Here is a 259,586-nt window from a genome sequence, read left to right as displayed (position 1 = left end):
CTTCTGCTTTGCCTCTCCAGGACAGTGAGAATGGAATGTCTATCCAATGACAATTCGGAAAAGATGACAATGTCACGACGCCAAAGGGCTGACGACGATGTCATGACGAGAGTCGGATGACGTAGCTGGAATGACGACTATAGAACTAGCGGGACGACATCACGACAACGGTATCGCAACGAACGCGTAACGTCGACTGCATGACAACGACGCTCCGACGACGGTCTCATGACGATAGCGGCATGATGTGGGTTAGATTCTGCTCAACGCGGAAGAAATTTCAAAGTTTTTTTTTTATTGAAGAGCGGTACGTAAATATATTGGCACATATCCAGTGAGACAAGTTGTAGTGAAAGAGGCTCATTGAAAAGAGACACGTGCCCAGCGATCCGTGAAGCAGCTAGCTGATGTGTCCGACTGCTGTGCTTGAAGAACGTGTGTGACGTTGGTCAAACTCTGCCTTTCGTTGTAGGGCGACACCGCTGCGTACCCAGTGACCTAAGTTGGCGTGAGAGAGGTTCATTGAAAAGCACAGACTTGTGCGTAACCTTTTTTTACTTGTAATTATTTGCTTGTAATCAATTACGTCTGGGGTTCCAATGAATTCCAAGGGAAGGAAAGCGTAGCAGAGGGCGGCAGAAAGTTAGGTGGGCGGATGAGATTAAGAAGTTTGCAGGGACAACATGGCCACAATTAGTACATGACCGGGGTAGTTGGAGAAGCGTGGGAGAGGCCTTTGCCCTGCAGTGGGCATAACCAGGCTGATGATGATGATGATGATGAATTACGTCTTTTTCAGTAGTATTGTAATTTAACGATTACTTTGTTTAGTCGGTAACCATTACTCTAATTCGATTATTTTTTGTTCAGTGACCAATCACTGGCGACCCGTTACATTTTTTTACGAAACAAGCGATATGACAGGCGACGTAGCTTTGAGCACATAAATTTGGTGGGAACTACGGTGGAATGCCCGTGGTCTGCAAACGAAATTGTCTAAAGGGACGAAAACATGTGCACGGGTTACCTTCTTCCCACAGTCAGCGTCCCGCAGCTACGCCTGGATCACTTGAACAAGGAAGGCTTGAAGATTTGCGCACCTCTCTTGGAAGTCTGACCTTTGAGCTTCTTTTTAATAATAATGTGTTCTGTCTTTTCTGGAAGCTCTTACAAGTGGCTTTCGTGGGCAATAAGAGTTGTCGCTCAATTCTCCTTCGCTTATTGCGGTCTATGCGGTTATTGCGGTTATTGCGGCCTTTCTTGAGCATCGTGAACGTTTGCTGGCGTCCGTTACAAGCAGTCGTTTAAGTCTAAAAAGTTAACGAGCAAAAGGCGCCCGCAAGGGGTCGACCAGATGTTAGCTGCCAATTTGAAACGACGTTTGTATGGCTCGAGAGCGATGAGCTCTTCGGAAGTTGATGCAACGGCGTCATCTATGGGCGATTTTTTCGTTTTTCACTGGCACCATCGTTAACGCTTTCCCATAGCAACAATGATGCTCTGTGCTTAATAGAGGACCCAGACGTGAACTCCGTTGCACTGAGTAATCCCAATCATACTCGCAATGCTTTCGTACCTTCCAACTACGCCCTTATTCGCCCCAGCTCGCACATCAAGTCAATTGTAAGTGTCGATGCGGCTGCATTGATAGAAAAAATCAAAAGAGAAGGACCGACGAAAATTTTGAAAAGTAATTGTTGGTGAATATAACCGGCGTGTAAGCGCTGCAGATGACTCGTTGAAAGAGCCAGGTCAACTCATTTTATTTGCTGCATTGTTGCTATCTTAATAAGAGCTGGCAGGAAAGTAAACTAAAAGTAATCGATTACTTCTTATTAAGTGTTTAGTTATTTTCCGGAGGCAGTAATTAGCCGCTGTAGTCAATTATAATTATGATTTGTGTATTTGTAATTTTGATAGTTTGCTTACCTTCTGTAACGTGTACAAGTTTGGGAAAGAGACACATACCCAGTGTTACATGCCCAATGACAGAAGTGTGGCGTGATAGAGTTGCGCTTCTTTGAAGCTCAACAACATCAATAACGACGACGGCACCAACGACAGACGGCATCATAGACGTAAACCGTTGGGAGATTTCTGAATGCGCCACCTTTCTTTTTCTTTTTTGAGGGTTTTGCATTTACGCCGATAGTTAGAAATATTGCTAAATAAGCTTCGGCGATTACCAAATGAGACGCATTACAGAGCTTAATTTGTTGCTTAAAAGAACGATAAACAATACTGCGCTGGCTGCGTTCCCGTAATGAATCCCTGCTTTTTGTAAGACGTGACGTGAATAAGTTAAAACGTCCTGCATTTGTATAAACTGCGTGAAATAAGTTTCTTCAGACTGCATAAATTGTTTAAACCGTCTTGAGAAATTGAATGTGCTCTTTATGACATAAAATGTGCAGACATTCGTCTATAATATGTATATATTACCCGTCTATGCACTGCAAGCCGGTAAGTCTATAGGCTGTTCCAGGAGAAGTGGCTTCGCTTGCATTTTAAACGAGTTAGCGTCTACGAGATGCATGCAAGGACAGTGGTCCATAGAACTACAGGAAGGCTTTTTCTTCTTCTTTTTCTTTAGGTGCACAAACATGGGAAGGTAGGCTACGTTAGAGACGGTTATCCCAAAATGCCAAATTCGTTACTGAAGCAGCAATGAAAATAGAAAATGAACGAAAAAAATATTAAATAGCACCATACACACATGGACGAAAGTGTAGTTACATTTATCTTTCCCCTACCTTATACTGAACTAGCCGGTTCTTGGCCAATTCCCCTGAGTAGGTGCGTACCACTAACGCCTGGGCTCTACATCTACATGCACGCGAATAATGCCTGCGTGGGCCACCGGCACCGAAAGCGCAGTCGAGTTAATTATCCGACGGTGACTCATTACACAGGAGTCCACACAAGTATCGTCGGAGATACATTACACAAGAACACGATCGCAAGAGCAGCTCGTTAAAAAAAACAAGCACAATTCAGAGAAGACAAAATAGTAATGTCACCTATAAGCAGTCCATATTATTAGACTGCGAAATACGTCTCACTGCACGTCTCTGCTTATAAGGGCCCGACCACGGTCCAAACACTTCGCTCAGAGTGAGGGGTACGTCTGTCAATGATAAAGGAGTTTCGAACGGTCACACAGGCGAGAACAGACTGTTGGTCACATTGAGCACATTCTATGATAATGGCAAATAAGTTCTGCGAAATACCGCAAGGTGGAGGAAAGAAGCTAATTTGCTCCACTCAAGCTTCGAGATTATCGCAGTAGTTACAATGTGGGGACGTTGTTTTCTTGATGCGACACACACATAGTGAGGCATGTGTAGGCTACATCTAAGCGTAAACGATGGAAAAGCGTGCAGAGCACGCAATTTATCATTTTTGTGTCGGTGAAACCCCGCAGGGAATGCGTTAACTCTGTACAGGAATGAAGACTTTGAAATGTTCGCCGAACCATTCTTCTTGCAATATTTGTGCCGCAGGGTGCAGAAAACATTCCTGGAGAGTTTAAGATATCAAATATCATTTGTGTCAGAGTACTTAATGTGTGTGCAATACGAGAAGTGTATCGGCAGAAGAAAAGAAAAACTATATTCACGTGCATCAACAAAAATATGCTAGCATTCAGTTCTTGCTATTATCAAAACGACACTCGCGAAATTATTGGCGCTCACATCTAGAGCAATGAAGGAGACACAGAAAGCTGCAACCAGCTATTGGTTGGTCTACAAAACCTGCAAACTAACATTACACCTAGACCCAAATCGCAGGCAGTGGTGTTAAGAAACGTTGTCATAACGCGTATAGCGACGAGTTATCAGAAAAGAGAAACGTCAAGTGCCTGGTTTCAGCACTTTTCTGTTGTTTCTTCCTTTGACGTTGCGAAACTCCACTGCTCCATGGAAAGAGTGGCAAATAAATGTTCTAGAAAGGTAGCAAGAAAACTAATTCATGAGAAATAATGTAATCTTCATCGTCGTTGCTTGCTGTGATTTCAGTTTCCCAACGCTCTTACAAAACGAAATGGTTTACAACGCAAAAAAAAAGAAAGGCTAAAGTCGACTCCTTCGCTTGCCTCAAAACGAGAGTACCAACGTAACAGGGGCTTTTCGACGAGTGGTACGCAGAAAACAAAACAAAACAAGAGGGCACTTGCAGAACTCCCGCAAGGCGTGTCTCCTTGACTAAAAAAACAACAACAAAAAACAAACAAAAGGAAAGAAAAAGACAACCGTCGCGCAAATGTTTCGGTGAATTACGAAAGGGTTTGCGCACGGACAAGTTGTTCTCTAAGCCTACAGCTCACATTCGAAGCCATGTACACAGCAGGTCATCAAGGAAAGCTAGCTGGAGCAATCTAGTTGCAAAAGGATTAATGAATAAATTATACGAAAGGACAGGTCGTAAACGTGAAATATCGAGGATGGGAGGGTGGGGCGAGACGGCAGAGAATGAATCTGGATGTTCCCAGTCAGGGGGGAAAAACGCTGTCTTCTCAGTGAGGCTAGTATACGGTCGTCTTAAACATTATCGCATCCTGTTTCACAATATGTGAGTGAATCTAAAAACCTCATCTGTACTCGTGAATGACGAATGGTTTGAGAAACGGAGAATGTTTTACGGGCAGTGCAGTACGTATCGTTAGGGCCCTACTCTTCCCTATTTGTGCGCGCGTACATTTCTGTCAGTATTCGCACTTCTAACCCTAACAATATGGGCGTGTTGTGGTACAGACATAGCGAGTTTATCCATTTTGAGATGTGATGCAGTCATATCACTGAAAAAAGCAATAATAAAGAGGGCCTGGAGTACGCTGAGCGATGGCAGCTTTTAAAAAATATGCTGGGGTTTTGCGTGTAAAAACCCCAATCTGATTATGAGGCCTGCTGTAGGGGGGACGGGGGTGCTCCAGATTGATTATGACCACCTGGGGTTTCTTAACGTGCGCCAAATGCTCGGTACTTCAGAGTTTTTACAGCGAAGCTGTATATGGCTCGGGATTTCTCGGGTATATAATACCGGGATATCTTCGTCTCCGTCTACAGACAATTCAACCAATCACAGTGGAAGGCAGGCGCCATATGCGCGGCTGGGTTCCTTGCAGCACTACCAGATGGCGCTCGCCTCCACGCATCTGCGGCGGTGGCGGCGCCGGCCGTGTGAGGGAAAGAAAATAAAAGAACCAGAAAGCTCGCCTTCGCGCATAGCGCTTGCCGCAAGCGTTTCCCGGTAAAAATTGCGGTTGTATAAGCTACAGTTGCCGGGAAGTGACAACTGTAACGTACAAAGCAGGGAGTGACGTCACTACACTTTCATATGTAAAAGAAGAACTCGCCTAACAACTGATTTCATTTGTGTTGTGATATCGCTATGGAAAGGCCACGCATAGTTAAGACTACCGATGAGCATCGCGAACACGATGAGTGTCGACGGGAACAGCAGCGTCAATATGCACAACGGCGTCGCGCTCAGGCTAGGCAGGACGCAGTTCAAGGCTACGCCAGATTGGCCAGTAGGATCAGGTGACACCTCAGCTACGCTGGACAACCACCAGCGTGGATTGGAGCCCGAATTTTTATGGTGCCTTTATGTTATCTTTTGTGGCACTTTTATGGTACCTATAAATACCTATTTCGATGATGGTCCCTATATTGCATTTTCAGAGCCTAAAAATGCCTTTTTTGTGTTTTTGATCCAATATATTTATGTATAATGTTACCACCTGCTGCGGAACTTGGCTGAAGGCAGCCGAATATTGCCACAAGCAGCTTGCCGGTGTAAAGGCTATTACATACTGACAGCTCTGTAGCAAACCAACGCATCGCTGGGAGAAGTGCTCTAACTGCGCTACGCGACAATGTGCTTGAAAGCGTTTTTGCCTATTTGCGCGCTGGCTTCACATTTTTTAGCCGACGTCATTGAGAAACCTGAATGCTCGGACCCAACTCCGACCCACAATGTTGGGCTCGTTTCGGACGTTCGGGTTGGCCACCCTACCCAATGGACCTGTTGCTGATACAGGTAGTTGAAAACGTTGATCTGTCTCGGGCGAGAATCGCAGCTTTTCTGTACCGAAAGAACTCTGTCCAAGGTTCCGACCAGCGAACATTCTGGAATTTCAGGTGGGCGTTGGATCATAGAACTGTCCGATGCACAAATATGTACTCCCAACTTCGGAGGATGTTGAGCGTCCCTTCTCTGCCTGCAAATCAATACTCAGCATAAAAAGAAAAAAAGAAGCGTGAGGAACAACTTGAAAATGTTGACATGGTGCTTGTGTGTTAGTGCTCTCACAACTTTTGTCATGGTGTCTAGTCACGCTAAATTTCACATAAGTCTTGTAACCTACGCAACTTGCTTCCTTCCGTTTCATCGAGGAAATAGAGTTTCACGAGGCTAGGGTTCAAAAGGCTGTGTTCCTCAGAAAATCATAACTTACCCACGGATGCACAGTGGGCGCTTTTATACATTGAGCCCGCACGTGAGAACTAGAGGACAGTATTTGGCTCCTAAATATAACTTAAATGCCTGTTTTAGTACCTGTTATGGCGCGTTAACCAGCCTCTTTGGGGGTCACAAACATCCGGTTACTAGTTTTTTTGTATCTTCGTAGAAAGCCTCGAACGGCATCTTTGACGCCGGTTTTACGAGATCTAAATAACCTTGTTTGACGCTTATCCCCAATGGGCCGCAATGTTAGCAATCATTTGTTCAATGCTGAAAAGTAAGGCGATTGTAGCAAACGAAAGTATCTGTTCACAATCGCTACCGTCAGTGATCATTGAATTGAAACGTATTGAAAAAAAAAAAAACACACGTTCAATTTATTTATAGACGCTGCACCAATAATTCAGTATTGCCTTTGGTAACTTGAAAAAAAAATCCGCCTCCATTCCACCCTGTGAAAGTGGATGTACAGCGAAGCTGTTGCTGACGTTACGCAAGCATACCCGAAGTTATACAAGTACCACCACCACCACAACGACGTCAGACAAAAACCACCACCATCACAAGCGACGAATGTCACGTGTGCACGCACGGGTGCAGAAGTGCAGCATGCATCCCCATTCTTCTAGGCTCTCCGCCAAGCGCAAGTGCCTTATTGAAATAACTGAATTCTTCGATGTGAATCGCGTCAGAAAATTCGTAAAGTGCGACTTACACACAAGGTGCAGACGTGATAGTTTCGGATGGTAATGCGACCATACGAGAAAGCGTCATGCTGTTACACGGGAACTAAAAGACAAAGTCATTGTCCAGCTGCCGTTTCAGGTATGTTTGAGCGGCGGCGGCCGCTAGGCGGCGGTGGCCGCTAGGCGGCGGTGGCCGCTAGGCGGCGGTGCTGTTTTTAGGTGAGCCCGAGCCCACGAAAAATCCCGACCAACTAGAGGCGAACAGCTTCACTGTAAAAAAAAAAAATATTCTGTGATCGTGCGCCTTTCGTTTACGTGCCAAAACCACTTTCTGATTATGAGGCACGCCGTAGTGGAGGACTCCGGAAATTTCGACCACCTGGGGATCTTTAACGTGCACCTAAATCTGAGTACACGGGTGTTTTCGCATTTTGCCTCCATCGAAATGCGCCCGCCATGGCCGGGATTCGATCCCGTGACCTCGTGCTCAGCAGCCCAACACCATAGCCACTGAGCAACCACGGCGGGTTTCCTATATGTTTGCAACGAGAGATCCTCTGCTTCCCCACCTTTTGCTCTTTTTTTTTGTTTTTGTATTGACGTTTGCCTGATGCCACCAGTGGTTCATGTCCAACACGGTGTTTGATGAACAAACTGTCGTTTCTTCCTCATCACGTGACTATGCCTGCGATCGCAGCACCGGCTAACCACGGAAGCGTATAAACACTCCCGCGGGACGCTGAAAGAAATCCGCTCGCGGGCTGCGTGTTGCGCAACCTTGCCTTTACGGGCTTACGAATTTGCACTTATATGCCAGAGGATCACGCCATGTAGATCTTGTGGTTTCAAGCCTGACATTGTAAGCGTTATGCCCCGGCCGCTTTGCGCACGTTAAGAAGATGCTTGAATTTGTCACTGACAAATACAGGCGCTTTTCTTCCATCCCGTGTTTCTCGTTCGTTGTTTTACAGCGTTGAACGAGAGTCGGTACTTGTAACGTTGGTGCACGTATATTATGCGTGCTCATCCATCGCTCCACCCATAGAGAGAAAGAGAGAGAGAGAGAGAGAAAGGAGAAAGAGGAAAGGCAGGGAGATCAACCAGACTAGAGTCCGGTTTGCTATCCTACACTAGGGGTAACATACTTTCCTAGCAAACTTATCTGAAAGAACTATATAACGCTGCGATCAATCAGCTGTTCGTGGGAAGAAATGCCGGAGGTTTGTGGGAAGGATGTGGATTTGTCTGATCTTCGTGTTTGTTGCTTCAGACGTTCTTGCGGCTTTGTTTACTACGCTTCATCAGCTTTTATTTGTCTAAATCACGAAGCAATCCATCCTATATTTTATACGTAGAAGGTCAGGATAAATGCACTGTACGTTAGTACGTAGCACGTTCGGGAGCCCTGCAATCGCGGTGCGAAAGCGGTCACGTCACGTTCTCTTTTCTTGCTGTTTTCTTTTTCCTGTTTCGTGGGCTTTCTTTGGGACGCAGAAAAAAAATGATAACTTAACAAGTAGGAAGTTAGAAGCTGGTCAATTAGACATTTACTAGGACGTCCTACGACTTTCTCATTGGAACTTTCACCCTAAAGTCAGTACTTCCCAAGTTGGTTAGTTATTCTTGACTAATTACGCGATGAATCAGAACACGAAAAATAGTGTGACTTGCTTGTTACAATAGACAACAAAATAATCTTGGTCGCCTCCTCCTACAGAGCTTCAGCATAGTTTTAAACCTTGTCTAAAAATTTGGAGGACGCTTAAGGTTCGCCTTTAAGAGTGGAACACGATAGCATTCAAACATCCCTGACTGCTTCTCACGCTTCTCGGCAACTGCAGCATATGTAACCGTGATGCTGATCAGGAAACGCTGGCGGCGAACGCTATGCACGAAGGCGGGCTTTCTGGTAGAAACCCGGCCTCTTGCGTGTGCCGCAATGCGGCGCACGCGAGTGCCATCTGGAAGTGTTGCAAAGAAGCGGGCGCGCCGCTCTGTGGCCTCCAAGATATTCGCGCGCCAGCGCGCGCGAATCGCGGACGCCATGGCGGGTCTGATAATGGTAGAAACGCTCGAAAAGGGGTTCATTTGAGTTTTCACGCAACAGAATTATGTTTTCTCGTTCACACAAATCACATTCCGACGCTACTATGACTGTATGTTTTGTGTGTAAGTCGTACTTTACGATTTTTCTACGCATTTTAGCTTGAGAAATTCAATTATTTCAGTAAATTCTTGCGCCGCATAGAGGGCCTGGGTATAGGTGGTTCAAGAACCTTTTCGCCGAAATGACGTCCGACTTTGGACGCCGTATGCGGGACGTTAGACGCTGTCACCGGATTTTCGGTGACACGGGGCCCTTAACGCTCTCGCGTTAGCATTGGCTTGGACGTTCTGCATACTGTGCCCACACCTGCAGACAACAAGTTTCCCGAGGTTTTATCTGGCAACCCTTCTTTGTTCCCGCGTCAGCACTTCCTTGAACCGCTGGGAAACCTTGTTTCTTTTTTTTTTTGCAGCATCTGCTTGACAATAAAATTAATTTTACTTTTTTTATTTTATGTGTGGTGAATCATGTGTAGGGGTTCGTGAAACACCGAACGAGGCTGTAGAACAATTGGGAAGCTTGTAAATAATTTGCGCTAACCGATACGTTTAGAAAATGTGTATTACCGTGTTTATATAAAAAATATTTTGGAGAGTAACGCCACAGATTTTTGCGTCCAATCTTTGCATCACGCTTACGGAATGGAGTGCGCAACAAGGATGTGACGGGCACTTGAAAATACACCATTCTCTCTGTGTACTTTGTATGTAGACGCCGCATTCGTTCCAGCGAGTTCAGCGTATTCGTTTCTTCAGCATGCTCGAAATGCTTGCTATAATGGTGAGACAAAGACCGCATTAAGAAGCATTTGGTTAGGGGCACCCATTCCTTAACACAATAAGCTTATGGTATCTGAAACATGAGCGCTGAAAGGCAGAAATTATGCTCAGGATATTGAGTTGCTGCTGTCACAGAGCCAACTATACACCAGTCGCTAACGCGCAAAAAAACAGGGTGTTGATGATTGAGGTAGGACATGACGTCACCATCGCCGCCATGTTTCGTATATATTTATACATATGCATGTTAGATGTTTGTCTAAGCCGTATATTGAAGGTAGATGCTGTGCTGCTCAACCACCAAACTTTTTCAAAGCTGTTATATTCTTGAGTGGATTATTCAGAATTTTTTTTAGAATTGTAGCACGCAAACAGACGTCTGCAGGCATTTTATTGACAGTGAGTGCCCTTTTTTTTTAATCTTCTCAGACTACTAGCGTTAAAATGAGCAAGACAATATAATTGTTCACAATCTGAAAGTGACGTAACTTCACTGGCGCCGCTCTTTACGGGCGACGCAGTGAAGCCACAACGGGCCCTAACGATGTGTTAAACCATATAAGGGTGCCAGAAAGTTTTGTCCACCCTCCTACGTCACGTCCACGTGTGGTGGCGCCCTCGTCTAGTCAGACCACCGTCCGAGAAGTTCAAACGCAAAGCGAAACCTCGCTATCGCTGTCAGCGCCTCGGGGAAAACCGGCATCTTCTTTTTTTCTTTTTTTAGCACGCGCCAACCACACGGAACGTACTATGCCGAATATGTTCTCGACGGGCGCATCGCCTGGCGTCGACGTGTGCATCATGACTGACCAGCGTACCTTTCTTCATTTTCTTACATAAAGTGCACTACGGGGAAAACGTTTGTCAACATGCCTGTCGACGCTATAGAAGACCGACTTACACGATCCTGTATCTCAGACTTTCCGGAACGGGAAATGTTGAAGCCTTATAAGCTTTCATCAGCTATTTCGCACGTTTTCATGGGGGGTCAGACTTTCACCACCGATACACGCCGATGCTAGGAGCGTGCGCTCTAGGGCAACCCAGTGGCTGGGCACGCCCATCGCCGAACGCCAACTATTATGACTCTCTGTGACGCATGTGATGACGCGCAAGAGCTTTGTGGCGTCTAATTGGTTTGGACGCTGTGATGAAGCCGTCTGAAAGGACCATTCGTCTTACTTACTCCCTGTGGCTTTTCCAGGAGAGAGCATCGCATAGGCTCCAGCTGCTGCGCCGGAACCACATATTATTTTTTTGTTCTGTGTCGCTATAGACAGCTCGCGTTGACGTCATCATGGTCGTCATCGTGGGGTACTAGCGCGACGAAAAGAGGTGTAAGCAAGAAACGTGACAGCGTGACTGCGCAGTGATACAACAGTGATAATCGGGTGAAAAAAAAAAAAAAGACCCAGTCACCGTTTGAAAGCAAAACAATGTGCGCCTGACAAAATAAGGTACACTGATATCATCGTAGCCGCATGTTTGGGTGCTCGCACGGTGAGAGCTGCATCCGCGACGTCACCTCCAAGCTATCTATATAAGCCCCGGGATTTCATTGAGCAACTTGCTCTTTAAACAGCGACGTTGTCGTTTCCTTTTCTGCCGTCACGGACTCACGCCACGTTGGCTGAACCAATCGGTCAGGATTAATCCGGAGATCTGTTGTCCGGCGACTGTCGTAGGCCTCTGTGTAGCTTTGGACTATGAACCCCCATTGAAAAATCCATCGGTGGGACATAACTCTACGGACTGAAGTAGTCCGCGCTTTGTGCGTTTCCATGTGGGAACGGCATGGGGCGTGAAGGCAAAGCGCGCTTCTTCGGATTGTCGGCTCCTCCCGTGGCACGTCGACCACACTTGAAACTTGACAATCTTGAAATGAGTCGCTCGCAACTTGCACTGCCTAAGCCTATTTTCCAGAAGTTCGAAGAAGTCATAGCCAAGCGGGTATTGCGAACACTTATCGATTCACTAGGTCGCGAGGAGACCTGTCAACACGTTCTGTGTGAATATCTGCTCGCTACAGTGAGCAGAGACGATCGCTCGCAAGTGAGCCGCTAGCGCGCTTCGATAACAGATCGTTATCAGAGCAAACCATTTTGTAATGCCGACTTCATAAGGATCGTTCCACGACAAATTAACCAGCGTCTTTTTCGACCTTCACAAATATACTTGAAAAAAAAGAAAAATTTTCGCCTGTTTACCGAAGTTCGAAACTCGTTCTCCCTGCTTATTTTTCTTGTAATAACCTTTCTAGCATTTTGGTGCAATTTCTTTTTTTCGCCCAGCTGAGCAAGAAAACATCAATCAACATTTATTTTCCTTCTTTCTTTTTCAGAGGCATGTTGCAAGATAGAGTCGCTGAAATGGTGTTTATGTTAAGACTCCCCTTTGCCGGTACCAAAGCACTCGGAAGTATTCAAATATTTAAAAAAAAATTGGCAGTTGTGGCAGCTACACCACTTAATTGTCTTGCCATACATACCACCAGAACAATTAGATTATACAACATGCTTTTGAAAAAAAATTCATTGAGGGCTTCTTTCTCAGCTGGACAAAAAACTGGACAAGAAAAATAAATTATCGTCAAAATGCTATACAATTTCATTGCAACCAAATAAGCGGGGGAAACGGCTTTTAAGCTTCGAAGAACACGTTGAAATTTTTTCAGCTGTGATGATCGAAAAAGCTCTGTTTAATTTGGCGTGAAATGTCCCGTAAGTCATCGTAGCGGAGAGCCACGAAGGCACCGGCACATCTTTTAAGGGCAAAAAAAGAAAGCCCTGTGCAAACGGTTGAGCCTGAATTCGTTGTGTCGCTCGTGATTTTGTCCTGCGATAGTGGGCTGTGATTGGGACCAGCTGTGACCGTACGTCTGTATTACCTTGTCTATCTCTCTACTTGCGTCTATATTCCTCCCTCCTCCCTCTCGCGTTCCCCAGTGTAGGACAAAAAAACGGGATTTTTCGCTCTGGTTAACCGCCTTGCCTTTCTCCTTTCTTTACTCTCTCTAACTTCACAGACTGTTTATCCACACTCTGTGCGCATAGTCACGCAGAAGTGAAACGCAAATTTAAAACTTTGAATTATAACATGGAAGGAATATTACGTTCAAGGTGTAGACCCGTACGCTAGCGCCGTCTACGTAGAATTGGCCGCGGAACGTATACTTCTCTTTATAGGAGAAAACCGACGACACCTTCATGTGACATCACTCACCGAAGTTCTTTCTTTGTTTGCGGCCCCCGCTTGGATCGCGCCGATCGCTTTCTATTTGTTCCCTGGAGCACTTCAGTGTCCCGCGGGGTTTTCCCGGCTTTTGTATGAAGTCGTTTCGTGCTCTCAGACAACCGCCGTCACCACATCTTTGTCGAAGTGTCAGCAGCAGCAGGCCGACGCTGTTGTAAGTTCCTAAGTGAAGTCAAAAAAAGGAAAAGAAAGACGCATGTAAAACGAATTGAAAGCATTAAGGGGCTTTCAGACTAGCGTTCTTTCTTGGTCCGTAGACATTTCTTAGCACTTACTCGCCTTTGTGTCGCTAGCGGCCGTGTTGGCACGCCTTGACGACAGGCCACTTTCAGAACAGACAGTCTTGGAATGCCGGCATGAACTGCCGTCGAACCGAAAGTCGGTCAAGGCTTTGTTGACCTTTTTGCGTGGCAGTGGCCCATTAGAAAGATTGTAATGATCCCGTCCTTTCTTTTTTCCACGCCTTTCTTTTTGTCCTCGCTCTTCTTTCCGCCTTTACTTCCCCTTTCGCTTCCCTTAGTGCAGGGTAGCAAACCGGAGGTTTTAACTCTGGTTAACCTCCGCACCTTTCTCTCATGTGCATTTCTCTCTCTCTCTCTCTCTCTCTACTCGGCTTTGTAAAACTTATATACATCTAAAAATCTTTAGCTTGTTTCCCCTTCTATCTCTCTTCCCCAACTTAGACTACGCATGCAGCCACAGAGAACCAGCGGGTCCTTTCCCAACAGGCTCGAAGCACATTGTTGTCGTCCAGCCTTATCGGGAACATTCGACATGCGTTCCTCGGGGCAGTGAACAAACCTACCTACGTGTGTGCCGAAATTGGGGTTTAATGCCTGTTTTAACTCTCATACCCGTGTCTCCTCTGGGACCCGCCCTTTACCTACCTATGCCCAGCGATGCCCGGGCGTCTTATTCCTGCTCTTGGGCTCGGGTGCCTCTGCTTTCTCCCAAAGAAGCTAAACCAATTTCATCGATCTTCCTGCGCGCGTTCTCAGCCCCTAACCCCCTCTCCCTTCACCAACGTACCCTACTTCTTTCACTCTCTTCTTTAAATTTTAAAGGAGCCAAAGTTAACTCTCCAAGAAGAGGGAAGCCGGGTTAAAATTAGGGCGCTCCGAACACGGAAGCAGGCGTATACCGGTAACCGGAGCGCAAGTCAGTCCCAAGGCTTCGTTTCTCTATGTGAGTTTCACGTTTTTCGCTCGATTAAGCTTTCGGGAAGTAAAACACGCGCCGTTTAATCTGTGCGCCCTTGTTCTTTTGTTCCCCCGGTTTGCACCACTGGCGTAAAGGTAAGCCCACCGTGTGGCCGCGAATCCGCTCTCTAAGAGTTTATTGTTTTTCAGAACTCGTAACATGGCCGGTACTTGAGGAGTCAGTGGACCGAAAGGAATCCAATCGACCTAAACCTGTATGACATGAAGAGAAGCTAAGTCAGCTGGCCAGCCAGCCAGCCAGCCAGCCAGCCAAGTCGGTCGGTCGGTCGGTCGCTTTGGTAGGGTCGGGTCGGATCGGTTTAGTTTAGTTTAGTTTACTGGGAGACTGAATCGGTCAGGGCGCAATACCTGCAGTCGTGTTCAACGTCATGGCTGCTTGCTGTTACTATGCTCTCTGTAATGGAGTGCTCAAACACGTGTCTTAGACGGATCGCCAGGCTCTGCTCCTCATGCTCCAGAAACCTCATTGGGAGAGAACAAACAATGGTAGCGTGACAAAGGGAAGAGATGAACCACTGTATATGATAAGGCGCATGCGTCGCATCTATGCCAGCAGTGCGTACGCGACATCAGAACTCACGCACGCACGCATGCAAGCCTGCCATATACATATTCATGCATACTCTCGCACAAGTACATGCAACTATGCGCACACGCAAAAGAAAACGTATAACCATTCGCGCTAATACTTTGTATTATGGGCTTCGCCATAGCTACACGTCTGTAACTCGTCTCGCTCTTGCGGCGTTGCATACAGGAAGCGGGTCTGGTCAGTGTCAGACCCGCGTCCGATGTTAAGCTTGTCGGCTTTCTCTGGGCTCCACACGTGTACCATCGATAAAGGGCTGCGACGGGAACGTCATCTATCGGCCGCATAGCGATGCCCGCAGAATGCGCCACTGGCATCGGCATGTGGCTATGTATATAGCACAGAACGCGCACCATCAGCCGTCAGAGTCTGACGGAGTCCCATCTCGTTCAACTGTGTCGAACGGCGGTATAAATTGATCCTATCGTGGGTGCGACTTGGTAGCACGAGTTAAAGCACCCGCATAGTGTAACGAAGCATTAGAGCTAGAGATTTACGCTAATTCATAGTGGCAGTCGTGGAGGCCGCTACATCGATCGTCGTCCATTGATGTCAAAATACGGGTCCTGGTTAATCGTGCACACACGTGGCGAATGCGTGCTCAGCAGATCACATCAGCTTAACGTGACCCTCCCTCCCGGCGCTTTCAAACGCCCCATCGTCCTCACCTCAGTCGAGTTTTCGCAAAGCTAGAAATCTTTATTAAGCCTGTAATTGGGGACCCTGAGGCATTGACCTCCGCATTAAAAAAAAAAAAACACTCGTACGAATTGTTCATCTTTACTTCTTACTGTGGATATATATATTTGACCAAAGGACATTTTTGAAATTTTATCTGTGTTGAAACTTTGTATTGCATTTGCAATTATGTGGGCACTCCAAGCTAATTTAATAATATGTATACGGAATCTCACGGCGGCTTGGAGTGCTGCCCTGAGGTTCCGTATACATTATTATTGTGATTAATTATGAGATATTAGTGTTTTGCACTATCCACCAATGAACCTTCCTTCCGACATATTAAATACACAGCTATGCACACTGCGTTATATTTTCCGCTCTTCAAACAGTATTTTGAAGCATCAAACTAAGCGCAGCATATCTTTTACATGGGGCATTACAGGGTCATTAACCCTTTTTGGTTCGATAATTTCTCTGAAATCACGGTTACCTACGAGAGGGCCTATAGATAAGCCGTAGTGAAGACAAATAAGCCGTTGGTAATTAAATTATGGAGTTTTATGTGCCAAAACCACGATATGATTATGAGACACGCCGTAGTTGGGGGACTCCAGATTAATTTTGACCACCTAGGGTTCTTTAAGGTGCACCTAAATGGAAGTGCACGGGTGTTTGACATTTCACCGCCGTTTAAATGCGGCCGCCGTGGCCGGGATTCGATCCCGCGACCTCGCGCTTAGCAGAGCAACACTCCAGGCGCTAAACAACCGCGATGGGTAATAAACTGTTGCGAGAAACGACAGTTTCAGTACCTCTATTACATACTTAATCTAGACTAGGTGCTGTGAATGTTTGACTTCTCCTGAATTTTTAAAAAATCCACGCATTGAGGTGCGATATACATTAGGGATTTGTGCCACACTTCTGGAGCCTATATCGCCTGAGGGCGGGCCTATATCGCCTGAGGGCGGACACTGGATTTTGAGTGCGTTTAGATAGCATGAAATAATGTGTGATCATAGTTCACATCGTTAGGACTGCGAGCTTAGGAATTTTAGATGTTCACGAGGAGTGTACAATACGCAGAGTTTGGTATAGTTGGTATGGATGTGTTACGACAACGACAAAAAATGTAATGCAGGAAATGGTAAATCGTATACCCATGTTAATTAGTAGTAATTACAGGGAATTAATGTGAATTGAATTTAGAACAATTTATATTAAGGTGACCTAAAATGGATGAAGGTGGATTAAGGTTGGTACAAACTAGATCAAGGGGGATAAAGATGGATTAAGGTGGATTAAAGTTATTAAGGTTGGTCACGGTACAGAAAAGGGGATTAGGGTGTACTACAGTGGATTAAGGTGGATTAAGGTTGGAACAAACTATATCAAGGTAGATTAATGTGAATTACAGTGGATTAGGGTTGATCAAAAGGTGAATTAAAGTGGATTAAATTGGATTAAGGTGCGTACAAATTACAGCAAGGTGGATTAACGCAGAGTTTCGGAGGACACCTGAACATGTACGACATAACTCATCATGGAGGTAACAAGTAATAACAGAAGTCATTATGCTTCTACATTCAAATTACGTAAGGATGCTTAAGTGACTGCCAATATTTTTTTTTTATATTCCGTGCGCAGGCAGCCAATATACACGTCAGTTCAAGGTCAGCAATTCATCGTTTGTGTTCATTCTTGTCCCGTCCTTGACGCTGTTCTGACATTCCATCGCCTTTCCTATTTTGGGCCTGCTGGATGAGCTGATAGGCAAACACCGCCCTTATCACTCTTCGCCACATTAGGTCAACTGCAGGGCAAAAGCGCCTTCCAGATAACTATAAATGCTGCTATTATTGCATTTCTCGCGTGAAATAAATTGAGCGCTCATTTCGCATTTTTATCTTCAGATCATCATCGCTCCATAATGTTTCCCGGTGCTTCAAACTGTACTTAACTTCTCTGCGAATAAATATTATCTGATTTGATCACAGCTTATCTACAATGTGTTATTGTGCGGCCCAGCAAAGCTGCGCTTAATTCTTTCAACCTCAGCTAGCCTCAGCTAGAATACCCATTAGCAATAGCTTGAACTATTAATTCGTTCTCTCGTTCTATTGCTTACTGCTACCCCTGCTTTCCTTTCTTTCTTTCCGTTGATAGCACATAATTTCTCTTAAGCAACGCACGTAATGTGTTAGATGAGAAAACACTTTTTACTGTAAAAGTAAGAGGACAGGAGACGCGTAGAGCTTTAAAATATTTTCTTTGTTTTTAATGTGCAGCAGTTCTGCCCCTTTCTGCTTCTCATGACGTACCTTCACTTTTAAATCTGTTTTATTTGTGTGTGTAGCTTTATTGCGTAATTAATTGCACCGTGGAGGTCACCTCTTTTGATCTGTATCGAACCCCTCACCCCCCTCCCTAAGCAATACCCCTGTGAGGGCTTTTAGAAGTATTGTGAATTAAATGTATAAATAACGCTTATTCTGCAGGGTGTTCGGAGCTGAAAGATCACACCGCATGCAATAAGAAGAACAATAACAATTAAATAAAAATTATTCGCAGTGTTACAAGATACAAAGATAAATAGAAACACTGCGCCTCATTTTCAGGTGCTACAGTTGTTGAAAAAGAAAAAAAAAAGAAAAGCGATGGCTTGCTTACGAACTTTTCTTTTCGCACCATTTCTGTGTGAAGTGCTTTCTCATTGCGGCCGTTGTGTTGACATTTTTCGTGTCCCAGTCTATTATCGGCTATACGCAATGCACTAATACATGCTCTTGGAAAGATATGTTGGCGAACCTCCCTGTCTTTCCTCCCCTTTGCCTCCCCTTGGAAAGATATGTGCTTAAAATAACATTTAGCCATCGTTGCCCGAATTACCCGAGAAACACACGACTTTTTTTATCTCTATGTGCCATCGTCATCCTCTGAAGGACATGAAGAGGCCAAGGCGGCTAATGGGGTAACCAAAAACATGGTTGTGTTCTTGCGTGTCCCAACGGATTGCGTCTCGTATAACGCCTCGCTCCCGTTCGGTGGTCGGAGACCCAGGACTTGGCTGTCGCGTCGAATCATCGCTGTGCGCACGCAAGAAGAAGCAACTTCATCCGACAGGGAATGCAGTGTGTCGAATAAACAGCACCCCAAAGACTACCACGGCAGAAACAAGTAGGAGAATGATCGAATCACCGAGATAGGGCAACATCGATGTCTCAATCAAACATGAGTGCAACGATGATACCGTACGAACGTACATACATACTATTATCTACATACATACATACATACATACATACATACGTACATACATACATACATACATACATACATACATACATACATACATACATACATACATACATACATACATACATACATACATACATACATACATACATACATACATACAAAATGAGTTCGAGCGTTGTGGTAGCCTGTTCTCATCTGCTATGAAGAACTACGTCAATGGCTAAAAGACGCAGTGTCCTTCCTCTTTTTATTTGCTGACAAAGCTTTATTTACTTCCAGTACGTGCTAGCTGGTTTCTATACCATATTCATGTTAAATGAAATATGACATTAAGCTAATTAGACTAATTAAACAAACGCCAACCAAGTACACATTTGAATCCTGCCATTCGGGGCTTGCTTGCAGCAGTTCCAAAGGGCAACTTTCTTTTCTGTTGCAACTAGAATTGATATTCACGGCGTCATTGGCAACGAAGTCACAATTTCTGCATGAGTTACTTCACCGAGTGGGTTATCGTAACGATAATAATATGTTAGGTTCAGCGTCCCGACGTTATAATACGCATGCTTAAACTAGGCACAAAATGCACAGAGCCCTGCCTATTCGTAAGAAGTATAAAAAGAAAACTCCAGCGATATCAACTCGAGATCCAATAGCAATAAACCTGCGAAAACAGAATGATGGAAAACAAGGACATAATGTGTGTAATTTTGAATTCTGGACTTCTGTGTCTGTGTGTTTTCTTTTTTTTGCGCAAACGAAATGTGGTTCCAGAAAAACGAGCGACAAGAGTGGGATACATCATTACTGTATCTCGACCTAGAAATAGAGGCGATGAAAAACAAAAAGAGCACGAAGAAGTAAACATAGCAGACGCCGGGTAGACACAAGAAACACGCAAGTTCGGCGACACGACACACGGCACCGAAACAGCGAGTGCCCGCCCACCAGCTCGCGCACCCGCGGCCTGGCGGTGACCCAGGGCAAAGCTTCATGGCGGAGGCCAGGAAAGCAGTAGCAAGGTCAACGTCGGAGCCCCGGAGGCTGGCTCGCCCGCTGCGCTAGGACTAGGAGGAGGAGGAGGAAAAGGAGGAGGAGGAGGAGGAGGAGGAGGCGAGGGTGCAACGCGCCGTGGCCGCACGCTCGGGAAGCGGATGCGAAAACCCGCGCGCCGGCGCGAAAATCGATCCGTGTGAAACGCCGCGCCGGCGCAGGTAGACGACAGAGGAACGACGACGACGACGAACGACGCGCTACGTGGGTCAGGTTCAGCACTCCCCCTTCGCCTTCCCTCTCTGTCTTTCCCATTCTCCCAACCTTCCTTCCTTCCCGCTCAGACTCCTCCTCCTCCTAGATGCAGGTTCCCGTCCTTTCCCGACGCCATCGCCGCCTCTCCAGAGATGCACCCCCCCCCCCCCCCCGTTTCCCCCGGTCCCGTGCGTCTCCCTCTCCCCGGAGGAGCGCCCGAGCCCCGACGCGTGGAAAAGAACCCCCGCTCCTTCTTTCTTTCTCTTTTATTTATTTCTCTCCGCTCTCCCCTTTCTCGTCTCTCTCTCTCCTCTCCGCTCCTGCCAAGTCCAGGAATCTGGGACGCCTGATGGCCGCTCCTCATCTCTGCGTCAACAGGTGGAGCGGCGTTGCCTCCATCGGTCGTGGCGCTTCGCCTTCCATCCTGCGACGCGTCTGCGTGTCTCCGGTGGTGTTTAGTCCCGTCGTGAGCCCAGTAATTTTCCGTGAACCATTGGACTAGGCTACGCGTGTAAGGGGCGCTGGCGCTGCGCCGAGCGCGTAAGGATGGCCTTATTTTGATCGCCCCTCTCATGTGGTTGGGGAGGACGCGCTCGTCAAGGCGCAGTAACTTTCTTGCGCGTCCGTCGTGAAACAAGCGTTTCGTGCGTAGCGATATCGTATTGAGTTGCGTTCTCGTACACTGGTCGGGTGACCTAGAGGAAGCGCGGAGAAACTGTCAACCAGAACGACTCGTAAAGATGACAGCATGAGAACGCTCTCTCCCGTTTTAAGTAACCGTGTTTTAGACCATGGCTAACTAACTGGCTCAAGTATACAATGCTGGCAGGGAGGTGTTCACTGTAAGCACCAACAGTTGGTGCGCATCATTGACGTCTGCGCTATCTGACAATTACTTTTATTTTTTTACCTTTAATTGTCCATTTAAGAGTGCAATTTAGGTCATTTTTTAAACACCTGCCGTGTTTGTGCGCGTGGGTGTGTCCTTTGTAAAGGTCCTCTAGCTATGCCTTTTGAGGATGCATTATGAGCGAAATCGGTGGTATTCACATAGAAAGCTGCGAAAGTCGTGCCCACGCATTACGGGCGGGAAAAAAATGTCATTACCCGCTCACTTTATTAAAAGTAAATGTCATTCGCACCATGCCACGTGGGCAGACTTAATGGCGCAAACCCTCCCACTCTCGGCTTAGTTCGTTCTCACACCTCGATAAGCCAACTAATGTTAGCGCCTAAGTCTGAAAAAAAAAAAAGCTCAGTAAATTTAAGCAGTCGTAAAGACGACTAATAATTATTTCAGAGGCATTTCTTCAGGTTTTTCCCAATAAATATCAATTTTTGATGTTCTTATTATTGGAAAACAAAGTTAGTGCACTTAGTGCGGCTATCACCGTCGTTAGGTTCAATGGCATTGAAAGTGCGCGCTTGGGAACATCTTTAGATACAACTGCATTAAGAAACTTAAGGTCCCAGACACTTAATGAGATTAACCTCACCCGTGCGGCACGTATGTTAGGCTCACAGACAGCTGCTCGCCTAGATCAGCCCATTTTTATCGTTGCCTGAGCCGTTTCTTACGCCAATTAGATGTCGGACTTGCGCGAACGATTTACTGGCGTTTTTCTTTTATTCCTTGCATGGCGTTGTCTACTAAATCTGCACTCCACTCTCATACTAAACGCGTGGTTAGCATCGCGACCAATGCGGCCTTTTTGCAAGTAAGCTCACCACAGCAACTTTCGTTCTCCACCTATTCTTGCTTTTTATCTGGCGTAGAAGCGAAGAAGCTAAAAAAAAATCCTCGTCATTTCTGCCGCTTTTGTTGCGATAGCAATTATTTGGACACTCCAGGTGCATTTCTGCCGTCGGCGTCGCCGTGAGGTTCCTTATAAAGTCCAAGAGAGATAAATTCATAGTTGCGCGCTGTATGTGCGAGTGAAAGCGTGCGATGGACGCAAGCGAAGAGCTTGGCCTCCTCACAGAATTTGTGGAGGGATCACATACATGAATAATAACTGCATTGCCATTGCCAAAGATGCTGCAAACGAATTCTTGAACGCTACGCACTGTCAAGACAAGTAAAAAATGTATTTTTTCATAAAAGAATATATTCTTGTGTCCCAAAAATTCTGCTAGAAATAACTGATATCAATGCTTCCGTGTTGTTTGTCTATTTAATAAGAAAGAAAATACAACACGAACTTTAAAACTATATCAGTGCGAAACCAGCAAAGCAGTGCATGCCGCTGATATGATAAATATAAAGGCCGTAAAATGAACAAGTTGAGGACAAATATGTTAATGATATTTTGTCCTTCGAGAGCCTTGTTTACATTTTCGCACATATGCAACGGCCAGGGAAAAATCTCAGTGACGCTGTCCTTCGTTCCAATGTACTGCGCAGGAAGAGCTGTCGCCGGTTGCGTATTGTAATTGCACCGAAATCGTGGTCGCAACAGAGATCGGATAAAAAGCAGCGGTTCTGCAAAATATACATTAGAAATTCGAAGTACAATGGAATACACAAATGCGAAGATAAAGCTTAATAAAAAGCAAAACAAATGTCTGTGGAAACAAAGTTCACTGCATGTATCTACAAAACCTCGCAACAAGATATTTAAATATACGTATAAGTATCCAATAAATCTACGTATCTAAGCAAAATTCACTTTATACAGGGTGTTTCAGCTAATTTTAGCCAGAGTTCAAAAATATGCCCAGGCACTTTAAGGCGACGTGACCAACATGTTTCTCACTTTTGTACTTAGTGTGTCACACTCTTTTGCATTTTGTTTAATTAGACAATTAGTCAAGAATAATTAACTAACTCCTGAAGCAACGAAAATAGGAAAAAATTCCAATTATAAAGTTGCAGAGTGGTTTGCGAAACGTCCCAGTAAACAGTTTCTGTCTTTCTGTCTATTAAGTATTAGTGTTTTTCAGCTTACTGATGATGCCCGCGAAATAAAAAAAACACCACGTGAAAGGCCCGCTTACGCATCGTGATTGCATTGCTCCCGGACGTTCCGCGCACAAACAGCCATAAGCGCGCTGCGACTTAAAGGGCGACAGGGCAACCACGTAGGCGTCGGCTGTGCCGTTTACGCCAGCGATGTGCTCCCCTCGCGAAAATTCATTATAGCGGTAAGCAGACGCAGCGGTTATCGCTTGTGCTGCCGGAAGCAACAGATCCGTCATTTCGCGATAGCTGTAAGCAAATTGAACATCCCTAAATATTAAAAAAAAGCTCAGTTTTCAGAAGGCTGTAAATGGTGGAATAAGAGTATCGTTAATGACCAGACGCAGTCTTTTACTGAATTTACGTTTATTTTTCATGCGCTTTCACAGCAAGCGCTCGAAGAGGTCACCTTCTGCAGCGATACAACACTGGGATCTTCTGAGAACGCTTGCTGTCGCTGCCTTGAGCACCGTCGGCGAAATACTGTGGCAGACCAGTTATCTTCTCCTGCAAGGCTTCTGGAGTCATCGCTTCCGTCGTGTATACGTGATCCTTAATATAGCCCCAGAAGAAAAAGTCAAGAGGGTTGAGGCCGGGTGACATTGCCGGCCACAGCACAGGCCCGTTTCTCCCTATCTATTGCCCTGGGATGGTAACATCAAGGCTTAATCGTGCTTGACTACAGCTGTGGGCTGGGGCCCCGTAGTGCTGACACCACATTTCGTCGAGCTGGGCTAGTGGCATGTTGCAGCAGAAGTCTTAAACCGGCCCTTTGAGGAACTCACATACCTCTTGCTGGTCAGAGTGTTGTTAAAAAACACTGGGCCAATGACTGTGCTGCCATAGATTCCGCACCAAACATTAAAAGATCACTGATATTGGTGGCGGGATCTTCCTAGCCAGTAGGGATTTTGCTCACTTCTATAGTGGGCGTTGTGGATATATACTTGGCGATTTCGGGAAAAGCTCACCTCGTCAGTCCGGATACCTTGGTGAGAAAGCCAGAATCCTGCTCCTCCTGAATGAAAAGCCTATTCGCAAAGTCGAGTCTCTCTTGAAGATCCCTTGCCTCCAGGCATTCATGCAACTGCAGGTGATAAGGGTTCAGTCCAGCTGTTTTCAATATCATCCAGGCATTTGAGTAGGACACACCGAGCTGTGCGCTCACTCTGCGCGTGCTAGCGTGTGGATTATCCGCCATGAAAAATAATACGGTGGAGCGAACCTCATTATTCATGACTGAAGCTATCTGCCTCTTTCTTGTGAAGCTGCCGGTTTGCTTCAGCGACCCGTAGAGAGAGAGAGAGAGAGAGAGCAAATAATAAAGGAAAGGTAGGGAGGTTAACAAGGACTGAGCCCGGTTGGCTACTCGTAGGTGTTGAATATTGTCGTCGGGCTCGGTCGCGTACGCGGGTGCCAGCTTCGAAATATTCTTACGGCCTGCCGTCTCTGTCTGCCTGCAGCTCCTAGGGCAAGGATCATGTCTGCTTTTTCCTCGTTGGAAAAAGCCATCACTAAATTGCTCGCTCTTTAACAGCGGATGCACGATAGTCTGTTTATCGCTGTCTGGAACTACCACCTACCACCATCACCACGTCCGTCAGACGCTTTACGCAGAGCAGGGGATAACGGTTGCTAGCTTAAATCAAACAGCCAACGCTTGCGTCGCTGCCCTGTCGCTTCTTAAGCGGCAGCGCACCTATGGCTGTCTGTGCGCGGAAAGCTTGGGAGCAGTGCAATCACGACGCGCAAGCGGGCATGTCACGTTGTGTTTGTATTTCGCGGGAATCCGCAGCGAGCTGAAAAACACGAATATTTAATAGATAAAAAGACAAACTGTTTACTCAGACGTTTCGCAAACCGCTCTGCAACTTTCTAATTGGAATTCTTTTTTCCTAGCTTCGTTGCTTAGGAAGTTAGTTAATTAAGCTTCACTAATTATCTAATTAAACAAAATACAAAAATAGCGTGACACAATGCATACCAAAGTGAGCAATATGAATTTGGTCGCGTCGTCTGAAAGTGCATCGGCATATTTTTAAACTCTGGCTAAAGTTAGCTAAAACACCCTGTATAATGCGCCAAACAAGGCAAATAACCATGTTGCGCAATCACACATTCACAGATCACAGAATCCTAAGGCCAGCCCCCCCCCCCCTTCCTTCCACTCCCCCGATGCATCGCGCGCGACGGAAGGCGACACGCTTCCTTCCCGCTTTTCTCCGTTGCGCACACAAGACTGACCCACCATCGTCCCCTGCAGTGAAGACGTACCCTGCAGTGCATGGTACCGGAAATGGAGCTGTTATGGAGCCGCTCCTCCAGCTTACGCTGTGACTGGGCTGCATGTGCCGTGAAGGCCTGTGACTCTTGAAGCTTAGTTTTCTTTGCCTCTTCTCGCGCTTTTCCGGGCGCTGTGATGGTCTTGCCGCACGTGCCGCTGGATTTCTTGCAACACCACCAGATGGCGCTCACCTCCGCGCATCCCGCGCGGATAATGGCACATTGGGAGAACTTCAGAATGGCTTCAGAGTCCGCAGGCGTCTAGATCATAGCTTATTTTACCTTTTTCAGTGTATTGAAATATCTGGAGAAGAAATGGGACCGCTATATGTGGCTTGTTTTAGACATTACCGGAGCGTGTGAAAACGTAAACCGCACCATATTGTGGGATATTCTGGAAGGGGGAGGCATACATGACACAAGGGTATGCAGCTTTTGAGATATTTTTACCTAGAAAATACAGTTTGCGTTGAATGGGAAGGGATGAGGAGCGAGGAGCAGGTTGATATGAACAAGGGATTGAGACAGATCCCCGCTGCTGCTTATTAAGTATATGGTGAGAATGGAGAGGGCGCCAGAGAGAAGCAATATTAGATTTAATCTCTTATACAAACAGGAGGGCACAATAGTAAAGCAGAGGCTTCCAGGTTTTGTTTATACATACGACATCGTGTTGCTAGCTAGCAAGCAAAGCGATTTGCAACGTCTGGCTAATATGTGTGGACAGGAAGGCGAGAATTTAGGTTTGAAATTTAGCGTTATAAAATCAGGTGTTATGGTATTCAATGAAAACAGTGAACAGGCAGTGTCAATACAGGGCCAGGAAATACCTCAAGTAAAAGTGTATAAATACCTTGGTATATGGATAAACGAGAGCAATAGATATATGGAAACACAGAGAAAAACAACAACAGCAAAGGGAAAGAGAAATGCAGCCGTAATTAAACCCAGAGCGCAATGGGGATACAATAGGTATGAGGTACTCCGGTGTATGTGAAAAGGTGTAATGGTTCCAGGACTTACATATAGAAACGCGGTTGTTTGCATGAAGTCAGGGGTAGAATCAAGACTCGATGGCAACCGAAGGTCAGTGGGATGCCTCGCCTTGGGCGCTCACGGGAAGACTACAAATGAAGTTGTGCAGGGTGATATGGTCTCGACAAGTTTTGAAGTGAGGGAAGCTCAAAGTAAAATTGATTATGAAGAATGACGGAGGAATATGGAAGAACGTTAATGGGCTGGGAGAGTGTTCACATATTTGCACAGGAAAAACATTGATTCACAGTCGAAGAACTGTGAAGAACTAGGAAGCTTACCAGCGAGTATGCGACCGGTATGGTGAGCAACATGGCAAAAAGAATGTCAAGCGGCAAGTCATAGAGGGTGAGATAATCTCATGGGTGGCGAAAATGTAAAAGAAACTTGCTATGAGTAACTACTTAAAAGGAAAAAAAACGAAATCAGGAAAGAAAGAGTTTATGATAACTCCAAGGGAAGCTCACTACTTTTCGAAGCGAGATCGGGATCCCTTAAAGCACCCACCTATAAAGCGATATATAAGAAGGAAAAAGAAGCATGTGCTTGCTGCAGTAAAGATAGGGAAACGATGGAGCATGTTTTATTAGAATGTGAAGATATCTGCCCAGCGGTTGATTTAGGCAAATCTGGCTTCCCTGAAGCCCTTCGGTTCAGCTAGAGCAGGGGGAAGTAAACATGTCCGCAACAGAGATTAGTAAGACGCGATTAGAAGATTGGTGGAAGAAAATTAGGGAAACGACAAACAACGGAGGCGTGCAAAGTTTCCAATAGGGGTTCAGAAAGTTTGGTGATGAGAATTCCTCCTGGGTTCTTCCCCAATTTCTTTTTTTTTCTTTTTTTAACATAGGTAGGACATTAGGCAATATGATGAGAACTTGGTGCCGCGACCCACCGTCCCGTTCCAAAGGGGACGCTCGTTGCAACCATCCATGCATTGATCCATCCCGGCCGGCTCCGTCGCGGGCCGGGATGCGCATTTCGTGTGTATGGCACGTGCTGTGCTCGCTTGGCTATGGGACAAAAATGCAGTCGCTGGGCTGTGGAGGTCGCCTGTTGGGCTGTGACAGTGCAAACATTACAACCGTCCGTAGCCTGAATAGAGCGCCTGGAGCTGGCGTCTCAACAGCGTGCTGGTCACGCATGCAGAAGGAGCACGTGAACACGCGCCAGAATAATGGCTCCAAGGCGTGCACTCAGCGTCGAGGACACCCAGGCCCGAAAGAAGTGTCGCGCGGAAGAGGAGCGTCTTCGCTACGTAGCGAAACGTAGTGCAGACTGCGAATGTATGTGTACAATGTATGCATAATTCAATTAAAGTTTAGCACTCCTGCGACGATGCGGTGTGCCATGCGAGGCAAGGATAACACTCAACTCTCAGATACTATGAACAATGACGCACAACAATGCCTCAAGCAAACACGTCTCGCTTTGTGTTCCGTGGACTACGCAGACAAACAGCAGTGAGGCAGGCAAGGGACTAAACGCTGCAAAATTATACATTCGCCGCCATCACCGCAAATATACGTCAGTCAAAGCAAACAGCATACAAAGCTTCGCTCACATCGACTCCCACGGCGCGTGGGATCCACGAAGATTTCCTTCTTTCACCCACACAGTCGGCGCCGCCGCTGCCGCGGATGCGCTGAGACAAGAGCCATCTGCCGGTGATGCGGGAAACCCAGTGGCGATGATACGTGCCTCCTGGGCTGTGGTGTGTTGGCCTATTAGTGAATCGAAGAGCAACGGACCTCCCACGTTCACAAGACCCTGCAAAATCGGCGAAGCTTTGCGTTTAAAGAAACAATACAATTTTATATCGCTGTCAGTGGAGCCGATGCTAACTGCATTTCGATGTAGGATACTCATTTCAGCATCAACAGTGCCCCAAGGTTTCTTTGTAAATTTTCTTGAACCAAGCCATCCAAACTGCAAATATATCCTATTCATACAAGCCGTGACACTTTATTTGTAAATGCGCACCGAAGTTTATTTCAAAGATTTGAATATAGGCTAACAAAGCCTGCTTGAAGTCTTAATACTTACCCCTATATACATCATTCAGCACAAGTTCCACCTAATGTTATTGCAGTTTTTACACGTTTCTGAAGCTCCTCTTATGCTTGCCATTTTTCGTGCACACTAAAGGAAAATGCCAACCTAGATTGAAGGACTAGATTTCTGTAAAAACGAATTCGTAATTCATAGCGAGAACAGAGATTTTGTAAACTAGGAAATGACAAAAATTTAAGAAATCAGAGTGGCGACACGTGTTGTGGATTATGGTAACTCTCCTGCGACGTCAACAGTGGCTAATTCGCAGTGAGCGCCACAAAAGGAGGTCACGTGTAGATTGCGACAACTCATCCGTTTTGGAGAGGGCGTTTGACATTAAGCAGCAGCAACAAAGGGAGCTTTCATGACAATTTTCTACGCAACAAAAGGACACATTGGCACACAGAACACGATGATAGACTTCTAGACGATTTTGGGACCCAGGGTAGCGTTCCGAAAGTAGCGCCACGCTTTGAAGAATGCCAGCTCCTCCTCGTGCGCTCTTGCCGAGGCCGACGCCGCGTCGCCATTGGCCTAATAACATCACGTGGGCCCTCGCACCGTGCTTCGCCATTTTCGCTCGAGAAGCGCCTACGGAGTGGCGAGGAGCGCATGTTGGCGCCGTTTCTATGCATGAGCGGTGTAGGCGGCGCCACGATCGAGGAGGGAGCGTGAAATAGAGGAGGAACGAGGAGTGAAGGCGGAGGAGGAGAGTGTTGCTACTTTACGAAGTTTAAGGGGCTTTAAGCGTACCCCACTGCTGTCAACCAATTCTGGTGACTCGGTGCCCGAGCGGCCAGTACGGTTCCATGGCTGGTGATGTGCCAGGTGCCGGGCGATCGAGGGTATGTATGTTCATGTATAAATTCACATGATGGGGGTTTACATGTACGAGCACGAGCACAAGCACCATTACGAGCATGAGCCCTAGCACGAGTTGGAGCACACCCCGCAGCACTAGTAAAGATGCATTTTTAAGCACTTTATTTTCCCTTTCTCTCGTCGGGGAAATTCACTTCTTCTTCTCGGCCAACCAGAATCGTTGAACCGTTCGCAAGATACCTCCCATGACTTTTTATTCAGATACCCTAAAGGCCCTTACGGGCATTACATAGGGGGGGGGGGGGGTTAACAACAAGATATTTCAAACACAATTTGGGGGGAAAGGCAATATAGAACACCGTGGTAAAGATCACCGAATACAACAAGAAAACATAAAAAAGAAAAAAAGGAAGAAATGATATGCGTAAATGATGGGAAAAAAGACACTCGGTACAAAGCATGTAGATGCACTTACAATGCGTCAAAGGCACAAAATTCTGTTTTTACTCAACATGCGTATAACTGCGCTTCAAATGACTTACAAATGAGTCATGATCATGTATAGAAGCAATTTCTTTTGGCAGCTTGTTCCAGTGATAAATAGCAGGAAAGTGCGGTGATAGCCGAAGGAGATTCGTACGCGCAAACATGAGACGCACTTTGAAGGGATGGTCGAGGCGGGGGAAAATTTTTTGCGGGTGTTTGATATGGGATGCTGTAAAGGATGACGGGGTATGATACAACCTGTGGAAGTGGGAAAGCAGTGCTAGCAGTCGTCGTTTTTCTAGAGAAGGTGATTGGAGGGACTCTTTGATAGCCGTGATGCCGGATGTTCTACAGTAGGTTTTAGTGATGAAACGTGCTGCTTTATTTTGTAAAGATTCAAGCTTGTTTATTAGGTATGTCTGATTTGGATTCTATATTATGGAAGCATAGTCAATCTTTCAGCGAACTAGAGCTGTGTAAGCTAATGATTTAGTTGACTGATTTTCTAAATACAAGTTTCGCCTGATGAATCCAAGTGTTTTATTTGCTTTCGAAATTATTTAATCTGTGTGATCATTCCATGTAAGGTTTGAAGCTAAATAGACACCCAAGTATTTTAATGTAGGCACATTCTCTATGCATATGTTGTTCATAAAATAGGAACCTAAATGAACGTTACTGGCTCTGGTAAATGTCATTGTTTTTGTTTTGAAACATTAATTTCCATTTGCCATTGCTCGCACCAAAGTGAAATTTTGTTTAGGTCGGCCTGTAAAATATTAGTGTCTTCAGAGGTGATAATTTGTCTGTAAAGAACGCAGTCATCTGCAAACAAACGAACTGTTGAGGTCAGGTTGTTACTGATGTCATTAATGATCTAGTAGTTCTGCGGAAACCCGCAAGGTGGAGAGAAGTAATTAATAAAGGGAAAATCAGACATCCATCCGTTCTTAGCAATTGCTACAAAGGAAACCCATACGGATTCCTCGAAAAAAAAACCTCAGAGTTGAAGAAAAATTCGTCACCGGACCAGGACGAATTTTTCTTCAACTCTGAGGTTTTTCTTTAGAGGAACCCGTATGGGTTTCCTTTGTAACAAGTGCTACGGACGGGTGGATGTCTGATTTTCTCTTTATTGATGTCATTAATGTAAATTAAGAATAATATTGGTCCAAGTACGGAGCCCTGAGCAACGTCAGATTTAACTTGTGCTAAAGCGGAAAACTGATCATTTACGGAAACAAATTTGTAGCGATTGGTTAAAAAAAATGAGATCCAATTAACAATTTTACCATGTATGTTAACCGGCTAAGTTTCATCATTAAGCGAGAATGGGGAACTTAACCGAATGCTTTCTTGAAGTCAATAAATATGGCATCGATCTTTATGGAATCTTGAACAGCTTGATGAAGATCAGTTATAAGTTCAAATAGTTGTGTTTTACAAGAGCGTCCTTGCTGAAATCCACGTTGATTATTAGAAAAAAAGTTATGTTCAGATAAATATTTCATAACTGCGGAAGATATTATATGCTCAAAAAATTTACCTGGAATACTAGTCAAGGATATAGGTGTATAGTTTGAGGGCACTGATCGGTCACCTGATATGTAAATGGGAGTGATACGACCGATCTTCCAGTCATCTGGTACAATTCCTGTATCTATTGATTGCTGGAAAAGGGTGGCTAACACGGGAGATATAGGTTTAATCATTTTAAGCATCTTTGTGCAGACGCCATCTGGACCTGGCGCTGAGTTATCCGAAAGTCGATCGATGGCCGATTCTATTCCCTCCGGTGTGATTATACGATCATTCATAGATGAGTTAATTGAAGGAAACGTAAGATCAGGTAGTACTGGGTTTTCGTTTGTGAATACAGAGCTGAAAAACGAGCTTAATTCAGTCGCAGCTTCAGATGGTGAGAGTAGCACACCGTTATTAACGATTGGTATAGTGGATTGAGAAGAGTTTTTGTGGTTAATTAATTTCGTAAACTTTTTTGGATTGTTAATTAACATGCTGACGATGTCACCATTAAAGAACTTGTCTTTAGATGCTTCAATTTCTGCTTTACATTTATTTGATTGTTCTCGGTATCGCCGCCAATCACCATCCGAATCGGACAACTTAGCTTTAGAGTAAAGACGTTTCTTTTTATTGATTGCTCTCTTCACTTGGGACGCATCGTTCATCCAGACTCCGCTCACAATGTTGCACGATGGCCCCCGCACACGAAGCAATGACGGGGTAAACTCGGGACTTGATGTCGAAGTCGTTCCCATGGAAGTCCTCGACGTTGGCCCCGTTTATCAATTAGTGGGCCATTCTTAACGGTCCGCTTAACGCCGCTACGAAGGGCGGCGGCTGTTGTCGCCTCGAAGTGAGCTCGTGTGTTTGCGTGTCACAAGTCTGTGTTGCGTACAGTCTAGTCCAGGTTGGAGCTCGTCGCGCCCGTCAGCTTCGGTGGCGCTGATCTAGTCGCCAGCTCCCCACGTCCTGAGAAAACGACGGTGCAGCTTGAAAAGCCTTTCATAGCTGCGCGCTAGCCGGTGAAGCATTATTTGTCGGAAAGGGATGCTGGGTGCAACAGCTAGCGCCGAGCGGAAACACATTCAAAAGCATTCCTGCTTTGGAGATGTGCGCATGCCGCTTGATCAAAACGCCGTGGCGTAACCTGTCGCGCTGCATTAACTGGTTCTAACAGAACGCACAGTTAACGTCAAGCTATATCCACGTAATCATTTCTTTGGTCGCTGGCAAACGCCGACGGTATTCACTCGCTCTCTTCTCGGCGCCACACAGGTGCGACGCCTGCAATGCCAGCGTTCCGAGACGCCTTCCACGCAACGCTAAAGCTTGCTATCGCTTTCAATGCTTCGCCTTCGGACGAAACTGCGAATGTGTTTTAGCAATTATACGGACACTCCAGGCACATTTCTGCCGTCGCCGTCGCCGTGAGGTTCCGTATGAGTGAAAGCTTGTGAGTGTGAGCCGGCGAACGCGGTTCAACCTCGGGTGCACGAGCGAGGAACGCAGCCAAGATGCGTGCCCTCTCCTGTGCCGCGCGAGGCAAGGAGGGTGATGCGAAGGAGGAGAGGCGTTTTTCTCCGGCGGCTGCCAGGCTGTCTGATGTCATACTCGCAAGCCGCACTACAAAGAGCGGCGACATTGCGGCGTCTACTACAGCGTTGGCCACGCGATTCGCGGACGCCCTAGTAGACGCATTTGGCGGACGCCGTAGGGACGCGTTGCCGGCTCTCGTGTGTCTTTAAAGCAATCTCTGACGTGGCCAAAGCGCACGCCCGCCCGGGACTCATCTTCAAAGCGATCTGCGATGTTTATAGAGTGCGCGCAGTGACGCTAGCTTTGTATGCGCTGTGCTTTCGACGTTTTGTTCGCGTTGAAGCGACAGATGCACGGAAGTCAATTCGCTCGAGGCTGCTGCCGCAGTTCCTAACTTCAGCTTTTTCACAGACAGTTTTCCGCAGTCATCGAGCGATATGTGTTCATGTTTACCTGTGTGCGCGTGACACCGTGCAGGTTAGTTTAGTTAAAACACGTTGACGGGCTAGTTGGTTTGAATGCTTGACAGAGTGGGAAAATTATTATTATTATTATTATTATTATTATTATTATTATTATTATTATTATTATTATTATTATTATTATTATTATTATGAGACCAAAAATAAATGATTTACTAAATTAGAAGTGGTCATACCCCCTCCCCCTCCCCCCATTCCCTCCTTGCAGTAGAACCTGTGCTGGCACTCGCCGCCACACTCCCTGCGGTTCCGAAGCCCCTGCCTGTATATGCGGCATTCCGGGTTCCGGACTAGCACATAAACCTGCATGCTGAAAGGCCAACATGTCTGCCACGTGAAGACCTTCCGAAAAGAAAGAAAGAAGCACACTGCCGAGCCGGACGGGTAATCACTCGAACGCCTTCTTATTTATCGCCGGATATTCATCTCGAACGGAATGATCGCGGGCGAGCCACAACGTGGGCCGCTACGGCGTTGCGATGGCACTGCGAGGTTGCCTCGAGCTCGCCCCCCTGCATGCCGTCTATATATCCAGGCGCGCCGCTGTGCTCGTCGGATCGGATCGGTAGGGTGGTCGTGACGTGACCCATTCACCTATAGGACGTATGCGTACAGAAAGACGGCTGGCTGCTTCGGTATCTCAGACGCTGCTCCCTTTCACGAGAGAGAACGCGCGCGGGAAGTCTGGTGCAACACTATTATATAGGACCGAATTTGGTCTGGCGAGTGGCGAAGGCACTGTTGTTGACGTCCTCATCTGCAAACCGGAGTCGACTCTATCAGTAGCCGAGCCATGTAGAAACCAATAGCCGATTGGTGTCGTCTGCCTAAAGGTTCTGCACGGAGCCAAAAGAAAATGGTCAAAGAACGAGGAGCGCAGGTCGTTGTTGCCTAACTTGTATTGCGATAGCAAATGCGCGCACAAAGGCGGCGCCGTTGCCGCCGCCTTCGTCGTGCTGTCACAGTATTGACGCGCACCTGTGGTGGCTGGCCTGCGCGTGGAGGGTCAAAAGAGTCAGAATGAACGTTTATTACTCGCCATAAAAATCCGGGCCTGACTCGTTAGCCCTCAAAAAAGTATACTGCGTGAACTCCACCAAGGACTTCCAGAGCTGTGGCTCGGAACCCCGTCAGAGGGCCATCGCATTCTTCCCAGGAGTTTTGTGTGAGAGGTTGCGGGCATCTTCTTAATATATATATATATAGAGCTGTGTTGCGCTGGAAGGCCTCCAGAGATGCGCAGTGCACTTGGGCGACAAAAGCTGGTGTGGCCGCAACGCCTCTGCCCTACTCTGCGGGAGTTAGGGCAGCGTTCTGGCCTCCGTTGCTGGCCCAAGCGTTATCCGCGCACACGCTAGCGTTCCCGATGAACAGATGCGTGCATGCTGCAACGTTGTACGCACACTGGTATGATTGCAACGGACAGCAAACGTCGAGTTACCTAACTATTTTCTTTGGGCGGCGACAGATGGCGACGGTGTTTCCTTGCGTCTCCCAATTTGTTGTTGTTGTTGTTGTTGTTGTTGTTGTTGTTGTCCTGAGTGGCCGTGGCACATACCCACAGTGGGGGATAAACATATTTTCATTGTCTTCGTCGACCACAACTCAAACGCAAAACTGAAATGCAAAAATGCCCGTGTATTGTACATTGAGTGCACGTTAACGAACTCCTGGTGGTCAAATTTAATCTGGAGTCCCCCCCCCCCCCCCCTATGGCGTGCCTCATGATCATGTCCTGGTATTGCCACGTATACGGCGTGAGATTCTTTTTTTTTCTTTTTTTGTCTCGCGGGCCAAGGAAGCCGCCAGAGCTCAAGGGCTCGTGGCTGACGCCTGTAGGCGGGGATGTTCGCCTAATCCCCAAATAACTCGCCGGACCTTTTAATAAAGTTATTCTTCTTCTTCATCACGCTGTCGTCGTTGTTCATAATGATGGCGATGATGATGACGTCATCGTGTTAGTCAACGCGTATGAGCACTTCATTTCCTCACACTGCTCATAAGTTTCAACCAGAAAATCAATGCATTTCGCCTCAGAATTCGAGTGCGTATTTCTCGAAACTGACGCTTTAAGCTCATGATTTGTTTTGTTCTACAAGTTTTTAGGTGTCGTTCTTGAAGAACCCTTGAGCTGGCCCCAGCATATTAATAAAATTCATGCCAACGTATCAAGGTCCCCAAAAAATTTGAAACCTTGTTCCCAAATGGCTGAAATGGCAGTTATATTACACTATAATTCATTCACATCTTCATTATTGTTTACAGATTTGGGGGTCCAGAACCAAAACTAATCTTACGAGGTTGATAACATTACAGAAAAAAAAGGATACGATATGTCTAAAATCTCTCGTACAACGACCATACAGGTTTGCACTTTTGAGAGCGCACTGCTCTAAACGTCAATCAATTATACGAATTGAAATTGCTCTCTTACGTCTATAACAAAATCAAGATCGATCCTCCTAAATATCTTGAATTGCACTCTAGTAGTAATGTGCCTTACAAATTAGGACACGACCATTACAGAATTCCACTTGTGCGGACCAACTACGGAACCCAAATACTTTCATACTTTACTCCCAGTCGTCTCAACAGACGTACACATGCCATAGAAATTATTCAGAAATGCGTGTCCCTGAACTCTTTAAAAAAGAATGCTAAAGCTTAGCTCCTTTCCTGTCCTAATGATTAATAAGCTGTGCATACCCCCGCACCCGGGGCTGAACCGAGCGGAGGCGGTGCTGTTCAGACAATTGCAAACTGGTTCCTTACCCACCCCAGAGCTAATGACTCATCTATACCTGAAATTATATGTGAGTGATGTGTGCCGCTTGTGCCAGCGGGAGAGGGCCACCCTGACGCACATCCTATGGGATTGCACCAAGTTCCCCGACGAAGCTTCGACAAGTACAACGATTCCGCCGCGACTCGCGGCTGCGGCGGAATGCTACCACCACGAAAGCCAAACCTGGGCCGTCCAGCAGGTCTCGGCGGCTCTCGAAAGACAAAGGCCGAGAGAAACCGACGGAACGTTGCCCCTCAGGGCGACCGACCGCGGGAGTAACACGCGCTGGAGTTGAGTAGAGACCACCCGCTGAGATGACGTCAGGGCCCGCGTCACGGCGCCATTTAGTCATGGGGTCGTTCTGCAGGCGACTACGTGAAGTTGTTTCTCTCTCTCTCTCTCTTGATGATCCTGAGGGTCCCTTATTTCTACGAATTTTGCTTTATGGTTGCAAAAGTTTGTACCTTGTTCGTTTGTTTACTTTGCATAAAACTGTGTTCTGTATGTAACGATAGTGTATTATGTTCTTGTTTCCGTTGCTGCATGCTCTGAGGATTGAGGATGTGCATTCGGGAGCTGCCGTCCTGTCAGGCAGAGCACATCTGCCGTTTGCCATTGTATCCGAGACCTTGTTGTCTAGAATAAATAAAGATCGTTGTTATTATATGTCTTAAACGCATGGCACCTTGACTTCACTATAGTACTTATCGATGCTCGTCTTCAGTGTCGCAGTTGAGACACGCGAGCTTACGTGAACTATGTTAAAGAATAAGCACTCAATAGTTGTTAATTACAAACGGCTTACTTAAACTAAATTAAACAGTTAGGATGCAGTTTACTGTGAAAGCAATGCGCGCCTCTTCAAGTGATCCAGCGGTCATGAACAGCGCTTGCAAGAAACATTTTATCTGCCTGTTTTCACTCGAAAGAAATCGCGTGAATCTGAACGGTACATGTAGTGTTTGTGGCACTTGTAATGTGTCATTTTATCAGGCACCATTTTACAATGTCCTTTTTTTTTTGCCCTTGTGATACTATGCTGCGGATCTTCGCATCACCTATGGGAAAAGAAAGTCGATGGCACGGTAATTTGGCGCCAACATCTTACTTATTCACGCCAATAAACGGACGATCCCGTTACGCTCACGCGCACGCATACGCACGTGTCGAAGGCTTATGCCAATGAATTTTATTTATTTATTTATATATATGTTTTGATAATTTACTCTGACACTTTTCGTACGCTTCCGGTGCGTTGCAGCGCTCATTAACGTGAGAAAATCCTGCCTCGCGATCGTTTTTCACGGTTTAACCAACTTGCGGTTGAAACCGCCGCACCGTTTATGTGGAGCTTCGAAACAGAAGCTCACACGTGTGTCGCCAACGTCACTCAAACTTTAGCTTGCACGTTCGTCGCTATGGATTAAGGGAGCTTATGTGCAAGCGAAGGAACTAAAAACAAAGAAAAATCTACAAACGAAAAGACTACACGTCAGAATTAGGTGAAAACAAAATGAGGACGGCATAAGCTTTTCGATCCTGTACATTACGCTAGCAAAGAAATTTTCAAGAAAAAAAAAACACCAAATGTTTCATCGTCGGTAGACCAGCATGAAACGCTCAGAATATGAGCCTACATGAAATGTTTCTTTTTAGGCGAGCAGAGTCGATAAGCGGACTTCTAAAAACAAACAAAAAATCAAGTATACGCAGTAGCTTGTAGGGAAGAAACGCAAGGTTAAATTTAGGCCCCCTTTTTTTAAAGAGGGTGGTACGCATTAAAGGGCAGATCAGAAATGTTCCGAAAAAAAAAAAAACGGCGAGAGCATCAACGCTTTAATGGATATTGAAGAGCTCGGGCGCGTGATAGGCCGCGGTGCGCTACTCGAGATGAGAACGAGACGGGGACTTCAAAAAAAGGCGCACGAAACCGGAGAGGAAGATATAAAAAGTTGGCGAGAGAATACGGCTTAGCCAGCTGCGCATCAACGATGCGGAGCGCCCCAACACGAATGAAAGGCGAAGGAAAGAAAAAAAGAAGAGGTGCTCTTACCTTTGCGAAGAGGCCTCATTACTCGGGCTGGAGATGGCACAGGTACATAGTTCGGCGCAAGCGGAGAAACAAACAAAACGTGCCGAGAATAATAAACAAAATTTTGATACGCGAAATGCCTCAGCCATATCAGTGGTGCGCCTGGTCTACCGGAGCGTAGTAAATCATTCGGGGGTAAAAGACGATCGCCGTGACGGCTGGGGCTCCCGACGGCCGTCCCCTTTGTAGGCACACTAATACCTTACTACGTTATGCGCACGAATATTTTTTTTCTCTTTGAAATCGTAAAGCGTATAGAAGCAGTGGCAGAAACGATAAGGACAGCAGCAACGATAATAGCTGCAGTGATAGTATAACAACGAAGGCAGCAACAGCAAACGTACGTTGGCCATCGTTTACCACAACGCTGATCACAAGCAAGAGAAAAGCAACAATTAAAAAAATGATAATTATAGCTACAACAATAACAGCGGCAGAAACAGCAAGGACAACGTTAGTGTCGCTATCCGCTAGTGATAACGTCAACTACGTAGACGACGACGACGACAACAACAACAACAACAACGACGACGACGACGACGACAACAACAACAACAACAACAACAACAACAACAGCTACAACAACAACAGCAGCAGCAGCAGCATGAAAAGTAAAATTGCCATCCACCCGACCGTAGCTTCGAGTCGGGCGGATGACAGTTTTTCCTTTCATGAACTCTCCTCTATCCCGCCGGTTTCCATAGAGTTGATTTGCCATAACAATAACAACAACAAAGACGGCAGCGAATACGTTGGAGAGTCGTGCCAACAAAAACAACAGCAACTGAGACAACAGAAAGCGTTATAGGCATACCCGAAAATGTTCGGAATAAATGTTTCGAAACGTATCTACTTTCCACTGTTCGGTGCCAGGAAACAAGCTCGAGTGCCGTCGCTTATTTTGCTTATTTTCGCACGAAATGTGTTCGCCCATATATTTTATCCTCCATTATAACCGAACGCGGATGTTGAGACTCGTTTCCCGTCAACATGCGGGGAAATAACCTTGGACGCGCGTGACAGTGGAATTCAGGCAGCTCCCTTTAAAGACGGCGAGATAAACAAAGTGCCCGTGTTGCATGCTGGCATCGGGAGCGCCCTTCTAATACAAACACGCAAAAACGCAAAAAAAACGCAAAAAAAGTGAGAACGACGTTCCACAGTACCCGGAAAGTGAGCTCCCTTTGTGTTATTTTTTTTTTCACTTACATAATTGCCGACTCGCAGCAGTCACAGGCCGAATTCCTCGAGAACGCATAAAGGAACTATGTAAATGAAGCAGCATGGTGGAGACCGTCAGAAATATTTACGAGCATTCCCGAGGCATTCTTTCGCTTTTGGCGACCGCGTTCTATATTTCGTTAAAGGCATGCAGCGTTGCTGAAGCTAAACGCGTATGCAGACTTTAAAGCAGCCTTTTCAGCCTCTCTGTAGAAAGTCACTGCAGTGGAATCGTTTGTAGAAGCTAAAGCATCTGTCGGCCAATCTTTATAGAGCCTAAAGCCACGTTCAGCTAGTCACGTGAGGAATTCGCAAAGATATTAGCGCTTGGGACTCGCGATTAGGCGCGCGTCAACGCCTTAACATCACTGGCTGCCGTGATTGGTCAGCGCAGGGTCTCCGGCCATTTAGGGCGAGCTGTTATGCGGGGTAACCATGATGATTAAAGTGCCAGGGCTACGTGCGACCTTTACGTATTCGCAGCTTTGTTTGTCAAACGCACCGCGAAAAGTCTGTGTGCGGCTGGGTAAAAGAAAACATTTGGAGGACGCTTAAGCTTCGCCTTTAAGAGATGAACGCGACAGCGTTCAAAGACCCCTTACTGCTTTTCATGCTTCCCGGCAACTGCAGCTTATGTAACAGCAAGGTTTTTTGGGAAACGTTGGCTGCGAACGCTGTGCACGAAGGCGAGCTTTCTGGCAGAAACGCGGCCTCTTGCGTGGGTCGATCTCCTGTTATTGTTTCGCACTTTTAATATTTCCGTCTGAGAAGAGCTAACACAAAGGACATGCGCTGTGGGTGCTTCTTTTTTCCCATTACATTTGCCTGTGGGCTGCTGTTCTCGAAAATTCCGAGGAATAACTTTGTAACGAATGGAAGGCAAGGTGTGAGCAACTTTGGTGGTAGAGAAGTGGTCAGGCATGCGTGGTTCGGAATTTGGTTCCAAATTCTTTTTGCCGAGGCGATGTTCGACGCTGGACGCCAACGCGTGACGCCGACGCCGGCTTTCCTGCGACACGCGCTCCTTTAACTATATCGCGTTATAACATCCATGCCGTGTAATACTGCCGCGCAGTATTACATAAATAAAGGCATACACCACGGACAAATTCCTCAGCACCGCGGATGCACGGCGCTTCTGACAGTTCTTGAAGTAATATCTGGAGAGAAAAAAAATAGACACAGGATATACATAGCTACTCAATACCAGAACAGCGGGAGCTGGCGCGATAACGTTCGCAGCAACACTGATGACGATAACGCTAACGGCGATAATTACAGCGCTGATGACGGCATTCACGACGGTGGCAAGGCGGGACCGCGTGTCGCACACCGGGCGTATCTAAACCTGAGGCAAGACAACTGTATAGTTCCGTTTTCTTGTGACTTGTTAATAACACCAGCACAAGTCGTCACGAAGAGGATTATCGCAGCGATGTTTATCAAGATTATAATAAACAGGATTGCCATAATATCTGCGACAAACGCCACCGAAAGCTGGATAATTGTTATCACACACAAAAAAAAAATGACCCGGCGACAGCCTGATCGTCGACGAACGTTGTGCAAGAGAGCACGCGGGGAAAGGTTGGGCAAGGACGAAAATGTCTGCCGCTTTAAGATTTAGTTCAAAAATAAAAACATTTGAGCTGTCATCACTCTCCTCTCCCCCGTGCAGGGTAACAAAACGGATGTCCGTCTGGTTAATCTCCCTGCATTGTTTGTTTATCCCTCCCAACCCCCGCCTCCTCCCCCCCCCCCCCCCACCGCGAATTTTTATACAGCAATGTGGTGGCAGGTGCGCAAATAAAAACTGGAGGACGCTTAAGCTTCCCCTTTAAGAGTGTAACCCGATAGCATTCAAAGATCCCCGACTACTTCTCACACTTCTCGGCAACTGCAGCTTATGTAACCGTAACGTTTACCGGGAAACGCTGGCGGCATACGTTACGCACTAAGGTGAGTTTTCTGGTAGAAACTTGGCTTCTTACGTGGGCCGATACCGGAGGTAGTGCCAAGCCGCGCCAAACCTCAAACGGCAACTGGAAAAGGGGTTTGTGTATGAGTTTCCGCGTAATAGAATTATGATTTCTCGTATATTCAAACTTCGATCCGACGCTATCCCGTCTCTGTGTTGTATGTAAGTCGTACTTTACGAATTTTCTGACGCGTCTTATTTCGAGAAATTCAATTGTTTCAGTAACGCCTATGCGCCACGCGGGGCTCCTGAGTTGTTCGGGATGATTTTTCTCTTACGCACAACGCCGACGCCGACGCCGGATTTTCTGTGACACAAGGCCCCTAGCGCTTTCGCGTTGAAAAAAGTTAAAAGAGGCCCGAGGCCGTTTCCGGCCATTCGGGCGTACGTTGCCGAGTTTGTGGGTGCATACCGCGTTTTGACAATGAAGCCGTGGTTAGACCTTCTTTTGACGTGATAACTATGGAATAATATTCGAAGCCACAGAAAACATCAGCTGAATGACGCATCTGGGAGCTGGACGTGCCTCACGCTAATCGAAAGAGAAAAAAAATTTTTGGGGTCTTTATGCTTGGAAGAAAAAAAAAAAGCACTCGTGATCCAGCGGCGAACACGTATATGCGATTGTTGTATCTCTGCATTTTAATGCGATTAGCATTCTTAGGGTACTTCACGCAGTATCGGGGGGGCTGACTATCTACCTGTCTATCTACTCGCATATTTATGGCCATTTTCCAGTCAACTTGGGTAACTAGGTAGTCCACGGTCTAATGAGTCGTGCTGCTGGGCTAATAAGGGAGCAGGAGAACTTTTTGTTGGGCTAGTTGGTGCATATTTACTGAAGTACTATAGCGCCAAACAGACGACACAAGAAGAAGAGACACGGACGAGCGCTTGTCCATGTCTCTTCTTCTTGTGTCGTCTGTTTGGCGCTATAGTACTTCAGTAAAAGGGAGCAGGGTACGAAACCAACCGTCGGAAGAACTTGGGTAGCTCGCTTTATGCCGGTACTCAATGAGCCTGCTCGATGCCAAGCTGGCAATTGGCGATAATGTGTCACTGGCTACTTGCCGAACTTGAACGAACCCCTCTTGGGCCACTGGGTATGAGAGACCAAGTATGTGCCGCTCCACAATGAACATCTTTGACACCAACTTGGGTCACTGGGCACATGCCGTTGGGTATGCGCGTTTCTTTTAGAACTTTTAAATTTTCTTTCTTCTTAATTTATCATGTCTCTGATTCACTTAATTTCCCCTAGTTGTCCTTGGCGTCTTTGCTTGTTGGCTTCTCGTGATATGATTAATAAGAATCGGGCCCCTCGGGTTAACCCCCTTTTTTCTCGTTCATTAAGTTTTCTTTGTGCCGCGCAACAGATATTCAGACAACCTGTTCTGAATTTCCATTAACGCACGCGCCACGCGCGAACTTCGTGGTCGTGCCGCCAGATGGCACAGCGTACCCAGAGTAGAAGTGCGAAAGAGGAGTCAAGCTGTATACATGCCTCCTGCATGACGCGTTTCGGCGGTGATACTACACGGCGTATCGCTACATTGGTTCAATGCTAATCGCATTGACGTCGCCATCTATCGTGTGAAGGGTGATGCCGTATTTTTCTTTATTATTTTCGCGTCTCTGATATTTATGGCACATATTTGGTACACTTGCGGAAAGCCGTTGAAGGTCAGCGACCGTTTGGTTCGCCTCGTCTTTTTCCTTCGTCTATTCGCGCTGTTAAACTTTCACCGTGATGTGGAACTAACTAGCCCTTATTGCCTATGGTGTTGGGCTGCTAAGCACGAGGTCGCGGGATCGAATCCCGGCCACGGCGGCCGCATTTCGATGGGGGCGAAATGCGAGAACACCCGCGTACTTACATTTAGGTGCACGTTAAAGAACCCCAGATAGTGAAAATTTCCGGAGTCTCCACTACGGCGTGCCTCATAATTAAATAGCGGTTTTGGCACGTAAATCCACATAATTTATGTTATTTATAGAACTAGCCTACAAACAAGCCATAACATCAAAACAAAGGGCGTCTCACACCCATCTTATGGCTATATACCAGCGAAAGGGGGAGCAAGCCGTGGATTTCTATTAGTGCATTTCCCCAGTGACTGACGTCACTTGCAGTTTCCGCTGTTATGCACGTTTTTCTTTTTCGTTTTTTTTCTTTTTTTCTCCATGACCGGAGTGTACACGTGCATGGACGCTGCTGTTGTTCCGTCCTCACCGCCGAACGAGTCTTGTAAGGATCTGTCTGAGTTGCGTCGCGGCGACTTATGCACAGCGAGAAACCAACAAAGGCGCGAAAACGGAGACAAAGCGGTTTCCGGCGCCACATTGGCGAGGTAGCTGACCAGGCCGACCGGACCTCGGACCAAGCGTGCCCGTGAAGTGTTCGAGATCCGCTCATCATTCGTGTGACGTCGTTATAACGAGGCGTTGTCGAGATACCTGTTTAAACCGTTAAGCTTTGTTCTCCGAAAGCCCAACGGCTTAATTGCTCGTTCCGAGAGTGACACGTTTAGCGATGAGGGAGCACGAACGGGAACGCGATTAGTAAAGATTAGCAATAAGAATATATACCAAAAATTAAGATCACGATTCGCAATGAAGCGTAGTGTGTGTGTTTTGCCACTTTAACTAAAGCGAAATAGCTTTATTCGGCTCTTTCGCCCATTTTAGTGGCCTGTGGATGCACTTTCACCGCCTTTACAGCGGCGCAGATGATGCAAAGGGCGCCTGCTCTTACGCAACCGAGCTAAAGCTCTCTGAGACACACGTGTTGTTCGCCACTATACAGAAGGGCCCGGTTAACGGCTCCGCTCCCCCACGGAATTACGCAACGAAGCAACGAACGTTGCCTAACTATCCTTACCACACCAAATATACACCGCCAAGGCCGTCCTTCCTTTAATGAAGCGAACAGCTTTATATATATATATATATATATATATATATATATATATATATATATATATTCGTTTAATAATGGGACAATCAGACATCTGCCCATTCGTGTTCCTCGTTCGTTCGTGTACCCATACGTGTTCCTCGAAAGAAAATCCTCGCAGTTGAAGTAAAATTCGTCCTGGTCCGGGACGAATTTTTTGCTGCAAACGGGTGGATGTCTGATTTTCCTGATTATTAATTACTTCTCTCCACCTTGTGTGTTTCCGCAGAACTATTGCGTCAAATTATATTCGTTTGCTTCTGACTCGTGATCGAACGTTACGGTTCCGTTATGTACATGTGTTGCGGTGGAGAGATTGAGGTAGACAGTAATCCGACTATTCCCTTTCTCTGTTTCGCTTTCGCGAAATGTTCTTTTCTGCACAGTTTGTAGGCCATATAGGTTTTTTTTTATTATTATTTTTTTAGCTGCACCAAATTTTTAGGAATTGTCTCTTGCAGTCAGCACAATTTTAACCCTTGATCTAAATTTCTCGACGAGGTGGCCATTACTTCTATGAGAAATCAAAATGCTTAATTGAATAATTAACATTATTACGCAAATTACCTTATTTTATTACGTTAAGGCGCATATTTCAATAAACATATTGTAGCTGGTGAGTATGCGAGGCACATCGACTTGGAACGGGTTCTCAAGACTACGCCAATTTCAAGGCATTAACTTTCAAAGTGTCCGACTAAATTCAGTGGCGTTTCAGTTATTTGCAGAAACCAGCGTTCTTGTACAAAAAAGTAAGTGGACCAACAGTGAATTTTTACCTCAAGTTTGACGGCGCATATCTCGAAATCGATGCCATCCTCAGAATTCGTTGTAAGCCGATATGCCTTGCATACTCACCAGCTACAACTAGTAGATTTAAATATGCTGTAAGGTAACTAATTAAAAAGGTAAATAGCGTAACTATGTTCATTATAAAATTAAGCATTTTGATTTTTCATAGAAGTAATGGCCACCTCATCGCAAATTCAGATCAAGGGTTAGATTTGCGCTATCTGCCACGGCAATTTTAAAATTTTTGGCGCAGAAAAAAGAAAAGGCACCCTTTACATGGCTAGCAGGAGTAGCCAATGGCCATTCTTGACATTAAACCTAATATAACCGAAGAGCTAAAAAAAAAGATTATTTAGTTACATCGAATTGAAGAAATCATATTCTATATTTTTTTCTTCATATTATTCGCGAAGGGGGCGAGCAAATGACACGCAGTTCTTACGAATGAAAACAACTACAAAATTCAACAGCCTACTTGATGTCAAATGCCTATTCACGTATCGAGGACCACCTTTCCAGGCTGGAACGGCTCGAAACTGTCGAGCTACAACTAGCCAAAAGCTGGGCTTACGATGCCTCTCCCAGACGCCACACCCCAGAAAGAGCAGCCGAGTGCCTGGCCAGGGTCGCGTCTGAGCCCGTTTTCTTAAACGGCCAGGTCTCCGGCGGCGGGATTCGAACGGACCACCTGCCGCAGCCGAAGTGGACACCCTAACCACTATAGACTCTCTTCTCGCAGCACTGTCTCCTACCAGCAATTTTCAATTAGCCCGGTCTGGTGCCAGTCGATTCGATCCTACGCCTTCAAATTTCCAAATCCTCTGTCGTCCTCATATGCTGCGCTTTCCTTCGCTTGGCACCCATTCTGCAACTCCAATAGACCACGCTGAAGTGACTAGCGCAAGAGTGGGCACGGGACACTAAGAAGGAGACAAGGACAAGGCGCTTTACCTTGTCGCGGTTTTAGTGTCCCGTGTCCACTTTTGCGCTAGTCACTTCAGCATGGAATACCATCTAGCCCGGTCTCACACCCCACTCTAATAGCCCCCCGGTCTTTTGCCCTACGCATCACATAGCCGGCTGTACTCTGCTCCTACCTCTTAACGTCAACTAGACTAGTAGCAACGCCCACCCATCTGCTCTCTGATCCTCACCGCTGTCTTCCTGGCTCTTACATACGCCGCGCTCCACTCAACCACCCGCGGCGCGGTGTTTTACTCCTTCACAAGTCACTGAGTTATGCTACAAGTTTCAGACCCGTGGATTACTGGCAGCGGAAAGAACGGAGCGTATAGATATCGATTATATCAGTAAGCTGCCGGTCGTGACTCGGATGCGTCTGTCATATTCGACGCAGTCGATGTTTATTCACCTGTAAACGTTCTTCTCGTGTTCCGGACACCCCGAGATATTATTCGGCTGAGTAAAAATGTGCTCTCGCCCAGCTCCCTGAAGCTGACTCACGAGCTCTTGCTTTCTTCGCCGTAATAGAAAGCCCAAAGCGACGATAGCAGTAAAAGAACCAAAATGGCATCAAGTTGGCGCTCGCTCATCTTGAGAACGGAGCGCCAACTGACAAGGAATGATGTGAAGCAGAAGTCGTCGTCGTCGTCGTCGTTGTTGTTGTTCCAGCACGAGTGGCACGTACCGCGTTAGATCCATCGGCCAGTGCTTAGTCTGTTTACACAAAATGTGTTGAAAAGGTTCAGAAAAAAAACTGTCTTGCTAGGAAAGGAAGCGTTATTGAAGTAGAAGTGAACAGCTGGTGTTCGTCTGCTTAACTTCGTCCCTTGTATGTGGGCGCTTTATTCTCAAGATAAAACAATAGTTGGCTCGGTGACGACAAAACGGCGACGGTGCGGCGATAAAGACAACGCCGGCGACGGCTCCCATGTTGCTGACCCAGGATCGAAACCTGGCTGCAAACAAGTTGAGCTTTCTGACGTCCATTTCGCTCAATAAAACGCGATGATTATATTTTACCTGCGTGCAGAAGGCGCCAAGCAAAATTATATTAACTGCCCTTAGCATGGCTCCCCGAGGTCTCAGTCCCTCAGGACTCAAATAAAGTTCTTGTCATGTCATGCCCTTAGCAGCCATCATTATCTAGTGTAGTGAATTAAAAAGAAATAAAATAAGAATTAAGAATGCTTACCCTAGAACCATTCGTAAAAACGGAAGGGTATTCTGTAAGTTTCCACTTAGCTGACGTGTGCATTTCGTCTGCTGCTGAAGTTATGATTGACTGGGATAGGCTACGGCATGAGAGACGGAGACAGGCGCCCCCCGGCTAATCGTCACTTCAGCAGCAGATGAAATGGACATGTCCACTAAGTGGATACTTACAGAATACCCCCTCCCCCCCACCCCAACTCAAATGCCAACCAATCATGATGTTGGGCATAATATTGGCAAAAGGGCGGTCGGCCAATGGCCAAAAGCACTTAAGAACAAAAGGTTTCGTTAACTCGGCACCAGATTCCTTTCTTTTTATTTTTTTTAAGCGTCATGACGTCAGAAAAATCTGGAGCTTAAAGGGACACTAAAGCGAAACAATGAATCAGTTTAGACTAATGAAGCATTGCTTGAGAACCCTGGAGGCAGTCATTTAAAAGAAATAGTTTGGTTATTAGATGAGAAAATGAAGGTGCAAGTATCAGTATTTGAATTTCGCGCCGAAATTCCAGTGCCGGTGCGTCAGCGTGGCGTCAGGGATACCAAAGTATGTTTTCGCATTTGGGCCGCGTTGGCTGAATAAAGGTTCCCGAAACTTGCCATGTTTAATATTTGGTTCCTTTAGAACACAATGTAGTCAATCTGTACCGCTGTATATAATTAGGAGGCCCTAGAAGATGCTTTCAAAATCCAAGACGTCACAGCCCCCAGGTGCGGGAACTTACGTCGCCACCCGTATTTCGTTCTTGCGCTTTTTCTGGCTTACCAAATTTCTTATCGTTGTAAGAGTGGTGTTTTTGGTGTTGTAGAACGGTAATTTACTGATGCAGAAGAAATCATTTTTCACTTTAGTGTCCCTTTTAATCCACGAAGCTTTTATTCATAAGTGCTGCTTGCTATTGGGCGACAGCCTTCACGGTAAAATATCAAGCATCACGATTGGCTAGTGTCTGCTCTGACGAACGGCTCTAGCGTAAGATCGTTTTCGCGAATGAGGGCCGTTAGGTCAAATTCACTACACTGGACACTCGCAGCTGCTAATTGGGCACTGAAGGAAATCTTGCGTGGCACCTTCTGCACGCAGGCAAAATATTATGATCCTCTTTCCTTGGCCGAAATAGATACCAGAAGGCTCAACTTGTCCGCAACCAGAATTCGATCCCATGTCCAAGACGTACTTAAAGAGAAGCTTATTTCGACAAAAGAGGAAACGAACATTTTGATTAACAATGACGGCAGAGCAGCACCAGGACGATAGCATATAAAAAGTACTGAGCATCGCATACACGGCACGTTATGAGATCCGCGACGTGTCTCATGTGACGCCCCTAGGTGAAAAGGGCTCAGGCGTATGCTGCGTCGTTTGATTCGACGTTATAAAACCCTACTTTTCTCTGTCACCGTCGCAAGCCGAGCAGCTTATCGGCTGTCTCTTCGTCTGCTACGTTTATACCTAATCGTCAACACCTCTCTCTCTCTCTCTCTCTCTCTCTCTCTCTCTCTCTCTCTCTCTCTCTCTCTCTCTCTCTCTCTCTCTCTCTCTCTCTCTCTCTCTCTCTCTCTCTCTTTTCTATCCCATTTCCCTTCCCTAATGCGGAGTAGCAGGTCAGAATTTCTTGTTCGAGCCAACCTCTCAGCGTTTCCATCAATATATATATATATATATATATATATATATATATCTGGCCACGTGCCTTCACCTGCCTGTGTGAAAACATTCTCGTTTCCCTGGCCATGAGCCGGCCTTGAAAGCAAAACGAAAGCGATTGAATAATGCGGTTGTGAAACGAGGCAGACGTCGATTGCCGTGGCTTCAAATCTCGGAACAAGGTGACGTCTCGTCTGGTGTTTTGAGAGGACGGCGCGGTTTCATCGTCGGTCCTTACGCCTACGCCTGCGACGGGGGGGGGGGGGGGGGGGAAGCTTCCCGAGTTTCACAACAAGGAGAACGCGTCTGGCGGAGCGATTGTGTCGACGTCGTAACGCCGCTGCAGTGTCGGGTCGAAGCGGTTTGATTTCCTTGTTTCTTTTTCTCCCCTATCTCTTTGCCCAAGACTTACGAGCGTGATTACGCATTGTGATAGCCAGCAGCGATTGCTTTCAGTCCATATTACGGGGTGTAGTTGTTAGCAAACTTTGTACGCCAACGCAATACTATTTTTTAAACGCGCATTTGTTCAACGAACGAGTGGACCTTAAATAGACTAGGTAGCAAAGCTAGGAAAGCTCCATTTCATTTCATTCTCATTGAAGACAGTTTTCATGCATCCGTCTCAGAAGACGTGGGAAATGGCGGGAAGGACGCCTTTGCCTCGTAATGTCTCCGCTTCGCATGCGGGGAGAGATGAAAACTGCATTGGCGAGAAAGCAGTGACGAGTGTTTCTGGCGGCAAGAGGAAATTACGTCAGTCTAACGGGAAGCGACAGTGCAAATTGAGCAATATCTTTTTATAGATTTGAGCTGCTGTACGGGCAGCGATATTCAAGTTTTTAAGCAGAAGGTGCCCGCAAGAAAAAATAATAATAATAAATGCGGTGAACCAAGTAGAAGTAAGACACGCAGTGAACAAGTTAAGTTACAGCCCATGTTCCCAATACCTGCCACCAAACTGGACAACTCGTTATTTATTTATTTATTTATTTATTTATTTATTTATTTATTTATTTATTTATTTTCAAAAGAACGGCTTCTTGTCCCAGTACTAGGAAGAAAAAAAGGGGAAGAGAACAATGCGTCTTGAAAGGGAAAATTATTCTACGACAAGCAAGATCTACAACCGGGACTCCTGATGACGTGGCAAAAGCCAGGATAGGCTCCAGTGCCGAACGACGTGCTCGGCTGGCTCTCGCAGCTAGGCACCTCTTCGTGGCCGAGGTGCTTTCTTTGCACCATTTCCCGCGCCTGACAGACCCGCGTCAGTTGTTGGTACGCGGGTCTTACAGGTCGCTTGCAGTCGGTGCAAAAGTGGGCCACGGTTTCCTTGTGGGGAGTTCGAACCTGGGAGCCGCTTGTATGCCGGCGGGGCCATCGTCCTGACTTCGTTCTGCTTCTCAGATGCTCACGTATAAGCAGCCTTCCCTCAACTTCAACCGCTTGTTCTTTAGACCACCGTTGGGAGTTCATCATTATTTCACTGGGGTTTTGAGGCGGTAACACTCAAGTGTCATAAGGCGCGCACAAGTAAGGTCTACTAACCAAGTGGAACGTATTTTTGAATGTCTTTTTTTTCACTTACGACATGGAACCTATGGAGAACGAGATTAACAGCACATTGTTTGCTAACAACTAAATTAAGCAAGCAAGCTATACTGCGAATGAGCAGGACTTGTTAGCGTAGTTGGCAAAGGTTCATCTTGGGTAGAAATGGCTCCTGTCCTGGTGTCTACTGTTATTTGTCATCTTTCTTCGTGGCTATTTCTACAAAGGTGAAGCTGTACTCTGTATGGCATCTAAGCTCAAGCTCTGCGACCAAAACGAGGGGAAAAATAAACAATATAGAGAACATCAACAGCACACCCCCTCCCCCCTTTTTTTTCTAGATCCTTTTTTTCTCTCTCAGATCTTAATAAGGCCTTTTCAGAAGTGATTTCAAACTATGGACGCGGCTTCGTTTCTCACTTACTGCTAAGGCACTTAGGCAATGTGTACTCATGCTATAGAATAAGCGAACTCTCCTTTGTCAGCGCGGGTTTATTATCGGCGAAGTCGAGATAACCGGCTTTTCGGTGGCCTATTCTCCCAGGCCTCCATCGCTGAATACCATCTGAAAAGCTAACTCTGGAAGCTTTATATACATTCTGATACACCTTTAAGAATGTTAAACTGCTTTATTTGATGTGGCCTTCGAGTAACTTCGTTAGCTGAATAACGCTCACTAGCTCGGACTGACCTTTCTGCCTTTCCTATAGTAAGAACCTCGCTTTCTTACGTAACCTACTATACATATCTATATTTTTTGTTTGGGAATGTGCTTGTGTAATACGCCGGAAGGACCTTTTAAGAGATAACCTGCTATATATCCGTGGGGGAAAGACCTTGATTATTGAGAAACCATAATAAGAAATTGAGTGCCAGGAATCTGTTTTCGCTCTTTTGGGAGAAACACACTATATATATTGTGGCTGTCGTTCACATTTGTAGGGTGCCATTTTACAGTGAAGCTGCTAGCCTCTAGTTGGTAGCGATATTTTCGTGTCCGCGCGCGCGGTTTTGCTCACACAAAAACAAACGGCAGATGGAAGGCTTTGTGTTTGAGTTTCCACGCAACAGAATTATGTTTTTCGTATATTCGAATTACAAACCGGTGCTGCCATGTATACAGGCTGTGCGCAAGTGGTATTTTGCGAGTTTTCTACGCATTTTACTTTGAGAAATTCAATTAGTTCAATAGCACACTCGCGCTATAGGTGGAGGGCCTACAAGAATGAAGACGCGTGCTTTGCTAACGGCTATGCCACCTGTTCGAACGTGACTCGTAGGTTGACGCGCTGAGTTTTTTGCACAGTGTTCTGCTCGGAGTTCTTAATGAGTTTTGCAACGTGAACTAATAATGAGAGCGCAGACAAAAAAAAAAAAAAAACGACGTCGCCAGGGCGTTATTTCGTAAGTTATGGGATTAACTCTTTTTCTCAGACGGCACAAAGAGTGAAAACACGTCAAAAATGCTCGGATTGACGTCAGATTCCTCAGGGATGTTCCTGTAAACGAAGTAAATTAATGACTTTGAAAACAAAATTTGGCTCATTGAAGTCTGGGTGGGAATCGAACCCGGGCCTTCGGCGTGCCGGACGAGCACGCTTTCCTGACGTCACGCTGTCTTTTCTTTTTTTTTCTTTATTGCCACACTGAACAGCACAAGCACCGAATAAAAACATTCGGGGAGCCAGTTCCTAAGAACTGGCCTTATCGTGCGAACCCGTTAGTATTCGCGCATATTTAACAGCGCTCTCAACCCTAGGGAGCCATTCAGGCTCTGGGGTTTGAAAGTGGTACGCAGCTATAATTCTGCTGATGGTTCCCTTGAAACATAGCCGTATCAGCTTCGCGTCTATGTCAGCGTTCCGAACTGCCATCCTAGAGCGCCAAATGCTATGGAGGCTCAAGAGCATAATGAGGCCGAATGGAATACCAACCTTATTTTCAACTGGCAAAAATCTTATGCTGAAAGCGTCCATGGGTAGGTCTTTCTTGAGGGTACGTTTGTGAGATATCCCAGAAGAGAAATGCTTCACGACAATTCAGAAACACGTGCTCGATCGTTTCTGGCTTCCGACAAGTGAAACCGTGAGCCCCCCAAGGTACAAAAATTCCCTTTTCATCCAGATAAGTCTTCACATCTAACGTGTTTGTGTGCAATTTGAAGAACAATGCTGCAAAATTATGAAGATAGCGAGCCATAGTGACGTCACAGTGGCTCCACGGTTCCGGCTGACTAAAGGTGTGCCTAGTGCGTGCTTTCATGAGCGCGTTCATGGCGTTCCGAGGTCTACGATCGGTATAGTGCTTTCGCATTTGCACACGTGAGCACTCATATGTGTGTCTGTCGATTTTTTTTTTACCGCGCTGTTGCCCCTGGCGTGTCCAGTTCTTCTGTCGCACTGCATCGCCTGTTTGTTACTTGAGAAAATATCGGTCCGCACAGGCAGTGAGGCTAATTTTATGCCACGAACACTGCACTGGAAACTACGCGTCAAAAAATTAAGAAGATGCACTTAAACTGTACAAGAATGAAAAATCGGGCAAATTAACTATATTCATTGTAGAGGACGACAGGATGCAACAATAAAGGACAATGGGGACGCAGTGTGACAGCTGGAAGTTTATTGCAAAATTATGTGAAAGGTATGCTGTGGACAACGCAAAAGGAAAGAAGATACCACAAGAAAAGAAAATAGGCGAGGTTGTACCAGTGCTGAGTGTAAAGAGTTCTTACCCGTTAAATTGTTATTTAAATTATTATCGTAACCGTGGACATGTGTCGGTATACCCTGTAAGCACAGTGAGCACCATGCGTGAACGGATGTCTGACAAGAGCTTTCTACTAGTCCAATTGGCAGTCCGATCACGAGTCAGACAAAAGGGGAGGAACCATTTCAGTTGTGTATAAGTCGGTACGTGATCACCACTTCCATGTGTTTCTAAGTCAGCAAACCACCCCGCAGATGACAGAACGGCTCTTGGCACGAACGTAATATCCAGGCTCTAGTATGTGCCTCGGAAAAAGTGCGAGAACTAGTAACGTTGACCGGATCTTATCCACGCCTATTCAATCTTATTCTCCCTTAAAGTGGGTTGCAACGGAAAATAAGCTGGTGGCATTCACTGTGGAAAAAATGCTGCTGTCGCAGTAAATGAGTTCGAGCAGAAGGAATCGCCGAAATATGCTGTCTTCTTTTTTTTTTTTTTTTGGATGCATCCAAATTTTGGCGGGCGGGCAAGTGTGCTAAAGAACGGGTGGGCTGGTGGGGAGGCGGAATATTTATTTGTCAGACTCTGCCGATTCCGGTGATAGCGCAACCCAAAATTATATGCTACTAGAGCCACTGGGTGTTTGCCACTTGGTTTCAGCTTGCTTTCAATCTTACATCTTGCCACTGCAAATGTTTTGTCTTACTTATTGCAAATATAAACCACCTAGAGCATACAATCTCTACACAACCGCTCGCTACACAATGATTGGATTATTCGTATGACCTTTCTCTACATGTTATGAATAACTCGCCTTACGTAGATGTCAACTACAATTGAATCTGCCAGTGTTTCTTTAGGTTCCCGTGCCTCATCACTGTTGTTATGTGAGAGATTTACCGCTTTCTTTGTCATTTTGTTTTACCTTCCTTATTGTGTATGTTTCGCGTTATTATCAAAGTAAACATCCAGTTCTGAAACACCGCTCGTCTCGCGTTTTCTTTCCTTTTTTATGTGCGTGTGCGTTTTCCTTGCGCTGCTACTAAAACACAGGGAAGGTGTTTGAAGTAGCGTGGCAAGCGAATATTCAAAAAAAAAAAAATGCGAAGACACAGGATATTTTTGTTTCGAGTCGAAGTGTTCGATTATAGAAAATTATATCCAGTTTCCTCGAACGTTTGGGTATAGCCGAACAAATACGCCGTTAATGCGATTATCTGGACCTGGCCGCAATGAAAACACAACTTTTGGAGCGTCACTCTGGCCGTTGCAGATCTTTGCCTCGGGAGAAGGTCAGGTACGTCGCGGGTACCCCATAGGCCAGCGGGGAAGAAACTTGACGACTCAGCTTCATTTAGTTTAAACAACTGTTCCTCCGTGTAACCTCACGCTAGCAACTGTTATCAACGGTATTGAACGATAATAAAAATACGGCCAAGGCTAAGTCACGTATACACTATCTCGTGCAAGTTACCCAAGTACTATTGGAGGCTTATGTCTAAATATATCTCTAGAAATTGCTCCAGGCACGCAATGTCTGGCTCATTATCAAAGCATTTCTTTGTTGACATATCTATGTTATTTTGCGTTTACTAGCACGGGGTATATGCGTTCTAAGTATATTTTTTTTCTTCTTACGATTGCGTGAACAAGCCTACGCTGACCGCATACATATACCAAAAAAATTTGGAAGACGCCTTTAAGAGTGGAACGCGATAGCATTCAAAGACCCGTGACTGCTTCTCACGCTTTCCGGCAACTGCAGCTTATGTAACCGCAATGTTTACCGGGAAGCACTGGCGGCGAGCGATATGCACGAAGGCGAGCTTTCTGGTAAGAACGCGGCTTCTTGCGTGGGCCGATCCCGGAGATAATGCACAGCCGCGCCAAAAAAAAAACAAAATAACGTAATTTTTAGGCTTCTGTTTTTGTTTCGCACTTCTGGAATTTTAGTATGAGGAGACTTAAGATAAAATGAATGCGCTGTGGGTGTTTTGTTTCAAGACATTTGTTTGTGGGCTGTCATTCTCAAAATTCCGAAACATAACTTTGTCAAAAATATAAGACGAGGTATGAGCAACTTTAGTGATAGAATTGTGTAGCAATATAAAATAGCCAGAGAAACGGATGTATAGAAAGGCAGGGAGGTTAACCAGAGGCAGTTCCGGTTGGCTACCCTGCACGGGGGGAAGGGTGAAGGGGAGATAATAAGAGAAAGAGAGCGGAAGGGGGAGATAGAAAGAAATCGAGACGAGCACGACCAAACCACGTACACTACAGAGCGGTAGGGAGCGGCGTTTTTACAGTCTATCGTGAAGCCCCGCAGACCGCAGGAACCTTAATAACACGAGTAAGACCTTTAGCGTGGATGTTCTGAGGGAGTACTGACCGAAAGCTTTGAATTATGATAGTGGACGATTGTCCAACTGGTCCAGATAATATAGCAAGGCGTGACATATACTATCGCGTTAAAAGTGCATCCTACTCAAATACCAGAGAACAGAAGAGGATCTACCTTTCAATGTCGTTGGAAGCAGCAGAAATACAACACGTGACGTCTCACCCGATGCAACAACTAAAAGGCAGTCAACTCTGGTTGACATCTACGAAGCATTACATAAATATAGTCGCTACGTAGTTGTTGTCTGTTGTGATGTCCATCGACCGAAGTTGACGCCTAAGAGGTCTATTGAAGAGCGACACATAAAATAAGGTGCGATTCGACACAAATGCTTCGCATTAAAAAATCGCCATGCGTAAGGTCCACCGGCCGCTTGACCCGCAGGCCGTAAGCATACCGTGGAGGAAAGAAAAAAGAACTAGGTAGAAGAGAGAGATGCAAAAAAAAAAAGAAACTTCTATGGTACAAAAGTGCGCCGTGACAGTCCTTGCCGGGAGGCTTCGGTCATGGCCACAGTCCAGTACTCCACAAGCCGTAGCCTATCGGCGTCCTCTCTTGACCAGATTGAGCAAGTCCCCGCGGAGTCGACGCTGGACACCAAAGCTTCCCACTGTGGTGCAGTCGGGCGTGTGTTAAGAGGTATTGATTTTGTTAATTGGCATGCCCACGTGGTATAGTGTGTGCGGCCCAGGCGTTGAAATCGGGACAAGCGTGTGGATATTGCGTGGGATACATTCCGTGATATAGCGCGTAATGTGAAAATCTGTTTGGAATTGCCTCCCGGGACACTGCCTCGTCGCGCGTGAGCAATGCGTGGGGCGGGGGCGAATTTCGGTCATTGACGTCTGAAGTGTTGCAGAACGACGTGTAACTGTTTGGGGACGGGTCCTTCCCCGTCACGATCGTCTCGCTGAAAGGCTCGATGGACGACGTGCGCTCGAGCCGAGGCGTGGGCCTTCATATTCCCAGCGAGAGATACGTGACCGGAGGGCAAGATGATCCTGGCTGTTTTCGCCAGGGGAGACATTGGTAGGACAGAGAGCGCAGCATGTGAGACTCTAATGTTAGCGTAACTTCTGCAAGCCGCTTGTGAGTCGGTGGGCACAACGACCTGATCTCTGTCACGGTTTGTGCCAATGGCCGACGCGATGGCCGCCTCTTCAGCACCGGTATAGTGTCTGTGCGCGGCTCTGTTGCTGCGACAATCTGCCGAAGACTGCGGCGGGAATCTTCAGATGCGCACTGTCATCTCGGCACCTTCTGATGCGCGGTATTTGTGTAGCTTGGCCACGTCCGTGAACTTCGTGTCAGAGGAAATGGACTGCTTTTCGCTCGTGCTTAACCGCTGTGGTGGACGGGATGCATGTTTCTTGGAATGGAAACTATTATCGTCAAAACAGCCTCTTCTGACGCTGCCCATCTTTTCCCCCTGCGTCCATCTTTTCCCCCTTGGGAAGCAGATCCCCCCTCACCCTGGTTGCATGATTGGTCGTCACTACATGCTCTCTGCTCTGCTCTCCCTCCTATACTAGCCATACTCTCCGCACGCTCAACGGCTAGAAATTACTGCTTGCCTATCACGTGATGAGGTCCTGTTTTCCATGGGGCTATATCATTCATATTCTTTTACCACTGGGCGACGAGCTCCCCTAGCCTTTTCTTTCCTTCCGCCATGAAACATATCATGAAGTGTGGGGAACTCTCACTTCTTGCTCTTTTGCGAGCTGCTCGTTCAAACGTCGTTCCCAAACAGGGCTGCGTACATTGAAAAAAAAAAATTAATCAGTTTATTTGTTGCATCACCTTTTCTATCTGTGTTTACTTTTTCTGCTTATAAAAGCACAAACGTTTTATGATATTCGATCCTACATTAGAAGTCAGTATTTCTCCGGATATTCGTGTTCGAGAACTTCTAATTGAAATGTAACGCAAGTTTAGATATGGAACATATATATGCGAGAACCTAAAACGCGCGAAAGCTGAAGTAAACCAAGAATGCTACACTCACCTCGCAAGAGAGCCTAAAATAGACCATTATGACTTCTTAGTAATTTCCAAGGATGCTCAGGCACATATTGTGCTGCTTCAACACGGTTCCCATTATGTTCCCATTATGACGTTACCCTACAAGAAATCTGTTACCCCCCCCCCCCTTTTTTTTGTTTTTGTTGTACATGAGGTATAACAGAAACTAATAAACGCAGTAAATGGAACGACCAAAATCTTCTAGATACCCCAGTGAAATCGCGGTTGCTCACAAATTCGATATCGTCGTTAAGCTCTGGAAGACATTTCGCACCACATGAGTACTCAACGACCTGAATTTCATACCGACGTCCTCATACCTAACCCTACTTCAGGGAGTGCACATTGATCCCGCTTTCGAGTCCAATTGCACCGAACCGCACATTTTCATCGCCGGCATTGCGGGTTCACGGGTGGAGTGCTGTACGAAATGGCGAGAGGGTAGGGAAACACCGGGGGGGGGGGGGGAGTAAATATAGGGAACAGCTGAGGCACACAGCAGGTGGCCAGCGAGAAAGCGCGTCGCGTGTCCAGACTCAGTCGCACGCAATAACTTAATGGATAAAAAGAAGCGTACGCTCCGTCAAAATTAACCCAGATAACCGCCCCCTTCCCCTCCCCCCCCCCTCAGCTCGCGACGCTGCCTGCTCTAATAGCCTCGGCAACCTAAATCTCTGTTACGACGCGGTACAGCCGTGCTTGCCTACGTGCTCAATGCGCACTTTGCGCACTTTATGTCGTAATAGCCAGCGTATCCCACTCCCTCCCCCTCCCCCACCCTCCCCCTCCACCAACCTTCCCTTTCTGCACGGCGAGGGTGGGGCTGCCCGCGTATGCACCATTTCGTGTAGCACATCGACGACTTGGGGGGAGAGAGGGGGAGGCGCTGCGGTGGTTTAGGGTGGGGGGGGGCGGCCTCATTTGTCCCGAATTACGGTCCGCGTGTCTCCGCCACCGTATTGTGTAGCAGGCCGTCCGGTCATCCCTCATCACTTGCACGTTCAGGGGAAAAAAAGGAGGAATAAAAAAAGCTGTCCTTTGCTCAATCCCTTTTAGTTTAATCGGTTCGCTCGGAAAGAGCACCAGGGGGCGTTGCCGCGGACCGATCCTCGGCTAAAGCACGTCCGACGTTCTCTCCCTCACCCACCGTCAACCTGAACCTATACGCCAGTCTTCTATTTCTCAGCGTGCAAAGAAAAGAAAAGAAAAGAAAAGAAAGAAAGAAAGAAAGAAAGAAAGGAACAAAGAAAGAATGAAAGAAAGAAAGAAAGAAAGAAAGAAGGAAAGAAAGAGAAATTTCATATTGTAGTTTTGAGAGTCGTATACACCGGTCGGAGAGAGTATAGCGGCCGCGATTTGGGGGGGGGGGGGCGAAGAGGGCGGCAACGGTTGCGATGAGATGAAGCGGCTGTAAACATACGTCGGTGCGGTGACAAGGCTGTCAGGCACGTCGCATTGTACACGCGTTGGTGCTTGGGGGGGGGGGGGGGAGGTGTCGTATAATGGCGAGGGTGTCAAGTACCCATATAGTCGCGTCCGACCGGGACGGCGGGATGACGTTAATAGGTAGTGGCCGGTACATCGGTCTTTCTTTTATTACTCACTGCCATTTTCTTCGTCCTTGGAGAGCAGGAATATGGTGTATTCTTGTTAACCGCTTTGAAATGTGCGATACGGATGACTACCCGAAGCAGACGTGATTGTGTTCATTCGAATTTGAGCGCTTATTCGATTTTTATTTTAATTGTCTGCTTTTGGTATGTGAAATACTTTTTTTCCAGATTTCCATTGGGACTGCGGCCTCATCCGAATTCGCCACTCGGAAAAACCGACACTGAAAATATCGGCTGCTCATGTTAACTACCGTGTCGTTACACATGTCGTGGTGCAGGAAGAATAAAAGGCACCTGGTGGTCCGTGGTTAAAAAAGGAAAGGAAAAGAATAAAGAAAAAGAAAAAAGAAAGATACGTGGTGCAGAAAGGTTAACATCTTTATAGCAAACGTTAAACATCGGTTCCAACACGGGCACTTGATCTGCATATCTTAAAGCCAATGGTATTCTCTGGCTGTTTCGCCCGTTTTCGTCGTGGTTGGCGGCCGGTGTTTCACCTCGATACGTAGACGCCAATGCAAGAGGCGCATGCTGTCGCATGAGAAGTTTGGGACAACACCACCAGGGGGCGTTGTTTTGGGCGCCTCAAAGTTTACATGCTGTGGCATAGAGCGCCCGGGGAGGACAGTGCTCCTGACCTACCTTTGCCTCCTCGCCACCTCCCTTTGCCCACAAAGGGAGGTGGCGATGGGAAAGAAGGATGATCAGTCGTTTTCTGCGCGCCGGTGGTGGCGCCGATGGAGACAACGAGCCTATGACTGAGTGGCTTATACGCACAGCTACCGGTGTTGCGCCGCAAACCGATGCGCTGGTTAACGGCTCATTTCTCTACGGAATCACGCAGCGAAACAACGAGCATCACCTTAATTTAAAAAAAAACATATCCTCAATGTAGGCCTTGAAGCGCATCCCTCCTTTAATGAAGCAAATAGCTTTCTAGAAGCTGTTCGCCTATCTGCTTAGATTGACGATAGTCGTCGATGGTTTCTGCAAAATCTCTCTCTCTCTCTCTATCTATCTATCTATCTATCTATCTATCTATCTATCTATCTATCTATCTATCTATCTATCTATCTATCTATCTATCTATCTATCTATCTATCTATCTATCTATCTATCTATCTATCTATCTATCTATCTATCTATCTATCTATCTATCTATCTATCTATCTATCTATCTATCTATCTATCTATCTATCTATCTATCTATCTATCTATCTATCTATCTATCTATCTATCTATCTATCTATCTATCTATCTATCTATCTATCTATCTATCTATCTATCTATCTATCTATCTATCTATCTATCTATCTATCTATCTATCTATCTATCTATCTATCTATCTATCTATCTATCTATCTATCTATCTATCTATCTATCTATCTATCTATCTATCTATCTATCTATCTATCTATCTATCTATCTATCTATCTATCTATCTATCTATCTATCTATCTATCTATCTATCTATCTATCTATCTATCTATCTATCTATCTATCTATCTATCTATCTATCTATCTATCTATCTATCTATCTATCTATCTATCTATCTATCTATCTATCTATCTATCTATCTATCTATCTATCTATCTATCTATCTATCTATCTATCTATCTATCTATCTATCTATCTATCTATCTATCTATCTATCTATCTATCTATCTATCTATCTATCTATCTATCTATCTATCTATCTATCTATCTATCTATCTATCTATCTATCTATCTATCTATCTATCTATCTATCTATCTATCTATCTATCTATCTATCTATCTATCTATCTATCTATCTATCTATCTATCTATCTATCTATCTATCTATCTATCTTAGACAGCATTTAAGAGCTTGAAACTGGGTTTGCTACGTATGTCCACGCTTTTTCGTTACCCAATCGTCGTCCGGCCAACTTATCATCCTCTCTACATGCTGAGACTCCTCGTACAGTAGACCACAAAAGATCACAGGACGCGCGCCCCACTACATAAAGTAATTTCTACTATGTTACTCTCTGGCACTCCTTATTTGATGAATAACTCGGTAGGTCGCAAAGGCCTCTTACAAATTGAAATTTCGAACTCGAGGTCTTGTGCCTATGGGCTTCGCGGGAATTAGGCTTTCTCACAAATCCCGTGTTCCGTAAACTTTTGTGGCCGACTGCACATTATATTGCGCATCGGCTTCAATTTTTTTTTTCAAGATTATTATGGAAAAGATCACGAAAAAAATATATTCATACCGAATTTGAATTCAGGCAGCTGTGGAAGTTTGCGGAAGTCGTTTAGTTATTTCTCTCCACCAGCTTTCAAGAAAATTGGCACTAATTTGGCATGCGCTATTGCGTCTTTCACAGATGACGAAAAGGAAGTTCGTTTTGAATGCCGTGAATCGGGCATGAAAACCTAAAACGCAGCGCCAACGTGGCAACCTACTGCACAATATTGCGTATACATCTCCCTGTTTATGCGAACAAAAGCCGTCTTAACCATATCAAACGCGAGGACATGATCAATTTGTCCAAGTACATGGAGGTCCTGCTTCTGGCATCTAACTGGGATACTTAAAGAAAAAATTGAATTTTCACGTTTGTAACCTACCAGCCAGTGATAAGAATCGACTTGTGTGAAATTCGTCTGCCTTCGAGAGCTTGCTTTGTTTTGTTGTTTGTTTTCATTTATTCCTGCATTTCTTTATAAAATAATCATCTCCACTCTACCTCTTTTGATTCTAACCTACCTATCCTCAAATTTTGTTTGAATTCTTCTAAAATTCTTCTTTCTTAGTTTCTTCTGAAGTACTGTGTTCGTTGCCAATCCCCCAATGTGGGTATGTGCCACTAACTACGACGTTTTACATTTACATAATAGAACTTCTATGTAAATATATAGGAAAGAGAAATTATTCTGCTCACCAACCACTGCACCAAATTTGATTAGGTTTGTTGCATTTAAAACATATAAAACATGTTAAAAAACTCAGTGCCCTTCCACTCTGTGAAGAAGGATGACCAGCGACGCTGTGTACGTGGGCCCCTTAATGGCAAACTGCACCTCCGCCGCGAGTCGGCCCGGCGTTCCACTATCTTCGGCATAGGCCCACGCATGGGGAGTTTTTTGCTTACCACAACGGCACGAAAATTTCCTTGGAGGGTAGAGGTATACAGTTTCGCTGTAAGAAAGTCACATTCTACAGACTTCACGAATCAGTTTTTTATTATTATTTAGGCGTAAGCTTTACTTTTTTTTTACAAATGTTGGAAATATCCAAACAAAAGACAGAAGCTGAAGTTTACAGCCCTGTAACTCAGCAATAAGCAACATATCACTATTCTGTGGACTGCAGCTATTTAGACCTATAACGTCTAAATAGACGAAGGCGTTTGTTGGGGGTGAGCCATAGCAAACTGATTTCAAAACTACAGAACACTATTGAGGAAAAAGAAATTATGAATTGGGTGAAAGACTTTCTATGCGACAAAACAGAATTTGTGGTTTCCGTAGGTGCATCATCAAGGACAGCTTCAGTTAACTCAGATGTCCCCCAAGGATCCGACCCGGGGCCATTATTATTCCTTGTTCTTATAAATGACACCACGGCCGACATAGACAGCAAAATTAAACTTTTCGCAGACGATTGCATCATCTACAGGGAAATTAATAATCGTGAGGATGATTCGGCACTAAATATTTCACTAGATAAGGTAGCTCACTGACGCGAGCAGTGGCAAATGTCTATCAACATATCAAAGTCTAGTCTATCAAAGACTAGTCCTATATTTTTTCTCCTTTTCAGTATTCTCTTTCGTAGCACAGAGCCATGGAGTTGACGGTGTGTGTATCTTTTGTGTTGCATAAATTGGTCCGCTCTTCTGTTTGTATCTAACTAGCGTTGTTATCTTTTGTTTCAATATAGCAACTGTTTTTTATGCCTCCTGTCAAAATATAGTTACGTAGTGTTCATTGCACAGTAGTGCTAATGCCCACCTGCTTTAGCCTCGTAAGAGACTGGCTGTATTGTAAATAAATAAATAAATATTTAAATAAATAAATAAAACGGACAAAGTAGATGCACTATATCCCGCTTTGAAGTATAGCACCACTTTTTAATAGGATTTATACAAAACCCTCGTAAATATTGCAAATCGATCACGCAAGTTGTAAACTCGTCTATTAAATTTGTCTGCCAAAGTTGCTCTGAAGAAGGAGTTTGTAGTGCTGTAATATCTGCTTTTTGATGTAGAACTGCGGATTTGTAGACTTTGTGCTTCAATTTTTCCTAGCTCACTAATTTCAGGCAGTTATAGTAAAAAAAATAAAAAAGAAACTGCGACGCCCTAAATCAACATAGCGCTTACTATAGGCCGTAGAATTGAGCTTTTTTTCTTTCCTTTAAGAAGTGCAACAAATTTCATTCGAACAGCTCCAGCGGGTTTTTTTAGTAAGAGCATATACTGCACTTAGTCGAACGCACGTAAAAAAATATAGATCAACCGCTTCAGAAAGATACCGTCACGTCATTTGTAAAACTCACTATGCTAAAATTGTACATAAGCTAAAATGCCACGTAAGTCATTTGCGTGAATTATCATGGTCATTATCAACGCAGACCCGTGGCCTAAGCTTTCGAACACGTCTTTCCAAGTAAAGGCTGGGTCATTCACCTCCCTCTTTCTCTTCTCCTTCGCGCTTCCTCACCAAACCCTTGCCCTGTTTCTGCATGTTTAACAATGATTACAGTGTTATGCATAATTATGTGCACATTGCATATTGTTGTGCGCTGCGGAGATTGAACTGATTCCACCTCCGGGCACCGCCCCGCAGGATAAAACCATTTCATTGGCAGATCCCCATTTGTGTGCAAGGAATGTTCAATAATGAAGTATTATTACTATAATTAAAGATGATAGTCCACTGAGAGACCTTGCTGTTGTCGCAGTCAATGCGCTCAAATTGGGATAATCACGTCTGCATATATATATATGCAGAACTTCGAAGTTAATATGTTACAACCAGTCGCGAGATTAGCATACAAAAGCAGCTCGTTCCGCCAACACCTGCTGCACATGGATATATATATATATATATATATATATATATATATATATATATATATATATATATATATATATATATATATATATATATATATATACACGCAGAATTTTGTGATTATCCCAATTTGACTGCACGCTGTTCTAAACTAATTACCTTGCGCAACAAATTACAATTTACACATTGTGGCCGATGACTCGAAATTCGTATGTGCTTGGAACTGTTTCTGAGGAGGACACCTGTTTCCAGGTTTGCGTTGCCGTAATTTACGACGCAATGCATTATTGTTGCAATAACTTTTCAACTTCAATGCATCAAAAAAGCCTTTCTTTAAAAAAAGTGGAACAACAGTGCATTTTTGCCACAAGTTTTAGTGCGGTCATCTCAAACTGGTATTAGTTTCCAAACTCATTTGGAGTGGATGTGCCTTGCGAAATCACTGACTGATTATTTATAACTGATTAGTTATAACATTGATTGCTAAGGTATTGTTAATTAGCCAAATTTTGCGTATTGATTTCCAGTGCAAGCAGTATCCACCTCCTCGAGTAATCCAGCTCAATGAGTAGGTTAGCGACATATGCCATAGGCGATTTTTAAAAGTTCTGTTATCCTTGAAATAAAACATCCGGTATATATGTATGTATAGATGTAATTGCTTTTTTTTTCTGATGAAGTACTCGATCACGTTTGCCACGTGAATTCACGTGAATTTACGTGCTCGTGTCAATTGCTGTTATTATTTTATCTCTACTTCCTTTTTTTTTCCGCAGTGTTTTATTTTATGTTGTTGGCATATAACTGGATCTAACTGGTTCTCCACACCCTACTAGCTGCAACGCTTTTTGAACGCGATAAGAAAACGTTCGACATCTGCAGGCAACGCTTCCATGAACGTACGGGCGACATCTGCAGGCAACGCTTCCATGAACGTACGGGCCCAAATATTGCCACTAATATGCAAGCCAACGTTAGTGCTCCATGGGGCTTCGGCACGGCGTCATCTTCATGCATCAAGCGAAGAATGAGACTGAAAAAAAAAACCGGTGCATTTTGGTGGCGTTTCAACGCATCAACAACAATAAGCACCATTTGTTCCTTCGGCGACGCTAAGAGCTGCCACGTGCATTCATCGTCGCCCACTGGGAAGCGCGACCATCAAAAGGTCAGCAGCAGACGAGGAATGCCCATGCGGGAGAACAAAGACGTTGTTGAGTGAACGAGCACAAAAGCAATAATTGATCGGTGCTTTAAACATCAAACGGAAGCGCCGAGAGAAGGCTGCATGGCTGCGCGCTCGCAGTCAACTTGTGACGTCAACATAAATTTTTTTTTCTTTCATTCGTCCAGATGTCAACACGGTTCGGCTCTTTTCTTTCGGATAAGTAGTGTAGGTGTAGCTCGCTAACGGCGAGATATGCATAAATTTGCATTTTTTTCGGGTGCTTTATTTTCTAAACCCGTGTGCGACGCTAACGTCCAAATGCGATGTACTGTGCTCTCGACATTGAAACAGGATACCGTGGCCGCTGTTTTTGACGCGTGTCTGAATAGTAATTTGCTGGACTAGTTTCTGTGACTTGCATTGCAACGGAGTATGCTAAAAGGGTACGGAAAGGGCAGCATAAAGCATGAACAGGAAATGCGCTAACTTGCAACTGAGGTTCTTAATGAAAAAAAAAAAGAAAGAAAGAAAGAGAAAAGCAGTCCACCACGAGCATTATTACGCGCGCGCTGATAGCATTTTTTTTTTCAATCATTGCTCCTGGCGTCCATACTGCCGCTGGCGTCAGCAAGTTATGAAAGACAGGACGGTGTTTTCGTATTCGCCTTTTCATTTTTGTAATCCCCCTCACCCCCTTTCTTTTCGTCGTTTTTTTTTCTTTTGAACCTTTTCTTATGTTATCTATAAAAATATGGTGTCAGTGCGTGCGTATTAATGCCATTGTTGAAATATTTTTATTTTTATTTTTTTAGTAAACATCGGCTGCAAATGAGCGTCCTTCAGTCCTTCTTTTCAGTCCTTGCGTACCACTTTAGCGCTTCCCTTTGTGTAAAATTACAAGTGTCGATGGGTCTATGGTTACTATCCATAGCTTCGGGAAGAACGGAAACCATCTGTGCCCAGCCACCACATCGAATCTTTCAGAAGGCACGCACACCGGCTTAAGTTTACCGCAAGCCCACTGAGGTTCGGTCCTGAGGAGTCAGGTACAATGGAAACTCACATATTCCATCAGTTCTTTTTGTTGTGCGTGGTTTTTGTTTAATAAGATATCGCGCCTATTTATCAATGACTATTCTGTCTTCCCTGAAGGATGAGCGTGAATACGCCTTAGGCAGAACAGCAGCTCGGTAAAAGCAAGAGAAGGTAGGCGCAGCTAGCGCGGTAAGCGACAACACGAGAAAATTAAATGCGAACCCAGTATGCCGCACCACTTCCAACAATGTTTATTGACGAAGCTCAGTTCGCATATACTGCGTGCGTTCGTGCGTGCGCGTTTAGCCCTGGAAGTGTTAGCCAGCGCCGCTCGATCATGGCCCGGCTACGGCTGCCAGAGCTAATTAATTTGGTACACATGCATACACAAACACAAAGAAAAATGGACGCTATGATGGAGCTGCGGTAGCTTAATTGGTAATTAAAAGCCCGTACGCGTAATGCGCCGGAAGAAGTGAGCTCGCCTCCTCCCACTTGCTACGAGTTATCCTTTCGTCCCCACTTTCGTTTCCCGTTATCTTATTATTTTTCACGTACCAACATAACATAACACCAACATAACAATTTTTCTCTTCTTTGCTCTCTCTGGTTTCATTACCAATTTTTGTGTATCAGATAGATAGATAGATAGATAGATAGATAGATAGATAGATAGATAGATAGATAGATAGATAGATAGATAGATAGATAGATAGATAGATAGATAGATAGATAGATAGATAGATAGATAGATAGATAGATAGATAGATAGATAGATAGATAGATAGATAGATAGATAGATAGATAGATAGATAGATAGATAGATAGATAGATAGATAGATAGATAGATAGATAGATAGATAGATAGATAGATAGATAGATAGATAGATAGATAGATAGATAGATAGATAGATAGATAGATAGATAGATAGATAGATAGATAGATAGATAGATAGATAGATAGATAGATAGATAGATAGATAGATAGATAGATAGATAGATAGATAGATAGATAGATAGATAGATAGATAGATAGATAATTTCGCTTTCCATATTAAAATACATGCAATCGGCCGCACATCTGACTTTTCGATCTCTGATAAATGTGTGTCTTGATTTTAACGTCAAGCGATGGAAGATGACATGCTCGCGTTTGTTTGCACTGACGAATGGTCGCTAGCCGCTCCGAGCAAAGTTTCTGTGCATATAGGACAATCAGCACAGAGGTCGCTCCAAACTCCCCCATACCGCGAAGGGACAGTACTAACATGGCTACATAGCCTTGAGAACTGAGCGCGGAAATGACGCCTTGAATAAGTTACGCTAATAAATGTAAGGGAAAGGAAGCAATACACTGGATACACTAGGTGCGTGCGTTTGTGCATGTGCTGGGGCTCTGTAATAAGATGTGCCTCTGCAGTTCTCGCTAGAGGCGTGAACATCTAACGCCACCTGGTCGCAGTGTGCTTCACTGACAAAACAGGGAGCGAAGGTTCGAAATGTATAGTGAGATAAATAACTTGTAAAGCGATAGAAAAATAAAGCTTTTCTCTGGCTCTCTATCTCTCTCTCTCTCTCTCTTGTAAAGTGACACCTGACATGTTTGCGTGTTTGTGTAGCTAAACGCGATAGATCGGTGACTGCGCAGCAGTTTTCCAGGAATTATCACGTGGGTCAAGATCGAGTGCTGTGGAACTCGAACAGTGCTAACTCAAATGAGGTAGTGATTCCTCTTCTGCCCGTCCCTATAGATAGTCAGAGTGGCATTCAGACGCGAAATTAGGAACAGATATTTCAAAAGTGTTGCCATTTCCTCTCCCCCCACTTTTTTTTGTAGCACCATATTATGCATATACACAAAGGTAATACGAAAAAATACTTGTATTGTGACCTCATGTGCGCTTAGTGCTTCATCGAATTCTCCTTTGCTTTCTATTTCCTTTTTTTTTTTGCCTCACTAAACATAACCTGTGTGTTTCTTTGCTGCAATAATCACATATTCTTATAGCCTGCGTTTTGAAGGTTTATAAACTGCTGGCTGAGGTCATATTCAGTTGTTTCCTGTATGTCAGTCTGAGGTTATTCTCTTTTTTCTTATTCCTCACACTGGAGCAGAGGAATAGCCGCGGTACGGCGCGTGACCATCACCAGCATCTCTTTCACATATCTATTTTAAAGAGAGTTGACCTTGGGACGCTGCCGGGCAAAGTAATTTGCAGAGGAATAGTCTCCAGCGTGGACGCGTAGACTGCAGAGACACGTCGGTGCACAAGCTCTCGTAACTAATTCCAGGAATCGTTACTCTATCCCGGACGACATCATTTTGCCTTATTGAAGTGGCGACGTAGCCCGCAATTTCCACCGCAGTGGTCAGTGAGTGAGTGAGTGAGTGAGTGAGTGAGTGAGTGAGTGAGTGAGTGAGTGAGTGAGTGAGTGAGTGAGTGAGTGAGTGAGTGAGTGAGTGAGTGAGTGAGTGAGTGAGTGAGTGAGTGAGTGAGTGAGTGAGTGAGTGAGTGAGTCGATTCGTTCGAATCGATCTGATTTGATTCGAGTCAGGTTAGGTCGGTGAGTCAGTTATTTCTGCGAAATCTCCGCGGGACTATGCTATGTACGTTGTTACGGCTGCCACCACTTGGTACGGGGACGGGGTTTCGGCGACCTTCGGCAGCGTCTGCTTGGAGCTCGAACCAGATTGACCATCGGAGAGGGTCCGGCAGGGAAGACGAGGTGATGTAAAAACAAATAACACAAGTTAAATACATCGTTACGGTTGAGCGGTGCGCTTCAAGACAAAAAGTACAGAAACGTTCGGCGTACGTGCTCCTGCACGCAAGGGCAGAGAAGATGTGTCAGTGGCGTCTCGCTGACCTTCATATACCCTACACCATCCGGGCAACCTCATTCTCGCTTTCTCCCTGGTAGAGTGCCTTGTCAGCACACTGGTCAGCCCACACAGAGGAATACGGAGAAAAATCACTCACTGGTGTAGGGGCGTGGCGCGTAGGTCACGTCGGGTCAACACACTAATCAACCCACACACAGTAATTCGGAGAGAAACAACCTCCTGGCGTAGAGGAAGTGAACGTAGGACAAAGGAGAGTAGGATTTGCATTGATGCATAACCCCGTCGCGCACACCCGACGGACAAGACTTGTCAGGTTGACGAGCGTGATGATTAGGCACGTCGAGTCTCAGGCGCTTGGCATCCGTTCCCCTCATCGCCGCATACAGTGAACCGTAACAACGTATGTACACTATTTGACGAGGTGCTTCTACATTTGGGAACTAAGCTAAGCGAACGCAGGCAACAACAACCAACGCAAGTTATGCAAAGAGTGGCAACAAGTAATCGCTTCGTTAAGAAAGCTAAGGAGTAATCATGACGAAAAGAGTGAGATCGACTGCTGACGGGACAAGAAAATCCCCGAACTATTTTAACCAAGCGTCTCAAAACGATTCTCCGAGCCTTTTCTGTAAAGGGTGCACAGCCGCATAAAGGGCTCTCTTGTGGTGAAGCATCAACTACCATGCAGAGACCAACTTACGCAAGTGCAAAAAATGTACCCCCTTCGTGTGAGCTGGGGCATAGGAGATGTGCGTAGTGGCGTCCAACCGGTACTTTCTGCCGTATAGAGCTTTTGGCCACGTCGGAGACAGCTGCTACTCGGAGAGTGCATGTGCGTTGTGCACACACTGCCTTAAGCTATTTCAGTGCATAGGGAGCAACGATAACGTTGCACTCACCTGACTATCTGTGTTGAACAAACACGTGCTTGGTAATTGCATTCCACTCTCGAAAATGGCAACGCTTCAATGACATCGACGAGGGTCATTCCGACAACGATAAGTTCACTCTAAAACTTGTTCTTTTCAGTGCGGTGTGGCATCGTTTATTGCAGTTATGGAAGCATTTTCGAGTTGCTTGAGATGGGTGTGTGATAAAATTGTAACCACGTCTACGAAAGTTCGCGATCCTACCCAAATCAAGTTAAAAGCATGGCGCCCGAAAAACCAGCAACTGGACGATTGTGTTGTCTCGTCCTTGTCATTGACCCCATTTTCGTGGATGGCGGCCGCAATTTCTCCGCTGATAGAATGAGGAGAGGGTAGCGTCGTAGGGAAGAAGAGAGGGTCCCCACGGAGCCAACGGACAGGAAACACTTCAGTAGGATAGAAACTTGGGCGGTTGGTTTAGCACATGGAACACCAGCGTTCAGACAAAATACACAAAGATGTGTGTGTCGTTCTTCTCTGTGTATTTCGTCTAAGCGCTAATCTTCCAGAATTTGGGCACAAGGTACGTTGGCAGAGGAGAGGAAAAGATGCTGGTTTCTCTGGACCTCGCTGGTTGGTCAGAGAGGCGCTGACGTCACGCCAGAGGTTGGTGAACGTCGCGGGTCAACGAAGCAGCAGTCCTGCAGTGTGCTGCCAGCTGCGATGACAAAACAGAAAAGGGCACAGAAGTTGAAAAAGTGACGCGTGGGTCGAGCGTCAAAGGGTGGCCACCAAATGATTGCCGAGGAACGACGGAAAAGAAACGTTTTACGCCAACGACACGAGGCTCGCCAGCAACGTGCGGGCGTCGTGATCACGGATGAATATGAATAAATGTTGCACCAATGACTTATGCTCCAGAGGATTCAGAAAGTTATTCGCTTACTTTGACAATCATCTTCGATGATTTCAGCATAATTGTGTTTACCTGTTCTGTTTAAATGCAATGAAATATTGAGCAGACTTACCGGAAACGAAACCACTACGAAGGGTCATGGCCGAGCTTTTTGGCATGGTCAAAAGTACGTTTAACGTCTGCCTAAGTTTGACAATGACAAAATCTTGCGTTAGTTACCAGGCTCTTCAGAGAAAAGAAAAACTGTCATTAAGCCGCAGCCATAGATTTATAAAGGAAAATAAATATATTGCTGTTTCGTCGCACGAACCTATGTGTGAAAGTGAAGGCACGTCATTCATTCAGCGTTTATAGTGACTAGCCGGCTATGAGCTCACAAAGGAGTTTATCGTGGGAATGTTGTGCAAGGTAGAATAGCAGAAGGCGTACGATTGTACGCACGGTTCAAACCACCAGATGGCGCGACATGCACTTGAGTTTCAAGAACCTTTCCAAAATATTCTGCAAGCATGTGCTCGAAAACGTTATACCGCCGTTATCAGCTATGTTTCAAAATGTCCCGAAAGAACTCTACGTCACATCGAATTTACATGTGCTGAAAACAAGGCGCATGTTAAGTGCAATACGTAGTGAAACTTTAACATTTCTAGCCTAATTATGAGCTTTGAATATGATTATACTGACCCATCGTTTTCTCGATCTCTATTGTCGTGCATTACACGAAGTCCCTAGTACGTTTCCCTGGTGTCATCGATTAACTAAACGGGGCCCCTTGTTGGTGTTTGGTGAAAATAAGGGGCAGCTAGGTTATGGGGTGATGTGTAAGCGATGTCTATAGCGTATGGGACAGCCTTTACAGTAAATTACGCATTCAATTTCTCTGGAGAGTTGAGTGTTTTACAAACGCCGAAGAATATAACCTGCCGTACAAGATTAAGTTTGGTGAGAATGTGGGAGTATTACGGCGAATGAGAGTGCCTAAATTGTATCCTTTAGTAAAATTTCCCCAGCAAGTACAGCGTGAGTCGACCATTAATCAGCGTTTCCCGCTGTCCTAGGATAACCATACGTGGCAACAAGTTCACATTCAGGGGAAATCATGGACATCTTAGGGATGATGTGTGGATAAAGTTTTAACGTTTCTTGCTTACTTAAATGATTTCTAAAATGTTTACTCAACCCTGATTTTTTCCCATATTTATGGGTTACACAAACCACCTGTGGTGTACTCAGGTGAAATAAATAAGCTCATGCTTTTATTTCGAGGGAAATAAGGAGTAGGTTGTGGGTGATGTGCGCGGGCAAAGTTCGAAGTGTGCGGTTCAATTACAGCAGAGAATTTAGCCTGCTGTTGTGTGAGAACAACTGCCACAGAGATAAAAATTTGCTGGAAATATGGAGAAGGTTATAGCTCATGTCCAAGCAAAGTTATAGCGTGGGAATGAAATATTGGCCTTCGCTAAAAATTGCTTAAACAAGTGCTTGAAAGTGTTACACGTGGGAAATGTTGCAAATGGTTTAGTCATATGCGGTCAACGTTTTAAAGTTGCCACAGATGGCACAATAATCGAAAAGGTCACATTATTTAAGTACATGGGCGCCATACTACCGATTTAAACTGGGCTGTTCACATCGAGCATGGTGCTAATAAGGCTTTCAAGAATAAGCTCGGCCTCCTTAAACGACGCTTGCATTTCGCTAATAAAGATACAAGACGGCACGATTTCAATTCATTGATTCGGCCCGCTCTAGAATGTGCTTCTATCATATATGGCATCCTCACCTTATAGGTCTTATTAACATGCTCTAAATGGTACAGAGTTACAAAGCCGCGCGGCTTGTCACGTCATCCTATTCACATTTCATAGGCGTTTCATCACTAAAAGCAGAACTTAGTCTATATAGCTACGTACGCCTGTCATGCGCAAGCGACATACTCGACTATCGTTTTACAGCGACGCTGTACGTGACTAGCCGATTCGACCGTCCGTCCGTCTGTCTGTCGCCTGTACGCCGAAAACCCTTCCGGAGCAACCTGATGCGCATGCGCGAAATAAAAACATAGAAAGAAAGGCGCATGATTGGCTGTGCCACTAGTGACGTCGCTGCATTCCGTCGCAGCCGAGCCCTCGCAACAGTTTCTCTCCGGCTCCGAAATGGGTAGGCCACGCGTCATACGTACTCTGAGGAGCAGGCAACTTTCGAACAGCAACGTCGTGAGCAGAGCCGGAAACGAGCTCGTCTACGCCGTGCCGATGCGGCAGCCCGGACACAAGAGCAGGCTCATGCAGCCGAGAGCAAGCAGCAACTGCGTACCGAGGATACGGCAGCCTACCAAGCCTTGATTTAATGAACCGTCGGGATTAAACCAGTGATAAACATCGGGGCTATACGTTTCCGCTGCCTTGGTTAACCATCTGTACGCAGTGCTTGGGCGGTGATTTTTTTCACACACTTTACTTCAGTAACACAACGTTCGCCCAATCGCCCATTTTCCAGCCCCTCGTACTTTAAGTCCGTCTCGATCATGTGCACAAAGTATCGCCCATTTTCGTCCGGATGAACAAGTACTAAATTAACCTGTAGCATTGCGTATTAGCGAATGGAAGTCCCTTCCGTCCAATATCGCCGAGATATCAGATCCTTCGACAATTCACTCAGCGCTGTTCGGCTATTTACAAAGTGATAAACATTGCTAACCTGTATTTGCCCGTCTTCGTTTCATATACAGGCTTCGTATGCGATATGTATATAGTGTTTTTTCCAATGTATTTGTAATCAGTGTTTTAATGGCTATTCAACAAAATGTTCTGTGCTCATCATCAATGTATTTGGTTGTTTTTCCTTTTCTTTCTTTTTTAGCTATGATATTCTGGACACCTTGGTTTAAATTAACTCGCTGTTTCTTTCTTTTGTTTGTTGCTAGCATTCCTGTCTTCTATTTATATTATTTATAAACGAAATTTATGTACTCGCCTGAAATCCCCCCTTACCTAATGCCCACTAGAGTCTTTAAGGTATTGAAATAAATAAATAAAAAAGTGTGCGATTTGTTAAAGGCAAGTTTAATTGTGAATGAAACTGATCAAAATAAACAGTTTCGTTGGAAAGTGGGCAGCAATTCCGCAAGGTCACACAAGCTTGTCCTTTCTGTTACTCTCCAATTTCAGGCCGGTAGGTTAGCGCCGACAGAATGCACTGAGTGCAGTCATCTCAAGCATAACAACAAGCTGCCGTTCATGACATGGGAATTCATTCCATATATTCTGCAATCAATTTTTTAAAATACATTTTCGGGGTACCCTGCAAGTACTTGGCATTACTCTTGCGTAGCTTATAGAGGCTAACTACCAATAACGTACTTTCAGTCTCTTGTCACGCTATTCAATACATATTACCTTAGAGCTCTGCATATTAAGAGGAAGCTTTAGCTCGGGCCCAACTCCGACGCGGCCTATTCAAATACATGTAAAACGCAAAACGTTTTTATGAGATAGCCCCTGGACCGATTTTAATAAAATTTGTTGCATTTGAAAGAGAAAGTTACATTCTAGTGACTGCTGGAAGCGGAATTTGGATTTAGGGCTTCAATTTTCTTAAAACGACTTTCACATATTTGACCGTTTGAAAAAAATAGAAGCACGAAGTTTACAAATTCATAGCTCTGCATCAAGAACTGATATCGCGGTTCTGTAAACGGAATCCATTAGATCATTCAAAGCGGACAAATTCAATATGTCATTTTACATCTTACGTGGATTTGTTACGTTGTTTACAAGGGTTTTGCAAAAGTTGTACTTCCTTATTAATAACCTTTTTTTAAATTCATGTGTAACATATCAATTTTGTCCGCTTTAGATGTACTATTTGATGCAACTCACAGAATTGTATTATGATTTTTCGTTGTTGAGTTACAGAGTTGTAAACTTGATAGTCTCGTTTTTTGAAAATGTTCGATTTTTGCCAATTTTTAATAAAAAATTGACGACCTAACTCAAAAGTTCGAAACCAACAGTCACTAGATTTTAAGTTTTTCTTTGAAATGCAACAAATCTCGTCAAATTTGGTGCAGTGGTTGCCGATAAAAACGAATTCTCCTTTTACATGTATTTAGATAGGAGCACCCGAGCTAAAGCTTCCTCTTAATCCTTAAATTTTTTCAAGACTTTGCCAGTTAAGGTAGTCAGTCATTTGCTGTGAGTCATCTCCAGAATTACTGATGGGGACGTGCAATATCATATGCAAAGTGTACATTGCCGAGATATTTCCTGTTAACTCACACAGCTCATTCTTCCCAGCTAGTTCCCACAGTTTGAGCACATGCTTCTTCCAAGCATGCACTGCACTGGAGGGACTGTCTCTTCTTGAATTACCTTATTATCCACCTTTTTTTTAACCAGTTGCAGTAGATGCAGGATCTTCAGAATATTAAAATATCCTTCCTTTACAACTCGACTGCATAATGCCCTTCACGACTGCTGCTATTTCCACTGGGTCAAACACTTCTTAGTAATCTGTGAAGGTCATATTGAAGAACTGATCATATTCTGCAGGCTTCTCAGTTACCTGATTTACAACAGAGATGTGATCTATTGAAATATATGCGTTTCTACAGCCATTACGTTTTCTCGGTTTTTTGACGTGAAGTTTTGCACCATTCTAATCAAAATGAACTAGTGAATATTTTGTACCATTGTTACCAAAACCAAACCTAATGGGCCCATAATTGTGTTCATTACTGTCTCTTTCTTTATGTACTAGCATTATATTGGCATTCTTCCAATTTTATTGTATTTGAAGTCATGAGGCATTGCATATAGAGTCACAAACTGTTTGAGTACAGCCTCCCCTCTATCCTTCACAAGATGAACTGTTATTTCATATTCTCCTTGAGCAGTTTTTTTAAAATATCCAGCGGGGCTCGTCTACCTTTAACCGCAGCTACACGCAGGTCTTTCATTTCTTTTCTGCAATTATGTATAACAGTGGCTACATCACTGTTATGGGTACTTTACAGTTCAGTATGGAATTCCTGTGCTTTTAACACATCATCAAAGTTGCTGATTACATTGCGCCTGCTTATATTTGACAGCATAAATCTTTTTCCTCATAATACGAAGTCTGCTTCTTGCCGATCTCATGCGACCATTTACTGCCTTTTGAAGACAATGCTTCGACTCTTGTAAGCACGAAATCACCCACAACAGATGTTTGCAGACAGAAGCAATTTATTGAGGCAATGTCAAGGCGACAGAACAGTCACTGTACGAGTGCACTCACTGCATTGATTTTCTGATGCACCACTGCACAGAGCTGAGGCAGTCAGAGCAAATCAAATGCTCAAGCCGCCAAGAAAACGTCAGCACAGCTTTCTCACGGAGCTCACAGGCTAAGTTTCATTGTTGCTCTGGAGTGATGCAGTTCACTTGGTTGAAGAGCCTGTCCTTGATCACTTGGGACATGAGGCCGTGGATGACCTCGATGGTCGTCTTGCAGCTGTCTCGCGTCGCCTTTGCCAGCTTGTCCTCAGTTCGTTTCTCGTGCGGGTCCAGGCCTAGGACAAAGCCACCTCGACCGAGCTGCGACTCGGACTGCTCCAGCTTGTCCGACAGGTCAAACACTTGGCCTGTCGTGTAGTCAGCATTCTGTGTGGTGGAACGTACAGAAATTAGGCGTCGGGAGTAGAACCACATTTTAGTAACAAAGACAGTGCAAGAAACGGGACAGGAAAGAGAGGTAAACTCAGCCAATGTTGTGTTTGTCTCTCTTTTTTGTCCCATTTCTTGCAGTGTTGTTGATCTTAGCATTGTGTATCAACTAGCCCAACAGCAAACTCGCATTTTAGTTGACTTCACGCAGAATACAGACAGAAACCGCGATAATGAAATTCCGCAACAACGAAATTCGCGTGACAACAACACATTCTCACATTCTCGGCGAACGTGCATAGGATTCAATGCATTTCGTATTACTTGACAACGAAATACATACTGTGCTGGACTGCAATGCTGCATTAACAAAATTTGACAGAACATTACTCTGCAGACTACCTACTTGTGCAAGGCTAGCAGACTCCGAAATGTGCGCCAATGCCTTTGCTTCACACTTAAATTGCATAATATACCACTGCATTACGCTTGCATGGGCACTGCCGTTTTTGTTTACAAGAACAACCTAGCTCCGGAAGCAGTACAGCGTACGCTGCAAATGCATCATAGCCACCGTCTCATTTTTTGACCACCCACTTCAAGTGGCCCGGCCACATGTCTCTATTGACAAAGATTTGTGTGAAGGGGCTGTATTCTCGGTCGATCGCTTTCAGGGATACAATACAATCACTTTCTCGCTCAGCGCCAGACGCATCACCACCTACAGGCAACAGTGTGCGCTCAATGAAAGAGCGAGTGATCTCATTTGAAAGAGTATCTTTCTGCCTCACTTTCATACCAAAAATTAGCCTTCAATGTTGCCTCAGAAAAAGGCTACCTCGTTTTGTGGTGTGAAATGTATATTTCCGCACTCTTTTTAGTTTAGTTTTTCTTGCCGTTCTTCTCAAATAATAATCTTTGCAAGTCAGAAATTTTGGGAGGCACTGTCTCTCTGCTACTCATTCAATTCTCTTTTTAATCTTTTTTTGACTGAATGCCAGAGAGACCACTATGTATAGTGTTTTAGGACATGGCAACATTTTGAAATCTTGTGGAATTCACCAACAACAATTCACCACTTGCAATTGTGCAACTCTACCATTTCATAACTTGATCTAAAATATAGTCACAAACATTAAAATGCCAAGTTGCACTTTTTGTACATTCAGAAACATACCTGCTTAATTTTAGCTTTCTTGCTGTGGTACATTTCTCGCAACTCGCCTCCCAAATTTATAACACAAGAAACGTAACTTTCTTTTGGGGATGACTTAGAAAAAAGCTAACTGCACATTTGCAATCAGAACACAAGATTAAATATTTGCTGAAAATTTGATGTGTCTAGGGTTAATAACAAAAAATGTTTTTCCAAGAACTCAAGCCCCCCCCCCCCTCCCCCGCCCCCAGGGAACATATGAGTGTTGAGTGTGGAACACACATGAATTTGCCTTCTGGTGATTACAGAAGTTCCTGACTTTGCAGCAGATGACTTGTGTTTGGTGGCACTGGCATCTTTCTGTGCCGCCCCTGTGCAAGCACTTGGAAGAGGAGCAATAGCAAAGTGAAAGCTGCACACTGGCTTGTTCCCTTTCACTAACGGTGGACTGCATTGTGCCCACTTAATGATATACTCTGTGGCCAAAGCCAAGAGAGCTATCGCTCCAATACAAAACACGTAGACACATGCTAGTACCGAGGCCAGTGAACTTACTGTGAGTAGGCTGGACGAACTGAGTGTGTTGACCCAGTACTTGTTCCAAAGCGAGTCCAGGAGCCGGCGGTCAAGCGAAGACTTGAAGTAGGACACCTCAAGAGAGTAGTACTGCTTGCAGTGGACCCCAAAGTCTTCAATCTTGTTGAGCGGGATGGTCTGGTACTCTGCCGGACCCTCATCTGGGGGCTTGTAACCCTGTGGAAGGAACGCAGGATGTGTCCACAAATGCTGGAAGGCGAGCAGAGAAACTAAAGAAAACGGTGCTGCATTTACGTAACCGTAATGCCTGCTTTTCACCAAAAGAAAAAAGGGCTGCTTATAGTGACATGCATATAAAGATAAAGTGCAATATGAACACTGTATCTAGCAGCACCCTATTGTGGTCAAACATGAATGAATAAATAAATGAAAGGAAAATAAGGATGGCAGTTAGCCCTGTTTGAATGCATTGCTGCAGCATTTGGGAATACTGACTAAGAGCACTCGTGTCCATTACACCTTCTGGTGGTTTTCTGTATTATCAGGCTGAACGCTTTCTTTATAATTTAGAACATATTGTGCTTCAATAGTTTCAACTAACATAATGCCAGAAAAGGCTCCAAAGCTAGATGGATGCACTGACACGAAGCAGTATTATGAAGCACATCACATGTAACTGCGGCACCAAGTTTAAACCACCTTTTCCTTTTGCCAAAAAAAAAGAAAGGTAGAAATTGAGACATAATGCACGCCTTGGGCATTTCCAAGGCATCCTGCACCCAGCCGTCTGGGCAGGAACTGATTTTCCAGAGCAAGTTTAAAGGGGGTTGTGCAACAGATGAGGGCAAGGTAAATGCAGTACAGGAAATGAGGTAAGCGACAGAACACTAAATTGCCTTTGAACAATTAGACTTCAGACACTTGTTCTGTGAAGAGCTCGTGTTTTTGATAAAGTACTGCCCCACTGAACCATGTCTTGTTACAGCTGAATAAAATTAACTAAAAAGTAGGAAACATGATTAAACTTTAAGTACATCACTAAAGCATCCAAGCAAAACACAACAGGAAAAAAAAAGAAGCAAAATGCTATACCTTCGGATATGTCCTAAAGGCACCCAAATTCACTTTTCCAGCCGAGATGGTCCTCACAGGGTCAATCTACAGAATAAGTGAGACACGGACAGGAATAGTACATATAGCATATGCACACTACAATAAGCAGTACTTCGTTATAGGACAAAAACAAATTCTCAGAGCTTAAAGTCATAAAACATGCAGCCCAAGCGTTCATGCAAATCTGATCCCAGGAACATCTGAAAGTGATGTTTGGAGGGTAGCCACCGGTCTCCCTACTGTGACCATTGGAGACATTTCTGGCAAGTGCACAAAAACGCATCACATGAACCATTTCGTGCATGTGAAATGTCACCCATGCCACAGCGAGATATACATCAATGGGTGCTAGATGTGCCCGCCACTTTTACAGTCAGTGATCCCCACTGCTCAACATAAAGCATGTCTAGCTACTGTATTACATTATAACCCCTCACATCCATCAACGAAATACAAGCAACATTTACGCACTAGAAATGAGGATGACAACAGCAGGTTTTGTTGAAGCTAATTAAGGTGCCAAGTTATGCCATGTGTCAATCCTCATCCTCTTATACTTCAGTCACATGGGGGCACTTTTAATTATGGTAGAGCCCAATCAGGACTAAGTTTCTCTATCACTATTGGCTTCCTTCTGCAACTTACACAAAGTAGCCAATCACAATAGAGAAATTCAATCTCAATCAGGCTCAATCGCAATCAATGTTCCCCATTTGACATTAATATTAGCTCAGTCTGCATGATTGTGCGATATTAGGCATATTCAGATTAGTGACTGCAAATGCTTTGTTAGACATTTCACTGATCCCTTGAACGGTTGAAGTTTATGAGTACCGTGTTTATAGACCCTACAGAACCCCTTGAACATTCTAGACGACTCTAGGGGTTCATGGACTGCAGTTACCACGAAACTATGCTCGCGAAGTCCAAGCAGAAACATTGTGCAGACACCATCAATGATGATTGTGAATGTAAGTGAATAGCCAAACACTTCTATAAAGCAAGTCACTTTATCGCAGGAATGGTGTGCCTGAAAGTGTTCATTTTTTGCAGTGAGGATATTTAGGTAGTGTTTGTTGGTTCATTGCATAATTCCATAGAGAACAGAGCCGTTAATCAGCCCCTCTGTAGCGGTAGTATAGGTGGAAAGCCTGTGCATCTCAAAAAGCTGCTGCGTTCCAAGACGAACGTACCCTGAAACTAGCTTGCATCGGCACGCACTATTTCGTCAGTGGTGAAAATCCAGCTCCGACCACTGACCATGGAAACAGGCAAAAGAGAGACAAACCCATGTGCTTTAATTAAAACAATCCAAAAAGTAAGCGTGCTCACCACAATGGCAACGAATGGCTCCTGAAACTGCTGGTTGAGCATCTGTGTGCTGACGTCAATGCCTGACAGCCAGCAGCCATAACCTGGGTGTGAGTGGTACCAGCCCACTACATTCTCTAGGCGGCCAACAGTCTTGGCATTCTCTGTGTAATCGGCCATGTACTCGTACGCCTGAGCCTGGGCATTCACCCTGGTCTCGGTTCCTTCGACAGGCAGCGCAAACGAGTCCATCACTATCATTGTATTGGCATCCACCTGGTAGAAACAAACCGTAAGGAGTGGTTCAAAACTCCTTCAATACAGACAACTAGGGGTGTCTATTTAAATACCTTCAGGGCCCACAGGGTGTTGCAGAAGACAGCGTAATAAAAAAATGCCACAAACACAAAGATGAGAACACAGAATATTCTTCACGCACATTTTTTAAAGAAATCCAGGTTTGTAATAGAGATAATCAAGTTGGACAAATGGTTCCAATCATTACCTGTGTGAGTAATGAAATAGTGAAAGTTGGTTTATATGACATGAAATGGACACCTTATGACAATGGTCGGTATGAGATGATCCCAGTGCAATTCCATTATCGAAATCTGTAGCAGCATTCAAATATATATACGTGGAGCTGCATGTACTGCGATTGTTATTGATTCTAGGTATCCCAAGCTGACTACAGCACATCACCTTGCCATTCCTAGGCTCTAATGACTGATAGGGCAATCAGTGACGTCAGTATCATCACTGGTGGAGGCCCAGAATGAAAACAAAGAAAGAAAAAGCCAGAGGGCTCACTCAAGGAAATCCTTACACACAAAACAGTGTGGTTGGCCACCTCAGTGAAGCACTTATTGCACTGAATCTAGTTACTGTATTTTACGTTTAACAACTGGTGTGAAACAAATGTGCTAAAACCACGAAAGGAAGACGAGCAACTGGTCACGTACCAACTAGCCGAGCAGCAAGTTTGACTATCTTATGTTTACTTTATCGTTGCCATAACAGCTCGACAATACGACTGAGCCAGAAAGGTTTGGAAGGAGACTAAAGGCAAAAGTTAAGTCCAGTTAAACTGAGAGGCTGACGTTACAAGATAACAAATGCACGGCCATTAATCAGAACAAATTTCCTGAACATTAAAAAAAACAGTGCATATGTAAAGAATGGTGCCACTGGTCAGGGAATGCACAACCACCTCCTTATCATGCACACTGTCATGCCACTGACTTGTCTAGAATAATCAGTGACTCATAATGAAAAATACATTACATTGCACAATAAAAAAAAAAATACAGTTGGCAAAGCAATCTCATCATCATCATCATCATCATCATCATCATCAGCCTGGTTATGCCCACTGCAGGGCAAAGGCCTCTCCCATACTTCTTCAACTACCCCGGTCATGAGCAATCTCAAATGAAACATAATTTTCTTTGTTGCTGCACAGGTGACCAGACAACTGAGAAACCATGCACAACAGTTAACATCTTGCCAGATAACTTGCACTGTTCTCGCAAATGCTGCCTTCAGATTTGTTACGTTATGTAAGCTTTCCATGGAGCCTGCTAATGACACACACATATGGCAAATGTAGCGACTTATAAACGCAACGTGCCACAATGCAAGAGCGAGCAGGTTTAAGGCGATGGCTGATGACATTTGCTAATGACGATGACTGCTAGTGTCATCCCCTTTAAATCAGGGTGGCAATAAATAGACACCTAGCCATTGCTTTACTATATGCACTGTAATATAGCATATTGCCTATCTCTGCTTTATTTTGTAATGTCACCCATGTTTGCGATGGTCCCACCTCTTCCCAGCTTTTTTATTTTTGTACTAACAGTGTCTCTTTCTTACCTCTGCCACCAACCAGCCAATACTCGCATCAGCTTCAAACCCCAGCGCTTCTGGAAGGCAAAAAGCTTCCCCATGGTTTTTCTGACTAGGTGGACACCTTTGCATTACGTTTGAATGTGCCGAGTCATCACTCGACAGCAAGTAGACAGCACTCCCTATTTCCTAGATAAAGCGAACTTCGACCTAGTCATCTGCATTCAACGAGAGGCCAGAGGTAACTTGCACCAAGAAACCATCCTCGTCGTTCAGAACGGAGACGGCGGTTCCTCAGTGCAGGTGAGCTTCTGCCCTCTCGCCGACAAAGGGCGGGTCAAAAACTGACTTTCTCGAATGTGCCGTCTCGAGTGTGCGCGTGGGGGGTTTGTACAGATGAAAACGCAAGACCATGTAAGCAAAAAAAAAAAAAAAAAAAGTGCTGCAGGTTTTGCCGGTATACTGCAAGAATTCATCTCGCTCGATTCCATTCCTTTTTTTTTGATCATCCACCTTTCACGGCCGGCTGATCCCGATGATTACGTTGGTACGGCCGGCACTGCGACACTGTTCCACTGGCGAAAAGGAATGACATTGGAGCAGAATCGTTACGTTATCCGAGCGCTCTCTCAAGGCTACTCACTTTTCCAAGAAGGAGACCCATGACCTCCAGCGTTCCACCAGAACGTGCGTGCATCACCATCTTCAACAGGGCCAGCGCGGACACCTTCATGTCTTTGAAGTAGTGAGGGCTGTGGGATGCGGACGGTAACGATTAGTTAGCCGAAAAGTACGAGCACGCGCGTATTAAATCGCACGCGGATAGCACCCGACTTTCAAGCCATTCAACAGGACATACATCTGACATGTGCAAGCATTTTCGTCTCCTATGCAACGTTATCCTGGGCTGAAATGCTGCGATAGCCAGTCGCTTTTACCGGTCTGGGCTCAATGGGTGTAAAGGGCTCGGACCAAGCTAAACCTGCTTACATAAGTTTTCAGGAAAGTGCCACAGCGACCTTAACTATTTCGACAGATTCGGGAGGACATATGTTACGTAGTCGCAGAAAGTGAATTGCGATGCGCCCGCGGCAACAAGCGCAAAGCAATGACATAAATTTCAATACTCTTTGTCCCATGGCTTGGCTGTGAGGATGTCCTGTTGCTGTTTTTTGTTGTACTTGTACAAATCGTCCACGCTCTGCACGGTCTCCACGTTGTTGCTCATCTCCCAGGTCTTCTGTGCCATGTGGTTGTCCATGATTGCGTTTATCCGTCCGAAGTGACCAGAAAAGGATCGATTTTTTTCAGTCGATTTATACGAATGTCTGCAACATCTATCCGCAAATTAAGAACTACAGGCGGCCGCCATTACCAGAGCCACAGGTCCGCAGTATAATTTTGTGGTTAATAATAAATTTTAGCAAACAAAATTATAAAGAGTACTTTATTGTACTTAACAATAAAAAAAATATTTTATTGCAAGTTTTGTGGTAAACACATAAATTATTATTGTGAAATTTCTGCGGTCCTGCGTTCTCCTTCAAGCATCGCACACGGTGATCTTCACGAAGGCAAGGATGGCAGCGGCAGTGGTTGTAGGAAGGTCACTCCTGCGAACTGTACGACAGACCGTTTGCATCAATGCTGTGCGGTTCAAATCGGAGGAAAAGCCACGTAAGCCCTGCTACTATTTCGCCCACGCAGTTCACTTTCGTTTCCAGCTTACCCACACACTCCGTGCAGCGGACGCACGGACTAAGCCTAGCCACACACATCGTAAACTGCAGCGTTTAAACTAAAATATCAAGCGCCTGTAACCAGCGGATCAAATTTTTCTACGGTGAATTGATGTGGAAGTGTTGGGAGCTCGCGTTTGCAGCTCGCGTGTCAGTTAGGTGCTGGGGCGGATTTTGGGTTGCACCGAAACACGCCGGCTTTGAACCCTTTGCTAAATCACTTTGCCGGCCTTTTCGAATCATATCGAAACTGGTCGACAAATCCCGATGTGTCTTCAGGCGCTGCCTGTTACTTTCGCCTGTGCATCACTGTCGGCTAAACGTTTGAAATTGACCGACACATGCGCATGCCTTATATCTGCCGACTCTCGACCGGGTCTCAGTCGTAGCGGTTTCGGTATTTCGAGTCCCGAACTCGTGGCAGTTGATTCCGTAAGCACGCTTCTCGAACGACTGCGTAGCTCTTTATGGTAGATGAACGACTGTGGTCTGATTACATCAATTGTAATTATTTACCGACAGCTGCACATGTTTTGTATGGATGGGCGTAAACAGAGTTAGTACCAGATAAAAATCGGGGCCGACGATTTCCCCACAAACTCTGAACGCCTCACGAACGTAGTACTTGCAAGCCCTTCCGATTTTCACGTGCCTCTGACCTATCTTTTTTTTTTTTTTTCCAGGTTTGTACACGGACATGGAGTATGCCACTGGACGTGAGAAGCAGGAACTCTTAGCCATGGCAGCAGGAAATGATGTGCGTTCGAGTGCTTCACTGTGTTTCTGGATGCGCTGATTGTCGCAATAACTAGTCTGTCACTCAGTAGAGCATTGATTAGAAAGATAAACCAACATTTCGATCTGCATGGGAGGTAGTCTACAATCCAATCCCCGTGGACTACCAACCAACCGTTCTATAGTTCTTCAGGGCCGGTATAATGTAAGGATTCATTTCACTAAATACTACTCCTTTTTTCGTTATCCGCCTTTCGTGGCTGGCCGATCCCCCTTGTAGCTTGGGAGGGAATAGCATTGGATATAATTGTTAGATTATCCCAGCCATTGGCTGTGTTAGGCTGAATGCACTGGTTGTCGACAGATCACTGGAGCAAAATGTCACTCAGCTAAACCAGTGCTTGAAAGTTGAATTGTCCGTGAATGTTGAGCACTGATCTTTCTGTTGCAGAGCAGCTCAGGTTGCATTTTGTAACGATTAATTTCATTGATCATTCTTTCCCTCGTCATTGGCTCGGATGCTGCTGGGATCAGCCAGTCGGCTTGATGAGGAAAGGGAATGAAAAAAAAATTGATCTATACACAGTGCAGCCTGAGGTGTTTGCCTTGAGCAAGACTATTACAGGTGTTAGTAGATCCAGCCCTTTTCTCCACTCTAGCAGATGCTTATTACAAAACTTGCAGCTGCAAGTGAAACTTGATGAAAGATGTGCTTCCCTTGAGACGAATGTATAAGGGGTTCCAGCAAGTATGGACGCGAGCACAAGTAAATGGAACAGACAGGACAATGCTGGACATACAACAGTTGCAAGTCCAGTGTTGTCCTGTCCGTTCCTTTTACTCGTGCTTGCGTCCGTATTTGCTGGAACCCCCTATACGTTCACTATGCAACAAACTGTCCTAGCCAACCACACTACTAAACTGCTTCTCTTGAGACACTTGCACCTGTAGGCAGTTCTTGAATGCAAGAGTTTGAAAGTTAACTAGTTGGTTTGTGAATTTCATGGTGGTTCAGACAACAGGACAAGAAATAGTTAACACCTGTGCTATCAGCTGGCGGTTTTATTCAGAATAGTGCAGAATATATAACATTGAGTTATCAGAGAGGAACGCTACATAAGAAAAAGCCTTTTCACAATTGATAACCTCCATGCGCCTTGTAACATGAAGTAATGCAAAATAAACATAATCACATGGGACTGTACGAAGACCACGTGATTGCTGACTTAATGAGATAACAATTGTTGGTAAGAGTAGAAATGCAAATGCACGACTGATATTGGAAGAGTTTTTGGTATAAAATAGCGAAAGTGATTGTGATTGTGGAAGTGATTGTACCAACCTTTATAATAGATTTCCTTCACATGTGCGGGTAAACACTTTCGTTGTGATAACCCTGTTTCACACATGTGCTGTTTGTTTAGTGTACGTCCTGCATAGTTAGGTGGTCTATGCCAGTGAATGATCAGTGGGAGTTGGGGCTTGCTCTTAGTAACCTTCCATGTGATTATCTTGCATTACTTTCTCTTAACAAGCACGTGTAACACACCTAAGCCATGAAAAAGCTTTACAAGCCATGGGCGTTTTTCTTGTTCTTCCCCAATAAGTCTATTTGACATATTCTACACTATTTTGAATGAAACCTTTTGGTAGTAAGCGCATGTGTTCAATATTTCTTGTCGTCCATGCTGTTCACCGTCATCTAAACATGAATGCGTCAAAAACTTCTCAAGTTTGGTCAAGACAAATAAAGGCTTCAAAAATGGGGAAAATAGGTGCTGCAGGTAAAAAGCATATAAAGCAAATTCCTGTGCTGATAGTCACTATGTGCATTTCACTGAAATGAAGTTTCACTTGATCAAAGATAGGTTGACCAGGACCCTTGAAAGTTCATTTGTAAATTTTTCGCAGCAGTCCGAACTATCCTTTCAGGTTCTTGATACATGCAACATGTTAGGGTTTAAAGCTGTAAATCTGCGAGACAAGTGCCATTGAGGCCCATGTGAATGTTGGAGCGCTTTGCAAGTATTGTGGCCACCTCCACAAGTAGGGTCTTAAAGGGAAAACTTCAACCAAAGTTTATTTTAAAAACCCGACGTTTCGGAGCCCATCCGGCTCCTGCTTCAGAGTTGAGATGGCATGAGGCATATCAGTGTTTACATGTGTGCTTGGCGCTTTCACAGGCGTGCCAACGCATTTTGTAGAGCTTGAACATAAATGGCGGGAAGGGTCCCTGATGAAAGATTGATGTTACCCGGCGTCTTCTGGATGTGCCAGCATTACAAAAGGAACCGCTGCCAGTGGTTGTTTTCTCTCTCCAAGACGATCGTGCCATTGGGGCTAATCCGGTGATCAAAAAGCTTGCAGCGCTCAAGGTCTGCGAAAAGCGTCTGTGCGCCTGTCAAAGCACCAAAAACGCATATAAGCTCTGCTACGCCTCATTCCATCTCAGCCTTGAAAAAGCCAATTGGGCTCTGAAATGTCAGGTTTTTAAAATGAATTCTGGTTGGAGTTTTCATCCTCTAATTCAGTTGCCCCAGCCAGGGAGACATCTGCCGAATGTTTACTTTAAATAGGGTCTTGTACGAAGAGGAAAAGTAATATTTGAGATTGAAGGCATTGTAAATTAAACATTTCGAGAAATTTCATGACATTCCCGCATTAATGTGCACCTACTGTAAACCAAGTCTCTTAGCAATGTTTAACCTAGCAATAAATTCCTGGCCCCTGTGGTTGCATGTCATAGGCATGGGGAAAGTGTGTTCATTATGTGAGCGATGTTGTTTTATTGGTAACATTAATGGCTTCTATGCAGCCTGACAAAAATGCAATACTTATATATATTTGAAAGATACGTGTTCCTGAGGACAGTATTGGTACTTGAGCAAGTCCACTTTGGTAAACACAGGTTTATAAACAAAGGTAAACACAGGTTATAAAACACAATGTTATGGCCACGGCTAGCCTTCAAGAATAGGCCGGTCGCCAGCTGCAATGCCAAAATTTCAACGTCGACTTATGATATTTTGTTGGCTACCTAATTCACATTGAAATAATAATAATAGTAATAATAATTATTATTATTATCATTTATTTTGAGAGCATATATACATTTGACTGGAGAGGAAAAGCAAGGAGCAGGCTTGCAACTGCCACCGGAAGGGGCACAATGCCTGCCTTCTCTTCAGACAGGAGGTGACAGAAACACAGAAATGGAAGATAGGAAGGAGGGGAGGAAAGAAAGAGAAACAGGACATATGTAAAAGAATAAAGTAGAACACACAGTAGGGCCAGTCACTGAAGGTCACACTACTACAGAATGTTAACTAAAGGAAATAGTGTCTGAGCTACAAACGTGGATCTAAGTTAATTCTAAAGTAAGTTGTGCTCCACAATAGCAGACATACATATTGTCACCTTCCATTATCTAAAACAAGCAACTCCAATAGCTCTGGTGAAAAATGCCAACACTGTTTTACCTCTCCTGAAAAAGTGATGAATTTTTCAGAACTAGTACCAATACGAAATGTTTTATTTTGTGATGCTGTGTAAGCTTTGCATTTTGTACTTGGCATACATTTCTTGCGTTCGCTGATGCTCATAGCGACTTTTGGATTTAATGTAGTTGTGGAGGGCTTGTGAATCATTGTTAGACTGCTTTTCGCTACCACAGTCTTCTTGAACAGTCACTAAGATGAAGTTAAATGTTGCTTCGTAGCATGTGGGAAAGTGATTTGTTGGTTCACCTGAGAAAAGATCTAATGTTGGCAGGGACCAGGCGTGAACTTTAGTTTTGACATGCTTTAAGAATGAGACTTTTTCATGCTTGAAATATGCAAGATGCATGCCTTCACCTGAAGAGCAGCATTTGTCACTTTTTTGTGCAGGATCCATTTGACATGAAAGTCTTCAAGAGGGGCCCAGGCACCAAGGACAACCCAAACCTGATCCCATCCCACTTAGAGAAGCGAATGATTGGTTGCATTTGTGAGTGCTCTCTCGTGAACACTTCTGTAGGACAATCTTTCAATGATGAACCAGTAATCGTTCTGTTGTTGGGAAGTTTGTGTAGTGAACTGGAGTAGATGTTAAATGATAAATGTGTAAGTAAATGTCATGTGAAGGCTGTTCACGTGTAAAGAAAAAAAGGTTTTATGTAATTAAATTCATGGTAAATGTTACCGGTGCACAATTAGAGCAGGGCACAATGAGATCCCATAAACGCTAGACTGCAACTGATTTGAGTAGACCATACCAAACAATCATTATTAGAAGCTCCTTCCTTCCAGTGAATGACAGTGACATTTATCAATGCTTGCTTAAATCGACACATTTCTGTTGTAATCCTCATTGTCACGAGCGATAGCTGCTATATAATCTTCATGAAATGTGGCCCTGTATAAAGTTTTCGTCTTTGCTTTTATTTGTCCATTATAGCAAATATACACTTAAATCTGGCATTATTAATTTGAAAGTTGGCAATATGCAGAATGCTTTCCTTTTTTTCTCTTTACTAATGTTTCACTTAAGGTGCACGTTTTATACATGCTAAAGGCAACTTTAATAAATGCTCAACCTATGTGTACATTTGGGACATCAACTCCGCAGCTACTGTTCTTCAAAGAACAAATTTGTTGGGCCGGCTAATGTTCTTGCGAGGTAAATTTTACTCTGCATTATTCTTACAAACCTCCCATGTATTTCGTCTTTTCAGGTGAAGAGGATCAGACCCACATCAACTGGATGTGGCTTCATCGAGGGGACCCAAAGCGTTGCGAGTGTGGATACTGGTTCAAAATTGTGGACGCGAAACCATTGTAGCAAGCACTATGCCAGGCCTAGTCCAGTGTAGACCACAATTTTTTTTTCTTAAAAGGCAGAAACACAACGCAATATAGGAGTATGGCAGCGCAGCTTGCAAATACAGCACAATGTTTGTTTTGTTTCTCCTTGGCGAAAATAAAAAAAAAATGCCAGAACTTTCATTTGTTGTCACCGTGTCTATTTTTATGTGAATGCTAACAAAACCAAGCTTTGTTTTGTATGTGGTAACTGGTGTGCGGAGTTTTCGAAATAGGCGCTGCAGACGGTAAGTTTCCTTGCGTTTGCTATCATCATCAGTAAACAGGGTGTTGCTTAGCGTTGACGCAAGTGTGATTAAGTGCTGATATTTCTTCTTTATTCTATGGCTTAAATGCATAATTAGCGGAACAAGGCGATTAGGCACCCAATCCTGTGACTTGCGTAGCGGTTTCATCGGGATTGATACATTCCGTTGGATCCGGCCGCTACGACAACGCAACGGAAGAGGCCGTCAACTATGCGCTGAGACAAGCAAGACGAGTACCGCAGCTTAAGCTGCAGCGAGATGTTGACAGACAAGAAGATAACGTTCCGGTCGAAGCGTAAATAATTTATCAGACGTGCCTCGTTTTCACGGACGACGTGGTATGGTGTGTACTAAACGGCGACTTGCACGTCGGCGGCTGACTTTGACGTCACCTTTCGGTTTCAGCATGGCGTCGTGCGGCTGGTGTTTGGCCGAGTGTCTGTGCTAGGCCAACTTTGGAATCTCGTTTGCAGCGCGGCGATTCTACCGTTGTCAGTGTGCGAACGATGTCAATCAGGTAACAAGAGAGAATGCGCACAGGTCCGAACACAGGCGAAATGTTCATCACTCGTGCTCTGGAGAAGATACTAAACGATCGGGAAATCAAGCGATCCTATCACTCGCAACTGAGGAAAGCCTGTGAGCTTACACTCGGTAAGTGTACATTTTTTTCTTTACCCGCTTCGTAGTCCCATGGCTTTTTTTTTTTTTTTTTTCCTGTTTCGGCGTAGCTTCGTTTACTCTTCTGCCCAGACGACATTCACTGCCTGTACTACTGTCTCGGTGTGCCAGTTCAGTGTGTGGGTTTGGGTCTGTCCAGTGGAGAAACGGACTTGAAACGAGCGCAGGTGTTTCGATCTCGTCGGGGTTTATCGTTCATTGAGCGCCCCATTGGCGTGGAGGTCCTTATTTTGGGGGCCTCCGGCGAAGATGAGCGACGATCTGAGCGTGGTTTGCGTTATACTATGTCGTAGTGCGGCCCGATTAAACGCGCACAACCCGATCTCGTACGACACATACGCCGCAATCCGGAGCGGGGCCCGTGCCCGTTTTTGTTTTCGTTATTTTTGCTCGACGCGCCGGAACCATCTGGAGCCGTGCCTTAGTATTGACGTTTATTTTTTTCGCTCACAAGGTCCTCGCATTGTCGCCACAAGTGACTGTCGTCGCCGTCCCCCATAGCCGCGCTCGCTCAAGTTGCTTGTCATTGATTGTAGTTACTTTCCGTCTTCACGGTCGGCCTTTTCAAACGTACACGTGGGGTGTTTCCGCGTGTCGGTCTGCAAGACCGTTCGTTTCACCTTGACAGTTTTGTTTCCGATTCCTCGCTCGTACCCGTCTTTCAGCTCGAACGCGATCTGCGTTGTTATCAAAAGCTCTGAACTAGTTGAGACTTGCGCCGCGGGGCAGCTGTGTTGATCCTAACTGTCATTCGCTCGTGACCGCCGGCGCGGTCGAAATGCCCTCTGCAAACAACCGCGGCGGCCTTTTCCACTTCGCTGGGTGGCTTTGCCTGCGTGGCGCACGTTCGATTCCTTTGCCCGAGTGTTGCGTTTGATAATAATTGCAGATAACTTCAAGTCATTGCGAACTAGATTGCGAACTTCTGCGGGGTTGCACTATCTGGGGTGCTTGCTTTGTGGGGTATGTTGCGTAATACGCTTTGATATGTGTGTTGCATAGTGTCGACTGCACAGAAGAAGAAAGAGGGAAAAGTAACGTTGCTGTTGCTATTAACCACAAGATAGAAATACTACTCCGTTGTGCTGATAATAGGTAGTTTCAGTTTGCATGCACCGCTTCCGCTATAACAAAATAATTGTATATGTCTACAGAGGCTACTTGTTAGCCACTGAAGACGGAATCTTGAGAAGAAAAATATCCTACAGGGTTAAAAAAGAAAAATGTATCCTCTAGTCAGGAACCAGCTTGGATCTTCTTACTCCTTGTGGTGCTTCGGCTAGTTTTTGTGTTGGTATTGTGAAACTTAATAGACTAAACTTGGGAATATAGAAATAAATAAAAACATGCTGAGTGCTAGTCTGAGAGTGGTGCTGTTCTGTTTACTACAGTGCAAAAGAAAAAAAAAAAAGAATGGTACTGAAGATGTGGTGATGTTTCCAAAAAGGACAAGCACTTTATTGAAGTTTTAATTCATTTGCAACATTTAGCCAGTTTCTTTGCGATTCTGACATACTTATTCAAGTTTAATGTGGGGCTCTTGACTTACGACAAGAAGACCATGTTTAACATGGAATTTGTTTTTGCAGCAATCTTACTTTCATAATTTGTTTGCTAAAAATTAGGAAGTTTTAACTTGCAAAGTTTGTTGCGTTACCCACACATTATGACATTGCTCTTGTTATAAAAAACTGTGCGCATTTCTTTCTGCCGTGATATTGCAACCCAACCTAAGGTATTGCCTAGGAAGTGTAGCACAAAACACAGGAAAACTTAAGGGCAAACTTTATGTTGGGGCCAACTGTGACCTCTGTTCCAATATATGTAAAATTTTCGCAGAGGTGACAGCTGGACTGATTTCAATAAAATTTGTTGCATTTAAGAGAGAATGCTGAATTCCAACCGCTGTAGGAATTTAGAGTCTCATAATTTTTCAGAATATTGACAAGACTGAGTCGCAAAGCTTGCGTATCCGTGAATCCACACCAAAAACAGATTTGACAGCTCTATAAACTGGTCTTTTAGAGCATTTCATGTGGACAAATTTGACATACAGCTACAATTGCTTGATTGCTCCAATGCTCGCGAGGGTTTTGCAATAGTCCTATACCCTAATGAATTATATATTTCAGAGTGGCGTATCAATTCCAGATGTCTCAACACGTGCATTCTTGAAAAGTGTGTAACTGTCTCTTAGTACCAAGTTACAGAGTGTTTCACTTGACTCTTCAGTTTGTTTTATTTATTTATTTATTTATTTATTTTTCAAATTCTGGGATTAAAAAATTGTTAAAGATTGATAGCCTAAATAAAAAGTATTACTCGTTACAGTCAACAGATTTTAACTTTTACTTTTAAATGCAACAAAAACAAACTAAAATTTAAAATTAAAATATGTGCAGTGGTTACCAAGAAATGCGATTTCTCCATTTTCATCTATTTCATATGGGAGCTTCCTGAAGTAAACATTCCTCTTAACCTGGGTCATTCATTAGACTTGACTAGCGCTGCTTTCTAATGCAGGCTATTCGAATTCCTGCATTGCACTTTTCTGAAATGTGCGGCATAGTGCAATTTACCTACTCTTATTTTTTTTCTGCAGAAGAGATCAAGAATGAAATCAAGAACCAAGCACCAAGGTATGGGATCTGGCATTGACAACAGCACTTGTATTTTTACAAGCCGTGTTTACATTTGCAATGTGTTTCATAAATTTCCATTAAATCCTGCATGGTTGAATGCACAGTGTGCCTGTGAAACTAAGCCGAGCAGATTTCTAATTGAATGCAATGGTATGTTGAACATAGGAGCAAATGTTTAGATTGTGGTTATCTTTGGAGTTATGAACATATTTTGGATCCACACTAACCCACTTACAACCTCTTTCAGTTTGGAAGCTACCATGCGCATTGATGAAAGTTTTGCATCTTAATTGGGATGGTTAAAGTTTGCTTGGAGCTGTGTTCGGGTCATGGAAGTGATTTTATGCCACATTTGTATTGGCCACCCACATCTTGTTCATAAATTTTTATTGGAAACTGAAGAAAAACCATTGTCTAATCAATGCGAGCAACTTCTTACAGTAAACCATGTTTTAACATGTGTGGCCTTGGAGCAGAAAAGACAAACGCTTTCATGAACTTTATAAAACACTAATACCACTTCATCCCTCTTTGACCGTATCGGAGAGTGCACTTGTATCCCTTGACGATGGGTTTGAGTGTTTAGAGGTAGCAACTCTCTAAAATAAACTAGTGGATTAATGATTTTTGTTGCTTCAGGTGTTTTATCTGACTGTAAAACCTTGCCTTGGTAGTTGGCGCTCCATAGCTTCAGTTGTTTCTGTGCAACCCGACATAGCCAATATGACTGCTGCACGGTGTATTTTCGATCACGGTCAAGCCCAAACGGGATTGAATTCTTTTACAGCCATTGGCTCTTGCACAGAGAGGTCAATTGCATTCAAGAAATGCATTGTGTAACACTTGCATAATGTCAGTAGGGTAGATGGTTGACTTTGTTCTGCAACATCACTGAAGTTTTCTGCATATATATTAAAAACACATGATTGAGGAGGCTTAAAGATGTTGTGACCCGAGATAGAGGAAGATCCACAATTAGGGGTGTGCGAATACAGTGCAGTCCACTTATAACGATACCACATATAACGATATATCGGTTATAACGATGGGTCGACATGAGAGTGTCATTTTATGCATTAGGTCTATGGGGAAAAAAACCATTTATAACGATAGGTTATTCACCGCATATCGGATATAACGATAAAAATTTTGCAGTCTGGACGGCGTTTTCCGTGCCAAATAATCGTAACGTTTGCGTTGCTTAGTTCCCTGAAGCGAACGATGTCGAGACGAGGCGATGTTTACCTCCGCAAGTTCGTATCTGCCGCCATTACCGCGCAGCGTGTCTCGCCCCGCCCGTGCACGAGTAGGCGCAGCCAACGTTGGCGCAGCGCGCCACAAGATGGCGCTAGCTGCTTCATGCGCGTCGGCCACAGTCGCTCCGAAAGAGAGAGAAAGAAAAAAAGAAGCGACAAGCAAAGCGGCGCGGTGGCGCCCGTCCCGCGTCTCTGTCGCGATAGCAGGCTGACGCCACCGAAGCAGCGTGCAACCAACGGTTCAACCCAGTTCGAAGATGGCGCTGACAAAGCGCAAAGCTGTGTCGCTTGACACGAAGATGGATATTTTGCAGGACTCTCGATGCGGCTTCAAGGTGAGCGCCCTCGTGAAGAAGTATGAGCTCGTCCAGTTAACGATATCAACCATCTTGAAAACCGGGAGCACCGCGATTGTGAAGGCAGGAGCTATCAGCGGCCATTCCGATCAGCGCATCCGATCAGCGGAAAAGGGGTTAGATACCCTTTGTACGCCGATGTTGAAGAGGTGCTTTACCAGTGGTTCATCACCAATTGCTTCAAGAAGGCGGGCTTTGTGCGTAAGGACGAACATCCCCAACCCGCTGAGACTGACCCGGTGGAAGTCGCTGACATAACCGAGCTCTGGGAGCTCGTTCCTACTGGTGACACAGGTGGTGTGTCGAAGGAGGAGTTTTTGACTGCAGACAGTGCTGCCTCGTTCTGCGATGAGGTCACCGACGAGGCGATCGCCGAAGATGTGCTGTCTCGACAGACGCAAAGTTGTGCGACGGTGGCGACGGCATCAGCGACAGTGACAACGAGATCGACAGTGGCTCCTTGACCCCGACCACGATGTCCACGCAAAGTGCACTGTCGTCGATCGACTCCTTAATTGATTTTATGCATGCTAAAGGATTGCCGCCAGTGTTCGCGCAGCAGCTGGAATCCATGCACACCGCGGTTGTGAAGCTGAAGCTTCCGCAAAAGCAAGTGCAGATTTCGGACTATTTCGGCGCGCCTAATCCTTGACACGGTCATTGGCGCTAGAAATAAAGTTTGTTTTTCACGGCCTACTGTATACATCATCTATTCTTTAGAGCAAGTAGCGAATTCGAGTTCAGAGCTGCAAAGGTAAAGAGCGCAAACGCGTTTAAATTTTTTTTTTTTTGATAACTGCAGTCCAGATATAGCGATCATCGGTTATAACGATCATATTTTTCGTCTTTCTCGATATCGTTATAAGTGGACTGCACTGTATTCAACACTTTCGAATAGTGAACCGAATAGTGATTCAGCCTTCGAATCGAATAGCCACTATTCGTAAATGCAAATATCTTTAAATTGTATTTCAAATATTTCAGAGCTTCAGCTGTGCCTCAATAACATAAAATTGTAGCAAAAGTACGGTACATTTTCACCTCTGCAGGCTTAGCAAGGACATAAAGCATAAGAACTTGCATAGTGGAGCAGGCTACGTCACTTAGGTAGCCATACTTTACAGACTGTACAGCGATTATTTGCATTCTCTGATGATCCGTGTGCATGTAAAGAAGCTACTTGTTTGCTCCTAATGCTCCATTTGTGCTTTTAATAAAGAACGCTTCATAACGTACTATGTAATGAGAGAAACTTGCTAACTTTAACAGTACTGAGATGTGAACATCTTTTTATATTATTGTGAGAACGGCTATTCATTATTCAGAAACTATTCGAAAAGTGTTCGATTCGATTCACTTCTGGCACTATTAGATTCGTATTTGATTGGGTCTTAAAAATTACTATTTGCACACCCCTACCAACAATGTAACATATCAATGCCCATGCGATTATTCGAGAACACATTATACTTTTTTATAAATATAAATTGTGCATCTAATAAAGCTTTCATGCTGTAGTGCTTTGGTCAGTCTAGGATTTCGGTTTGATTTTCTTTATTAGTATTAAAATCATTGCACCTCTCTTTGACCCTTTATGAGCTGGGTATTTTGGGCGTTTCTACCTGCTGTATGCTGGAGATATTACAGTGAAGTTGTTAAGGGACATTCACAGGTCTGTTCGTTTGGCAAAGGCCAGCGTGCAACAGCGTGATCAATATTAAATCTAAAAGTGAAGCAGTATGTGTCCGAGCCCTGAATTTGCTTTGGAATGTAATGATTAATTATTATAAAACAAATGTTACCTTGCGTATATGTGAATTGAATAGAGAGTTATATATATATACGTATATATATATATATATATATATATATATATATGGCAAATTTACATGACTTATTACGTTTTTTTTTTTTCAGCCAGTAATTTGTAATTTTTGTTTCTCACATCGTATCGTACTGGCTCGGTGTCAGAGGTCACCTAACAGTTTGCACATCTGCACTCAAATGCAAGGCCATAGACCATCGAATTGACCTAGCATTTGCGGAGGGTGTGAGCGGATTACGTCATACAGTACGTCATTACATCATACTCATACATCAACAACAGCTTCGCTGTCTTTGATGTATGAGGGACGTTTGGAAAGTAAGTTTCGTCATTTTTTCTTTAAGAGAAGATGGTACACCAGGTGAAACAAACAAATGTCATAAGAATCCATGCCCTTTTCTAGCTCAGTGATGGAATGAGCATCGGCGGAGGAGGAATGACGCATGCACAGAGCACCAAAGACGAGCGAGTAGTAGCAGATTGGCATGCCTGAGGTTTGAGTGCAAATCACGATGGCAGACGAGACGTGTGCTGACAACGCGGTCGGCAATGGAAGTGCTTGCTGTCATCTGGTATGAATGGGCACATGTTTCCTGCATTGAAAACTGCACTCTCGGGACGTCACTTCCAAAACAATGCTGAGGTGGAGCAGGCTGTGCGACAATTCCTCGCATCCCAGGGCACCGAGTTTTACGAGAGTTGTTTTTTCAAACTGATTGCACACTATGACAGCTGTCTCCATGTCGGTGGCGACTATATAGAAAAATAATGCAAAGTGTATAGTCCATGATGCCATGGTGTATTTTTCTTTTTTTTCGGGGGGCAATAATGTTTCAGTGTGAAAATAAATTATGAAACTTACTTCCGGAACGTCCCTCATATCAATGGCACAGATTGAAATAGATCTGCGAAGGATGTTTTAATATTGCACTAAATAAATGCATAGTGAAAAGCAAGCCTGCCACTCTGGTATCCCTAGCCAATCTACTTTACTTTTGCTTGTCTGGTTCTTGTTTTCCGAGTAATAACCCGGTCGAAAGGTGTGATTGCTTACTTCAACTTTCGATCTTTAGTCCTTGATCCCATTATGGTGCTTTCATACACAATATAGTTGTCAGCCAATCAGTGCCCACTTTGTGATTTTTCTCTTCATAAATGTTCAGTGACCAGGAAACGTCATCGGCGCTTCCGCTACCCAAGGGCCAGGCGGGGCTGGAAGCAGAGAAGTACCTGCTGCCTTTCGAACTGGCTTGCCAGTCCAAGTCACCGCGCATTGTCATGACGGCGCTAGACTGCATCCAGAAGCTCATCGCCTACGGACACCTCACGGGTAACCTGCCGGACCCCATGGAGCCCGGGAAGCTGCTCATTGACCGCATCGTCGAGACCATCTGTGGGTGTTTCCAGGTAGGCTGCTGGTTTAGGTGCATCTTGTTATGGGTTAACATATGACACATGCAGGATTTCAAGCAAAGAACCATAGTCCGAAGCAAACAGTTTACTAGCTGAAACTGTGCCCCCTAAACATCGATGAAACCGAATACACCAGACTCCACTTAAACAATACTTAGAGGGACAGAAAGATGCGTTTTGTTTGTCCGAAGTTTCATTTAAGAGAAGGACAGAAAATCGCCAAGACTCGTTTTGTTTTGAAAACAGTATTGAGTGTTTTGATATTACTCTGGTGAAAAAAAATTGACTTTATTACGCTCTGCTTCTAATATTGCAGCTTCTTTTGTGCAAGGTTGGTGTTCACGTGCGTAAAAAATTCGCAATATTTGTTTGTACTCTTCATGTTCAAAATGGCGCTGCGGACTTTCAACCGCATATCTTGCTGACAGGTCCGAAACTATAACTGGCCCTGTCACACTAATAGTACAGTCAAACCTCGATATAATGTTGTGCTTGCAGTGTGAGACTTTGTTGAATCACAAATTTTGTTAATTTGGCGTTTTAGAGTTTCACCAGTAAAAGTAATTTCACTAATTCCCAGAACATTCCTGGTAGATAGTGTCCTGTCAGTAAGCACTTACAAACGTTGTAAAAAGTTGGGCCGTAATAGCGCGGTTATAAGCACCAGAACGTGTGGTGCAGATCGCGACACACAATAAATCTGGGATGCCATGGCTGTCCGCGCTTAGTGCCCGCAGCCATCATTGGATGGTGCCCACACTAAAAAAGTATAGAAATATACAGATATTCGTCGTGTGAAAAACAAAATGTTGTAGTTCCTTCAGGTTGGCGGAGCATTGATGGCGATAGGAAAGAGAAAACTGCACAAAGTAAGGTTCGTAGTTTTATTCATGTCACACGCACTCAGGCAAACATGAGCAGGGGCCCTATAATGTAAAACTATTCCAATATGTTTTTATTCCAATCTCCTGACATCAAATCAGGCGAATTTGGGGGTGGGGGGGATGTCCAAAAATGTTTTTGACCAATCGCGGAGGGCTGGTTGCAGAATCGGAATAGAAAAGTTTGGAATAGCTTTATGGTATAGTGCCCAGATCTTACTCGATGACCATGAACACTTGCTGTCACAACACAAGTGGACGCGCGCATGGAAACACAATGTGCATCGAGGCAGCGACCATCTCGGCTCGGCCTTTGCATTTGCTGCAGATAACCTCCAAGGTACTTCACGTGGCTTGCGTATGGACAGCTAGGTGCAGCCTGGACAAGAGTAGAAAAGGAGACACGTGTATCTCCTGCGCACTTGATCACATGACAACGGTTATCCCCTCCCCACCCTTTCTGCAGTGAAGGAATTGTCGGCTCTCCTGTTCTCCGAGCAGCCACACGCGCCACTGCTTCCTCCCCAAGTTGTTTATCAATGTGACAGATGGTGCCACAATGTTTTTCATGTGCAGTTTTCACATGTGCACTGAAACTTTTCGTGTGGAAGGACGCTTGCAAATAACCTTTGCCTTGGTTGACATATTTATAGTCTTGCTGCACAGCCGTGATTACAGGGACAGCCGCAGCATGTTCATGCGCCTCTAAATTAGATGCGCAGTTTTAGGGATGCTGCAACATGGTGGACTTGTATATAAACGCGCATCCTTGTCTTCATCATCATTGCCTTTCGCTCGTTTTCTTGCACATTCTTGCATTTTCTCGCACTTCCCCCATGCAGAGTACCAGGTCAGCAAGCTCTAGCTCAGGCCAACTTCTCAGCCTTTCTGGAAATAAATTTCTCTCTCTTGTGCACATTGGCTTCAATCCTTTTAAAAATGAACTTGAAAGCCATTGCATGAAATATTAATCCTTGATGTGAAGTTAGACACGTATGGTACTGCGTGGTTTAATGTTGTTCTTGCCATCAGCTTCTTAAAAAAGTGACACTAAGTTAATCTAGGCTGTTATGCTGCTACAGACGACGAAAAGCACACATGTGCATTTCAGACACTGAGATTAAATGAATATGAGGACACATGCCGATCCTCCACATGATAATACATCATCTCTATTTTTAGGCAAGGGTAAGCGGTTTTCATCATAGCAAAATGTGAGGATTCAGTTACTTTGCTTACCTACTTGGATATGCTGCTTTCAACACACAACTGCATCAGTTAAGCAAAAAATGGGCATTTAAAGCTATTAAAGCTGTTCTTGCTTTTCGAGTCACAGTAGGAGATCTTTACCAGCTGAAACCCGGCCTTTTACACGGTTATAAATTTTGCACTTGGCGTTTGAAGTTACATCATATTTTCACTACCTTAGTCAGCCCTACCGGTGCTAAGTATGCTATCTGTAGTCTTCCTCCTAGCTCGGCAGCAGACATGATTAAGGTATCTTCCTTGTACAGTGGGCACTTTTTGTGTCACGTGCACTGGTCAGTGTCTATTTTTAGTCCATGTCTTATTTTTAAGCCTCCAACCCCTTCTAGTCACGTGCCAACTGGCCCAACAGTAGACACTACTGAGAGACCTAAAACAGTGTTGCTTCCACAGGGCCCGACGACAGACGACGGTGTGCAGCTCCAAATAATCAAGGCACTGCTGACGGTCGTCACGAGCCAGTGGTGCGAGGTGCACGAGGGCAGCGTGCTGCAGCCCGTGCGCACGTGTTACAACATCTACCTCGCGTCACGCAACCTTGTCAATCAGACCACCGCCATAGCCACGCTCACCCAGATGCTCAACGTCATCTTTGCACGCATGGAGGCGTGCTCCGCTGCCAACGGCAGCTCTGTCCCCGTTGTTGGCGGCGGCGGTGTGCCTATCACGACGACGCTGCCGGCTGCCATCTCTGCGCAGACCGAGCTGGGCTCTGCTGACACGGATTCACGACGCTCAGACAAGATCGGTCTGCCACAGGATATCAAAGACCAGATGGAAAATTCCAGGTGTGGAAGCCCTTTAATGAAAGAAATTCAGTTTCCTTTGAAAAAAAAAAAAGAAACAAAGCTGAAAACCAGTATAGCTACTTGTAGGCTTCGGTGCCGTATAAGCATACTGTGTACCGGGTACTACACTTTTGAAGGTAATAGAGCGTTTGCAGTGATCTTCTTTCTCTATTTGAACAGAACAGCAATCAAGGACAAGCTGTGATCTTCTTTCTCTAGTTGAACAGAAAGTTGAACAGAACAGCAATCAAGGACAAGCTATTATATGGTCTTGGTTCGTGATCCCGTACCAGGATGAATTTTTCTTTAACAGGAAAGCTTTCTTTCTGAGAAACCCAGATGAATTTTCTTTGTGGCTTCCTGCTGCACTCGGGTGGATGACAATTTTTACCTTTTGTGAATTTTTTCCTGTATGACAAATGAAACTTGAGGATTGAAAGTGGATTTGTTGTCACAGCTCCGTGGGTACAGTGTCGAAGTTACAGAAAAAAAACTTGACAACTAAAATATACAAAGCAGACACGAAGGCACCATGCGTGTCTGTCCTGTCTCTCTTAACTTTTGTCTTTTTGTGACTTTTGCATAACTTTATCATCTAGTGACTTGTGATGAGAAGGAGGGAGCATAAGAGCAAGTTTATTCACTTGCCTTTCACCTATTCTTTCTTTTACCCGGTGCAGCTCGGTGACGCCACCTTACATTGTAGAGCCCTCGCAGACCCCGCCTCCTGCAACATCATCTGTGACCGAGGACAGCACAGCCGAGGAGGACGACACAAGCAGTGTAGCCGATGATCGGAGTCGTGGAGTAAGTTGATGGGCCTGACATGGCAGCCTTCTCATTTATTGGCGTCAAGCCAGTTACTGGGAGCCCTTGGCCTCGTAAGGAGTGCAACTCGCCAAACCCAAGCGATGCAGCCAGAGAGCTGTGCCCAAACATTCAATTAGACGATAGAGCCTATATGTTGAGAAAGGGAGAGAGGAGGTATTAGCTTTTGCGCACAAAGGGCACAGCAACACAGTAACACAAACCCACAATGAGTACACAATAATGCTAACACATTGATACAGTGAAATCTCGATATAATGAACTTCAGGGGACCACGGCACATTGTTCGTTATTCTGAAAGGTCGTTATAGTAAAAGCCCCAAAATGAACCACTTTGCCTATCAACCCATCACTTTATCAGTTGTCACCGTATGAGCTATCCACGAAAACGTAGCTGTTGGCTCTTGGCCTGCGTTGCTGCTATTTTCCATGGATTCTGCCATGATGCACCATTGCAGCACTGTATACGCCTCGTGCACTGCCTATAGAGGCGCCGCTGATGGCCACCTAACGGACGCTTCCAACAGTATGTGCGGGAGCAGTAACAGACGACAACCCTTTGCAGCAAGGATGGCTGATGTTCGCGGCTGCGATTTCTCCTTTGTTCGGGTGCCAGACTGCTTTTTCTGCGGTGACAGCTGTAGGGAAGACGCTTACCTGTGTGGGAGCGGGTATGAACTCGATGTTACCGGTGTTTGGGACAACATGGTCCACATACGTGCCAGGTGCGTCCGGCAGGCAAACGCCATGAACCACATTTACATGAAGTGGAGCTCATGTTAACTAGCCAATAAATTCCGTTGAGTGATGCGATGTCCGGATCGTCTTTCTTTTTTAAATTTTACCCTTGCCGTAATGCTACTTCTGTATCTCAATAATAATAAGCACCCGTCATTAATGCAGACTTATATCTAACAAATCCGCACGGTGCGATGTCTGCATATGCTGTTGTTATTTTTCTGCCGATGAATACATGTGGCATCGCCGAATAAGTGCAGTCAAAGTCGCCTCAAGAAGAGTAATTGCGAATTTATTGATGGAAACGCGTACACTAGTCAACGAAGTCACTAAACGCAAGGGTTATTAAAAGCGTGTATTAGCGCTGTACCGCCGATGCAATTCTGCTGCATACGTCGATGAACAGCATACGCTGCTGTTTTTGCACTTTTAAATTCCCCAGGGGAGCTGCTTGGAAGTGTACAAAGATAAAGTCTAATCTTTAAGTACTTTTTTTTTATTTTACGGGAGAGAGGTGCCACATTTAAAGGCAGAGGAGCGCTAGTCAAAGTAGATGAGTGCTGGCGGCAAGGGCGGGTTTAGTCCTCTGCGGCGTAAGCATAATAAGAAATAATTCAGTTGAGTACAAAATTCACATGCAAGATGGGACTATGTTGTGAAACAAACAAATCACTCGACGTGTTAAGTCTGCTTGGGCAGCATCGAGGTGTGGTGACTTCCCAAACGTAACGCGAACTTTTCAGTGAAAAATGGAACAAAAATACCATATGCAGCAACTATTCGCAATTCTCGCCCTGAACTAACTATTTTCTAAACACATTTCCCCAAAAAATGCAATATCTAAGATGCCCTCGTGCGAAAGAAATAAAGCTGTTGCTTTATTATAAAGAATAAAGCACTTGCTTGGTATCATTCCGATAAGACACAGGGTGATTTATACCCTTTACAAACGAGGCAGGGTGAAAACCTCGCACCTCAAAAGAATCAGCAAGGGTTATGCATGAAGCAACCACCAATAGTTAAACATGTGCGAAGCCACGCATAAAATACATGTAAAAACATGAAGTGCGTGACAGCTGGTGCGAGGATTTACCGGGCCACATAAAGCCAACAATTTCAGTTCTTGCAAACTTAAGTAGCTTTAACATACAACAATATGCCCTCGTGCAGTCGTGCTGCCTAGCTAGCCCAACGCAGTAAAGAAGCGGAAAACAATGTAAGCGGCAAACGGCATTCCGAACTTTAGCGAAATGCCTTTAAACTGCATGCTGCACTGCAGACGAACTTCATCGCGGGTCTAACCATGATCAAGTGGAAAAAAACACCGACGCGAAAAAGGAAAGGATGGGAACAAGAAATTTCCCGCTGAAGTGACGATCCATTGCTACCGTTGCTCCCGCTGTTGAGGCTTTGCGCGGAATGATTAGAACCGTATTGCCGGCCCGTTTTTGCCGGTATTTGAGCCCCCCACCCACTAACAATTCTTCTTTGACATTCCTTGAAGCTTTGGCCACCCAACACATGCGAAGGGTGTTGCCTATTTTGCTCTGAAAACAGGAATAAGACAGAGAAGCACTATCAACTACACAACAAACTACGGCGCGCGGCTGGCTCCTCTCCCGTGTGTTCTGCGCAAGGCCGCCACCAGTGGCGAGTCCATTGGCGCACACTACGCGTATATAGAGTGGCACACACAAACAAGACATTGGCATTGAGAAAACCACCGACAAAGAAGAAGCTCCATGTTGCTTGCCTACAAAGCGTAATGTTTGTTTTTCACATTCCTTACCATGGTCACTGCAACTGTCTCACTCGAGGTGTACACCTGAACTATTCCAAAGTCCATCATCATCATCAGCCTGGTTAAGCCCACTGCAGGGCAAAGGCCTCTACCATATTTCTCCAACTACCCCGGTCATGTACTAATTGTGGCCATGTCGACCCTGCAAACTTCTTAATCTCATCCGCCCACCTAACTTTCTGCCGCCCCCTGTTATGCTTCCCTTCCCTTGGAATCCAGTCCATAACCCTTAATGACCATCGGTTATCTTCCCTTCTCATTACATGTCCTGCCCACGCCCATTTATTTTTCTTGATTTCAACTAAGATGTCATTAACTCGCGTTTGTTCCCTCACCCAATCTGCTCTTTATTTATCCCTTAACGTTACACCCATCATTCTTCTTTCCATAGCTCGTTCCAAAGTCCAAGCACATGTAAACGACACCTTCGCGAAAGTGCGGCCTTGTGGCATTCCCGCGAGCACTCGGGTAAAACATTATTTCATGGCTATCATGCAGTGCATATACACAGCTTATGGACACGCTTGCAGACGTTGTGCAGGAGCTACTTGCGCGTTCGCTGCCAGTGAGAGTGCAGTCAATTGTCTGCAAAGCTGCTGTGCATTTGTAAAAATAAACACGTAGTTTCTTTTTTTTTCTTAAAGGTACGGAGTCAACCTACCGTATTTACATGATTCTAGCGTGCTCTCGATTGTAACGAGCACCTGTTTTCCGTGACCAAAACAAAGGAAGAAAAAATCGACCTTGATTGTAACGCTCACCCGTTTGCCACGATCTAAAGAAGGAAAGGTCCTTTACAGTACCGCACAGCTCATTATTTCTTACAACAGCATCTCATTTGGAAAAACAAAGAGTTACTCCCAATGCACTAAAGTTGCCATAAATAAAAAAAGTCGCAGTTTCACCCAAAAGGCGAAGCATCGATTATGACAGCAAATTAGTAGAAAGCCATACAAAAAATAAGGACAGTAGTTTTATTGGCCGTATAAACTTTTAAACATTCTCTTGCTAACTAAACTAACAAGCATGGTGTCACGCCTGCACAAGCAAACATGAACACATCTCACGCGATGACCACAAAAACTATTTTATCAAAACGCTGGACTGGGGAAGTGCTGTAGCAGGAGCGAGCAAATTGACCGTTGTGCAGCCTCTCGCTTCAGTGCACACTAAGCAACGGGAACATAGTGCGATGCACCTAGATGCATAGACTCTGTCTCCATCGCAGATCGCTTTCAAGATAGGGACCGTGCGGCTGCACCATACGTAGCAGCCGCCGGAGTAGAAAGCTTCTTGTTTGCGCCTGTCCCACGCGCAAGTTTCAGGAACTCCGAACGCTCGTAATGCGGCCTGAGTTCCGTCCGCCTCCGCACACATGATCACTTTCCTTTTAATTGCGGCATCGTCATGAACGCGACATGTCTTTGCAGTTGGGACTTCCATGCTGATAGAGCAAATGCTGAAAACGGGAAGAACGGGAAGATGGACGTTGCACTCGAAGCGCGTGCAAGGCGGCCATTTGGAATGCTGATGGCGATATGGTAATGCAGATTTAGGGCCGCACTCGATTCCAACGCGCACGCAATTTTTGGACCTGTTTTATCGGGAAAAAAGTGCGCGTTAGATTCTAGTAACTACGGTACATTCCAGTTTATATGGTACTACTACTACCAGCACATCTTTGCAGCAGTAGTGACATAAAGAAACTCATTTGGATAGGTTTATTGATTCATCTTTTTCATTTGCAGGAGTCCTCAGAAGAAGTGGTGGCTACAGTGCTTCAGGAAATCCTGAACAGGGTAGTTGCAGGTTCTGGTGACGCACCGACATCGTCGTCGACGGTGTCCTCTACGCTCCCAAGGGCGGGATCTCAGGAGAGCGTAGCTGCTAGCTACGATGGTGGGGGTGCCGCGGTGCAGGCCCACTTTGCACATGTGGTGCAGAAAGATGCTTTCCTGGTCTTCCGATCGCTCTGCAAGCTCTCCATGAAGCCTTTGCCCGAGGGACAACCTGATCCCAGGTACCACTGCCAAACATTTTGTACCATGTTACAACTTGGTGTGGCAATGATCATCGCAAGGACAGCCTCCACTGATTATCATTGAGAGACAGCGTTCTCGGAGTGTGAAGCCACTTGTTTCGTGGGGGTGTTCGTCAGCAGCCCCTCAGAGCAGGCAAAAGTGACACACAGAATGGCACAACATTTAATAAAGTTAAACTCCACAACACAAGCACTAGTGCTAAACTTAACAAAAAACTTGCATCCTCACGAAGAATGGTCTCAAGTTATCCCTAGCCCTGGTCACAAGTTATCCCTAGCCCTTGTGGGGTACACGCTGCACACATGCGTACTTCCTACAGCAGTCCGAAGCAGTTTCCCCCTTGGGCAGTTCTGGATTCTGGAGCACTGGAATGTGCATGCTTGTAGGCATAGCATTGTCATAGCAACGGTTGTAGTGCGATTGCTTTGATCAGCAGCGTACGGGATGTTCGCAATTCTGATGACTGTCAGAGAATGAGTGCAAGTGCTTAATGTGACAGAGCAGCGCGAGAAGTGACATGGACCTAATAAGACTGTGGGCAGGCTGTAACTTTGAACTGGTCACCCTGCTTTGGCTTTCTATGTAAAGAAAATATATGGGTGTGGTAGTCAAAGGTCATGGATTTCTATGCTGTGCAATGTTGCAGGAAAAGATGTGGAGGTCATTGTGAAGGCAGCCATGATCACAGCTGCACCCAGCTTAAGTGATGGTGTGACTGACCACTCGCGATGGTGCGACTGTCTTCCGGAAGGGAAGTTGATGGCGGTACCTACAGTGTGAATGTTTGGACGTTGTGCAAAGTCAGGTTTGGCCTGAAAATTCATACTATCCCACAATTTGTGTTAACTGTGGTCCTATTACATAGGTCTTACTAGTGCTGCTTTGCAATGGTGGCTTAGTAGCTATAGCATTTTGCTGCTTAGAAGGAGGTTGTAGGTTTGATTCCTGCCGATGGCAACTTCATCCCAACAGGGGTGGAATGCACAAATGCTCATGTACTTGCATTTGTGTCCACATTAAAAGAACACTAGGTGGTTAAATTAATAGGAGTCCCACTGTACGGCCTCTCTCGTACGCCATGTGTTCCTTTGGTACATTAAGCCCTATTAATTTGGTTTGATTTGAGTTGACTGATGATGCAGCATGGCCTCTTGAGGTGTAGCCAAATATCATGTTTCCTTCTTGGTTTCACAGGTCCCATGAACTTCGCTCGAAGGTGCTCTCGCTGCAGCTGCTGCTGCTGATCCTGCAGAATGCGGGTCCTGTGTTCCGCACCAATGACATGTTTGTCAACGCCATCAAGCAGTACCTGTGCGTGGCCCTGTCCAAGAATGGCGTGTCGTCCGTGCCCGAGGTGTTTGAGATCTCGGTGACCATCTTCCTTGCGCTGCTGCAGAACTTCAAGACCCACCTCAAGATGCAGATCGAGGTGTTCTTCAAGGAGATCTTCCTCAACATCCTAGAGACATCCAGCTCCTCCTTCGGCCACAAGTGGAAAGTCATTCAGGTAAGTGCATATAACCTCTCTGGCTCAAGGGGAGTCCTTTGTGTGAATGCTACTTGACTGGTAGTATTTTGAACCCCACTTTACTGTTGCTATACTGGTGCCTTAGAGTAAAGTACCACTTTACTAGAACTTTGGTGCTCTAAGTACCAGACTGATACACCTGGTTTTGTTTCTTCGGCAGGTGCTGACACGGATCTGCGCCGACGCCCAGAGCGTGGTGGACATCTACGTCAACTACGACTGCGACCTGAACGCAGCCAACATCTTCGAGCGGCTGGTCAATGACCTTTCCAAGATTGCGCAGGGGCGCCAGGCCCTTGAGCTCGGTGCCACCGTTCATCAGGAGAAGTCAATGCGCATCAAGGGGCTTGAGTGCCTCGTCTCCATCCTCAAGTGCATGCTCGAGTGGAGCAAGGACTTGTACACCAACCTGACCGGTAACGCTACGGGCTCAACTGCAACCAATGCCAACACCGCAGCTGGCACCGGTAGCACGTTGGAGGCTCCTGAGGTACTTTAGCCCTTGCAGGTTTCCATTTGATTTGCGTAAAATGCTCCTTGTAAATGCTTTCTGGCATGAGACTAACTGCTGCGCCAGTGTCCAAGAGCATTGGGGTGGGTGTCCCTTCAATGTTTACTGAAACCTTATAGCCATGCTTTTCTTCTGATGCACATAATACAACATAGTAAATCTGGGATTCCTCATACTCTTTGTCAGAATTTTCGACACAGTTTCGTGAGTCATTCGCTTGACACACCACTTGCAAGTATCCAGCCCTTCCACATGCTCGACGTTTCACGTTTCGGTACCAGCATCTGTTGGGATCATTACCTTTTCTGCAATGATAACAAAAGCTCTTTTTCTTTGCTGAGTAGTCTTTCTTAGTGCCAGACGCATGGTATTTTCTCTTCATGCTTCCACGCACTGTGTTCACTTCAGTGCGCCTCGCCTCTTCTATGCACAACTCTTTGGTTTGGCGGTCTGCCAGCTCTTTCTCGAGTGCGATTTTACATTCACCTTCAAAAGTTAAGCGTTCCGTCATGAAAAGAACACTTTGCGCCTATTGGTCGCGTAAGCCTACTGCTAGACGACTTCTGAGGGCATCATTTAGGAACGCTTTAAACTCACAATTCCTTGCCGAATGCTTGTGTTCTGTCATGAAGTCTTTCACTCTTTCGCCTTCGTCCTGAATTCATTTATTAAACTTGCAGCATTTAGCGGTGACTGAGTATTCTGGACTAAAGTGGTCTTCTAACAGCTCCTGCACTTGGTCGAAAGTTTTGTTGGTGGTTTTGTCAGGAACCAGAATTTTCTTGAGCTACTCGTACGTTTGGCTTCCGACCATGTTAAGGAACAGCTTCAACTTTTTCTCTGCCAGCACATCATTGATGCCGGTAAAATTTTCGAACCTTTCAAAGTACGACTTTATGTTGTCCGCCTTCGAATTGAATTCTGACATGCTTCCCAAAGGCCTTGAGGCATCAGGCGTAGCCGTTATGAAGAAGCAGTTCACTTATCTCTTTCAGCGACCACTCCATCCTTCGCGTTGTTCTTGCTTCTTACCTGGTCCACGTTGCCACTGTTGTACACTGTGCTTCACCAGCGGTTGTGCCGAGATGCTGCTGTGGTGATCCCATCCTTGCCGCCAGTTGTTCTATAGTGGCTGAGACATCCGGCCGAACCGACGTACGGTTCATGTGCCGCCCAGATGCAGGCGTCCGAGAAGGCGTTCATGTCAAATGCAAGAGAGACATGAATACTTTGTTTAGCGCAAAATGACAGAGACAAGAAAGACGACAGGAAAAGGTGCTACTCTTAACTGACATCATTTTATTGCGTCACTCCTTTATAGACCGCTCAAACCAGAGGAACATGCGCAGTGAGCACCATGCGGTGGAGCCACCAACATCCGATCCCAAGAGCGCACTCATGCGACAGAATCCAAAAAACCAAATTCAGCGCTGTACAAGGTTAAGGAAGGCACACTAATGCACTGTGACCCCAATGACTGAAGGAAAAAAGCTTCCGATAACTCTCGGGCGGTGGTGTCACGGCTCTTTTTCAAAATCGTGGTATCACGAAACATGGGTTTGCACTTGCATGTTTTACAATGCTGAGCCAAATGGGAACCTGTGCCTGTTGGTATGGATCGCTCATGTTCTCTAAGGCGCTCGTTAACACAGCGGCCTGACTGCCCTACATACACTTTGCCACATGACAAGGGAATCTTATAAACCACACCGACTCTGCAATCTACAAACTTCACGTGGTTTTTTTCACAATCAGGTTTTTTACTTGTTTTAGAAATACGGCTGCACAACATTGACAGTTTCTGAGGAGCGGAAAACACTACCGGAATTTGGTATCTAGTGGCGACATTCTTTAGATTGTGAGCCACTCTGTGGCAATACGGCACAACTTCAGGCCTCTTCTTTTGTGTGATGCGGTTACTTTTGTGCCGCTTCCCTTTCAGTTTCTGAAGCAATACCTCCGAGACTGACGTCACCACCACACTTGGGTAACCAGCAGCCTGCAGCCTATTTAACTGAGCAATGAAACTCATGTTCGCAGAGTGATGACAAGATTTCATTAAGGAAGATTCTAAACACATCAAAGCAGTGGCGCGTTTCACAGTCTTTGAGTGCGCAGACGCGTAAGGTAAAAGTTCCTTACGTGCACGTGGCAAATACATCCAACAGGCGTGCCCTGTTTGTAAGGATAGCTGCAAATCTAAAAGCTGGAGTTTACCGTCCCTAGATAGCTCATGTATGAAAGTTAAACCTTTGCCATTGTCATTGAACAGAGTTAAAATATCAGCTACCGTCACGGAGCAGTCATTGTTAGTCTGTTTTACCACAACAAGAAAATCGTCAACATATCTAAAAAATTTTTACGTCAGTCTCGGAGGTATTGCTTCAGAAACTGAAAGGGAAGCGGCACAAAAGTAACCGCATCAGACAAAAGAAGAGGCCTGAAGTTGTGCCGTATTGCCACAGAGTGGCTCACAATCTAAAGAATGTCGCCACTAGATACCAAATTCCGGTAGTGTTTTCCGCTCCTCAGAAACTGTCAATGTTGTGCAGCCGTATTTCTAAAACAAGTAAAAAACCTGATTGTGAAAAGAACCACGTGAAGTCTGTAGATTGCAGAGTCGGTGTGGTTTATAAGATTCCCTTGTCATGTGGCAAAGTGTATGTAGGGCAGTCAGGCCGCTGTGTTAACGAGCGCCTTAGAGAACATGAGCGATCCATGCCAACAGGCACAGGTTCCCATTTGGCTCAGCATTGTAAAACATGCAAGTGCAAACCCATGTTTCGTGATACCACGATTTCGAAAAAGAGCCGTGACACCACCGCCCGAGAGTTATCGGAAGCTTTTTTCATTCAGTCATTGGGATCACAGTGCATTAGTGCGCCTTCCTTAACCTTGTACAGCGCTGAATTTGGTTTTTTGGATTCTGTCGCATGAGTGCGCTCTTGGGATCGGATGTTGGTGGCTCCACCGCATGGTGCTCACTGCGCATGTTCCTCTGGTTTGAGCGGTCTATAAAGGAGTGACGCAATAAAATGATGTCAGTTGAGAGTAGCGCCTTGTCCTGTCGTCTTTCTTGTCTCTGTCGTTTTGCGCTAAACAAAGTATTCATGGATTCGCACCAACTAGCCCGCCAACGCATTGTGCAAGAGAGACAGCGCAATCCAAAGAAGCGCAAAGTGATCATTTATTTGCATTGAATGCACTTCTTATAGAGCTCGTGTCAGCAACGCTCTGAAGCCACAGCGACGCGCTCAGCGCTTTAGTGGGACAGGACAACGTGCAGCTTAGTTACTCTACATTGGCAAAATTTTTATGCTCTATAGTGTAGCATGGCTGGCGCGGGAATAGAACATGTCCTATCTGACGCCGGAGGCACTGCAGCTGAGTGCGTCGTGCGCTAGCTTGGCTGACCACACGGTGGCCACACGCTGTCCTACAGTTTGGGTTCACTGAAACAGCCGTGCCAAGTATGATGGGCCTTCGGCACATAACAAAGTGCTCGCTCGCCGTGTGTTTGTACGCAGAGAGCCAGTAGTGAAATATTTATTCAACACACGACTTCGCAAGTATAGTGCGATGACGTATGTTTGTATCCCACCTGTGGCCAGTTGTTTCTTCATCCACTTTCATTTCCATTAATTTATCATTTCTCTAATTAAATTAGTAAGTGCAAGCAATTTCCCCTATGTTGTCCTTGGTGTCTTTGCTTGTTAGCTTCTTATGATATGATTAATAAAAATCAGGCACCTCGATTCCCTTTCTTCTATCATATATATATATATATATATACAGTCGAACCTCGATATATCGAACAGCGCGGTGATCGCAAAATAGTTTGATATAGCCAGAATTCGATATATAAAATCACGTAGAAAACGCGTCAAAAACTAGCGCAAATCAATGAACCAATCGTGGCGCAATAGATACTCACATGAAGCTTCAAACAAAGTATTTATTTAGTTCGCTGAAAGTACTGAAGCAGCGTAGCCGGCTTCATATTGGCAACCGCGTGCTTGACCACGGCGTCCTCAACATAGTCCAAACGGTCCACAATAGACAGTCCAGTGCCTTCTATTGCGCCGCAGTAGCGGCGTACAACGGCCAAAGCAGCTACAGCCTCAGTTGCAGTCGGGAGCGGGGCAACATCAGCGCTTGCTGGATCAGCCTCGGCAGCGTCTTCGTTTGGCCGCTCAGCAGTCACTTCTGCCGCGATCTCCACGTCTGTTAACTCCGCCACTGTTCCGGTGCAGTCGTCACCGCCAACGAAGTCCGCAATGCACATGATGTGTGGCTCAGCACCGACAAAGCGCTCCAACTGGCTCCACGGCCGCCTCGATCACGCGCGCACGGCGGGGGCAAGCCTCGCCGTGCGCGCGTGATCGAGGCGGCTTGCCCCGCCGTGCGCGCATAGGTACGCGCGTGATCGCGGCGGCCGTGCTTAAAGCCCCTCAATCTCCCAAAGTAGCGCCATTCGCTTCCCTCCTCCTCCGCTCGGCGCGGCCTCGACGGTGGCGCCGCCGGTGGTGGGCCTGCCGTAGCAGACGACGGCTAACACGCTACGGGAGGAAATCCGCAGAAAAGTTCGTTCGAGCCCTGCGGAGCAGTTTTTTCAGTCGAGATCTTTCTTCGTCAGTCGGTAACTGGCCTCTAGAATTTCGTGTTAGAATTGCGGAGGAAATAAAGAAAATGCCCATTATTCAAGGTGTATTTAAGGCGTAAAGCGCGCGACATTGAGAGTTCGTGTTGCTGAAACACGACGCAAGCACGCGGTGTGCTCAAACACGCGCGTAATTACCAAAGTTTCAGGTGTTGACAGCGTGAAAGTATGTGTACGTGGTTTCGTAGGTTCATTCACGTACCTGCAGGACACTTTTGTTCGGTCAGCGCGTGAGAGATTCCGGCTGTGTGCGGTCAGCAATGCCTGCCAACAGGGCCGTTTCTTTATTTCGGGGTGCTTTGGTAATCGTGACGATATATTGTTTTCTTTTTACAAGTACTGCTCCAGGAGGGCACATGTAATGGCTAACGGAGGCCTCTGAAGAGCACGTAACATTACACTAATGCAGGCGTCGCAGGGAGTGTTCGCATACAAAAGTGGCTGTCCGCGATCTTATACCCCCTAGGCATGCACAGGCTTCGGCGAGCCCCATCCAGCGCTGGTTATAGCTTTGGTGTTCCCGTTGCCGCTTTGGTGCCCTGGAGGCGCCGTCAATAATACGAAATAATGACAAGTTGTTACACTAGTAAATAAAATTTATTGAAGAAATACAATCGCGCCGAGGCGCCAACTTCTAAAGAAGCGCTAGCGCGCGAGTATTATGAAACGCCAACGAGGAATTTACCGGCCCACGTACGACTCTACGATCAAAGTGCACGTTAAACATCCCCAGGCGAGCTAGATAAAGTTATCCGGAGCCATCCACTACGACCTCCATCCTAGCTTTAGTCGCTTCGGAACATTAAAAACATTAATCACCACAAAACAAATCAATACATGCGGACGTACATTCGAAGCTAAAAGACTGCATCGTAAGTCATAGTGAGCCTTGCAATAGCGTCGAGAATGTGCTAACTTCTGATGGAGCTCAAAACACACTCTGAATAAAGTCGCTTTTATGTCACAGGCCAGCTGCAGATGCGTGCATTTCACCGCAAGACGATACTACATGAAATAAAAAGAGCACATTCGAAAAAAGAAAGTCAAACCGCGCTAAAAACCACGCAGAGCATGAACACCCACTTTTTCGAAGCGGAAGGCGTGAACTAGGCTCAAAATAAGAGGTTGTGAGTAGCCGTGGCCCTTACTTCACTAAGCCGTGCGTTCTTTGCCACTTCTCGAAGTCAGCCCACCCGATGCTGCGAATCCACACTTCTTTTTGCGTTGCACCCACCGGATGGCAAAGCAAAAAGCTTTTTGCCCTCGCTGTGTCTGTTGCGGCAATCGAAGGCGCAGCAGCATGGCATCGCAATTAAGTTCTCGGCCCTGCACATTCTATTACGCTAACGCACTCCGTCAGTCCGCCGGCCGTACTTTCGTCGCGCAGGCCCAACAATGGAGGTCGGCGCGCGCTGGAAAGAAAAAAATATACAAAAGCGCGGCGCCTGCTCCGTGCTGGAAAGAAAAAAATATACATAAGCGCGGCGCCCGCTTCCACGTGACACAGATTGGCCAATGGGGGAGCGGAGGAGGCTGAGGCGACAGGAGGTGGGGAGGAGGATGCGCCAGGGTGAGCGGGGTGGCGGAAAGATCTAAGAATGGCGCTACTTTTGAAAAATTGAGGGGCTTTAGCCGTGCTGGCTCCAAGCCGCCGCGTGTGTACGCCGCTACGTTCAAATGGCGCCCTCGGCGCAACCGATGTGGGCAGCTGTCGTACGCAGCAGTCTGGAACGCCGATCGCGCCGCCGCTATTTTCGAGGTGTTGCGGGAAAGCTCGCCTCATGTCAACAGAGCGCACTTGGTCTGGGGCGGCGGAGTTCGATATACCCATTTTACATCCGGCCCCGTTCGAAATAAAGAATTAAAAATGCATGCGATTTTTCATGTGATATAGAAATTGTTCGATATACGCAATAATTCGATATATCCGTGTTCGATATATCGAGGTTTGACTGTAGATATATATATAGATATATATATTAAAATAACGCATTGCCAACCAAATTTTACATTCACTTCAATATAATCGATAACTTGTGGCATTGAGATTTGATCGTACTCTGGCAGCTCTTTTACTAAAGTGACCAGCAGAGTTTGGTGTGAAATTGTGGGAGCCTGCTTCATGAAAAGATGCTGAAATTTTCAGGAGGAAGACCGGTCACTGGTGAGCCATGGAGGCTCGTGCAACTCGCTCAACTCTGCGACAAGCAGCTGCAACATTCCAGAGCAGCTGGAGGTGCTGAAGCAGCAGAAAGAGATCATGGAGCAGGGCATTGACCTCTTCAACCGCAAGCCCAAGCGGGGACTCCAGTTCCTGCAGGAGCACGGGCTGGTGGGGCCCCGACCGTGGGACATCGCTGAGTTCTTCCACTCAGACGAGCGTCTTGACAAGGTGAAATGGTGTTAAATTCCATTCTGCCAGTAATTATGGGACTGGAACTTTGAGATTAACGAGTCAATTTGAAAGGAAGCAACAGAGCACGCATGGGAAGAAAGGAAAAACTTATCAGCGGGATGATAAGAGATGAGAAATAGGATGATCGCAGCATGTGTTATAAAGCGAATGGGGGTAACTAATAATCTATACTTCATTTTGCAGGTAGCAGGTAATGTTACGAAGGCTCGAGAGACGTCTCTTACTACTCGCATTCCAAAAACCACCAAAAATAATTTCCGTCATATATGAAAAAAAGCATAAGTTATTGCATAATTATTTCATGGAAGGCATAGCAAATCTGAACCTTTATACCACTGAGCAAGCCATGTGACATGTTTCTGCAACCAAAACATTGTTGTATGTTGCATACTGAAAGCACAACGGTGCACAAAGAGTACATGTGGTTTGATGTAAGCTTACACTTACAAGATTTTGGTTATGACATATGAAGTAATTATTCCGTAAAGATCTTCGCAGATGAAAAACAATTGCTCTGCAAAACGCACAGAGTGAGACTGCTATGACTGCACTAGCTGCAAAGCTCACACAGCATTACCTGCTAAGTGCAAAACCTAGTATAGTTGAGATTAAGTGAGAGGAGAGTCAGACAGGTTATGTGGTGCATAGAGAAGATAACTGGCGATCTTGTGAAGGTAACAGAATGGGTGCCAAGGGAAAATGCAGTTGGGTGCGGTAGAGGATTAGTAAGAATACTGAGATTAGGAGGTTAGCAACACATACGATGCTTTCAGCTGATGCAGCGTGGAAGTTGCAAGATACAATTGGAAGAGGCCTCAGTCCTGCAGTGGACAAAATAGGCTGCTGCCAGTGCTGATTATGAATGCATGTCGAATGATCACAGTAGTTGCACACTTGAAATCTTGATGTGAAGTACAAGCATACAGTTGTGTGGACAGTTGCAGGCTGGTGTTCACATATAACTAGGGTAAAACCAACACAAATGAAAAGACAAGGACATATGTAACAAGCTTCACTGGATTAACAACTGCAGTTTATTGAAAAAAAAAATTATTTGGCAGTACAGCTGCAACCCTCATCTCTGTGAAGCAGGGGTGAAGGGATGCAGCAATGCACAGATTGAAACCTTTCGTTGGGATTAGAAACATCTTTACATATTCTGTAGTTTAGAACTGACAGGTGTACAAGTTCTCTGTCACTATCGGTGACTGAATAGGAATTTTAGTATCCTGACAAACAGCATCAGGCTTTTTTCCTTTTTTTTTTTTGTGGGATGTGGGGAGGGTGTTTACTGTTTCTGGTTAGACACGTGTTGGGATGGCTTGGATACTCTACTTGTGCATAGTTATTCAGGTGGCAGGAATTGTGTGTTCAAATAAATGCACCTCCTAGTCCAGCAGCGTATTGTGTCTTCTTTCTTGTGGTTGTGTCAACAAAACGCAGAGAGCTGCGAACGAGGTTTGGCATTGTAACCAATCCACTCGCCAGCTTTCCAGCAATTTTACTTCAATGAACAACAGGAAGTACAGAGTGGTCCAGAACAATTAGGTACTTTTGCTCTGTGCCTGGGTCAAACCACACTATGGGTGTTTGTTCCAGCTTGTTTAGGTGCTATGTTGCCCTTCTTTCCTTTTTTTTCCTTTGGTGTGAGCTGGGTTGCACTCTTTTCCAATGTTATAACTCATCTACGACTGCATCACTTAATTTTTTTTCTTTCTTCTTTTATTTTCTTCTTCCAGAAACAAATTGGAGACTTCCTTGGAGAACATGAAAAGTAGGTATACTTCTTTCTTAATTTCATAGAGTTGGGGAAAGAAAACTCCTCATTTGTATTGGTCTTGCAATGTAAAGTACACTCAATCACTTCTCTGCCAATTGCAAATTTGGTTGCTCATTGAACCCACATTTAATAATGTCTCCCTCCTTGGCAACTTATTCAGTTCCTGATTTTGGTGATGGCTGCGTAAAAAATGAAGCATGGAAACCATTTGCCATGCTTTCACAGATATAATCTGCGTCAAGATTGGAGTGCTTAATTAGTGCAAGCAGTTCGAGTGATTTACCTGCGACTTACGTACATTCTTTTTCGTTAGGTGTAGCTTTATAGCAGTGAGGAGTTGCGACCATTCTCATAGGCACAGCTTCATGGCACTGCAGAAAGCATTGCTGCGAATCCCTGCTTGAAGGCAGAATTTCTGTATACATGCCGCAAGGCATAGTTAATAAGCTCTCTTGACCGCTTGTGCAATGTATAGAACTACATCTAAACTGGGTTTCCTAACTTATGGTCTTTTTTATTGTTTTAATTATTTACCTGATATTAGCCATTGCAAAAAGCCCGTGCAGAGGCTTCTTATAAAGCATTATGACATTCCTTAACTTAAGTTGTCATGGCTCTGTATTATTGTTGTTATTGTAATAATTAAAATTCTCAAGGATGTGTACTGAGCATAAGGCAGTTCAAAGGAAGCATGTGATCAAGCGTCGCTGCTTGAATTTGTGGGCATTGCACAAAACGTCACAATTTAATTTTCTCATTTTTGTATGATGCGGTGTACCTAGGGCTGCAAGTTATAGGCAGGGGCAGGTTGTACACATAAAGACATAATTGGACGGTGTTTATGTGCACGTGGGATATATGTTTTGGCCTTACGCGGGCATTGGCATGCTAGCGCTATGACGTGCAGCCTCTGCATAAGCCTTGCGCTCGGCGTTTTTCAGAATGAACAAGGAAGTGATGTGCGCCTACGTAGACCAAATGGACTTTGCTGGCAAAGACTTTGTGTCTGCGCTACGCTGCTTCCTTGAAGGATTCTGGTTGCCTGGCGAGGCGCAGAAAATTGATCGTCTCATGGAGAAGTTTGCTGCCCGGTACTGCGAGACCAACCCCAAGTAAGCTGGCTTCTGTCTTCCTTGCGCTTGTGCCTGTACGAGACTAGGGACACTTGCAAGTAATAAACTGTAGGATGTCTGTCCAGTGTGGTCATTTTTTGTGGTGAGTAGCTGTTAAAAGGATACTAAAGTGAAACGCTAAATCAGCTTAGTGAATAAAATGTATTCTTTCAGCACTCTAATTTCGTTTGCCTTGTGGTAGTAGGTTGATTGTTAGACGAGACAATGAGAAGATGAAGTTTTCTGTTCCTTTAATTTCGCGCTGAAATCCCAGTGCCAGTATGTTAGTATAATTGTCATGAATTTCAAAGTGTTTTCTTTTTTCGTATCTGGCTGTTGTGGCTTAGCAATGCTTGTTGATACTATAAGTTCACTCTTTGGCTGTTTTGAAATACAATTTATTCCATCTTCACCGATAAAAAGTTAACCAGGCTTAAGGCTTAAGCAGACACCATTAAATGTTGCACCGAGCTGGTGTTAATTGCCATCTGTCTTTCGGCATAAGAGGCTTGGCTTACAAAGCCTCTTATGGTAAAGTGCATTTTTTGCTATTGTAGAAAAGTAATTTATCAATAGAGTTCCTTTATCAAGGTGCCCCTTTGAGAGTTCATTAAATAATTGTATAGTTTCTGTGCATGTGTAAACAATATCATCAGCTCGAAGATCAACCAAAAGCACTGCTCATTTGAGTCTATAGGATGGCTTTTAAAATGTTACATTTACAGGCGCATGGCCCCCAATGAAGTCTTTTTCCCACACTTTTCATTCTTTACTGTTACAATGAATATAGTGTTAAAAGAAAACACAGACGCACATTACATACGTTAACAGGACAAGCACCAAAATTACAAAGTGTCATGTGCTGAAGTTCCATAAACCTGCATATGAAAGCTTTGAAAATATATTTTGACAAAGGTGGGCTGGAAGGCAAGAGCAACAAAAGCAGTTTTTGATAGGTATAAAATTCAAATACAGAAACTGCTGCAATTTTGTTATAGATTCTACATAGAAGCGCTGTTTGTTTTCAGATATCATCATCACCATGATGATGATGACAGCAGAACCTCGTTGGTACATTCCCGTTACATACATTTTCCCGGCGCCAACGTTCACAATCAAGAACACGGACAAAAAAATGACGCAATAGAGTTACGCTCATTTTTTACCGGTTCGTGCATTTCCGGAAAACACCATTTTTCGGCACCAATGTTCAGTACGTCGCCAAACTGCCATCATATTATGATACATTTTCTGGCCGTTGGATCCCATGCTAACAAGAAAATGCGCACACAATTGAGAGCAGTATATAGCTGCCCGCAGCAGCAGCTTCATCGCAATACTCGCCCGGCTGTCTCATGTGAAAACGCCGGCGCGCACTCAGTTTCTCATTTCGGTACCAGCAAATGTTCTCCAGGGTTGTAGCACGCAGCATTCACAACTATCGGCGCCAATCCTATTGCGATAAGCATCTTCACCTATCTTTTTCACAGCGCGTGGTGCGTAGTGCCATTGGTAGCGTACTGCACGCTTTTAGTAGGTGATAATCCAAATGCGCCGCTGTTTCCCGCTGCAGGCGACGCGATGTGAGCATCACATTTCGCTTTGGTGGCATCCAGCGTGGGCCACCAGCTTGATTACGTTTCTGTTTTCCATCGCCCTCTTAAGAGACCACGCGATAGGAAAACAACAAAACGCATTTCGAGCCGCCAGATCACCACCAACTTGACGCGTGTCCTTGTCACGTGCTGCAACGATGCACGCTTCGCTTCGCATTTGTAGATGTCAACTGTAGTTGAGTCTGCAAAATTTTTTAGTTGCTTCGGATTGCATGTTTTCTCGGCTAGTATGCTTTTTCTCGCGGTTTCTTCCAAAATGTATAAATGAGGTTCTACTGCACAAGGTAAAATTTACGACTCTATGAAATTACTACTAATCAACTGCATCAGTAGATCTAAACTGACCTTCAGTTTTTGATGTCTCAGTTTCAAATCTTTTGGCCATGATAGTAATCTTTTGCGCGGTTATCTTTTGGCCATGATAGTATGTATGCATACCGGTGTCTTATGTTTGTTCTATCGTGTGAATTTTTCACCTCTAATGAGTCATATTTTGTTTAATATTGCAGCAACCGGCTGTTTGCAAGTGCAGACACGGCCTATGTGCTGGCATATTCCATTATCATGCTTACCACCGACCTGCACAGCCCACAGGTAAGCACATCTGCTAAAAAGAAATGCCGCTAGACTAGCGAAAAGAAAGGGAATAGGAACACAGGAGCAGAAATGCCATTTCCAATGATCCTTTTTTGAGTGGAAAGGAACTGAAATGTTGCAATAATAATGTGACTAATCACTGCAGCGTAAGTTACACTCAAACGAAACTAATGGAATCAAACAGGCACAAAACCACTTGACCTTGATGAAAGAAAGGCTAGCGACCACACAGGAATGAAAACGTGTCACAGTTTGTAGAGTGAAGCACTATTTGTTGCATGTTAGAAGTATGTGTGGTTACTTGCGTCATCTTGTTCCCTGATTTCACTGATATTTTTCTTTTTTAATATGCCTGCTCATGCATACTGCATTTCATGGCCTTAGGTTTTCTTGTTATTATTTATTTGCTTTAACAGGTTTTTGTACAGATTCAAAGCTGTTTGTGAGGGTAGCGCGAACACTAACTGAGTACATGTGAGGCAGCAAATGACTACGTTGCGGTTTACTGTAAAATTGTCAAAAAGACATTGGAAAGCGTGGGCTTTATCTGCAGTGTCATCATTACATCATTTTGTTTGAATTAACATTTCTTTTTTCTGCATTAATGGTCATTTTTTTTAGACGAAGGCAACATGTGTGCCATGTTGAAACTAAGATGCTTAATGCACACAGTGTTAACTCAGTCAAGGCATTACTGTATTAATTGCATTAAATTCTTTATTAAGTACAGTGATGCTCTTATGATTGAATTATAAGTACCCAGAGACACCTCCACAGGGCTGAGATTGAATATCTTGAGGTACCACTTATACAATCTTGCTGATATGTTTGTGATGGTACCGCAGAACATGAAGATCTGGGCAAGTGTAAACCAAATATCCAGGAATCTGTGGGTGTTGTTATGGGCTCATGCAAGCACAACATAGCATCCAGAAAAATGCAAGAAGTGGGAAGCACCTTAGTGCGGCTCTACCGCATATATGTAATGCTCAACACTGGTAGTCTACATACTTTTGTTTACTTTTGCATTGGCAAAGCGCGCCAGATTTAAAAGCATTGTTATTGCTTGAACTCTAAAAATCGTGGGACAGGTTGTACCCTATAGACTTGTGACAGTGATATTTTGTTCTATGTTTCATATGTAAAGCACTTCGAGTTCATGAACTTAATTTTTAAATTCGTCCATCAGGTCAAGACAAAGATGACCAAGGAAGACTACATCAAAATGAATCGCGGCATCAACGACAGCAAGGACATTCCCGAGGAAGAGCTGTCGGCGATCTACGATGAGATCGCTGGCAATGAGATCAAAGTAAAGACCACTGCAAGTCGTGTGACCGGAAAGCAAAGTAAGAAGCCTCTTGAAGAGGGCTATTTTTGCGTTATTCACAGTATGTTCAAAGCTCTTCAAGCTTGAAAGGAACATCAAGGAGAAATAGAGTAGATCTTCGTAGACACATTCTCGTTACGTATGATTTCCCAGTGCCAATGTTCGCAATTGGGAACACAAAAAATGACCTTATAGAGTTATGCTCATTTTTTAGTGGTTCGTGCATTCCCGAAAAACACTATTTTTCGGCACCAATGTTCAGTACGTTGCCAAACCGCCATCATGTGATATGTTTTCCACCTGCTAGATCGCATGTAAACAAAAGAATGCATGCGATCGAGAACAGTATGTACCGTATTTACACGTCGTCGACTCGAATGTACGTCGACCCCCCCATATCGCGTGACGGGAATAAAACGAAAAAAGAGCATACCTGAGGGCGCATTCGATAACGAAAATTTATTAGCAGCTGACATGGTCACTGGACTATTCTTCACTAGTGCTGCCATCGTCATCGTCGCTGCGGTTTCATAGCGCGTCGTCGTCCAGCGAAATTTCACATTTGGCAAACGACCGCACCACGACATCTTCTGGAACAGCAGCCCACGCCGAATGCACCCAACCACACGCAGCCGTCAGGGAGGCTCTTTTGTCAGGTCCGGTTGGCGTAATTTCGCTGTCTTCTGCCGCCAGCCACTCATTGTACTCACGGCGGAGCAGGGCCTTAAAAGGCGAAGGTCCGGGCTTATTTCATGACCACGTCCCACTTCACTGGCGGGGACCGATCACGCATTGCAGCGGCGTACGCCGCAAGCTTAGGCTACAGCTCCAGAAAGTGTCCAGACTTTGGCACGTGGGAAATTTCTCACTTGCTGTCACGTGAAAATTCTCATGCTGCAACGATCTGCACGACGCTTCACGTTACGTAGATGTCAACAATTGTTGAGTCTGTCAAATCTTTTTAGTTAATTCGGATCGTACATTTTCTCGGGTAGCGAGTCTTTTTTTTTTTCTCACATTCTTTTCCAAAATGTATGAACTAGGTTCTACTGCATTACATTTTCAGCTGATCCAGATGCATAATATTACTTGGGGAATACTGGGCTACTGGAAATGTAGACGTTAGCAGCCACGCTGGTTATGCCATCTTGGGACATTAAGCTCCACCAAGAGCATGCAGGGGTATTGTTCCAGTGGCAGGCTATTATGTGTTGCTCCGCTACTGGCATGAAGCCATTGGCAACAGCGTAGCCATGAATGTGCTGTGGCTTTCTTTCTTTTACTTTTATGAAAACAGCACTAAATAAAATAATGTTTCCCACACTTTGTAGCTGCACAAATGGCTACAACGTGCCCCTACCAGTGCTGTTGGTGCCGTCCATGTCGTCGGCTTTTTCTAATTCATAAAGTGCGATAAGTATGCAGACAAGCTGAAACATTCTGTTGAGTTCACCTTGTCAGGTTAATGGATCATTGTTAACAAATCATTCTTGCAACGAAGAAGGCTCGGTGAGTCACAGAGGAAGCAAGAACAAAGGACAAGGGACACTGCCATGTTGACATTGTCGTACCATTTCTCTGTGATGTTGATATTGATAAGATAACAGAAAAATAAGGAAAAGAAAGAAAGACTCTATTTGTGAAATTGTTATGTACCAAAAAGACCGAGATGTGCGAAAGCTATCTGAAAACAGTGATTTCAGACCAATGTCATCATCACTGCAGTTTGAAAAGGAAAGTTCAAAAAGAGATGCTTAACTTTCTTTTTCCTGCATTAAAAATAAAATATTTTCTTGTAAATAAATTCGAATGCAATAATAAAAAATGATCTATGAGCCTAAACTGTCTTATGGCTTTTGTTTAGTATCCCTTTAAAGTTTTCATGTGAACAGGACAGCATTGTGCAGTAGCTCATAGCTGCTTGTGTTCAAATTTAGAATTGTAGTTTTCTTCACTGCACTGCTGTTGCAACGACATGAAGAGGATAGGGAAGGCTGTAGATTATGTTGCTGTCACATGATATGCACATCACATTAATATGCGCACGTTCTCACACACATACACTGCTACTTTGCAATTGAATTTATTCCAAGAATGTAGAATAGATAGCACAGTAAGAAACAAAACAAAAAACAACAATAGTTATGACCAAACGTAGAACTAGGAAAGCAGAAAGGCAGGTGTTTGAATTACTGCAAGTTAAAGCCTCGATGGTTATGGAGTTTACTGCTTTATGTCCTTGTGTTTGTGGACTTAAGCTTGCGTCTTTGTTTTGAGGTTCTAGAAATGTTAGCGATGCTTGGGTGGGATGTGACATAAACTTGATAGTAATAATGTCTGCTGGCTCCTTTTACGTGACACAGACGTGTCAAGTGAAAAGAAGCGTCGTCTGCTGTACAACATGGAAATGGAGCAGATGGCGCGCACTGCCAAGGCGCTCATGGAAAGCGTGAGCCACGTACAGGCCTCCTTCACCTGTGCAAAGCACCTCGAGCATGTCCGGCCCATGTTCAAGGTATGTTTCTTTTCGCTTGCCTATACACTGTCTCACGATCACATTGCAGTGCAGTGAAAGCTATGGGCCTCCTTATTCTTTTCTTTTATCTTCCCTTCTTATCTATTCTTCCCCTTTCACAAGCATAGGGTAGCTAACTGGGCATGTCCTCTACAAGGCATGTAAGCCTCGGATGAGCCAATGTGTTGGTGTCAGTCCGCGACATATGAATCCGTTCCAGTGCCAAACCACTGTCACTTTATTACAAGAATGGAACATATTACAGGCTGTTATTTAGCACGTTATAAAACTTACGAACATTTATGTAGTGCTTAGCAATACTAAACCCATGTATATCTGCAATATAATCTACGTTGAAGCACAGCACTGTACTTAATTTTACAAGTCGTTTGTAGTGCTGATGAAAGTACGAAGCATACGCTGGCAATATCTTTGCACAGCAGAATAAAGTTGCGAGCATAACTGTTTGGTTATTAATGGCAGGGTTGTAGAGTTTTGCTTTTGCATGGCACGTGATATGTTGCAGCGATAGGTGATATCTTAGGACCTTTGCGAATGCACGTCATATACTGTAGATTCAGCAGCCGCGGAGCAGATGACAGGGCACATATGAGCATATCTCGAGGGACATTTGGCTTTCCCATTGACTTAGGGGTCCTGCAGCTTCCACAGCGCTGCAAACGACTTCTGAGATGGCGTGTACATTCTGTAATGTACTATTCGGTGTACATACACCATGTGGCGGTGCCTTTGCATCCTTTGTATAGCTTTCACTGCACTGCTAGTTCATTTTGAGGCGGAGTGTAACGGTCGTGCTCCTTTTTCTTGATCCCTCAAGTCAATTTTCTGATTGAAATGATAGTCAGAAGTCACAGACTGGTCAACGAAAAGTTATGCATTGCTTGTTTTGTGCGTGTGCGTATTCTGGACTTGGAACATTAAAGCTGTCATGCACTAGTACTGTACTAGTTTTTGTGGAGTGTCGAGAGTTCATTCCCACTCACTAAGCAGGGAAGCAAGGACACATTTGAGAGAGCATAAGAAAGAAAATAGAGCTGTTCATAGCAAAAGCTGTGAATAAGGCGTGAAATTGAAACTTTTGAATTGAATTGGCCAGGTTTAGCCGATGTTCAATGCTAGAATAGCTTGAGAGGAAAGCTGCAGAAGTCTCGTAACAGAATACAAAGTAGTGGCAGTTGTATTTAGTGTGCTATTACATGCAGTAAGGCACACACAGTGTCGCAAATTAGTGACTGCAGAAAACGCTTGCATTAATGCGCGAACAATTTGCTCTGAAAAGCCATGTCTTCTGCTTCCTGTACATTCCTGACATGTGTTTTTATGCTTTGTGCTGTGGCATTTGCTTGAATTCTTGTACCATGTTCATGGTTTGCGTCTGTCTCGTGTGCCATAATGACGCTCTCATGATACACTGATCATTCTGTGCGCTTACACTTCATCAGTGTCCTAGTGACATAGTTGGACACAGTTGATTGAAGCATCAGTATTCAAAAAAGTCTGAGGTACAAAACTGATTGAAGTGCCTTACTTTCATTAATCTTTTGTACATATTTTATTTGCCGACCACATTACTTAAGATATTATGGTGGAACCAACCATGACCATTGCCAACAGCAATAGCAGCTACTTTTCCTGAGGGCTCAGCCACTTTGTTGGCATCTGCGATCGGTTTTGGAGTAATTGAACTCAAGTGAGGTTTTCTTGCAGTTGAGCTTTAATAACAGCTATGTTCAGCAGCGAAGAATGTTTTGTACAAAAGTGTTGAAAAAAGAAAGAACAGTGACAGCAGTAGTGAATGTTGGCATACAGCTTTGTGTCATGGTTCTCAACTGAAGATGGCCTTATTTTTCCTTTTCTTTTTTTTTTTTTCAGCTGGCTTGGACACCATTTTTGGCTGCATTCAGTGTTGGCCTGCAGGACTGCGATGACCCGGAGATAGCAGCACTGTGTCTGGATGGCATCCGCTGTGCCATCCGTATTGCTTGCATCTTTCACATGACTGTGAGTAACCTCTGGCCCCACTCTGGCTGTTGTCTATGTATCCTATGTAATTGTTGTATGAAAAGAACAGTAATTTTTGTTCATTTTCTCCAAGATGCCGTCTTGGAGAAAATGGCAGCCGGCATCCTCACTGCGTATTTTTAGAGAGTAAAGGGGTTATACATGCAGCACGTGCAACGATTTCATTTATTATTGTCTTAAAGCCATAAAAGAGAAGTCCGCAAGCTCCCCTCGCAGCTGAGTTTGTCGTGCCGTTACGTGGTGCTAGCAACAGAATGTTCATGCCATCTCGTCGTTGCTACACTTCCGCAACACCGAATACCACCATTGCACGCATTTCATGTGGGGAAGATGAACTTCAAGAGAAGCAAGAGTCATGCGGGGAAGACGAATGTAGGGGGGGGGGTTAAGAGTTGAGCATCCTCGCACACTTTACATTCCTCTGTTTCTGGTGTCTGCCTGTGTGTCCGGCCTTTTACTTCACTGGCAGCTAACCTCTAACCTCTTGAGCTGTTAGACTGGCCAGTTTTGTACAAACATTTTCAGTGCACAAGCTTATTGGTAGATCATGCAGAATGCTTGTCGTTGCTCCACATTGCAGCTGGAGCGCAATGCGTACGTGCAAGCGCTGGCCCGTTTCACCCTTCTCACGGCAAACTCGCCCATCACGGAGATGAAGAGCAAGAACATCGACACCATCAAGACGCTCATCACGGTGGCACACATGGACGGAAACTACCTGGGCAAGTCGTGGCTGGACATATTGCGGTGCATCTCCCAGCTGGAGCTGGCCCAGCTCATCGGCACGGGTGTCAAGCCGCGCTACCTCGGCGGCTCCGGTTCTGGATCAGCTCAGGCTTCGGCTGGTGCCCACGGGGCCCTCCAGGACAGCGTGCTCGACCCTATGGAGTGTGGGTAGTCTTACGCCAATTTTTCTCTAAGTGCCGTTCGTGGAACCTTGGTGGTTCTCGGGAAGAGTCCACAAGTTTCTGCGATAACTGCTCTAGAGAAGTACTGTCATTTCTGGAATACAGTTCGCATTTTTTGTATACCTAATCTGTAAATGGGAACTGGCAGTTTGTGGAACCTTGGGTGTCCTCGGAACACTTTAGAGGTCCACAGGCACGCCTTTAAAAATGCACGACGTTTCCTGTACTACGGTTTACTCCTATGTACAGTCTACTGTGTTCAGTTTTGGCTGCACTTAGTTGCATAGTCCATTGGGGTTTAATCTAATGCACGAGATGGAACTGGTGGAACATCCAAGAGTCTCTTGCCATGGTCACTTGTGTTATCAGCCAGACTGTGCACGTGCATTGTTGTGCAAATCAAAAAGTCGATTATCAATAGCAAGCTTTTTTTCTTCTCCTTCTGGGAAGGATATGCGCTGGTGGTATTCTCCAAGTTGAGGCAGCAACCAGTACTCGTCTCCAGCCCACACCCAGTCACTGATGTATTGTGATGCTTTCTCTTGTGCCTTAGGGTTTGACTAGATAAAACATTATCATTTTGAAACATAACTATAGATACTCGGCACACTAGAATAGCACACATTTTATCATGCGACAGTCATTTTCTTACTTGCTGACAAGAGAAAACTTGCAGTCCTGCAGTGCAAGTTCTACTCGGTTCCTCCCAAATTTTGTAAAGGCTTCATTGATAACATTGGAAAACAGCGACATAAGTAGAACTGGTGGGCAGGATATGATGGGTTGCGAGTTTTTCTCTTGTCGTTCTTTGACCCTCCTTCCTCACAAATTGCGCAGTGACGCGTCCCGGACTGCCCATGGACCAAAAGCAGATGGCGATGCTTCAGGAATCCATGGGGGAGACCAGCTCCCAGAGCGTGGTTGTGGCCGTCGACCGCATCTTCACAGGCTCCACTCGGCTGGATGGAAATGCCATTGTCGACTTTGTCCGTGCGCTTTGTCAGGTGAGAGTGTCAGGCCCTTTGACCGCCCTGCTGTTTGTTTTCTTTGAGTGTGAGATGAACATAAGGGACTTCATCTACAGTTTTCACACAATCCTGCCTACCTTAATTACTCGTATGTAACGCGACCATGGTTGTAACGCGAGGGTCGACTTTCCAGGCATGTAAAAAAAGAAAAAAAAAATGCAAATGTAACATGAGATGAACGAGAAAAAAAAAGGTACCTTTATTCAAGGAATCCATTCGGAAATGAGTTCTCTTTACTCATCATCTGAGGAGGAAATGGTGCTTTCTGTAGGCAATATTCTTGGGCGATCACTTTCGCGAAATTGCGCGTGACTCGGCACCAAAAGCATCCACAAAAAGCTTTCTGATGCTGTCGGCCCTATACTTTGAGGGGTTCAGCGCCGGGACAAGCAGTCTCGCGAAAGTGAAACCATCTCCATAGGTGATCGTCCGAGAATCCAGTCATCCGTGCCGTCGAGCTTGTTTGAGATGAAGTACTTCTTAAATACCACGCATTCATTTCTATCCGGGACACCGCTACGAGGTCCACAGAGCCCTTCCGACAGGCCTTGCATTGAGCACCTCTCGCGCTGGTCCCGTCATCCGTGAATTGTCGACTCGTTGACGTTGAGCCGCCAAGCCACAAGGAGTTTCCCCAGCCCCTCGGCCATCAAAATTTCTTGTTGCTCAAAGCAAACCTCATACTGAGCGCACCGCATCACCATAACGTTGCGAATGAATGGAGTCGGAAGTGCGAAAGGCTGCAAGGTACTACTGGAGCATCGTCACAATAACTCCAGCCACAAGCACAGCGAAAATGGCTTTGATTGTGCTAGGCTTCTCTATAGATCGAATCGAAACGTAAAGATGCAGGTTGTCAACGTAATTTGTTTTAAAATCATATGTTTTAATATTGTCAATTTTGTCGTTATTCAAATGTAATGTGAGGGTTGAGCTCAAGCAACGACAGTTGTGAAAAAAAAAGAACTCATATTGCAATCGAGTAAATACTGCAAGTTGCTTAGCAAGAAATAGAAACAAAATGGCTTCATCTGCCATCAAGTCATGTCTTTATTTTTGTAATGTATTACCTTTTACTGTCTGGGTTTGCTGCTTGGAATCCTCTATTTTTGCTATTACCTTTTATATTCGTGTAAGGCCCATTTTTAAAATCTTGACTGGGTGAGTTTCTCACAATTCCGGGGTATGGCTGCCTGCTGACACTATAAACTACATCCTGACTGCTTTGAAAAATGTGAAACCATAATAATTCATTTGGAAAACATTAGTTAAATTATCCTTTTTCTTCTGTCATTAGACGTGGCATCCTCTGGTGTACACATTAATGAAAGTACCTTCTGCTGGAGCAATTTTTACAATTTTTTCGAACAAGGGAGGACATGCGGGTCCTACACAAAGGTGTGCCTTACATGAGTAAACACATTAGTCGCCCACTCCTTTCTCAGCTTCTCAGTGTTGGTACCTATGGGTAACCAGCACTGGAGTTTCAAGCTGACACACAGCACCCCCTTGCGGACATCACGCATTGTGCAGTCATACAAATAGTAGGAAATGTCCAGCGGCAGTGCGGTGGGGGATGTGCAAAAGCCGTGAAAAAGAAAACTCGAAGGCTGTCATTAGTGTTGCGTGTTTAATTGCCACAACTAGAACAGCCGTACATAGCCCTATCATCCTATTATTTTTTGTGAAAACTACAAGCATGAGCGATGGTGATGTTGGATTCAGGCAGGCACGATTCCACGCCGTTTCAGCTATTTCTAGAGCTTCTCCGGCAAAATATCCGTCTACATTTGTTCATATTGAAAGCCAAAATGGCAATGCTTCTATAGTACAAAAATACTATATACATGTTTTAGTACAACGGTATATATATAAAGCCGGAATTTTTTTCGGGGACGCTGAGAGTAATATTAGTGCCAGCCAGTGTAATATGCCCACTGGGTTCCAGCAGTGCATGCTGCCATTGACAGCGCCTGGTGACAAAATGAAAAGGAAGCAAATCATAATGCTAATCATACAATCTCACAGCGACCCTAAATGGTGAACACTGCGTGTTCACGCAGTCACGCTGCACCAGTGCGTCGCTCCAACTGGCGACAGCCACGTTGGTTATGCAGCTCCTATTCCAGGAAAAATTACGTCCCCTAGAGCAAAGTGACGTGCAATGTTCACTTTATTAAAAACCTTGTCCACGGTCAAACGTTTAGCACCAGCTAGAGACCCAATACAAGTCAAGTTCAGCTGCAGTGCGGGGCTACCAACAGTGCACAGCAAACTGGCTCGGTCGTGCTTGCATCGTAGCTGGCACCACTGCAAACATGAGCATGTTTTCTTCTTTGTGTGAAATTATTGCAAGAGGGTACAGTGGCAACAACGGTAACAAAGCATTGCTGCTTGGAAGCGTTGGTGCTTCGTTCAGAAGAACCGTCTTCTACAGATTATAAGTCAACTAGAAAAGCTTTAACGACAATATCGGTGGCAAGCGATCTGTGGTGGGAAGGCTGCTGGTGCCAGAGCGTAGCCACGAAAGCTCCTCCATCACTGAATGGCTACGTCACTATGGCATAGGGAGATCCTCTGTGTGACCAGCAGATATCGCCATTTTCCAGCAAGATCGCCCTCAGCCAGCGGTCCACTAACTGCAAACGGCATGCAACGAGTTGCCATGTTGCAACGGGGACCTACCGTCAATTCCGGCACCGTGGACACCATAAGTAGCTCCAACAAAATCGTCACTGTGCTTATGAAGGAACTGTCTCTATTTGTGTCTAGAATATGCAGAAATTGAACAAATGATCATTTACTTAAATTTCGATGGTGTTTATAGCTTCTTCACTCGTAAATTGCATTTCGCTGACACACTGAACCACCGTTATGAAGTGTCATTTTCTCAACCTAGAAAACATTTTACTATGCAATCCTCATCCTTGTGTGTGCATGTGCTTTAATGCAGCTGTGCATTGCTGTCCAACATCCTTACGAGAAGTAAAAGAAGTGTGAGTCGTATTACCTTTCTGTAAGTTGCACCTCCTGGTGTTGAAGTGGAAAGAGTCTGCTTTTCTTCCTCCTCTTACCTGTCTGGACTCAGCCACTGGCATCCGTAGTAAAACAACCCTTCAGCTTCTTAGTGCTGGATTCCTCGGGAAAAAACGATTTTCTTAAATTTATATTTGGGCTGCCACTTTAATAGGCCTCATGCTATTGTTGAAGAAAACGAGACACCATTAATGCCATCTCGTAAACATGAGAAGAAGCCGTGCAGTAGGAGGAGAAGACTAATGAAGACAAGGTAGGCGCATTCAATTATTGTCATTACATGCAGAAGAAGAAAGCGTAATGTGTGATTGCCTCCGCAACTGGGAAGGCTACATGCCAGAACTAGAACGCATGGAAACCAGCTCTATCCAGTACTCGGATGTTGAGTGGGCATTAGCCAATAGTGCACTCTCCAAGATCAGTATTCTCCACTGCTGTGCCGTTGTCAAAGGGGCTGAGAGGTAGAATCCTGGACTGCCTGTTAGTCATAAGTTTAAATCTTAACACCACAAAGAGAATTTTCTTTCCTTCGTAATTTTCTCGCGAACGATTTTGGGATTCCGGCGACTGCATTCGCAGACATCAAAATGTTTTGACCATGGGAGTGAGCCAGTAACAGCTGTCACTGTAAATGTAAAAAGTGTTGCTTGTCTGTCTCTGCTGTTCCAAGTTTGTGCTGCTCGTGTGCTGTGTATAAAGCTGACTCATTGTTAATGATCTGCATACATGTATCGCAAAAGTTTGAAAAAATGCATGCTGTTCTCCCAACCCCTTATGGTGTCATGTCTGCATTTTCTTTTTTTCTAATTTTTAAGTTCACGGGTTGGCAGGTGTAAGTGCATTGACCATTTGCACTCACTGAACTCCTGTGCCGACAGCCCAAGGTGCCAACTCTTCAATGCTTCCTATAAATCACCTATATACGTGTACATTTCTTAACGTCGTCTTTGTGCTTGCTTCTCTGTTATCCTGATTACATCTCCTTTAGCATTGTGCTTATTGCACTAAATGGACCACCATTAATTCGTTCTATGCGTCGTACATCTTCCTTGTATCCTACTCAGGATACGAGGAACATACATGACACTCTGACCAATTTCAGTCAGAGTGTCATCAATCTATGCTTGTTCTCTGTTCTTTGCCACTTGCTTGCCATCACTGCAACATATACCACTAATTTTTAAGACTAAAGCCTTGGATGTCCATGTTTCAAGGTTGTATTGTGAGGTACAGAAAATATCACATGACCCAAGGAAGGCCAGAAGCAAACCAAAGCATGTCGAGCCGTGTATAAGAGATGATTAACGATTAGCAAAGTTAATGATTGATTAGTGATTGAATTAAAGTGGTTTAAGGTCAATTAAGAGATATGAAGGACAATCAGGGTGAATTAATGTCTTGATTGAGGAGGATTAAGATTGATTAGAGGGATTACGGTGGATTAAGGAATATTAAGGTTAATTACAGTAGGATTTACAAGGCGCTCACCTTCGCGTCTGTTAGGCAATAGCTTAGGACGCCTGGAAATTTTCTTTATATCTCTCATTGCATAGACCTCAGTTTGTTGTCACCCTCCGTCTTTCCAGTTTTCTATCAATAAGTCATTCGATCAAGTAAGGATTTCATTGAGACTTCCGCAGTGTGAACGGTGGTGGTGGGGGTGTGTTGTAGCTGCAGGTGGTTTTAGCCTCGCAATTGAGTCCGGCAATATAGATGATTCAAACCTTTCCTGTTCTCACTACACATTTTGTCATCTGTTCTCGTTTGCAAAAAACAGGTTTCCCTGGAAGAGCTGGCCAACCCGTCTCACCCTCGCATGTTCAGCCTCCAGAAGATTGTTGAGATCTCATACTACAACATGGGTCGCATCCGTCTCCAGTGGTCGCGCATCTGGGAGGTGCTGGGTGAGCACTTCAACCGCGTTGGGTGCTCGCCATCCGAGGATGTTGCCTTCTTCGCCCTGGACTCGCTGCGCCAGCTGTCGATGAAGTTCATTGAGAAGGGCGAGTTCCCCAACTTCCGCTTTCAAAAGGATTTCCTGCGGCCCTTCGAGCACATTGTCAAGCGAAACCGGTCGCCCACCATCCGCGACATGGTTGTCCGGTGCGTCGCGCAGATGGTCAACTCGCAGGTGAGTTTCTTTTGTCTTTTTAGTTTGTGCACAAACTTGGGCAGATGGTAGAGTTATGGAGGGCAAAGTTGCCATCGGCCTGACTGTATCACAAAGCTACAAAGGGCTACATTAAGCTTCAATAATTGACAACTCGAAACTTCGAGTTGTCTGCTGTTTCGCTCAAAAAGCCGGCCCAACAATTCACCTTTGAGAACCAGCGTACAGGCTGAGAAAAGTTTGTTCCTGGTAGTTTTTAATCGATGCGCACTTGTTTGGCTGCTCTGTCAAGGCTCTTTCTACAGGATAGAGCACTAAAATCTTAAGCTGGTTATAATCTTAAATTATAACCAGCTAGCTTATATCCGTGGAAATATGGATTGTTCAAGGTCTCTTTTAGGAAACTAGTTAGAGTTTGTTTTTGTTGCATTGCTAAAGCCGATTGCTTTGCTGTCTTAAGTGAGATTCATTGGTAAAAGAAACGTGTTACAGTATAGTGAAGACAGCACATAGGGCGGTATTGCATCCATAGATGCTGAGCTAGTCAGTGTTAATTAAATGCACAGCGTATAGAGCACATGCGCTATCGCATGCTCCTGAACAGCCGCTGCATAGCAAAGTGCTTGCTGGCTTGCCACAGAAGTATATTTGCATGCACATTGCTTGTAAAGGCCAACTGCAATGAAATTTCACTTTGGCTGAATTTGTAACAAATGAGTGGTGTATCTAAAGCAATCTTGGCAAAGCTGCAGGACTGGCAATTGTCTAACTTTCTTACTGGCAGCCTTTAAGCAGCACCTAAGCAGACGACACATGTACCTGGCACTTGGTGGCTATGACAGAGGTCCCAGCGTGTCACCTTTGAGATTTTTCAGTGTGCTACGAGCAGGCATGAGCAACGGCCAATATTTTATGTCATGCCAAAGAACCGCACTTTAATCTTAGTCATGTGTCACCTCTGGCGAATGCTAATGGCAGCGCTTCTTTTTTTTAGTTCTTTCTTTCCAGTTTCGGTATCAAAAACGTCTGCTGTTGTGATCCTTCTGTGACACGTCCACTTGTATTTCAAACGTAAAATCTTGTGCACAGAGGCTACACTTGCGTATACTCTACCTGAAACTAGGTTTTTTTACATGGCACAAATTTTAGTTGGAGTTGGCCTTTTAAAAGTCGATTGCACTGTACATCTCTTCAAATGAGCTTAGTACCAAGATTGCAAAGTGGGACAGCGCATGGCTATATTTCTTCAGTTTTTTTCCCCAAGAGTCAGGCTTCACGACTCCGTAGTTTCTGTGTCTGACTCTTGCTGGCTTTTCACCCTGCAGGCGGCAAACATCAAGTCTGGGTGGAAAAATATCTTCAGCGTGTTCCACTTGGCGGCTTCAGACAGGGATGAAGGCATCGTGGAGCTCGCCTTCCAGACAACCGGACGCATTGTCACACAGACATATGAGCAACACTTTCAGTCTCTCGTCGACTCCTTTCAGGTGAGCACTGCTCTTGGCTTGCTTGTCATCTGTTTAAGGTTTTTCTGTCATGAATCAAATTGCGACAAATCCCTTTCAAAGTTGACGTAGATGAACCTCAGAAATCAGTCCATCTTGACATAAGTTCAGCTTTTCAAAACTACGTTGGATCTGCAAGAACTAGACAAAAGTGTCTAAACTGTTTAGCATAGGCATGCTTTCAGCAGAGTTACTCATAAAAGGAGTTAACGCTGCGATAGGACATGACAGGAAATTGCAGTAGTGATGCGTATGACATGGCCTGCCACATGCACATGAAACTTCACAGTGTAGAAATAAGCTTGCTTAATAAAAAAATCTTTGGGTACGGTATCCTTTTTCTACTTTCATGCAAAAATTATTTGATGTTTCAGTGTATTGTACTGATGTGGTGCTCATGGTCATATCAACGAAGTAGCAGCGTTTTCAGTTGTTTTGCTTATGAAAGTTAACTTTTGTTCATCCTGCGTGGCTGAAATTGAATCTATTGGTGTAGAATGTTGCTTTTGTCAAAGCCACGGTGATATGGTAGTTACTTTGCTAATGATAAAGCTCACAGTTTGTTGCAACAAGCCAGTTTCTGTCTTCAACAAACTTGTTAGTCAACTGGCTTTAAGTGGTGTTTTCTTTAGCACAAGAAACACCATGCTAGGTCATGATGTCTTAAGAAAGCCCTTTTGAGAGATAGCTTGAAAGGAAGGAGGTTAAAAAAGCATGTTACCTGCCCTTATCACACCACACAGGATGCAGTGAAATGCCTGTCCGAGTTTGCGTGCAACGCGTACTTCCCGGACACATCGATGGAGTCTATACGGCTGATCCGGCACTGTGCCAAGTACGTGGCGGAGCAGCCACGAACCTTCCGCGACCACAACATGGAGGACCAGACGGTGCCTGAGGAGGACCGTGTCTGGGTGCGCGGCTGGTTCCCCATCCTCTTCGAGCTCTCCTGTATTGTCAACAGGTACCGTTCACTTTCCCTGCTGATGGAATAGTTTGTGTCATTAAATTGATGAACAGTCAAGCCTCGATATGAAAAATCACAGTTGACTTCCTTTTGTTTTACTTCTGTTAATTCAACTTTTTACTTAATTCGAACGCACCAGAAGGTCTTGGAGAGAAATCATGCATTGGCTTCAGACGAGAAACTCTTCTAGTTCGAACGCCAATGCATGCCACTTCGGTTAATTCGACTCCCCACCGGCGTGCCCTCATGTTTGCAGCCGTTACTAAAAGCTGAAAAGTGCAAGAAGTTCAGTGAAGGGCACTACTGCTTCCCTAGGCATGAAGCTGTTTTACTTTAGCCCTACTTTTCAGAACTTTCAGAAGTTTACTTTCCAGTCCAATGCTTAGGCAGCGGTTAAACATGTTGTCGCTTTTTGTCGTATGCGGTTGAGTCGCTCTTCAAGAGCAAAACGCAGAATGACATTACAGACTACTTCAAGCAATAAAATGAAGATTTGAATTAATTCATTTTGCCGTCGTTTGTTCATTGAACCTTTCGAATAATTCGACCAGATCTTGCAGTCCTGCAAGAGTCCAATAAAATGTGGTCGTGTGTATTGGATATTACAATGTAAATGTAAAATTTGCTTGGCCATGCTTTATTTTCAGTAACGTTTTATTTTACTGCATTACTTTTTTTCATGAACGAAGTAAAGATGCAAGATTTGAGGAAATATCTGTTGGAGCGAAATGAATGTTTGTCTGCTCACAGCTCAACATGTGCATTCTGGTAGTGAAAATGTCAAATACAATTGAATGCCTGTATATTAAAGGGAGTGCTTGGGGCCTCCGAAATCATTCGTTATGCAAGTGATTTCATCGTAAAGGTTGCAACGCACTGCATCACTCACAACAGGACCGGGACAGAATTATTCCTTTACCGTTATGACCGTTATACAGGTCATTTCGTTGTAGAAGCCTTTGTTGCAGAGGTGCTTGGCTCTACTCGGCAAGGGCAACTTGAAATGGCACATCTAGACATACATGCGCATTTTAGCCAGCAGCTTGGCTTGGCTGGCCCACGGCCTGCAATGGCGTTACTTTGTACTAACGACTGCAGGTGCACAGTTGCTGACTGTACGTCGGGGTTTGATTATTGTTCTGCACTATGGCAGGTGCAAGCTGGACATCAGGACCCGGGCCCTGACAGTCATGTTTGAGGTGGTCAAGACGTACGGATTGTCGTTCCGGCCGCACTGGTGGCAGGACCTGTTCCAGATCATCTTCCGCATCTTCGACAACATGAAGCTGCCTGAGCGACACAACGAGGTGACATCACTAGACTAGGACAGTTCTGTTTCGGCAGTGTTTGTTTTGCAGTGTTTCATGTACAACAGTTGCAAAGTGTTTTGTTGTGCCTGAGAGGAAGGGATGCAGCTGTGGCAGCATGTAAGAGAAAATGACAGGTCTGCGTTAAAACGCAGTGACTGTGCTGCGATTGGTAAAGCAATAATGCGTCTGATTAAGATTTTTCTTTTCTTATTTCATTTCTTTATAACTGTATAATTAGTACTCTTTTGTTAATGCAAGCTCTGAATCCTTCTATAATCTGTCAGCTATTTATGCAAATATGTATTGTTTCTCTTCCTGCTCACTGACTGCATTGCTGTCATGAGGGGCCTTCAGGCTCTGTTGAGCTGTTGGCAACAGCTTTTTCAGTTGAAGAACCCCCAACAAATTTTGGGGGGCTGTTGGAAACAAAGTTCCGAAGTTACATGCAACCTGTCATTTGTCTAAGAACTAATTTTTGTGGCTGCAGTTCTCGTCCTTGGAGCAATGTCATCAGCATAAACTAAGTACTGCAAGCGAGTCAGTATTGTATCTACAGTCCGCATAAATATAAGATTACAGGAGTCTTTCAATGACTCAGAAAATTTAAAAGTAGCAATACTATGACTGTTGCACAATTAAAGATGCTTAATGCAACCTAGTAGCATGAAAGCATTTGGTGTGGCACATGCTGGATTGACGACACCCATAAAAAGAAATCCTAAGCCAAGAGTACGAGGCTTGTGGACAGCGAATTCGTCCTACTCTAACATCCTCTTTTGTTTGGAATGTTTGGGATAGTGTTCTCAGATATTAGTACAAGCCATAATAATAAGAAGGGTGACTGCTTTGTTCGTTTTAATTGGGAAAGTAAAGTGTTAAAGGGAAGGAAGGAATATCATGCCAAACATTGCCGGATTCATCTCTCTTCCTTGTATAGCGTACAGGCATCTCTATAAGCATTACTCTGCTCAAATTGTTTTAGTCAACGCATAATGTAGCACATTCGCTGTTTTGCTATGAAAACTGTGACACTATGAAGTATAGTCATTTTTGGCAAGGAGATAGTAAATCGAAAGGTCAACTAATATATCCTGCCCATAAATCCTATTTTATATGTTTTAAAACAAATTATGATTTATCTTTCTTTCATAGGAATCGGTAGAACACAAAAATGAAACGTCTCTTCGCAAAAGCTGTTCATTGCGTGCGCTGGAGCATTGTGCAAATCTGCCATAAACCACAGGCATTCGCAAACCGTATAAGCCAAACTGAATGGGTTGTAAGCAAATCGCTTCGTGAACTTGCAGTTCGCTGCAGCGAAAGGCACACGATTTGCGGGTCGGTGACTGCGTTTCAGGTTTTCTTGGTGCGCGGCGTCCTGTTGGTGAGCAGTGCCCTGTTGCTGAGTCGCTTCGGCAAAGGTACGAGCATTTTGCTCCAGATCCATAATGTCTTGGGCAGCCAGTTGAGCGGCGACGCACTCCGCTTCAGGAATGTGAATGGCAGAGTTTGCAGCGTGCACCGCGAACGCTTGAAGGCGTTCTGCTTCGTGCCGACATGTCTCTCATCGGACTAAAGCGAGATTCGCCTGTCGATGTTGTTGCCTTTCTACACCACTTAGCGCAGCAGCTTTCTTAGTTGGTGCCATTTCAAGCGAAGCAATAGGCAGCGTGTAAGCTCTGCTGATGCATGTTAAGGCTGCACTCCATATGTGACAAAGCGTCACGGGCTAATCCGACGGGAAAGACAAACCATGTGCGGAAACTTTGTCGTCACCTCAACAGAAGGCCTACACTGCCTATACACCAGGCTGCACCGCATTGGAGTCTTGAATGCGCTGAGACTACTGAAGTGCTCACTCTCGGCGTTAACTCTCGGCACTTGTTTGTGCCATGATGCAGTACTTCGCTTCACCACTCCAAGATGACTGTGCCATCCCTGCCAAGAGAGAGCGTATTTTACGCACTCGCAACGACATGACATTCGTTACAGGAAGATGATCATGGACCCCAGCATAAAACACTTTCATGTTAACATATAAATAACAATATAGAAGGGAAGTTGGTTGCTTACAGCTGAAACTCTGCTAAGTGATAAATTTTGTTAAACTGTGTAAATTTTGCTTTACAGTCAAACCTTGATATAATGATGTTGGTAAAATTGGCAGTTTGCTTTGTTATATTGTAATTTCGTTATATTCAATTTCAACATTTTATGCAAATAAGTATAGTTGCCAATAAACTTTTCTTATGCAGACAGAACCGCAGAATTTTGCAAATCATTGGACAATAGGACAAAGGAAATTTGGATGGAAAGAAATTTCATTCTGCTGAATTTGAGAATCAGCGACGAAAAACACGGTTTCATGTTGTTTCGATGGTATCTACCCATTGACACTATGAAGCGAAGCCAGCCGCGCCTTCGCGTTCACTCCGCCCCTGCGGCTGATATGTCACCCGCAGTGGGACAACGCTAACAAGAAAAGTGCCGGCAGCGGGGAGCGAACGCTGCGTCTGCCTCTTGCTTCAAAGCATCTCCGAAACTCGAAATTAAGCCACCATTAGTACTCAACACGCAGGAAAACAGCACACATGATGCCGCGCTATCTTGATACACCCACTTTTTGCACACGTGGCAGATTATGTGTAAGACAGGGTGCGCAGGCTGCACATGCACTCAGCTGCGCTGACAGCCGTGCGAAGCCACGGACTCGCAGCAACCTGCGATCCTTCGCACCTTTCCTCTTGACTGCGAGGGAAGAGGGAACTCGTCAAGCCGCCATCCTCGGCTCACCTCTGCACGCTTTCACTCGCGCTTAAAGCAAACAGCACAGGGAGCATGATAGGATCTTAATTCACTTGGACTTTGTACGGCACGTGACGCTGCTCCGCTTCGGCGGTCGCTCTGAGTCGCTCAGTTTGAGAGGTGCGTTGGTAAGCAGCCGCCTGTAATTCAAACATTTGACTATCTGCGTCCATGGAACTTTCCATTTATTGTCTCATTCTTTCACAGCGACAGTGAAATTCCATTATATTGAAATCCTGTATAAACATACTTAGTTATATTGAGGTTCTAAATACATGGTGCTCTATGGACAAGAAGTTACAAAAAGGTAAATAATTCGTTATATAGAGAATTTTGTTATATATAGGCTTTATATATAGGCTTTAGCACCACCAGTAAGTTTTTACGTTCACTCGATAGATGTGCTAATAGCAGCTTCACTAGAAATTTTGTATATGAATGACCTGGAATACCAAATTTTGGCTGTAATTACTATGTACATGACTGAGGTGTTCAGATAGACAGCCGAAACGGTTTGAGGTTTCAGGTGAAGTGACATATATTTGATCTCAACAGCCTTCATTTCGGGCGAAGAACACCAGCTTACTAAGTTCACGAGCCCATCTTTGTCTCCGATTCTTACAACTTTTTGCACGGAGAGGAGGCTAGTCCTGGCATGTCTTTTAAGAGTAAATTATCATCATCAGCCTGGTTACGCCCACTGCAGGGCAAAGGCCTCTCCCATACTTCTCCAACAACCCCGGTCATGTACTAATTGTGGCCATGTCGTCCCTGCAAACTTCTTAATCTGATCCGCCCACCTAACTTTCTGCCGCCCCCTGCTACGCTTCCCTTCCCTTGGAATCCAGTCCGTAACCCTTAATGACCATCGGTTATCCTCCCTCCTCATGACATGTCCTGCCCAGGCCCATTTCTTTTTCTTGATTTCAACTAAGATGTCATTAACTCGTGCTTGTTCCCTCACCCAATCTGCTTTTTTCTTATCCCTTAACGTTACACCCATCATTCTTCTTTGCATAGCTCGTTTCGTCGTCCTCAATTTAAGTAGAACCCTTTTCGTAAGCCTCCAGGTTTGTGCCCCGTAGGTGAGTACTGGTAAGACACAGCTGTTATACACTTTTCTCTTGAGGGATAGTGGCAACCTGCTGTTGCTAGTAAATAGCTGCGGCTCGTAAGGGGCATGCCCACTTCATTTTCGGAAGCACCACAAGTGCATTGCGCGCACTTCTCTGTGTGCAGAAGGCGGAGTGGATGACCACCACTTGCAACCACGCCCTGTACGCCATCGTGGACGTGTTCACCCAGTACTATGACGTCCTGGGAAACCTCCTGCTCGATGAACTCTTTGTTCAGCTGCACTGGTGTGTTCAGCAAGGTGAGTAAAGGCATTCTTAACATTGTGGTTGAAAACGAGTTGTACCAATGTCCTTGGCGGTCTAAAGCTTATAAATGTGTTGCTTTTGGGCTATCATAGTTGGTGCTGCGTGGTTCTTTTTTTCTCCACATACCCTGAATCCTGCTAGCAGATTTGTCTGGTACGTGTGGTGCCATGCCAGCATGAAATTCAAGCATGAAACAAATGGGAAGGTACAGTTAAACCTCAATATGGCAAAGTCGGTAAAATTTGCTTCATTATATTGAAATTTCTTTATATTGAAATTCGATTTTTTATGCAAGTTAGTGTAGTTGCCAAGAGCTTTTTTTACACGGAAGGGGCCGCAACAGTTTCCGATTTATTGGGCAATCAGAAAAAGCAAATCTGAAAAAAAAAATCATTTTGTTGAATTTGAGTAGGGGACAAAAGGTATGGTTTCATGCCGTGTCAACGATATCTTCACATCGGCGGTATGAAGTGAAGCCAGCCACAATTTCGCGTCCAATGTGACTCTGCGGCTGTAATGTCGCCTGCGGTGGGATGACACTATCATGGAAAGCGCCGGCAGCAGGGAGTGAATGCTTTGTCTGCCTCTCGCTTCAAGGCATCTCCAAAACATACACAAACTCCAGTACTATATGCCTAGGAAGACAGCGTACATGATGCCATGCCATCTCATCACGGCCATTCTTTGAACACGTGGCAGATTACATCCAAAACAGGGTGCGTAGCCTGCGTAGTGCTCAGCTGTGCTGACAGCAACGTACAGCCACGGCTGCGCTAGGAAAGGAAACGTGTGCCAACCTGCCCCCACTTCATCCATCACCACCATGCCCCCTTGCATGCTCTTGATCACGTTACCTCAAGCTTGCTCCTTCCCATCTTTCCCTTCGCTCGCGCGGAAACACGGTGCTCATCAAGCCACCATCCTTCTTAGCTCACCCTTGCAGCTTTCGCTTGCACCCAAAGCATAGAGCACACAGGGCGTGGTAGGTTCTTATCACAGTTGGACTTTATACAGGACATTGACGCTGCTTCTTGGCGGTAGCGCTTAGTCACAATATTTGAGAAATGCGTCCGCAAGCAGCCACTTGTAATTCAATGATTCTATTGAAGTTAGTTATATTGAGGTTTCACTGTATATTTCCTTTTCTGTATTTGCCAGTATTTGCCAGAGGTTGGATTAATAATCTACATGTGACCTGTCATAATGGTGCAGTTGCTATGGCATATGGCTGCTGAGGATGAGTTTATGAGTTCAACTGTAAAAACTCTGATGGCCACATTTTAATTTTGACAGAATCAGATAGAATCGAGAGATCAAGAAGCCCTCCACGAGGCGGTCACACGGAGCGCATCGACAAGAACACAAACTGAACTCGCGCTGTTTCACGCTCAATAAGAACCGACTAGCATTTGGTCAGCCCACACGCAGCAGCAACCAGCAGCCTGAAAGAAAGAAGCTAGTTCCTCCGGCGCCCGAGTATCCACGCCGTCAAGTGGCGCTGGCATCCGAGCACTCGTGCCATCTCTCGTACTAGTGTTAACTACACCGACTTCCGCTATCCCATATGCTATGCGGATAAGCCGTATTCCAGGAGACACAAGAGCCACGTGGGAAAAACATCAGGGAAGTGAGAGAGTTGAGCGTCCCCACAAGTGTTCGCTGTACTACACTGAAGAGCCCAGAAGCTGCCAGTCCTTTTGTCTTACATTGAATGTTCGTGCATTACATTTTGTAGGCCGTTTCGGAAACCTGAATGACAGCGCACTCTGTTTGCTCGGCATGCTCCGGCATGCAACAACGCAGCAAGGGCATGGCTATTGCATTGTGGCCACAATTCTTTTCTTCACACGACAAAAACAGCAGAAACGAGAGAAAACCTGCAGAAACAATATCAGGCTGACCACTGAGATCTGCTGTTATTACATTAATATTTCATGAATTCAGAATTTCTTTGTTCATGGCAGGGATCATTCTAGCTGTGTCTATAAATAAGAGTGCCTGTTCACAGTGCCGCTACAGAGCAGCATCTGCAAGTAATTTTAATAAACAATAAACATGCTAAGCTAGAAAAAAAAACCTTTTTGTATTTCTGACCAATGTTTGATACCTTTGGGTTTCTACTGCAGTATTTTTCAAACATTAACATTGACTGCTCTGTAGCTACAATGAACCGGTTTGTGCAGCATGGCACAATTGTTGCGCAGGGGACGTGATGCGAGAGAAATTGATATACTTCAATTTTAACGCCCTAAAGCCATTGTGCTATCAAATAGGGTCTCCAAATACATTCATTCAACTGCAGACAACAAGCAGCTGGCACGGTCGGGCACCAACTGCCTGGAGAACCTGGTGATCTCAAACGGAACGAAGTTCAACACGGAGACGTGGGACAAGACCTGCCAGTGCATGCTGGACATCTTCAGAACCACCCTGCCTGCAACGTGAGCGTGCTCGCATGCAGTGCTTTCACATCTTGTTTTTTTTTTTTTTTTTTCCAGAGCTAGGTGCTCTTGCAGTGGCATTTTCTGAGCAGGCTGTAGGACTTGGCAGAGGGCATGGCCTCCGAGATTGCCGGCACAGTGCAAGATTCTTTGCCATGCTAAGATGTGTGGATCATATATTTCCGCAAATGGTGTGCAAATACTGAGTAGTAGCTTTCTATTCGAATATCGAATCGAAGCAAGAAAAAAAAATGTAATCCGGATATCGAACTCAATATCGGAAAACTTTTCACAATATTCAATGCTTGCAAATATTGGGCAAGAAAACAAAGGGCTACTTATGTGCGGGTGGTTCCTAGTATTGCATAATGAGAATGTCGCAAGCCATCTGTAACGGGCACAGAGAAGTCTGAATATACAGTGCGGTCTACTCTTGTTAAACGGGACACTAAATCAATATGCCAGCGCTCATTGCAGCTCAGTTCTAGTATATGAAGGTCTGGAAAATATGTTTTAATAGGTGTGTGAATGCTCGAATATAATTGAATCACACAGTAAACGTTCAAATAATTTGATTTTTGAATTGAATCTACTATTCAATGTAGCGACCCGCGCAGTAGCACATCTTGCTTACGCTGCGTAGCTTCTGAAGCTCGAAGCTGCGCAAGAAAACAGCTCACATCGTTTTCGGTGCGAAAGGAGCACCGAATGCGCTGCAGACAGGCCGCCCCAGCAGGTGTGGGCGTGGACTTTGTCTCTGCGCACTCCCCGATGTCGGCCTGCGCAGTGCCTGAACACCGCAATTCGTGGAACAACGCTGCTTTGGTCAGGGCCTAATCCTAATCCAAGACGAGGCAATTCATTAGCACGCGTCGTGTCATTTTCATGCTGACCCATCTCGTCAGGTCTATGAATGCCAGAATCACTAAAAAATCGTAGAAATTTGGTGCTCTAAGCACTCGTAGCTCGCGATTCAGGCGTGTTGAGAGGAAGACGAGCCTAATTCACCATTGTGAAAGCAAGAGTGCAGCCTTCTCGGCAATTCACACTGGAACGAAATCTTTGGGTGACACCAAATTTTGAGAACACTATTTCTTAGCTCCCATCAAACTCGCCAAAAGATGTAGTATATTAACACAGCGTACATGAACCACAGAAACCCGGTAGCCTGCGGAGCACACACATTGAGGTGAGCTATATTTCTGTACGTACGTAAGGAGTTTATCTTTACCCGTGAACACCAATCTAAAGCTGTCTGTTTTGCTGCAGTATCAGTTTTGCCACCCATAGCCTCATTTAAGAGGTGTGAAGGATTTTCCTGGCAACTTTCACAAACGATCGACCCAGGCAAAATCACTCACAGAAACATATAATGACAAAGACTGCTGCTTGCAAGTCACGTGTCAACTTCACTGTACTTATCCTCATTGGCAGGTTCTAATTACACTTTGTTAATGAAACCCTACAAGGACAACAAATATGGAGCCGTGCTTGGCAATCCTTTGTTTACTTTGGGCTGAAGCTAGTAGCTTGTGGATTTTATCATAAGGCTTCTTATTTCGGTCAGTGATCATCCCTGTACAATACCTGCGCACCATCACAAGGGCCTCCTTGCCTTGTGCTATTTTCTTGTTAACCTGGGGGTCTTCATGTTCGGGGCCTCAGTCCAGAGTTTTTCACTCAAGCCCATCTTTTGGGAGAATGTCTTCAGGTACTTGGGCCGAGAACTATGCAAGCTTCAAAAGTGAATGCTTACGCTCCTGGGACACAGCTCCAAGTAGAACAAGATACCTTCGTTCTGTTTCAAACACCGAGTGGTTCCGCAGATATGAGATGCGCCCTTTGGATGCCTGCAGTTTTTTCTTAGCCTTTACTAAAGGGCGGAGCTTGAGGTAAAAATAGAGTTTAACCCAATTTAAAGCTTGTTCGGGATGCCCAAATCGGGAATTATCGGGTTTTATTTGAAAACGAAGGGCCTTATGCATATCATGTGATGAAGTTGTGCTAAGTAATGTGCTTCATTTCTTCACTTTTGCCCAGTTTGCTCACATGGAAACCCAACAAGGATGGTAGTGGAAACCAAGAAGCAGTGAGTGGTCACGATGACACGGACACAAGATCAAGTGAGTTTTTTGCTCCTCCTCGTTGCTCGGAAGTGCGTGTTCTGGTGTGGTTCCCACAGCTAGAACTGTGTGCTATGTAACACTTTTAGTTGCCCAAAAGTGCTGACTTTGCATTACCGTATATACTCGTCTAAGGGCCGCGCTCATGTAAAAGTCGCATGCTCAACTTGTCAGCCCAAAATTTAAAGAAACAAAAGACGAAAGGAAGGAATGGTTATCTACTCTTGGACATAAGCCTGTGACATTCGGTGTCTTCGATCATTTTTGCGAAAGGCTTCAAAGTCGCTCACCATGCACGTCACGGAGGACAAGTGTGCTGCCGAACCAAGCCTAAGCAGTGGATAAAGTGACTGTGTCAAGGAATAGATTAACATTAGGTCCATAGTGTGCACGCGTGAAGAAATGAATACATTGTGAAAACAATAGCGTCCCTTTTATTGGTACAAAAGGACCGAGGTGTTCATGCACGACTAGAAAAATTATGCCGATATGACCAGCCCCCTTATCAACATCTCGAAAAAGAGTGTGACCCCCTACACTAGTGTATTGTAGTTACTATTATTTACCCAACTCACAGAACTTTTGAACTTTACAGCTAATAACTGTTAGGGGTTCATCAAAAGGTTTATAAGTCCTCTGTGTGAGAGTAATCAACGTCGCACTACCTTGGTGACAAACCAAAGCGGGCGATAGTTCACAGCGAGGGAAAACATTAGGTTACAAGCACGTGCTGCTAGTAAAATACTTTTACAGGCTTCTCTTGTTCCTTTAGGCTGCTTGTAAGCATGGAAATGCAGGAAAAGGAAAAGGTTTAGCAAAGGATTGACATATTTACAGCACTGAAAGAACGAAAGCACACAGCATGAAGACTGGACGGGCGTATCATGTTACGTGCTTTCCCCTTTTTGTTGTTGTTGCTTTAAATATGTCATACTCCTCAATCCAGCTAGTAGCCAACTTTTTGTCTTTAGTTTTAGCGAAAGCATACAGGAAGGCAGAGCGCCAACAGCAAGTTTACATTAAAGCATACTCGAGCTCTGCGCTTTTAGCACTCAGCCCGTTATTGCACGTGGTTGCGTATAACGCCGCATAATTACAGATGATTGGCCTTGATCGGGCATGATCGCAGAGGATTTTTGTAGGGGAAATGGCAGCTGCTTGCTGTGTATTACTCTGTAATTACTTGAAGCCGTCATTTCCCTATGGGTACAGATGTCGTTGCTCTCACAAAGAGAAGTCGAACCTAGCCTAACCTAACCTTGTCTAAAATCTGGCTTTGACCCAAGGCTTCCATTGTTTGACCACTGTTGACCACTTCATGCCTTCCTATGAACGTCTGTCTTGTTGGAATCTAGGTATCATTGTTGTTGTTGTCATTTTCTGTTGGCTGGCTTCTACTGATTAAAATTAAGAGTTTGTTAACAGGCTTCTCGGATTGGTTACACAAGCATCCCAGTGTTAGAATGACATTACTGCACTTAGGCAGGAAATATGTTTGCAGGTGGCGAGGTTTTCGTTGTACTAAAGAGAATATCAACACTGCGTAAAATTAAAAGCTGTGAGCTGTGCAGTACATAAGCAAACATTGCATGAGATTACACATTGCGTGGAATGAAAATAAACACAATTGTGCGCATTGTGCTTAGTTGCACAGCACTTAATTACCAGCTTCACGTAGATTCCAACATTTGTGTTGGAGCTGCATAACATTTTTACTCAGGAGAACAACAAAGTTGCATAGACTGCTTGCATATTTATGGATTGTATGTGTGTGCATGTATGTATAGATTTTATGTATCTATGCAAGGGTAGCACATGTATCCAAGACCTCATTTGAGATAGAAGGACTGCCGTCTCAAAACTGCATAGTTTTGACAAATCTAGATCTTTAGTCTTGCATAAATGTGAAGTTGCACTTCTTGTTCATTTCGCACTGGTGGTAACGATTAGAGGTCCTAGCTTTAGTTTAAATCCCCTTCTTTTTTTCTTACATCTTTATCGTTCCTTTTTGACATATAAGCATGAATTACGGGTCTATAAAAATTTTACTATAAAAGCTTATTTCGATGTTAATGCCTATATTGGATTTTCAGGGCCTTGTTGCGTGTTTTATATTGTAGTCTTATATTGTTTATAATGTTGAACCCACTGGAGAACTTGGCTGATTAATACCAGAATTACATTCTCAGTGTAAAGGCGGTTATTGACAGTTTTGCAGTAGATGAGAACTTCACTGTGAGATGGGCTCATAATTCTCTACGCAGCGATACTTTTGAAAGCGACTTAGCATATACTTGTGTGCCGACTTCACATCTGTAGCCGACATTATTGAGAAACTTGAATGCTCGGTCGTAACTGTGACCGGATATGTGAGTCCTCACCATCCCCAATGGACTTGTTGATGATAGATTTAGTTCTAAACTTTAACCTGTCTTGAACAAAACTTTGGGTTTTCGGTTTTGAAAGAGCTGTCAAACGTTCTCACCATTTAACATTCGCCAATTCCAGAGGGCCTTGGTCATCAAACATTCCAAAGTAAAACTGTGTGCTGCTGACTTTGGTGGATGTTGAGTGTTTCCTTTACTGTATACAAAACTAATACTGAGGGAAAAAAAGCACAACATAAAACCCAAACATCTTGAGATGGTGCTTGTTAGTCGCAGCTTTCATAACTTCTCTTATCGTGTCTAGTCACTCTAGAGTTCAGCGAAATCATCTGTAACCCATGCAACTTGCCTCCTTCCGTTTTATTGAGAAAATAAAATCACTTTCACGAAATAGGGATTCAGTGGGCTGTGTTCTTCATAAAATCAGATTCACAGCGGAACTCCTTAATAATTGAGCCTGTACACGCCTAAAAGAGAGTATTTGGTGGCAATGTATGCTTAAATTACAGATCTAGCGTCTGTTATGGGTGCTTGAAGCAGCGTTTTTTAGTGCCGAAACATTGGGTCTCTAGTAATGAGCATCGTTAGTTTGACAGATTCTGTGAACAACTAAAAACCCTTATGCTTGCATGTGCAGAGGACGAGGTGCTGTTCAACTCCCTGAAGATCAAGTGCGTGGTTCAGCTGGAGCTCATTCAGACAATCGACAACATTGTGTTCTTCCCGGCTACGAGTCGGAAAGAGGACGCAGAGAACCTCGCAGCTGCACAGGTAACTACGCATTTCTGTCTTGCCGTCTTCTATAGATAGCAGCAATATCCAGCGTGCAAAAAGAGTTAAAGGTACTACCTCATTTACTTACATAATGCTCACACTTTTTTTTTTCACAGAAAATTGATACGAAGTTGGGGGGGTGCGGTAATTACACGGAGAAAATTTTCTAAGAGAACGGTCTAGGTGCAAATGAAAAATGGAAGTAGCTGTAAATCAGGGTTCTGATGCCATCCACTGTAACCTCGAACAAAATATTACTTGCAAACAGAACTTGACTTTGTAATGAGAGCACAGGTTTTACACAAGCAGGAGCTGCAAGCGTTTGTCCTCACCTGTTCTGTGTGTCCTTGTGTAAATTATTCAGGCTTGGTTTTCCGGTTAACATGTCAGACCAACTAGCCCAACAGTTTATTCCTTCTGGAGGAACTGCAAAGGCGCTTTATTTGCAGATGCTAGCTGAACGTGGAGTAACCGTCATCACCGGCCAATACAATTTTGTAGGGTGCAATGATTGATTATGCAAGTGGGAAAAGAATATATAACCTTGGATGGCCAGGTAGGGGGGAAGGGGTGCAGGCATCATTAAATGTAAAACAGTATCATGTTCATTATGAGTTTCAATGCAAAAGGAGGGTCCAGAACACTCTTTGGGGCTCGGCTAGTGGTACAAATGCGCAAAATGGCCAAGAAAAATATCCAGGGAAGCTTTTGCCATTCCCACAATGCACCTCAACTCCTGTGCTATCCACCATCTTTGGTTCTATGCGGTGCGCCCGTAGCCTTCCAAGTAGCTCATTCACTCACCTGCAGGGTAGCCCAACTTCCCTAGCGTGGCGTGCTTCGTCATGGCACGCCATGGGCTCTCGCCGGGATTGGGCGTTATCACTTAGCGATATAAGCCCGCCAACATCCAAAGAAAGCGCAAGACAAAAGGGTTAAGCAAGACCCTCTCCCCAGCTTTTCTTGAGTGTGTCACAAATTACTGCCATAAGCTGGGTGCGGAGACCACTCTGGTCAGGGCTCACATGTTGCAACTTGTACTAAATGCAATTGGCACATTACAGCGAGTCTCATAAGTTACCCTTTCAGAGCTCTCTCTGCGTGTTTTCTTTTTTTTTTCGGAAAAGGATGGCTTTTCAGCAAATAAAACTAGGCCAGAAATTTACGTGTCAAATCTTACTCCCAATCCACAAAGCAGGGATGTCATAGTGCCATCGCGGATCTTACGCATTTTTGGGACCATTCAGCGCAGGAAAGGTTCCATGAAAGGTGCTGGTTTGGGGTTTAGACTTCATTTCTGATGCCACGTGTGATCTTTCTTCCTTTCTTTCTTTACTCTAGAATAACCCTGCATTGCCCTTGGGGCTTACAGTTCAGGCATTCAAAATTGCATTTCATTAACAAGCAATGGGCGGGGCTCAACAGACTGAAAGCAGCAGCTTGGCATAACAGGACCTGCCTATTGAGCTGTTCCCTCTCACAGCTGAACTTGGTTCTGTCCAAGAAGCTCACGGTGCCTTGAAAAATTGTGAAAGGAAAGAAAGAATCCCGTCTGAGAGAACATCTATATAGGAATGGATGATTCGTAAAATTCCGTATATGTGACAATTCGTCACCTGCTTGCCCACCACTCGGCTCATATCAGAGACTTATTGCAACAGTAACTAAAGTTGTCGAAACTTACGAAAAAAAAAATTACCTGCAAAGCTTATGCCCGTTTATTTGTGGCGGCTTCTGTGAAAGTAAACAAGCCTGTGTGAGGTTGCAGAAGCGAAAAAGTGTGACAAACTTTCCGGGTTCTGATCGGTGCAGTAGTAAATCTGCAGTAGCTCCACCCCTTCAGCTTTGCCTGCACGGGAAGGAAAAGTTCGCGGGTACAGTTCGAAGAGGATGAATCTTGGGTGTCCATGGACTCTTACAGCTTCAGACACTGTACAGGGAATTTGTGGACCTTGCAGGCAGAAGTTGTGCCATCGCAGCAGCAGCAGCAGCAGCCATCGGGACCAGGTGGCATGGGCTATCTGACCGAGCGGTTTTCCCGCTCTCTCTCGCTCGACCAGCAGCAACAGCAGGAGGAGCAAGGCATGTACAGCTTTCTGACATCAGGTCAACTGCTCCAGCTGGTGGACTGCCTGCTCGAGTCGCACCGATTCGCCAAGGCCTTCAACTCTGATAGCGAACAGCGCAACCTCCTGTGGCGTGCGGGCTTCCGTGGCAACGTCAAGCCCAACCTGCTCACTCAGGTAGGTCACAACAGCTTCTTTTATTAGGGGGAGCTAGATCTTTGTGTGCATGCGTGCGTGTGTGTGTGTGTGTGTGTGTGTGTGTGTGTGTGTGTGTGTGTGTGTGTGTGCGTGCGTGCCGCAGTCTGGTAGGGTCACAAACAACTCTACACTTTAGAGCCTACAAGCTGCTGTTGCCTTGTGGCTTGAAAAGACAACAACCCACGAGTTCCCTCTTCATGTTTGTATGAAATCTTAACTGGCTTGCATGTCACTACATGCTATCTGCCAATTGTGGTAACTCCACTACATGTTTTGCGTGACGTGACGTATATATCTGGTTGTCCAGTAATGGTGGCTGTGTTTGCAACATTTAATTGTGACATCAAGTAGTACTTAGTGTTTGCACTTGTCTCTGAAGTTTATCTGAAAGCCTCTTGTGTGTTTTGTGTGCTTCCGAAATGCGTAAGCGCGCATAATTGCATTCATACTTGCTGTCTGCACCAGTTTGTGTCTCTTTATCTGAGCCCTGTGTGTGTCATATGTCTAATCATAAGGATAGAAATGGCATAGAAAGCAAAGCTTTCTCCGCCTTTTTTATTTAGTTTTGGCACATCTGCTCGATCAGCTTCTTGCTGAGTAAGGTGGGGCAGTCTTAGAGGTGGTGCAGTAGTTAACTAGGCCTATCCCAGAGACAGTGTAATCCATGGTTGCAAGGATCACACTGGGTCGCTTGGCGGGCGTTTTTGCTTCTTCCGGGCACGCACGTAATTGCTATGCTGCAAAACGCATTGCGGAAGATGGAACAGCTTCATGGAATTTGATTAGCTGCTTCTCGAAAGCTTCGCTCACGTAGATTCAAAAGCGTGCATTGTATCTTCTGCATTTTTTTTTTTCACACTGTTTGGTGCTCTCACAACATGGTGCGCGCAGGAGGCACAGAGCCTGGCCTGCGTGCTGCGCATCCTCTTTCGCATGTACCGAGACGAGGGTCGCCAGGAGGCGTGGCACACAGTGCAGGACCGTCTCATCGGCGTTTGCCGAGAAGCGCTCGAGTACTACCTGGCGCTGGCCACCGAGAGCCACCGGGAGTCCTGGGACTCCCTGCTCCTGCTCTTCCTCACGCGTGTCCAGCGGCTCGACGACGAACGGGTGAGCCCACTAGCTCGCGGAGCGTTCATTCCGAGCCGCACGATCGTGGCACCGAGAGTTTTGCATAGCAACTGCTAGAATGACATCTAGGGAAAGTGTCTGCTGGGGCCACAGTCTCGATAAATAGACACTTTTAGCTGAGCGTTAACCGTCTGCTTCGCTAGGAATAGCTCAGCGCAAGAAGTTTTCACGCAGCTATTAAGTGGGAACACTACCGCAGACTTCCGGTAATCTGACTCACCTAATCGTTCGCGTCTCTTCTCTTCATTTGTTTGCAGTTTCGGGCCCACGCCTCGGTCTACTATCCGTACCTGTGCGAGCTGACCTGTATGGAGGTGAAGCCCGCAATACGGGCAGTGCTACGGAAGTTCTTCCTTCGTGTCGGAACCGCCTTCAACATCTCGCACCACTAGTCGCCGTTGTTGCTTACACAGACATGTTTTCTTTTTTCAATGCCCTCTGTGCTGTTGTTCTTTCTTTTTGGTCGATGCACAGCAGGTCCACTCGAAGAAGCGAACTGGTGAAATTAATGTGCTACTGGTGAGAATGTTCAAGGATGCCAGACTAGCAGTAGTGCATAAAGCAGTTTATATTACGTTGGAAACCTCATGTCCCGGCAGTCCATAGCATGCATGTGCTCAAGATATTGGACTGGTAGTTGAGTTGAGCTTTCATTGAAAGCGTGAGCGTGCAATAGGTGGGAAGCAGTGGAGGTCCTTAAATAAGAATAAAGAAAGAGGCCCTTTCTTCACCACACCTTCCTCCGGTGATGTCCAGTTATATAATGTCCGAACAGCAATTTGTGCATGACGAGAAGATGGCGATCTTTTCTAAAAGACGTACAGATCTTGTTTGTTTCATCTTCTTCCTTTTTGCATTTTAGGCATGCCCAAAAGCCCTTTTATAGTGATTTAGCCTCTCACCTCTCTTTTACATGTTAATGTGCTTTAGTGCACAGGGGTGATGAGCTGGCGACCGAATCAAGCAATGCGGCAACAATGAAAATGAAAAAAAAAAAACGAAAACGGATGAGCCTTTTGAAATGTCACCGTTGGGGTCAGCGCTGAAAAGGAATGATGTTCTCTATGCAACGCAAGGAACATATGTTAGGACTTATTGTTGTGGCTACCTTCTTTCTTTATTTCGTCATTTTTCTTTGTGAATCTATGCCGTCCTGAAGCAGTTTGGGCGTGGAACAGGACATCGAAGGAATCATGGCCACACCATTTTTCTAGCCGTGCTGACTGTCGTACCATAGTGTATTTTTCTCGGAGTCATTAATTTATTTTTGCCCAGAGAAAGCAGAGACATTCCAGCGTGTGTGAGTGTGTTTGTTGTGTGTGTGCGTGCTTGATGAGGTGAGAAACATTGTTGCTTCTTTTTGTCTGCACAAGAGCTTGTATAAAAAGCAGGCTGTGGCCATAGAGGAAAAATAAATGAAATAGATTCAGGCTTTACCCTGTGTTTTGTGTTTTTTCTATTTGTGCTGCATTAGCATGTGGGTGCAGAATAAAAGCATAAGCGAACCTTGTTCCAACTGAAACAAAAATACAGGAAACCCTCATTAACTCAAACTGTGATAATATCTCGAAATATCAGTTAAGTGGAAATTTTTTTCTGGCCGTGGTGTCGGCCCTTGCGTTTTTCACCTCTTGATTGGATCAGATCGGAACATCTCAATATCTCAACTTCAAAAATGACGGAGAAAAGGCAACAGCGCGGCATGGCAGCATTCCTTGCCCTCACTTTTCACCCGTTGGCAGCTTGCTAGCTGAGGCCGCACTCCCTGCTTTTCGTTCTCCCCTTTTTGTCCATCACTACTCGCGCTTCCTTGCTCGTCTGCTCACTCCCACTTTGTTGTGGCCTCGCGCAGCAGCGGGGAGCTGGGAGCCGAGGTCTTTCTTTTCTTTCCCTCTCATTTACAGTGCCCTCAGTGACGCCATCAATGTGGCCACAGCGTATTAATCGCAGATGTTTATTTTCACGATTACGGTTATCTCGAAACTCCGCTTATCTCAAAATATTTTTCCAGTTTTTACAGCTTCGAGATTTGACGGACGTTTACCGTACCTTCATTATACATCCGACATCCATCGTGAGCATGTATTGACGTGTATACCTTGTTTATATATTCCCGGTGACCATTTTTTACCTTACATTTTCACCTTTCACTGTTACAATGTTATTGCTTGATGCAAGGTATGACTACACATATCGGGAGCCTTTGTGAATGTTGTTGCTGATTCTACAGTGAAACAAATCATTTTCACCAGCTAACCACAATTGGATTGCGTGCACGACGTGAACAGTGGTGCACACTCTGCAATGTATGTGAGCACCAGTGGAGTGCACTGGAATGTATGGTGCTTCATGTATAAACGGTCAACGCACGTAACCTGCAGACCAGAGTTTGACCACTGATAACTGTGCTTGCCGCTGTCGCTGTGCTTTGTGTGTTAGTTATTTTTCTGGGCACAAGTACGCCCACACAAGAGTCACAACAACATGACAGTATGCTGATATTGTCAAAAAAACAAGAATTGTGATCGGGTTCATGTGAAAGAAACATACGGATGATGTCTTTGACGGGACAGTAAAGGGCCTCATGTTGATTTTGATGGCCTAATGGCAGCTTGCCATGCCAATATGTGGCATGTAAGCAACACTAAATGGCAAAAACATGCACTTGGAACCGTCGTTAACCCTTTCTCTACTGCCGACAAGTGTACTAGTCATTGAAATTTGTACCGATAGTATAGTCGGATGATGAGTACAGTCCTTGAGGAAACGTACCTCGCAATGTGAACCAGTGGCATGCATACCCATCAGCTTGCTTCTAGTTGCAATTTTTTACACTAGATGGTGTTGTTTGTCAATGGTAGCTTTTGTTTTTCTTTTTTCCCTTTCTTTTATTGTTTAACCTAGGTAGGACATTAGGCAGTATAATAGCAAGAGCTTGGTGGTGCTACCCACCGCCCCATTCCAAAGGGGACGCTCATAACATCTATCCATCCATCCAGTGGAATTGTGCGTAGTACTTATGGGCTGCCTTAACACCTGCATTCAAAACATAGTTGCCTGCGCACCACATTTCTGGAAAGTTTCTGGGCAATTTCCTGCTGCACTGAGAAGGTTAATTTGCAACTGCGGGATTGACAACTTGGCTTGCAGGCCATGTGCCAGATAAGCCAAGCCATTGGCCAAAGTACATACATGTGTCCAGAATGTATGGTTTCAAGTTGCTCTTACTTAGCATTTGACATTTCTACTGCCGGAATAAATATTTCAAGCTTCCAGGAAATAAATGTTCGCTTCACTGCAACCGAATATTGCCTCAAATGTGGCAACTTTGGCTTCGTTTAGCATTAAAAGACTTGCTGCAGTGAAGCACGGCCAGCCAAGTTTCTTGCTTGCTTCATTATATCCGACAATCGTTTGCAGTTTAACCTTGATATAATGAACAGACGTGTAATGAATTATTGGCTATAACAAAACGAATCTAAAATTTTTCTTGTCGTGCGTTATTTCTGTGGAGTATTATCCTGCAACTTTTCTTGCTGCACGTGGCCCAAAATGTGTTTCTGGCAGCAAAAGTGTTTGCGAAAGCTTTTCAGGTGCCTGATTATTTGGACCTGCATGCTTATTGGAACACTTCATGGCACTGCGAATTTTTTTACACCGTTTTATTTTTCGCACATTACGGCGGCCGTGGACAAATTGGCTGCCATGCGCATCGACTCAGCACTGCACCACTACTTTGGTTGCAGACTTCCAATGAATCGGCGTAGGTTATGCCTAATGACTTACACACTAGGGCTGCGAGGAAAATAGCTGACAGCTTGCTGAGTGGCTGGCGACAAGCCATTGCTGGGAGCTCACGCTGTCGGTATATTGATACCAGTAGACTTTATTGGTGATAGAGTGCGAGGTCACACGTAGGAGAATGAATGAATCAATGAATGAATGAATCATGGAGTTTTACGTGCGAAAACCACGATTAGATTGTGAGGCACGCTGTAGTCGAGGACTCACATTAGTTTTGACCACCAGGGGCCGCATTTCAATGGGGGCGACAAGGCCACACGTGCTCCCAATGTGCGGGACACGGGCGTTCTTGCATTTCGCCCCCATTGAAATGCGGCCACCGCAGCCAGAACACGTATGGGATAGACTGATGATTGTTTGTATATATATATATATATATATAAGTTTGGGGCCACATGTCCAAAAAATGAATTGGTTGGCAACTGTACTATGTAGGAGCAATTTGAAATGGCACGTATTCTGGACGCTCGTGCGCATTTTGACAGGCTGTTTGGCTTCTTTGGATCGCAGCCAGCAAGCCAATGTGCCGGTCCCATGTGATAATGCTCACGCTAAGTGCACGGTTGTATGTTAGCAATGGTGCAAATCGCGTATATGTTATTTCTTGTTGCACCCGTGCTACAGATCGGCGCAGTAAGCCTCCTACGGGTTATTAGTATTTGCGAGATGCCCTTTGCTGGCCCGTCAAAAACATCACGCTTGCGGTTTTTTTTTTTGCATAGACGTGATCACGATTTTCTTTTTTCCCATTTATATCAGCATTTATGTTTATAATGAATTTTGGATATCATGAATGTATTTTCGAGCTTTGACTCTTGGGGTACGACTTTTCTGGTACCGGACACACAAGAAGGACTTTTTGCATGCTTTTCTATGAGTCGACTTGCCCTTGTGAAGGACGCAGGGGTATTACTTGAGCCAATCCTTTAGTAACACTTCACAAGTTTACATGCTAATTGCATGTTTGAGATCATCTGAGTGCAATATTTTTGTCGAATTTCAGGGGGCTCACTTAAAATGCCTGAAGCAGTTTTGAAGGAGTTATCTTCTATCTATGTTCGTGCATGTGTGCGTGCTCACATACTGCTGCACACAAATACACTTAGATTGCATCTAATATGATGCAATCTAAGTGTATTTGTGTGCAGCAGCATGTGCATTCTTTTGGCCTCGTGGGAGAGGCCTGCATGTGTTATTTGGCCACAAAATTAAAGGTAAGCAGAACAGTTTCAAGCATACTGCTTTCGTTCCCCAGAGCACTTCAATCACATCAGCTTGGGTGTGCAAATGCATATTGACATTTCTTTCTACATATTGAGATGTGCTTAAAGTCGGGGGTGGGGGGGCTTGGCAGGTCAATTGTAGCATTGTCGCAGCCATTCAACAAGCATTGGAGGTGATTTTATTACTAGTCATGCCTTGTGAGGGGCACTTCTAACATTCCAATTTGTTTATTAGTGATATAATCATGATTTATCAGTTGATGTGGCATGCGCAAAAACAGGAAGGCAGGTATTGTTGCACAACTGCATCCATTTCTCCGAGGCTGTGCACATGACAGTACACCTAAGATTCTTGACACAGCATACTGTTTCATACATGAGCCTAAATCTACCTGGTCGTGAATTAGTATATGTTCACCTTGGTTTCTTTAGGTTACCAGTTAATTTTCATTCGTGTAGTCGTGCATTATGAGCGCTCTGTTTTACGAAAGGCACACGCATTTTGTCCACTTTTGTATGTAAGTAGGTGTGAAACCATAAAATATAATGGAATAGTGCTTGAGGTTGTCAACAAAGCAAGGCAGCTAATGTTCTGTGTTGCAGCTAGACTCGCTTGCTTTGGGTGCATATATCTTTAACCCTTTACCTCCCAAGTTATTTTTGAAAAAAGTTTGCAAAGTGCCAATTTTTTCCAAGTACTTGGTTGAATCGACACATTAAGTAAATGCCTGAAACACAATAAGAATAATGTAGTTATTTACAGAACATCCACTAAAATATTCACTCGATTCAAGCATTGTGCCACTAGCTCATCTCCATGCTGCCCAGTGCCATTATCAATGTTATGGAACTGGATCCAGCCAGTATAAACTCTTTATCAACCCTCATCGATCATTCACTTATAGGCAGGTTTAATTAAGATAGAGTTCATTATGGCACTCAAACCCACTACTATCGGTATTAGTGAGTTGAAGTTAATTAACCACATTTAATTAAGATCGAGTCAAGGCACTTGAACCCTCAACCTTTGGTGGGAGTCGAACCCACGACCGTTGGTGTTAATTAACCCTTTCAGGTGTCAATGAATTCTGCTGATTGAAAACTTAGTATCATTGCATTTCTTATATATTCATAATCATAAAAAGCATACGGCTACAGAATAGATTAAGAATTTTCAATTCTTTAATGAGTTTCATCAAGTTTACAGAATAAGAACTCCATGGAAGAGCTCACTGCAGGAACATCACATATGAGAACATCAACTATTCATGTCTAGCAGGCTTGAAAAGCACCTATCCTGCCTGGATAGATACTTAAAATTCAGGCCTGGTGCAACACTGTGAAAAACCATGAAAGGAGTGAACCCACCACATACAACATACTTGCACCGAGCAACTACACACAACCGTCTATCTTATTACTCGTTTTACTAAAACATTTTGAGCCCGTTATTCAAACATTCAACATGATTCCAATTAGAACAGTTTCAAGATGCATGCGACACATTTTAATTGTCATTGCTTCCATGAATGATTTTGCTGTTGACGTACTTTCTTGGCATACACAATTGTGTACACAATGCCTTAAAGAGTTAAGGTTTAAGGTTAATTTAGCAAAGCTGTTGCAAAACCACCACTGTGTTTGCTAAGGGGGCATGTAATGCTTTATTGATGGTTCAGATGTTTGTTCTGAGCTTGTTCTTTATCGAAACGTGTGCTGTTCTGTGTGTTGTATGGGTGATTTAAACAAATGTATGCAATGTTTGCTTCCCTTTGCTGAGTGCTTGTAGCCTCTGCCTTACATGGGCATGATTCACTGCATTTTTTGCATGCTTAAGGGGGTATGAGCCATTGCTTACAGGCTATGAGCCTTACATTACGGATAAATTTTTCGTTGGGCAGGTATAAAAATGCTTGCGCATTTAAAATTTCCTTAATTCTAGAGAAAGTTGGCTTCACTACACTGCTTTTTCAGCGCTAATAATGTAACGGAAAGTGAACGTCCCAAACAGTTGTCCCAGCCGAAACTTCAGGCAAATCCTTATATTTTTCCTGCATGCTTCAATTCTTTGATCTGTTTCACATCCGGATTCAACGCTTCACTGATATATATGAGCGTGTGTGAGTGCGCGTGCGCTATACTGGTCGCCACCCTATGAGGGCCCTTTCTCCACTGAAGGGAGACTTTAAGCCCTGATTCTGAGGGTTTCATTAGGGCCCCATCCATACCCCCCAAGAAAAAGAGAGAAAGAACCACATAAAAGGATGTCGTGAAAGTATTATTTTCATTTTGTGCTCGTTTGAAGACTTGCACTTCAAACGAAAAATCCTGTATTATTGACCTTGACTAATCATAATGCACTGCAATGTACCTTTCCGGAAATGCTCACTCATTGTCAGCAGTGACCACAAAGCAGTATGGGAAGTCGGAGTGGCGGTCGCTGCTGACGGTGCAAGCACATTTCTGGAAAGGTCCATTGACAATTAAAATGTTCCATGTTCCATGAAAAATGTTCCATGCGAAATGCGGCTGGCATCTGATTAGCACATGTACTTGGGTTTCCCGGTATATTTTGGTTATGCTAGCAGTGGCAGCTATTGAGAAACTTTTTTAAAGTAATAATTGAACATTTTGATATCTTCAGACGAGGCCAGCACCTTTCCCTCCCCCCTTTATTCATGCTTTAAGTGACTTTCGCGTGATTTCTGGCCTGAAGTGTCAATAGAATGGTGGTGTTTCCTGTATGTGCTTTTTATGGATGAAATTCACGTAAGTTCAGTGAATCAGAAGGTTATTTTAGTGCTGTGGATGAATATATTTCGCCTTCAGATGGTCAGCAACCGTCCTCAGATGAGAGTGCTTTAGAAAACATATAGCGACTATGAAGACCCTATATCTGCAGCGCAAAGCCTGTTCTCCATGGATGCTCAGGAGAATGCTTCGAGCACTACCGCAGAGTGCTCAAGTACGGTTGAGAGCTGCAGGAGTGAATAAATATTCAGAAAAAAAAAATAAAAAATATAAAATCACTGTGTTCCTTTACCTGAGCGCTTTTTCTGCACGGCGTCTAAATGCGCGAAATGGCTCCTGACTGATGGCCCCACCAAATGGGTAATTGCGCATTAGCACCAAGAGTATTTCAGATATTCATATTTAATATACCATCTATAATAAAAAATGTCGCAGTTCTGCTCGAAAAGCAAAGCATCAATTGCAATAGCAAATTATTAGACAGCTATACAAAGTAAGGTTAGTAAGCTTTATCGACCATATAAACGTGTAAATATTCACTAATTACTAACCAAATTGACAAGCATGGTGTCACGTGCACAAGCAAACATAAACACACCACTTAATCGCTCGCTGTCAGAATGCTGGCGTGAGGAAGAGCGGCAGCAGCAGCGAGTGACTTGACTGTGCTGCCTGTTGCTTCAATGCGATAAGCGGTGAGAACACAGCGCACGCGAAGCTATCAGCCCTCGGTGCACTTAGACTATGTACCCATCGCTGATCGCTTTCAAGATGGGGTCTGTGCAGTCACGCTGAGCTGTGCCCTATGCAGCCACCGCTGGAGCAGAAGTGTTGCTCGTGTTGCAGTCGATGTGTTTTCCTTTTGTGTCTGTCCTTGCGGCAATTATGCCTTTCAGCAAATATACCACACTAGGCCTACATCGAAGCAGTTCTCTTGAATTCAATACATATTAAGGCGAAAGCTTTAGATCTCTATGTTTCAAGGTCGCATAGTGAAGTACAGAAAATCGGAGCGCTCGCGCCACTGCTCGCCTGTTCGTTGTCATCCTCTTCCACATCACCACCACACCGATGCCGCTAATAATGCCAAAAAAGGCACCATTAATTATTAGTTAGTTATAAATAGAGTTCATTAAGGCACTCTAACCCACGACCTCTGGTATTAATTAGGGCAAAGTTGATTAAGGCACAGTTAAGGCAGCTTTAGTTAGGACATTCAAACCCACAACCTTTAGTGAGAGAAAACAAGTAATAAGAAGTAGCAACGTATTCGAATGAGAATGTCTAGTAACTTAAAGGGCCCCTGAAACGGTTCGGACAAATTTTGTAGACGCGTAGGGTACAGCTTAAGTAGAACATTCGCACCACAATTTAAGTGAGGCGTTACGTATTAATGGAGCTACACGCGATTAGAAGTTACCCTCCTCCCCAGCCATGCTTTTCCTCCTCAACTCGTTCGCCGAGCGAGTGGGGCTAAGCTCCGCCTTCACTGGTCCTGCGTCACGATGCGACGTCACATCGTCAACTTCCGGTTGTTTTGAAGCCCGCCCCCGCCCGCGCGAAACCTCTCCGCTAGCCGCTTGGCTGTCGACCCCAAGCGAGAGCTATCGAAGCAGCGTGCGTTGCGAGCATTCTGTCGTAGCGCCGAACGTGTCTGGTATTCCGTTAGCCACAGGCAAGCTGGTCATATCGGCAAATGACTGGAGGCATAAACTCAAGCTGATGAAGGAACTTTGGCGCAGACGTACGTGAGCGGCCTGATCGGTCTGCACGGTCCAGACACTTTTGGCGCAGCGCTTAACCAGCCAAACAAAGCGCTAATATTGCTCTAGCCAAGTGTAAAACATTTTAAACATTTATAAAAACAACGTGTTGATGATTACACTCCTGCGAAAAATACGCACGAGCAGCAAAAAAGAATACGCTTCGTTGCTGCTACTGTGTATGGTTGAGCTCTATGCCACCAGGTGGCTGCACCATGCAGACCATTCACTTTTGCCCTTCTGCTCATCTCGGCTCATCCCGTTACGGCACAGTCAAGCGGCCAGACCCTGTCCCCTTGCGCTTACGTTTGCCTTAATACGGGACTCGCGAAACGCTAGTGCGTTAGTAGTCTTCCGGTGTAAAGTGACGGCTACAAACGTGCAAATCCTGACGCCGATCGGATAGCGGCAGTCCGATGCGCAGCAGCCAGTTCGCTCGTACGCTGCCCTGCAGAGGGACACGATGTCACAGCTTGACATATTGCCAGTCGCTACGTTTGCAGTCCACAAGGCAACAAAGTCGAATCATAGTGCTCGCGAAAAGACTGAGACCAACTCTGACCGCGGAGCTCTCGTCAAAATGGAGTACGTTGTAACACAAGCAGACGACACTTGCTGTGTGCCGGAAGTGCTTAAGTGTATTGAAAAATTGTTCTTGTGCATTCTCTTTCTGCTACTTTCTCTTTATAAAAACAAATTAACTAACATTCCAACTATTACGAAGATCATTTGTTTACCATAAAGTTGGAAAAATTATCGATCACGCGCCCTGGTCAGCCAATCGGATAGCTCGCCCCACTGACGTCATATGGGTTATTTCGGTCATATGGGTAGGGGCGGCTTAAAATTCCGCCGAGCAGTGCGCTGCGATCGGCAGCGATGTGCATTTTTAAAACCTTATAATAAATTACACGCTTTACGCAGAGCACTTAGATGTGTCAATTAATGATCAGAAGGACCTACTCTAACGACTCAGTACGCTTGTAGAAAATCGTCAAAAGCGTTTCAGGGTCCCTTTAATGGGTGCCTCTTGAGCACGCAGGCTTTTGCCTTCACCCTCGTTGGCGTGTGCTAAAATGACTGCCAATTTTTGTCTAGTGACTGCAAAGAATGAACACTATATATGTGCATACGTATAGCATATATTATATATGTGTAGTCGTTATTGTCAAGACACTGTGAAGAAATAATGTGTAGTAAATATCGACGATGATTGCCAATGTAAGCAAATAGCCCGAAAGAACAAGCGAGCGAACATTTTCCTTACTGGGCACATCACAAAGCAACTCGTCGCGCAAAAGCCCCCCCCCCCCTGTCTCCCTCCCTCCATCCGCAACTCTTGCAAGACAGCACACGCGTGCCAGTACCCCCTCCCTCCCTGCCCCTCCCACACACCCTTTCCCTCGACGCCTTTGTTATGTGTTTGTACCGCAATGAATTAGCAAGTCCGACCGCCAACCACGTCAAACAGGCGAAAGGGACTTTAAAAATTTCGCTTAGAATTTTTAAAATAAATTAGTTGTATTATCGTTATGTTTCCTTATATATATATTTCTACATAAAGGAAACAGTTTTTGAAAATTTGGTGTGGATGATTATTGATTAGTTCTCAGTGGAGTAATAATATATGTTGCCTAGCCAGCACAGAGACGTACGCTTTCACGTTTGGTATTGTTTAAACCAACGCCATTAGATTACAAATAATAATAATAAAAATCTAAGAACGTTGATTTAAACTGGCAAACTGCATGGTTTTTCTTTGGCTGGATATATATTCTTTTTCCCTTGTCGGAACTTCGTACGGCCAGTGCAATGCACGTGTACATTAATTGGTTAAATAAATAAACAAATACCCGAACACTTCGCTTAAAATAATTATGTAGAAACCGTCCACGATGATCGTCTATGTAAATTAGCCCGATCGAAGGAACGAGCGAGCAAACGACCGTTTTCCTTGCCGAGTCCGACCGTCAACCAACCTCAAAAACCGGCAAAAGAGGCAATGAAAGCAGTGCAAAATGACTACAAATCGTTCATCTCGAGTCCTATGCACGAGCAAAAAAGATATCTGAACCATAGACGAAACATATTGACCTATTCAGGGAACACACACACGAAAATAATAATAATAAAGACATTTCGAATTCTAAGCCGAATTATATGTGACGAGTTCATTTATTGATTAATATTCGCGCGGCATAGTCGCTGATATGAACAGTTTCTTCAAATAGTTCCCTCGCTTGCTGCCAGAAATTAAAATTGAATTATGGGGTTTTACGTGCCAAAACCACTTTCTGATTATGAGACACGCCGTAGTGGAGGACTCCGGAAATTTTGACCACCTGGGGTTTTTTAACGTGCACCTAAATCTAAGTACACGGGTGTTTTCGCATTTCGCCCCCATCGAAATGCGGCCGCCGTGAGCGGGATTCGATCCCGCGGTGCTGAACGGGGATTCGATGAAAACGCGCAACACTTCATAAAGCCACAAATGAACCGGCGTGAACGCACGGAGCAGATCGCTGCCTCTCGTGCGCAGCACCATCGCTTCGTCACGTGCGAGATGACGTGCTGCTTCGGATCTTTCCGTTGTGTAAGTTTGCGTTCTGTGGTTGTGCGTGTGCTCTAGCTTGTTTCACTGGCGTTGAGTTCGTGCTGTGATCAAAACACTTCGTTACATTTGGACGCGCGCCGCGCTGATACGCGATTCGTAATATCGCGGGTACGGGTCAGCCAACGCGACACCGGCCTCTATTGTCGGGTCCGGTTTTGTTTTTGTTTTTGCGCGCAGCCTGGCGCGCTGCCATCGGAGAGCGACCGCGGTTGTGTCTGAGCTGACGGAGGCGCCGAGCCGGTACTGAGCACGTGGGATTTCCAGTTTTTTGCTGCAGTGCGCTTTTTTGGGGCGCGCGTTGTAGATGTCGAGAGGATTTAGAGACTGGACAGTGGCTGCATAGCGAGGTCAAGCCTCGGCGAAGGCAATGGCCCCGATAGAACTCGAAAACAAAGCCGAAGAGGAGCAGCGGCTTGTGAACGGCGCCGACGACAACAAAACGCTGCCTCGCGGCCCGCCGGAAAAGATTGTCCCCGCGGACACCCTCAAGCCGCTGGAAAAACCTGCCGGCCCTAAAGAGAAGTAAGTTCGTGAGCGGTTTTGAAACTTTCATATTTTGACCAGTGATTTGACGCCCAACATGTGGTTATGTTTCCCGGCGTTTGGTGAAGGCGTGCCTTTGGACTTATTTAGAGTGAGCTGTAGTGTTCTACGTGACATTATTATGCTGGATTTCGCTGCTATAAGCAAGCGGTACGCTCGTGCTTCACGGACGCATACGCGTTGCGGTGAGCGGTCAAAGACCGCTGGCATTTCTGGCCTGCCGCGCACAAGTGCAACTTCGGTTCGTGGGGAGCAAGTTATCGATTTCTCCCGCTGTTGTAAAGGGCTGGCGGTCAGCCTTCTTGCGAATCGCTGTTGTGGCGTTGAATGCCTTCCCTACGAGAGCATAGTGTTTAGCTGTTACGACACTGCTTAACAGTTTGTGAGAGTTCGTCATCGCCTTTTTTTTCTCCACTGTTGCACGTGGGCTTTCTAGAGAAGGGCTGGCGGCGCACCGGGCGCGTATTTTTAGCCGCGACTGCAGTCGCGAAACGTGCAGATTACAACAGCAGCCAGTCACATACGGGGCCGGCGAAGCGGCAGCTCCGCGCATCTCTCGTACAGTAGCCCCGGAAAAGGGGCGCAGAACGAGCTGCGAAAGCTTTTTTCCTGTTCGCCAACCGCGTGCGTCTGAACGGTAAGCTTATGTTTTGCCGGCTGTGACCTTGCCATGACGAGTGAACACAACCCACCGAGCTCAGCCAGTTCGGACAGGTGAGTGGATGCTCGCAGTCGTCTGCGCGGATGGCTGGCTCTATTCAATCGCACTGTACGCGTGTTCTATTGTCAGTCAGCGCGGAAAGCGTGATGTTGCGTCAAAGGAAGTCGCTCTGTAAACGAGGTTGTGTGCCACGCCAGCCGTTTGCTCGTACGGGAACGCGCTATCGAAACAGATACACAAGGCAGCGATGCGATCGGCCTTGGCTTCGTGGCCACGTTTAGTGGTGCAACCGTGGCCTCCTTCCGGGTCAGCTGAAAAGCGTGTGTTGCCTGGCGTTGCACTTAAGGGCACGCGTCATGTTCGATGTATTGCTGTCATCATGTCGCGTGAGAGGCAGTCTTGCCTACATACCGGCTTTATGGTGCCTTCTGTACCGATAAGGGCGGGCCGTAGATCTAGGGGAGCTTGTTCTTGTGTGATAAGTGCCAACGATTCTCATCTAAGTGCTGTAGTGATTATAGTTGATTTTGTTCAAATTATCTTTGCTCGCGCAGGGCCGAACTACCGGTTGATGTTGAGAGGTGAGAGTGAGATTCTTTAGATTCCGGCATCACATATCGTGCGTCTTCGGTGTCGTTAGCGGTAGTGGAAGTTTTGTTTTTTGCTAGACGTTTACTGTTGCTACTTTGTTGCAGCTTTCTGCAGTAAGTATGCTAATTCTTTTGTTTCAAGATTTGGAGGGTTGGTGAGTAGTGTGTTTCTCATGAAATAAGTGGGCTGTATTACTCCTACGTTTTTCTTTTATGTCCACGTAAAAAAAAAGAAATAATAATAATGGTCTAGAAGTACCATTACGTTTCACTACATGGCATCTGCTCTGTTTGGTATGGATATTAGTTGATTAGTTCTCAGTGCAGTAAAAATGTTGCTGCAGGCAGCGCGGATGCTTTCAAGCTTGACAATATTTGAACGCAATCTGCCCAGCTTTTCTTCGGCTCGGTTTACTTTTTTTCTTGTCAAAACTGTGTGGGATCAGTGATAAAATATGTGTATATAAATGTTTCCAACCTTCCTTTCAACGCAAACTGTAGCCAGAGAAAGTCTCTTTTTGACATAGTGCTCTGTCCTTCCTCGAAGCCAGATTGCCTAGCTGATATCAGCTTCTGCTAACTTTTTGTATGTGACACAACTTTCCGCAGGAAAACATTTGATCGCAACTCTTGGAGTGAAGCCAGGTAACCGGGTCAGCTTTTGGCGCAGGCTCCTTACAGTACCATGATATTGTTGTCAGGAAAACCGCGTTATATGTAGTTTTCTTTTTTTTCTTTTCGTTTTTCCACACAGTGGTAGCTTCGACGATGTGGGAAGTGCCAGCGACCTCCTGTCTGAAACCCAGACACCATGCATGTCTCCCCGTCGCATGCGTCGGGAGAGGCTATGGTCCGGGTCTGCAAAGGACGACTCCCTGCTGCTTACCCGTCAGCGTACAATCTACACAGCAGGACGACCTCCCTGGTACAATGTCCAGGGCCAGCTCATGGAGCCTTTCGTCATTGGCATCTGTGGTGGAAGCGCTTCGGGCAAGACGACGGTGGCCAAGAAGATAATCGAGGCGCTCAACGTGCCTTGGGTCACATTGCTCAGCATGGATTCATTCTACAAGGTCTGATTCTTTCTACACATCACAGCATTGTGATAGGACTTTATGAACGTTCCTACCGAAACCAGTGCTGCCTGCCATGGTGGCTTAGTTGCTATGGCGTTGCGTTGCTAAGCGTGAGGTCGCAGGATCACATCCTTACTGCAGCGGCCACATTTCGATGGAGGCAAAATGCGAGATCGCCTGCGTACCTTGCGTTGGGGTGCATTTTAAGGTGCCCAAGGTGGCAAGAATTAATCCAGAGTTCCCCACTACAGTGTGCCTCATAATCTTATCCTGATTTTGGCATGTAAAACCCCAAAGCTTAATTATTTGAAGCCAATTATTCCTAAGTAATTTGGTCCAAAACATATCTCCATATGTGCCCACTTACAAGCATTGTCCCTGGTCTTATGTTCTACACCAGGCAAACTACCTGCAGGGCATTCAATATCTTTGTTCCCAATGTTTTGGACCAGTTGTTCATGTTGATACTTCTTACAGTATTGTTATTTAGAAGCTGTATTTTTATCTTACTAATTGATTGCATTCTTGCACGTGCAGCCGTGTATTCAGAGCACTGTTTTTCTTGCCTCTTTTTATCTACTGGGAATGATATTGTCTAGATTATGCATTCTTCGTTCTTGCAACTGCTGAATGTTGCTTTGATTTCTACTACATCAATGTTATTTGCATGTGCCAGGCACTGTCTGTCGTGAGTTCCCTTTGATGGGCTTGTGATTTTGCCATGGACCGGCATAACGTAAAGCTATTCCATTCTGTTCTTTTATTTCAAATTGGCCATTAGCCCTCCATGATATGTCAAAATGTTCAAGCTCTGCCAATATAGGCGTGGTTCTGGCCCATATGGGCTGAACTCGAACCATTCTGATCTATCGCAGAGGTCTAACGGCCAATTTGTAATAAAAACAGATTGGAATAGCTTTACGTTATACCGGCCTTGATTTGCATTAAATAAAAAGAATTATTCCAGCAACAACTTCTTCATACAAAATCAGGCTGAGCCATAATTTAGCCTTAAACATAATCTTTCAGCTTAACTGGTTTACCTGTCTTGGGTGCCTAAAGGTAAATATAAATGTTTATTTAACCCACTTTGATGTATTACTTGTGGAATTGTGAATATGTCTCTATAGAAGGGATTTAGTACCTGGCATGTAAGCCATGAGGCGAGCCAGATTGCATGTAAAAATTAAGGAAGGGTGACAACACCGCTTCGTTCTAGCTGCACCAGCTCCTTTTCACGTCATAGATTGACATCACTTGCTTGGTGCTAGTTGATTATTCACCAGTGTAGAAAGGTAACCATTACGTTTCAAAGCGAGCAAACACTGAAAGCAGCTCCTCTCAAGCTTGCCAGCTACTCTCAAATTTGCTGGCATTCTCCTAGTATAACCATGTACCAACTAGCCCAACAAGCCACTCTCATGAAAGCAGCACCATTTGCTAGTACTGTTTTAATGCTTGGGAAACCCTGTATATGTATATGAAGATAGTGTAGAAACTGGGACATCACCAATGCTGCAGTTCAGATGAAAAGGAAAAAGTAAACGAGTTCTCGCTTTTCTTCAATAGCCAGCTTTCTTTTTTCTTTTATTTTTTGAAATTGTTTTTAAAGGATAATCCATCATCATGGTTAGGCTGTTGTTGTGGCGCTGGGCATAAGGTCGCAAGTTCAATCCGTGGCCTCGGCGATCACATACCTATGGGAGTGGAATGCAAGGAAACCTGTGTGCTTGGATTTAGGTGCACATTAAAGAACCCCAGATGGTCAAAATTAATCTCGTTGTGTGGTTTCTGCCGCAAAACCGAAAACAAAGCTTGCGTTACTCAGTTTGTTTCTGCATTGCTTCATACCTTTCTGGCCGTTCTGCTTCTGATAAGTTGTGCTGCTCTTTTTTTTTCCTTTTAGAATTAAATAAATTATGGCGTTTTATGTGCCGAAACCACGATCTGATGATGAGGCATGCCGTAGTGGGGGACTCCGGAAATTTGGATCACCTGGGGTTCTTTAACTTGCACCTAAATCTAAATACACGGGTGTCTTCGCATTTCGCCCCCATTGAAATGCGGCTGCTGTGGCCAGGATTCGATCCCGTGACCTCGTGCTTAGCAGACCAAGACCGCAGCCACTAAGCAACCTTGGCCAGTGCTATGCTTTGTTTAGCAGATGGAGAAAATAACAAAAATTTAAGTTGGTTGTTGCAAAATATTTGGTTTGCTTCAATATTCGAAAACACCAAATATAGTTCATTTTTGAATATGAATAGTTAGTCTGTAATATTTGACTTGTAATCAAAACTTCAAATATTTGCCCATTCCTAGATTTTTTTTTGCAAGTTACAATGCACAGCTAAATCTTTAATTGCTATGAGTAGAAAAGTGGTGCTGCCTTCGCGTTATTTAATACTACCTCGCCATCACGTGCAAAAGTGTGGTTTTGTTCAGGAAGACTTTGCATGACTTAATGCTACCATGCCATCACATGCAAAAGCATGGTTTTGTTTTAGATGAGTTTGTCTCCTGGCAGAATAATGCCTGCAGCTGTGATGTAGGCATGTAGTTAAAAAAAAAAAAAAAGAAGCAATAGAAATCTTAAACGTCTGTGCAGCAACGCACACTTATTGCAGCAGCTTTTTAGTTTCAAAAGTGGCTCAAAAGGTCAAAATGCATAGGGTTAACGAAAGTTGCACTCACTCCTGTTAAGCCACCCATTGTTCTGCTTTCCCAATTCGCAAGGTAGGCTATCGACGTCGCTTTCTCTTCCGAGTGTTGCTGGCATCAGGACTTCTACTTTTTTAGAGATTGCTCAGGCTAAAATATTCTGCTCACAAAATTTTCATGTGTGTTTGGAAATAACCGTTGCAGGTGTAAACACTTCCAGAGATAAGCTTCTCATTGCACCATAAAAACTGGGTCCCTGAAAATCGGTTGTCAGTCCCTGTATGAAATATAAATAAGGCTGAATTTGTGTGTATTTAAATTTTATGCCAAAACCCCAGTGCCAATTTATCAGTGTGATGTCATAGATTTCAAAGCATCTTCTTGTATTTGAGGCATTGCAGATAACTAATATTCCCAAATTTTTCCAAGATCAGTTTTTTGGCCCCATTAGAATACAACATAGTCCATCCTTACTGATAGATTACTAGGCCCCACCAGACACTCAAAATTCACGACGTCACAAGCTGGTGCAGTAACTTCAAGATGATGTCTCCATGTGCGTTTTTTTTTCTTTTCTGGCCTACTGAGCCTCATTTCATGTTACAGTGCCTTTGTTCGTATTGTAGAAGGGTACATTACTAATGCAGCTCAAATTACTTTCTTCTTTGTCTGTTTAGCCCCTTTCACTGTTTCCTCTTCAATGTGATTAGATTCTTAAGATGCTTCACATGCTTTCTTTCCGGTGTCCATCTATATTTGTCTGTCTGTCAGTCTCTAACAGTTTTCCTGCTAAGTTGGATTACTGGGCTTGTGCCGTTGGATATGTGCAACTCTACAATGACATAATATATTGTCATTGTCTCTTCAATGACAAAAAAATGTTGCCCAAATATATATACACACAGCCGACACACGCACTTTGTAGCGGTGCTGCCACTGAAGGGTGCAGCTTGTCCAGAGGGAAGCGCGAGAGCATAACCCTGCTGCATACATGCCTCATGGACGACATGTCTTTGCAGCGGCAATACATTTGCGTTGTTACGTCGTTTCGATGCTAATCGCATTAATGTGAACATTCATCATGTGGTGGGTTCTGCCAGAATTTATTTATGCTTAGTGTGTAGGCGTCAGCAAAGTTTACCGCGTCGTGGTTTACTAACTCATCGCACTAAACTTAGCGGAGTTGCTTTCCCATGCGTTCACAGGTGCTGGATGCGGAGCAGCATCGGCAGGCCGATGAGAACCAGTTCAACTTTGACCACCCAGATGCATTTGATTTTGACCTGCTCATTGAGACGCTCAAGAAGCTCAAGGAAGGCAAACGCGTTGAGGTCCCCATCTACAACTTTGTGACGCACGCACGTGAGAAGCGCTTCAAGTTTATGTATGGTGCAAACGTCATCATCTTCGAGGGTATCCTCTGCTTTACCAACAAGGAACTGCTCAATGTAAGTGAATTTGTGGCTACCATATTGAACTTATTGAAAATGCTCGCTCAGTAGCATAGCTACATGCATAGCTGCTGTGGTCACCTTTGTTCTGCGGTGCCCTCCCACTGCTTATCAATGTTCTAGGTGAAGCTACGAATCCATGGTAACACCGGCAAAAAACTAAGGATGTTTTCTTCAACCGTGAGCACAACAAAATGAACAAAAGAATTGAATCCACATGTTAAACAGTGGCAAACATTCGGTGACGACATTGCAGACCGAGGGCTACTATTAGCACGCAGCAGGAGCATTTCTTACATCTCTCTCTCATGTCTTTACTATAGCTAGTACAATGCCCCTTCCTCCTAAAGCATGGTGTTATTCTTTAGCATGTAAGTCCCCTTGAAATTGCATGCAAGGGCAATGCTACCTTATGTATGAAAAATAATAAAGAAATGTCTGTTTAGCCTATGACTGCAACTATACTTGTTCATTTTTTTTTTTATGTAAAGATACTTCTCTTTTATGGGAACGCACTTTGATTTTTCTCGCACTTTAGGGATTTCAGTTGTGAAATATCTTTTGCACATAGATTAAAAAGCATCTTGCTAGCATTGGTGTGCCAAACATTTACCTCTTAAGTTTTTGTTCAGACTGAGTAAAAATGAAAAGCTGTAGAAAATACAGTGCTATGTTGACGGAAATTGTATTTGAAGATTTGTACTGAACAAAAAGAAAAAAGGAAATGTGCTTTGACAGGTTAATATAAGCATCTAGATGGATCATTCATTATTGCCATTTCTGTTCAGTGAAAAGGTAAGACAGCTCACCGAAGTTCATCAAAGCAGTGTGAGAATCAAGTGGTGCACAGAACTCGAGCAAGGGAAAACATGCACAATGCCCTATCGAATGAAAACTTATTGTGTGCTGAGGTGAATGGGTAGAAAACAGCACATGGAACAAGTGAGCTCCTGACCTTCAAAACAAGTGAGCTCCTGACCTTCAAGTTGTTGGTCATGTTTGTCTTCCATTTTCATAAGACATTGCATCGGTGACCCGACTTGCATAATTTCAGTACGCACGGTCGAAGTGAGAATCCAGTGTAAATATAGCAACCACAGTTCTCGTTAGTTGCATGCATGGAGCTTTGTCAGCATCGACGAACAGCGGTAGTACCACAGTTTTGATTTTTCACATACAACATATTTTCTTGAAGGCACAATGAATCTGGGGCATCGTATTGCAATGAAAAGTTGTTTTAGAGGCTTCATGCAGGAAATCGAGAGTGAACGAGCAATTTTCTAGGCACTCGGCTTGGGTACGAAGTGCAGGTGTGATGTCAAGGGCAATGCTACCGTCCAGCAAAAAGAGGCTTGGTGTAGGTTTTGTTTTCAAACCAGTATGCCTCTTGAGAATGCCATCTGGATGAATATGCAAGGGGTCAAAAGCCTGCTGTCATGGCTTCGTTGATTCATGAAAGTGCACCGATGCTCGCTGTTCATAAATCACTGGACGATGAAGGCGATAGTTGCATTTTAGCGTCCTGAATATCCACACGGTGGCGACTAGTGAGACTCGCAGCAACCACCTGATGTTGCCGCTGCGCCGTAACAATGAGGGCGGAAATGGCTGCTGTTGCTTGTTCGATGACTTGTTCTGCACCTGAAATCGCTGCAGATGCTGTACACGAGTGCAGCAAAATGAAACATTCATATAGCACTCTTGTTGTTGTCGTTTTTGTCAGGGGTACGCGAATATCAATTTTTGAGACCAAATCGAATATTGCCAGAAACGAACCGAATATTGAATAGTTTTCAAGTAATGAGCAGCCATTTTCAGAATTGATGTTAAATGGTATTCACAGCCTAGCATTCACAAGCTTAGTAACTTTGTCATCTCCTCGTGCATTATCAAGCGTTGTACATCAAAACGCATGAATGGATCATTAGAAACAATTAGGCTGTTGGTAGTACTATTATGCAGAACTTTTAAGGAAGTGCAAATGGTTCCTGTAATGTAGCCTTTCGCACTATGAAATTTCGCAAGTTTTATGTGGTTGTTATGTCCACAGGGATGCAAGTTATTGTACTTTTGCTCCAAATTGTTTTATTGAAAATTGCCTGTGCAGTGCAATCGAATACAAAACCAAAAGCGCGTTTGCGGCTTTGATATGCTCTACCGCATAACATGGCTGTATGGTGGCAAAGCTTTTTAAAAATTGTGGGATGAATGTGTTTTCAGGAAACCGGCCGCCATTGTGGAGCACTTGTAGATCCTTGCCCATTTTTTCGTGCTAAAAGGAGTGTTTATGTAATTTCTATGCTAGCTTTCTACTTTGGACACATAAAAATAATGCACACATTTGATTTTGGGGCAAGTTAGAATCGGGCAACTATGTACTGCCAAATGAATCAGGGGTGTGTCTTGGCATTTTTTTCTGCATGCCGTTTAATTAGACCCGCCAGATAATTAGGTCAGTTTTGTTGGTCCAGTAAGGGTCAAATTAACAGAAGTTGACTGTATTGCCATGTGTGGCTAATTCAGGAAAAAGAGCTTGTTAGCATAGCTGATGCTCCCATCACACACCCCAGTGACAGCTCCCTCACTCTATCGGAAACTGACCTCGAAGACCATGTTTTTGTGTGCTACAGGCGCTGGAAGCGACATCATGGCTTGTGTGTCTTGTACACCACCTATTGGATAAATTGTCAGCAATTTGGCAAGCCAATTTTAACTCGCGGACAAAAATATTTCTCATTTTACAAAGGGGCTTTACGAAGTAATGCTGTTTTACTGCTACTTGATTTGCAGCAATGGGAAGGGTGGTGTGACCTCTCTCATCTGTTTGAGACCTCTTTCTCTTTTCTTTTTGCCCTTCCAGATGATGGACATGAAAATATTTATAGACACGGACAGCGACATCCGGCTCGCACGACGGTTACAACGTGACATTACTGACCGTGGCCGCGACCTCGAGGGCTGTCTGGCCCAGTACGAGCGTTTTGTGAAGCCAGCCTTTGACCACTACATAGCCCCGTCCATGGTTCACGCTGACCTCATCGTGCCCAGAGGTTTGTGTTTGTTCATAGCAGTGCACACTTATGTTTGCTATTCAAATAAGCGCGTAACTGCCGCTGTCTTCAAAGAGGATCTTTGCTCAGTAGAGTTTGCTTGTCTTAGACTGGGGGTTCCCAGCTGTCTCCTTCATAGAAGGCACCACAAAAGATATTGTGCAGGGACCGTGCACATCTCACTTAAGATGTTCGAAAAAAAGATTTTGCCCTTACTGCTGCTCTGTTCTGACTCGAATTTCTCAGATTGCATTTTGGACTCTACGTCATTCAGTGTAACGCTTGGCACAGTTAATCGGCTGGCTTTTAAGACAAAAAAAGATGGGAAGTTGCTTTCGTTTATGAGAATGCAAGCTGCTGCTGCAACAGCATTAGCATGAACTTGTTTTGTCTTCTGACGGCTGCTGCAGAGAGTAACCGTTTTAGGGAGGGTTGCCGCATCTTCAGAAAGATTGCAAACCTCTCTGAACTTCTTGTTTTGAAACCGTGAAATTCGTCTGCTACTTCATTGTATTACTGCAGAAGAACTGAGTACTAGGGGAGTTTATAGACGCATTTATAGTTTCTCTGTCTTTACCGTACAGAGACGGTAAAGACAGAGAAAAGCATGAACAACCTTACTTTGCTACCCGTTCTTTGGCAGTCTCATTTTGTTTTTTGTTTTTCTTTTTAATTCATTATATGTGGACTTCACCCACATTCAAGGTATCACGTTCCTGACAAAAAATATGGGCTGATTGGGCAGGCAGTGCAGTCTTAACACAGTGTCTCAAAGTCCTAGCTGTCACGAGGGAAGAATGTGAGAAGCTCGTGCACAACTTATGCGCCAGGCATTTGAAAGAGTGACTTGAGTTTGAAAGAGTGCACGAGGGAAGCATGCTTGCGATCGTGGCCTTAACGGTTCGAGCATTGAGCTTCTGTGCTGAAATACCAAAGTTCAATATTGCAGGGTATCTACTAACTACAAAAATCGGGAATTCTGAGTGATTTTGAATATTCTGGAAATACTCGGGGAAAATTCAGGGAATTTGTGCTTCTATCGGGGAAAATTAGCTGTGGTTTTACTGAAAGGGAATGAAAGTCGCGCTAATGCTAGCTCCAGTAACAGAGGAATCGTAACGAATCGTCTTTGATGCCTTGTCGTTGGCTGGAGGCGTTGCCAGTGTACAGTCAACGACAGATTTTCCGGGTGCCCGATCTTTGGGACATGCCCGATAATTCGAACGGCTTCATGTCACCACCACCTACCCCATAGAGTCAATGTATAAGAACATCTGAAATTTCGGACGCAAGAACCCTTTGCCGTCAGATTGTCCAGACATCTTGCCGTGACCACAGGTCCGAAACGGCATTAACCAAAGCCACCGCCGCCGCTATTTTGATTATCGCGCCGCTTCGGATCTGGCATGCGGATCCGGCATGCAGATCCGCTGGCAGCCGTAGCCACCAGTGCTGCAACACTAGGCCTAGCTACTTCAAAGTTCACTACCAAGCTTCTTGCTGTTCAGGGCCGTGTTCTTCATTAAAATAATTCGCCGAACTTATCAATGGCGCTGAATACGCCTTTATAATCCTCGCCAACGGTTCAAAACTCGGGAAGCACAATGCATTGCAAATGCCGGTTTCCGAAAGTCAGCTTCGCCTCAATAGTGTTACACGGTGAAGCATGCGCAGAGTATTGCCGTGAAGCATACCAAGCGTGGGAAGAGGCAGTTGTCGCGAACACAGTATGTATTCCTCAATTATCCGTGCGTGCACCCGCCGTCTCCTGTCACAGTAAGAGCACCAGTACACCTAATAAATGTACAGGCAGGCCTTCAGAGCTATTTCGGACATGCCTGTGACGATTTGAGCCCTTGGGGGCAGTAAAAGGCATTCATTTGTTTTTTTCAACTGCCAGATTTTTCTGACGTTTTCGCGGCCACTAGGGAGTCCAAAAAATTGATGTTGACTGTAATCAATAAGGCACGATCTTGAAATGAAGAAATTCACATGTTTGGCAAATCTGTATAGATATTATGGTGGGAGCTTGCAAATACATTAACTGTATTCATTTCGTCAATTTTGTTAAACAATGGGCAAAAGAAACCGAGCAACGAACTCTCGATATGCCGGTATGCGCCGGCGCAATCTGTGCAATTCTTTGCGCCCTTTTTGGCCACACTATTTTCTCACCACTGCCGCGTCCAGATACTAAGTTAGTAAAAGCAAGTTTTGGATAAAAATAAATACCTTTAAAGATTTCTCAAATACTTCATAATTTCTTAAACTCTTATTTGCGAGAAAACTCAACGTCGTTTCAAAACATTTAAACTATAATATTCCTAAAGAAAGCCATAAGATGAGTGAATGACATCACCATTGTCAAAATAGCGGAAGCTTGGTTGGTCTGCAAAATTTACTCTTAACGACAGCGTGAAAAATCCAGTTTGAAAGTATTTCTCAAGCTTCCTTCTAAAAACAAAGCCCGGTGTTTCAATAAATAAGTTGTACATGAAATAATTGTGGTCTCATTCGCACAAACTAATCCACTTAACCTTCCCACAAAGCTTGAATACCATTCCACATCAAAGAAAATTAAAACAACTTGCTCACACGTATTTTGGTCATGGAGAGTATGTTGGTATGAAGAAAACAGTGCAATTATAATTGAGTGAAAATTAATTAGTATGTCAATTACATAATTAGTATCAAATTCGCTGAGCTATTCACAGCTGAACACTCCCTCCAGAACATCAGAAAGGCTAGTAGGGTCTGCACATTGTGTCTACAGCACTAAATAAGATTTTTCGGGCATCAAATTCAGCATATCAAAAATGATGCGTTGGGCTTTGTGGGGTGATTAATTGCATCTATCCAATAATTATCTTGCGTGTCACTTTGTGGCCAACTTTTGTGGCCCAAGATTTTTGAACGGCAACTATTAGCTATTCGATTTGAAAATATTCAGTCAAAATCACTAGTCGCTTCGAGCTCAAAATCCACTATTTGCACAACCCTAATAAACACACTTCGTTATATTGAGGTTCTAAATACATGGTGTTCTGTTGACAAGACGTTATAAAAAGGTACTTTGTTATATTGAGAATTTTGTTATATTGAAGTTCGTTATATCGAGGTTGAACTGTGCTGTGTTATTGCTTCTCTGTTGCTGTCTTGTGCCTTGACTTTGTGAGAACACGTAATACTAACTCATAACTCCTTGGTTGTGCTGAATTCATGGATGCATTCGCACGGCCGGGTATCTTGTGCAGAAAGAGTACTACTCTTGGACAGGAAAGTTGTAAGATGTCATCCGTCTGAATGTTGTGCAAATCGTTACGATTTACAGGAAAGGGTTTACAGTTCACCAAAAGGGTGTCATGTTGCAGGGTTAAATCAAATACCACTGTCATTTCAGTGGAGTCGTTCCACCAGCTGAGCTAACCTGGAGGCTTGAAGGTGGCAGCATAACTATTGGTCAACAAAAAGTGCTGTGGAACTTAATTATAGCCTTATGACACTGGAACATTGATTAACCAAATGTGTTCTGCAAACATTTTTAAGGTTGCAGTTGATTCAAAGAACGATGAGTTCATGTCATTTAAGTACTGGACAAAGCAACATAATACATTTAGGCTGATGCAGTTTTTCTTTTTTTGTGAATCTCCACTTTTTAGACTTTCACTGAACTTTTTGGTTAAAGAGCATAATTTAGCAGGAATAGCTGGTCATGGATGACAGTGCTCATCGGTAAAGTTATGCATAAATTTGTTGGCTCTGCAATGGCTTTTATCATTGTGTTCAAAATAAACTTGTTGCTGCTGGTTTAACGCTGCAGTTGTCTTGCCATTTATGCATTGTAGGCCGACTGCCGAAGTCACATCGAAACCACTTGAATTCTGGAAGTTTTCGTTTTTCTGCCCCCTCTGCACAGGCATTTTTTTTTTTTCTGGCTGTTCACACAGCCTTGGAGTAACGTCTTAAAATTTTGTCTTGTAGGTGGCGACAACCACATCGCCATCAACCTGATCGTTCAGCATGTCCACACGCAGCTAGTCTCGGTGAGGCTGTCATCAGATTCACATAGTTACGAGACTGTTGCCGTTAATTTTCTTGCACTTCCAACGCTGGTGTGGTTATTTCCTGTCTCTTTTCTTTCCCCTCTTTCTTGTTCTTCTTTTTTTTTTGCTTGGCACTGTAGTGTAGGTTGGCATGACTGGTTGCAGTGTTGATGGCTGCATGCTTTTTAACCAAGCTTATTCGCAAGTAGCCGCCTCAGGATTGGTTTTAGAATGCCTCACTTGGTCAATTGCATTGCATGTCTTTTTTTCATTGCTCTTCTTATGAGGACATAATTTTCACAACATATTTTAGTTCGCTAAATGTAAGAAAAAATATTCACTTGGAGCTGAGCTGCTGGGATGCTGGACTTTGGGACAAGGGCTAAAGTAAGATAAAAGGTACAACTCAACTCACATAAATTTGTAATGTTCACAAACTTCAGTCTTCTTTAGACTTGGAGCATATTATTATGTCTTGTTATGAATCACCAGAGAAAAAACAGATTTGGGGAGGGGGGCGTGCATGTTAGTAGTTATAGAATGTGAAAATGACAAGCCTTTTACTTGTGAGCTTGTCAAGATTATGTATCAGCTATTGTTAAAAAAAAAAATTCGAATTTGCTGATGCAATAATGCAATTTGCTGTAGACATTTTATTGTATAGGAGAAACGGCGATTGGGTTACATGCAATTACATACTCATCATTCCCACGTGGTCTCCTTCTCGACGGCTGACTAACAGCTTGATGAATGCTGCCCAGCTTTGGCAATCTGGTGAACTGAAACATCAATCATGGCAGGGCTGACAGCAGAAAAATTGTCATTCTTTGCACAATTGCAGTCTTACTTTGTCGTAAACAGAGATATTCAACAAGTATTTTGCAACAGGCTTCAGTGTGTGAATTTGTTGAGATTCAGGGTGTCTGCCAACTGGAACACCGGGAATTCTCAGGGATTTTTAGTAGTCTGGAAAAACTCAGGGAAAACTCAGGGATTTTGTGCCTCTATCAAGGAAAATTAGCTTTAATTTTATTTAAAGGGTCGAAAGTCACGGTAATGCTGGCCCGAGTAACAGACAGGAATCGTAACGAATCGTCTTTGACGCCCTGTCGTCGGCTGGAGGAGTTGCCAGTGTACAGTCAACGACCGACTTTCTGGATTCCCAATAATTTGGACGGCTTCGCGGCACCACCACGTACCCCATAGAGTCAATGTATCAGAACGTCTGAAATTTCGGACCCAAGAACTCTTTGCCATCCGATTTTCTGGACGTTCTGCGTGACCGCAGGTTGGAAACGGCATTAATCAAAGCCACCACCACTGACATTTTGATTACCTCGCCGGCTCGAACCGGCGCTATCCCACGCAGATCCGCTGGAAGCCGTAGCCACCACTGCGGCAACGCTACGCCTAGCTGTTTCGACGTTCGCTATTAAGCTTCTTGTCGTTTGGTGCCGTGTTTCTTCATTTCTCCGCTGTCAGCAATAATTTTGGCTTCGAAGCTCGGAAAGCACGGCGCCTTCCATAATGCTGGTTTCTGAAAGTTAGTTTCGCCTCAGTACAGTTGTGTGACGCGGTGAAGCATTAGCAAAAGTATTGCGGTGAAGCTTAACAAGGGTAGAAAGGGGCAATTGTCACGGGACACAGTATGTATTCCTTAATTTTACACGCGTGCACCCGCCCTCTCCTGTCACAGTAGGAGCACCGCTATGCCTTATAAGTGTACTGACAGGCATTCAGAGCTTTTCCAGATGTGTCTGTGTCGATTTGAGCCCTTAAGAGCAGTAAAAGACATGCATTTATTTTTTCGGACTGCCTGATTTTTCGGAAGTATTTGCGGCCCCTAGGGGGTCCAAACTGACCAAGAGTATGCTTCAAATGGTCCGTAGTGTGAACGCACGACAAAAGGAGAACGAGAACAGAGAGGACCGACGCATTGAGGAATGAACGGGGAATGAAGTATGCAAGTGCTTCTTTGAAGGAGCCTGAGCTCAAAAAACACTCTTGGCTGACGCCGAGATGCAGGTGTCCCTCATACAAACCAAACCAATGAAACACAACACTGAAGCATCATGCACGGGCTGAGAGTATATCAGGACAGTTGAGGTTGACTTACGAGCTGTTGAGAGAGGCTCTCAATTGTGACAAAATTCGGGCCTCATACCACTGAGCTTGCTATCAGTTGGTATAAATAGCTCATATTCGAAAATATTTGCTTCTGTATGCATCTCCTTTTTATTTGTATTTGAGAATGTCTGACTCGATTTGCAATTTCTTCGAAGACATTTTATTTGCTGTGCATTTTACTGACCCCTCCCTTCTATTCTTTATTGAATAACATAAACACTACTCCTTAGTATTCAAATTGGATTAAGTCGGTTCTTTTAAAAAAATTTTTTCGTGTGCTTACTAAAGAGTGACAGCGTCGGGCGATATGGTTCCAGCCCGTCTTGCCACAAAACATAGTTCTACATCACTCAGGGAATTTCACAAAGGCACTCGGGGAAAACCTGGAAACCTCAGGGAATTTGGAAATGTCAACTTTGTAGACACCCTGAGATTGCTGTAGTATCTCTTGGCCTCACTGGAGATGTTGGCTCTTGTAGGTGTACTCCAGTTGGGTAGCTGTGGATGGGGCTTTGCAGCAGCATAAAGTTTAGGAGCAATGCATTAGTCACCCCACTGTGGTTATATGCTTAGTAATGAGCTTTCATATTTAGTATTGGTGAGGTGTCGTCAGGGGAAAGAATAGCTCGCTGAATGAAGTTTCTGAGGCAAATGAAATCGCCCGTGCATTACTCTTTGTTTTCAAGTTCATGAGAGAGTATCCACATGCTAGATGCCTGCTGCACAGAGATAGCTTGTCGTAGTGGTGAAATTCTTCATTGCCATCTGAAGGTCGCTATATGTTGGGAGGTGGAGAGCCGGGTCATTCTTGCATGTCTAAATCTGGTGCATGTTTCTGACTGTTGTGACATGCTGTGTCTATAACTTTTTTTTTCATTAGCATGTGCACTCGTCACAGAGCAGGCATGTGTAGCTTTGTGAACTTAGTTGTAATTATTTGTTCCTCTGCATGCTGAAGAAAATGTTGTGGTTGTGTTCATGAAGGTGTATTTATTAGGCCACCTTATCTGCAGAGCATTGTTGGTATGGTCAGTAAACAACGCGCCAAGAACTACTAAGCTAGTTTTGTCATAGTTTGTTCTCAATACTGCTTGCACGCTATGTATAGTGGAAGGCAAATTCCAGTGACTGCACCTCTGGATTCAGCTACAATGTTTGGATATCTTTGTACTTGGTGCAGCTCCTGTTTTTAAATTATGCTTCACCCTACACTGCAAAATGAAAGTACCAGTGTGCCTATGCTATACCAAGAAAGTTCCATGCAACTGGCGTGACACTGCAATTATAGTCACTCCAAAATGAGATATGGGTGCTTAAAGGGGCCCTGAACCACCCCTTGGGCATGGTGCAATAACATAGTAATATATGTATAGCATAGCCCGCGTGTAGCATATGCTGCTGTGAACATCTCGGCCAGGTTTTGCTGTCGTACGTGGCACGTGGAGCTCGCAAGCAGAGTGCGAAGTTACCTTTCTCTCGAACGTTCTCTTTTCAAACAGAAGCCTGCTCCTCATTCTCTTCTGGACACTTGATTTCGTAATAAAGCGGATTCCCATATGCGGCTGCTATTCACACCTGTGGTCAGCTATGTAGCGTAGATACTGCGGCCACCGCGGAGTGCCGCCATGAGTCCACTGGCTAAGTGCCCTGTGGCTCAATGAGGACAACCACATTTGTCTTTACTTTAGCACGTTGTAGGCACCAAAATCGGAAGTCGTAGCATCCACATTAACATCCAAAATGAAATTTGAACTGCACACCACGGTGGCATTTAGTTGTGGGCATGCCCCACTCTGCCGTAGTCCTCGCAGTGCAAGGCTTTGAAGGCGGAACGGGAGCACAGCGGAGGCTGTGTTTGATTGCCAATAACTCCGCTTCTGCTGAATGCATGGAACTACTTTTTTGTGACGAAGTAGCCTGTTTTCACTTCAAGTGCCTTTCTCCACTTTGATAAAAAGTGGTTCAGGTCCCCTTTAATAATCCTAGTTTGCCCACTCAACATGAAAGGCTGTACTGAACGAGCACACTTCTTTTTCAAGTCAGTCAAATGTTGGAATAATTGTGCTGCCTTGTACTTTTAAAAGTCAACTTTATGTGAAATATATTACTAATCGCTGATTTGTCCATGAGAAGTATATGTATTTGTTTGTTTCACATTGCTTTGCATTGTCTGAATTGATTGCCTGCAGTGCCTGGTATTGAAGTAGCAAGTTCGTGATAATGTAACGAACAGTGTGGTGAGGAGGAGGGCGGAGGTAAGTAGCGTAAGCGAGGGCTCTTAACTAAACATTTATTATATAAATGTACTGCTGTAGTGCATACATTTTTAAACATTTTCGGAATACACCTTTATCTGAAGCTCAACACTTGCGTTATAATAGTTACTTGCCACGTTTCTCTTCTTTACCACGCTTCTAAGACCAAGCAAGCATGAGTCATCATCTAATCAAATGCGTGGTTGAACTGCGCATTTCTATAGATAATGAATTTGAACCAACTTGCCCATTTTTTCGCATTGGCACAGTTTCCAATCGTTTTGGTTTGGTTGGCTGTGTTTTACTGTGGATCATCTTGTTTCTTAACTTAAGGACCATAGCTAGTGGGGGAGTCGGCACAATTGCATCTTTATCCACAGTATGAACAGAACATACCGCACATGAAGGAAGGACAAAACCGAAGGAGTGCTGACTCGTTACACAAGTCTCAAGTGGGCGCTCGTGTCTCGCTGTCCTTCCTTCATGTTCTGTCCGTTTTCTTCGCTGTGCGAATAAAGGTGCAACTTGAACCTGTTGTCTGAATGGTGCATTCTATCCTGCTTCTTGGTTTGGAGATAGGTAACTAACGATGGGGTCTTCCCTGTGGGCCTTCGTTTCGGTACCGCAGCGGGGCCTGAAGCTGCGCTCCAAGATGGCCGAATCGCACACTGGTCAGCCTCTCCCGGCCTCACTGCACCTGTTGCCCCAGACGCCCCAGCTGCGTGGCATCCACACCTTCATTCGCAACCGGGCCACGCAGCGTGACGAGTTCATCTTCTACTCGAAGCGGCTCATGCGCCTCCTGATGGAGTACACAGTGGCACAGCTTCCCTTCCAGGACGTTGCCGTGGAGACTCCCCAGGTGAACTGCATAGCTGCCGACTCTCCCAACCCTTTCGCAATGTTCATGAATTTGGGCTGCCTCTACAATTTGCTAGTGCAAGACTCCATACACCAAAGGGATGTTTGTTCCAGCACGTTTGCTCAGTCATTGTGATCTAAAAACAATGTGTTTCTTGTAAGTATTTCCTCTTCCATATTTGCTGCTGCTTATGTGTGCTGCGTCTAAAGGTAGATTATTGTTCATAAAGGGCGAACGCATCCCACGAAAAAGTTGTGTGCTCAGTGCAACTACATAAAAAAGAAAAAAGGAAGAACTGCGGGATTCTTACGAACTTTAATGTTCGCAGGTCGGCAGGTATGAGCCGTGCTCATTCTGTGTGGGACACCTTTGACATTTAAACAGAAGTTTCTTAGGTGAAACCATCCTGAACTTGGCTTACCATGGCTGCTTTTGCTGGGTGCTGCGGCTGCCGCCATGCTGGACTGCATTCTCATCTTAAGTTTGTCCTATATGTAGCCGCATCTGTCCTACCCGTGCAGATATGCTGGTGACTGGTTCTGTTCTCTGTGGAATTAGTGAAGGACCGACTGATTATTTGGACTCTGGTAATTCGGACATGCTTGGTTTTTCGGACACCACCGCGGCATTGTCACTAGCCCCATAGAGCTGATGTATAAGGAGGGTCGAAAAGTTGGACACCTTACAGTGCACATTGCGATAATTCAGATTCCGACTGCACAACCACGTGCTAATGTGGCCACTGAGTCAAGCGGAAATAGAGATATTTTCGCTTTGAGACGTGGCCGGCGTGGTCGTCAGCCATGTCGTTGGCGTTCTGCGAAACCAAAACTAGCGAAGCCTAGTTGGTCTAGTAGTCGCCGATGAGAATTTGGTGGGTGCATTGACTGTACTTCCATCCACCGGTAGCGACAGCATGACAATAGTTGAGATACAAGCCGCGATTCTGTGGAGGCTCCTTCAGCTCAGTTTTGTCGCGCTCTTATCATCCACAGCTCGTGGCCGGCTGATCCTGTTGGTAACGCATGTGGACTGTTACTCTGACCTCTGACGAAGCGTGAAAAATATGAAAAATAGCATAAAAGGCACTGCTAGAAAATCACAGCCATGAAATGTCTCGACCAAGGTCAAGCGTATGCGAGCGCAGCAACACGGGCTGACAAACTTGGGCCGTATTTCTGAACGATTGCTTTCAAAATATACTTTCACTTTCGCGACATTTCGCATAACTAGCACCGGACGTATCCGATGCTAGAAAGAAAAATAAAAGACAAAGAAAAGCAGTTTTTACAGAAAAAACGTGAGGGGATGGTTACTTTGTACATGGAGATGCTGCTTTCGGAATCTGAAGGTTGCATTTAACCCTCTCTGTGCCAGTGATGAGTCTCGCTTGTCCAGGAATTTTGTTTTATCTGCTGAGTATCACAGATGAGCGACAGTCATTTCATCATCTTGGTATAAATTCTGCGCTATTAAATTGCACCAGCTTCCCAGAAAAGAAATTTTTTTAGCGCACATTTAGCGGAGACAAAGCGGAAGTCTCTCTGCCTTGGGTTTTAGGTGGCAGCATGAAAGAGGCAGCTGCAGCAATGACGGCCACATTTTCATTGGTGGTATAGTGTCTTCATAGTGTTTCTTCAAACTCAAGTAAACAATTAGACTTGGAAACCTCCAGCAAGTCATGTTTGGAAGTTCCATTTAGTATACTAACGATTGTCAGAAAGATTTAGAGTTTCAATTGAACTTTTTGTGCGGATGGAGCTCGACAAAAATGCTTTGCTGCTGGCACATCCGTGATTTACTTTCCGCATCGTGCCAGCAATTATGCGTCACACAGAGGGTAACAAAAGCATGCTTGACTTCTGTTCCAAGAAATATTGCGCTTCATATAGACCGTTCCTGTGACCTTGTCTACCGGCAACATGAAAAAAATAATTGACAACGAAAATTAACAAACGAACTGCTGATGTTGCAATAAGGAAAGCTGTTCACAATGAATCAGTGTGAAAAAATTCAGGAAAGTTCTATAATTTCCTGGTGAAAAAATTTGGCAGATTCAGCTGTATTTGATGTTTACGTAATAAAAAGCATTCACGATTTGTAAAGAATGCTTGTAGTATGAATATGCAACTGTTGTGTACTGAGCGGGTATGTAGAGATTATAAGTCTAGGTGTTTACATTTATGATAAGTGAGACAGAATGTTTGTAGTGGCAAGATATATGAATGAAAGCAATCTAAAACTCATTGGCACGTATCCAGTGATCCGGCACACATAATTTTAGTTTTGCACAAAGGAGGGCGAGATGGGCTCACCCATGAGGAAGTGGCTGGACTTAGAGGATAATGCTGGCACAGAAGGTGTTGAACAGCAAATGTTTTTCATGTTAGTAACATACCGGTTGGTAATAACAAGTCTTGAAAGAAAACTATCTCCCTGAGCTTTCTTGATGTATCACCAGAATACAGTCAAATCTCGAATCACGCGAGACCGCCGAAAATTGTTCCTTATTCTGAAAGGCTATAGTTAAAGGCCAAAATTAAACCATTCCACCCAGGAACCCATGAGTTAATAAGTTGTGACCATTTGAGCTATCTACAAAAACGTGGCTATTGGATCTCGGCCTGCACTTTTGCTATTTTCCGTAGATTCCGTTGCCACACACCACCAAAGCGCCATATAGTATTAAGAGGGACGTGCGCAAAGCAGACGCTGATGCTGAGAAAATTACTGAAGAAAGGAAGTTTCATGTTGCCTCCAAAGCGCAATGTTTTTGTTGTTTGTTTTTCACATTCCTTGCCATGGAAACCGCAACTGTCTCACTTGAGGTGGACGCCTGAACTATTCCAAAGCGCAAGCATGTGTAAACGACACTGCCTGGAAAGTGCAAAGTGCGAACGTGTGGCATTCCCGCGAGTAGGGAGGTTACATTTATCCGCGCATGTAGCTAGTACGGCCGCAGAAAGAAGCGCGAAAGGAACAGGCGTGTGCAGCGAAAAGGGCAAGAGAAGGAAGAGACATGCCTCCTTTGCTAGGCGACACTTTCTTGGGCGGAGCATGCGCTCACAAAACCCAATGCGTCGTTGCCTCCATAAGAGATGAAACAAAAATTCTTGGTCGCTTTTTTTTATTGAGCATTGTCTCAGGTTTTCTGAACACTTTCTGCGCCTTGTCATCTGCTAGCCTACAGTTTCGGCTGCCGTGAAAGATGCACGGAAACTTAAGAATCCCCAGATTTCTGAATGTTAGTTCACAGTACTGAGGTATTGCTAACACGACACGGAAACTGAAGTAACGATTGTTATTCTGAAAAGTTCGGTGTTCTGAAGCTTGTGGTACTAAAATATTTTTACATTGAAACCATAAGAAGTCAGCAGAGAACTTCTGAAAAGTTTGTTAATGTTGTGTTTGTAGTAACGAGCTCTCACTATTTTCGTTCTCTTCACCGGTGTAATTTTTATTTTCTCGTCATTGCAGGGAATCAGCTACAATGGAAAGCGCAGCGCAGCTGGCAAGATCTGCGGTGTGTCCATTCTTCGCGCAGGCGAGACCATGGAGCAGGCTCTATGCGACGTCCTCAAGGATGTCCGGCTGGGAAAGATTCTCATCCAGACCAATCAGAGCACGGGAGAGCCTGAGCTCTACTATCTACGCTTGCCCAAAGACATAAAGGTAAGCAGTTGCCCTGCTTCCCATTGTAGTAAGCTGGCAGGTTTCTTGGTTCCCGAGAATGCGTGCAGCAGGAGTGACATTGGGTCACATTGAAATGGTGCAGAAAGTTTGGCTGCTGTTCTGGTAAGTGGACGTACAGGATGTCCCAGAAGCCTTTCCCTGATTACAAACATGCAGAAGGCAGAAAATATGACACATAGACTGTGTCATAGACTGTGTCAGAAATGTGACACATAGATTGTGTACCAGTTTTTGTGTACCCACACACACAATTAATAAATTTCGATGTATGCTCCTTTGGTTGCCTGGAGGCACGGAGCAAGAAACATTTAGGAGTGGAAACTCCGCTGTTTGCGGCGACCAGGAAAGGTCACAAGCCCACGGAGCCGTTATCGTGCTGGTGGCCTGGAAAGAAATTACTGCCGTTGAGAGCGCACCGAAGCCTTAAGCAGATTCCCGCAGTGTGTTGGGATCCTCATTCCTCTTCTTTGAGGTTTCTTGAATGACTTTTTGCCAACAAGCTCCAGACAGAAGGACACACTGTTAGAGATGCTAGATAATTGTGACGGATATGCAAGCAGCCTGTTGGTGGCAGTGGCATTAAATATTCTAGCCCCATTCTTCAAATAGTGCAACGTTTGCATGATATCATTTTCAGTCAGCATCATGTATAGTTTCCCGGTCTGTCATCTCTCAAATCATCTGTTAGCCCTCTCTGTGTCTTTCTTTTCAGTTTTTCCACCATTTTCAGTTGCTGTATTGACTTCCTAAGAGAAAACTGTTCTGCCCCCTGAACTGCCACAACGGCACTTTCTTTACATGATGTGCCTTAACATGTTTAGAACACAGAAATATTACTGCAAATTCAGTCAAAGCCTGTTACAATTGATACAACATACTTTCGTATAGAGCAGGCTACTCTGGCTCCCTGGCAATTCATCTCACTTAGTTTGGTCTGCCTATGTTATCAACGCAATCGATTCTGCTTTTAATGTACCTGGCTATGATGGACTATTGGCTACAACAGGCTAATGTTTGGTGAAATTTTATCTAAATGGTCCAGATTCAACGTCCTTTGCTTTGGCTATGCACGCGTGCGGCAGTGTGCTGCACGGAATTATTTCTGGCTGCTTGCGGAATTTACAAACATGCCATTTTTATTAAGGAACGAATATACACTAGCGGCAGGCTTCCCGCAACAGCTTGCCATGCAACGCTCCGCCCCACCAGCGGAGAGTTAGTCGTATTGACCACACAAGCGAACCACTGCTGCTCAGTGCCAAACAAGTGCCGAGGGTGCAGCTAGGCCTAACTAGGTTCGAAGCAAAGCTGTAGCATACAGCACTTCAAGAAACAACTGCTGACGATCGCAAAACATACCATTTTGTGAACAGCTTATTTCTCATTCCGTTAATTCGCACAAAAGACAAGATGTGCTGCTATTTACGGGGTCCAGACTGCGAGGCACGTCATGTGGTTAAGGTGTCTCGCAGGCAGTGAAGCGGTGGCCAGGCGCTGCACTGGCATGCAGGTGCGGGCTCCGAGTTGAGCTGGCCTTGTACTGCCGCTCTCGTTCGTGCTACAGATCTGACAGTGGTTGTCGCTTGTTGCGAAAGATGAAATTGCGACATTGGTTTATGCTAACGGCCAACATTTTTGTGTGAAGAACAAACTGTAGCCAACCTTCGTGTCAGTGGCGGTGACGACGTACTTGGCCCTGGTGGCCAGCACAGCAGTGCTGGCCGACTGGCTGGCTGACCGCTTTAGAGCTTGCTGCTTTGCGGGTGTATACATGCTCTAGTACTGGGAAACTGCCATTTGTCAGTGACCAGGCACCTGGGAAACAGTGGACAGGAAAGCGCCATTCCGTGTGGTGCTAGTACGATTACGGTGCAAACCCGTCTATCTGTAGTTATTGATTTTAATTTCGATGTTTTTATTCTGTTTTCAATCACATACGGGTTAGACAGTGGTATATGCTGTTTCACCATTTCACAACATACCACTACCCTAATTTTGGATAGAACGGACTTTGGATATAACAGTCCTTTTTCACTGTATAATTCCGATCCGTTGCAACGGGCGTCAACTGTAGTATTGCAGGAATTCTAATTCAGCATAAGCTGATGGTAGAATGTCAGCCAGCATCTGCATTGTGAAGAGCGCTTGTCATAAGCCAAAAGGTGATGATTGTGTGCGCCGAGCTGAGGTCATCAATTAAGCAGTTAAAGGGTGCAGGGCTTTAATTGATTCAGTTGTTGCATCCAGGACTACACAATCCTGCTGATGGACGCCACAGTGGCAACCGGTGCAGCATCCATCATGGCTGTGCGGGTGCTGCTCGATCATGACGTGCCCGAAGAAAACATCATGCTCGTGTCTCTGCTTATGGCCGAGTCTGGAGTCCACTCGGTGGCGTATGCGTTTCCCAAGGTACGCATCATCACCACAGCCGTTGACCCTGTGGTCAGCGAGAAGTTCTACATTGAGCCAGGCATTGGTGAGTTCGTGCTGTTTTCGTTAAGGCTTTTGTTTGCTACCCGTCATGGTTGCTAAGTGGCTGTGGTGTTAGGCTGCTGAGCACGAGGTCGCGGGATCGAATCCCGGCCACGGCGGCCACATTTCGATGGGGGTGAAATATGAAAACACCCGTGTACTTTGATTTAGGTGCACGTTGAAGAACCCCAGGTGGTAGAGATTTCCGGAGTCCTCCACTAAGGCGTGCCTCATAATCAGCAAGTGGTTTTGACATGTAAAACCTCATAATTTAATATTTTTTTAGGCTTTTGTTTGCTGCATTCCAGCCTTAGGAGTCTTGTTACCTTAAAGTCGCTGTGTGACGGTGTTGACGGTTGGAAGTTAAGCTTGGGTAACACGTGAGTAGCGGTGGGATACCAGGTGTTGTAGTTGTAAGCAGCGAGCACTTCGATGCTACGGATAGGTTATAAAATAAGTTAGCTAGCAACAAGATGATTTGAAAAGCTCTGCTGTGTAATTCATTGCGGATGTGTATGCTAACGTTATGATGTTTGGAATGACCCAGGTGGGATAACAGGTTGGATGAGTGACTTAATGGGGCATGAACAGGGTGTGCAGTGTGGCCATGTCATAGCTTCCCACAGGCAGTCACTGTGTGTGTAGGAAGAGCTGGAATTCAGTGTAGAGCATTTACTCTATTCTGGCGAAACAGCACTGCTGCCTTAACTCTACTATCTTGCATCAGGCTCAATGCAGTACAGACTTGTACACTTTACCAAAAAAAAAAGTAACCGATTACATTACTTTTTATTATTACTTTTACGTTACTTTCCTCGCAAGCTTTATTAACATTGCACAAATACAGTAAATAAAAAAAGCTGGCCTGGCTCTTTCAGTGTGTCCTCTGCAGCCTTCATATGTTGTTTAGCTTCCCTAACACTTACCTTCCTCTCTCGTCTTCCCTGGTTTTCTTGTAATGGTGACAAGCAGAGACATTGAAAGCTTGCTCAGTGGGCACACTGGAGGGAAAGGTAGTGTTGTAATGTGTGAATACCTTGTGCACAAGATAGCGGTTACTCAGTGCTGTGATGATCGCCTCTGGGTCCTCTGTGAAACACAGCACTTCATTGTTGCATAGTCTAGGAGAAAGTGCTCCCGATAGTACTCGTGGGAAAAAAAAAACAATAAGCTGAAAGATCGTCAGTAGGTGATTTCTTGGCATCAACAACTTAATTGGACATTGCTATCGACCCACAGAAGCGCTATTTCAATTCGTCAACCAACACCTGATCGAGCTTGGCCCTGCTGGAACCCTTCACTCGTTAGCCATTTAGCTGTAGGAATTGTAACGAACGCCAGCTGATGTTCACGGCTTGTGGTTGAGCTCACGTAGGGTGCGTATGCATCTTGCATGCGCTCTGTGCCTTTTCGCAAATACAGTTGAACCTCGTTCATACATGTTAGAAATAGCCGCAAGGACAAACATACTAAACGGGAAAAACGTATGATCCGAAGTAACAAAAAAACAGTTTGACAGACTCGACTATTCTTGACATCTATGTAATGCAAAGCGTTGCGCGGATCGTTGTGGCACGAGATGCAGATAATGCATTGGGCTGGTGGCACTCTGGTGGTTAGAGACGCGTTTTGTTGTTTTCCTGTTACGTGGTGTTCTAAGGGCGACGGGAAACCAAAATTAAGTAAAGCTGGTGGGCAACGCCGGTTGCTGCCGATGCGAGACGTAATGCCCACATCGCGCTGCCTGCAGCAGGAAATGGCAGTGCATTTGGATTACCGCCGCCTACAAGAATCGTACAGTATGCTACCACTGGAACTACGCACCACCCGCTGTAAAACAGATAGGTGAAGGTGTTTATTGCAATAGGTTTGGCGGCGATAGCTGTGAATCCAGGGTGAAATGCCCCAGGCAGAGATTTGCTGGTACCGGAATAAGAAACTCTGCGCGTTGCCATTTTCACGTGAGACGGGCAGCTGTATGCAGTTCTCGGTCACGCGCGCCTCACGCCTTTTCTTGTTCACCTGGGATTTAGCATCCGGAAAACGTATACAGTCAACGGCCGATTTTTCGGACCCTCTAGGGAACGTAAAAACGTCAGAAAATTCAGGCAGTCTGAAAAAATGAATGCATGCAAAAAAACTCATTTGTTTATTTTTTCTCGGATCTAGAGGTAAAGGGCGAAGTACCAGGCTTCCAAAAACTGCCAAAGCATCGGTGAAGTGGCTATAAAAAGAGGCGATTCAAAAACTCTGTATGCAGCCGACTCTGGTTTATTATGTACATGTGCATCGTCAGGCAGCCGGTGTTAATTGCTGCAGGGGCTTGAAAAACTTGTTGATTGTTGTTTGGACGGCGTTCCGGTTGCATGCGATCATATTCGCCTCGATCTGAGCAAGGGTCATGTCAGCACTGTACACCGATGAGTCAACAGTGCTCGCGTCAACTCGGCGCTTGTAGGCGGCGCAGGCATTGGCTCCTCATTTTCAACATCGGAGTCTTCTGAATCCCCCACAACCTGATGGACTATTTCCTCGTCAGTCAGTTCTGCGCAGAAGTCGAGTTCGTTGTCAGCGACAACAAACTGTTCAAAAGTTCAATCCGAAACTGTTTGCTTAGAAATGCCGAACTCCTTGCTTACATCAGCCTGCGATCGGCTGCTCACGACTTGCTTAATAATGGCGGCTTTCTTTTCCATCGTTAACCGATGGTACTGCTTTCCACGCTTCGATGCCATCGGCGAAGACTACGAAGACGGAGTGGGGGCCATCGAAGGCAAGCGAAATCCTCAAGTTGCAAACAGTGGAGTTCGCTGACGAGCGTCGAAGCACCTAGGCCTAGCGTCACAGAGCACACTTGACACCAACGTTGTCTTGACACAAGAGCACAACCACACGCCACGCTAGCCAAAACGTGGCCTGTGCAAACAAACGAAATGGCGCCGCTCTGGAAACTCCGCCGGAGGCGGAAGTGCGGCGATGAACATAGCCAGCGTGGCCAGACCAAATCGGTGTGTGACGGCTAGATTCGGCTAGTTGTGGTTAAAAGCGGTGAAATTATTTCCTTCGCAAGGGCGCTGCGCGAGGAGGCAAAAGACCTTCCGTCGCATCAAAAAGTCCAGAAAATTGGACGGCGAGGGGTTCGAGCGTCCGAAACTTCAGATGTCCTTATACATTGATTCTGTGGGGCTCGTGGCGGTGCTGCAAGGACGTCCTAAATATCAGGCATGTCCGACAATTTGGGTGTCCAAAAATTCAGTTGTTGACTGTACAATCACAGTCTGCAGCAGAGAAGGGCAGCGCGTTTTGGTTCTCGCCTATCATAAAAGCATGTGCTGTGCTTCTAATGCCACCACGTGCTGTGAAACAGATATGCGTAGATGCTTATTGCAACAGGATTGGCGGTGATAGCCGTGAATGCCGCATGTGACGACACTGGAGAGGATTTGCTGGTATTGAAATTAGAAACTGAGTGCGCGCCGGGGCTTTCACGTGAGACAGACAGACGAGTATTGTGGTGAAGCTGCCATGTAGGGCAGCTATATATTGCTCTCAATCGCTTGCGCCTCGTGCATCTTCTTGTTTACACAGGATCTAGTGACCGGAAAACGTATCATACAATCGCAGTTTAGTAACTGTCTGACATTGTTGCCGAAAAATCATGTTTTGCGGGAACTTATGAACCAGTAAAAAATGAGCGTAACTCTAGGGTCATCCTTCGTGTTCTCTGTTGCGAATTATGGCGCCGGGAAAACGTACATAAAGGGAACATATCAACGAGGTTCTACTGTCTCTCCGCAACCAGCTCAAATAGGCTTTTCTCTCTTGCCATGGTCCTTCACTAAATGATCCAACACCCCTTCGGACCTTTGGAGGAACCGGCAAAGCGAGGTTTTCTTGGATTTTAGCTTATTTCTGCAAGCGCCATGCCACTCTGACGCTGGGCCTAACCTTGGTTTAGCTCAACAACGAAGCCTGCCGCTGCTTACCAGGCCTAACGAGCCTGGACCGAGCAGCCTAGCATGGAATACGCCTGTGGAGTTGAGGATATTGACCCTGCAGAGCTGACCGATGGGTCGTGGCAGCAAACGAAAAGATAGACCAGCCCTCTAGACCTGCAGAAGCATTTCCAATGCAAGAAAACTGACCTTCCAAGGCCTACCGGACAGTTGGGCCTCATGGATGCCTCGGCTCCTGCCAAACGCAACGTACGTCTGCTGCGACTGCCACGACAGAAACCTGTGCCCTGTCTCCCCGAAGGTGATTACAAGATGGTGCTGTGACCCAAATGTGCGTTATAAGTTATCTAACATTGGTCTCGCAGCACTCTTGGAGGCAATTCATTTGGCCACCGAAATTGATGCTGCACAAGATGAACAAGCCAACCACTATCACCATTAGCACACCAGACGGAGGGGGGGGGGGGTCAATGCATGTCGGACTATTGCCCAGCTGTGCAGTGGCAAATACAACATCGACATGCGGTGTCGGCATACTTGCCTGCCCCCGACGACTCTATCGATGGGTAGTGTACAATGCCTATACCAGCGAAACGGTCCAGTTAATCCAAAGCGAACTGACAAGCAAGAACCCGCGATTACTGATAGTGAATGCGAGACAACTGTGCTGCTCCAGGCATCTCGTGATGACTTTCACCGAAAAGGACCTACCGTCCTTCACTCTATACCGATGCTTCACCCTGAACGTGTATCCTTTCAAGGAGAGGCTGTGGGCATGTTTTAACTGCTGGAAGCTGGGACACCGCACAGACGTATGTGCACAATGTAAGCCACAGACGTAGGCCCCCAGGTGCCGGAGATGCTGGGAGGAACACGCAGTTCCACCAGAAGGAGACGATCTTTTCCGGGACGCACGGGGTGTGTCACAGAAAAAACCTGACCGGCAGCCGCAGCTACAAACATCGTTTCTTTCAACCAAACAGACCGGCAAGAGCATAGCCAATAACACCAAGAACCAGACACAAACTTCACCACTAAAGTGGGCAGACAATCCCGCTTCAGACGAAGGTCTCTTTACATTTTACACTTAATGTCAATATAATGATCTTTATTGTAATGAAATCTTTGATGCAAGAAATTGTTTAACTTTTTTTTAACTTTATGTTCATAGAACATGTATACAGTTGAACCTCGATATATCGAACAGCGCGGTGATCGCGAAATAGTTCGATATAGCCAGAATTCGATATATAAACTCGCATAAAAAACATGTCATAAACTTCTGCAAATCAATCAATGAACCAAAGTCGCAAGAGTGCGCGTTCAGTTGCGTTGCACGCAGTTGGCCTCGGTCACGCTGACTTTGTCAGCTGCATGAAGCTGGCACGGCCTAGGCCAATCGCCCGTGGCGCAATCGAATGTGCGCTCCGAACAACAATTCCCGATCGCGCCCCTATCGTGGCGCAGTAAATACTCACTTGAAGCTTTGCACAAAGTATTTTATTTGGCCGAAAGTACTGCAGCAGTGTGGCCTGCTTTTTATTGGCAGGCCCGTGCTTAAACACGGACTCCACAGCATAGTCTAAACGATCCACAAGCCGGTGCCCTCCATTGCGCCACAGTAGCAGCATAGAAGGGCCAAAGCAGCTACAGCTTCAGTTGAAGAAGGGTTGAAATCTGGGCCAGTTGGTACATACTTGAACGAGAAAACCAGTCAAAAACACAAAGGACAAGATGAGATGTTCACACCACAACGACTGGACTATCAATTGAGGTTTATTAGAACCGGTGTAGTCCCAGCAAGGCCAGCAGAGCATGCGCAACCGCATCATCGCTAATCACATAGCATGAAAAGACAAGAAACGTTTCTATCGGGAACGACTAAGAAATTCAAATTCTTTTTCATGTAAGCGCACCGAGGTTGTACTAACGCAGTCATCACCTAATAAACTGATGTAGTAAGCTTCCAAGATTTCTCGCTCTTCTTTGCCCTTGCCCCTACCAAGTATCGTCACATTGCTAAACAAAGGATAACAACCACACTCATTGCAATGGCGAGGCAAGTTTGCACCGTTATCTGACCCCAGGGAGGAGTGGTGCTCATGCAGGCGGTCATTAATACATCGACCGGTTTGGCCTGTGTAAAATCTTTCGCACGTGAGAGGAAACTTATAAACAACCCCTGCAGCACATGCCGTGAAACGGTTTTCATGCTGCGTAGTGCAAACATGGTTCCTTGCCCTGCCTCGAGAAATGCGCGAACACAGACCCGAAAGCTTACAAGGGGCAGAAAACACAACACTTACTCCCTGCTTGGCGGCAACTTTCTTAATACTGTGGCTCACTTTATGCACATACGGCATAACTTCAAGTTTCCTACGTTCAGTAGCCCCACCATCTACCAGCTTAGTACGTTCCTTCTTTAGCCTCTGAAGCAGCGATTCAGCCACCGCTTTCAATAGAGGCGGAGGGAACCCTGCGGCTTCTAAACGTTGGGATTGTGCGTCAAAGCTACTTTTAATGGCGTGGTGACAGCTTCTTTCAAGTGCATTACGGAAACAATTGATTGCAATCCCTCTTTTTACAATCTTTGAATGTGCAGATCCAAATGGTAAAAGTGCTTTCTTGCCCCTAGGTGAAAACATCCAGCACAAATGCCCGTCGTCAAAGAATGTTAGTTGCAGTTCTAGGAACCTGATGGAATGATTGCTAGGAGGTTCATGAGTGAAATTAAGAGTGCGTGAAGAAGCTTTAAAAGCAGTCAATACATCATCTACTGCTGCGGGCAGAGTGTCATTTGGTAAAAGCTCTAAAAGTACTAAAAAATCGTCCACATACCTAAAAACTTTGCATACACGCTTGTTTAGAAGGAAGCCTTGAAGTTTCCTGTCAAATTTTGCTAAAAATATCTCGGAAAGCACTGGGGCAACACTAGAGCCAATACATATTCCTTTTTTCTGAAGGAACAAGGAACCTTTGAATTCAACAACAGTGGATGACAGATAAAAGGATAGGAGCTCTAGAAAGGCATCCACCGACATACCACATGCATTCTGGAAGTTTACAGCACTGCATTGATCAATAAGTTCACGCACAGCTACAAAGAGTTCATCATGGGGAATGCTGTAGAAGAGGTCTTCAATGTCAACTGAAAAGGCCATGTTGGCACCATGATGCGGTTGCGCATGCTCTGCTGGCCTTGCTGGGACTACACCGGTTCTAATAAACCTCAGTTGATAGTCCAGTCGTTGTGGTGTGAACATCTCATCTTGTCCTTTGTGTTTTTGACTGGTTTTCTCCTTCAGTTGAAGTCAGGAGCGGGGCAACATCAGTGCTTGCGAGATCCACCTCGGCAGCGTCTTCGTTTGGCTGCTACTTCTGCTGCGATCTCCACGTCTGTCAATCGAAGCATTTTGAAACACTGTCAGTAACGAAGTCTTAAGTGGCATTTGCCAAGGCTTCTACGAGTGATCCCAGTGGGCGCACGCCGTCGTGTGTCATTGTGAATGCAAACCGCCAGTCTTCGCGAGGCATGGCAGGTGCAGAGTGCGCCACGGAGGAGGAGTCAGTGCGACAAATGCAATGCGTCGTTGACGTTATCGAACTAGCCAAGCCACCGCATGCATACGCCGGTAGGTTCAAATGGCGCCTTCGGTGTGATTGATGTGTGCAGCAACAGTGTGCAGCAGTCGGGAACACCCATTGCACCACCGCTATCTTCGAGGGTGTCGCGGGAAAGCTCACCGCCTGTCAACAAAGCGCACGTGGTGTGGGGTGGTGGAGTTCGATACATCCGTTTTACATCCTGCCCCATTCGAAATAAAAAAGAAGAAATGCATGCGATTTTCCAGGTGATATAGAAAATGTTCGATATACGCAATAATTCGATATATCTGTGTTCGATATATCGAGGTTTGACTCTATTTAGCTTCAATGTAAGAAAGTAGATTTGCAATTTCAGTGTAATGAAATTCCTTACTGTAGCAAAGGAACAGGTAGACATTAAATGGAAAGTGTACTGCACAAACCAGCTATCAGGTGGTTGTATTATGTCTGATTTTTTTGTAGATGCACCGCATTCGGCAATCCAGGTGATTACAGTGTGGGAGCAACGAAAGCTCACTGCGAAAACGTGTGTTGTATGTGAAGAGTGTAGGGGGAGTCCAGGTGAAGTGTGCATGCGTTCATGGTGGTACTGCCTACAGAAAGGGGCACACCTGTGTTGCACAAATGTGTACAAACAAGGTGGGGAGTACTGCTAAACTGCAGAAGCAAGCGAAGTGACCTACGTATATGTCTCTATATGCACCACGCTGTAGCGCGCTGCTCGCTGGCGAAGCTGCTTTAAGTGATTTGCACTGCCCATCTGAGCCTGTGCGACATCCAAGGTGGTTTTCTGTGCATTGGAAGTGGCTTTCTAAACACGTAGTGGCAAAGTTAGTGATCAAGTTAAAAAAAAAAAAAGAATGGATTGGTATGTACGATTACTGTAGGTGGGAAGTCGTTTTCCACTTTTGTACTTTTCTTGATCTGTATGTGTATGCAGAAGTGGTTAACTGGGCAGTGGAAAGGTGACAGGTTCTTTATTGCCCCTAACAAAACTTGTGAACAACTTAATTTGTCCATTTCTTTTCTCTTCAGGCAATTTTGGAGATCGGTACTTTGGCACCGAAGCGCTCGAGTACTTGTGACGAAAGGAACAGTCCAGTGGTGGAACCGGCTAGCCTGTGCACTGCTCAGGAGGGCTCAGTGCCACGTTCTGCCCCTTGGCACGCACTGTACAGTGATACAGCTCTGCACGAGGCTTATAATGTGTGACGAACGGTCTGTGATGCTGACGTCGAATCTCGCCTTCTCTGCGACAAATCATTGACAAGAAGAGGCAGCGCCTAGTTCTTTTTTTTTTTTCATATCTCTGAAAGGATGACCCGTTAACGCTTGCCTTAATGTTGTTATGCAAGAGAATCCATTCATTGAAGTTCTCAGGATATTGCGCTAGGAGCCACAGTTAAACGTGTTGGTTCTCGGCCCATGTCGCTTGAGCTCGTGGTCATCCTCCTTGAATGATTAATTTGGCGTCACCATGACTGTTTCTGGCTTTCGAGTTGTGTTATTTTTCCAGGGTAATTTGGGCAACAGTCATGCATTTGTTGGTTTTTCTTTGTATGTTTCTTTCAGTTTTTTTTTTGTATGGATATGCCACAAGGCTGTAATGTTATAAAATTCACATTTACACCAACTTTTGCTCTATACAGCATTAGTTCCTTGCAGCCAAGCTGAGGAAGGTATTTTTGGGACTTTTAGCTTTCTTTGCCTTGTTCGAAACAAGAGATATAATCAGTCTGCGTGACAGAGGCAACCTAACATTTTTTTTTGTCCTGGGATACGAGAAGATCCTCACTTCTACTAACTTATATCAGAGCTCAGTGATGTGTTTTTTTCACTGGGAAAGCCTCTGGAAAGGGAGGGAGACTGTGTGGTTTGGCCAGGCCTGTGAGAGCCAATTCAAGGCCAGAGAAGTAAATGCAGTCTGATGTTTTTTTTTTTAATCTATACATACGCAAATGGACACGCAGGTGGTGCAGTTCTTCATTTGACAAGTCACAGTGCGAAATAATGTAACGGACCAGAAAAGTCTTTCTCGTCGCAATATGCCAAATGTCCAGTATTTGCTAGCTGCCGGACTGTACTGCCATTCTTGAGCTTACTGCCATGGGCAAAGCAGAATTGTGAGTGAAGGCACGCATTTATTGTTTTGTTAATGTGTCCCTCTATTTTGGCTTAATATGAATTTCCCCAACATGACATGTTTTGACGTTGGTATTTATTTGAAGTTCCTCACAGATAAAAGGTGCCAGTCATTTGCATGTCTAGAGAGGCACGCGTGTCTTATACTTGATATATCAGGCCATTGTTTCAATGACGAATCGTATGTGATGTGTTACATTAACCATAGATAACAACGTAGTCAGGGCACAGTTCACAATCGCGTATACACTTGGACAATTCTAGCTTGTGTGGGCGTTTTTATATTTTGTATTATGGATTTAATACTGTACTTGACAATTTATACGTCGAAGCGTTACTTTGAACGTCGCGCATTCTGACTGCTGTGGAACTCTTGACGCAGTGTTCTCATGTAGAGTATCGCGGATTTTAGCATGGCGTATAAAAGAGCAGGGCAATGCTATTACTATGGGCTTTGGTAACGCAAAGCTATTGCTACATGTGTGCCTTTTTCTTGTTTTATGCGATGCCACCCATGTCTCTCATTGTGTGTTCAACATGCTTGTTAAAAGGGGCCCTGAAAAACTTCTATAAATTTCAGAATAGCATCACTATGAAATTACGTCACCTTGCAAATCTCCCGCCAGAAAAAAATTTTCAAATCCTTCAAGCGCAAGTGAAGTTAGACATAGTTACGGCACCGATGAGCAGCATTCCCTCTCATTTCCACAAGCGCTGGAAGCTACACAAGGAAGAGGGCAAGGGGGTGTAAAGGAGTAATGACCCTCTAGCCCTGGCCAAAGGTTGTATGTCTTGGCGGCGAGACGGCTTGTGGTGGCACTCCGTGGCAGCCGCAACATCTGCGCTATGCTTTTCGTCTCAGAGGCTGCGTGCAGTGCAAATATAAATTTTCTGTCTTTTTGAGGTTGCAGGCAGATTTCTTTTTATTTATTCAACTCAAATGAGCAATAATTGTATTACTGAGTTTTTCTCGCAATCACAAAATCGGTCAATAGCTGTTCTGGGCTACGCTTCTTGCAGTGATGCTGCATGACGATGTTGTGAAGGGGGGAGCAAGCGATTTTCCACTGCTTTTGAAGCAAGATTGTGAAACGCACCGTGGTGGCATAGTGGCTATGGCGCAGCACTACTAAGCCTGAGGGCACGGGATCGAACCCTGGCTGCAGCAGCTGCATTTCGATGGGGGTGAAATGTGAGAACGCCTTTGTGCCGTGAATTGGGCGCACGTTAAAGAACCCCAGCTGGCCAAATTAATCTAGAGTCCCTCGACAGCGTACCTCACAATCAAATCATGGTTCTGGCACGTAAAACCCCGGAATTGAAATAATTTTTCTTTAGAGGGCAGCTCACAGGCACCCGTTCCTGTGGCAAGCGTCGTCATCGTCCCTCGGCATCCTTGTAATTGAGCGAACGAGCACAGGAAAAAGATTAAAAAGCGAATGCAGAGCACGAATGACAGACAGCAATTGTGAAGAGAGCGTGAAGAGGAATGCGGAGGAGGAGGGTACAGCAGAACCATGAGGGGGAAAGCGGAGGAGGAGGTTATGGCAAAAGTGTGAGAAGAAAAGCGTGCCGCGCACTACGGCCTTTGTGGCGACGATGACTACGAGATGGCGCCAGATTAGCATGCATTGTCTGTATGGAAACAAAGTGCTGCACGAGCGAAGGTCTTGTCTGCCGTAGCTGCTGTGAATCATGCCCACGCATCACGATTAGTGAGGCAGTCACGACACACTTCGGTCCGTTTGCAATGCGCTGCATGAGACATTGTATGCACCAGCCAATATATCGCATAATAAAAACTCTTATACAGCTGCACTCAAATTTTGCGTTAGGGTGTATTGTAATCATTGGTGAATTTTTTTACGCAAGATTGTAAATTCTTTGCTTGCAATAATAGTATTTGGCTCGCATGTTCACAGGAGCTTCGTTAACATATCGGCAACATTTTCTTACTATGTTCAAAAGGTGTTTCAGGGCCCCTTCAAGAGAAGCGAGTTTTGTACAAGCTGTTTTGAAGTGTGCAGGCCAAGCTGACACTTACAGGTGACTGCTACTGTTTATTTTGGTTGCAGACATTTTTGCGTTGCAGGTTAGCGAGTTTTTCCGCTGCAAAATCCAGTGCACATGATCTTGCAAGTGCGGCAGTGGGTGCACCTCCTGTATTTTACAAAGCCCAGCTGCTGCATCATAGTCTTCACACTGGTTCCTTTTTATTTTGTGATGATATACACAGGGAGGGCAGATATTAATGTGTTAGTCATGGTCGTATTGTCTCTACAGGTGACGCTGTGTTATATTGTGCTTGTGTTGCTGAAGGCCATTAACAGTTGAATATTGTTGTGAATGAAATTGCGTCTGTCATGGAAATACCGTCATTGTATCTGAAATTTGTTGCAAGTGTATTCGTTACACGCTAATATTGAATAGAAGTGTTTTGGGTTTACTTCACTATGTTGGATAATTCATTATATCATTGCTCTTTACATGGAGGTTTGACTAAAATTTTCATCAAGCGTTTTGCTTGGTAGCCTAGAGTTCACTTCAAAATGGTGCCAGCGTTGCTGGCTGTAACATTGGGACCCTCTGTTTTCCCTTGTGCATAGTGCACATTCAGAATTTGTGATACAGGCCTTGAGGCTCTTGGGTATTTTCTTTCTCCTTATTTTTTTTTTTTTTACCCATGAATAAGGCATCCCTAATGCTTACCGGGATGGCCTTAGCGTATGTGCACTTTTCATGGCTGTCCTCACTAATTCGACAGCATAAAGTCATTTCTTTGTACAGTTTTGAATATGTCTGGTTACAAAATAAAACTGGGGTATCGGTGCTTTGCCCGACAATGTCTTTTGGAAAGAATGAAAAAGGGCCTTGGTCTGGTGCTGTCATTTTGACAGGTGAATGGTCACATAGATTTATGACCATTAGAGAAGTTTAGAGAACCTGTTTATAACGAACTCGATAGTTCCCCGAAAAGGTGGTCGTTGTATCAGTTCCTTATAAGTGAACAACTCTCCCTTCAAGACGCGCAAAAATTAACGATACTGAAGTTGGCCGCCGGCAGTTACGGTTCAGCGCCACGTTGGTCCGGAAATCGTGTTTGGAGTTTTTTTCATTTTTTTGTTCCCGACACTTTCCCGCATGCTGCAAGTTTACATTCAAGCATTTGCAGAACGATATGCCTCGCCGTAGCCGGTTCCTATCTGCCATTTTGGAACTACGATAGCTTGAGATATAATTTACTATCGGCGAGACATGAGCGAATTGTAAATATGGTAGCGAAGCGTTCTAGTCTGGTGGAAGCGAGGACTACTGCGACATGCCGGCATTTTTGCAGATCTTGTCGTTACGGTGGTACCCGTCCACCACACACGCACCGGGAGCTGCGAAGTTACGTTTTCTACGTCGCTCCTGTCGGAAAAGTAGGAAGTTCGAAATGTATTAGAAAGCCATTGCGATCCGTTATCGGCAACTACTTGGAAAGGAAGCGTCGGCAAACCGTTGCGACAATGGCGTAGTAACCACCGGCTCTGCAATTTCGCGTGGCAGCGAGGCGTCGTGTTGTTTTCTCGCCGACCCAGGGCCACGTGAGTATAGGCAGCAACTGCAGAAAGCTTCACTTGAGCGGCCGTTAGTCGGGCCCTAATAGGCGTGATGCCGCAAGGAGAACTTCACAAAAGACGTCGCAGTTTCTCCCGAAAGGTGAAGCGTCGATGGCGATAGCAATTCAGTCTACAACTATGGGGAACCAGCGTTGGCGAGGAGGCGCTGTGACAGTTTTCATGTGTAACTAAAATATGCTGACACCGTCCGGTAGGGAGGTTACGAAGATGTCGCGACACTTTTAGCGATAAGAGACGCGCGCCTGTGTCAACGTTTGCATAGCCCGATGCGCCCGGCCCAAGTTCTGTCCGTGGCCATGCGCGTTGCATTAAGCGCATGCGCTGCTACGTCCTGGCGCGTTGGCTCCCTGACATGTTTGAAGCACTGAAAAGTGTCTCGAGATGATCGGTGAATTTGCTGACACGAAATCGCTGCATGTACTACTGGAGACTCTCCACCGCTCGCTAGTCTGTGTGTTACGCACTGATGATGGCGCGCGAAGATTCAGCGCTGGCTGCCCATACGAAGAAAGATGTTTTATCGGCGGTACAAACTTGTAAACCTTCGCTCACTAACTAAATTAACAAGCATGGTGTCACGCGCGCTCGAGCAAACATGAACTCGCTGTCGAGACGATGGATTGAGGAAGCGTGGCAGCAGCAGCGAGCGAATTGACCTTCGTGCTGCCTCCCGATTCAACGCGAAGTGGCGAAAACAGCGCACACGAAGCTATCAGCACTCGGTGTAATCTGTCCCCATCGTATATCGCTTTCAAGATGAGGTCCTCGCTGCCGCGCCATACGTAGCAGTAGCTGGAGTAGAACGCCCCTCCTCCCCTCCCCTCGCTGCTTTGCGCGAGCGTTATTGAGGCGCCATCATCGGTTCGCTCTCGCACGCTTTCACTCGCACATACAGCGCGCGGCGACGATCTTATCGCCCTTGGGCTTTATACGGAACGTCATGGCGAAGGCAGAAATTCCCCTGGAGCGTCCGTATAGTTGCTATGGCAATAAAACGAGAGTGCGGTCGTCGTGGCCAGGGATACAGGTAAGAACTTCAGCCACAGTAATGTAAGCCTAGCTCGTTTCACTGATTGACCGAGCTCGAAAACATTTAAGCATGAGCATATAAGAGAAGTTGGAATACGAAAGTAGATTGGTAGAAACTCCACTTGCAACTGGAAGGTTTCAATTGAAAGAACTAACCAGCACATGTGCTCATGTGATAGAATAGTGTATATATTCATTTATCACAGCAAGAAACTCTAGGGAACATGCATGTTCGGCTTCGGCTTACACGTGTCAGTGAGTGAAATAACTTTATTGGAGGTCCGGCTAGGACCTCCAATAAAGCGCGCGAAGATTCAGCGCTGGCTGCCCATACGAAGAAAGATGTTTTATCGGCGGTACAAACTTGTAAACCTTCGCTCACTAACTAAATTAACAAGCATGGTGTCACGCGCGCTCGAGCAAACATGAACTCGCTGTCGAGACGATGGATTGAGGAAGCGTGGCAGCAGCAGCGAGCGAATTGACCTTCGTGCTGCCTCCCGATTCAACGCGAAGTGGCGAAAACAGCGCACACGAAGCTATCAGCACTCGGTGTAATCTGTCCCCATCGTATATCGCTTTCAAGATGAGGTCCTCGCTGCCGCGCCATACGTAGCAGTAGCTGGAGTAGAACGCCCCTCCTCCCCTCCCCTCGCTGCTTTGCGCGAGCGTTATTGAGGCGCCATCATCGGTTCGCTCTCGCACGCTTTCACTCGCACATACAGCGCGCGGCGACGATCTTATCGCCCTTGGGCTTTATACGGAACGTCATGGCGAAGGCAGAAATTCCCCTGGAGCGTCCGTATAGTTGCTATGGCAATAAAACGAGAGTGCGGTCGTCGTGGCCAGGGATACAGGTAAGAACTTCAGCCACAGTAATGTAAGCCTAGCTCGTTTCACTGATTGACCGAGCTCGAAAACATTTAAGCATGAGCATATAAGAGAAGTTGGAATACGAAAGTAGATTGGTAGAAACTCCACTTGCAACTGGAAGGTTTCAATTGAAAGAACTAACCAGCACATGTGCTCATGTGATAGAATAGTGTATATATTCATTTATCACAGCAAGAAACTCTAGGGAACATGCATGTTCGGCTTCGGCTTACACGTGTCAGTGAGTGAAATAACTTTATTGGAGGTCCGGCTAGGACGTGAACTCGTCGCGCACCCGGCTAGTCCCACGTCGGGACCGGCAGGTCTAGCCCACCGGCACGGTCGCGGCCACGGCGGACAGCCAGGATTTGCTTGTCTAGAGCAGGGCTACGCAGAAGCGAGTCCCACTCCTTGCTGATGGTGTCGGCGCAGGTCGTTTTTCTCATGCATCAGCAGGACGTCCTCCACCCGGTAAGGGGTTCGGAAGACATCATTGCGTTCTCTAGACGTGAAAAAGGCATTAGATACGATTTCCCGCGACACAATACTGGAAGGACTAGAAGCGATAGGTTGCGGGACGCGCATTTACCAGTGTACGCAGCTTTCTGAGAATCCGTACGGCCACCATCGGGCTGGGCTCAACTAGGTCGAAACCTTTTGCAGTTACCGATCGAGGCACCCCCACCAAGGGTCAATACTCTCCCCCTCCTATTTAATGTGGGGATGCGTAAACTCCCAATGGAACTGGGGGCGAAGCAAGCCCTAGGGATCGCCATTTACGCTGACGATATTACGCTATGGGCAAATCGGGGATCCTATGGGGATAAGCAGCAGCTTCTCCAATGGGCAATCCAACAAGTCAAGATCTTCCCGCAAGGGGCCGGCATGACATGTACCCCAGAGAATTCCAAATGTTTTTCAAATAACGGCAAAGTACGCGAGACGTTGCCCCAGTTTCGAACTGTTCTCGGACGGGGAGCGTGTAAGAGAGGTGGATAAGCTGCGCGTCCTGTTGTTATGGATCCAACAGACGGCCGCAGTAGCGCACCCGCTCCATCTCCTCAAGGGTACCACCCAAAACGTCGCTAAGTTGATCCGTAGGGTTACCCGCAATCGCGAGTGCTTTTCGGAAAAGGCAACGATCCTACCTGTGAACGCTTTTGTCATCACTAGGATTACGTACGGACTCCCCTTCCAAAGCATTACTAAGCAGGCGCTGAAACAGCTTGAACTCATCATTAGGCGGGCCTTTAAAGGTGCTCTAGGGCTTCCGGAAAATACCAGTACAGAAAGTTTCCAGAAATTAGGAATCCCAATACCTTCGAGGAGTATGCGGCGGCCACCGTGGTCGCGCAAAGGGAACGCGGCTGCGCGCAACAACGCAGGGTCGGGCCTTACGAAACTATAGGCTTTGCACTCCGCCCCCAGTTCAGCGCAGAAGAGACCGTGCCGATGACCCGGGAAGTCAGGTAGCACATAGTGGTGTCCCCAGTTCCGAAAAATGCGAGTCCGAGATATCGTGAGGGACGTAGAAAGGCCCGAGCGAGAGCCTTTCACCGGAGGTTTAGGGGGCAAACGGACGTGTACTACACGGACGCGAGTCAGTCGGGAAAGGACAAGTACATGGTGGCAGCCACGAACCGAAATTGTGTGATAGCGGCATCGGTCAGGGCAAAATCTGCCAGCATGGAAGAAGCCGCAACAATCGCAGTTGTAAATTAGGGACGTGGAGAACAGGGACATATCTGCGGCCATACTCACGGACTCGCAAGCCGCCTGTCGCATGTATCTGTCCGGGACGTCGCCACGATCCATGGGCTTTATAGCCTAACTAATTTTTCATTTTTTCGGAAATATTATTATGGGCCCATTCGTTTAAATATCGCGTAAATCGGCGTCTGCGCGCGCGTGGGGAGTGACTTATGCGAATAACGAGCACTTTCAAGAGGTCAAATTCTTCTTTGCTGAGGCGATATTTTCATAGGCTATAGCCTTAACAATTTTTCATTTCTTCGAAAAAATTAATATGGGTGCATTCGTTTATCGGGGAAAATTATTCTGCGCCTAATTGTTTGTTTGCGGAGAACCAGCGCTTTGAATGGACTTTATTTTTCGTCGGAAAATTGATATTTCTCTGGGCTCAAGGCTTACCATTTTTTCAATTTTTCGGGGAAAATTATTCTGCGCCTAATCGTTTATTTATCGTGTTAAACGGCGTCTGCGCAAGCGCGGGGACTCATATATGCGAAGAACCAGCGCTTTCAATGGACTTTATTTTTCGTCGGAAAATTGATATTTCCCTGGGCTATAGGCTTACCATTTTTTCAATTTTTCGGGGAAAATTATTCTGCGCCTAATCGTTCATTTATCGCGTTAAACGGCGTCTGCGCAAGCCCGGGGATTCATATATGCGGAGAACCAGCGTTTTCAAAACACTTTATTTTTCGCCGGAAGATTGATATTTCCCTGGGCTATAGGCTTACCATTTTTTTCAATTTTTGGGGGAAAATTATTCTGCGCCTAATTGTTTCTTTATCCTTTTGAATGGCGTCTGCGCAAGTGCGGGGACTCATATATGCGGAGAACCAGCGCTTTGAATGGACTTTATTTTTCGTCGGAAAACTGATATTTCCCTGGGCTATAGGCTTACCATTTTTTCAATTTTTCGGGGAAAATTATTCTGCGCCTAATCGTTTATTTATCGCGTTAAACGGCGTGTGCAGAAGCCCGGGGACTCATATATGCGGAGAACCAGCGCTTTCAATGGACTTTATTTTTCGTCGGAAAATTGAGATTTCCCTGGGCTATAGGCTTACCATTTTTTCAATTTTTGGGGGAAAATTATTCTGCACCTAATCGTTTATTTATCGTGTTAAACGGCGTCTGCGCAAGTGCGGGGACTCATATATGCGGAGAACCAGCGCTTTCAATAGACTTTATTTTTGTCGGAAAATTGATATTTCCCTGGGCTACCATATCTTCAATTTTTCGGGGAAAATTATATTGCGCCTAATCGTTTATTTATCGCGTTAAATGGCGTCTGCGCAAGCCCGGGGACTCATATATGCGGAGAACCAGCGCTTTGAATGGACTTTATTTTTCGTCGGAAAACTGATATTTCCCTGGGCTATAGGCTTACCATTTTTTCAATTTTGGGGGGAAAATTATTCTGCACCTAATCGTTTATTTATCGTGTTAAACGGCGTCTGCGCAAGTGCGGGGACTCATATATGCGGAGAACCAGCGCTTTCAATAGACTTTATTTTTCGTCGGAAAATTGATATTTCCCTGGGCTATAGGCTTACCATTTTTTCAATTTTGGGGGGAAAATTATTCTGCACCTAATCGTTTATTTATCGTGTTAAACGGCGTCTGCGCAAGTGCGGGGACTCATATATGCGGAGAACCAGCGCTTTCAATAGACTTTATTTTTCGTCGGAAAATTGATATTTCCCTGGGCTATATAGGCTTACCATATCTTCAATTTTTCGGGGAAAATTATATTGCGCCTAATCGTTTATTTATCGCGTTAAATGGCGTCTGCGCAAGCCCGGGGACTCATATATGCGGAGAACCAGCGCTTTGAATGGACTTTATTTTTCGTCGGAAAATTGATATTTCCCTGGGATATAGGCTTACCATATCTTCAATTTTTCGGGGAAAATTATATTGCGCCTAATCGTTTATTTATCGCGTTAAATGGCGTCTGCGCAAGCCCGGGGACTCATATATGCGGAGAACCAGCGCTTTGAATGGACTTTATTTTTCGTCGGAAAACTGATATTTCCCTGGGCTATAGGCTTACCATTTTTTCAATTTTGGGGGGAAAATTATTCTGCACCTAATCGTTTATTTATCGTGTTAAACGGCGTCTGCGCAAGTGCGGGGACTCATATATGCGGAGAACCAGCGCTTTCAATAGACTTTATTTTTCGTCGGAAAATTGATATTTCCCTGGGCTATAGGCTTACCATATCTTCAATTTTTCGGGGAAAATTATATTGCGCCTAATCGTTTATTTATCGCGTTAAATGGCGTCTGCGCAAGCCCGGGGACTCATATATGCGGAGAACCAGCGCTTTGAATGGACTTTATTTTTCGTCGGAAAACTGATATTTCCCTGGGCTATAGGCTTACCATTTTTTCAATTTTTGGGGGAAAATTATTCTGCATCTAATCGTTTATTTATCGTGTTAAACGGCGTCTGCGCAAGTGCGGGGACTCATATATGCGGAGAACCAGCGCTTTGAATGGACTTTATTTTTCGTCGGAAAATTGATATTTCCCTGGGCTATAGGCTTACCATTTTTTCAATTTTGGGGGGGAAATTATTCTGCACCTAATCGTTTATTTATCGTGTTAAACGGCGTCTGCGCAAGTGCGGGGACTCATATATGCGGAGAACCAGCGCTTTCAATAGACTTTATTTTTCGTCGGAAAATTGATATTTCCCTGGGCTATAGGCTTACCATATCTTCAATTTTTCGGGGAAAATTATATTGCGCCTAATCGTTTATTTATCGCGTTAAATGGCGTCTGCGCAAGCCCGGGGACTCATATATGCGGAGAACCAGCGCTTTGAATGGACTTTATTTTTCGTCGGAAAACTGATATTTCCCTGGGCTATAGGCTTACCATTTTTTCAATTTTGGGGGGAAAATTATTCTGCACCTAATCGTTTATTTATCGTGTTAAACGGCGTCTGCGCAAGTGCGGGGACTCATATATGCGGAGAACCAGCGCTTTCAATAGACTTTATTTTTCGTCGGAAAATTGATATTTCCCTGGGCTATAGGCTTACCATCTTTTCAATTTTGGGGGGAAAATTATTCTGCACCTAATCGTTTATTTATCGTGTTAAACGGCGTCTGCGCAAGTGCGGGGACTCATATATGCGGAGAACCAGCGCTTTCAATAGACTTTATTTTTCGTCGGAAAATTGATATTTCCCTGGGCTATAGGCTTACCATTTTTTCAATTTTGGGGGGAAAATTATTCTGCACCTAATCGTTTATTTATCGTGTTAAACGGCGTCTGCGCAAGTGCGGGGACTCATATATGCGGAGAACCAGCGCTTTGAATGGACTTCATTTTTTGTCGGAAAATTGATATTTCCCTGGGCTATAGGCTTACCATTTTTTCAATTTTTCGGGGAAAGATTCTGCGCCTAATCGTTTATTTATCGCGTTAAACGGCGTCTGCACAAGCGCGGGGAGTCAATAATGCGGAGAACCAGCGCTTTCAATGGACTTTATTTTTCGTCGGAAAATTGATATTTCCCTGGGCTATAGGCTTACCATTTTTTCAATTTTTGGGGGAAAATTACTCTGCACCTAATCGTTTATTTATCGTGTTAAACGGCGTCTGCGCAAGTGCGGGGACTCATATATGCGGAGAACCAGCGCTTTCAATAGACTTTATTTTTCGTCGGAAAATTGATATTTCCCTGGGCTGTAGGCTTACCATATCTTCAATTTTTCGGGGAAAATTATATTGCGCCTAATCGTTTATTTATCGCGTTAAATGGCGTCTGCGCAAGCCCGGGGACTCATATATGCGGAGAACCAGCGCTTTGAATGGACTTTATTTTTCGCCGGAAAACTGATATTTCCCTGGGCTATAGGCTTACCATTTTTTCAATTTTGGGGGGAAAATTATTCTGCACCTAATCGTTTATTTATCGTGTTAAACGGCGTCTGCGCAAGTGCGGGGACTCATATATGCGGAGAACCAGCGCTTTCAATAGACTTTATTTTTCGTCGGAAAATTGATATTTCCCTGGGCTATAGGCTTACCATATCTTCAATTTTTCGGGGAAAATTATATTGCGCCTAATCGTTTATTTATCGCGTTAAATGGCGTCTGCGCAAGCCCGGGGACTCATATATGCGGAGAACCAGCGCTTTGAATGGACTTTATTTTTCGTCGGAAAACTGATATTTCCCTGGGCTATAGGCTTACCATTTTTTCAATTTTGGGGGGAAAATTATTCTGCACCTAATCGTTTATTTATCGTGTTAAACGGCGTCTGCGCAAGTGCGGGGACTCATATATGCGGAGAACCAGCGCTTTCAATAGACTTTATTTTTCGTCGGAAAATTGATATTTCCCTGGGCTATAGGCTTACCATCTTTTCAATTTTGGGGGGAAAATTATTCTGCACCTAATCGTTTATTTATCGTGTTAAACGGCGTCTGCGCAAGTGCGGGGACTCATATATGCGGAGAACCAGCGCTTTCAATAGACTTTATTTTTCGTCGGAAAATTGATATTTCCCTGGGCTATAGGCTTACCATTTTTTCAATTTTGGGGGGAAAATTATTCTGCACCTAATCGTTTATTTATCGTGTTAAACGGCGTCTGCGCAAGTGCGGGGACTCATATATGCGGAGAACCAGCGCTTTGAATGGACTTCATTTTTTGTCGGAAAATTGATATTTCCCTGGGCTATAGGCTTACCATTTTTTCAATTTTTCGGGGAAAGATTCTGCGCCTAATCGTTTATTTATCGCGTTAAACGGCGTCTGCACAAGCGCGGGGAGTCAATAATGCGGAGAACCAGCGCTTTCAATGGACTTTATTTTTCGTCGGAAAATTGATATTTCCCTGGGCTATAGGCTTACCATTTTTTCAATTTTTGGGGGAAAATTACTCTGCACCTAATCGTTTATTTATCGTGTTAAACGGCGTCTGCGCAAGTGCGGGGACTCATATATGCGGAGAACCAGCGCTTTCAATAGACTTTATTTTTCGTCGGAAAATTGATATTTCCCTGGGCTGTAGGCTTACCATATCTTCAATTTTTCGGGGAAAATTATATTGCGCCTAATCGTTTATTTATCGCGTTAAATGGCGTCTGCGCAAGCCCGGGGACTCATATATGCGGAGAACCAGCGCTTTGAATGGACTTTATTTTTCGCCGGAAAACTGATATTTCCCTGGGCTATAGGCTTACCATTTTTTCAATTTTGGGGGGAAAATTATTCTGCACCTAATCGTTTATTTATCGTGTTAAACGGCGTCTGCGCAAGTGCGGGGACTCATATATGCGGAGAACCAGCGCTTTCAATAGACTTTATTTTTCGTCGGAAAATTGATATTTCCCTGGGCTATAGGCTTACCATTTTTTCAATTTTTGGGGGAAAATTATTCTGCACCTAATCGTTTATTTATCGTGTTAAACGGCGTCCGCGCAAGTGCGGGGACTCATATATGCGGAGAACCAGCGCTTTGAATGGACTTCATTTTTTGTCGGAAAATTGATATTTCCCTGGGCTATAGGCTTACCATTTTTTCAATTTTTCGGGGAAAGATTCTGCGCCTAATCGTTTATTTATCGCGTTAAACGGCGTCTGCACAAGCGCGGGGAGTCAATAATGCGGAGAACCAGCGCTTTGAATGGACTTTATTTTTCGTCGGAAAATTGATATTTCCCTGGGCTATAGGCTTACCATTTTTTTCAATTTTTCGGGGAAAATTATTCTGTGCCTAATCGTTTATTTATCGCGTTAAAGGGCGTCTGCGGAAGCCCGGGGACTCATATATTCGGAGAACCAGCGCTTTCAATGGACTTTATTTTTCGTCGGAAAATTGATATTTTCCTGGGCTATAGGCTTACCATTTTTTTCAATTTTTGGGGGAAAATTATTCTGTGCCTAATCGTTTATTTATCGCGTTAAAGGGCGTCTGCGGAAGCCCGGGGACTCATATATGCGGAGAACCAGCGCTTTGAATGGACTTTATTTTTCGTCGGAAAATTGATATTTCTCTGGGCTCAAGGCTTACCATTTTTTCAATTTTTCGGGGAAAATTATTCTGTGCCTAATCGTTTATTTATCGCGTTAAAGGGCGTCTGCGGAAGCCCGGGGACTCATATATTCGGAGAACCAGCGCTTTCAATGGACTTTATTTTTCGTCGGAAAATTGATATTTTCCTGGGCTATAGGCTTACCATTTTTTCAATTTTTCGGGGAAAATTATTCCGCGCCTAATCGTTTATTTATCGCGTTAAACGGCGTCTGCGCAAGCCCGGGGATTCATATATGCGGAGAACCAGCGTTTTCAAAACACTTTATTTTTCGCCGGAAGATTGATATTTCCCTGGGCTATAGGCTTACCATTTTTTCAATTTTTCGGGGAAAATTATTCTGCGCCTAATCGTTTATTTATCGCGTTAAACGGCGTCTGCGCAAGCCCGGGGACTCATATATGCGGAGAACCAGCACTTTCAATGGACTTTATTTTTCGTCGGAAAATTGATATTTCCCTGGGCATAGCTTACCATTTTTTCAATTTTTCGGGGAAAATTATTCTGCCCCTAATCGTTTATTTATCGCGTTAAACGGCGTCTGCACAAGCGCGGGGACTCATATATGCGGAGAACCAGCGCTTTCAATGGACTTTATTTTTCGTCGGAAAATTGATATTTCCCTGGGCATAGCTTACCATTTTTTCAATTTCTCGGGGAAAATTATTCTGCGCCTAATCGTTTATTTATCGTGTTAAACGGCGTCTGCGCAAGCGCGGGGACTCATATATGCGGAGAACCAGCGCTTTCAATAGACTTTATTTTTCGTCGGAAAATTGATATTTCCCTGGGCTATAGGCTTACCATTTTTTCAATTTTGGGGGGGAAATTATTCTGCACCTAATCGTTTATTTATCGTGTTAAACGGCGTCTGCGCAAGTGCGGGGACTCATATATGCGGAGAACCAGCGCTTTCAATAGACTTTATTTTTCGTCGGAAAATTGATATTTCCCTGGGCTATAGGCTTACCATATCTTCAATTTTTCGGGGAAAATTATATTGCGCCTAATCGTTTATTTATCGCGTTAAATGGCGTCTGCGCAAGCCCGGGGACTCATATATGCGGAGAACCAGCGCTTTGAATGGACTTTATTTTTCGTCGGAAAACTGATATTTCCCTGGGCTATAGGCTTACCATTTTTTCAATTTTGGGGGGAAAATTATTCTGCACCTAATCGTTTATTTATCGTGTTAAACGGCGTCTGCGCAAGTGCGGGGACTCATATATGCGGAGAACCAGCGCTTTCAATAGACTTTATTTTTCGTCGGAAAATTGATATTTCCCTGGGCTATATAGGCTTACCATTTTTTCAATTTTTGGGGGAAAATTATTCTGCACCTAATCGTTTATTTATCGTGTTAAACGGCGTCTGCGCAAGTGCGGGGACTCATATATGCGGAGAACCATCGCTTTGAATGGACTTCATTTTTTGTCGGAAAATTGATATTTCCCTGGGCTATAGGCTTACCATTTTTTCAATTTTTCGGGGAAAGATTCTGCGCCTAATCGTTTATTTATCGCGTTAAACGGCGTCTGCACAAGCCCGGGGACTCATATATGCGGAGAACCAGCACTTTCAATGGACTTTATTTTTCGTCGGAAAATTGATATTTCCCTGGGCATAGCTTACCATTTTTTCAATTTTTCGGGGAAAATTATTCTGCCCCTAATCGTTTATTTATCGCGTTAAACGGCGTCTGCACAAGCGCGGGGACTCATATATGCGGAGAACCAGCGCTTTCAATGGACTTTATTTTTCGTCGGAAAATTGATATTTCCCTGGGCTATAGGCTTACCATTTTTTCAATTTTTCGGGGAAAATTATTCTGCCCCTAATCGCTTATTTATCGCGTTAAACGGCGTCTGCACAAGCGCGGGGACTCATATATGCGGAGAACCGGCACTTTCAATGGACTTTATTTTTCGTCGGAAAATTGATATTTCCCTGGGCATAGCTTACCATTTTTTCAATTTCTCGGGGAAAATTATTCTGCGCCTAATCGTTTATTTATCGTGTTAAACGGCGTCTGCGCAAGCGCGGGGACTCATATATGCGGAGAACCAGCGCTTTCAATAGACTTTATTTTTCGTCGGAAAATTGATATTTCCCTGGGCTATAGGCTTACCATTTTTTCAATTTTGGGGGGGAAATTATTCTGCACCTAATCGTTTATTTATCGTGTTAAACGGCGTCTGCGCAAGTGCGGGGACTCATATATGCGGAGAACCAGCGCTTTCAATAGACTTTATTTTTCGTCGGAAAATTGATATTTCCCTGGGCTATAGGCTTACCATATCTTCAATTTTTCGGGGAAAATTATATTGCGCCTAATCGTTTATTTATCGCGTTAAATGGCGTCTGCGCAAGCCCGGGGACTCATATATGCGGAGAACCAGCGCTTTGAATGGACTTTATTTTTCGTCGGAAAACTGATATTTCCCTGGGCTATAGGCTTACCATTTTTTCAATTTTGGGGGGAAAATTATTCTGCACCTAATCGTTTATTTATCGTGTTAAACGGCGTCTGCGCAAGTGCGGGGACTCATATATGCGGAGAACCAGCGCTTTCAATAGACTTTATTTTTCGTCGGAAAATTGATATTTCCCTGGGCTATATAGGCTTACCATTTTTTCAATTTTTGGGGGAAAATTATTCTGCACCTAATCGTTTATTTATCGTGTTAAACGGCGTCTGCGCAAGTGCGGGGACTCATATATGCGGAGAACCAGCGCTTTGAATGGACTTCATTTTTTGTCGGAAAATTGATATTTCCCTGGGCTATAGGCTTACCATTTTTTCAATTTTTCGGGGAAAGATTCTGCGCCTAATCGTTTATTTATCGCGTTAAACGGCGTCTGCACAAGCGCGGGGAGTCAATAATGCGGAGAACCAGCGCTTTCAATGGACTTTATTTTTCGTCGGAAAATTGATATTTCCCTGGGCTATAGGCTTACCATTTTTTCAATTTTTGGGGGAAAATTATTCTGCACCTAATCGTTTATTTATCGTGTTAAACGGCGTCTGCGCAAGTGCGGGGACTCATATATGCGGAGAACCAGCGCTTTCAATAGACTTTATTTTTCGTCGGAAAATTGATGTTTCCCTGGGCTATAGGCTTACCATATTTTCAATTTTTCGGGGAAAATTATATTGCGCCTAATCGTTTATTTATCGCGTTAAATGGCGTCTGCGCAAGCCCGGGGACTCATATATGCGGAGAACCAGCGCTTTGAATGGACTTTATTTTTCGTCGGAAAACTGATATTTCCCTGGGCTATAGGCTTACCATTTTTTCAATTTTGGGAGGAAAATTATTCTGCACCTAATCGTTTATTTATCGTGTTAAACGGCGTCTGCGCAAGTGCGGGGACTCATATATGCGGAGAACCAGCGCTTTCAATAGACTTTATTTTTCGTCGGAAAATTGATATTTCCCTGGGCTATAGGCTTACCATTTTTTCAATTTTTGGGGGAAAATTATTCTGCACCTAATCGTTTATTTATCGTGTTAAACGGCGTCTGCGCAAGCCCGGGGATTCATATATGCGGAGAACCAGCGTTTTCAAAACACTTTATTTTTCGCCGGAAGATTGATATTTCCCTGGGCTATAGGCTTACCATTTTTTCAATTTTTCGGGGAAAATTATTCTGCGCCTAATCGTTTATTTATCGCGTTAAACGGCGTCTGCGCAAGCCCGGGGACTCATATATGCGGAGAACCAGCACTTTCAATGGACTTTATTTTTCGTCGGAAAATTGATATTTCCCTGGGCATAGCTTACCATTTTTTCAATTTTTCGGGGAAAATTATTCTGCCCCTAATCGTTTATTTATCGCGTTAAACGGCGTCTGCACAAGCGCGGGGACTCATATATGCGGAGAACCAGCGCTTTCAATGGACTTTATTTTTCGTCGGAAAATTGATATTTCCCTGGGCTATAGGCTTACCATTTTTTCAATTTTTCGGGGAAAATTATTCTGCCCCTAATCGCTTATTTATCGCGTTAAACGGCGTCTGCACAAGCGCGGGGACTCATATATGCGGAGAACCGGCACTTTCAATGGACTTTATTTTTCGTCGGAAAATTGATATTTCCCTGGGCATAGCTTACCATTTTTTCAATTTCTCGGGGAAAATTATTCTGCGCCTAATCGTTTATTTATCGTGTTAAACGGCGTCTGCGCAAGCGCGGGGACTCATATATGCGGAGAACCAGCGCTTTCAATAGACTTTATTTTTCGTCGGAAAATTGATATTTCCCTGGGCTATAGGCTTACCATTTTTTCAATTTTGGGGGGGAAATTATTCTGCACCTAATCGTTTATTTATCGTGTTAAACGGCGTCTGCGCAAGTGCGGGGACTCATATATGCGGAGAACCAGCGCTTTCAATAGACTTTATTTTTCGTCGGAAAATTGATATTTCCCTGGGCTATAGGCTTACCATATCTTCAATTTTTCGGGGAAAATTATATTGCGCCTAATCGTTTATTTATCGCGTTAAATGGCGTCTGCGCAAGCCCGGGGACTCATATATGCGGAGAACCAGCGCTTTGAATGGACTTTATTTTTCGTCGGAAAACTGATATTTCCCTGGGCTATAGGCTTACCATTTTTTCAATTTTGGGGGGAAAATTATTCTGCACCTAATCGTTTATTTATCGTGTTAAACGGCGTCTGCGCAAGTGCGGGGACTCATATATGCGGAGAACCAGCGCTTTCAATAGACTTTATTTTTCGTCGGAAAATTGATATTTCCCTGGGCTATATAGGCTTACCATTTTTTCAATTTTTGGGGGAAAATTATTCTGCACCTAATCGTTTATTTATCGTGTTAAACGGCGTCTGCGCAAGTGCGGGGACTCATATATGCGGAGAACCAGCGCTTTCAATAGACTTTATTTTTCGTCGGAAAATTAATATTTCCCTGGGCTATAGGCTTACCATTTTTTCAATTTTTGGGGGAAAATTATTCTGCACCTAATCGTTTATTTATCGTGTTAAACGGCGTCTGCGCAAGCCCGGGGATTCATATATGCGGAGAACCAGCGTTTTCAAAACACTTTATTTTTCGCCGGAAGATTGATATTTCCCTGGGCTATAGGCTTACCATTTTTTCAATTTTTCGGGGAAAATTATTCTGCGCCTAATCGTTTATTTATCGCGTTAAACGGCGTCTGCGCAAGCCCGGGGACTCATATATGCGGAGAACCAGCACTTTCAATGGACTTTATTTTTCGTCGGAAAATTGATATTTCCCTGGGCATAGCTTACCATTTTTTCAATTTTTCGGGGAAAATTATTCTGCCCCTAATCGTTTATTTATCGCGTTAAACGGCGTCTGCACAAGCGCGGGGACTCATATATGCGGAGAACCAGCGCTTTCAATGGACTTTATTTTTCGTCGGAAAATTGATATTTCCCTGGGCTGTAGGCTTACCATTTTTTCAATTTTTCGGGGAAAATTATTCTGCCCCTAATCGCTTATTTATCGCGTTAAACGGCGTCTGCACAAGCGCGGGGACTCATATATGCGGAGAACCGGCACTTTCAATGGACTTTATTTTTCGTCGGAAAATTGATATTTCCCTGGGCATAGCTTACCATTTTTTCAATTTCTCGGGGAAAATTATTCTGCGCCTAATCGTTTATTTATCGTGTTAAACGGCGTCTGCGCAAGCGCGGGGACTCATATATGCGGAGAACCAGCGCTTTCAATAGACTTTATTTTTCGTCGGAAAATTGATATTTCCCTGGGCTATAGGCTTACCATTTTTTCAATTTTGGGGGGGAAATTATTCTGCACCTAATCGTTTATTTATCGTGTTAAACGGCGTCTGCGCAAGTGCGGGGACTCATATATGCGGAGAACCAGCGCTTTCAATAGACTTTATTTTTCGTCGGAAAATTGATATTTCCCTGGGCTATAGGCTTACCATATCTTCAATTTTTCGGGGAAAATTATATTGCGCCTAATCGTTTATTTATCGCGTTAAATGGCGTCTGCGCAAGCCCGGGGACTCATATATGCGGAGAACCAGCGCTTTGAATGGACTTTATTTTTCGTCGGAAAACTGATATTTCCCTGGGCTATAGGCTTACCATTTTTTCAATTTTGGGGGGAAAATTATTCTGCACCTAATCGTTTATTTATCGTGTTAAACGGCGTCTGCGCAAGTGCGGGGACTCATATATGCGGAGAACCAGCGCTTTCAATAGACTTTATTTTTCGTCGGAAAATTGATATTTCCCTGGGCTATATAGGCTTACCATTTTTTCAATTTTTGGGGGAAAATTATTCTGCACCTAATCGTTTATTTATCGTGTTAAACGGCGTCTGCGCAAGTGCGGGGACTCATATATGCGGAGAACCAGCGCTTTGAATGGACTTCATTTTTTGTCGGAAAATTGATATTTCCCTGGGCTATAGGCTTACCATTTTTTCAATTTTTCGGGGAAAGATTCTGCGCCTAATCGTTTATTTATCGCGTTAAACGGCGTCTGCACAAGCGCGGGGAGTCAATAATGCGGAGAACCAGCGCTTTCAATGGACTTTATTTTTCGTCGGAAAATTGATATTTCCCTGGGCTATAGGCTAACCATTTTTTCAATTTTTGGGGGAAAATTATTCTGCACCTAATCGTTTATTTATCGTGTTAAACGGCGTCTGCGCAAGTGCGGGGACTCATATATGCGGAGAACCAGCGCTTTCAATAGACTTTATTTTTCGTCGGAAAATTGATGTTTCCCTGGGCTATAGGCTTACCATATTTTCAATTTTTCGGGGAAAATTATATTGCGCCTAATCGTTTATTTATCGCGTTAAATGGCGTCTGCGCAAGCCCGGGGACTCATATATGCGGAGAACCAGCGCTTTGAATGGACTTTATTTTTCGTCGGAAAACTGATATTTCCCTGGGCTATAGGCTTACCATTTTTTCAATTTTGGGAGGAAAATTATTCTGCACCTAATCGTTTATTTATCGTGTTAAACGGCGTCTGCGCAAGTGCGGGGACTCATATATGCGGAGAACCAGCGCTTTCAATAGACTTTATTTTTCGTCGGAAAATTGATATTTCCCTGGGCTATAGGCTTACCATTTTTTCAATTTTTGGGGGAAAATTATTCTGCACCTAATCGTTTATTTATCGTGTTAAACGGCGTCTGCGCAAGTGCGGGGACTCATATATGCGGAGAACCAGCGCTTTGAATGGACTTCATTTTTTGTCGGAAAATTGATATTTCCCTGGGCTATAGGCTTACCATTTTTTCAATTTTTCGGGGAAAGATTCTGCGCCTAATCGTTTATTTATCGCGTTAAACGGCGTCTGCACAAGCGCGGGGAGTCAATAATGCGGAGAACCAGCGCTTTCAATGGACTTTATTTTTCGTCGGAAAATTGATATTTCCCTGGGCTATAGGCTTACCATTTTTTCAATTTTTGGGGGAAAATTATTCTGCACCTAATCGTTTATTTATCGTGTTAAACGGCGTCTGCGCAAGTGCGGGGACTCATATATGCGGAGAACCAGCGCTTTCAATAGACTTTATTTTTCGTCGGAAAATTGATGTTTCCCTGGGCTACAGGCTTACCATATCTTAAATTTTTCGGGGAAAATTATATTGCGCCTAATCGTTTATTTATCGCGTTAAATGGCGTCTGCGCAAGCCCGGGGACTCATATATGCGGAGAAGCAGCGCTTTGAATGGACTTTATTTTTCGTCGGAAAACTGATATATCCCTGGGCTATAGGCTTACCATTTTTTCAATTTTGGGGGGAAAATTATTCTGCACCTAATCGTTTATTTATCGTGTTAAACGGCGTCTGCGCAAGTGCGGGGACTCATATATGCGGAGAACCAGCGCTTTCAATAGACTTTATTTTTCGTCGGAAAATTGATATTTCCCTGGGCTATAGGCTTACCATTTTTTCAATTTTTGGGGGAAAATTATTCTGCACCTAATCGTTTATTTATCGTGTTAAACGGCGTCTGCGCAAGTGCGGGGACTCATATATGCGGAGAACCAGCGCTTTGAATGGACTTCATTTTTTGTCGGAAAATTGATATTTCCCTGGGCTATAGGCTTACCATTTTTTCAATTTTTCGGGGAAAGATTCTGCGCCTAATCGTTTATTTATCGCGTTAAACGGCGTCTGCACAAGCGCGGGGAGTCAATAATGCGGAGAACCAGCGCTTTCAATGGACTTTATTTTTCGTCGGAAAATTGATATTTCCCTGGGCTATAGGCTTACCATTTTTTCAATTTTTGGGGGAAAATTATTCTGCACCTAATCGTTTATTTATCGTGTTAAACGGCGTCTGCGCAAGTGCGGGGACTCATATATGCGGAGAACCAGCGCTTTCAATAGACTTTATTTTTCGTCGGAAAATTGATATTTCCCTTGGCTATAGGCTTACCATTTTTTCAATTTTTTGGGGAAAATTATTCTGCACCTAATCGTTTATTTATCGTGTTAAACGGCGTCTGCGCAAGTGCGGGGACTCATATATGCGGAGAACCAGCGCTTTCAATAGACTTTATTTTTCGTCGGAAAATTGATATTTCCCTGGGCTATAGGCTTACCATTTTTTCAATTTTTGGGGGAAAATTATTCTGCACCTAATCGTTTATTTATCGTGTTAAACGGCGTCTGCGCAAGTGCGGGGACTCATATATGCGGAGAACCAGCGCTTTGAATGGACTTCATTTTTTGTCGGAAAATTGATGTTTCCCTGGGCTATAGGCTTACCATTTTTTCAATTTTTCGGGGAAAGATTCTGCGCCTAATCGTTTATTTATCGCGTTAAACGGCGTCTGCACAAGCGCGGGGAGTCAATAATGCGGAGAACCAGCGCTTTCAATGGACTTTATTTTTCGTCGGAAAATTGATATTTCCCTGGGCTATAGGCTTACCATTTTTTCAATTTTTGGGGGAAAATTATTCTGCACCTAATCGTTTATTTATCGTGTTAAACGGCGTCTGCGCAAGTGCGGGGACTCATATATGCGGAGAACCAGCGCTTTCAATAGACTTTATTTTTCGTCGGAAAATTGATGTTTCCCTGGGCGCTTACCATATCTTCAATTTTTCGGGGAAAATTATATTGCGCCTAATCGTTTATTTATCGCGTTAAATGGCGTCTGCGCAAGCCCGGGGACTCATATATGCGGAGAACAAGCGCTTTGAATGGACTTTATTTTTCGTCGGAAAACTGATATTTCCCTGGGCTATAGGCTTACCATTTTTTCAATTTTGGGGGGAAAATTATTCTGCACCTAATCGTTTATTTATCGTGTTAAACGGCGTCTGCGCAAGTGCGGGGACTCATATATGCGGAGAACCAGCGCTTTCAATAGACTTTATTTTTCGTCGGAAAATTGATATTTCCCTGGGCTATAGGCTTACCATTTTTTCAATTTTGGGGGGGAAATTATTCTGCACCTAATCGTTTATTTATCGTGTTAAACGGCGTCTGCGCAAGTGCGGGGACTCATATATGCGGAGAACCAGCGCTTTCAATAGACTTTATTTTTCGTCGGAAAATTGATATTTCCCTGGGCTATAGGCTTACCATATCTTCAATTTTTCGGGGAAAATTATATTGCGCCTAATCGTTAATTTATCGCGTTAAATGGCGTCTGCGCAAGCCCGGGGACTCATATATGCGGAGAACCAGCGCTTTGAATGGACTTTATTTTTCGTCGGAAAACTGATATTTCCCTGGGCTATAGGCTCACCATTTTTTCAATTTTGGGGGGAAAATTATTCTGCACCTAATCGTTTATTTATCGTGTTAAACGGCGTCTGCGCAAGTGCGGGGACTCATATATGCGGAGAACCAGCGCTTTCAATAGACTTTATTTTTCGTCGGAAAATTGATATTTCCCTGGGCTATAGGCTTACCATTTTTTCAATTTTTGGGGGAAAATTATTCTGCACCTAATCGTTTATTTATCGTGTTAAACGGCGTCTGCGCAAGTGCGGGGACTCATATATGCGGAGAACCAGCGCTTTGAATGGACTTCATTTTTTGTCGGAAAATTGATATTTCCCTGGGCTATAGACTTACCATTTTTTCAATTTTTCGGGGAAAGATTCTGCGCCTAATCGTTTATTTATCGCGTTAAACGGCGTCTGCACAAGCGCGGGGAGTCAATAATGCGGAGAACTAGCGCTTTCAATGGACTTTATTTTTCGTCGGAAAATTGATATTTTCCTGGGCTTTATAGGCTTACCATTTTTTCAATTTTTCGGGGAAAATTATTCTGCGCCTAATCGTTTATTTATCGCGTTAAACGGCGTCTGCGCAAGCCCGGGGACTCATATATTGGAGAACCAGCGCTTTCAATGGACTTTATTTTTCGTCGGAAAATTGATATTTTCCTGGGCTATAGGCTTACCATTTTTTTCAATTTTTTGGGGAAAATTATTCTGTGCCTAATCGTTTATTTATCGCGTTAAAGGGCGTCTGCGGAAGCCCGGGGACTCATATATGCGGAGAACCAGCGCTTTGAATGGACTTTATTTTTCGTCGGAAAATTGATATTTCTCTGGGCTCAAGGCTTACCATTTTTTCAATTTTTCGGGGAAAATTATTCTGCGCCTAATCGTTTATTTATCGCGTTAAACGGCGTCTGCGCAAGCCCGGGGACTCATATATGCGGAAAACCAGCACTTTCAATGGACTTAATTTTTCGTCGGAAAATTGATATTTCCCTGGGCATAGCTTACCATTTTTTCAATTTTTCGGGGAAAATTATTCTGCTCCTAATCGTTTATTTATCGCGTTAAACGGCGTCTGCACAAGCGCGGGGACTCATATATGCGGAGAACTGGCACTTTCGATGGACTTTATTTTTCATCGGAAAATTGATATTTCTCTGGGCTCTAGGCTTACCATTTTTTCAATTTTTCGGGGAAAATTATTCTGCGCCTAATCGTTTATTTATCGTGTTAAACGGCGTCTGCGCAAGCGCGGGGACTCATATATGCGGAGAACCAGCGCTTTCAATGGACTTTATTTTTCGTCGGAAAATTGATATTTCCCTGGGCTATAGGCTTACCATTTTTTCAATTTTTCGGGGAAAATTATTCTGCCCCTAATCGCTTATTTATCGCGGTAAACGGCGTCTGCACAAGCGCGGGGACTCATATATGCGGAGAACCGGCACTTTCAATGGACTTTATTTTTCGTCGGAAAATTGATATTTCCCTGGGCATAGCTTACCATTTTTTCAATTTCTCGGGGAAAATTATTCTGCGCCTAATCGTTTATTTATCGTGTTAAACGGCGTCTGCGCAAGCGCGGGGACTCATATATGCGGAGAACCAGCGCTTTCAATGGACTTTATTTTTCGTCGAAAAATTGATATTTCCCTGGGCTATAGGCTTACCATTTTTTCAATTTTTCGTGGAAAATTATTCTGCGCCTAATCGTTTTTTATCGCGTTTAACGGCGTCTGCACAAGCGCGGGGAGTCATATATGCGGATAACCAGCGCTTTCAATGGACTTTATTTTTCGTCGGAAAATTGATATTTCCCTGGGCTATAGGCTTACCATTTTTTCAATTTTTGGGGGAAAATTATTCTGCACCTAATCGTTTATTTATCGTGTTAAACGGCGTCTGCGCAAGTGCGGGGACTCATATATGCGGAGAACCAGCGCTTTCAATAGACTTTATTTTTCGTCGGAAAATTGATATTTCCCTGGGCTATAGGCTTACCATTTTTTCAATTTTTCGGGGAAATTATTCTGCGCCTAATCGTGTATTTATCGCGTTAAACAGCGTCTGCAGAAGCCCGGGGACTCATATATGCGGAGAACCAGCGCTTTGAATGGACTTTATTTTTCGTCGGAAAATTGATATTTCCCTGGGCTATAGGCTTACCATTTTTTCAAATTTTCGGGGAAAATTATTCTGCGCCTAATCGTTCATTTATCGCGTTAAACGGCGTCTGCACAAGCGCGGGGACTCATATATGCGGAGAACCGGCACTTTCAATGGACTTTATTTTTCGTCGGAAAATTGATATTTCCCTGGGCTATAGGCTTACCATTTTTTCAATTTTTCGGGGAAAGATTCTGCGCCTAATCGTTTATTTATCGCGTTAAACGGCGTCTGCACAAGCGCGGGGAGTCAATAATGCGGAGAACCAGCGCTTTCAATGGACTTTATTTTTCGTCGGAAAATTGATATTTCCCTGGGCTATAGGCTTACCATTTTTTTCAATTTTTCGGGGAAAATTATTCTGTGCCTAATCGTTTATTTATCGCGTTAAAGGGCGTCTGCGGAAGCCCGGGGACTCATATATTCGGAGAACCAGCGCTTTCAATGGACTTTATTTTTCGTCGGAAAATTGATATTTTCCTGGGCTATAGGTTTACCATTTTTTCAATTTTTCGGGGAAAATTATTCTGCGCCTAATCGTTTATTTATCGCGTTAAACGGCGTGTGCAGAAGCCCGGGGACTCATATATGCGGAGAACCAGCGCTTTGAATGGACTTTATTTTTCTTCGGAAAATTGATATTTCTCTGGGCTCTAGGCTTACCATTTTTTCAATTTTTCGGGGAAAATTATTCTGCGCCTAATCGTTTATTTATCGTATTAAACGGCGTCTGCGCAAGCGCGGGGACTCATATATGCGGAGAACCAGCGCTTTCAATGGACTTTATTTTTCGTCGGAAAATTGATATTTCCCTGGGCGCTTACCATTTTTTCAATTTTTCGGGGAAAATTATTCTGCGCCTAATCGTTTATTTATCGCGTTAAACGGCGTCTGCGCAAGCCCGGGGACTCATATATGCGGAGAACCAGCGTTTTCAAAACACTTTATTTTTCGCCGGAAGATTGATATTTCCCTGGGCTATAGGCTTACCATTTTTTTCAATTTTTGGGGGAAAATTATTCTGCACCTAATCGTTTATTTATCGTGTTAAACGGCGTCTGCGCAAGTGCGGGGACTCATATATGCGGAGAACCAGCGCTTTCAATAGACTTTATTTTTCGTCGGAAAACTGATATTTCCCTGGGCTATAGGCTTACCATTTTTTCAATTTTGGGGGGAAAATTATTCTGCACCTAATCGTTTATTTATCGTGTTAAACGGCGTCTGCGCAAGTGCGGGGACTCATATATGCGGAGAACCAGCGCTTTCAATAGACTTTATTTTTCGTCGGAAAATTGATATTTCCCTGGGCTATATAGGCTTACCATTTTTTCAATTTTTGGGGGAAAATTATTCTGCACCTAATCGTTTATTTATCGTGTTAAACGGCGTCTGCGCAAGTTCGGGGACTCATATATGCGGAGAACCAGCGCTTTGAATGGACTTTATTTTTCGTCGGAAAATTGATATTTCCCTGGGCTATAGGCTTACCATTTTTTCAATTTTTCGGGGAAAATATTCTGCGCCTAATCGTTTATTTATCGCGTTAAACGGCGTCTGCACAAGCGCAGGGAGTCAATAATGCGGAGAACCAGCGCTTTCAATGGACTTTATTTTTCGTCGGAAAATTGATATTTCCCTGGGCTATAAGCTTACCATTTTTTTCAATTTTTCGGGGAAAATTACTCTGCGCCTAATCGTTTATTTATCGCGTTAAACGGCGTGTGCAGAAGCCCGGGGACTCATATATGCGGAGAACCAGCGCTTTCAATGGACTTTATTTTTCGTCGGAAAATTGATATTTCCCTGGGCTATAGGATTACCATTTTTTCAATTTTTCGGGGAAAATTATTCTGCGCCTAATCGTTTATTTATCGCGTTAAACGGCGTGTGCAGAAGCCCGGGGACTCATATATGCGGAGAACCAGCGCTTTGAATGGACTTTATTTTTCGTCGGAAAATTGATATTTCTCTGGGCTCTAGGCTTACCATTTTTTCAATTTTTCGGGGAAAATTATTCTGCGCCTAATCGTTTATTTATCGTGTTAAACGGCGTGTGCAGAAGCCCGGGGACTCATATATGCGGAGAACCAGCGCTTTGAATGGACTTTATTTTTCGTCGGAAAATTGATATTTCTCTGGGCTCTAGGCTTACCATTTTTTCAATTTTTCAGGGAAAATTATTCTGCGCCTAATCGTTTATTTATCGTATTAAACGGCGTCTGCGCAAGCGCGGGGACTCATATATGCGGAGAACCAGCGCTTTCAATGGACTTTATTTTTCGTCGGAAAATTGGTATTTCCCTGGGCTATAGGCTTACCAGTTTTTCAATTTTTCGGGGAAAATTATTCTGTGCCTAATCGTTTATTTATCGCGTTAAACGGCTTCTGCGCAAGCGCGGGGACTCATATATGCGGAGAACCAGCGTTTTCAAAACACTTTATTTTTCGCCGGAAGATTGATATTTCCCTGGGCTATAGGCTTACCATTTTTTTCAATTTTTGGGGGAAAATTATTCTGCACCTAATCGTTTATTTATCGTGTTAAACGGCGTCTGCGCAAGTGCGGGGACTCATATATGCGGAGAACCAGCGCTTTCAATAGACTTTATTTTTCGTCGGAAAATTGATATTTCCCTGGGCTATAGGCTTACCATTTTTTCAATTTTTGGGGGAAAATTATTCTGCACCTAATCGTTTATTTATCGTGTTAAACGGCGTCTGCGCAAGTGCGGGGACTCATATATGCGGAGAACCAGCGCTTTCAATAGACTTTATTTTTCGTCGGAAAATTGATATTTCCCTGGGCTATAGGCTTACCATTTTTTCAATTTTTGGGGGAAAATTATTCTGCACCTAATCGTTTATTTATCGTGTTAAACGGCGTCTGCGCAAGTGCGGGGACTCATATATGCGGAGAACCAGCGCTTTGAATGGACTTTATTTTTCGTCGGAAAATTGATATTTCCCTGGGCTATAGGCTTACCATTTTTTCAATTTTTCGGGGAAAATATTCTGCGCCTAATCGTTTATTTATCGCGTTAAACGGCGTCTGCACAAGCGCAGGGAGTCAATAATGCGGAGAACCAGCGCTTTCAATGGACTTTATTTTTCATCGGAAAATTGATATTTCCCTGGGCTATAAGCTTACCATTTTTTTCCATTTTTCGGGGAAAATTACTCTGCGCCTAATCGTTTATTTATCGCGTTAAACGGCGTGTGCAGAAGCCCGGGGACTCATATATGCGGAGAACCAGCGCTTTCAATGGACTTTATTTTTCGTCGGAAAATTGATATTTCCCTGGGCTATAGGCTTACCATTTTTTCAATTTTTCGGGGAAAATTATTCTGCGCCTAATCGTTTATTTATCGCGTTAAACGGCGTGTGCAGAAGCCCGGGGACTCATATATGCGGAGAACCAGCGCTTTGAATGGACTTTATTTTTCGTCGGAAAATTGATATTTCTCTGGGCTCTAGGCTTACCATTTTTTCAATTTTTCGGGGAAAATTATTCTGCGCCTAATCGTTTATTTATCGTGTTAAACGGCGTCTGCGCAAGCGCGGGGACTCATATATGCGGAGAACCAGCGCTTTCAATGGACATTATTTTTCGTCGGAAAATTGATATTTCCCTGGGCTAAAATTATTCTGCACCTAATCGTTTATTTATCGTGTTAAACGGCGTCTGCGCAAGTGCGGGGACTCATATATGCGGAGAACCAGCGCTTTCAATAGACTTTATTTTTCGTCGGAAAATTGATATTTCCCTGGGCTATAGGCTTACCATTTTTTCAATTTTTCGGGGAAAATTATATTGCGCCTAATCGTTTATTTATCGCGTTAAATGGCGTCTGCGCAAGCCTGGGGACTCATATATGCGGAGAAACAGCGCTTTGAATGGACTGTATTTTTCGTCGGAAAATTGATATTTCCCTGGGCTATAGGCTTACCATTTTTTCAATTTTTCGGGGAAAGATTCTGCACCTAATCGTTTATTTATCGCGTTAAACGGCGTCTGCACAAGCGCGGGGAGTCAATAATGCAGAGAACCAGCGCTTTCAATGGACTATATTTTTCGTCGGAAAATTGATATTTCCCTGGGCTATAGGCTTACCATTTTTTTCAATTTTTCGGGGAAAATTATTCTGTGCCTAATCGTTTATTTATCGCGTTAAAGGGCGTCTGCGGAAGCCCGGGGACTCATATATTCGGAGAACCAGCGCTTTCAATGGACTTTATTTTTCGTCGGAAAATTGATATTTTCCTGGGCTATAGGCTTACCATTTTTTCAATTTTTCGGGGAAAATTATTCTGCGCCTAATCGTTTATTTATCGCGTTAAACGGCGTGTGCAGAAGCCCGGGGACTCATATATGCGGAGAACCAGCGCTTTGAATGGACTTTATTTTTCTTCGGAAAATTGATATTTCTATGGGCTCTAGGCTTACCATTTTTTCAAATTTTCGGGGAAAATTATTCTGCGCCTAATCGTTTATTTATCGTGTTAAACGGCGTCTGCGCAAGCGCGGGGACTCATATATGCGGAGAACCAGCGCTTTCAATGGACTTTATTTTTCGTCGGAAAATTGATATTTCCCTGGGCGCTTACCATTTTTTCAATTTTTCGGGGAAAATTATTCTGCGCCTAATCGTTTATTTATCGCGTTAAACGGCGTCTGCGCAAGCCCGGGGACTCATATATGCGGAGAACCAGCGTTTTCAAAACACTTTATTTTTCGCCGGAAGATTGATATTTCCCTGGGCTATAGGCTTACCATTTTTTTCAATTTTTGGGGGAAAATTATTCTGCACCTAATCGTTTATTTATCGTGTTAAACGGCGTCTGCGCAAGTGCGGGGACTCATATATGCGGAGAACCAGCGCTTTCAATAGACTTTATTTTTCGTCGGAAAATTGATATTTCCCTGGGCTATAGGCTTACCATTTTTTCAATTTTTGGGGGAAAATTATTCTGCACCTAATCGTTTATTTATCGTGTTAAACGGCGTCTGCGGAAGTGCGGGGACTCAAATATGCGGAGAACCAGCGCTTTGAATGGACTTTATTTTTCGTCGGAAAATTGATATTTCCCTGGGCTATAGGCTTACCATTTTTTCAATTTTTCGGGGAAAATATTCTGCGCCTAATCGTTTATTTATCGCGTTAAACGGCGTCTGCACAAGCGCGGGGAGTCAATAATGCGGAGAACCAGCGCTTTCAATGGACTTTATTTTTCGTCGGAAAATTGATATTTCCCTGGGCTATAGGCTTACCATTTTTTTCAATTTTTCGGGGAAAATTATTCTGTGCCTAATCGTTTATTGATCGCGTTAAAGGGCGTCTGCGGAAGCCCGGGGACTAATATATTTGGAGAACCAGCGCTTTCAATGGACTTTATTTTTCGTCGGAAAATTCATATTTCCCTGGGCTATAGGCTTACCATTTTTTTAATTTTTCGGGGAAAATTATTCTGCGCCTAATCGTTTATTTATCGCGTTAAACGGCGTGTGCAGAAGCCCGGGGACTCATATATGCGGAGAACCAGCGCTTTCAATGGACTTTATTTTTCGTCGGAAAATTGATATTTCCCTGGGCTATAGGCTTACCATTTTTTCAATTTTTGGGGGAAAATTATTCTGCACCTAATCGTTTATTTATCGTGTTAAACGGCGTCTGCGCAAGTGCGGGGACTCATATATGCGGAGAACCAGCGCTTTGAATGGACTTTATTTTTCGTCGGAAAATTGAAATTTCCCTGGGCTATAGGCTTACCATTTTTTCAATTTTTCGGGGAAAGATTCTGCGCCTAATCGTTTATTTATCGCGTTAAACGGCGTCTGCACAAGCGCGGGGAGTCAATAATGCGGAGAACCAGCGCTTTCAATGGACTTTATTTTTCGTCGGAAAATTGATATTTCCCTGGGCTATAGGCTTACCATTTTTTTCAATTTTTCGGGGAAAATTATTCTGTGCCTAATCGTTTATTTATCGCGTTAAAGGGCGTCTGCGGAAGCCCGGGGACTCATATATTCGGAGAACCAGCGCTTTCAATGGACTTTATTTTTCGTCGGAAAATTGATATTTTCCTGGGCTAAAGGCTTACCATTTTTTCAATTTTTCGGGGAAAATTATTCTGCGCCTAATCGTTTATTTATCGCGTTAAACGGCGTGTGCAGAAGCCCGGGGACTCATATATGCGGAGAACCAGCGCTTTGAATGGACTTTATTTTTCGTCGGAAAATTGATATTTCTCTGGGCTCTAGGCTTACCATTTTTTCAATTTTTCGGGGAAAATTATTCTGCGCCTAATCGTTTATTTATCGTGTTAAACGGCGTCTGCGCAAGCGCGGGGACTCATATATGCGGAGAACCAGCGCTTTCAATGGATTTTATTTTTCGTCGGAAAATTGATATTTCCCTGGGCTATAGGCTTACCATTTTTTCAATTTTTCGGGGAAAATTATTCTGCGCCTAATCGTTTATTTATCGCGTTAAACGGCGTCTGCGCAAGCCCGGGGACTCATATATGCGGAGAACCAGCGTTTTCAAAACACTTTATTTTTCGCCGGAAGATTGATATTTCCCTGGGCTATAGGCTTACCATTTTTTTCAATTTTTTGGGGAAAATTATTCTGCGCCTAATTGTTTCTTTATCGTTTTGAATGGCGTCTGCGCAAGTGCGGGGACTCATATATGCGGAGAACCAGCGCTTTCAATGGACTTTATTTTTCGTCGGAAAATTGATGTTTCCCTGGGCTATAGGCTTACCATTTTTTCAATTTTTCGGGGAAAATTATTCTGCGCCTAATCGTTTATTTATCGCGTTAAACGGCGTCTGCGCAAGCCCGGGGACTCATATATGCGGAGAACCAGCACTTTCAATGGACTTTATTTTTCGTCGGAAAATTGATATTTCTCTGGGCTCTAGGCTTACCATTTTTTCAATTTTTCGGGGAAAATTATTCTGCACCTAATCGTTTGTTTATCGTGTTAAACGGCGTCTGCGCAAGCGCGGGGACTCATATATGCGGAGAACCAGCGCTTTCAATGGACTTTATTTTTCGTCGGAAAATTGATATTTCCCTGGGCTATAGGCTTACCATTTTTTCAATTTTTCGGGGAAAATTATTCTGCCCCTAATCGCTTATTTATTGCGTTAAACGGCGTCTGCACAAGCGCGGGGACTCATATATGCGGAGAATCGGCACTTTCAATGGACTTTATTTTTCGTCGGAAAATTGATATTTCCCTGGGCATAGCTTACCATTTTTTCAATTTCTCGGGGAAAATTATTCTGCGCCTAATCGTTTATTTATCGTGTTAAACGGCGTCTGCGCAAGCGCGGGGACTCATATATGCGGAGAACCAGCGCTTTCAATGGACTTTATTTTTCGTCGAAAAATTGATATTTCCCTGGGCTATAGGCTTACCATTTTTTCAATTTTTCGTGGAAAATTATTCTGCGCCTAATCGTTTATTTATCGCGTTTAACGGCGTCTGCACAAGCGCGGGGAGTCATATAGGCGGAGAACCAGCGCTTTCAATGGACTTTATTTTTCGTCGGAAAATTGATATTTCCCTGGGCTATAGGCTTACCATTTTTTCAATTTTTCGGGGAAAATTATATTGCGCCTAATCGTTTATTTATCGCGTTAAATGGCGTCTGCGCAAGCCCGGGGACTCATATATGCGGAGAACCAGCGCTTTGAATGGACTTTATTTTTCGTCGGAAAATTGATATTTCCCTGTGTTATAGGCTTACCATTTTTTCAATTTTTGGGGGAAAATTATTCTGCACCTAATCGTTTATTTATCGTGTTAAACGGCGTCTGCGCAAGTGCGGGGACTCATATATGCGGAGAACCAGCGCTTTCAATAGACTTTATTTTTCGTCGGAAAATTGATATTTCCCTGGGCTATAGGCTTACCATTTTTTCAATTTTTGGGGTAAAATTATTCTGCACCTAATCGTTTATTTATCGTGTTAAACGGCGTCTGCGCAAGTGCGGGGACTCATATATGCGGAGAACCATCGCTTTCAATAGACTTTATTTTTCGTCGGAAAATTGATATTTCCCTGGGCTATAGGCTTACCATTTTTTCAATTTTTCGGGGAAATTATTCTGCGCCTAATCGTGTATTTATCGCGTTAAACAGCGTCTGCAGAAGCCCGGGGACTCATATATGCGGAGAACCAGCGCTTTGAATGGATTTTATTTTTCGTCGGAAAATTGATATTTCCCTGGGCTATAGGCTTACCATTTTTTCAATTTTTCGGGGAAAATTATATTGCGCCTAATCGTTTATTTATCGCGTTAAATGGCGTCTGCGCAAGCCCGGGGACTCATATATGCGGAGAACCAGCGCTTTGAATGGACTTTATTTTTCGTCGGAAAATTGATATTTCCCTGGGCTATAGGCTTACCATTTTTTCAATTTTTGGGGGAAAATTATTCTGCACCTAATCGTTTATTTATCGTGTTAAACGGCGTCTGCGGAAGTGCGGGGACTCAAATATGCGGAGAACCAGCGCTTTGAATGGACTTTATTTTTCGTCGGAAAATTGATATTTCCCTGGGCTATAGGCTTACCATTTTTTCAATTTTTCGGGGAAAATATTCTGCGCCTAATCGTTTATTTATCGCGTTAAACGGCGTCTGCACAAGCGCGGGGAGTCAATAATGCGGAGAACCAGCGCTTTCAATGGACTTTATTTTTCGTCGGAAAATTGATATTTCCCTGGGCTATAGGCTTACCATTTTTTTCAATTTTTCGGGGAAAATTATTCTGTGCCTAATCGTTTATTGATCGCGTTAAAGGGCGTCTGCGGAAGCCCGGGGACTAATATATTTGGAGAACCAGCGCTTTCAATGGACTTTATTTTTCGTCGGAAAATTCATATTTCCCTGGGCTATAGGCTTACCATTTTTTTAATTTTTCGGGGAAAATTATTCTGCGCCTAATCGTTTATTTATCGCGTTAAACGGCGTGTGCAGAAGCCCGGGGACTCATATATGCGGAGAACCAGCGCTTTCAATGGACTTTATTTTTCGTCGGAAAATTGATATTTCCCTGGGCTATAGGCTTACCATTTTTTCAATTTTTGGGGGAAAATTATTCTGCACCTAATCGTTTATTTATCGTGTTAAACGGCGTCTGCGCAAGTGCGGGGACTCATATATGCGGAGAACCAGCGCTTTGAATGGACTTTATTTTTCGTCGGAAAATTGAAATTTCCCTGGGCTATAGGCTTACCATTTTTTCAATTTTTCGGGGAAAGATTCTGCGCCTAATCGTTTATTTATCGCGTTAAACGGCGTCTGCACAAGCGCGGGGAGTCAATAATGCGGAGAACCAGCGCTTTCAATGGACTTTATTTTTCGTCGGAAAATTGATATTTCCCTGGGCTATAGGCTTACCATTTTTTTCAATTTTTCGGGGAAAATTATTCTGTGCCTAATCGTTTATTTATCGCGTTAAAGGGCGTCTGCGGAAGCCCGGGGACTCATATATTCGGAGAACCAGCGCTTTCAATGGACTTTATTTTTCGTCGGAAAATTGATATTTTCCTGGGCTAAAGGCTTACCATTTTTTCAATTTTTCGGGGAAAATTATTCTGCGCCTAATCGTTTATTTATCGCGTTAAACGGCGTGTGCAGAAGCCCGGGGACTCATATATGCGGAGAACCAGCGCTTTGAATGGACTTTATTTTTCGTCGGAAAATTGATATTTCTCTGGGCTCTAGGCTTACCATTTTTTCAATTTTTCGGGGAAAATTATTCTGCGCCTAATCGTTTATTTATCGTGTTAAACGGCGTCTGCGCAAGCGCGGGGACTCATATATGCGGAGAACCAGCGCTTTCAATGGATTTTATTTTTCGTCGGAAAATTGATATTTCCCTGGGCTATAGGCTTACCATTTTTTCAATTTTTCGGGGAAAATTATTCTGCGCCTAATCGTTTATTTATCGCGTTAAACGGCGTCTGCGCAAGCCCGGGGACTCATATATGCGGAGAACCAGCGTTTTCAAAACACTTTATTTTTCGCCGGAAGATTGATATTTCCCTGGGCTATAGGCTTACCATTTTTTTCAATTTTTGGGGGAAAATTATTCTGCGCCTAATTGTTTCTTTATCGTTTTGAATGGCGTCTGCGCAAGTGCGGGGACTCATATATGCGGAGAACCAGCGCTTTCAATGGACTTTATTTTTCGTAGGAAAATTGATGTTTCCCTGGGCTATAGGCTTACCATTTTTTCAATTTTTCGGGGAAAATTATTCTGCGCCTAATCGTTTATTTATCGCGTTAAACGGCGTCTGCGCAACCCCGGGGACTCATATATGCGGAGAACCAGCACTTTCAATGGACTTTATTTTTCGTCGGAAAATTGATATTTCTCTGGGCTCTAGGCTTACCATTTTTTCAATTTTTCGGGGAAAATTATTCTGCACCTAATCGTTTGTTTATCGTGTTAAACGGCGTCTGCGCAAGCGCGGGGACTCATATATGCGGAGAACCAGCGCTTTCAATGGACTTTATTTTTCGTCGGAAAATTGATATTTCCCTGGGCTATAGGCTTACCATATCTTCAATTTTTCGGGGAAAATTATATTGCGCCTAATCGTTTATTTATCGCGTTAAATGGCGTCTGCGCAAGCCCGGGGACTCATATATGCGGAGAATCGGCACTTTCAATGGACTTTATTTTTCGTCGGAAAATTGATATTTCCCTGGGCATAGCTTACCATTTTTTCAATTTCTCGGGGAAAATTATTCTGCGCCTAATCGTTTATTTATCGTGTTAAACGGCGTCTGCGCAAGCGCGGGGACTCATATATGCGGAGAACCAGCGCTTTCAATGGACTTTATTTTTCGTCGAAAAATTGATATTTCCCTGGGCTATAGGCTTACCATTTTTTCAATTTTTCGTGGAAAATTATTCTGCGCCTAATCGTTTATTTATCGCGTTTAACGGCGTCTGCACAAGCGCGGGGAGTCATATAGGCGGAGAACCAGCGCTTTCAATGGACTTTATTTTTCGTCGGAAAATTGATATTTCCCTGGGCTATAGGCTTACCATTTTTTCAATTTTTCGGGGAAAATTATATTGCGCCTAATCGTTTATTTATCGCGTTAAATGGCGTCTGCGCAAGCCCGGGGACTCATATATGCGGAGAACCAGCGCTTTGAATGGACTTTATTTTTCGTCGGAAAATTGATATTTCCCTGTGTTATAGGCTTACCATTTTTTCAATTTTTGGGGGAAAATTATTCTGCACCTAATCGTTTATTTATCGTGTTAAACGGCGTCTGCGCAAGTGCGGGGACTCATATATGCGGAGAACCAGCGCTTTCAATAGACTTTATTTTTCGTCGGAAAATTGATATTTCCCTGGGCTATAGGCTTACCATTTTTTCAATTTTTGGGGTAAAATTATTCTGCACCTAATCGTTTATTTATCGTGTTAAACGGCGTCTGCGCAAGTGCGGGGACTCATATATGCGGAGAACCAGCGCTTTCAATAGACTTTATTTTTCGTCGGAAAATTGATATTTCCCTGGGCTATAGGCTTACCATTTTTTCAATTTTTCGGGGAAATTATTCTGCGCCTAATCGTGTATTTATCGCGTTAAACAGCGTCTGCAGAAGCCCGGGGACTCATATATGCGGAGAACCAGCGCTTTGAATGGATTTTATTTTTCGTCGGAAAATTGATATTTCCCTGGGCTATAGGCTTACCATTTTTTCAATTTTTCGGGGAAAATTATATTGCGCCTAATCGTTTATTTATCGCGTTAAATGGCGTCTGCGCAAGCCCGGGGACTCATATATGCGGAGAACCAGCGCTTTGAATGGACTTTATTTTTCGTCGGAAAATTGATATTTCCCTGGGCTATATATAGGCTTACCATTTTTTCAAATTTTCGGGGAAAATTATATTGCGCCTAATCGTTTATTTATCGCGTTAAATGGCGTCTGCGCAAGCCCGGGGACTCATATATGCGGAGAACCAGCGCTTTGAATGGACTTTATTTTTCGTCGGAAAATTGATATTTCCCTGGGTTATAGGCTTACCATTTTTTCAATTTTTCGGGGAAATTATTCTGCGCCTAATCGTGTATTTATCGCGTTAAACAGCGTCTGCAGAAGCCCGGGGACTCATATATGCGGAGAACCAGCGCTTTGAATGGACTTTATTTTTCGTCGGAAAATTGATATTTCCCTGGGCTATAGGCTTACCATTTTTTCAATTTTTCGGGGAAATTATTCTGCGCCTAATCGTGTATTTATCGCGTTAAACAGCGTCTGCAGAAGCCCGGGGACTCATATATGCGGAGAACCAGCGCTTTCAATGGACTTTATTTTTCGTCGGAAAATTGGTATTTCCCTGGGCTATAGGCTTACCAGTTTTTCAATTTTTCGGGGAAAATTATTCTGTGCCTAATCGTTTATTTATCGCGTTAAACGGCTTCTGCGCAAGCGCGGGGACTCATATATGCGGAGAACCAGCGCTTTCAATGGACTTTATTTTTCGTCGAAAAATTGATATTTCCCTGGGCTATAGGCTTACCATTTTTTCAATTTTCGTGGAAATTTATTCTGCGCCTAATCGTTTATTTATCGCGTTTAACGGCGTCTGCACAAGCGCGGGGAGTCATATATGCCGAGAACCAGCCCTTTCAATGGACTTTATTTTTCGTCGGAAAATTGATATTTCCCTGGGCTATAGGCTTACCATTTCTTCAATTTTTGGGGGAAAATTATTCTGCACCTAATCGTTTATTTATCGTGTTAAACGGCGTCTGCGCAAGCGCGGGGAGTCAATAATGCGGAGAACCAGCGCTTTCAATAGTGTTTATTTTTCGCCGGAAAATTGATATTTCCCTGGGCTATAGGCTTACGATTTTTTCAATTTTTCGGGGAAAATATTCTGTGCCTAATCGTTTATTTATCGCGTTAAAGGGCGTCTGCGGAAGCCAGGGGACTCATATATGCGGAGAACCAGCACTTTCAATGGACTTTATTTTTCGTCGCAAAATTGGCTTACCATTTTTTCAATTTTTCGGGGAAAATTATTCTGCGCCTAATCGTTTATTTATCGCGTTAAACGGCGTCTGCACAAGCGCGGGGACTCATATATGCGGAGAACCGGCACTTTTAATGGACTTTATTTTTCGTCGGAAAATTGGTATTTCCCTGGGCTATAGGCTTACCATTTTTTCAATTTTTGGGGGAAAATTATTCTGCACCTAATCGTTTATTTATCGTGTTAAACGGCGTCTGCGCAATCGCGGGGACTCATATATGCCGAGAACCGGCACTTTCAATGGACTTTATTTTTCGTCGGAAAATTGATATTTCCCTGGGCTATAATAGGCTTACCATTTTTTCAATTTTTCGGGGAAAATTATTCTGCGCCTAATCGTTTATTTATCGTGTTAAACGGCGTCTGCGTAAGCGCGGGGACTCATATATGCGGAGAACCAGCGCTTTCAATGGACTTTATTTTTCGTCGGAAAATTGTATTTCCCTGGGCTATAGGCTTACCATTTTTTCAATTTTTGTGGGAAAATTATTCTGCACCTAATCGTTTATTTATCGTGTTAAACGGCGTCTGCGCAATCGCGGGGACTCATATATGCGGAGAACCAGCGCTTTCAATGGACTTTATTTTTCGTCGGAAAATTGGTATTTTCCTGGGCTATAGGCTTACCATTTTTTCAATTTTTCGGGGAAAATTATTCTGTGCCTAATCGTTTATTTATCGCGGTAAAGGGCGTCTGCGGAAGCCCGGGGACTCATATATTCGGAGAACCAGCGCTTTCAATGGACTTTATTTTTCGTCGGAAAATTGATGTTTCCCTGGGCTATAGGCTTACCATTTTTTCAATTTTTCGGGGAAAATTATTATCCGCCTAATCGTTTATTTATCGCGTCAAACGGCGTCTGCGCAAGCGCGGGGACTCATATATGCGGAGAACCAGCGCTTTCAATGGACTTTATTTTTCGTCGGAAAATTGATATTTCCCTGGGCTATAGGCTTACCATTTTTTCAATTTTTCGGGGAAAATTATTCTGCGCCTAATCGTTTATTTATCGCGTTAAACGGCGTCTGCACAAGCGCGGGGACTCATATACCGGGTGTCCCAGCTAACTTGAACCAAGGGTTTAAAAATGAAATATTGGAGTCAGGAGAGTGAAACTAACTGCATATTGGTGATAGGCATTTGGCGCACCACGGGAAATTTTTTGTATCGCAATTACTTAACTAGTAATTAAGATAATTTTTTTAAATTTTTTAATATTGACTTTAGACACTAAATGTGATTCGCAAAGTTGGAGAGCACTTTCAGAAACCCGCATTCCATTATTCGCCATAAAGAAAACCTTACGTGTACCTCTTTTTCCGAGCTCGAAAGAAAGCCCGCGAAATACAAAAAAAATCACGTGACGAGCACATTTGCGCGTCGCGATCGTGCTGCTCTCAACCGTGCTTTCAGTGAACGAAATCAGCTCCGGCCTTTATTCGACGGCCCCGTTGCAGCGGCAGGCCGATATCTTGGCGGGGGTTTTTCGTCCGCGTCAGCTAGTTGGCACCCGGCGACGACGACTTAGTCCCAATCTGATAAGATACTGAGATGGCGAGTCTGCTTTGTCACTCAGAAGCAAAAGAGAAATACAGGGAATAATGTTTCGCCGCGAGGTGTTGGCGGCTGTGTGTTGCAGTTTCCTAATGAGGATTTTGAAAGCTGGAAGCAGCGGTGAAGCACAGTTTGTCGTGTGCTCTTCTTATGCCACTCTCATGCGAGACTGAATCTTTGGTGTAGTGATTACTAGCACTGCAGACATGCCGTTTACAAATGAAGAGAAAGCAGACATGGTTCTGGCTCTAGGTGCATGTCATGGGAACAGAAGGCGCGCTGCAGACCTTATGCAACAATGGCACCCAGGCAGGCGGCCAAGTTCAGTAACGATCCTGCGTGCCTTCGAGACGCTGCGACGGATGGGCAGTTTTACGTCCACACGACACAGAGCACCTGTTTTTGACGAGGACTTCGAGACGCATATTTTATCGCTGTTCGCTCTGGAACCCCAAGCAAGCGTGCGCAGCGTGAGCGAGGATACCGGAGTCTCCAGGTCATCAGTTTGGCGAATACTGCGCAAACACCGCCTGCATCCGTACCACGTACAGCTTCATCAAAATCTGTTGCCACGGGACTTCCAAAACAGGACCGATTTTGCTAATTGGATTCTGATAAAGATGCAGGACGACCCGGATTTTTTGAACAAAGTGATATGGAGTGACGAAGCTAGTTTTTCGCGCAATTCACAGGTGAACCTGCACAATGCTCATTACTGGAGCGATTCAAATCCCTACTGGGTTTTACACACGCAGCACCAGTACCAGTGGTCATTTAGTGTTTGGTGTGGACTTTTCGACGGTAGTTTGATCGGGCCTGTGTTTTTCGACCAGACGCTGACAGCAGATCGCTACACCAATGATATCCTCAGAGGACCCGTTGACGACTTCCTTTCGGATCTACCGCTCGCCAGGGCCACAAATGTGTGGTTTCAACACGATGGCGCCCCCGCGCACAGCAGCGCCAAGGCTCGGACCTGGCTCGACGCAGCGTTCCCGCAGAAATGGATAGGACGACTAGGTCCCGTGAACTGGCCAGCCAGGTCTCCTGATATGACACCTCTGGACTACTTTTTGTGGGGTCATATCAAGGACAAGGTGTACAGCACACCAACTTCCACACCGCAAGACCTTAAAGACAAAATAACGGAAGTCTGTTTAAACATGCCTGAGGCTGTCATACGAAATGCAACGGCTGATTTGGTTACAAGATGCCATAGCTGTATCGTCGCACAAGGTGACCTATTCGAGCACTTTTTATAATTGGTAAGAAACCGAAATGAAATGGAGTCAGGACAACCGCATGCCACGGCTGTCATCGCCGCACAGCCAAGCCATAAACCGCCACTTTTATTTTCTTTGCAACTGGCAAATAAAACTCCTCTCATTTGAAAACTTCGAGCTTGGCAGTCTTTATCGCGACTGCAAAGCGCAGCGCACTCGCTGCAATATACACCGTCACGCGCGAACTGGCTGACACGGCCGAAGAAACCACCACCAAGATATCGGCCTGCCTCTGAAACGGGGCCGCCGAATGAATACCGGAGCTGATTTCGTTCACTGAAAGCACGGTTGAGAGCAGCACGATCGCGGCGCGCGAATGCGCTCGTCACGTGGTTTTTTTTGTATTTCGCGGGCTTTCTTTCGAGCTCGAAAAAAGAGGTACACGTAAGGTTTTCTTTATGGCGAATAATGGAATGGGGGTTTCTGAAAGTGCTCTCCAACTTTGCGAATCACACTTAGTGTCTAAAGTCAATATTAAAAATTTTAAAAAAATTATTTTAATTACTAGTTAAGTAATTGCAATACAAAAATTTCCTGTGGTGCGCCAAATGCCTGTCACCAATATGCAGGTAGTTTCACTCTCCTGACCCCAATATTTCATTTTTAAACCCTTGGTTCAAGTTAGCTGGGACACCCGGTATGCGGAGAACCGGCACTTTCAATGGACTTTATTTTTCGTCGGAAAATTGATATTTCCCTGGGCTATAATAGGCTTACCATTTTTTCAATTTTTCGGGGAAAATTATTCTGCGCCTAATCGTTTATTTATCGTGTTAAACGGCGTCTGCGTAAGCGCGGGGACTCATATATGCGGAGAACCAGCGCTTTCAATGGACTTTATTTTTCGTCGGAAAATTGGTATTTCCCTGGGCTATAGGCTTACCATTTTTTCAATTTTTGGGGGAAAATTATTCTGCACCTAATCGTTTATTTATCGTGTTAAACGGCGTCTGCGCAATCGCGGGGACTCATATATGCGGAGAACCAGCGCTTTCAATGGACTTTATTTTTCGTCGGAAAATTGGTATTTTCCTGGGCTATAGGCTTACCATTTTTTCAATTTTTCGGGGAAAATTATTCTGCGCCTAATCGTTTATTTATCGCGTTAAACGGCTTCTGCGCAAGCGCGGGGACTCATATATGCGGAGAACCAGCGCTTTCAATGGCCTTTATTTTTCGTCGGAAAATTGATATTTCCCTGGGCTATAGGCTTACCATTTTTTCAATTTTTCGGGGAAAATTATTCTGCGCCTAATCGTTTATTTATCGCGTTAAACGGCGTCTGCACAAGCCCGGGGACTCATATATGCGGAGAACCAGTGCTTTCAGTAGACTTTATTTTTCGTCGGAAAATTGATATTTCCCTGGGCTATAGGCTTACCATTTTTTCAATTTTTCGGGGAAAATCATTCTGCGCTAATCGTTTATTTATCGCGTTAAACGGCGTCTGCACAAGCCCGGGGACTCACATATGCGGAGAACCAGCGCTTTCAATAGACTTTATTTTTCGTCGAAAAATTGATATTTCCCTGGGCTATAGGCTTACCATTTTTTCAATTTTTCGGGGAGAATTATTCTGCGCCTAATCGTTTATTTATCGCCTTAAACGGCGTCTGCACAAGCGCGGGGACTCATATATGCGGAGAACCAGCGCTTTCAATGGACTTTATTTTTCGTCGGAAAATTGGTTTTTCCCTGGGCTATAGGCTTACCATTTTTTCAATTTTTTGGGGAAAATTATTCTGCGCCTAATCGTTTATTTATCGCGTTAAACGGCGTCTGCACAAGCCCGGGGACTCATATATGCGGAGAACCAGCGCTTTCAATAGACTTTATTTTTCGTCGGAAAATTGATATTTCCTTGGGCTATATATAGGCTTACCATTTTTTCAATTTTTGGGGGAAAATTATTCTGCACCTAATCGTTTATTTATCGTGTTAAACGGCGTCTGCGCAAGCGCGGGGAGTCAATAATGCGGAGAACCAGCGCTTTCAATAGAGTTTATTTTTCGTCGGAAAATTGATATTTCCCTGGGCTATATCTTACCATTTTTTCAATTTTTCGGGGAAAATTATTCTGCGCCTAATCGTTTATTTATCGCGTTAAACGGCGTCTGCACAAGCGCGGGGACTCATATATGCCGAGAACCGGCACTTTCAATGGACTTTATTTTTCGTCGGAAAATTGATATTTCCCTGGGCTATAATAGGCTTACCATTTTTTCAATTTTTCGGGGAAAATTATTCTGCGCCTAATCGTTTATTTATCGTGTTAAACGGCGTCTGCGTAAGCGCGGGGACTCATATATGCGGAGAACCAGCGCTTTCAATGGACTTTATTTTTCGTCGGAAAATTGTATTTCCCTGGGCTATAGGCTTACCATTTTTTCAATTTTTGGGGGAAAATTATTCTGCACCTAATCGTTTATTTATCGTGTTAAACGGCGTCTGCGCAATCGCGGGGACTCATATATGCGGAGAACCAGCGCTTTCAATGGACTTTATTTTTCGTCGGAAAATTGGTATTTTCCTGGGCTATAGGCTTACCATTTTTTCAATTTTTCGGGGAAAATTATTCTGTGCCTAATCGTTTATTTATCGCGGTAAAGGGCGTCTGCGGAAGCCCGGGGACTCATATATTCGGAGAACCAGCGCTTTCAATGGACTTTATTTTTCGTCGGAAAATTGATGTTTCCCTGGGCTATAGGCTTACCATTTTTTCAATTTTTCGGGGAAAATTATTATCCGCCTAATCGTTTATTTATCGCGTCAAACGGCGTCTGCGCAAGCGCGGGGACTCATATATGCGGAGAACCAGCGCTTTCAATGGACTTTATTTTTCGTCGGAAAATTGATATTTCCCTGGGCTATAGGCTTACCATTTTTTCAATTTTTCGGGGAAAATTATTCTGCGCCTAATCGTTTATTTATCGCGTTAAACGGCGTCTGCACAAGCGCGGGGACTCATATATGCGGAGAACCGGCACTTTCAATGGACTTTATTTTTCGTCGGAAAATTGATATTTCCCTGGGCTATAATAGGCTTACCATTTTTTCAATTTTTCGGGGAAAATTATTCTGCGCCTAATCGTTTATTTATCGTGTTAAACGGCGTCTGCGTAAGCGCGGGGACTCATATATGCGGAGAACCAGCGCTTTCAATGGACTTTATTTTTCGTCGGAAAATTGGTATTTCCCTGGGCTATAGGCTTACCATTTTTTCAATTTTTGGGGGAAAATTATTCTGCACCTAATCGTTTATTTATCGTGTTAAACGGCGTCTGCGCAATCGCGGGGACTCATATATGAGGAGAACCAGCGCTTTCAATGGACTTTATTTTTCGTCGGAAAATTGGTATTTTCCTGGGCTATAGGCTTACCATTTTTTCAATTTTTCGGGGAAAATTATTCTGCGCCTAATCGTTTATTTATCGCGTTAAACGGCTTCTGCGCAAGCGCGGGGACTCATATATGCGGAGAACCAGCGCTTTCAATGGACTTTATTTTTTGTCGGAAAATTGGTATTTCCCTGGGCTATAGGCTTACCATTTTTTCAATTTTTCGGGGAAAATTATTCTGCGCCTAATCGTTTATTTATCGCGTTAAATGGCTTCTGCGCAAGCGCGGGGACTCATATTTGCGGAGAACCAGCGCTTTCAATGGCCTTTATTTTTCGTCGGAAAATTGATATTTCCCTGGGCTATAGGCTTACCATTTTTTCAATTTTTCGGGGAGAATTATTCTGCGCCTAATCGTTTATTTATCGCGTTAAACGGCGTCTGCACAAGTCCGGGGACTCACATATGCGGAGAACCAGCGCTTTCAATAGACTTTATTTTTCGTCGGAAAATTGATATTTCCCTGGGCTATATATAGGCTTACCATTTTTTCAATTTTGGGGGGAAAATTATTCTGCCCCTAATCGTTTATTTATCGTGTTAAACGGCGTCTGCGCAAGCGCGGGGAGTCAATAATGCGGAGAACCAGCGCTTACAATAGAGTTTATTTTTCGTCGGAAAATTGATATTTCCCTGGGCTATAGTCTTACCATTTTTTCAATTTTCCGGGGAAAATCATTCTGCGCCTAATCGTTTATTTATCGCGTTAAACGGCGTCTGCACAAGCGCGGGGACTCATATATGCGGAGAACCGGCACTTTCAATGGACTTTATTTTTCGTCGGAAAATTGATATTTCCCTGGCTTACCATTTTTTCAATTTTTCGGGGAAAATATTCTGTGCCTAATCGTTTATTTATCGTGTTAAACGGTGTCTGCGCAAGCGCGGGGACTCATATATGCGGAGAACCAGCGCTTTCAATGGACTTTATTTTTCGTCGGAAAATTGGTATTTCCCTGGGCTATAATAGGCTTACCATTTTTTCAATTTTTTGGGGAAAATTATTCTGCACCTAATCGTTTATTTATCGTGTTAAACCGCGTCTGCGCAATCGCGGGGACTCATATATGCGGAGAACCAGCGCTTTCAATGGACTTTATTTTTCGTCGGAAAATTGGTATTTCCCTGGGCTATAGGCTTACCAGTTTTTCAATTTTTCGGGGAAAATTATTCTGTGCCTAATCGTTTATTTATCGCGTTAAACGGCTTCTGCGCAAGCGCGGGGACTCATATATGCGGAGAACCAGCGCTTTCAATGGACTTTATTTTTCGTCGAAAAATTGATATTTCCCTGGGCTATAGGCTTACCATTTTTTCAATTTTCGTGGAAATTTATTCTGCGCCTAATCGTTTATTTATCGCGTTTAACGGCGTCTGCACAAGCGCGGGGAGTCATATATGCCGAGAACCAGCCCTTTCAATGGACTTTATTTTTCGTCGGAAAATTGATATTTCCCTGGGCTATAGGCTTACCATTTCTTCAATTTTTTGGGGAAAATTATTCTGCACCTAATCGTTTATTTATCGTGTTAAACGGCGTCTGCGCAAGCGCGGGGAGTCAATAATGCGGAGAACCAGCGCTTTCAATAGTGTTTATTTTTCGCCGGAAAATTGATATTTCCCTGGGCTATAGGCTTACCATTTTTTCAATTTTTCGGGGAAAATATTCTGTGCCTAATCGTTTATTTATCGCGTTAAAGGGCGTCTGCGGAAGCCCGGGGACTCATATATGCGGAGAACCAGCACTTTCAATGGACTTTATTTTTCGTCGCAAAATTGGCTTACCATTTTTTCAATTTTTCGGGGAAAATTATTCTGCGCCTAATCGTTTATTTATCGCGTTAAACGGCGTCTGCACAAGCGCGGGGACTCATATATGCGGAGAACCGGCACTTTTAATGGACTTTATTTTTCGTCGGAAAATTGGTATTTCCCTGGGCTATAGGCTTACCATTTTTTCAATTTTTGGGGGAAAATTATTCTGCACCTAATCGTTTATTTATCGTGTTAAACGGCGTCTGCGCAATCGCGGGGACTCATATATGCGGAGAACCAGCGCTTTCAATGGACTTTATTTTTCGTCGGAAAATTGGTATTTTCCTGGGCCATAGGCTTACCATTTTTTCAATTTTTCGGGGAAAATTATTCTGCGCCTAATCGTTTATTTATCGCGGTAAAGGGCGTCTGCGGAAGCCCGGGGACTCATATATTCGGAGAACCAGCGCTTTCAATGGACTTTATTTTTCGTCGGAAAATTGATGTTTCCCTGGGCTATAGGCTTACCATTTTTTCAATTTTTCGGGGAAAATTATTATCCGCCTAATCGTTTATTTATCGCGTCAAACGGCGTCTGCGCAAGCGCGGGGACTCATATATGCGGAGAACCAGCGCTTTCAATGGACTTTATTTTTCGTCGGAAAATTGATATTTCCCTGGGCTATAGGCTTACAATTTTTTCAATTTTTCGGGGAAAATTATTCTGCGCCTAATCGTTTATTTATCGCGTTAAACGGCGTCTGCACAAGCGCGGGGACTCATATATGCCGAGAACCGGCACTTTCAATGGACTTTATTTTTCGTCGGAAAATTGATATTTCCCTGGGCTATAATAGGCTTACCATTTTTTCAATTATTCGGGGAAAATTATTCTGCGCCTAATCGTTTATTTATCGTGTTAAACGGCGTCTGCGTAAGCGCGGGGACTCATATATGCGGAGAACCAGCGCTTTCAATGGACTTTATTTTTCGTCGGAAAATTGTATTTCCCTGGGCTATAGGCTTACCATTTTTTCAATTTTTGGGGGAAAATTATTCTGCACCTAATCGTTTATTTATCGTGTTAAACGGCGTCTGCGCAATCGCGGGGACTCATATATGCGGAGAACCAGCGCTTTCAATGGACTTTATTTTTCGTCGGAAAATTGGTATTTTCCTGGGCTATAGGCTTACCATTTTTTCAATTTTTCGGGGAAAATTATTCTGTGCCTAATCGTTTATTTATCGCGGTAAAGGGCGTCTGCGGAAGCCCGGGGACTCATATATTCGGAGAACCAGCGCTTTCAATGGACTTTATTTTTCGTCGGAAAATTGATGTTTCCCTGGGCTATAGGCTTACCATTTTTTCAATTTTTCGGGGAAAATTATTATCCGCCTAATCGTTTATTTATCGCGTCAAACGGCGTCTGCGCAAGCGCGGGGACTCATATATGCGGAGAACCAGCGCTTTCAATGGACTTTATTTTTCGTCGGAAAATTGATATTTCCCTGGGCTATAGGCTTACCATTTTTTCAATTTTTCGGGGAAAATTATTCTGCGCCTAATCGTTTATTTATCGCGTTAAACGGCGTCTGCACAAGCGCGGGGACTCATATATGCGGAGAACCGGCACTTTCAATGGACTTTATTTTTCGTCGGAAAATTGATATTTCCCTGGGCTATAATAGGCTTACCATTTTTTCAATTTTTCGGGGAAAATTATTCTGCGCCTAATCGTTTATTTATCGTGTTAAACGGCGTCTGCGTAAGCGCGGGGACTCATATATGCGGAGAACCAGCGCTTTCAATGGACTTTATTTTTCGTCGGAAAATTGGTATTTCCCTGGGCTATAGGCTTACCATTTTTTCAATTTTCGTGGAAATTTATTCTGCGCCTAATCGTTTATTTATCGCGTTTAACGGCGTCTGCACAAGCGCGGGGAGTCATATATGCCGAGAACCAGCCCTTTCAATGGACTTTATTTTTCGTCGGAAAATTGATATTTCCCTGGGCTATAGGCTTACCATTTCTTCAATTTTTTGGGGAAAATTATTCTGCACCTAATCGTTTATTTATCGTGTTAAACGGCGTCTGCGCAAGCGCGGGGAGTCAATAATGCGGAGAACCAGCGCTTTCAATAGTGTTTATTTTTCGCCGGAAAATTGATATTTCCCTGGGCTATAGGCTTACCATTTTTTCAATTTTTCGGGGAAAATATTCTGTGCCTAATCGTTTATTTATCGCGTTAAAGGGCGTCTGCGGAAGCCCGGGGACTCATATATGCGGAGAACCAGCACTTTCAATGGACTTTATTTTTCGTCGCAAAATTGGCTTACCATTTTTTCAATTTTTCGGGGAAAATTATTCTGCGCCTAATCGTTTATTTATCGCGTTAAACGGCGTCTGCACAAGCGCGGGGACTCATATATGCGGAGAACCGGCACTTTTAATGGACTTTATTTTTCGTCGGAAAATTGGTATTTCCCTGGGCTATAGGCTTACCATTTTTTCAATTTTTGGGGGAAAATTATTCTGCACCTAATCGTTTATTTATCGTGTTAAACGGCGTCTGCGCAATCGCGGGGACTCATATATGCGGAGAACCAGCGCTTTCAATGGACTTTATTTTTCGTCGGAAAATTGGTATTTTCCTGGGCCATAGGCTTACCATTTTTTCAATTTTTCGGGGAAAATTATTCTGCGCCTAATCGTTTATTTATCGCGGTAAAGGGCGTCTGCGGAAGCCCGGGGACTCATATATTCGGAGAACCAGCGCTTTCAATGGACTTTATTTTTCGTCGGAAAATTGATGTTTCCCTGGGCTATAGGCTTACCATTTTTTCAATTTTTCGGGGAAAATTATTATCCGCCTAATCGTTTATTTATCGCGTCAAACGGCGTCTGCGCAAGCGCGGGGACTCATATATGCGGAGAACCAGCGCTTTCAATGGACTTTATTTTTCGTCGGAAAATTGATATTTCCCTGGGCTATAGGCTTACAATTTTTTCAATTTTTCGGGGAAAATTATTCTGCGCCTAATCGTTTATTTATCGCGTTAAACGGCGTCTGCACAAGCGCGGGGACTCATATATGCCGAGAACCGGCACTTTCAATGGACTTTATTTTTCGTCGGAAAATTGATATTTCCCTGGGCTATAATAGGCTTACCATTTTTTCAATTATTCGGGGAAAATTATTCTGCGCCTAATCGTTTATTTATCGTGTTAAACGGCGTCTGCGTAAGCGCGGGGACTCATATATGCGGAGAACCAGCGCTTTCAATGGACTTTATTTTTCGTCGGAAAATTGTATTTCCCTGGGCTATAGGCTTACCATTTTTTCAATTTTTGGGGGAAAATTATTCTGCACCTAATCGTTTATTTATCGTGTTAAACGGCGTCTGCGCAATCGCGGGGACTCATATATGCGGAGAACCAGCGCTTTCAATGGACTTTATTTTTCGTCGGAAAATTGGTATTTTCCTGGGCTATAGGCTTACCATTTTTTCAATTTTTCGGGGAAAATTATTCTGTGCCTAATCGTTTATTTATCGCGGTAAAGGGCGTCTGCGGAAGCCCGGGGACTCATATATTCGGAGAACCAGCGCTTTCAATGGACTTTATTTTTCGTCGGAAAATTGATGTTTCCCTGGGCTATAGGCTTACCATTTTTTCAATTTTTCGGGGAAAATTATTATCCGCCTAATCGTTTATTTATCGCGTCAAACGGCGTCTGCGCAAGCGCGGGGACTCATATATGCGGAGAACCAGCGCTTTCAATGGACTTTATTTTTCGTCGGAAAATTGATATTTCCCTGGGCTATAGGCTTACCATTTTTTCAATTTTTCGGGGAAAATTATTCTGCGCCTAATCGTTTATTTATCGCGTTAAACGGCGTCTGCACAAGCGCGGGGACTCATATATGCGGAGAACCGGCACTTTCAATGGACTTTATTTTTCGTCGGAAAATTGATATTTCCCTGGGCTATAATAGGCTTACCATTTTTTCAATTTTTCGGGGAAAATTATTCTGCGCCTAATCGTTTATTTATCGTGTTAAACGGCGTCTGCGTAAGCGCGGGGACTCATATATGCGGAGAACCAGCGCTTTCAATGGACTTTATTTTTCGTCGGAAAATTGGTATTTCCCTGGGCTATAGGCTTACCATTTTTTCAATTTTTGGGGGAAAATTATTCTGCACCTAATCGTTTATTTATCGTGTTAAACGGCGTCTGCGCAATCGCGGGGACTCATATATGCGGAGAACCAGCGCTTTCAATGGACTTTATTTTTCGTCGGAAAATTGGTATTTTCCTGGGCTATAGGCTTACCATTTTTTCAATTTTTCGGGGAAAATTATTCTGCGCCTAATCGTTTATTTATCGCGTTAAACGGCTTCTGCGCAAGCGCGGGGACTCATATATGCGGAGAACCAGCGCTTTCAATGGCCTTTATTTTTCGTCGGAAAATTGATATTTCCCTGGGCTATAGGCTTACCATTTTTTCAATTTTTCGGGGAAAATTATTCTGCGCCTAATCGTTTATTTATCGCGTTAAACGGCGTCTGCACAAGCCCGGGGACTCATATATGCGGAGAACCAGTGCTTTCAGTAGACTTTATTTTTCGTCGGAAAATTGATATTTCCCTGGGCTATAGGCTTACCATTTTTTCAATTTTTCGGGGAAAATCATTCTGCGCTAATCGTTTATTTATCGCGTTAAACGGCGTCTGCACAAGCCCGGGGACTCACATATGCGGAGAACCAGCGCTTTCAATAGACTTTATTTTTCGTCGAAAAATTGATATTTCCCTGGGCTATAGGCTTACCATTTTTTCAATTTTTCGGGGAGAATTATTCTGCGCCTAATCGTTTATTTATCGCCTTAAACGGCGTCTGCACAAGCGCGGGGACTCATATATGCGGAGAACCAGCGCTTTCAATGGACTTTATTTTTCGTCGGAAAATTGGTTTTTCCCTGGGCTATAGGCTTACCATTTTTTCAATTTTTTGGGGAAAATTATTCTGCGCCTAATCGTTTATTTATCGCGTTAAACGGCGTCTGCACAAGCCCGGGGACTCATATATGCGGAGAACCAGCGCTTTCAATAGACTTTATTTTTCGTCGGAAAATTGATATTTCCTTGGGCTATATATAGGCTTACCATTTTTTCAATTTTTGGGGGAAAATTATTCTGCACCTAATCGTTTATTTATCGTGTTAAACGGCGTCTGCGCAAGCGCGGGGAGTCAATAATGCGGAGAACCAGCGCTTTCAATAGAGTTTATTTTTCGTCGGAAAATTGATATTTCCCTGGGCTATATCTTACCATTTTTTCAATTTTTCGGGGAAAATTATTCTGCGCCTAATCGTTTATTTATCGCGTTAAACGGCGTCTGCACAAGCGCGGGGACTCATATATGCCGAGAACCGGCACTTTCAATGGACTTTATTTTTCGTCGGAAAATTGATATTTCCCTGGGCTATAATAGGCTTACCATTTTTTCAATTTTTCGGGGAAAATTATTCTGCGCCTAATCGTTTATTTATCGTGTTAAACGGCGTCTGCGTAAGCGCGGGGACTCATATATGCCGAGAACCAGCGCTTTCAATGGACTTTATTTTTCGTCGGAAAATTGTATTTCCCTGGGCTATAGGCTTACCATTTTTTCAATTTTTGGGGGAAAATTATTCTGCACCTAATCGTTTATTTATCGTGTTAAACGGCGTCTGCGCAATCGCGGGGACTCATATATGCGGAGAACCAGCGCTTTCAATGGACTTTATTTTTCGTCGGAAAATTGGTATTTTCCTGGGCTATAGGCTTACCATTTTTTCAATTTTTCGGGGAAAATTATTCTGTGCCTAATCGTTTATTTATCGCGGTAAAGGGCGTCTGCGGAAGCCCGGGGACTCATATATTCGGAGAACCAGCGCTTTCAATGGACTTTATTTTTCGTCGGAAAATTGATGTTTCCCTGGGCTATAGGCTTACCATTTTTTCAATTTTTCGGGGAAAATTATTATCCGCCTAATCGTTTATTTATCGCGTCAAACGGCGTCTGCGCAAGCGCGGGGACTCATATATGCGGAGAACCAGCGCTTTCAATGGACTTTATTTTTCGTCGGAAAATTGATATTTCCCTGGGCTATATCTTACCATTTTTTCAATTTTTCGGGGAAAATTATTCTGCGCCTAATCGTTTTTTATCGCGTTAAACGGCGTCTGCACAAGCGCGGGGACTCATATATGCCGAGAACCGGCACTTTCAATGGACTTTATTTTTCGTCGGAAAATTGATATTTCCCTGGGCTATAATAGGCTTACCATTTTTTCAATTTTTCGGGGAAAATTATTCTGCGCCTAATCGTTTATTTATCGTGTTAAACGGCGTCTGCGTAAGCGCGGGGACTCATATATGCGGAGAACCAGCGCTTTCAATGGACTTTATTTTTCGTCGGAAAATTGTATTTCCCTGGGCTATAGGCTTACCATTTTTTCAATTTTTGGGGGAAAATTATTCTGCACCTAATCGTTTATTTATCGTGTTAAACGGCGTCTGCGCAATCGCGGGGACTCATATATGCGGAGAACCAGCGCTTTCAATGGACTTTATTTTTCGTCGGAAAATTGGTATTTTCCTGGGTTATAGGCTTACCATTTTTTCAATTTTTCGGGGAAAATTATTCTGTGCCTAATCGTTTATTTATCGCGGTAAAGGGCGTCTGCGGAAGCCCGGGGACTCATATATTCGGAGAACCAGCGCTTTCAATGGACTTTATTTTTCGTCGGAAAATTGATGTTTCCCTGGGCTATAGGCTTACCATTTTTTCAATTTTTCGGGGAAAATTATTATCCGCCTAATCGTTTATTTATCGCGTCAAACGGCGTCTGCGCAAGCGCGGGGACTCATATATGCGGAGAACCAGCGCTTTCAATGGACTTTATTTTTCGTCGGAAAATTGATATTTCCCTGGGCTATAGGCTTACCATTTTTTCAATTTTTCGGGGAAAATTATTCTGCGCCTAATCGTTTATTTATCGCGTTAAACGGCGTCTGCACAAGCGCGGGGACTCATATATGCGGAGAACCGGCACTTTCAATGGACTTTATTTTTCGTCGGAAAATTGATATTTCCCTGGGCTATAATAGGCTTACCATTTTTTCAATTTTTCGGGGAAAATTATTCTGCGCCTAATCGTTTATTTATCGTGTTAAACGGCGTCTGCGTAAGCGCGGGGACTCATATATGCGGAGAACCAGCGCTTTCAATGGACTTTATTTTTCGTCGGAAAATTGGTATTTCCCTGGGCTATAGGCTTACCATTTTTTCAATTTTTGGGGGAAAATTATTCTGCACCTAATCGTTTATTTATCGTGTTAAACGGCGTCTGCGCAATCGCGGGGACTCATATATGAGGAGAACCAGCGCTTTCAATGGACTTTATTTTTCGTCGGAAAATTGGTATTTTCCTGGGCTATAGGCTTACCATTTTTTCAATTTTTCGGGGAAAATTATTCTGCGCCTAATCGTTTATTTATCGCGTTAAACGGCTTCTGCGCAAGCGCGGGGACTCATATATGCGGAGAACCAGCGCTTTCAATGGCCTTTATTTTTCGTCGGAAAATTGATATTTCCCTGGGCTATAGGCTTACCATTTTTTCAATTTTTCGGGGAAAATTATTCTGCGCCTAATCGTTTATTTATCGCGTTAAACGGCGTCTGCACAAGCCCGGGGACTCATATATGCGGAGAACCAGCGCTTTCAGTAGACTTTATTTTTCGTCGGAAAATTGATATTTCCCTGGGCTATAGGCTTACCATTTTTTCAATTTTTCGGGGAAAATCATTCTGCGCTAATCGTTTATTTATCGCGTTAAACGGCGTCTGCACAAGCCCGGGGACTCACATATGCGGAGAACCAGCGCTTTCAATAGACTTTATTTTTCGTCGAAAAATTGATATTTCCCTGGGCTATAGGCTTACCATTTTTTCAATTTTTCGGGGAGAATTATTCTGCGCCTAATCGTTTATTTATCGCCTTAAACGGCGTCTGCACAATCGCGGGGACTCATATATGCGGAGAACCAGCGCTTTCAATGGACTTTATTTTTCGTCGGAAAATTGGTTTTTCCCTGGGCTATAGGCTTACCATTTTTTCAATTTTTTGGGGAAAATTATTCTGCGCCTAATCGTTTATTTATCGCGTTAAACGGCGTCTGCACAAGCCCGGGGACTCATATATGCGGAGAACCAGCGCTTTCAATAGACTTTATTTTTCGTCGGAAAATTGATATTTCCTTGGGCTATATATAGGCTTACCATTTTTTCAATTTTTGGGGGAAAATTATTCTGCACCTAATCGTTTATTTATCGTGTTAAACGGCGTCTGCGCAAGCGCGGGGAGTCAATAATGCGGAGAACCAGCGCTTTCAATAGAGTTTATTTTTCGTCGGAAAATTGATATTTCCCTGGGCTATATCTTACCATTTTTTCAATTTTTCGGGGAAAATTATTCTGCGCCTAATCGTTTATTTATCGCGTTAAACGGCTTCTGCGCAAGTGCGGGGACTCATATATGCGGAGAACCAGCGCTTTCAATAGACTTTATTTTTCGTCGGAAAATTGATATTTCCCTGGGCTATAGGCTTACCATTTTTTCAATTTTTCGGGTAAAATCATTCTGCGCCTAATCGTTTATTTATCGCGTTAAACGGCGTCTGCACAAGCCCGGGGACTCACATATGCGGAGAACCAGCGCTTTCAATAGACTTTATTTTTCGTCGAAAAATTGATATTTCCCTGGGCTATAGGCTTACCATTTTTTCAATTTTTCGGGGAAAATCATTCTGCGCCTAATCGTTTATTTATCGCGTTAAACGGCGTCTGCACAAGCCCGGGGACTCACATATGCGGAGAACCAGCGCTTTCAATAGACTTTATTTTTCGTCGAAAAATTGATATTTCCCTGGGCTATAGGCTTACCATTTTTTCAATTTTTCGGGGAAAATCATTCTGCGCCTAATCGTTTATTTATCGCGTTAAACGGCGTCTGCGCAAGTGCGGGGACTCATATATGCGGAGAACCAGCGCTTTCAATAGACTTTATTTTTCGTCGAAAAATTGATATTTCCCTGGGCTATAGGCTTACCATTTTTTCAATTTTTCGGGTAAAATCATTCTGCGCCTAATCGTTTATTTATCGCGTTAAACGGCGTCTGCACAAGCCCGGGGACTCACATATGCGGAGAACCAGCGCTTTCAATAGACTTTATTTTTCGTCGAAAAATTGATATTTCCCTGGGCTATAGGCTTACCATTTTTTCAATTTTTCGGGGAAAATCATTCTGCGCCTAATCGTTTATTTATCGCGTTAAACGGCGTCTGCACAAGCCCGGGGACTCACATATGCGGAGAACCAGCGCTTTCAATATACTTTATTTTTCGTCGAAAAATTGATATTTCGCTGGGCTATAGGCTTACCATTTTTTCAATTTTTCGGGGAAAATCATTCTGCGCCTAATCGTTTATTTATCGCGTTAAACGGCGTCTGCACAAGCCCGCGGACTTATATATGCGGAGAACCAGCGCTTTCAATAGACTTTATTTTTCGTCGGAAAACTGATATTTCCCTGGGCTATAGGCTTACCAGTAAGAATTCGATGCCACCATCGATCGATTGATTCGTTGAAGTTCACCCTCACCGTCGGCGTCCGAGACGCACCGTTAGAGACGGTCTGCACAGGTGGCTCAATGGGTGACTTATGCTCGAAGGACAAAGACGCTGAAGTAACGAAAGAACAAAAACTTGTATTTACAGATAAAATTACAAAGTTCGGTTACAAGATCGCATAGTTTCAACAGTACATCGGTTACAGATAGATACACTGGTTTGGACCACATAGGGCGACCCTATTTCGGCAGAGCCGATGGTGCTTAGCACCGAAGCCAGGTCCATAACTCCCGATCGGAGCGTTGCGGCCGCGTTTTCTAGACGCAACGCTCCGCCCAAAATTGTTGCTGGTGAATTACCGCCGGGTTGCGTCCAAACTGGACAATCCGTTCGCCAATCAGTGCGTTGAGCAGAACTTGCGTGCGAGATTGGCCAGTCGAACAACCATCAATCAAATAACATCTTTATTTAGTACAGTTCACAGTGTAGAATCCTCACCCAAAACACACAATAAACATAACGACAAAGGGATGAGGGTCACGCCAGCTGTACACGTCGCAAGTTCCGACTAACGGCCCGCGAGCACAGCTGGCGTAACAAGCACTGACCAACGAAACACATTCGCAAAACCTAAAAGCCAGGAAACCGTCGGGACCATGTTTTCAGTGCTCGAACACGTGTGCGACGCGACCAGATTCCAAGAAACCGAAGGCCACGCGGCGCCATAAACAAGCAATTGTTTGCAAGCCAAACTGTCACAGAGGAGCACGAATTGTGCACCCGCCAAGGTGGGCCCCGCGTGCGGGCCGTAAGCCGAAGAAGACGTTCCCACGGCGCGTCGGACCCGAGACAAAACCGTAGGCTCTTGTGCGGCTCAAAGAATCCATACGCCGGTCAGCGCGCGGTGCAAACCCATAAAAGGTAATGAGGCCGGCGCGCCTGCTTGATGCCGCGCGATCCCCGTTGCCCGCGTCCAGACCCGAACCACGCATTCTGCAAGGGCACCCACCAGAGCACCGCGGAAGTCAGACGCGCACGCCCATTACGGCGTTTGACGCCCCTTCGGGGAACCTCAAGCTGTGAATGAGTTCACACCCGCCAGCCGGCCGCGCGCGAGGAAAGCGCCTGCGGGAATTCCGAGGAAGAGCAATGCGACGGGGGTTCCAAGCTTCCTTTTTACTGTGATGCGCGAACGCTACTGTGGCGCTGGTGGTTCTCTCCGCTCCCCGAACTTTGCGGCAGCCATTGGCGCCGACAGCGTGGTTACTTTGCTTGCTTGCAAGGCCCCGCTCTGTGTCAACCGTTGACACAGAGCGTTTACCTTATTATTTTGGGCCAGGCAACTGCCTCAATGGGTGCCTGCTCCAGCATAAGAATGCCGTTCATTTTTCAGAGCAGTGCAGATCACGTGGGTACAATCCTTTCTTCGAAAGAACTGACATCATCATCAAGCACAAAGACATAAGGGCTCGTGAACTTGCTTAAGCCTTCCATATAGAAAAGTTGCGCGACGATTGTTTATCTGAGCCATTTGTCGTTCCAGCTTGATTGCGAAATACACTTGCTCAGTAACTATTTACACGTGACTTGGAATTCCTGTGCACGCAGGTAGTCGGCTTTCTTCGCGTGTTGTCTTTTTCGAGCGCTTTGTTCTATCAATTTCAGTTGTTAGACGGCGCTCGTCCTGTTTTATAACTCGCTTTTGCGCTGATGAATAGATATGCATACTTTCCAGTACGTCCATCTTTCTACCTTATTACTAAACGCCAATAATTACTAACCCCTCAGTTTTTGTCAACTTTCAAGCGTAATATACGCGAGGGTCGTAAACAGTTTCCGTGGTGTTTGCGGTGAAATGAACGAGGAGCCTTGTTTATATTTGGTGGAGAAGAAGTTTGGGCGTGTTGGTGGGATACATTCAGACTGGGATACATAGCGCAACAAAGTATGACACAGGGACAAGCAGAACACAGGACGAGCGCTCGTCCTGTGTTCTGCTTGTCCCTGTGTCATATTTTGTTGCGCTATGTATCCCAGTCTGAATTATATTTGGTGAACTTAAGGGGAACCTTATGCGCGATGCGTATGGGAAGTACAAAATGTTAATTACAGCCTTTGCCGAAAGTTACTTCTTCAAGCGCTCGGGAGTGTTTTAAATGTGTTTTACGAAAGGGAGAGATAGAGAGAGAAACAACTTTATTCGGTTCCATATAGACGTAAGCAAGCTCCACATCACCTGGCTAGGCCCACTCGGGGACCATCAGGTGAAACCTGACGGCCCTCTCGCGAGCCCTCTGGACTGCCAGGATTTGAGAGGTCTGATCCTGGGCCTTAATTAGCTTCATCATTTCCTCTTGAGTGAAAGGGGGACCGGAAGAGGCGCAGCCACATAGGACATGTTCGAAGTCCGCATAATCACCACACAGAGGGCAGTCCGGGCTTGGGAACCGTTCGGGGTACATTGTGTGCAGCGCCGCGGGGCTCGGGTAAGTGCTTGTTTGCAGAAGTCTGAGAGTGACTGCCTGGGCCCTGCACAGCGAGGAGTGCGGCGAAGGTAGGAGTCTTCTTTACAGATAATTATATTTGCAGATTTCGTTGTACGAGCAGAGAGGCTCGGGTCGCCCAGGAGAGGACGCGTTGCCCAGCGCACGGTCAGTCAAACATCGTGCAGCCGAGTGCGCCTCCTCGTTGGGGTTGATCGAGGCACCCTCAATGGTTCCAAGGTGCGCAGGGAAGCACGCCAAAGAGTGATGTTTCATGTCTTTGGCAGTTTGGATGATACGTAGGGCCTGGGGAGCCACCATTCCCATTTGAAAGGCCCTGACAGCGGCCTTGAAATCCGAATAAATCGTGTCATGTACACTGTCCGTCAATGCAAGAGCAATAGCAACCTGCTCTGCAACGCTGGAATTAGAAGTGCGGACGGTAGCGTAGCTAAGGATTTTAGAATCACCGT

The 259,586-nt window shown here is 44.5% G+C and overlaps 4 protein-coding genes across 7 annotated transcripts; 3 read left to right on the top strand and 1 right to left on the bottom strand.

The window, feature by feature from the left end:
- Nucleotides 1-76,512: 76,512 nt before the first annotated feature.
- CSN5 (COP9 signalosome subunit 5) lies at nucleotides 76,513-84,315 on the bottom strand. The gene is made up of 6 exons (XM_050175866.3): nucleotides 84,043-84,315; nucleotides 83,559-83,667; nucleotides 81,089-81,343; nucleotides 79,736-79,801; nucleotides 78,662-78,859; nucleotides 76,513-76,947 (listed from the first exon to the last, which is right to left on the bottom strand). The coding sequence occupies exons 1-6, from the start codon at nucleotides 84,174-84,176 to the stop codon at nucleotides 76,699-76,701; spliced, it is 1,011 nt and encodes a 336-aa protein (XP_050031823.1). The 5' UTR covers nucleotides 84,177-84,315; the 3' UTR covers nucleotides 76,513-76,698.
- Nucleotides 84,316-84,455: 140 nt separating this feature from the next.
- On the top strand, nucleotides 84,456-90,374 carry LOC126528020 (cytochrome c oxidase subunit 5B, mitochondrial-like). Its single transcript, XM_050175867.3, has 4 exons — nucleotides 84,456-84,592; nucleotides 85,338-85,411; nucleotides 89,277-89,376; nucleotides 90,104-90,374. Exons 1-4 carry the CDS (start codon nucleotides 84,496-84,498, stop codon nucleotides 90,208-90,210), a joined length of 378 nt encoding a protein of 125 aa, XP_050031824.1. The 5' UTR covers nucleotides 84,456-84,495; the 3' UTR covers nucleotides 90,211-90,374.
- Nucleotides 90,375-90,660: 286 nt separating this feature from the next.
- On the top strand, nucleotides 90,661-154,731 carry Sec71 (ADP ribosylation factor guanine nucleotide exchange factor Sec71). Of its 2 annotated transcripts, none has more exons than XM_050175864.3 (28): nucleotides 90,661-91,153; nucleotides 93,783-93,819; nucleotides 98,423-98,666; nucleotides 101,213-101,607; nucleotides 102,288-102,414; nucleotides 106,723-106,994; nucleotides 108,211-108,523; nucleotides 108,705-109,034; nucleotides 115,862-116,107; nucleotides 117,871-117,905; nucleotides 118,853-119,023; nucleotides 121,149-121,233; nucleotides 122,426-122,585; nucleotides 124,930-125,081; nucleotides 126,975-127,103; nucleotides 127,705-128,014; nucleotides 128,870-129,036; nucleotides 133,874-134,227; nucleotides 135,532-135,693; nucleotides 136,455-136,675; nucleotides 137,832-137,985; nucleotides 142,036-142,168; nucleotides 144,478-144,616; nucleotides 146,657-146,739; nucleotides 149,764-149,897; nucleotides 151,859-152,143; nucleotides 153,056-153,274; nucleotides 153,553-154,731. In XM_050175864.3, the coding sequence occupies exons 1-28, from the start codon at nucleotides 91,030-91,032 to the stop codon at nucleotides 153,685-153,687; spliced, it is 5,316 nt and encodes a 1,771-aa protein (XP_050031821.2). In that variant the 5' UTR covers nucleotides 90,661-91,029; the 3' UTR covers nucleotides 153,688-154,731. The 2 variants fall into 2 exon arrangements, with proteins under 2 accessions (XP_050031821.2, XP_050031822.1); XM_050175865.3 differs by having other exon boundaries at nucleotides 90,663-91,153; nucleotides 142,033-142,168.
- A 10,685-nt stretch (nucleotides 154,732-165,416) lies between these two features.
- l(2)k01209 (uridine-cytidine kinase-like lethal (2) k01209) lies at nucleotides 165,417-203,468 on the top strand. 3 transcript variants are annotated; one of them, XM_050175860.3, is made up of 9 exons: nucleotides 165,417-165,972; nucleotides 167,999-168,317; nucleotides 172,184-172,426; nucleotides 175,290-175,479; nucleotides 179,461-179,522; nucleotides 184,533-184,766; nucleotides 188,244-188,438; nucleotides 190,707-190,938; nucleotides 199,532-203,468. In XM_050175860.3, the coding sequence occupies exons 1-9, from the start codon at nucleotides 165,818-165,820 to the stop codon at nucleotides 199,579-199,581; spliced, it is 1,680 nt and encodes a 559-aa protein (XP_050031817.1). In that variant the 5' UTR covers nucleotides 165,417-165,817; the 3' UTR covers nucleotides 199,582-203,468. The 3 variants fall into 3 exon arrangements, with proteins under 3 accessions (XP_050031817.1, XP_050031818.1, XP_050031820.1); XM_050175861.3 differs by lacking the exon at nucleotides 165,417-165,972 and adding an exon at nucleotides 166,327-166,707; XM_050175863.3 differs by lacking the exon at nucleotides 165,417-165,972 and adding an exon at nucleotides 166,748-167,235.
- The last annotated feature ends 56,118 nt before the right edge of the window (nucleotides 203,469-259,586 follow it).

This window comes from Dermacentor andersoni, chromosome 9 (assembly GCF_023375885.2).
Source record: "Dermacentor andersoni chromosome 9, qqDerAnde1_hic_scaffold, whole genome shotgun sequence".
Classification (NCBI taxonomy): domain Eukaryota; kingdom Metazoa; phylum Arthropoda; class Arachnida; order Ixodida; family Ixodidae; genus Dermacentor; species Dermacentor andersoni.
The sequence above is the reverse complement of the archived record's forward strand: the minus strand, read 5'-3'. Positions and strand labels throughout refer to the sequence as shown.

What these genes read in the sequence shown, in the direction of transcription:
- CSN5 (XM_050175866.3), bottom strand. Translation starts at nt 84,176, where the DNA reads ATGGACAACCACATGGCACAGAAGACCTGGGAGATGAGCAACAACGTG. An exon ending in CCTTTAGGACATATCCGAAG is followed by an intron (nt 78,860 to 79,735) that starts GTATAGCATTTT and finishes TTCCTTCCACAG; the next exon opens with GGTTACAAGCCCCCAGATGA. An exon ending in GTTCGTCCAGCCTACTCACA is followed by an intron (nt 76,948 to 78,661) that starts GTAAGTTCACTG and finishes TCCACCACACAG; the next exon opens with AATGCTGACTACACGACAGG.
- LOC126528020 (XM_050175867.3), top strand. Translation starts at nt 84,496, where the DNA reads ATGGCAGCGGCAGTGGTTGTAGGAAGGTCACTCCTGCGAACTGTACGA. An exon ending in CCATGGCAGCAGGAAATGAT is followed by an intron (nt 85,412 to 89,276) that starts GTGCGTTCGAGT and finishes TTTTTTGTGCAG; the next exon opens with GATCCATTTGACATGAAAGT. An exon ending in GCGAATGATTGGTTGCATTT is followed by an intron (nt 89,377 to 90,103) that starts GTGAGTGCTCTC and finishes TCGTCTTTTCAG; the next exon opens with GTGAAGAGGATCAGACCCAC.
- Sec71 (XM_050175865.3), top strand. Translation starts at nt 91,030, where the DNA reads ATGCGCACAGGTCCGAACACAGGCGAAATGTTCATCACTCGTGCTCTG. An exon ending in CCATCTGTGGGTGTTTCCAG is followed by an intron (nt 98,667 to 101,212) that starts GTAGGCTGCTGG and finishes TTGCTTCCACAG; the next exon opens with GGCCCGACGACAGACGACGG. An exon ending in TTGTCCGTGCGCTTTGTCAG is followed by an intron (nt 129,037 to 133,873) that starts GTGAGAGTGTCA and finishes TGCAAAAAACAG; the next exon opens with GTTTCCCTGGAAGAGCTGGC.